Below are 276,624 nucleotides of genomic sequence, written 5' to 3' on the forward strand. Positions count from 1 at the left end.
TTATCATCGTTATTAGTTGACTTTTCCAAGTGTAAAAAATACCATAGACTTTTTTATAGATGTGTTAAAGTCTGTCATGATTAGAGCTCGCAGACACCTCGAGCATGTTCTCTGTTTTTATTTCTTTTTTCATTCTTTTTATACGAAAAAAAAATATCACATTTAATAATAAAAAGAAACAATTATACGCAGAACGGGGTTTTAATGTAATATTTTTATTTTCAAGTGTTACTTTTATTTATTATAATTATTTTAATGTGAGTGTTATTATTTCTCTTTTTATTTTATATATGTGTATATATATAAGAATTAAAAAGGGATATAAGTGGCGATGTCGTTGGAATGAGCGAGTTAAGATTGTGAATTCGGACATCCCATATACTATAATAATCATGATAATTATGATAATAATATATACATATATATATATATATATATATATATATATATATATATATATATATATATATATATATAGTATATCTCTGTTGTACTCTGGTTGCTCGCTCGCAATTGCTGCTCACTCGCGTAGTCCCCGAATCCGGTTCGACCGGTTAAACCGGCGGCGGGACGTTAGATTTTCGCGTGATCGCACTTTCGGTTTCTCAATATATTTGCCTGTAGTCAGTGAGGATTTAACCAACACCTGGCTTTTAAGAATCGCCCCAGAATCAGGCCCAATTGCATATTAAATATCACTATCAATAAATCTCGGGCATTTTTATTTTTTTTTCATTTTTTTTTCTTGTACAACAATTCTCATAAATTAACAAATTAATGTACGATATATATGTATATATATACATTAGTCAATAGTAGATTTGGTGAGTTATATAGTACTCCCGCGTGCGTGCCGGATACTCATTGAAATTATTTCTGTCGACAGTTTAAAACGGCATCCGTGAATAATTCTCGCGGTGCAAGCCAAGCAAATTTGGTGGTATGCTCACTCACTAAATTTATATATTTATATACATATGTGTGTGTGTATATGTATATATATATTTAGTGTTGCTATACTAAACTATATACGTACCGTAGGGGAACAGATTAAATACACTGAAAGAAAAGAGGGAAGAAGTTATTCACGTTCGAGCAGTGGCGCGGAATGCGGCTTACAAGCTGACATGCATTTGCAGCCAAACCGAATCCATTGACGTCGCCAAAAAAAAAATTACCAAAACCGAAAAATTGTGTCATGGTGAATAATTTTTCTGAATGTAGTCTTAATTAAATGAAAAAAGCGCAGCGCTTGAGCAAAGGTTTATTTTTTCCTTAGAATAGTCGGTAATTGAAATAAGAATAAGAAGAGATAAATAATTTGTGATATGAATAAGATGCACCGTCCGAGGCATTGACTCATGAAACGCAGAGGCGATTTCTCAGTCTCGCGATCCTACGGGCCAGCGATGGCGAACGAAGTATAGAAGAACGGGCCCACGTTTGAGGTGGGGGTATCGAGACGGGCCTTGCTAACTAGTGGGCTGGTAGGGAGGACGCCCTTGATTCAGACTCGCGGTCGGCGGGGGAGTGGGTCCGTCATGTGGCCTTGAGCCGGCATGTCTCGGTCCTCAACAGCGTTTCTCAATCTACATTTGCGATTTATTTATCAAACAATCACCGACAATAACTCTATTTAATTAATTGCTATTACGGACTCTGGTGGTCCTAAATCACTGGCTAATTAATTAAATAACCGCGTTATGATTTTTGAATTAATTTAAATGAAATAAAACTGGCTGTGAAATGACATTAGATGAATTATTTTAAAAAACTTAATAAAATGCATTTGAGAACCGAGAAAGTCGCGCCGGGCAGGAACGTCTACGGTTCAAAGGCGAGATCGAAAAAAAATATTTAACAAAAAGTATAAGACAAAAAGCAATAAAACGAGAAGAAAGAAATGAAAATAATATAAAAAAAGTACGAGACGGAGAAGACGTTGTGTGAGCAGTTTGAGTAGAGAGTGCGAGTCAGAACAGAACCCTTGGAGTCCGTGTTACACTGACTTTACAGCCGCAACAGATTCCCTTTTACATTTTATTTGACCCCGTAAAATGGCTCGTAAGTAAGAACGATAGAGAGAGAGGGAAAGTGAACAGACTGTCTGAGGAACGAGTAAGAGAGAAATAAAAATAAAAATATACAAGTAAAAAGACAGAGAGAGAGAGAGAGAAAAGAGACAAGTTGTGGAAAAGAAAGAGAGAGTTTGGTCGTCGCGGGCTCAAACGAAATAAAAGATTCCGCGGAAGTTCCTTCCACTTGGCCTACTACTCCAGTCCGGGTTCAAGGCGGGTGAGGGAGGGCTTTTCTTTTTAGGTACCCAGGTACTTCCTGCTTTAAACTTTGTTTTTCTTTCACTTGTCCAGTTATACACCAGGGCCTGTTGTCAGACTTGTCTCGCCCGGTTGATGATGATCGTCCCCGTCGTCCTAGTCCTCCTCAGTCCTCGGTGTTTGTTTCACTCTTTTATACCCTTTTGCTCTTAAAACTTAAACTTTTATTCTCCCAGACAACTCGAGGTACGTTTGACAATCGCCCTATTCTAAAATTCCGACACTCAATCTTCTATTCATACATTTGTCCATAAATCATTTATTGTCGCTCATTAAAATACTTTGGGTTTTATTTATCATTAATATTGTTTAGCCGTAAATTTAAATAAAAATGCAAATTAGTGTAATTTCAATGCCGGAAAAATATCTCACCATACGACTAAAATTTATTTAGGACTTAACATTCATTTCTTAGTCACAGTGCATCTCGAACAAAAGATATAAAAAAATCCAGCCCATGCCGCGGACTGTAGTCTCAGTTGGTGTTGAATCTACGCCAATGTTGCTACCCGATGACCTTCGAATCGGAGTCTGACCGTTTTTGCGTCCCATACTTTTGGTCCGTGCAGCAGCACAGGGAGGGATTATTCAGTCTCCTCATCTCCTCTCTTAGCTCGGTCTCTCCCTCTTCCTCTCTCTTTTTCTCTCTTGTATCGTTCTTGTGTACGGTATGGAATGGTATGGTCTCGCTTCGCGGTTCAGAATCGTTGGTAAAGTTAGCCAACCCACCAACCAGCAAACTAACTTAAGAACCTACGAGGAAGAAATAAAAATACATTACATTGAGATTCTGATAAATACACTCATATAATATATATACACATATTTAGCAACTCACAATAAATTTCATTGATTTACTTAATTTCCGTGATTTATTTTATCTTATAAAACTTTATTTCGTTCTTTCATTCATTCATTTGTAATTTCTCAATTTATTATCACAAAACAACTCATTTAATTTCATTACTTTATAATATAAAAAATCATCTTTTTAATATTTTTTTTAACTTAATAATTAATGTTTTATTGTTGAATTGACAATAAACTTTTATTTTTAAAATAAGTTTTATTAATTTTAGTATGACGTATAGGCAAGAATCACGTTTATGTAGAATATTTTAGTGGATGAATCATCGTCGTAATAATAATAATAATATTATTATTATTTGGGTTTAATTAAAGACACATTTGATCCTTATCGAGTGAAAATTAATTTATTGGTAATAATTGAGACTAAATTCTACAATATGTAATATAGTAAATTTTAAAAATTAATGTTAATTTTTTACACAATTAATATTTTACAGTTGCATCAGTAATTAGTTTTAATAAGATGACATTCTAAATATTCATACAATTTTTCATTTGAAAGAAAAAAATTTTTTTAAAATAAGAAAAAGGATTTTTTTCAAATTCAAATCTGAATACAATCTGGACAAAATGGAAAATTGTAAGTAGAATATTTATAATGGTACTTAATAAAACTAATTGCGTTAAAGCAATTGTTAAAAAATTAATTGTGTAAAAAATTGGCATTAATTTTTAAAAAAAGTCACTTTATATTAGAGTAGAGGTACCGTTTTTTATCACTTTAGGGCCAGTTTTCTAAAAAATTTAAATAAGACAATTTGTAGTGTACGCAATGACATAATTAATTTTTTTAATTCGTTCAAAGACACTTTAAATATTTTATTAGAATGAAATTTTTTTTATTAATTAAAATAAAATATTAGAACTCCAAAAATGGAGCCATGGCCACAAATGATACTTCTACCCTATGTATCAGGGTCAAAAAAATAATTTAATTTTGACTTAATTAACTTGATTTTGGCTACACTTACTTTCTTTAACTTCAATATGACTTTTTTAACTTAGAAATTTAAGTCAACTAAGTCAAACTTGACGGGAATTTGACTTTGCGTAAATCGGTACTAAGTAAGACAACTTACCCAAAGGCAAATCAAAACCAAATAAGTTTTCATATCTTTTTCATTTATTAAAAACAGGAACTTAAGCTTGACTTGCTTTTGTCATACTAGGCTTTATTTTCCATTTTTAATTGCTCCAAAATCAAGTTATTCAACCCCGGTATTGTAGATTATGGTTGCAGATGCTCGTACATCAAACCAAATATTGCCAATAAATTAATTATTACTTAATATCGATTGTGCCTTTAATTTAATTCAAATCACAAGTACCGATCATAAAAAATAATATTATTATTATTATTAATAATAATAGTAGTACTAATAATAATAATAACAATAATAATAATATTAGTAATAATAATAATAATGATAATAATGATAAAATTAGTAATAATGATAATAATCATGATCTGTAAGCGACCTTGATAACCAAATTCAATCCCATCCCGTCTAGACTTTCGTCTGGCGTCTACTCTTATACCTAGTAAAGGTAAACCTTTAAGATCGTGATACAAGAAAGACAAGACATTTAAATACATAAAATGCATTCGAGAAAGTTTTAAACCGTTAATAAATAAAAATAACAAAGAACAAAATAACATATATAATTATCATAATTGTAAAATTATTAATTACAATAATTGTCCACATGAAAAATTTCTTACTCCGTTAAATTTTTTTTTTTTATTTATTTAAATTCTAGTTAATTATACCCAATGTTAAATTGACAATTAACTGTTTAATTACAGATGAATAATTAACAAAAAGTTTTTTTTTCGGTATTCGTTACATTGTATAGAAATGAATTAAAAAGTATAATAATAAATAATAAAAGTAATGTGAAATTAAACACGATAATGATAATAATAATAATAGTAATGTTATTAAATAAAATGAAAATAAATAAAGTGATTTAAAGAATACCGTAATATCCATAGTTTACGCAAAACAGCGACAGTATATTAAATGAAGTCTGTAATTGAAATGTTTTATATTTTTACACCAAACAAACAGTATAATTAACGTACAATAAACAATAAACAATGTCCTTCCAAGTGCAACCTCAAATAATAGCAGATGTTATTTATTATTAACAAAAAAAAAATATTAATAATAATCATAACAATAACAGTAACAATAACAAATACAAAATAAAATAACAATTTATTATTTTTTAATAAAAAATAACAAAATAAACCACTTTCACTTCCGAAATATTAACTGGATTATACGGTATACTTATTAACAAAATTTAAATTTATGATGAACAAAAAAATATATTGAATAATTATCAAATAAAATAGATTTAAATAAAAATGATTCTCATAATAATTAACATTCAAAATTTCATTGGCGAAATTAAACTAAAAAATTATTATTTAAATACAGAACAAATTAAAAGATATCGCATATATAAAAAAAAATCTATATAAATATATATATAATATAAATACTTCAAAAAAAATAATAATAATAAATAATATATGTTTATAATTGGATAATGAATACGTAAATTTTTTATACCATTAATTTAAAAAATATCTTATCAATGTTTAAAAACATTATTATAATTAATTAATTAATGAATAATTAAATAATAACAGTAACTATTAACAGATAAAAAAATAAATACTTAGTAACGATTATTGTCGTTTATTTGTCCATTTAAAACTGTGGCAATATTAATAAGCGCAATAAACGTGTACGATTCATCGAATCTCCATTATACATAACATCATCATTCTCTAATCAATACTATTATTATAATTATTAATAATTAATAAATATTATTAAGTATCGAATCAAAAAAAATAAAAATGAAAAAATTTAATTTTAATTTCATTTATTAAAAATTAAAATTATATGTAGATATTTAAATATTACTGTAATTTAATTAGGATATAATATAATTACTAGTTTATTAAATAATAATAATAATAATAATAATAATAATAATAATTAATTGATAATTATTAATAATAATAATGTGTAGGCAAGTGATATTTGTACGTAATTGCCGGGGTAATTTTTTCGATATTTAAATTTAAATATTAACTATAATTAATTAATGATTATTATTATTATTATGTCATTATTACGTTTAAAAATGTAACTTTTATTCTGCCTGATGCTCTGATATGGTGATGATAATCGTAATTATTATGATTATTGATTTAATCAATAATGGGCAGTTTGTGAAAAACAATCGATGTCAAATATAATAACAATAATTAATAATTAATAATAATTCTTACTGATAATAATTAAAAAAAAAAATAACAATTGTCAAATACTTGAATATTTGTATAAAAAATAAATAATTATTATTTATAATTCGCGCAAATTGCTATTGTCAGCTTACTTTGACATCGATTGTTACCTATATGTATATGTACATATATGTAGATCAAAACGATATATATCGCTGTACATAAAAAAAAAGAATAAGAAAACAAAATAAGTAAAAAAAAGTTTTTATGCCGTAAATTATCAGTCCATAAAAAAACATTTTTTCTAAAATTTCCTCCTTTTTTTTATAAAAAAAAAAAAAGAAAAAAAAATTAAAAATTTCTTATTAAAAATTATTTTATACTTTTGTGAGTTTTTTTATGGTTTTATTGAATGGATTTATTTATTTCTTAATGATAAATGATTTTATATAAATATATATATGAATAACGATTGTATAGAGTGATTTAGATGACAGTGAGCTATCATTTGAAATTTTTTTATTTTTTATTATCTGTTAGCATTAATAATTGCGTGGTATTGATACTTGGAATTTTCGAGTGTTGTGAGTGAGATTAAAATTGACGTCGCGTCGATTTGTGGTCATCGCTTACACATTAAATATTTTTTTCTCTCATTTTTAGTTGGCCATTTTATCCTCCTCTTCCTTCCTCTTAAACTTCTTCTCCAGCTTCTTCACCTTTCTTTGTCTCCTTCACGTTCACAAATTCTCTCTTCATTTATTCTCTCCTTAACTTTTGTTTATCTCAAACTCGTAAAACTTTAAATATCTTAAAACTTAAAATTTTATTGACGATTAAATATTAAATATATATTTATATAGTCCGTAATTTAAGTATCGTGATTTAGTTTTACAATTACGCAATTAATTAATTAATTAAAATAATAATTATTATCAATATTTGTTTAACTAATGTTAGAAATACGTCTAAGATGTTTTTTATATTAAAAAAAAAAGTTTAAAAACTCAATATCATTTTTATTTTATTTATTTATTTATTTCAACATACATAAATATTATTAATTAACATATTTGTAAATAAATAACTATCACAAATTTAACCAAAAAATTTATAATAAATAAATAAAATTATCCAGGTAAGATATATAATTACAATTATTCATAAAAAAATAAAATTATTTATAAATAAAAATATACAGAAATATTAAACTTTTTTAAATATAAACAATTAATTAATTTGTTAAATATTCACGGAATAACAATAATAGTAAAGTAATTCCAACAGTCCGTTGTAAAAAAATTCGACATAAAATACACCCGTTGTTTCACATATATATTTACGTTCCCCTACAAATCATCATTGTGTAGTTTCTCGACCTGCGACATATTTATACACAAATAAAATATCAAATTTAATATAGTACTGTAACAATTCATATTTTTATTCATCGTGCACACAATTACTGAACATCTATTTCGTTATTTTAATTACCAAATTTTTTAACTGATAAATTATAGAACACAAAACAAATTTAATTGACGTGTAGAAAAAAACCAAACAAGTGAGAAGTGAAAATGCAATTAAACAGAGAATTTAAAAAAAATGTACATTCAAATTCACAGTGCAGCTATTATTGCTATCAGAAGTGTTAGACACAGGGACCACAAGGCAATAGAGTACGTCGAGAAGCAGTTAGTAGTAAAGCAAACATTAAATATCGGTTGCATAAGTGCTTGGGTCATAACGCCCGAATTTCCACTTTTCTCACCTTCGCTATGAGTTTTTTTAACATCTTCTTCAACGCCATGACAATCAGGAGCAGGATAACTAGGATTAGGATCAAGATCCGCTGATGAATTGACTATAGACTCAAATTCCTGATCTTTGTTATCATCACCAAGCTGTCCAGCTGCAGTCGCACTAGTTTTTTCACGGCTATAAAAATCAAAAATACTTTGAAAATCATTATCAAAATTATTATCATCATTGAGCTCGGTAGGATCACATGATAAATAAGGCACTTGTTTATCCAAATTAAATTCTTCGTTTAGTTGTTTATCATCGTGACAATCAACAGCATTATTACGGGCATGATAATCAACGGGAGTGTTATCATAATCATCAGGGTTTCTATTATCTTGAGCGTCGTTTGATGGCACTGAGTTAACAACGGACTCTTGTGACTCTTTGTTTGATTTATACAACTCACAAGAAGCTTCCGTATCGATCACTTCTGTCCTCGTTTCATCGTCAATGTTTAATTTTAACAGTTGATCGGGTTCTTTATACTCGGACTTTGTGTCATTTTCCTTTGCTATTTTTTCCACCTCCTCCACTACCTCATTTTTCTCCTTCACTTCTTTTCCTTTTCCTTCTTCACCTTCTACATCTTTTTCTTCTCCTTGTTGTTCATCTTTAGTCACCTTTTTGTTCATCTTTACTATTCTTTCATCTTCGCCCAAAAGCTCTTCCCACTCGATGAATTCAGAAAGAGAATTTCTGTTTGACCCCAACAACATCGCATTGCTCTTTGCTTCCTCCACACTTTTTTTGACCTTCTCCGATGTTTTTTTTATTAAACTCTCTAAATTACGACAAAGTTGTTTATACTCGGATAATTCTTGATCACTAAACGGTTCAATTACTTTTTCATTTGTATCAACATTTCCACCACCATCACCAGCTCCCCCATCAACAACATCAACATCAACATCAAAACTTTCACTGCCGTAATACGGGGATGAAAAACCCGATTTTTTATCATCAAACGTTTGATAATTTTCCATATCCATAAACTCTCTTTCACATGATTGTCTTCTTGAAAATTTTCCATCATCATCTTGCGGTACGCAGACTTGGATCTTGGCCTGACACAAACTCTTTGGACGATTTCCATTGATATCTAAATCAAAATTACGCTCATTATTATTACCAGCACTACTAGTACCTCCCCCACCTTTACAATCATTATCATTATTATCATAATTAATATTAATTAGTGATCCATTTGACTGCAGTAATCTCGGACGGTTTAATTTAGCAAATTCCCTGTACCAAGCATGATGATCATCATTGCTTTTATCAATAATTCCGTACAAGTCAGCAGAAAGTGACCGTACTGCCCGTTTCTTTTTGAATTCGCCGCTGCCAATAACAATATTTCTACTCAATGACTCTCTAGTCGGCACAAAATTAACGTTACTCATTGAATTAGCAAACTTATTTTTCCCACCAGTGTCTTTACGTAAATTACGAAACGCCAAATCATCAGTTACAATGTCCGGCTCAATTTTTGGTATATACAGCGACGAGCGCGTGTGTTTAATTTTTGGCTCGACATGCAAATAATCACTTTCAGCAGCTGCTGTTACTGGTCCAAGCGGTATCCCGAATGGTGGCTGTGGTTCGATAACTCTCAGCATGTTATTTGCATGTGTTATATTGCGATAGACAACGTCATCCCGAGTCAAATCCGGTGTACCGCGTCGTTGATTCTTTGGTTTATCGTTACTACAATTACTACTACTATTAACATAATCACCTAGCAAATAATTATTATCAAATTCCCTGTCTCTGTATGACAACAAACATGGCGATGCTGCTAAGTAACTGACTCTTGACAGTGAACTCTGACTCGGATCCACTGAAGACGATCGTTCTGGCTGATGCATTCGTCTGTATGCCATATCGTCTTTAAGTTTTGGTTCATCATCATCATCATTATTATTATTATTATTGTTATTATTATTATTAGTATTATGACTATGATTATTATTATGGCTGCTACCACAGTAGTTGTCGTGACGATCGAAATTCACATTACGCCATAAATTTAACTCGTAGGACGAGGCCGCGGACGGAGACGGGGACGGTGAAGACGACGAGGACGTGTCCAATGAACTTTTTATTGATCCGCCTATACCTGCTGCCTTTGCTGCTAAAGTAACAGCAACTTTATCCCTGTATTCTTCCATACTGCGCTGCTCGGCACGATCGAGCAGATCCTCGTCTTCATTTAAATGTAAACTATTGTAAATCGTCTCTAATTCAATTAACGCTTCCTCTAAATTTTTCGAGTGTCGCCGTTTCTCCAACGGCTGATCATAAATACTCTTAAAGCTTCCCTTCATTTTCGGTATCACCTTTTTCTTTATTTTAGGCACTATCGGATCCTCTGGCATTTTATCTTCACTGATTTCTTTATTCCTCTTACTGATAACAATATTATCATTTTTATACAACAAAAACGGTTCACTTATTGGGTGTCTTATAACTTTGCGATTACAACACCGGTGATTACGTCGCGGTGACGAGTAAATACGATCAAGTGAATTATAATTAACGTTATTATTATTTCCACAGTTCAACAATTGCTGATTGCCGCTGGTGCATGAGTTTGTTTCCGTAAAAATATCTAAATCCGAGTGCTGCGAGTGTCTGGTAGTTTGGTGCAACCGTGAAACAGGACGTGATGTCGATCGCGGTGGCGGTTGTGGTGCCAATGCAGATGCAGATGCAGGTGATACTGAGGACGATGCAGAAGCAGACGCTGGTACTGCTGCTGATACTGATACTGCCAGAGGACTTTTGTTGCCTACATGACAATTAATCCCACGTGATTTATTACAGTTACTCGTCACAGCAGTTAGTTTACTTTCGTGTGGCTGTGGCCGAGCGTACTTGTCGTTAAATACTTCATTGTCATTTAAGCCGTGTAAATTGTCACTCTGATACTTATTACTATTATAATTATAATCATTCGGATACACGTGCACGAGATTCTGCTCACTACAAAATGCTTGATAGTATGGCGGTTTTAACAATGAATTATTATTCGTTGTCCATAAATTATTTGTTGACGGTAGCGTATCAGCCTTATTTTTATTATTATTATTATTACTATTGTAATTATGATTATAATTATAATTATTACTATGACTTTTTAATACAGGTGATAAATTATGATAAATTGGATGAATTTTAACATCACAATCGGCATCATAATCATCAATGGTGTCGTCACGATAAAATCGTTTCATATATCTTACAGTACGAGCTCCACGTGTTTTTTTATTTGCCTCAATTAATCTACGATGATAATTATTATGATGATAAATACTATCTTCACTTTGGATTCTCATTAATGAATTATTAGCATTAACATTAACATTAGAATTTGCGTTTGAATTTGAATTTGAATTTGGATTTAAATTTGAATTCGTATAATTAATAAAACTATTACTGTTACTATTATTACTAGATTTATAATGGCTGTGTTCATCATCGGTACTGCTGTCACCGTAATAACGATCACGTTTGGCTTGTATGCGTGCCTTCAGACGATTTCTACGGTTGTATTTACTACCCGTATCTGAACTTTCACTGTTGCGTGACTGTATTGTTGCCGCTTGTGGTGATACTGCTACTGCTGATGCTGCTGCTGCTGATGGAGCGTTTGATAAAATCATTGAATCTGTTAATTCATGTTTCTTTGTAACATTACCGGGAACGCCACTAGTCTCTACGCAGTATTTATCACCATAAGATTTATTGTTTGTTTTAGATGATGGATTTGCCTTAACATTCTTCACTTGTTCTGTGTAATAAATACTTGGGTTCGGCGTCAAAGATAACAATGAGTTTGATTGCTCCGATGAAGTTGTTTGTTTTGATTTACGTTTGAGTAACCCAGCAAATGTCCACTTTTTTTCTTTCTTTTTTTCCGGTGGCGATTCGCTTGACGGCTTTTCCGTACTTCCATTTTCTTCCGTTACTTTTACTTTAGCTCCGGTACTTTTTCCTCTACATCGCCACTTTTCCATTTATAATTATTGTTATTTTATTCTGTAAAAAAACAATACATGTTTTTAAATATTTTATAAACAAGTCAATTCTAATAAACCCAATCAAAATTATTTTACTTCCTAAATATTTCTCATAACAGTCTCACTTTTTTTTTATCAGTTATTTTTACTTTTTAGATGATAAGCTAAATTTGTCATTTTTTCTTATCAATAGATTTACTTTTTTTTTTTCATAAGATTTATTATCAAAACAATGATGGTATCAATTTTCGACAATGTAATAAAATTTTATCATTACTACGGATCTTAAAATTATTATCTAATTTTTAAATTTTAAAAAAGTCATTCTCGTTAGCCGACGTCTATTAATTTTTGAATTTTTAAGAAATGATAAATAAAAAAAAATGCACTTGTAGCTTTTTAAATTTCCTACACATGCATATTTTTTTTTTCATTAATTTTAGAAAAAAAAAGGTGATACTGAAGTTAGCCGACCTCCAATAATTTTTGAGTTCTTTTTTAAACAATAAATTATGAAAAAAAAAATATTGGAAAAAATTGCACCTGTAGTTTTTTTAATTTTCTACATGTGCATTTTTTTTTTGTATTTTTTGAAATTGAATCGATAAAAAAAAATCAGAAAATTCCTAATTGTCTGTTAACTTCAGGATCATAAAAAAAAGCAGTTTGTTTATTTAATTTAAATATTATGGTGCTCATAATAATTCAATACCATAAGTATATAAATTTTAAAAATATATAAATATATTCCAGTAACATAAAATCTATAAATATATATGTACTCCAAAAAAAAAAAAGAGAAATCATGAATGACATTAATGCCTCGTTATGAATTTAAAAAGAAATAAAAGACAAAAATATCTAAAGAACTAAAAATAAAATAATAATTAACTATGTCAATAAATATGTAGTAATAAAGTGTCTATTTACAAAGAAATATAATATATAATAAGTGAGACATAAAAGTATATATATATAGATATGTATGTATAACTTACAATATGTAATAACAAATTTAAAAAACGAATGGCCTTGAGTTGTCATTCATGTGTTTGGTGTTGGTATGTTTGAAAGTGACCTCGAAAAAAAAAAATTTTCAACAATCCTCCGGGCTACAGATACTCTCATTTTAAATTTTATTTCCACACTTTATTTCAGAGAATTACTTGACATGATACAGGTAGTGGAGTACAAACTCATTAAAAACTCATCCAACATCCTCCTTCCTCGTCACATATGTATGTTATATATATCATCCACCCAGTATATAAAAATAATCACAACCTAAATACAAAAAAAGAAAAAACTTTAGTCAAGTAGAATAAAAGCTGAAAAAAATTTTTAAAAACCAGCAAGAACTCGGAGATTTGTAAATTAAATTATCATTCATATCGATTGTCATCACTAGAATACTCGGGTATACAAATACAAATATATATAAAATATATAGATTTGTATAAATAAATTCATTGATAAATCAACTACTCACTTATTGTTTTTCAGTGACGATTGTTGGTTTGTTTGATATATTGTTGCTCTAATGACGTATTGAACACAAAAATATATATACATATATATATATATTGTAATAATAATATAATCCAAGTATATCTATAGACATATGTGTATATAAATATACGTTGTTGGTAAAAATGTATAGAAACGTAACCTCTTTAGTTGGAGGACGGAAAGACACTGGACTGAAAACGCAACACTGAAGACTGAGAACTGAGAACTGAGGATAGAAAATCCAATGGAGTAAAGACTTAACTTACTGAACCCAGTGCTGGTGCTGGTGCTGGTGGAGAACTAACCAGAACTAACTACTGTACTGTCTGACATGCAGTCTTATGTCTTTACGTCATATTATCAACACAACTCAACACATTATTTTTTATTTATTTTACTTACATGCATGCATATGTAGAAACAACACCAAAGCACATTTTCTTAATATATAATAAGTTGTGGGTGTAGCGGGTAAATTTGTAACATGATCATCCGCTGATCAGTACTTTGATAAATCCTACGCGTACTTAGAAATATATAAAAAAAAAAGAAATATTTATTGTTCTGTAATTCTTATTACTTATACTGGTAATCTTATTATCTTATATATTTAATATTTGTCCTCAATCTTAATTTAAATAATTAGTAATTAATGTTTTATTAATTACATAATTTTTTATTAGTACGTCCTTAAAATTTTTAATACGTTTTGTTTTATAAATTTGTCCTCAATTATTGCTTGTACAATTAATTATTACTTATAAAATGTACAAATATAGTTAAAATAAATATCTATATATATTTTTTTATAGAGCGAATAATATATATTTTTTAAAGCATTCGTTTGAAATAAATTTGTTAATAAATTATTAGACTAGATGATTATATAATAAAATGATACAAAATACTTTTGTAAAAAATTAAAATTAAAAACAAAATTTATACTGAAGGTACTCTTAATACTGTTAACACTAAATGTGCGCTTATATATTAATTATATATAATATATACGCTGTAAAAAATCGGAGTGATCATGGATTTAATTCATGATACTGAAGTTAGTCGACGTCTTACAATTTTTTAATTTTTTCAAAACGAAAAATTACAAAAAAAATATTTTAAAAAATTGCACCTGTAGTTTTTTAAATTTTATACATGTGCATATTTTTAGTTTTCATTTTTTTGTAATTGATTTGTAGAAAAAAATCCGGAAATTGTTAATTATCTGTTAACTTCAGAATCATTTTTATTTAAATCCTTCGCTTTGTCACTCGGAGTTCCGGAGTTGGAAAAAAAATCACTCTTGGAGTGAACTGGATTTTATTTGAGTCCGCATTCACTCCGATTCAAAGTTTTCATAGGAAAATAACTTTTTAGAAGTGAATTTTACTCCAAGTTCTGCATTTACTCTGCATTCACTCCGTTAATTTTTTACAGTGTATATATATATGATAATAATAATAATGTGTGGAAAAAAACTTATGGATAAAAAAAAGCTAATGGCGGAGCTGCTTTACATAATTATAAATAAAAAATAATTATGTAATCTTTTCAGTTAATAAAGTATCAGTAAGATAAGTTATTTTAAGTGTTTTCGTATAATGAATTTTTTCGGATGGCAAATTAATAGGCCACGCTAGTACTCTTACTCCTCGGGTCTTCCATTCTTCAATTATGTGCCTGTAACATTGATTAATTGTTATTTAATCTCCAATTACTTGAACATTCATTCATCCGTTCATTCGTTCATTAAATTATTTAATTTAAAGTACTTGATTTATTATATCAATTTAATTAATAGTATTTAATTGTAAAGGATGTAATTATTTTTTTTTACGTACGGACTAATTATATCTTTGTGTAGAAGAACACATGAGATGCCGAGAACGAAATAAGTGAAACGCATTAATGCCCATTCGTGTAAAATGTCAAGTAAAAAAATAGATAAATTTTTAAGTGGATTTTTTGTGCGTATTAGACCATGTTCTTTTGAACTGTCATTGGCCATTTGTGAAAATACTTTTGGTTCAAATGCTAAACATGTTATTATTCGTGGATCACGTCTTCTTATCTAGAAAAAATAAAATGTTTATTTTAAATTTTAAATGATATTAAAATAAATATTAGGGATGTGCGAAAATTTTCAAATTGTTCGTCAGTTTTAAAATGATCTAAAAGTTTTCATTTTATCTATAAATTTTCAAATTACTCGATTCGAATCGAGAAAATTCTGATTAGCTTTCAAATATTCAATTTTTATTTAATGAGCTCAGTTTTTCAAGACCCAAAATAATTTTTTCCTATGGTATGTTCGGACCCCCCGTTCCGGTGCACTGGGGCGCCCCCATATACCCGGGAAAATTAAAATTCATAATTAAATTATTTGAAAAAAAGTTAATTACCAATAAAAAACAATATATGAATTATCAAATGTTTCGATTAAAGTGAAATTCAAGTAAGCGAATCTTAATGTATGATTATGAATAATCTTTATAACTAGTATTAATATGAATAAAGAAAAATGACAATTGTTAATTAATAAGAAATATTAATAAAAATCAATTTTATTATGCTACATGCACGCACGTTTACACACGCACATTTACTGCAGACAGATAGTATATTATACATTTATATATTTGTTAAGGATATTCTTAGACAGTGCTCCTAATTAGCACACTTGATAATTCATACATTTTTTTTTATTGGAATTAACTTTTTTTCTAATAATTTAATTATGAATTTCAATTTTCCCGGGTAAATGGCGGGCGGACCAGATCTATTTATTTCTGAGAAAAATTTGAATTATTGAAAAAAATATTACAATTTCAAGTCGTTCAAAAGAAAATTTAGAAATTATTCTTAAATTTTTTAATAGTTCGCGAATTTACGAATTACTCGAAAAGTTTCGAATTATTTGAAAACTTACGAATAATTCGCACACCCACAATAAATATAATTACCATATAAATAGTAACGGGAAAATAACTTGTTATGAAAGCTTTTTCATATAACTTTGGATATTTTTTATAGGCGTCAATTATTATTTGAACAAAGTCTAAATTTGAATCTTTTATATCGATTAATATATTGAGATCGTTGTTCAAACATTGTTCTATTGCTTCGTTGAATAATAATATTCTCTCAGTACCTTTGAAAGTTTCTCTGGAAATTAATAATACGCATTAATTTGTTTATTCATTTTAATCAAAAGCTTGTAATGTTAATGTGAGACCTCTTGCCCTTTAATGTTTACTCTCATTACGAATTAAAAATCACTATCACTAATAACAAAATAATAATTCATTGTGATACATCTATTTATAAAATATTATCTCGTAAAAATAAATAGATAAATTTTAATGTAAATAATGACATAATTGTAAATATATATCTTTTTAATTTGACTTTTGCATAATTAATTAAATTGATTATCGAAAAAGTTAAATGAATAAAATATTAGATAATTTATTACATTCAAAAAATTTAAGTTAAAATTTAATAAAAATATATATATTTTATATATGTTTAAATATATATTATATATATATTTAAATTCTACACTAAATATAATCCAATATGATGATAATACTCATATTTATTTGTATAGTCGATACTTTTATGGTAACATCTGTCAAATAAAATTCACAAAAATGGGAAATGGCTTAAAATTTGAATTGGAAAAATACTTTTATTAATATTAATTGAAAAAATAAATTACCTGAGTGGATGATTATAACTTATATCTAATTCTTTTAATTCATCCCAAGTCATATCTTTAATACTACCAATTTTACCGGTAAGTCTTTCAATGGTTTCATCATGAAATATAATAGGAATGTTATCTTTTGTCCGCATCAAGTCAATTTCCACAGCATTGCAACTTTTAGCTTTACACTAAAATTAAGAAAAATGAATAAATAAATAATTAAATCAATTACGTAATTAATGAATTAATAAATAAGTATTAATGTAACTGACAAGTAGTAATTTTTAAAATATTTGAATAAATAAGTAAATAAATAAATAAAATCTGAGTGGAATAAAAATTAAAAAGAGTTTTTAGATCAGTGAAAAATCCATACGCGCATTTATTTGAATTTCGTTATTTAAATTCATTTATTTACTTATTTAAAATTCATAAAATGTCTCATGTCTGCTACATTGACACTCATTAAATAAATAAACAAATAAATTGATATAATAATAAGCAAGTTAGTAATTAAGAATTAAAAATATATTACATTATTAAAAGCTGATAGACTGTTTTCTGGATAATCATATCCTCCACCTCGATGGCCAATTACTCTCATGCAAAATTCGTTATTTGTTATTTTATCATCATTATTTATTATATTATTATCATTATGATTATGATTGTTTGACAACAACGTAAATTTTTCGTCATTAATTTTAAAATTACTAGGATCCACACCCAATACTTTATAAACTATTTTTTTGTCAGGCGGTGGATTTTTTAATACCCACAGTAAAATAATAATAATTAATGTGCCCCAAACAATCCATGGAATTGTAAAATAATAAATTATACTGATTAAAATATACCAAGATGCCTGGAGATAAATCCATAAAGCTGCACTGTCAAATAATGTCTTCAAAAGACCAGACATTTTTACTTTTCACATCAATTATTATTGCTAATAATACTTAATACTTTAATATAAATAGACAATCTTCTTTAATTGTCTACATTAATTAACGAAATGTCATTTTTCGTTTACATTAATCATAATTTATATAAAATTTATATTTTATATTCATGTTAGGTTACGATTTTTTAAATTATTTTATTTATTATTTTTAATAAATTTAATTAGATTTATTTACTTGTTAAAATCAATACTTAAATAAATATAAGAAACTTAAAATTATTTTGAATCATAAATTGGAGTTATGATTAATTTTTTTATACATCACAAAGAGCACTGGGGTAATTTTTCTTTGTTTTGGTAAAGAGCGTTTGTTACTAGATTAAAATATCTAGGGAAATTCGGGGAAGTGTTTTTATTATTCAGAGAAAATTTATTATTATTTTTGTTTTTGAAATTAAAATAATCACGATATTAAAAGCAGAAGATGTTTGACAGTTTATATTTTCAAATACATAAAATCTAAATTGTTAGAATAGAATTTTTTAAGAAATTCATGCAAATAATTTTTAAAAATCCCCATACTTGCATATTCTCAGGGTGCATTCGAAAATGCTGTAGCTCTAGCTCTAGCTGAGTGTTGTCATATAGCGAGAGCTAGAGCTAGAACATTTCCGAATGCACCCTAATTAATATAATTAATGACACAAATAATTTTTAATAAAATTATTAAATTTCAATTATGAAATTTCGCGCCAAGTTGGCGCTACTGGGCGTCACTGTATTCGACGTTCAAATTTTTTGCAAGAGTGGGGGTGGTCGAATGAATCGCAAAATCGATTGCTTTCTATCAACTGACGGTTCGATAGCGACAGTCAGTATCATCGACAACTTCAGTATAGTCCAGATTCTTCTTTACGTTTGAATTGAAACAGTATTGCAGTGGCGTCGTGTAATTATTCATAACATTTGTTGCTCATAGTTATTGTTTAATTAAATTGTGCAGTGTTTGTAAAATTTAAAATGTGCAAAGTGTCTGTGGTGCAGTTAAGTGTTAAGTGTTCAGTGCTAGTGTAAAGTGTTGCTGATGGCTGATGCTGATACCTTCCAAGTTCCTGAGCAAAATCATCTGGCATCGTCTGGTGGGAAATAGCAGTTAAGTGACGTTTTTTTAGCTGCAATACACTTGGAGTAATTTAAATTAAATCTCCAAGTGCATTAGGACACCCTTCTGCATATTATTTCTCCGCCAAGGTTTGTTCAAACACTCAAGTGTTTTTTGTTTAATATTTTAAATATTTTTCTATCATATTTTGCCGCTATTTTATTTTGACGTACGATTTTTAATTTTTCTCCAGTTTCTAATAATTAATTCTTCAAATATTTAAATTTCCCGCGCAAGTAATGAGAATAATTAATAAAAATCAAAAATTTTGAGTAAATATTTTTTAGTCTGGGTGCATTCGAAAATGCTGTAGCTCTAGCTCTAGCCAATTTTTACCATATAGCGAGAGCTAGAGCATTTCCGAGTTTAATTTTTTTTTAAATCATAAGTAATTTGATAATAAAAACAAAAAATTATCAAATGTCTGTTATCTCCTAGATTTTTCTTTGAATTAAAACTTTTTAATTCCAATTTTATAAAAATAATTTTTAATTCATTTAAAATTTCTGGTAAGTATAATTTTTTTCAAATTTTGAATTTACATCTATAATTCAAAATCATAATAAATTTTTTTATTATTGAAGATCTTTATCACTTTTCATATCAAATTCAAAAATGAAAAGAGAAAAAAAGACAGAGTTCTTTTTATGCTGTCGTAACTTACCAAGATTTCTATATTTCCAGGAAATTCTACATTATCGACTGTTTCATAAATATAAAACATATATTTATGTATTTACTTTACAAAATAAATGACACTTAAAAATAGATGCAAGAATGTAAAAGTGTCAATTGTTATAATATTAAAAAAAAAAGAAACTTTTAATTTATCGAGTGCAATAACAATATTTGAAATAAACTAGCGGATGTTAATATTTTATAAAATTGTTTTTATTGTTATTATAAAATAAAAATGAGTGATTTTTTAGCGAATAATAATATTTGTGGTCAGAATTTATTGAGACTTGTTTCTCGAGGCAATGCTATAATTGCTGAATTAATGAGATTAAAAGATTATGTACCACCGGTTTTTAGGTTAGTAATTTTATTATTTATTCATTTACCAGGATACAAAAATATATACATATACGTATATGTACATAGGCCTGTACATAGGCCTGGGGAAAAAACTTGTTCAAAAAAAAGTAAAAACAATTTTATGTGTCTGGTCATCCAACAAAAATGACCATACTCATAGTAACATTCATACATGGACAGAAAAAAAAGATATTTTGAGTAAAGAAAATATTTTTTAAGACAAACGTCTTTGGGAACCAAGTCAAGATTTTCTTGAGCCAAGAGAATTTACGATACTGAAGTTAGCTGACGTCTAATAATTTTTGAATTCTTTTAAAAACGATAAATTATAAAAAAAAAAATATTTGAAAAAATTGCACTTATAGTCTTTTTAATTTTCTACATGTGCATATTTTTATTTTTAATTATTTTTTAAATTAAACTGTTGAAAAGAAAATTCGAAAATTGTCAATTGTCTGCTAACTTCAGGATCGTGAGAATTTGTCTTGGTCAGAGGAGTTCTACTCTATCTGAAAAAATTTAGGTTTCAAAAAAATTTTCTTGAATCAAAAATATTTACTTTCAGTCCAGAATTTTTTATTCTGTGTGCATACATTAAAAAATACGAAAAAAATACAAAACTTAAATTAAAGTGAAACTAAATTTTAAATATTTATAATCCAACTTGTTAATTTTTTCCTATATATCATAGATTAGAATCTAAACGTCATCTCCAAAAATATGGATCAATTATTATGGACTTTGCTTATTTCAAAGCTGCCAATATAAATGAACAGAAAATAGAAAATGATTCGGTAAGTGATCCTTCAGTCATTCAAAACAAAATAAGTCAATAGAAATTAATGAAAAAATTTTATTATTGCAACAGGTACTCCAGGAACTTGATGAAAATTTAAGAGAAAATTATGCTGATGTATTAACACGATTTTATTTAGCATTTGAAAGTATTCATAAGTATATCACTGATCTAAACGCTTATGTTGATGAGCTGGATGACGGACATTATATCCAACAGTCAGTTGAAACTGTCATGCTCAATGAAGAAGGGAAGCAATTGATGGTCTGTAATTATTTAGCTTTGAATTACTCAATGAAAGTATTCAGTCAATCAATTACTCATTTATTTTTTAGTGCGAGGCAGTATATTTATATGGAGTGATGTTGCTGTTAGTAGATCATCAATTCGAGGGTCACGTACGTGAAAGACTTTTAGTATCTTACTACAGATATAATGCCCAAAGATCATCATCAACGCGAGTTGATGATGTCTGTACACTGCTAAGATCAACTGGATTTTCAAAATCATCTGCCAAACGACCGGCAAATTATCCCGAAGATTATTTTGGGTGTTCTATCATTCATTTCTATCACTATTATATTTATTCACATGAAATTAAAACAGATGGTTTTTAATTTAATTTAATTTTAGGAGAGTACCAATTAAATCGACGTTTGTAGATTTGCTAATAGGCCGCTTGAGATCAGACGAAATTTATAATCAAACTCTAGCATTTCCGAATCCAGAGCACCGCAGTATTGCGTCAGCTAATCAGGCCGCAATGCTTGTTATTATTCTATCTTTTCAACCGTCAATAATTCATAATGGGTCTGCAGCAATGCGTGAAATTGTTGATCGTTTTTTTCCGGACAACTGGGTTATAAGTATTTATATGGGAATTGTTTTAAATTTATGTGACTGGTGGTTGCCTTACAAAGCAGCGCGTACGGCTCTTAATAATACTTTAGAAAATGTAAATATTAAAACAATATCTCAAAATTACGGCCTTAAAATAAAAGTAAGTCAACAATTAGTTTTTTTCTTGTATTGGTATAGAATTCACTAAAAAATTAGCGGAGTAAATCCGAAGTGAATGCGGAGTGGAGGTCTTTTTATTTATTTAATATCCTTGGAGTAAAATTCACTTCTAAAAGGAGTTTATTTTGATATTAAAACTCCAAATCGGAGTAAATTCGGATTTAAATAAAATTGAGATCACTCCAAAATCACTTCGTTGAAAAAACTCCTTATTTACTCCGTATACAGAGTAATTTTCTTTTTTTTTAAACTTCGGGACTCTGATTGATGGAGTGAATTCGGAATATACCTGAAGATCGTAACGTTTTTCGCCCGAAAAAAAAATTTGGAAACTAAAAAATCTACTGGATGACTAGATTTCTAAAATGTTTCGGACGTAGATGCTAATATGTCAGCCGAAAATCTTAGGCCAATCCTTAACTCCGAAACTACTCTTTGAGCAGTCAAATTTCATCAATTTTTTTCATTTTTGTTGTTCGAAAAACGTTCCGATCTTCAGGTACATAATTCGGATTGAAATAAATTCCGTAGTTACTCCGAATTCATTCCCAATTTTTTACAGTGTAATTAAAATTAAACAGTTTTTTGCATTTTCATCAACCAAAATTTTTAAAAAATTTTTGGTCAGATATTATTGCAAGATATCGTAAAATTATAACTGAATTATGATTAAAATTACAGAAATTAATAGTGGAAATAGAAAAATTACAACTTGCAGTAACATTAGATGAAAATGAAATAGAATCTGTTATAAAATTAATTCGTGAATGTAATGTATCACTTCACTGGATACTTTTGCATACAACAGTACCAACAGTATTGCGTGAAGAGTCAAAACGTTCTCGTGTATTACGACAGCAAGTAATTAATGAAAGTAAATATACACCAGAAGAATGCTTGCGTTTGTTACTGAGTACCGCGCAAATAGAACAAGACGTTAAACAGATATACAAGCAGCTGTTGCAAGACAAAGAGTCGAAATGGAGTGAAAATAAAAATACATGCGTCGAACGTATCAATGACTTGGCTCAAGTGTTGGATACTAATAAGCACGTGGATGGAGCAGAGACAAACGAGTGTTTGAAAATCTGGTTCAAAGAGATCAGTGCACACGTGAGTTCACTTCAGCAAGAGGACGGAAGGAAGATCGCGCAGTTGCTTCAAGCGCTCGAAGAAGTCCAAGAGTTCCATCAGCTGGAAAATAATCTACAGGTGTCTCAGTATTTGAATGACACGCGGGAAATTTTGCACAATATGCTGCGCACTGGGAGCATCACCGAAGACACTATGATTGCACTCAACATTTTGACTGACTGCTGCTACGCTTGGAATATAATGGAGACATTTATTGATATTATGCAAACTAATATTAAAAAAAATCCCCCGACTGTAATTAAATTGAAGTCCCTGTTTCTAAAAATGGCATCAGCACTAGAGATGCCGCTGCTTCGTGTTAATCAAGCACGCAGCGCAGATTTGTCATCCGTTTCCCAGTATTACAGTCGCGAATTAGAAAATTATGCGCGTCGCGTACTACAAATTATTCCAGAAACTGTCTTTGGATTATTAGCACAAATAGTTCATTTGGAGACAAATGTTTTTAAAGAGATACCAATGAAATTGTATAAAGATAAATTAAAAGATTATGCTCAGCTTGATGAGCGTCTGCAAATGGCCAAATTAACGTACGCGGTTTCGGTATTCACCAAAGGAGTTTTGTCACTAAGAAGTGTGTCTCTAGGTGTACTAAGAGTTGATTCCCACCGTTTATTAGAAGACGGAATCCGCCAGGAGTTGGCTAAAAAAGTAACACTGGCGCTGCACAATGGACTGACTTTTGACAATAAATCCAAAGCGAGTCTCGTTGATAAATTAAATGACTTGGCCAATGTGATGGACGGTTATCGCAAATCTTTTCAGTACATACAAGATTACATAAATATCAACAGCTTAAAAATATGGCACGAAGAGATAACGTACATCATTAACGCGGCGTTGGAAGATGAAAGCAAAAATTCAACGTGGATACCAAATAAATCATGGAAAATGTTGATCACTGATGATAAACAGGATTACTCGAGTTTCGTTGAAATCAACGGGAGTAGCACTTTTATGGGGAGGCTTGCAAAAGAGTTGATACGTGTGACTGATCCCAAGACTACTGTTTACATCGAGCATGCTCTGGCCTGGTATGACTTGAAAAGTCAAAACGAAATTCTTAATTACAAAGTTTTCTCTATGATACTAATGGCCATCGGCACTCCGGGGTTACATGGATTAGATAAACTGTTGTCGCATTTTATCAGCATGGAACTGAAAAATTTGTTCAAGTATGTCGACCATGGAGTGCATGACAAAAGCTGGGTCACGATGACGGAGGAATGTGGCGCCATTGTTCAAAATATTGAGTATTGCAAAAGTATGTTTATTTATTTTTATTAATTAATTTATGTAATTATTCATTATGTTTTTTTTTTAAATAGATAATCCAGGTAAACTTTATTCAACTGTAAGTAATCATTCGAATAAAATATGGCCTTATATGATTGAGTGTTTGTTAAAAATCGGGCACTATCAATTATTGAGAAATAAAATTAGTTATGAATTAAATACTGCTTGCAAATTTGAAGCAAAACATGTTGAGTCAGCACTAAGAACTCTTAATATGTAAGTATTCAAAGTAAAGGAATATCGATTTAAATCTATATAAGACTGGGCCAAAAAAATCGATTATTATTTTTTTTTTTTTTTAGTACATTGAAAATATTATTTGGGGCGACAAAAAAAAATTATTGTGAAAATTTGAGCCCTTAATATTAATATTAAGAAGTGTATCATCGCAATTTTTGATTTTTTTTTTATGAGCGGGTTTTTGTCTCATAACTCTCAAACCATTGAGATAAACGAAATTGACTAAGATAAATTTTTTGAAGGAAATTTGATGCTCTACAAAAAATGTTTGATTGAAATTTTTCGTCAGATGAACCGTTTCCTTATCATCATGCTTTGAACATTGGTGTGATTTTAAAATTTGATTGTTCAACTTTGGAGTTTTGTAATTCATATTAATATTAAAGGCTCAAATTTTCACAATTTTTTATTGTCACCCCAAATAATATTTTCGATGTACTAAAAAGAATGGTCGATTTTTTTGGCCCAGTCTAATATAGAAATTTATTATTTATATTTTAAATAGAGCGGTACTTGATGAGATGCGTAAAAAACCTGATGAGTGTCTCGAAAGACAAGAAGAACGTGATTTTATCCATGAATTGAGTGTAAGACTTGACTGGACTGGCATTAGTGATCCTCTTAATAAGACATATCTGAAGTTATCAAATTTAAATAATTTAGATCTCATATTATTTCTCTTTACTATTTCGTATCTTCATAAACTTCATTACTGCAAGAATACAGGTATTTTTTATTGGTGCTATTGTTATTATTATGTTATTTACTTTAATAACTTAATTAAGTAACTAGATACTGGTGTAATTAATTAAGTAAGTAGAGTAAATTTGTTAATTAAGATGAGTAGTGTTGTAAAGGTCAATTTAATCTAGACAGAATTTATTGAAAATAACCGTAGACAGACGTCAGTTTGGCGGATAATGTAAATAATCTTTTTGAAATCCATTTTGAAATAGATTTTATATCGATATATTCGTAAGTATACTATCGTTTCAATTCAATTTACTCAAAGTACTCAAGATACGAATAATGAATAAATCAACTGATCTAAATTCATTAGAATAAACTTACGTGCACTTTCTTCTTTTTATTATATATATACATTTTTTATTTATTTATTTCAGCCAGTCTTCTTAGTAAAAAAATTCAAGATCCCATTGATGCGGTTGTTTTTACGATCGGCGTACAAACATTTTTCCGACAATTTACTAATGATATTTTTAATAATTACATATCATATCTTTGCAAATATGTTTTGTCTTTTGTATCTGGTGATAGGTGAGCATTAATTACAATCCGATAACTTTTATTATATTATTAATTAATAATTTTTTAGTCTTTTTTAATAATTAAGTTGTCAATCCCGATCCATATTTTGTTGGAATATTTTTTATTTAGTAAATATCAAAGATGTTTTGTTTATGAACATCTGTAGCTTCAATCTGATCACATTACATGTAAATATACTGTCGATTTTACATATATATTTGGATTTATAAACTTAAAAAAAAATTTTAATCTGAATATTACAAATATTATTAGAAAATTTTGCCAGTACCTCAGAATTAAAAGTTTGGTAAAAATTTACTAGAATTTATATATATATACATTAGGGTGGTCGTTAAAAATTTAATTTTCTCAGGTGCCTCATAAAAAGCTTCTTTTTAGTGAAAAAATACGTGGGAAATTTAGTTTTTTCTTTTCAAGTAAAAAGAACACGTGCCGCAGGACGATCAAAGTTCATTTTTCAATACAATCGCGGTTTTTTTTTAAATATCTCATGAAATATGCAGATTAAAGAAAAAAATCATAGGAACAATTTTGCAGGAAATTAAATTTTTGACAAAAAAGGTCATTTTCATTTTTTTTATAAAATGTGTATTTATGAAGATATTTTAAAAAACTTTTTTTAGATCTCATCAATTGAGCATTTTAAGGATTACGAATTTTTAAAATAACGCCTTTTCTTAAATATAGAAACTACAACAAGCATTAATGGTTGATATGTTACGAGTTACGAAGTTGTCTATATTTAAGAAAAAACGTTATTTTAAAAATTCGTAATCCTTAAAATGCTCAATTGATGAGATCTAAAAAAGTTTTTTTAAAATATCTTCATAAATACACATTTTATAAAAAAAATGAATGTGACCTTTTTTGTCAAAAATTTAATTTCCTACAAAATTGTTCCTATGATTTTTTCTTTTAATCTGCATATTTCATGAGATATTAAAAAAAACCGCGATTGTATCGAAAAATGAACTTTGATCGTCCTGCGACACGTGTTCTTTTTACTTAAAAAGAAAAAACTAAATTCCCACGTATTTTTTCACTAAAAAGAAGCTTTTTATAGTGCGCCTGAGATAATTTAATTTTTAACGACCACCCTAATATACATATAGTTTGTAATATTTATATAAATATATAAAAAATTGTATCAAAAAAATTTGGAGCGAGATTTGACTTTTAAAAAAAATATTCTGCACCAATTATCAAATAATAAAAATAAATTATAATGATAATTTTTTTTAGTGGAAAAATGGGAAGCGAGTGGGAATCAGAAGGAACAACAATTTTGTGTTACTTACAATTAATATCAAAGTATTCAAATATACCAAAGTCAACAATATTTGAAACAATTCCGGTCATTGTTTTAGACCAATATAAACAAGTGATAAAATGATAGTGATTACATTAATTTAATATAATTAAAAAATATATATAGATATGAATATAGTTATGATTTATATTTTATTAGAGTCAAAATAATATAAAAGTATATTTAAAATAATTTTATAATTGTTTAATTAAAATAAAATGATGAGTACACGAATACGAGTATGAACATATTAATACGTCGAGTATCGTATGGGTACATATATGTATATATATATATTGTATATACATGGGTAAAATGGAGCTGTGTTGTGTAGGGGATGAAAATGGGTAATAAATGAAATAAAATGTAACGAAGATGTAGTAGGCGTGATATATACATACACATTGAGTACATCGGCGGCAAATGCAGCGGCGGCCGATTGCGGTAGGCGGCTGCACGCCGTTCATCGGCGGCAACTGCGGTAGCCGCTGTACAACAGTAGCTTGTTCGTCCTACAAAAAGGACTTGCGATCGAACCGGGTTCTCAGTTGCTAATAGAACTACTCCAATACCGATCATACTTTTAATTAACATTACCGTTGAGTACTTTATAGTTATGCTATACTTAGCTTCTCAATGAAGTCTCGCAAGAAGGTGGATATATTTAAATATTATTACACGGAAAAAAATAAACTAAAAATTAGTGTTGGAAATAATAACCCGGAACCTGGGTGCACGAAAAAAAACAAACTTTAAAAATTAGTGTTTGAAATTTTAACCCGGAACCCGGGTGTCAATATGGGGAATTTTAAATTTCCAAATAATAAATTTTATAATACGTGTCATAAATGTTTCAAATATCAGTTACGATTTTTAAAAATCAAATAGTAATTTTTCTTGCATAGACAATAAATTTTCATACTTATCCTGTAATTATTCACGTTTTAATCATAAACGAAAAAATTAATATTTAGAATGATAATTTTTACTGATCACTTTATCATTATATTACTGGTCGTTCTCAATTTCTAGTTCATTTTTTTCCGTGTGTCAATTTAGAATTTTAACAATAAATTTTATAATATGTGTCATAAATTTTTCAAGTATCAGTTACGATTTTTAAAATTCAAATATTTATTTTTCTTGCATAGACAATAAATTTAAATACTTACCCTGTAATTAACGGTTTAATTATAAATGAAAAAATTACTATTTAGAATGATAGTATTTGCTGATCACTTTATCATTATAATACTTGTCGTTTCTCAATTTATGTAGTTCACTTTTTTCTGTGTAATACTAGTATTTTATTCATTGTTTCTATGTTAAGTACATATACTTGTTGGATTATCTAAATTAACACGGAAAAATTAAGGTGTGACTGTGCGTGTTTTGCGTCATACTAATTTACCCGAAAAATAATTTTTTTTTAGTTTAGTAATTCAATTACTGACAATTAGACAAATAAATAATTTTATTATTCATTATTTTTTTATAACTCATAATTAAAAAGTAACACATGTTTTTTTATTACGTCAAATTAATGCATGAAATTAATTATGAGTAAATATTTAAAAAAAAAACTTGAAATTTTTGATTAGAGAAGATTGATCTTAAATAATTTTGACAGTTCATTATTAATTTGTTATCTAGAAAATAATGCGTTTAATGTTGGTAATTACGATTGCAATCTTCGGAGGATACTCAGTCGGAGGACAAGAAACAAGTTCACAACGTGATCCTTCATCTTATGTCGTGAGAGTACGACCTAAGACACGTATCGTTGGTGGATCACGGCCATTTGTTGAGTTTCCTCTATCGACGGCAATAGGTTTTGGTAAACGTAATTATAATTATTTTAATGAAAATTTCGAACAAAAAATGAAACGTACGCATCGTGCTGCTATTTACTCAACTAAAAATAATCCACGACAGTAAGTAATAATTAATAGTTAATTATTTTAATACTTACTTACATACATATATTAGACTGTGTCAAAAAAATCTACTACTTTTTTTAAAAAAATTATACGGATTCAAAGATGAGCCAAATCGATCGACTGTTTTAAAAGTTGTGGATGTGGGAAATTTACCTGCACGCAGATAAATTTTTAGGAAAAGTTACTCACAAAATATGATACTGTGAAGACGTGTGGTAAATATATAAATTTTGCATGCACATTGTAAAATATGTTACTCGATAGCATGTAAATGAAGTGCAATTTCTACTAATGACATAGTCAAAGTTTAGTTACTGGCTAGATGTCTTTACGGTACCAAACTTTATGGGTAATTTTTACTCAAAAATTATCTGCGTGTAATTTCATAAAAAATTGTCTTTATATTCGGGATCATCAATTTGTTAGAAGAAATTGTTATAAATCAAAAGTTGTATAGTGAAAATTAAAGCCAATTTCACGAACTTCAAAATGCATTCCACGAAATTAAGTTATCGCATTTGGTTCAAAAGTTATTTTTGAACATGATCAAGGTAATTTCTCGAAGAACAAGTGTACCAAGTTTCATTAAGATTCGATAAAAAATGTAGTCAGCATCCATCTGATATGGCGGGTTATATAACATATGTACATACGTACACACACGGAAAAAAAAATTAAGCATTGCAACAGGATTTTTCCTGTGGAATAGATAAAATAAGGAACAAATTTCACGTACCAATTTTTTTTTGTCAGTATAGTAAAATTTCAAAATTAAAAAAAAAATTCAGTTTAGAAAAAATTCAAATTATGAAAAAAATTTTAATTTTAAAAGTGGAATTTTTTCCCGAACTTTTTCAAATTTTGAAATTTTACTATCCTGACAAAAAAAAATTGATACATGGAACTTGTTCCTTATTTTATTGATTTCACGAAAAATTTTGTTGCTGCAACAAGATTTTGTCCTGTTGCTCCCACAAGAATGCGTCCTGTTGCAGCGCTTTTTTTTCGTGTACATTATTCATAAACTTTTGAGCTGACGACATTTTTCGGTAAAATAAAACGTATTGCAGTAACATTTTTTGAAAATTGCGACATGAGACCCTCTACAATAGCTATATTCTAAAAGAAATATACCTAAAAAAAAAATAGTTGATCTTTTTGACACAGTCTAATACAGATAGATATACAATTATTATCCATAACAAAAAAAATTATTATTCCAATAGAAATCCAATTTATTGGCTTATGAAGCTCGTGAGAAGATATCCGGGACTTGAATAAAACAGAATAAAATATCCAAGTATTCAGTTGTCATGACATTTAATCAGCTTTCAATAAATATTTAAATTAGTAAATAGATACTTTTATTTATCAAGTGTATTAATAATAATAATAACATAATATGTTATTTTTTATTAGTATTAAATTTTTTTTATTTTGTTATTTTAAAGTGAATGTATTTTAATAAAGGTTTACGGTTAATAAATAAACTGTTAAATTTTAATTTCATTTAATTTTCTTCATCATTAATGTATTTTTTAAAATCTCTTTAAAACTTCAAACAGTAGCTATTTTTTTTTTTTAACGCTAGTGATATTTTTCCTAACATACAATAATTATTTTAATAGATTTAATTTTTTTAATAATTAAACTACATTTTTGATAGATAATTTATGCTATTAATTAATAATTTATATATTAGTATTTAGTAGACTAGTGATATAAAGCAAGAAAAAACACTTGCAAATAATATAAAAATGCGCGAAGCATATATTATTGTTGTATAATATATATATATATATAATAATCAATAAAAAGATTAATAGTTAATATTTATTAATTGTTAAAATTTTAAATTTCATCAATTATATTTTAATAATCCGATGTAATTTTGTATCACAGAAATACTCATTTTCAATAGGTCTTTTTGTTTTAAAAGATTTTGTTATTTTTTATTTTATTTAATTCTTTTAAAATTTTTTTTCTTCCTAATATATGAATACAAGCATTACAGATACCTTGAGCTATATTTTGCTTGCATACGTAACATACAAGGCACATTCTTGGATGCAAATAAAAATGTGATAAAAAAATGAGTTATTAAGCAACATTGCAGAAAAACTTATATCATTTTTTCATTATTATTTACTCTATTGCTGTTTATATATTTTTTAAATTCAACAAATGTGCGTTGTCTCTATTGTATAACTCGATTACACGGAGAAAAATATATTTACAAAAAAAATTTTATAAATGTACTGTCAAAAAAAAAAAAAAAAATTATTCACAGTTTTTATTAATTCTACTCATTAAATAAATAAACGTAAAATATGTAAAAAAAATGATCTATATAATGTCGCGTCACTAATTCCAAAAAGACATACTTTTATTAGGGGTGTGCGAATTGTCGAACTTACGAACTATTCGATTTGAATTTCGAATCGAACAATTCAAATTTTTTAAATTATTCATAAGTTTTCGAATTATTCGTAACTGTTCGAGTAATTTGAAACTTTTCATACACGGAGAGAAATTTATGGTAACAATTACAATATATTATGGGAATGGTTCCCATAATGCATGGTAACCGGTTTTTTTGAAATGTCGATTATAGGAACGACACCCATATATATTATAGTAATCGTTACCATAATATTATAGTAACATTTACCATAACATTATAGTAACCATAAACATAATATTATGGTAATCATTACCATAATTTTTTCACATGCGATATTGGAAATGTTACCATAATGACGGGAATTGTTCCCATACTTAAGGGAACTTTTCCCAGAAATTATGGACCTGTATCTCATAATTCCAAGTAATCATTACCCTAACGGTATGGGATGATATTTCATAAACGTACTAGGAATCGTTACCATAAATTTCTCTCCGTGTATTATTCGTAATTTTTCGAATAATTCAGAAATTTTAATTATTTGATTCGAATCGCACACCCCTCATTTTTATACACCCATTCGATTTTTGTCACTAAGTTTAAAACCAAAAGAGTGTATAATTTTTTTTTTAATTGCTAATCATATTGTAGACTTATTCTAAGGTTAAAAATTGGAAAAAAAATTTTTGAAAGCCAAAAGGGCGTATAATATAAGCATATGCCCCTTGAACTTTCAAAATTTTTGTTTCAAATTTAAGCTATAAAATAAGTCTACAAAACGATTAGTAAAGAAACTAAAATTAGACAATTTCCTAAAGCCAAAAGGGCGTATAAAAATATGTCCTTTTGGAATTAGCGATGCGATATAATTTTAAATTAATCTATTATTTCATATTTAAAATATCTCAAGCTCATGAGTTTACATATGCATTAGACTTTTGAAATTTTTAAAATCTATACCAACTAATTATCAATTATCTTTGTACAATTTATACAGCGATAGTTAAAATAAAATTATATAGATGATAGTTAATTATTTTAAATTTTAAACTGCAAATTATTTTTCTCCGTATTATTTAAATTATTGTGCGAATGTTGACAATAAATAACAACTTATTAACAACAATAATAACAATAACAAAAAATAATTTATATATTTATATATTGTTATAATTTTCATAAACTATATCAAGGATTTAAAACAGTTTATTGCTAAGCTAAAACATCCAGCTACGATATATTTATCAGGGAAACTAGATTGATTGATTTGTTAATTAATTATTTGTTTAAATAATAATTAATTAATTAAAATATTAGATAAAATTTTATGAGAGACGTCGATGCGAATCGTGAGGAAGACGATGCGAGCTGCTGTCAGTTGAACTTTCACCAGCACTCGATGCTTTTTTCCTCTCATTAATGACATTACGTCTTGATTTTTTCGGAATTTTTATAGGACGTGTAATTTGTTGTTGTGGTTGTTGTTGTTGTTGTTGTTGTACTGATTGATTGTCATTAATTGTTTGTGTGGCGCGTGAATTTAAATCTTGATTATTCACATCGATTGTCGTCGTCTGCTCTTTACTTTTATTTCTATTGTTATCAATAGACATTATTGATTTTAATTGACTACGTTTTGTGGTACGTTCATCTGACGAAGGACTTAATAATTTAGCTGAATTTTTGTTGTTGTTGTTGTTGTTGTTGTTATTATTATTATTGTTATTTGTACGTAATAATGAACCCAGGACTTGGCTGGAAAAAAACGAAGGCGTCTGACGTATCCGAACTGTATTCATATTTGGACTCGCATTATCCATTATTAATTTTTCAGTATCACCGTCCAATTCGTTTCCGTTGTTGTAATATGCATTTCGTGTACTTTCGGATTTTTTAAGTATAGATTTGGCGCGATGATGCCGATTTGTTATATACGACATCATTGATTCACTGTCTATTGAATCGACTGATAGTGACAGTTTGTTTCCACCTGCTGTGCCTGAAATTTTTTTTAATTAAATGATAATAGAATATTTATATCTAATTTTTTTTTTCTAATTATTCATTTTCGACTCTTTAACAGAATTTTTATTTGAAAAATTTTTTCAATAATTTTTTTGCAGACTGTAATAGTTTTTTTTTCTCTGAGTGAATTCTATTTGAAAAAAAAAAAAAAAAAAATTTTCTTTTAATTAATATTAATTTTTAATTCAAAATTTTAAAATTTAAACAAATTATTAATTTGGAGAAATCACAGAAAAATTTTCAAAGGCCAAAAAAAAACTGAAGCATTAATTTTATAAAATTTTTTAAAAGCATGATCAATTTTTTTTTGATAAAACAAAAAAGCAATTACCAAAAATTAATTTTTTCTAAATCTAATTACCGTTAAAGAGTTTATGAAAAAATTAATTATAGAAAAGATAAAAATTTATGGTGCCGCGACTATTAAACCGCGGACACTTCAACCCTACGACAGTTCAACCTAGCGACATTTTAACCGACAAAACATCCATGATAAAAGGGCACTTAAATAAGGGCGTCCAGGGGCAAAGCAAAAAGCTCCAGTGGGGGTTGTGAGGCGAAGCCTCCCAGATGAAAAAAATAAATTCATGAAGTTCTAAAAACGAGTGAGTGTGAATGTAGCAGACATCAGACAAATTTAAAATTATTAATAAATGGAGTCAATAATTAAAAAATAAAATTTTTAAAAAATGCGCATTTAAAAAATTTTGAAATTAATAAGTGCATTTTTTAAAAATGTTATTTTATTAATTATTTACTCAATTCATTAATAATTTTAAATTTATCTGATATCTTCTACATTCACACTCATAAAAACGAATGTAAGTTAAAAAAAAAAATTTATTATTATTATTAATAAAAAATTAATTATTGTTATTGTTTTTATATTATAATATGATATTGTACATGTTGAAATTTATAAGTTTGTGTTCAAAGGTTGGAATATTGTTTGGTTTCATTGTTTTCAGTTGAAATGTCGCTAGGTTGAACTGTCGTTCGGTTGGAGTGTCGTCAATTGAATTTTCTTCGGTTTAATTATTGCAGAACCGAATTTATTTTGTATTTTTTGAAAAATAAATATAATTATTTATAGCTTTTCTATAAAAATAATTTTAAAAAAATAATAAATAAAGAGAATGGGATAATGAATGATTAAAGTGCAGCATATTCAGTATCATAACTTCCGAGTGAAAATAAAGCTTTCATTCGTTATTATTTTTTTTTATTTAAAATCTCTTTTTCACTTTATTGCGAATCTGATTGTAGCATGTGAGTAATCTACAATCAGAAGCATTGTAACAATAAAAAAAAATAAATAAATAATTTAAATATATAATTTATTTAAATAAATAAATAAATAATTAAAAATAAATAATTAAATTTATCATAATAAATCCAGTCGTAGACATTTTCTTTTATACTCTTATATAACAACAATAAAACTTACAACGCTAAATTAAATTCGTACTTATTTTATCTCATTATTGTTATTTTCGTTTTCTGTATTATTGTTTTTTTTTCTTCTTCATAAATATCGACTCAGCGATGATAAAAAAATAAATTTATTTACAAGAGCGTGACTTGTTGCGGAAATAATTCGGAACCAGCCAAATAACTTTATCTTTACAAAAAAAATTTATTATTAATTAATAAATTAATTAATAAATAATATCACTCTCTCCCTCTCTCACTTATTACTTATTTTTTCTCTCAATCTTTAACTCTCACACAACAAAAATCTCACAACTTTGTTATCACGAGTTTAAATTTTAAAATTATTTTAATAAATTTAAAAAAATGAGCAAAAATTTATCTTATTATTGAGCATTAAATGATCAATTAAAAAAATTAAAAACTAAATATACCGCAACAGACACCAGTAGATAAAAGTTCAAAGATTTTTTTCCATGTCAGTATTTTTTTTTGTCAATTATTAAATATTTAATTCATATATTTATATATATTTTTTCAATTCTAATCAATTCGCATACTCAATCTATATAAACTTTTCAATAATTTATCATTTAAGCTATGACTTGCGTGCACAGCTACTGACTATTCAACTACAGGACATTTAGACCTTTATTTATTTTTATTTATTCATTTTTTTGTTATTTTTTTTCTATCGCTTTTGCTTACTTTGTTTATGATACGCGGGCAATATAATAATATATAATAATAATAATTGTATATATAGTAACAAGTCAATAAAATTTACATATATACATATGAGTATTAGCATGTCGTGATATAAATCAAGTGTACATATTATTTCAGCTAGTGTGTGATAAAAACTAATAAAAAAGCACGGCCTATTAGCATACGTGCCATTCATTTGCAACAACTATTTTAAATATCAATTTGTGCCTAGAGCTTGCAATTAACGCAATGAATTTATGTATGTAATGTAATTTATCTATAGCTTTGTATATAAAAAAAAATTTTTCAACAATTGACCAATTAATTTATTAATGAATGAATAAATAAATAAATAAATTGAGTAATGCGTGAACAGTGCGTGCGTTAATTTAAAAATTTATTATTTATTAATAATAATAAATTTATTTATTAGACTATTTAATTTTCTAACGTGATAATTTGCATTTATAATTATTTTTTATCATTCAACAATCCTAGAGGAAGTAACAAAGGAGTATAAATGTAATAAATAAATAATAATTATAATAATAATAATAATAATGGTCTATAAACTATCGTTCTCCTACGACTCAAAGCAGGGAATGATATGTAATTTTAACTTGATATCTTACATTAATAATAATAATAAAATAATATCTATGTACAACAACTTTAAATAATGAGTAAAACCAGCCCTAATGAAAATTTATTAAATATTTAAAATTACTGAGCGTATTTTGATAAACTATGTGACTTTTTAACAAAGCGTGGGCTGATGGCATCCTCGAGCACGTGTTACTATTGGTTCATTTACCATATTGCTTAGTACTACCGGTTGTATTCCCGACTAGTTGTTGGCTTATCAGTCGTGATGCAGACGCGAGACTCGTCAGTGATGTGTTTGATGTATTGCCAGGCACAGTAGCGCGACCACCACGAAGTCCTACATAAGAATTATTGTTGTCTTCCAGGCCATCAGGTGATTTCGTTGTGTTACTTTTACTATCTTGATCAATTATTGTGGGTCTACGTCCTGATGCACTCTGTAATTTTATTTGATTGTTTAAAATGCACTCGTGCCAAAAATTAATCCCTATCCGAAAATTCCCGTAGAATCCACTCAAATGCAACAAAGACTGCATAGAAACGAATACACTCTATAGGATTCTATGCAGTTTTTGTAGCATTTGAGTGGATTCTTTGGGAATTTTTAAATAGGGATGGAACAGAACAAGTTTAGAAATTTTTTAGGGATTTTTGTAAAGCTGTAACTTTGTTAAATTTGTCGCGGTATTTCTCATGCATGCACGATAGTCGTAGCTTTGAAAAAATTTTGATCAAAATGCGCCGAAACTAGAGATTTCAAGCTATAAAATGGTTTTTTAAAAATCTTGATACGATTATTTTTCACAGAGTTACAGTCTTGCAAAAATCACAAAAATTTTTTAAATTTTTCTGTTCCTTTCATTTTTGGCATAAGTGTATTTAAATTTTTTTTTTTTTAAATTTAATTGTTGAGATTTATGGATTTTTTTGTCATGAAAAATATTACATTAGAATTTTCTTGAGTTATTTATTTTTTTTTCTTGTCTATTTATCTGTCGATATATGGAAAAAATTATTTGATTTTACTGAAATTTCATTTTTATCAGAAAGCCCCAGGCGAAATGAAGGAGCTTAAGATTTTTTTTCGAGCAAAATTGGATTTCGCATACAAAAAAAAAATTTTATATCTTTAAAAAAAAGTTTAAGTATAAGAAATATTCGTAATTGTGTATCCATGATTATTTATCAAAATTTTAATCCATTAAAACAAAAAGAACTTGGAAACCCCATTTTCCAGCTTTTTCTTAAATAATATAAAGATAATAATTTTGAATTTTTTTCAGACAAACTGATAATTTACTTATATTTTGTGGCAATAAAAATAAATTTCTAGAATTACATATTTTTTAAACTAAAAAAAAAATACTAAAGAATTTTTTGATGATTCAAAAGCTATTGAACTTCAAAACTACAAAGCCAAAATAATATTTGAAGTAAAAAATAATATTTTCCATGGCCAAGACTGAATGAAAACTCTCTAGAAAATAATATTTTTTTTTTTTAAGTGATAAAATATCAAGTAAATACCTTAGCGACACGAGTTTTTCGATGTTTTGGCAAAGTATCGGTGTTGACACTGGCCTTAATGGAGTCATGTTGAACTTGAACGCTCTTTGAAAATTCACTAGCATTCGTATTAGTAGATGTCGGCGAAAATAGTGTGGACTGGTGATCTACGATAGGTGATTTGTCGTTATTTATTTCGCGGCACTTGTTGTCAGCCGCGCCTTCCAGTGGATTTATGTATAGATTACTGTCAGCTTCGTTGGATCCATCACCATCACCAAGCAATTCTTGGGAGTTAAATGGATGAGTTTGACAAGTTGCGTAGGTCTCAGAACTATCAACGCTACCACGTTCATTATACGATGATTTTGACGGATAAGCCGTCGCCGGGGTGCTCACTGGCTCGGATACTGGTGCAGCAATAGCTGCTACTGGTGCTGATGACGCAGCAATTGCTGTTATTTGTCTCAGCGGTGATGAATATGAGTATGAGAATAAATCACCAAATGCACTCGTATCAACACTACTTTCTCTCAGCGAACGCATTTCTTGGCATACAGGATTACGAAAATCACTTGTCGCAAGGGGCATTATATCTTCAGCGTCTCTATAATCTTTGTATTCCTGTATAACATACAAAACAAACAAGACCCAAAGACAATCAAACATATCATGAAAATATTATTATTAATTTAAATGTCATCATTATTTTTATCCATAAATTTCTACTCTAAATTTACCTTATTCTGTTTTTCTGATAAATCTATAACAGGTTCCTTTATAATTTCAATTATTAAATTCAAAAATTATTTTTTTTTTCAAATTTAACTACACATGCAGTCATTCGATGAATTTTTATACCAATTTATTTAAATTAGTAACCGAGAAAAAAAAATTCAAGCGATGGAAATTTTTAAAAAATTTGTTTTCAAATTTCGAGCGGGAGTTGGAGTAAATTTAAAATTTTAAAATCATCGATTTGAAATTTAAATATTTTTTAACTATAAATATTGTTATTGATAGTAAATACCTTTGTAGTACAAAAGCAACATTCAAATTCACTAGGGAATTCATCAAATTTCTCGGATTTTCTGCTGTCTTTTTTATCTTCATCCTACATATCACACAATAACAATAACAAAAATTATACTCTCCTGTTTATTTATTTAATTGTTTTTTATTTTTTTTTCAAAGACCCCATCGTAAACTATTGAACCTTTCGATGACCTTTAATATTCATTATTATTTTCTATGTGTCATAAATCCATTTTAGTAAATTAAAAATATACACGTAAGTACAATTAGTGCAAGAAGGTGAAGAAGTTGATTTATTTTTATTAGAAATGGTTCAAATGTTTTCAATGAGATGAATCCATTCAAATAAAACGGACAAAAAAATATAAATATAAATATGATAAACAAATACAAATGAATAAAGACAGTAAGCGCTGGTATTAACGTTAACAATGTACGTGAATTATGATGACATTATTATTTTAATTATCTGCGGAGCCTGAGAGACATTTAAACTTAATTAAAAAAATAATTCTATTACATACTATACGTTATTACAGTAAATCATTTTTATAATTAACATCGTAACAGTAATTAATACTCGTTAAATTAAATGCATTTTAATAAAGAAATTTTTGAAATAAATAAAAAAAATGTGTGGGATGTTAAAATGAAAAAGAAAGTGCCACTTTGTAATGCGAAATTACTTACCCGTATTAAAATATAAAAATAAATTATTGATGCAGGATAAATATATATTTATGTATATGCGTAATATTACACTGTGAAAAATTTTCGGAGTAAATGCGGATTGGATGACTGTTTATTTATTTAATTCCCTCGGAGTGAAATTCACTACGTAGGGAAGTTTATTTTAATATAACTTCGAATCGGAGTGAATGCGGATTTAAATAAAATCTAGACTCCGAAATGACTCTGCTGAAAAGACAAACTCGCATACCTGAAGATCGCAACGTTTTTCGTGTAACGAAAATGGAAAAAATTTATTTAATTCGACTGCTTAAGGGGTAACTCCGGAGGTTGGAGGTGGCCTTAGATTTTCAGCTGACATACCAATATCTATATGCGAAACATTTCAGAAATTTAGTTATGCAACCAGCAGATTTTTTACTTTCCAATTTTTTTCCGTTGCGCGGGAAACGTTTCGATCTTCAGGAACATACAAACTCCCTATTTACTCCAATACGGATTTTTTTAAAGCTCCGTAACTCCGAGTGAATTTGGATTTACGGGGATACGCTACCAGACCTCTTTCTCACACTCAGAAAAATAAACTCGACTATTTTTGTTGCACTCGTAGAGTAAATGAGAATTTTAAAACAATTTTTTTTGGAGACAAATTAGAATTTTTGAAAATACGAAATTTCTAGCCTTCTATTTAAGTTTCAAAAAACTCTAAAGACTCTCTATTTTAGGTTTCCAGAGTTTGTCCGTGAATTAAATTTAACTGAAAATCTGTTACCGTTGCCCCTTAAATAAAATCCGTAATCACTCCGAATTCACTCCCGATTTTTTACAGTGCAACATACAATAAAAAATAAATAAACAATGTTATGAACAAAAAAAATTATTTATTGATGATAATGATTTTACAAATTTTTCCTCGCCCTCATATGTCTTTACTTATATTTTCTTAAACTCACTTTCGAGGTATTGATTTCTTGACTACCATAATTATATATATATGTACATATGTATATATATATATATATATATATATATTTTTATGAATGTCTGAGTACGAATGATTGTGTGATAATTAAAAATAAATGAAATAATTATAAAATAATCAGCTCCATATATCATCATCTGGAATGTCTTCAATCTCTCCATATCCATTTGCACATATGTATATATCAGGCGCCATTTTCTGAAAAATACCGACAAATACTATTGATATATTGAATCCTCAATCCGATAATTATCATATATATTTTCTTTTATATTTTAATAACAATTACTCAAGTTATTTTTCCTACTTCTTAATACCTATTCATCTAATTACTTAATCAAATAAACGTATCCTCTTACGTAATTGCAATCGCAATAAGTAATGAAAATGATAAAAAACAAATTTAAAAATCGATAGTTAATTTTAAAATTAAATTACAAAACTTTTACAAGTAATAGCGATAAATTATTATTGAGCCATACTTCGAACGCTTATACTACTTATTATATTGATTGTCTCTGCTCTATTATATTTTGCCAACGAAGCTAAATCGTTTGTTTTCATTGGCATTGTTTCAATATAATTTTCTTTTCTTTTCTTTAAAAGTATACATATATATATAAATATCTACATATACGTATTAACAAAACCATTCAGAAGGATACTTAATACATATTTATATATGTATGTAAAATAAATATTTATTACAAAATGTACATACGTATAAATAAAATTAATCAATTGATTAATTAATAATTAAGCAAAGCTTATAATAATTTATTCTATTATATTTAAATATATGATTTATTTAAATAAATAAAATTACAATAAAATAATAGTATATTGTGTATAGTTTTTGTTGAGATAAATATATTTCTGTCATTGGCTTACTCACGATGAAAGTCTGAGTGATTGTATAAAAATAACTATGGGCACGAAGCCACAATTTAAACATTTGTCTCTTATGACAATTGATATTATACAATTGACTGTAATAAATTTATAAAAAATATATATACATAAAGAAAAATAAAAAAAAGTAATCAATAAATTTCATTAAAGCTCAAGCTCGATAAAATATCCACACATATTAAATACATTAATAAAATAAGTAAATTAAATTAGAAAGAAAAACTATTTACATTTTTTTTTTAATATAAACATACGAGCTTTATAAATTGTACACACACTTGTTCACTTGTCAAGTGGACTCTTTATTTATTTAAAAATTTAAAATAAAAAACAACGATGACAAAGTGGCACATTCTTAAAATTATACGTAAAAAACAAAACTGCTAAGCGATACTTTGGCATTTTTACTTTTGTTTATTTTTTTTACTGAAGAAAATGAAAATTTAATTAATTAATTTTTTTATGGCTATTGCTTTGTAATTTAAAGTAATATTAGTTCTTGGTGTTAAGTAATGACTTTCAATACCATTAATCATATTAATAATTAAAGTTAAACGTCTCTACAGCTGGTTATTTTCTAAACTATACCATATTTTATGCCGAAGGTTGATTACTTAATAGTTATGTCTTTACGTCTTTACTAAAATGTCAAGACTTTATTTTAAATTAAAAAGAAAAAAAAGAAATAATAATAAAATATGATATATTTATCTAAAATAAAGTGGTTTATAAAGTTTTGATATAAAATTGTAATTGTGAGTAATTAACAAAAATATACTGGAGTATTTTAATAAACAAATATAATTATTGATTATTTAAATGAAATCTATAAATAAACTTTTATAATAGTTTATTAAAATTGACGTATTTGAATATTTGAGGAGTTAAAATTGAGATAAAGAGAGCATGAATACTAAGTATTGATTTTATATATATTTAGAATTTCTATAAATGAAGATATTAATTAATTCAAACAGATAATAATTACGTTCATTTCCCGTTTTATTTAAAATTTAAATTTTGAATACACTGTGAAAAATATGGAGTAAATTCGGAGTGATTACGGATTTTACTTAAATCCGAATTCACTCATTCTGGAGTTTTAGAAAATATCACTCCGGAGACGGAGTAAATTCGGAGTTTGCTTATTAGAGGAGTGATCTGGATTTTATTTAAATCCGCATTCACTCCAATTCAAACTTTTAACAACAAAATAAACTCTCCATCAGAGTGAATTTCACTCCGAGGAGATCAAATAAATATACAGTCATCTGCTCCGCATTTACTCCGGATTTAATCCCCAAATTTGTTACAGTGTATAGTTAGAAAAAAAAACAATTACTTAAATTAATTTATTAAATAAATAATCACCCGAGTCAAAATATTAGACGTAAATTGAACGTTTTGAACGTAAATTGAACGTTTTGGACATTAAAAACTCAATTTGACAGCTTTCAACTTATTCAAAACGTAGATTGGAGTATCATAAATCGAAAACGCAACTAAAACTTATTTAGACTTACAATAAGAAAACATGAGCATACCAAAAAATTTTTTTCATTAATTTTGTACTCCTGGATTATAATCACGTCAATTCCCTAAAATTTTGTCGTCCGCCTTTCTGGCTCTTAAATAAAAAATTCGTATTTTGAAAGAAAATTTTTTTCAGTTTCATACTTCTATCTTTAACACTATTATATCTTTTCACATATTAAGATATCAAGGTTATGAAAATTGTGATTACAAGTATTGAAATAAATTAATTAATGTTATCATTAAACTAAAATCATAACTCATGAAATTACCAATTTTTTACGAACCAAAATACAAAAAATCGTTCAATTGACTTTCAAAACGTTAAAAACATTCAATTCGCGTTTAAAACGTTAAGAATGTTCAATATACGTTTAAAACGTTTAACTTACGTCTAATATTTCGACTCGGGCACGTATTCTAATAAATGAAATAAATTAAGCGTTACATGAATTATAAATATTTATTGTATAAATAAAAAAATATAAATGCAATAGGCATATATTAGTCTCAGGCTCCTTATATTTAATAATATGTATATAGTAAAAATATTAATAATAATAATGATGATTTATGACAATGATTTAGTGATTTTTCACAATAAAAAAGCATTGTTGTTGTTATTAATAATATTTAATGCGGCAGTATTTTTTAATAGACTATAAATGACATGATAACGTTTGAATTATATGTTATTTCATAAAGCTATTAAATAAATAATATAAAAAAACTATTAAACTATTAGCACCTATAAATTTATTTTTAAATATTTAACATTTCAATATATATTTAATATAAATTTCAAACGTTACCGGGTGTGGCTCTGTTTTTATTTACTTGATACTTTTATTTTAAAACTCGATTAAATTCACCCAGGAACGTTCATTTAAATAGTTATTATTTAATTAGCAATTCAAATTATTTTTAAACGATAGCAGAAAATAAATTACCCTTTAAATGGATGAGAATATCACGAATTAAATTTGAAAAATTCATTAATTTTTTTTCTTCATTATCAATAGTAATAATAAACTTATTTTTTTTTTCTACTTTCCATAACAAGGAGCCGTAGCACTTAAATCACTGGTATATGTATCAGTAAGTCTTGATAAATAACTTTATTATTAAAGTAGTTTACTGCAAGTAACGTCTGGCAAATCTATAACCGTTTGTCTAGTAAATTATTAAAGATTAGAAAATAATATATGTATACGTGTATAATTTATACTTTCAATTCGTTTTAATACTTATTTATTTGGCGTCGTAAACATGGCGATTCGTTGTACGTTTTTGTTAATTATATTAAAATTTTTAATTCTGTGCAATTGGTAAAATTTTTTTTTTCTTTTCGTTTTTACAAACTGTCTTTAAGATGCGCGGTTAAAACTTGTGGTATGAATAATTTATAAAATTTAATTTAATTTAATATGGACGGTGATTGTGTCGTGTTATGTCATTGATAAATTTATTAATTAGTCCACTTAATAAAAACACTTAATAATATTCTTCAGTACACTATTTACACATACACTATCAGCAGCTAGAATTACACTTGAACCTGAAAAAAATGAAGATAAAACTAGCAGGGATGCTCAAAGTGTATATATCTATATATATTTATATTATCGGACATTTTAAAAAATAATAAACTTTATACTTTTTTTTTAAATTTTTCTAAAACTGCAGTTGGCAAAACCTAAAAAACTATTTACCTATTCTCATAATATCGATAGCTAATTATTTATTATTATAATTATGTAATGATTGCGAATGTAGCAGACATTTTGTCAATTTTTATAATTTTTAATTAAATTAAGGGGGATAGCAACTGTGAAATTTCGAAAAAAAAAATTTTTTTTTTTTTATTAAATCAAAGTTTATATATTCAAAAATATGTATCTAGAGTGTTATATGAAAATTCCGAATATTTTTCGAGTTATAGTCATTTTTGTGACAGCGCGTCAACTGACGGTTGCACTCACTAAAAACTTTAAACGCGTTTTTCTCGAAACTACTTTTTTTGAACTGGTCTCATGTGTAATTTGCATAAATATGAACCGATTCGCAACTTTTTTTTCCGTATTCGTCTATTCAGTAGCTGAAGTTGCACGTAGGGGATTTTTTAAATTTTGATTTTTCAGCTTTTTTAAGGCTGTTTGAATCCAAAAAAATGAGAAAAAAAAACGAAAAAATTTTTAATATGTCGCCATTTTTTTTCAAATCCAAATTTTCAAAATCCCCTACGTGGAACGATAACCACATGCATACAGATTACAACGCGGTTTGGTTTTTTCGTTTCAGAAAATCCGTTTTTGAGTTAGAGATGAGACTGTGGTGGGGGAAATTTTTTTGGTGCTCCACAAAAATGCTTATAACTTTATAACAGCATGATATTTTTTAATAAAAATTTAGGAGAATTATCTTTAATGTATACTTTATAAAACAAAAAAAACCCGATCCCCGAATTTCTTTATTGTGGCTATCTCCCTTAACAAAATGTAAATAAAATAAAAATAAATAAATGCACATTTATAGAATTTGATTATCGGTATGCGCATTTTTAAATTTTTACTCTAATTACATTCTATATATTTATTCAAAAATTTTTAAAATTGCTAATTGTCAGATGATACTGAAGTTAGCTGAGGTCTAATAATTTTTGGATTTTTTTCAAACCGATAAATCATAAAAAAAAATATTTCAAAAAATTGCACTTATAGTTTTTTAAATTTTCTACATGTGCATATTTTTATTTTATTTTTTTTTTTTGTAACTGATTTATTGAAAAAAAATCCGAAAATTATTACTTGTCTGTTAACTTCAGGATCATATTGTCCGGTACATTCACACTCGTTGCTACATTTACACTCATATTATATAATATATATATAATTATTTCAACAGAGCCACATTTATTGAACTATTAGATAACAAATAAAGTTAATAATATATATATAAATGGGTAACATCAAACATTATCATATCTTTAACACAAATATTATTAGATAAACATTTCCATTCTACCGATGTTACGTGAATAGACTTGTGTTAATGAAGCTGCGATTAAAAAAAAATTATTATAATAAAACATAAACAAAGTTGATTCAAATAAACACATAAATAAATAAATAAATAAATAAATAATAGTAATAAGGAGTAGCTTTATAGATTGAAATGAATAACTTACGCTAGGTGTAGTATTGCCTTGATTCGAGTGTTGAGCGAGCATTTCATCGTGGTAGTAATCGTCGTTCTGAGAGGCCGGTATATTTTGCGCAAAGTCAAGAAGTCGACGATTAGGACTGTCTGGAGTAGTAGGTATATCATTAGTAACTTGTGGGAATGATGAAGAGGCACTTCTGCGATGTCGTGGTATACTACTGGAGTGCTCGTAATTACGATAGCAACCGGCTCCTGTCTGTGCTGGTCCACGTTCGCACGTCGATTCCCCGTCTTCGCTGTTACCGTCTGCACCTGACATATTGTGGCCTAAAAGATTTTTATAAAAAAATAAAGAGAAAGATGATAAAGACATTGATTAAGACAAGAAAGAGCACAGGTTTTGTTTTTTGTTTTTTAGGATTTTTTCTAAGCTAATGTGAGATAGAGGAAATGAGCTGACGAGGAACTTACTCGTTAGACTTTAATTAAATTTATAAAATAAAATAATACAGTAATGAAATTTTGTAGTTGTCGGCTGTGCATAGTAAGTAGTTTTGTTGAATTGAGCAGAATAAGTTCCTCGCTTATATTATCTTACCAGTGTCGACGATGACGTCAATGAGATCCATACTCTTGGCGAACGCATCCCTCAAATTGATATGATGGAATGATACAATACTGCCTTCACGCTTAGCACGTTCCAATGCCTCACGACGTTTTAACGCTTTTTCACGTCTCATCTGATTTTTATAAAACTCAGCAAAATTATTGACAATAATGGGAATAGGCAACGCAATTACCAGGACACCACATATACAACATACACTGCCAATCACTTTGCCAAGAGGAGTCGTAGGATAAATGTCTCCGTAACCTACGGTCGTCATGGTGATTCCAGCCCACCAAAACGTCTCCGGAATGCTTATAAATTTGGTCCCGGGCTCTTCTTTCTCCGCGAAGTATGCAAGGCTCGAGAATATGAGTACACCCATTGCGAGAAAGAGCATAAGTAGCCCGAGTTCTTTGTACGAATTTCGCAAAGTAAAACCAAGACTTTGTAACCCCGTTGAATGACGTGCTAATTTTAATATTCTCAAAATACGCATTATACGAAATATCTGTACAACACGTCTGACATCTTGGAACTGATCATTTGCATTTTTATTTGTCTCAACGAGAAACAGCGACACAAAGTACGGTAATATTGCTAGTAAGTCTATTACATTCAAACCGCCTTTGAAGAATTTCCATTTGTCTGGCGATGCACTAAATCTAAGCACGTATTCTAGCGTAAACCACGTAATGCATACCGCTTCGACCATCGCTAGTTGTGGATTATCTTGAAAGTTACCCTTCTCATCGTTTACTTGCATACTAGGAATGGTGTTGAGTGTCAGTGCAATCGTCGATAGCACAATAAACAGAATTGATATCACAGCTATCACCTGAAAATTTTACCATTCACATTTTTCAATTTATGTTCATCCAATTTTCCCCATTTTTTTTTTATATTAATTTATCATCGTCATTATTATCATTATTTTTTTTTTATCTTTTTCTTCTCCGTCTCCTCCATTGTTAAAAATATTATTTATCTTCTCAAACTCTGTATCCACGAGCTGTAAACCCTGCTATTATGGCCTTGACATAACTTCGCGGAATGAATTCCATTTAAGTACACACTTATCCCAGGTACTAATTTATAAGTTTATCATAAAAATACATTTAGATTTTATTTATTTCCAGAACGTAGTATTTTTTCTACGACCACCTCCCACTTTCTTCACCGCTAATTAGTCCTAGCATTATTACTTAGCTTCGTGGAGAGTTTACGTTACTGCATATTACCTTAACGTGTCTTGGTCTATTTATTAATTTTTTTTTTTTATATTAATTACATTATATTACAAACAATTACTTATTATTTTTATTTTATCACGTTTTTTTATAGATATACAATCGTATATATGAACACAAGACGAAAAATGCCAAGCGTTAAAAGCAATACACAGCCGACCCAAAATTATTCATTCAATTTATTTACTTTTTTTTTTAAAATAGAAAAAAAATTTTGTTGTTATTTTCCAATTTTTGAGATAAGATTAAATAATACACAAGCGTACATAGCGCACATATGGGTATGAAATTATCAATTCGATATCCTATGAATAAATGATTTATTCATGAAATTACTTTTTTTTATTGTATCTATTTATAAACATCGACTTGGGTAAAAACTTTTTTATAAAATAATAATAAAAAAAAATATATAAAGCTACGAACTTGCGTCAATATTTAAGCTCAAGTTGCGCAATGTCAAATCAATTTAAATATAAAACAAAATAATATAAAATTTAAAGCGAGGCTCTATTATTTAATTTATTTATTTATTTTTATAATTATTATTTTTTAATTGACAGATGAATAATCTTGGAAGAAACAACGAAAACGACTCTCATCGAAGCTCCATTTAATTAATAAAACAAATAAAAAAAAATGTAAATAAATGTACAATACAATGAACCTTTCAACAGCCATACAAATCCAATCGCGCATTACCGTTTATTCACATTCAGCAGTTAATATTCTACAAGTTAAGCTGGACAATTAAACGATAAATTTGTCATCACACGTTTATTCTCTTACGATATTCGACGACTTTTCTGTTGAAACTGTCTAGTAGTCGATGAGAATAACGTGTGCAAATATATTTAATAAATATAAATATATAATCGTTTAATTGTACGACAGTATATTGTGTGACAAGGGATGAAACAAAATGATTTCAAAGCAGGGTAAAGTTGGGTGACATCACCTGCAATCGAAATCGTCTTTCATCCTGAGTTACACACTAGATTTTTCATGATTACCTGCATTGGAACTTAAAGTTTCAGTGCCAGCCGCCAGTCAGAAACAAGTTAATTTAACAGGGGTTCGTACTTCTCTCTCTATTACACTCAAGTCCACGAACGTTACTATCTTTGTTACACATGTGCAGTAAATGGAAACTTTAGCCGAGTTTTTCTCTTAAACAAACGAATACTGTCAAACAATTAAAGCGCACTTCGTTAAATTAGACAGTAGTGCATTAATGTGCGGTCTGTATTTTGTATTTAGAGATTTTGTTTCTGAAAAAAATTCAGCGGAAAATATCTGATAACCCCTGTTAAGATTAATAGTGTGATCGACTATTAAATTGTCATTTGCAATTTTTAATTAAGCAGAAACTATAAATACTATTTATTATTGACACTAATTTTTATAAAACTTAATTACAGTCAGAACTGTCATTTACGTAAGTAAAATTAATGGTTTGAAATTACTATTAAACAAATGCCAAGTATCAGAGTTTAAATTGCGAAAGCCTTCAGTCAGCGGGCAGAAAGATTATTTGTTTGTTCCCAAGGGTCGAAACAAGTTTGTTTCTGTCCGCTGACTGGGCATTCACAATTTACGCGTTTGCTGATGTTCATTCGCGACATTGGACTGAAATTGACTTCTTTCGACTGGCTGTAGAGATGCTGAAACTTCGAGTTTTGATGACGATCCTGAAGTTAGCAGACAGTTACAAATTTTCGGATTTTTCTTTTCAACAAATAAATTACAAAAAAAAAAAAAATACACACATGTAGAAAATTTAAAAAAATATAGATGCAATTTTTCAAAATATTTTTGTGTTATAGTTAATCGTATTTAAAAAAATTCAAAAACTGTCAGACGTCTGCTAACTTCAGTATCATGTTTCGATGTTGGTATCATAAAAAAAAAATTTGTAGAATATTTTCATTTATTTACAGCAGGCTCTTGCATTTTAGTTATAATTTTGAAAAGTGATTTATATTTTTTTTTTAACAATATATAAAATTTTTTCAAATTAAACTGATTTGCGGTTTGGATGCAAATCAATTTAAATTTAGTATTCATTTATCGTATTAAATATTTTTTTTTCTTATTTTTATTGCAGTTGGATTTAATAAATTGGTGAATTGAGGCCGGATTGACGAGCCAACAAACACATCGTTACTGTCCCTTCAAGATACCGTTCCTTGTATTTACAAATAATCATGCGTTTGTTTGTTTGTTTATTCATTTAATTATTATTATTTTTATTTGTATATTGAGATATTAAATGAAATATAATCGATAATTATATTTATGAGAACATTAGATTATTATTTAAGTAAATATATAAATAGAAGCGACCAGAGGAAATGAGATAATAAATAGATACGCGTGATCACTTTCCACAGGGAGCGGGAACGAGAAGGGACTCACGTGATACCTGGTAATCGCGTATAAACCCTCCCATTATTATCATCGCGACATTTATGTTGATTATATATTGTTGGCTTTTTATAACTTTTTGTTCGAATTTTTTTTAAACATTTGCTTGAAACAAGGTATGAAAAAAGCTGTTGGGTAAAACGATTAAACAATTATAATCAAGATGGTTATTATTGAACGGCACCTAGAAATTAAAGTACACATTACAGTAAACAACGAAAATATTTATATTTGCATTTATAAAAGCACGTTGCACATTACCTAAATTTATAGATATTTATTATTGAAGCACTTTTTTTTTAAACTGAATTAATGTATATATGAAATTAAATAGCGATAGATTTATGGCAATAATTTGAACTAGTGCACAGAAAAAAATGGTATGTATTATTTATGCTGAGTTAAAAAATTTTTTAAGAAATATTTTTACAAATATGGATAGGGAAGGGGACAAAATGGGGTACCCCAAAATTTTATAAAAGTTTGTTTTTTAAACATTCAAAAATAACTTTTGTAAATATAATTGTCAGTGAAAAATATTAATGACTTGTTTTATGATAAAAACTATTAAAAATTTTATTTTTGTCCATTGTATCTAATAAGTATGATGTGAAATGTAATTTTTCTTTACCCTGATTAAACAACTGAATTCGAACGAATTAAAAATTTTAATTCTGCTCAATTCTGTTAAATTCGGTAAGACAGAATTTAAAAGAATTCAAGGATTATTTTCGAATTCAACAGAACAGAACCGATTAAAAAATTTGGAATCTGTTTTTATTCAGTTTAATTCGGAGTCAGAACCAGAAATTTGAGAATTAAACCGAATAGAATTATTTGAATTCGTTTCAATTTAGATAAATTCGGGTTTTTCTGCCGAATTATACAATTATTTTTTAAGTTAGGTACCGAATTAACAGAATTTATCTGAATTATATAGAATTAAAAATTCAATTCTGTTTAATTCGATTGAATTCAGTTGTTTAATCAGAGTAGGTAAATTATTTATAAAAAAATTTAACGTAATCAAATTAATATAATTTCCAAAAATTTTCTTTTTTGCTTTTTTTAGGGGGTACTCCATTTTGTCTGCAAAAAATGAAAATTACTTCTACTCACTTTAAAAGTCACAAAAAAAAAAATATTCAACGTATTTAAGTCCTCGAAAACTTGCTATTTCCTCGAGTACCCCGTGTTGCTAAACCCTCCCCTGTATATATATATATTTTTTATAAATTTTTATTAAATAATTTATTGTCCGAAATATTGACAATTGTTTATTTTTTATAAAAAAAATCTTAATATAAATTAAAATATATGACGTTATCAGTTTAGAGATCATGAAAGTTATCATCAGTTTGATGACAAACATAAAATAAAAAAGATATAACAATAAACAGGTTTATTACCTCTCAATATATATAAAATCATTGATGTCAAAAATTAATGACCGATTTTAGTATGTAGTTATTGTTGTCACAAGCGAACTAATAAATTATAAACCAAAGTTATGGATAAAGTAACGACGTAGACTGTGTGGCGATACACGGATGGGAGACTACCTGAACTGCTTGAAGTATTCAAAAATTTATGACCCCATATACGACTTCGTGATTCGTTAGTGTAGTAGTCTCCGCCCTTAAATATTTACGTCGAAAGAAGAAAATTAAAATGAAATTACTCGAAATCAATAGTTCATTTCCAAGGGATTAAAGAAGAAAAAAAAATATAACGTTGAAGAAAAATACTAATTTGAATAAAAAATTAAAGCATGAGGCGGTTATAAACCTTTGGAAGTTTCAAAGTTTGTTTGAAAGTAACTAGCCTAGAAACGTCGTGTTAGACGTAAAGTTTTGTTAGTTTAATTATTCGAAAATTATGTTTATAAATAGCAGACTTGCTTATAAAAATTATATTACATTTCTTGTTAACTTTGGCTGTAAATATTTATGTTACTTTTTTATGTTATATTAGAAATATTGATCTTGTGAGTTAGATGGCCTAAACTGATAACTGATAACGTTTTCATTTTCATAAAATATAATTGTTTACTTATTGAATGTAATGATTGGAAAAACCGTTGATTGTAATCTTAACTACGATAACTTTGAATATTCATGAAAAAAAATATATATATATATACATAATTAAGAAGATAATTTATTATTTATATTAAGGGTCAGTTTTTCAAAGAGCCGAGTTTCCTTAAATTATTATTGCTGGTATATATTAATGTATAGATAGATTAGAAATAGTGATTTAAATCCGGCCCTTAATGATAAAAAAATTCGGTGATTAAAAGAAATTTTAATTTGAATAAAAAAAAAAAAAGTTTAAATGAAATAAATCGGACATTTTAAGCCGGAACATAATTATTATATACTACTGGTGCTAAAAAATTTAGTGCAGTGTGCAGCAATTATGGCGAGCGTACTTGAAATTATTGTCGCTTTAAAGTATGTACAAAAAAAAACGTACATTAGGAAGCAGTAGAAGAAACAAAAAGAATATTTTATACATCTGTCATAAAAGAGTGTGCAAGCATCACAATTTTTAAATAAAACGAAAAAGACCTTTTTGTTTTCATCTGGCTTTTCATCATCTGCATTACTTTATACAGTATATATATGTATGAGTGTAGCAAAGTCTTGTTGAATCGTATTGTAACCACCGGAGTATAATTATAGATTTTATTACAACCTTTGTGTAAATTTCTCTTTTATACATTCGCATTGGCCGTCTGGTTCTAACATTTAACGTGAACTTGCTGCTGGTGGGAATTTGTGAATCGCCAAATGGAATTTAATGTATGCGTGTTTAAATACTCATCATTAAAAAAGGTGTGTGTATTTACACTCGTAATTTGTGTCGGTGTTATATATATATATATTAATCTACATACTAAGAGATATCTACGTCTGCATGATGGAGAAGAAATTTAGCGGGTGGTACTGCAGAAGTAGTGAACAAGATCACTGGAGACGTCATTTGTCGTGTGAATACGTAGGAAAATGTTTTTTTTAGTTATGAAAACAGTGAGAAGATTAGCGTTTGTTATTGTTAGTGTGAATGATATAAATGATTGATGAGCATAATTGTGTAAATTAGGGATAAAAGAGCAACTCACCCTGGCAGCGATGGACGTGGTCGGTTTCTCGAGCAAGTCCCACAGCCACTTTTGGTATTGCGCACATTTGCCGTCCCCGAATTCCTCCTCCTCCCTTTGCCGCAACGACTCAGCCTCCTTCCTCATCTCCTCGTGTACATGTTCTTTTCTCTGATGGTATTTGTGCTGACAACAACTCTCTAAATATAATTCATCGACACCCCAATATTCAAGATCGTCGCTAAACGCCAATACACACATCTCGTCAACGAGATGGAGTTTACCCGTACGATAAAAATTTAATATTGAGCTGAATGATTTCGGATGACGATCAAAAAAATATTCATTATCAATAAGTGAGTAGTCGTCGCATAATTCAGTAATTGCCTCATGGGTATTACAGTCTCGAAGACGTCCAAGTCTTGTGTGCGGTAACCTCTCCAAAGTACGCCATAATACTTCGTGTTTAACGCCACCGACGTTTATCGAGACACGCCTGTTCAAAGCCTTTGATCTCATGATCATAAAAGGCTCTGGGGGCAGTGAGGTCATGGATCGGGAGTAAGTCCGTTGCTGCATCTGAAGAGGAAGAGGAAGTGGTGGTGGCGGCGGTGGCGGTGCCGGTGCCGGTGGTAATGCCGATGGTACAGCCGAGTTGACACTCGTGAATGGTGCATAACGTACTTCTTTGCTCCAACCGACACCTGTACCGATTCCAGTCCCTCCTGCGATCGTCCCTGTCCCTGGTCCCGTTCCCGTTCCTGTTCCCGTAGATCCTGCTCCAGAGGCTGCCATCGAAGAGGTAAGAGTTCTGTCACTGTCAAAGTTAAATCCCTCGATTCCCGACATGTGGTGGTATGGGAGATAGCCATTGCCATTTCGATCCGCATCCACTCCCGCGTCTTCTTCGTATCTCCGATCGTTCAGCATCAGATGAACGTTTTATTTTGTTTTTATTATTATTGCGGCTCAGGGTAACCACACGGATCGACTAGCGGTCAGCCTGATCAGCACCTGGCTCTCATCCGTCGGCGCAGCACCTCTCCGCCACCGTCAACAGTGTGGCTCTGAGCCACCTCATAATCTGCAATTAAACCAACACGTCTTAGCCCAAGTTTATTGTTACATATCAAACCTTACGCTACTCAATTACATTTTATTACCCTTTATATTACTAAAAGTTTATATCCACCAGAGCATACGTATTTATACATCTACATATAAGATTGTTATTTAATAGTGACGTTAGTCTATAGTTAAATTTAGTTGGTCAATGCAATAGCATTTAGAACGATCAATATCCTCTACAACTCTGTTTACAACCTTCAAATATCCCTCGTTATATTACTAGGAAATGTTACAAGTTTATACGCCACCACTCCCCGTTATCTGATTGCTCGTGAACACGCTTTTGCTCTACCTGCTGCTACCTCCTCTACTATTATAATAATTATAATTTTTATTTTATTTTTACTTTATGTGTTTTTTTTTTTTTTCTAACTCGGCAAACAGTTTCCTGGCCGGCCGCGTACTCTAGATCTAACAGATCGTACCCTTGAACTACTTGCTTCTAAATCACGTCATCAGATTTGGACTTGAGAAATTATTTTATAACAATCTTATAATCTTTTAGATCGATGTCTCAAATAAAATTAATATTTTCCGTTGTACAGGTATAATTTTAAAATCCCTTAATCTTAGATTAAGTCACGAATGACCTTGTGAAATTACACTAAACCCGGATGTTGTTTTTAATGTTTGCATCCATTAATCAGACCGAGTAATTTTTCAGTCCAACAAATTAAAAAGACATTAAAATAAATAAATAAAATTTATCTGCACGGTGATGCAACGTAAAAAAAACGCTCCAAATATTAATGTTTTTTTCCGGTTGACTCGCGATTTGTTCTGCTCTCATCGGCAATTTTTTTTATAGCGCATGGATTTTGGCGTCGCATCAAATGCCGGCTCGTAGGTTTTTGGGTCGTAAATTTCTTAGCTTGACATTACGCTACGTGGGTACGACTACTGCTGATGTTGATGCTGATTATAGTATTGCTCAAATGCAATCCATACATACATACATACATACATATATAGAAAAAAAGTTTTCTGTGTGACAGTTCATTGCCAGTTAATTTGGGGGACTAACTTGCATGCGGGATAAAATCGCGGTCCAATTGGCATTTGCAACAACGGAAATCAGTCCTCAAGAACTCGAGCGAGAGATAAAAAATATAAAGTTAAAACTATATTGACGAATAATTTGCATACAATGTTATTTGTACCCAAGGCTGTATGATATTCTGATGACTGCATGATAATTTTATCCCAAGCGTTTTATTTTTATATTTATAATATTAGGCGTGCTCTTGAATTTTCATTGATCAATAACAATAAATGAATAGTCGTTAAGTGACTTTATAACGTTACTAAACGTTTAACTTCTTACTCTTCTTCTTCTTCTACTTCTTATTCGTCTTCTCCCTCTACTCAGAGGGGATTAGCATAAATAAAACGATACACGTAACGCCTTCCATTCACCAACACATTACAGCACACAAACCAGCATGTCGTCGAGATATAAAAAAGAAAAAAATGAACAAGTGACAATAGGAGTTGATAGTAAAGTCATAACGACTGCTGTGATATTTCTGTAGAGCTTTTTGCCCCAACACTTAAGGAGGGAATCCCCTCTTATCTATTTACTCTCAGACGTACCATATATATATATATATATATGTATATATATTATATAGAGAGACACTGAGAAAGAAAAAATGTTATAGACAGCCGCATCACATCAGGGGTGGTGCTCCACTGCCCCAAATAGAACAGTGAGTTCAACGATTCGACCCCCACAAGGCCAGAGATACCTCGATTTATACTTCCGAGGACTTTCCTGCCCTACATGCTCACAAATCAGAATCTTTATCTCGAGGGTGAAATGCTGCTGCTTGACACAAAAGTTTGAATGATAAATCGTCAAAAGTTACCATTAGATCGCGAAAAAAAAATAACTTTTTAAATAAAATTTAAAAAACTCGTGCTGTTTCAAGTCAAAAACGTGTATGGGTGCATGGAGATTTTTTAGGGGAGTGTAGGCTGACCAGAACGGATGTGTACATACCTGAAAGTTCACGACGACGCGATTGGTTCTCATGGCACAATCGATTTTCACCCTTATTCGAACGTTTGCCCACGAGGGATGCGATCCACATGATTTTTATGTAGATTTAATAACCAGTACTTGTTGTTAATAATAAATAAACTCGGTGTCAATACATGCACGTAACTTTACATCGATCCTTTTCTTTTCTACATAAATATCTTTAATTTATGTTTTATCTATACTACACTATATAGTATATACTCTACGATAGTTCAGTAACAGAAAAAAACGTTTCTTTATGTGTTCATTTAGTACTGCGCGATCGCCGTGACTTTAAATCCACACAAACGTATAGACATGTATATATGTACATACAAAATTTTTTTTTTAATATTACAACTTTTTGTTCAAATCTACACGCAAGTAAACGAAATAAAAAAAAAACTTTCGAAATAGAACGATGGGTGGGTTTTAAATTTTTCCTATAGCCACATTAATATTGTCGTCTACAGAAAAATAAAAATAAAAATAAACATGAAGAAAATGAATAAATATAAATAGATATGAAAGTTATATTTTTACCACTAAAAAATTAATTTTTTATTTTATATACTTTATTTTTTTTTTTATTTTTGTTTTTATTTATATTTTTTATATTTATGTTTTTTTTGTATTAAAACCCCAGATTATCCAGAGTCTCTCACCTTTTTAAGAAATACTCGTTGGTTTCTTCTTTTGAATTATACTCAACAACACGTCACACACTCGTAAGCCCAACATTATTTCGTCACGAGTAAACTATCAACGCTCTAGTCGACGGAGCTTGCGAAACGTGCTTTACCACTTGTTTCATGGGCGCTGCGAGCAACGACGATTTGCTCCACTATCGATTGCCATGTGTGCCCCTTGAAACGGGTCGCGTCGCGCGCTTTCTTCTGCTCTCTCTCTCTCTCTTTTTCTCTATCTCTGTCTGTTTTTTTATTTCTTCTTTCCGTAGATAACTTTTATCTTAAATTTCTTTAAACTTGTTCTCTTACTTCTCTCCTTCCGACTCTCTATAATATGTTTTTTCCGTCTGTCAGTTAAAAACACACGACGTTTCCAATTTTACACAAAAAAAAACTCCGGGTGACAGATCTGGGAAACGACGAGAGTAAAATTTAAAAAAGTTTAAGAAAAAAAAAATAACTTGTATATCTGTTCATATATATGTATTTTTACAGATATATATTAGCAAAGCAAACACTTTTAATTTGGTCAAGGAAGCGGAGCTCGTAATCCCCGAGGACGGGACTACACGACTGAACCGCTCAGCTGCTTCTACTGCTGGCTTCATGTTTGTTCATGACGAGGCGCTTACTTGGACACGAGCCAGCAATGCGCTTGCCTGGCCAATATAGTTAACTTTCTACACCCTACTCTCTGCATCTTTAATCACATCAGACATTTTTCTGAATGACAGTTGATTACGATGTCAAACTTTCATATTTATCTTACGTCAAATTAATTCAAATGATGATCAATTCAATTCGGCTAGACCAACAAAACTAGAATAAAATAATTTAAATAAAAAAGAAAAAAAGACCTACGCCTTTTTTTTTTTTCTAAACATCATTTATTCACGCCAGGATACAAAAACATCATCAGTACGATATCTTTGGACGCAGGTGGTCTCGGTCCAGGGGGTCGGTTTCCCTGTTTTGTACTGCAGTAGCCCGGCGACGGCAATCATCACTCCGTTGTCAATACAAAATCGCTCGTCAGTTGCATATAATTTGGCATCACGCTCTTTACACATTATGTCCATCATCTCTTGGAGTCTTTCGTTGCAACCAACACCCCCTACTATTAATACTTCCGATGAACCGACGTGTGCCATTGCTCTCTCTAAGTAAATAAAATTATTTATAACTGATCATATCAATAATTTATAAATAAATAATTATAATTTTATTACCTGTTATTTCAATAAGCATCGCAAATGTTGTTTCTTGCAAAGAAAAACATAAATCTTCCTTAGTATACTTTCCCGTATTAAGCCAGTCATCTAAACGCTCCTCAATATGCGACAAAATTCCAGAGAATGAAACGTCCATGCCTTTGACAACGTAAGGCAATGGCGCCAATTTTTTACCACTAAAAAATAAAATTAAATAAAAATTCAATTTAATTTATTTGTAATTTTAATTTTAATTAATGAAGTAATTACTTCTTAGCCATCTGCTCGATATTATAACCGGGACTAGGATCATTGGAAAGCTTCAGCAGTCTGGCGAATCTATCAAGACAATTTCCAACGGCGATGTCAATCGTTTCGCCAAATATCCTGTACCTCTGACGCGAGTAAGCGATAATTTGTGTGTTACCTCCCGAGACATAGAGAATCGTTGGATCCTTGCTGCCAGTAATCAAACGACCCATTTCTATATGACCCACGCAATGATTTACAGCCACCATGGGTTTGTTGTACAGCTGAGCAACTGTGCGAGCGACCAGAGCCAAAACTGTCAGTGGTCCGCCCATTCCTGGACCTTTTGTGTAGCAAATTACATCGACATCTGTCATCGTCAGCTTAGCATCACTCAATGCTTTTTTTAAAACTTCCAATACATGCGCGCGGTGATGTGCTGCTGTTTCTTTTGGTAGAAATCCTTAAAAAATGAGTGTAAATGTAGCAGATATACATGATCCTGAAGATAGCAGACAATTAGTAATTTTCGGATTTTTTTTTCACCACATCAATTACAAAAAAACGAAAACTAAAAATATGCACATATAGAAAATTTAAAAAGCTACAAGTGCAATTTTTTCAAATATTTTTTTTTATGGTTTATCGTCTAAAAAAAATTCCAAAAATCATTAGACGTCTGCTAACTTCAGTATCATCAGACATACAACATTTTCTTAATTACATAAAAAAAAAAATTAAATAATTAAAATAATAAAATTAAAAAAAATTCATGTACTGAATTTTGAATTGTCTGAACATGCATTTTTTTTTTTTTTTTTTTTACAAACATTTGAATTTATTATTTCAAAGTTTTAAAAATTGACAGATGTCCGCTAACTTTACTATCATTAAAAAGAATTGATAAATAATAATAATTATTATTATTTTTGAATTTATTAATAATATTTATCAGTTGAGGTTAAATACCTTCACCCGGTGGTGTAATATAAGTTCGTCTGACATTTGAAAGTACTTCGTTATCACGAATTATTCCAATCGCTAATTTATTAGCGCTCCCTTCAAATCCAATTGCTACCACCATTTTTCCTCTATTATTTAAATTTCTATTGTTGTTTAATTATAACCTGTCAAAATAATTTAAAATCAACAATAACAATTCCACATGATTATAATAATAACAACAAACAATAATACAGCGAATAAGAATTGAACTTTGGCGCCACACTTAAAAGCGCGGCAATTTTTAAAAACTCGTAGTTAAATTTTATCAACAGAGCTGCTCTAGATTGTCGAGGTTTATTTTGAGAGGTTCAAATTTAAAGCTGATTGTCGTCTACAGTAACAATATTATCCTTGACGTTGGACGACGAGAGTTGACGTAAAAAAAATCTGGTGATCCTTGATTGTCATTTTTATAATTGATATCGCGATATACTGGTCAGTATAAATAATACGGGAAGTTGTTGTTTATAAACATAATTCAAAAATGCAATTTTGATTATTGCTGTTGCCGGAGTGAATAAAATATTTAAACGTGAGTGCAATAACCAAAAAAAAATATTAACACTTAGCCCCTTATGTGGCTCATCGCGAATGCTTATATATAAAACCTATATACGTATACATATATATTTATTTTTAAGAAATATATATCTATATAAGTATATATATATATGTAATTAATATATTTCGGGCGTAATTAATTTACGCGCATCGGGTCTTATTGTGTAAGATTTCAAAAATTATTTAAAAAAATTTTTTTTTTAAATTACAACTCCGGTGCTTTAAATGTATAGAGCACACACTACTCAGGACACTTTTTTTTTTAGTTGCATGCAAGTTTATTTGACATACAATAATACTGTTTAACAACAATATATATAAATAAATATATAAAACTGTTTTTGGTGACAATAATTAACGACACGAGCTTACGCGAACATTGTTGTGTTGTCCGGTTATTTTTAAAATTTACTTTTTATATAAGTTTTGTTTTTTTTGTTTATTTTTTTACTATTTTTTAAAATATATATAATATATATACATACTACAGTATATAAGTAAGTTTGCTTGGTATTCCTTTGTTGCTGATGTACAGGAGAGACACTGCCGTAATATTGATAAGGAAGTAAACAAATATATTTAAAAAATGGTATTATTGAACAACTTGTTAATTGTTTTTAAGAAAAATATTGTCTTTGACAAATTAATTGTTTTTAGTTATGCACATGTTGTTATTAATGTCATCGTTGTCGTGAATATGGTGAGATTGTGTCAATATTTCGGGACCGTGTTAACATACGGGACTTGATCGGGATAAAAAAAATATGAGCACGTCATTTTTTTTTGACCTGCTATGATGAAACAAAAATAAAATTTAAACTTGTGGTCTTTTTGTTTTTGTTATATTTTTTTTTTTTAAATTAATAAAGCTAAGTGCCAATGAGATATTTTTGTACGGTCGCGCTGCTATTTACGGATCTCGGGATGACGAGAGTACTTTTTTCGCGAAGGCATTGTCCGGATAATGTTTCAGTCGTATAATTAATTGTTATTATTAATTTATGATGATGGAGGTAGCGGATGATTCTCTCGTCTAAAGATCCGTCGTGTCCGCGGAATCGCGGGAAATTAATTTGTATTAGAAGCATGGAATTGTCAATATGGATCGCTGTCAAAGCGGCGAGAGGTTTTCCTCGTTACAGGAAAAAAAAAAATACAGTAAATAAATAAAATTATAATAATATTGCTTCAGTAAAAAAGAATACAGAATCTTCGTGTCGCGTTTGTCGCGGTTAAAAAACGAAAAAAAAATGTTTCGATGGAGGCGAAAAACCTCAGGAATGAATGATGATTCTGTTCTCTGAATTATAAAGCAACAATATTATCGTTTTGGATGGTCAATCGTGTAATGAGAACTAACGTCTACTTCACTACTCTCGCAGGCGTTTTGAAGAAGGCTGATTATTCAACGCGGCATCTTCTATAAATTAATTAACTTCATCAACGGTAATTTTTATTATTTTATTTGATAATAAATTTAAATTTAAGACAAATGATTTTTAAAATTAATTTTTAAATTAAAATAATTACAGAAGATGTCACGAGATTACGACAGTAGGAGACGGAGTAATGCCAGTGGATCCAGCAAATTGCGAATGGATACAAGTGTATCCCAGTCACGACCACATGTAGAACCATCGTCAAGCAAACGTAAGGAATTGGACAACGTGATGCGCAAAGCTCGCGAGTCACAGTCAAGTTATTGGAATAAAAAATTACTTGAAGTTGAAGAACGTGATCCTAATCGTTGGCGTCACAGCGGTTACAAAGAATTGTATGTTGGTGGGAGTGCTGTCAGCGGTGAGACAAGCGCTAGTCGTAGTCATCCGAGGAGTCCACGTAGTCCACGTCCACGAAGTCCACACAGTCCACGAGGCGGAGGAGGCGGAGGTGGAGCACGTAGTCCAAGATCACCGCGAGAAAGGACTCACAACAACAAGCAACGAGTGGCGCGTAGTCCGAGCACCGGTAGTACTTGCTCAGATCGCTCGTGTTCCGTGTGCTCACCGAGGGAACGTCGTCGCGTTGTGCCGCAGTCACGATCACGATCGAGGTCGATAACGCCGGTACGACAGCGAGCACACCCGAAGGAAATAGCCGCGTCGTCGAGTTCGCGGGCGGCTGTGCCGTCACGTACAGCAAGACCGACAACGAGGCCGCCGCCACCTATGCCGCGTCCGCGTACTCCACCACCTGAACCACAGCCACCTTCATCACGACACCACAAGGAGTATAAAGCTCTCAAGGAGAAGGAGGCTAAAGAAGCTAGGGCTCGTCGCAAAGAAAAACATCACAATAGTAGGGTGCCTGAAGATCCAAGGGTACCTGATCCTATTCCTTTGGTAATCATCACTTGGTTCCATGACCAAGGAGATGTTCAGACTATAAACTGAATTTTTTAAAAATTACAATAGTATCAGATAAGTTTCGTTGATCTTAAGAGTTAATTATTTATAGTAATAATTTTTTGTAGATGCGGAGACCAGTTAAAGTTGAAAAAACACACTCAGGGCATCAGCCGGTATCAGCAGTTCACGTCCACCCACCGCCAGCAGAATCATCTGGCAGTGAAGACAGCGATAGCTCATCAAATGCCTCACAAACTGGACCTCCACGAATGACTTTATCAGAACGGTAATTAATTATTATTCAAAAATTTTTGTACCTAAGATTTAAACTAAATTTCTTTTTGGAGTAGATTTGGTAAAATGGCGCAGTGGAGCGTTGACAGACGAGAAATGGAGAACATGCGTATCACGAAAGACGGTGAAAACTCAATGAAAGTTGTAATAGAAGGGGAAGAAAGAATCGCAAGATTAGGATACGATTCACCACCACCTGGACACTATCCGGAAACTTTACTCGCACAAGGACCACGTGGGCTTGACTGCTGGGACGACGTGCGTGTTAGGTACGATTACTACAAGGCACGTGGGTACTTGAGGGACTTGAGCCTCGACGACTACGTCAAGTGGGAAGAATGGTGGTACAAATACCAAGAGTGGCTGGAGGCTGAACGTTTTTACGAGCAATGGGCAACGAGCGGCGGTCGTTCTAACGACGGACCTAGTCGCGCTGGTCCCGGCCATCGTCACGGAAATCGTGGAGGTATCCGCAACCATATGGGTCGCGGTGGTCTTGCATCTGGTGGACCCTCTGGTCCTCCTGACGGTCACGGCATCCCGATCTCCGAACGTATCGGCAATACCGAACGCGGTGGTATCATTACAGGCGGCATAAGACTACAAAAACGTCGTGGAAGACGTCTCAACGTTGTCCACTAATTTTATTACTTTATTCTTATTATTATTATTTTTTTTTATTATTAATGAACTAATTAATAATTATTATAATTATAAATTTATACATAAATATTTAGCTCGCAACGTCGTGTCATTTGTTGACTGCAGCTCAAATATCATCATAAGACTTGTTCTTATAAAAATCATGCTTAAAAAGTTAAAGAAAAAATAAATAAGCAAATAAACTGAAATAAAGATGTAAACAGTATGTTATAAATATATGTAATAAATATAACATGTGCTATAATTATTATTGTCAATATTTTTTTTTAGCATGAGGGGTAATGGCAATCGATTTTGTAATTAATTTTTATCGTTTTCTAAAAGCAGAATAAGTAAAAAAAATGTTTCTTCGAGAAAAGTTTTTTCGGAATAGTCATTTATTGTACGAGTGCAATTTCTTTGAGAAGAAAAAAGGAGACCGGTGAAGTGACTTTTCACATCTAATGGAAACCAAATCAAGTTCACTTTAAAACCAGATCTAATTTAAAGCTCGGCGACAGGACGAAGAAAGACCTTACACTGTGTGAAAAATTCTTTCGGGTCCACTGGGATTCGTAGTATAAATAGACAAAATAACAAAACCTTAAATTCTATATATTATAGAGATTAACTGACTGTTGTTAGCTGTATTTTACATCTCCTCGAGGGTAGAGGTACCGTTTTTAGTCACTTTAGGGCCAGTTTTGGACACTTGAAAAATTAAAATAAAATAATTTGTAAAAGACCCAATAACATGATCAATTTCTGAAATATATTTAAAGATACTTCTATCCCACTACTAAAATGAAAATTTTATTTTACACTTTTTCATTAATTAAAATAAAGGATTAAATGTCCAAAAATGGAGCAGTGGCCACAAATAGTACCTCTACCCTATCTTTGTAAATTAAAATTACTATTATATTTTTGTTCTGAGTGATAGTAGTCTATTTAATTATTGTTACTGAGTAGTAAAAACTACTGTTTCAATCTGAATTTTGACATGATTTCCTTAAAACTAATTTTTCTTTTACAGGGTTTATACTCTGTTTCTGCTCTTGTTCTTTTCTTTTTCCTGGTTTCCAGTTCTGTCATGTGTGCTGCTGTATTGTCTAGCCACCAATATTTGGGATCTAGATCTAGATAATGGAACTGATGGAAGTCTCTTGGGATAGCCGTAGAATATTACAAGTTGTTATTGTTTATTTACAGGTCTATTGGAATGCTTTTGTTTGCTACAATGGTTCTGGGATTCGAACCCACGCCTGGGAACCCGTGGAAATTTTTCGGACTTTTCTCTGAAAAACTGAAAAAGTCTTTAGAACTTTAGAACTGAGTTTCCCAGAGGAAATTCCGAAAAAATTCCACCAGGGCAGTGATCAAATTCAGAGGCCTAAATATCTTACGCCGATCACTCGGCCATGATCACCAGTTTATTTGGATACTCTGCATCCTCTGCATTAAAGAACGACAGAGTCGCCATCAGACGACTAAAAACATCATCGCCATGAAAACCTGAGTGTAGATGCTTGATAAAATAGTGCGTTGAGTTTATATACTCATTCACACGTAGTTGGTGGTTGATTCTTGATTGCAAACTGCAAGAGAAGATAAACAGAGATGAGTATATAAAATAAGTGTTGAAGAGTGAAGTCGTTGGATGCTGGAGAAAGAGAGAAAAAAAAAACAGATTTACAGTTTAATGGCAAATGGTTGCGTCGTGTCCATTGTATGGATGCTGCATCACGACAAATCCCGGATCTCTGTTAAAATATTTTTATTAAGCGGTATTTTAAAAAAATGAAACAGTATTTGTAAATTAAATATTAAGTTTATTGATAACTTAAACTAATTATTAATTTTTTATGTAAAGTGATCAATGAAAATTGTTTATTATTAACACAGAATTGCATTATAAAGACAATGAAATAAGATTTATATTGTGTGTTGACGGGGATTTAAATTTAGTTTGTTATTTACTTGATTGTTTGTAGGAAGCGCGATAATTTAAATTTGATTTAAATTAAATTAAAGTTACTGACGTCGACTGAGGTTTTATTGATTAATTAATTAATTCGAGTTAATTGTAGTTTGTTTATTTTATAATTGAAAAAGTTTCAGTAACTTTAAAATGTCCGCTGCTGAGACATCGGTGATTTTTGCAAAACTTGAAGCTCTCAAGGATGTCAGGTAATTGTTTCTTTTTTTTTCTTTTAGTTTTAATAATCGAGTTAAAATTAAATCATATATTTTAGAGGAAGCCCCTCCCTCTGGTCATTAATTTAATGCCGAAAAGTCACCATCTGTTGAGAAAATCTGTAGGATTTAAAATCTATTTAAATTTGAATTATTTATTTTAAATTTTATATTTGGCACAGGAACGTTGGATGAACATGAAAAAAATTTGATGATTTAATTTTTTTTTTATGTTTGTAGTGAGTGAGAAATAATGATTTTGTACAAACACTGAAACAATTTATAAATTTATAATTATAGATCTAAAACACTACAGCTGGAGAAAATGAAACAAAGAATTATACAGGAGGTCGAGCAAACGGAACAAGAGGATAAATGTTTGATGGAGTATAAACAGGAAATGGATTTACTTATGCAAGAAAAAATGGCTCATGTTGAAGAGTTACGTCAAATACATGCTGACATTAATGCGGTAAATATTTATTGCCTGGCATAAAACTGTCAGTGGTAAATAAAAATATAAAAATATAAATTTTATTGCAGATGGAATCTGTTATAAAACAAGCCGAAGAAGCAAGAAACCGTGCACGTGAACACGCCAAGTTAATTCATAACAATGAATACCAGCCTCTTAAACATGACATTGATCGTATGCGTCGAGAGTACTTCAATTTAGACAGACTGCCAGAACTATATGAGACTGAAACAGATTTAATAGCTCCTGAGTAAGTACAATTACTGAGTAGTCATTTATTGTATGCAGTTAAGTATTTTCTCATTAATTTCCTTCTATTGTTCAGCTCCTGTTATTTTTGTATATTTATATTTTATTGATCAAATTTAAAATTGATTTACTGTCATTGCCCAAGTAGCATAGAGACAACTTTAAGATGTCATGAAGATGTCATTTAAAAGGATAAGAAACATTTTTTTTGTCCCAGTCACCTTTTTTGGTATAAATAAATGTTGGTTCCGAAGACAGAGAAAAGTTGTGTTTTTTTTTCCTGTCTTATTTCAATTAAAAAGTCATTTAGATGACTTATTTTACTACTATTTGTAATTTACTTTTTGTTACTTGTGTTAAGGGGATACGCTATCGAATCTCTTTCTCACACTCAGAAAAATAAACGGGACTATCTTTGTTGCCCTCGTATAGTAAATGAGAATTTTAAAACAATTTTTCTTGGAGACGAATTAGAATTTTTGAAAATACGAAATTTCTAGCCTTCTATTAAGGTTTCAAAAAACGCTAAAGACTCTCTATTTTAGGTTTCCAGTATTTGTCCGTGAATTAAATTTAATTGAATATCGGTTACCGTTACCCCTTAAGTCTTTTAAGTAGACATTTTTTCGGTGACATAAATTTCTGATCGTTTTGAAAAAACTGATATCTTATAGATGTCACAAAGGCAAGTGCGCTCCTTGGGTGTTCTCAGAATATTTAAATATTCAATAGTTTTGAAATTTATACATAAATATTATAAAGTAATCAATAATTAAATAAATTTAAATTTTTAAATTTAATCTAAAAACAATGACAGCTAAAATTGTTTATTTATTATTATTACAGTAGATCGATAATAATCATAAATAAAAATGGAGTAAAAAGTCTGAAATGTTTAAAAAAAATTTTAATCCATAATTAAAAATTAATTAAATTGAGAGATTTGATAAAATGTTTAATTAAAATTTGAATTGACAGTTACTTTGAAAGGCCGATGCAAAAAGCTGAATGGCGAGTCGAAGTTCGTGGTGAAGATTTGATGCAGCCACTAGGTTTACATGGTCATCCAGGTCATTCTGGTGGTTCGACGCCTTTCTTGGCGCCACAACCACTTCAGGGGCCAAGTAAACCTGAGCCAAGACCATTGCCACCAGCCACAGGTCCACCCGCTCCAACATTCAGGTACCACTGGTATAACTCAAATTTTTATATAATTTATCTTCCACATTAATATCCGCAAATTTAGGCATCATTATGCTACATATTTAAAGTTATTTATTATGTTTATTGTGTAAATAAATATAAATACAAATAATAATGCCTGACAGCGGATAATTACTCAGCAATTAATTATGTTTGTAATTAATTTATTTAAATCAGGCAACAACCGCCTCCAATGAAATCCTGCCTGTCTTGTCATCAGCAAATCCATCGGAACGCGCCAATCTGCCCATTATGCAAAGCTAAATCACGTTCGCGTAATCCCAAGAAACCAAAGAAGAAGGATTAATTATAATTCCATAATTGAATTTTTTTTTTAATTTTATTTAATTAAATTTTATCTCGAGTTTTATTCATTTTTAAATATTCTCCGAGATAATTACTTAATACATACACTAGTTATGAACAATTGTGCATTTTGATATAATTATCAAGTATTATTTTTTACTAACTTTCCGTACTATATCGCGTCACTAATTCCAAAAGGACATATATATTTATACTCCCTTTTGGCTTTAGTCATTAAGTTTAAAACCAAAAGGGCGTATAATTTTTTTTTTCGATTGCTAATCATATTGTAGACTTATATTCAAGCTGAAAATTGAACACAAACTAGTAATTCTCTGGAATCAGGGCTCATCCCATTTTTCAATGTTCCAAGCGCACAGACAAATATCCATAAATAAACTTTTTCCATGTGTTCAGTTACGTTAGGCTTTGCACCTCAAGTGTATAAAATTGATGAAAGTGACATGAGGTCTTGCAAATTTTCAAAAATAAATTTTAAAATATATACACGGAAAAAAAAATTGTGGTTCTTCTAACCACAATATTGTAGTAAAACATTTGCAGTAGCAAGTACTCCATATGTGGTAAAGGACACTAGATAAGTAGTACTGGTTTACTACAAGTGTGGTTGAGATTATTCCAATTTAGAGTTTGCATTCCTTTACTCCAACTTTTAGTAACCTCAACTACAGCTGCTATTGTAGCAATTAAAATTTTTTTTCCGTGTAATTAAAATTTTTATATAATACCGTAAGATGGACGGTGGAGTTTCAAGGGTTTATCTAAGAGCTACAATGATACTGGAGCTCTCATAATTTTTGAAAATTGGTATATTTCTGTTATTTTTTCACTTTACGGTGTCAACAGCTTGACTAACATTAATATGCACGTAGTTTGGACGGTCCGTCTTCCTTTAGTAGTATAGTTTTGAGCGAAGCCCGTGACACGATTTTAGCTCGTTGCTAAAATATTTCTGTTTTTTAAAAGACGTGTGAGCCCCACTTATGAACAATTGCCAAAAAAATTTTTGAAAACCCAAGGGGCATATAATTTAAGTTATATGCCCTTTTGGCTTTCAAAATTTTTTTTTTAAGCTGTAAAATAAGTCTACATAATTGAAAAATTTGTGTTAAATTTAACACAAATCACATGTCCCAAACGGTCCACTCAATTTTTTTTGTTAATTTAACACATTATACTTGTGTTCAACAATAATGCTTCGCATCATGAGTCGTGCAAAAAATTTGTTGAGATCAGATAACACATTCAGCTTTAGTTAAGTTTACACTTGATGGTGTCAAATAATTAACCCAAAATATTAAGCCATTGAATTTTTATACACGAAAACATAAAATTTTCAACTGTGTACAAAACGATTGGTTATGAAAAAAAATTATGCGCTCTTTTGGCTTTAGAGAGTTTCCTAAACCCAAAAGAGCGTAAATATGTCCTTTTGGAATTAGTAAAGATATATTTTATAATATAGATCTCACGATCGGTTGTGAGTGATAACCGATAAAATTTTTTTACTTTAAAAATAATAAATTAATTAATTATTTAATGAATTAAAAAAATTTTAATTAGACTTATTATGTCTTCTAGTTATTCGAAGACTGATATATTAATGTATGTACATATATCTGATTATATATAGATATACATTTATATACATAATTAAGGTGACCATGCCATAAAAAATCGCTAGTATCACATTAACACGTAGCTTTTTTATAATTTTTTCAAACACAACCATCTAGATAATAAAAGTAATTTTTTTTTATTATTATAATTAATAAAAGCAATTTAAATTAGTTGTTATTTATCCAGGTGGTAATTTATTTTAAATAAATTATCGAGTTTAATTGAATAATTTAATTAATCAGTTCCATACAGTTTTTTATTTTAAGTAAACAAAGTATAGATAAATATGAATGTAATGTAAAACCTAAATTTTTTTGTAATAAAATAATAAAAAAAAAAAAAAAAAAAAAACTGAAGTAAATTAAAACTTTAACAATCCAGACAATAAATCAATGAGTTATTTAATAGATTGTTAAATCGCGTTGATTAAACTCGAGCTTTAACTTAAGCATAAACGAAAGTAATATTATTTTATTTAAATGAATAAGTTTATAGTGCATAAATTTACTGTACAGTCTAGTAATTTAGGGATCTCACTTTCATGTCACGCGATGCACTTGCACGTAACCGACGCCGATAGGGTTGCACCCAATTTTTAAAGCTCGATATCGCATTATATTATATCCTATATCCTATGTATGGTACGTGTTAGAGTGAGTTGCTCAGACGGGTGTGGGATAATAATTAACGTTTTAACTGGTGTGTGGCGTCTGGCGAAGACGTTGAGGGTGAAAACGTGAGGGATAGAGTTTGAGTTAAATTTAAGTCTAAGTCTAGAGAGTGTAAGAGCTATCGAGAGAATAATAATGGAACAAATACCTGAGTATATTTTAGATGGGGTCACGGACGTTCCTTCTTACATTCAACACAATATGACTTCTATCCATTGTATCTCTACCACGCTCTATATATATACATATCAACGATGCACATATATGTTGTGGTTAATTTGTTAAACCTAGATAGGTATTCATGGGACAAAGATTGTCGTCTTACTGCAACTACTTTATAAATACAAACGTTCATGTTTACGGTTTAGTTCTTTTTGCGACAGTTTCTCGTGAGCATTCGTTCTGACTAGACTTGCATGTCGATATGTTTTATTTTACATAAATAAGTATATATGAAGGAGTAATTAACACGTACTTTAATTACGTGTAATTAAAAATTAATGTGTGATAACGTTGATATAAAATTTTTTTTTTTGTCTCTTTATCAACCGACAAATTGTTGCCGGTCTCTGAATAATTAAAAATTTTTTTACCTCTTTAATTCACTGGCAAATGTTTACTTGGCCTGGGTAATTAGCGACGAGAATAAAAGCGTAGAAATTAGCATTCAGATGAAAAAATATTCAAATGATTAAAAAAGTTTTATTTATTTGTTTATAAAATTATTTTTAAAAACCGCTTGCGGTATGAAATGATGTGTAAATAATAGAGCATATATGGAAAATTAAAAGTCTAGTGGTTAAATGACTCGTGAAGGAAGAAAATCGAGTTAAGGGAGTGTAATTAATATGGAAATAAAAAACTAATTCGATTGAAAAATAAAAAATGTGATATTGTCATGTGTGGCGAAGCGACTGGTAGTAAAAAAATATAAAAAAATTGACGTACTGATTTATTCGTTTATAAATGTGCTTGGCGTAGTGTGGATAACTCGGTGATGTGTGTAATATAAACAACACACTTGTCGTCATTCAGGCGATTAAATTCTTAGCAGAGAATCGACTCTTATATGGTAATTTAGTTGAGATTAAATAAAATCGTAAGTTGAGTTTATTTTATTTAATTAAATTAAATTAAATTGAATTGAATTTCGAAGGAAAAAAATTTATTTGTTTTTATATAAGACACTGAATAATGTAGTTTAAGAGATAAAAAGTTTTTTACTCGTGATAATTGAGTATCAATAAATTTATCGGATAAACGGTGAATTCATTCAAGTGAATAGAATTCTTACGAAAATACCAATTGAAATAATATAAAGGGATTCGAGGGAGAGATTTACGTTTACAAAAGGATCCATTGGGTTACGAAATTTCATTGAAATATTTGAGGTGCATTTAAAGCACTTGACTAATTGTTTGCATCCATATCTCTCGATGTTTTGTTTGAAAATTTATCTATTCGTTGTATCTCCCGGATATAGTTATAAACGCCTACATACATACATTTACATCTACATACGCCCGTACATATGAAGTTTATATCTTGTAAATGCACATAGCAACATAACGGTATTGATATGTTTTGGATTATACGTCTAAATGTTTTGTTAAAGCAATATATCGGATTAGATGTTGTCTTCCTCTTCCTCTTCCCGTCTCTCTCTGTCTGTCTCTGTCGCTCATTCTTTCTTATAACATGACGGCATGCTATGCTATGTATATATTGTTGATGATAGAACATAACATGACGGCGTTAAGGGTGTGCAGCTACGACGAGAGTACAGACTAGTGGGCAATGAGAGGTAGAAGTATATCTATTGATGATGAGGATGAGATGAGAAGTGCCATACGAGTTGAGTAAGTACATAAACTAGTTGTTTGTACTCGCTTAATTGACTTTACGTCCATTCACGTATATAACAGGCCCTATATATTCTCAATAATCGATTTTAATGCTTACTCATTCTTAACTTATATATGTTTAATATCAGAAATTGCTCTATTAATAAACTCAACAAATAAATACTTTTGGGGTAAAAATATACTTTATATGGATAAATATAATAAATGACAAAAATATATATATTAGGGTGCTTCGTTTCCGGCGAAAGTATTTTTTTCGTTGCTCATCAAGCAAAATGTTGTTTTTTATGCTGAAACAAAAATTCCTGCCAAGTTTGAGCTTTTCATTCCAATCCTTAGTACATTCTATTTGATTTCAAAGATTTTCCTTTTAAAATACACGTAAATTAAACTACTTTTTTTTGTAACTTTCTAATACTCAGCTGCGTTTTATGATATCGACGCGGTTTTGGTCGCCAATTGTAGGGTATTTGGTGTTCTTCAAAAGTGCCCATAGTTACTTAGCTGTGATTCCAGCTGTTTTACTTGTGTCCGTTGCGAAAGTTATTTTTCCTATGAAATTGACCTTTATTGGCTTGCAGAACGTAAACTAATGAAAGTACACTAACAATGTCAATAGAAATTTTATAGTAAATTTTATTCTCTTCAAAAAAAGTCCTATGAGTCAAGTCTTAAAGTCCATAATTTCCGAGTTAAAATCATTTTAATAATTTGAAAAATAAAATATCATTTATAATTTTTTTTTTATATTATATTTTTCAAATTATTAAAATTACTATAGCTCGGAAACTATGGACTTTAGCGACTTGACTCATAGGACTTTTTTTGAAGAAAATAAAATTTCCTATAAAATTTCTATTAGCATTTTTAGTGTACTTTCATTGGTTTACGTTCTGCAAGCCAATAAAGGTCCATTTCATAGGAAAAATAACTTCCGCAACGGACACAAGTAAAACAGCTGGAATCACAGCTAAGTAACTATGGGCACTTTTGAAGAACACCAAATGCCCTACAATTTGCGACCAAAACCGCGTCGATATCATAAAACGCGGCTGAGTATTAGAAAATTAAAAAAAAAGTAATTTAATTTACGTGTATTTTAAATGGGAAACCTTTGAAATCAAATGGAATGTACTTAGGATTGGAGTTAAGAGCTCAAACTTGCCAGGAATTTTTGTTTCACCATAAAAAACAATATTTTGCTTGATGAGCAACGAAAAAAATACTTTCGCCGGAAACGAAGCACCCTAATGTATGTACACTGTAAAAAATTGGGAGTGAATTCGGAGTGATTACGGATTTTATTTAAATCCGCCTTCACTCAGAATTTAATTCGGGTTCACCCCACAAATTTTTTACAGTGTAGATGTAAATATAGAGAATTAAATAAAATATAATATGAAAAATTTATTGTTCAAATCACTGGAATTTATTTCAATGAATAAAAAATTGTGGCTTTTCAACTATGTAAAAAATATATATATATTTAATAATACTAATGGTAATAAAAAAAAGAATAAAATAATAATAATAAATAAAAGCGAAATAAAAATTGTAGGAGTGTTATGAATAAATTCACAGCGATTCATCGACCCGTTATTTATTCAATCATGCGCGGCATCGATCGCCTATGTTGAATATTATTTAATAAAATAGAAATATATATATATTTGAAAAACAATAAAATTCCGTCGTTGTCAAAAGAGTCTGAAAATAAAATAAAATATTCCTGGAAAAAAAACAAGAAAAAAGTTAAGTTTTAGAAAGTACACCACAAAGAATATAACTATATATGTATATTCCTTTAAAATTACACGACAGACAATACTGCATCCAATTGAGAGATCAAAATAAGCGAGGCAGAAACTGAGATTACTTGTCTCTCTACTCAGCATCACATTGTTCTCATCAAAACAATAGTTTCTCTAGTCTCAAATATATATATATTGTATATAAGTATGTACACCTTTACAAGTAAATTTATATATATGTATATTTCTTTTGAATAAATATCCCCGTTTTTCTTGCAATATGACGCAATTCAACGAAATACAATCCATTTTAAATGACAGGATAAAGAAGATCTCGGTGCATTGGCCGAGCTACTTTTGTTCAGTATACTACCATAGCACGAGAGAGTTATATTATATTACTATATTACGAGGAAAATGGAAAAAAGAGCTTTTCCACCCACTATACTAGTACGCCAAAGCCACCAGATACAGGAGTAGTAGTAGTAGAAGTAGTAGTAGTAGTACTAGTCTAGTCTCATGTATTGTATGGATATACCATTATATACAGAGAGTACACTGCTGAGTGAGTTATATCACTATCGACGAGGATATGCCATCTACCGACCACTCGATTTTATATTTTATATATGTACCTTCCCTCCAGTATATATATAAAGAAAAAAAAAAAAAACTAAATCGTATTTTATTCTGTACCATACGATGTGTGCAGCGTATCTACCTCTGGCTGTACTTCAATATACCTCTGCCCTTTTGACCTCTGATCCTCTTTGTTTCAATCCCACAAAAATTACCTAATAATATAAATCTAATGCAATAATAAATTAAATCATCCAATAAAAAAAACTTTAAAGCTGACGTAGTGATAAAACGAACAATGTGAACTTTTACGTAAATACAAAATCTAATAACCAATTTGTAAGAGATTTTGAGAAAATATTATTTCAATATATTCAGGTAACTAACGATGGGATGTTCGAAAGACCAAACGTTCATACCAAAGTTTGTTTTATTTGAAATCGACGCCCACACAAAATCCCCAAGCGTTTTTATATTAAATTGACTTTTTCTTTACTCATCTCTTCTATTATTTTAAAACACTCATATATCACTAAATGTACGTTCATACTATTTTCTTTCGTTTTAGTAATCTGTATCAATCGCTCATTGCTACAACCCGATGACCTATGTGTTCTATATACAACAACAATAATAACAACAATAACACTCATGACCTTTTTCCTATCCAATAGCGCATTCTGTTTGCTGAGTTTTTTTTTTATTTTTTTTTTCTGTCTCTCGTTTATTCTTATTTTCCGTTTACTATACAGCAGTTTTTCCGACTTCAACAGGTGTCACCGTGTATACCGACGTATACAAATGAATAAAAACGAGAAAGGAATTAAGCACTGACACTACATTGTAAAAAAAAACCGCGGTGAATCCAGGCGGTGTAGGTTTCAAAATTTTCGGTGTTAAATTTCAATACTGAAAGCGGTGTTAAAATATTTTTCGGTGTTGAAAATATTTTACTTTGGGAATATTTTTACTTACTCGATCACTACAATTAAAGTGTTTTTATTAATTAATTCAATTATTGGTGAGTGAAATGACGGGTGTAAAATTGTGTAATTTTTAAATAATATAACATAAAAAATTATTTAAATAAGTGCATAGCAAAATTGAAATTTCCTCCAGATAACATTCATCAAATTTTTATATTTTTTTATATGTAATAGGGTGGGTTGAAAAAAAACCTTTTTTTTGTTTTTCTTAGCATGGGGGTAGAATTTGTACCTTATAAAAAAAAATTTTTTTTACTTAACATTTTGAGGTGGCCCACTCGTTTTTTAAATAAATAATTGAAAACATCTAATAATTGTCGAATGTGATTTTTTTTTACTTCACTTTCATTTTAATTCAAAAGAAAATGCTTTTCATTTTTGGATTTTTTACTTAAATTACAAAAATAATAGGAAAAAATTTTTTTCAACTTCTGACTTTCAATTAGCTTTCAAGGGGACACCCTACAGATTCTAGAACACCATGTAATTTTTTTCGTCGGGACTACCCCGTTTGATCAATTATTTATTTTAAAAACGAGTGGGCCACCTCAAAATGTTGAGTAAAAAAATTTTTTTTTTCTTGAAAAAATTTTTTTTTTTTATAAGGTACAAATTTTACCCCCATGCTAAGAAAAACAAAAAAAAAGTTTTTTTTCAACTCACCCTAATATGTAATACATTTTTTTTTCTAATATCTATACGTGATTTTTTTTTTTTTTCAGCGATTCAACACTGCCAAATTACACCGCCTACACCGGTGTTATTTCATTTGAACACCACGTGGTGTTAAATTGAGTCCATTTTGAACACCGGTCTTTTTACAGTGTATTGATTAAATGAAATTTATTTGACTAACGATTTTGTTTTAATAATACTAATGTCAATCTTCATCAGTTCCTCAGTATTGTTCCTTTGTCTAGTGGTTCTCTACTTGATCGTCGTTTGCGTCGACTGAATGAGCATCGCGAAAGGATGGAAGGTGATGATTATGCACCAATGACTACTATACGAAACATTGTGGATTTAATGCTCTCGTAGACGTGCTGTTATAGCACATGCACTATATAATAGTAATTGTATGGTGTTGGGTGGTACAGTGGGGAGAGACAGAAAAGGATTTATCGGTCAGAATAATTTCCGAGCGTATTGAAATGTATATAGTTAACTTACCTGAGAGAACTTAATTATATATAAATATATATATGAAGAGGAGAGAGTTAATGAGTATGAGAAGGTAGTAGAAGAAGAGCATAAGCAGCGGACTTGAATTAACTCGATTGAAATTCAAAAAGAGTACTCGACGTTCAACCTCACTCATCCTTTTCCCTTTGCTCTCATTTGCAACTTGTTTATTCTCTGCCGACAATCGTGATATTACTCTCTCTAACAATATTTATGGGTTTTAATTAATCGTCCAAGGGTCAGCCGACCTAATTGACATTATTAAATAAAATAATAAAGAGATTAAAAGATGGAGTTAACAAGGGTGGGTTTAAAAAAGAAATATTAATTTTTCATCGTTACTGTTTAACTGTATCGTTATGTCATGTAGTCAACATGCCGAGTTACTGGATGTGATGTATGTGTAGGTGTAGTACCTGATGATATTATTCATCGAGGCAAAAATATGACGGGAGTTTATCGCCAATGAATCTACAGGGACTACGTGACTCAACAAAGCACGGAATTTCAACTAAAGCTCAACAATAGACTCAGTTGCGATTCAATCGTTCTTTTTTTTTTATTCTTGCCTTCTTTTTTTTCTTTTTTACCTTTTCTTCTTTTTTTTACGTTCGATTCCGCGTGCATTGAAACACCGAGTTTACATCTATCGTCGTTCGTGTGTCCTATTCACACATAAACCTGTTGTGTGTGAGTTTTGTATTATGCGACTGTGCGACTGCAAATGGATTTGCGGCAGCGAGGTCGTTGCGATGACGATTCACCTGGATTAACAAACGGATTGTCAACGAGAAATTATTGAAAGTGAAGAAATAAAAAAAAAATAACAAAAAAAAATTCGATTCAAGAGTTTTTAAAATTATTACATTTCATTTAATTTTAGGCATTAGCGAGATCGCTGCCTTTTAAAATGATTAAAAAATCGACTTTTTTTTGTATTCATATAAAAAACTTTATTTCGAACGAAGCCGCGTATCATATTCGCGTAGCTGCCAGCGTATCATTAAGCAATTTCCTGAAAACTTTTATTTTTTCTATTTTTTAGTACATTTATTACGAAAACCAATAAATATAGTCACAGGCCTTTTTTATTAATGAAAGATAAAAATGTGAAAAATATTTTTTTTTCTATCGCTTATTAGATATTTCCTCTCAACACAAAACGGCGGGTAAAAATAACAGAATATTTAGATGTTGTTTTCGATAAGAATTTTCCGAAATTCATAAAAAGTATTTGAAATGAAAAGATGAAGGTTGCCGTCCCTCTTCAATATATATAAATACGTATATCCGTACATATATAAATAAAATAAATTGTATGTACATTTGAAATGTAAAATGATATTTATTTTTATTTAAATAAAAATATTGTGTACCGTGTCGTCGATAGATAAACTAAGAAAGTTAAGGAAACAAGTATACAGGGTATACTTTAAAAATAGTTATATATATCCATACATATATATCAGATTCAAACATACAAGTTTGTCGTTTGAATTTGCAACGTCATCAGGCTACCACCGTCACCGTCACCGTCACCGGCGTCGACCGCCGAGATACACGATTGGATGGAGTTCAGTAGTTGAGTTTGGTTGTTCTAAAATTGAGGGTGCTTAACACGCGAGTTCGTGTGGTGTGTTCTATTCGTGAGCAAAGAGCGAAAGATTGAAAGCTAAAGAGAGAGAGAGAGATAAAAAGAGAGAAAGAGAGTGGATTGTGTGCTACTGTAGCTCCTATACTATCCAAGACGTTAGGAGTAGTCGGAAGGCCATTTCATAAGCTATTAATTTTCTAGCTCGATGTTTTGTCAGACGACCTTGCACATTTACTACTTATACTACTAAACTAAACTCTTCATGTCTATTTTCTATTGACCCTTTTGCCAATTGGTTTTATGTAAATTGGCAATATTATTATACACCGTACACCGCAATACAAATAAAATCAATTGATTAAATTTAATGGTAATGATGTACTCTTATCCTTTTATATTTAGTAGTTTATAAAGAAAATTAAATAAATAACCTTAGTATATATTATATGATAAATATGTATTGAGGATTTATATAATGATACATATTTAAAATCTATGGATAAGAAAAATTTTATAAAGACATAAATCAGCTTGTCTTTTTATCGAGTAGTATATCTTTTATAAAAAGATGAAGATGAGGATGCGGATGAAGAAATGCAGGATAGGGCGCATGTCATTATCGATATATAGCAGATATAGCCGGTGGGAAAAACGCACGAATGACAGGGTCTTGTTTCCTTCTTTTTATTCTGGGTACAAATGTATATATATTCGTCTCTTTTTTTGTTCTCTGTGTACTCGCTCGTTGCCTCAAGCAACATCACCATTTACTTGTGAGTTATGTACTCGTAAGAGAGGTTTCTTCGTCGGATTTTTTATCCATCTCTTGCTTACTAAGTTTACACAGTTCGGGATGGCAGGTGTAACCCCACTTCCTGTCCGGTGATTATCTAAAAGATTGTCGCCGAATTTATTTATTCTCCAAACTAAAAATATTAATATAAGTCGAAGGCATTAAAATCATTTTGTGTGATGACTAAGACGTTTATAGACATAAAAAATTTTTTTTATGGGTCGGAGTCTCACTGGTCCATTTCACTTGATAGATAGTCCATGAAATAAATAAAGCTAAAAACATATAGTCAAGTTTAATACACGCAGAGAATTTTACGGTATTTTTTGCATCAAAAATTTATAGAAAAATTATTATAGTCATAGTAACATGAGGACAGTATGGAATTATTGTACAAATTACCGATTCTGTAGAAATTTTTAAAATACATCGAACAGAATTTACAAGTTGCATTGTAATTTTGACAACGCAACAGATAAAATTTATACCAACTGCATAGTAAAATTTATTAGGTTAAATCAGAATAGTTAGTATGCAATTGGTATAAATTTTATCTGTTGCTTTGTCAAAATTTCAATGCACCTTGTAAATTCTGTTCGATGTTTTAAAAATTTCTACAGTATCGGTAATTTGTATAATAATTTCATACTGTCCTCATGTTACTATGACTATAGTAATTTTTCTATAAATTTTTGATGCAAAAAATACCGTAAAATTCTCTGCGTGTATAAAAGATTTGAAATATATTTCTTACCAAGGGCAACACAAGCATCTGGGCGCTATCTAGTGGCGAGCACCGAACTACTCCCGTTGCTGCTGCCTAGCGCCGATATTTTTTGCTTATACTTCTACTCCTACTTATTCCTTACTTTTACTACTCGCATACTACTGTACTCTTCATCTAACGTTCGTACTACTTCAATTCCTCTCGTTTTCTTCTTACGTCTTTGCGTCACATCGTTTAGTTTTTTATATATTTTTTTTTTTTTTTTCAATCAACCAAGTGAATAAGATTCGCTTTGAAAGCTTTTTTATAAATTTATATATAGATGAATTTCTATAAAAAAAAGAAGAGGCAGTTTGAAGAAAAAAGTTAAAGAACAGAGAAAAAAAACTGCTGCATAATGTAAGACTGAAGTGAAGCGAACAAAATAGTACAGAAAGGTACATTATTTGTGGTTATTTGAATCAAATATTCAATAAGTTTTGCCAAACAACTTCTCTCGGCAGCTTTTGTCATTGATGAATGTCACTGATCAGCTAACAATACAACCAATTGAATTTGTATTTATATTTTTCCTTATTTATTATTTCTATACACAAATAAAAGTCACTGAAAGATACGTGAATCATGTACAAAAATACTGTGCTCGGGGACACCAGAAAATATTGATATTAAAGTTATACCCTGTTATATATATATGATACATCTGAGAAGTGCAACTGGATACACCGGACTGTTTTTTATTTTCAGTTCGCTTGGAAATCCGTCACGACAAACTGAAACTCAGCTGAGCTTCGAACGTGATCGGAATTGGTGTATTACCGTACGATGGACGGTGTGGCTCAATAAGTTATAGATCAAGTTGAACGGAATATACACGGAGAAAAAAATATAGCTCCTCGAACGATCTAAAGTATAGCAACTCGTAGATCGTTACCACAACAATATGTATACTTATGGTAACAATGCCGTATCGTTCCTGTAATTATCTATTAGATAGCTCTGAGCCCTATACGACTTTCCGTAGTCGCCACCTCACACGACACCACCTAACCTATTTAAGCATCCATTTTCGTGTCTATTTTGTGTGTCGGGTATAATTGTTGCTAGCAGACGCTTAATAAATAAATTATTTTATTCAATCAAAATTATTTATTAATCATTTATTTATTAATGATAAAGATTTTTAAACGTCTTATATGATTTGCAACGCACGTGACGTCAGATAGGGCTCAGAACGATACGGTTTAGCTGTCAGAACGATACAGTATAGGTCTCAGAGCTATCTACCGTATTGTTGTCAGAACGATATACAGTAGATCGTTGCAGTAACAATCTAGTAGATAAAATTTTCGTATTGTTACTGTAACTATACAGTATACTTCTCAGAACAATATTTTTTTCTCCGTGTAGTATAGTACCGGATAGCTTAACTGTAATAATATTTTTGGGATTGAATAATAAAATAAGTCCGGCGACGATTAACCCTTCGTTGGTCACTCTTCACTGCCGCCTTCGTTGGTCACGTGGTTAGGGAATCGCCGTAATGTTAATTTTCTTGCCGCGTTGCCAAATTTATAGACAATTTATGACAGCCATACTAGCTATCTATATTTCGGTTCCGTATATGTGGCCACGTTGAGAATAAAATTTTACTGTCTAGTTTGGTCGCGCTTACGGCGAATCGCCGTGATTCGACGTTTATTCGACATTTATTATTTAATATATAATTAATATAAATAATTATAACTTTAGAAACTCTTTTAATGTATGTTAAATAGATCAAAGAAGGAATAGCTGAATTGTTGAAAGCTAAAAAAAATTAATTTATTTTATATTACAAAATAAAGAAAAAAAGCGGGGAATCGCTCATAGCGCGACCAACGAAGGGTTAAGTTCATCACTGGACACGGAAGTGGGGTCCAACCTGGCATGCCAAACTGTTCATTCAGTGATATAGTTTAAAATTATATCAGAGCAAAGCGAAAATAAAAAAAATGATAACGATAATAACAAAAATGAAAATAAAATAATTAAAAAAATTAAAGACTTAATAAAGTCATAGTGTTAATGGTGTATATATATATAGTTTAAATTTAGAGCCAATTGCCCTCCTAGTACGGTCTACTTATAAATCTCGTCCAGATTGCCGACGAGAGGAAATTGAAGATCGTGATATCGAGCCATCCACTAGATTACTCTGCCAATCGAAGGATTCCTTGGATTTACTTCCAACATTTTTTTTTTTATATTTTCCTCCTACTCACAGGAATCCGTGCAATCCAGATTCACAACTACGTACATACCTATATACTTTCTTACTTATATATATATATATACGCGCCTACATACCAACAGAAAAATCACGATTGGTATAATACCATCCTTTTATTACCTCTGCCCTTTTTATCCTTTCTTATTCCAAGTATATATAGCATTTTCTGCATTAAGATTTATCTTAAAGCAGCATTTTATGTTGAACACGAGTCATGAAATTCTTTAAATTCTTTTATTATTACTATTATTATTATTTTTTTCTTCTTTCGATTGTTATGAATAATGTAACAAGTATTTTCCATCACATCGTTGTGTTATTTGTTAATGAGTCACGTAAATTTATTTGATTTACGTTTAATATAATTGTTTATCAATGAGGAACAATGAAAGGCTGGTTTTACTTCATTATTAAGCCACAAACTCGTCAATTTAGTCTCGTTATGAGCTGCCTTGGTAAATTATCTATTAAAAGGGGTTGATGATATACGCTATTACCATCCTCTTTATCGTCCTATATACATTCATTTATGTATATATATATATATATATATATATATATATATATATAAATATATATGTATATATATATAAACTATTATTTTGGTACCACCAAAATCCGATGACTAAGTCGAGCTAGGTTTCACATTAACTATTATAACAAACACCCGAGCTTTCCGTGTAATCGTTAACCGATGGATTGTATGTCATTATTAATCACATGTATGCCAGCATCAGTTGAAATATATATGTATATACTCTCTATATGTCTATGTAATGTAATGCGTTAATTCCTGAGGCTTGAGCCCGCACGCACCTTTTGTTCTATGGCTCCATTATCATGATACTGATTTTACGCAGCGTTTATAATCATCATCATTATCATCAGCATCAACATCAACATCATCTGCAGTAGCAGTAACTCTAGTAGCAGCAGAGTATCATCAGCTGAATAATTATAAAATATAGAGTATAAAATCTCTGACGGCAATCACGACATTTTAAGAAAAAAAAAAATAAAAAAGAAGTAAAATACAGTTTTGTTCTCGATGAACGAGCAAGAGAGCGAATTAAGCGAAAAAAAATAAAAGAAAAGAAAGAAATTGCTCTTTACTCAGTGCCTTTTATTTTATTTTTTGTCGTTCCTCTTATATATCTATAAATGTGTGTGAGTGTGAGTGTGAGTGTGTGTGGGATCAGACGGAGATAAAAGTGATCTTGTGTAACATCGGTGCACTATCTCTCCCCTCTAGCTCTCTTTCCATCACTTTATTCTCCTCAGGCACAATTTTATTTTTCTTTTCGACTTTTTATTTTTTTTTCCATTATTATTCAACTCAAAGCCGAAATTTTATTCCAGCGGCATTCAGTAGATCTCGAGGCAACGGGGTAGGGTTTACCTGTCATCGAGAGTGCACACCAGTGTGACATTTTAGTGCGAAAAGCAATTCGTCACGTCGCACGTCGAGCCGTTTTTTCACCAACTTCCTCTTTCGTTTCCTTTTCTTCATCCTTATCCTCGTTCCCATCGTCATCTTTTTCTTTCCTTTCTTATTCTTTAACTTCTGGTTCTCTTTATCCAACTTCTCCATGTTTCTTACGCTGCTTCCTTTTTCCTCACAGCCGCAAATTCTCAAGAGCTGCATATATACATCATTTCTGCGGAAATGGAAAAGATAAAAAAAAAAAAAACTGTGTGACTCGTACAAGTCAAATCGATAAAACTGCCATTCATAGATATAAATATACCAATATACTTGTATAATACATACGTATATTAACTTGTTTTAATATTTTTGAAGCCAGCAAATCATAATTATTAACAAACATCAATGACTCGAAAATCAGAGTAAAGTGCGAGCGTGACTATTGGTCTTGATCCAGGCTTTCTACCAGCAGATGCTGGTTGATCATACGCCGAGCTAAACTACTGAATGCCACAGAGCAGTCGGTTCTAATGGGGATTGAGTTGGTAGTATTCTGGTACCATCATGCATCACATCTATCTCACTGCACAGTAGGATAGTACATATCTAAATATAATCACTTCTCGCATTTCCTCTGTCATTACCAGTGCATATATACATCGATGCTTAATGCTTCTATTTCACTAATTAGTCATGTATAGTTGATGTTTCCCACATTGACGTAGACATTTTCACACGTTTAAGATCAATGATTGTACAATACGAGTAGACATGTCAGTTATTGAAAATGTCAGTAGTGATGATGTAGTATACATTGATATTTGAATAGACTCGTATCCGGCATAAACTAGAGACTAAATGGACACTCGAGAAAGGACAAATAATTTAGTACTTGGTTTACCTATATATATTTATATAGAGCAGTCAAGTGCTGCGGGTCAAGAAGTAATTGAGGAAAATTATATAGTTTTTTTTGTTGGTTGAGGCTGCAGAACTGACAAAGTAAAATGTATATGTACATAGACATATATATGGAAGAATAAGAGCAGTTATATAGAGGAAGAAGTGAATGAGTGTGTGAACCAAGTGCCACGAAAGGACTACTCGTCTAAACGATGGCAACTTTTATCCTGCTTCACCGCCCATCGCGTACTTTTGAGCATTTCAATTTTCTTTCCTCTCTATATTTATCTCCTTCCTCTTTATCTCCCTTTATATTTCTCTTTTTATTCTTCTTCAATGACAAAAGCCATTCTCTTAGTATATACCTCTTTCGTTTTCCCCTCTCTCTCTCTCCTAGCTTTTCAGTCACTCGACCTCATTTTCCCATCTCTTTTATCACAATTCTTTCAACCATCCTTTTTTACTCTACAATTCACCTCTCAATTATTGTATCATTTGTATATACATGTATATGTGTTTAGATATAATAGAGAAAAAAGGAAAATAATGATAGTATTGAAGAAGAAGTAAAGTAATAATGAAAAAAAAAAAAAAAAATGGTAATAAAAAGCTCTCATATCCATTTATTATTCAGACTATTGTTGTTTGTCTTTGAATTGATCGACTGATGGCACTAGGATAAATAAAACTTTTTGTTGTTATAAATATATGTATATAAATATATATTTATTTCCTTTGTGAGTCATGTGCAAAAATGAAATAAGATTTGTTTTTTTATTTCAAACTCACTGTTGCAGTAGCGTAAAATATACATTTTCCTGTTATAAGTATATATATATATGTGTGTGTACGTGTCTACAAATGATTATATGATATCAATTTTCTTTGCTATTTCTTTGACGACAAAGTGTGTCACTTTAAAAAAGTAAATAAGCTACTTACCCGTAGGTTGTCACAAGTCTGTATTAAAACTTCCGTTCGTTCGCTGGTTCATTTTTTCTTGTTCGAAAAATATAAAACATTCTGTCTTACCGTCTCAGTGATAACTTTATTTTTTAGCGTCAACTACGGCAATCGTTAGACAAACACTCTCATGGGATATGACTGTAATAAATTGACAACTGTAAATGTGACATGATAGAAAAAAAAAGTATAAAATAAATGAATAAAAAAAAATTGTGAAAAGTAAAAAAAAATACGAGCAATAAACACGCGTAACAGTTTGGACGTTGATGGTTGTTAGTTGCTAACTGACAAGTTGAATGCTCTCTGGGAATCCAACAAGTTAATTGATAGATCGATTTTTATTGAATAACACAAAAAGTGTTATTTAATTTTTTAAATGATGTGTGATGTTTATTTGCTTCTTTGACGCGCTGAATTAGGATTTGAAATGCCGACATACTGGAATGTTTTCACCTCATTATGTTGTGGTTTGTTTGAAAAACAAAAAAAAATTAGATAAATTGGGAAAGATAAAATAGAATAGTTATGCGGGATTAAACGGCCCTAGAAATTTTTTTTAAAAAACAAATTTTAATGTATCAATTAATTATTTATTTATAGAAAAATTTTGACAGATATCAGTGAATCAAATTAATTATAATGATAAAAATAAATTATTTGTAACAAGATGGGGGCTAAATGTTTTTTTTTTTTTTTCTTAACTAGACAATAAAGCAAAATGAAAATTACAAATAAATTATCAAAGTTAAGTAATTAAAATTTCAAAAATTCTAATTATTTTTATATCATTAAACAAAATGACGTATGTCTCAAAAACATCTAGTAGACGATAGAATTTATATGATCAAGGTGGAGTGATCATATTTGTGATTGGTTATGTTATACCATGTGATTGTATAATTAATTGTTTTGTTTATTTATATAATTTTTGTAAATCTTTTATAATGACTTGTTTTAGTTGCTGAAGAAGTCCCAATAAAGGGACGAAATGTCTAATGTATAGTCAAAATATGTAGCTGAAGATCGGAACGTTTTTCGTGAAACGAAAATAAAAAAAAACGAAATGAAAAGTAAAAGATTTACTAGATCGAGATTTCCGAAATGTTTCGCACGTCAGCCGAAATTTTCAGGCCACCCCCAACTACCCCTGAAGCAGTCAAATAACATAAATTTTTCAATTTTCGCTGCGCGAGAAACGTTGCGATCTTCAGGTACATGTCAAAATTAAATTCTAATTTTGTATTTTTGTCCACCTCCCTATGATTTTACCATTTTATTATAAATGAAATTTTTCCACTGAAAATTTTCAAATTGAAAATTAACTTTTAAAAATCATTTTTATGGAATTAAAAATAATTGTTAATTTTTAAAGCATTAATCAAAAACAATAGCAGTATTAATTAATAAAATGAATTTATAAACATGTAAATATAATTAACCCCATTGTAATAGTTAACAAAGACTAATTGAATTATCAGAGTAATTTAAATTGCGAACATTTGTTAATGACAATAAATTTTTAATGTTAAATTTCAATGCCGTATTGTCCCGTTGAATGAAATTCATAATAATTAAAAAGAGTAAACCTGTCATTAAACTTGTTTACCAAAGTAATAACGTAAATATACAGAGTTTAACTATTGAAACATTTAATCAATGACAACTACCACTATTGTTTTAAAGTTTTCGACAGATTTATACTGCGACACCGTTTACAAATGTCCAGAGATCACTATAACTGAGTGCATACCTGACACACGAGCCTGAGTATGTGATCCATAAATCAAGGAAAATAACTTTAATACCAAGTTAAGTTTTGTAAAAATTAATTATTTGAATAATAAATATTAAATAAAATAAATTTAAATGATAAAAGATTTTAATAATGATATAAATAAGGTTTCATATCCTAGACAGTTGAGTTCGCTTTTGATTAATTTATTTCTTATTCAAATTAGTATCGTTATATAAACCCAGACTTGATATAACAAGTCTATAAATATCTAAAATAAAAAGAAAAAAAATTGCGCTAGCAGGTATTAGTATAGAGAATAATTATTGAATGATAAATCAATTTGATCGTTATTAAAATCGTACATTAATATTTTTAAAATGTTAATTAAGGTGATAACTTTATTGCGTATTTTATTGGACTCACGGTATGATATTATATTTTATTATCATTATCATTGGCATTAAGAGATTATTTATATTCTGCTTGACTGGCATAAAATGGCCACCCTGCGGTGCAGATGACAATAAAAAAAAATTTATCTAACTCGGGTTACTCAACATCATACGAAATTTTTCTATTTTTTTTCTATAAATGGCTCTTGTTGATATCGAGAGGCTGATTCTTCGGGATTTTTTTCCCTTAACTTTGTAAACTGTAGTATTTGTATAGTCTCCAAATACCGACCCTCGCTATATATTATGTTTATATATATTGGTGTGTAGTATAATAAAGAAATAGCAGAAGCAGTAGATGAAAAAGAGTGAATGAGTAACGAAAAATGATACGACAAGAAAAAAGGTTGAATGAGGGTGCCGTCGGATGGTGAGGGTAAATCTATAAACGTTAGTGTATCGATTTACCGAGTAAGCGGTCACCGTTTCAGAAATATAAATAGCTATTGAGACTCAGGTTAGTAATAATGGTGACAACATCAAGTCAACCGGATCGTCGTATTTATTTATTTTTTTTCCTTTTCATTTTTCAGCATATATATAAAGAAAAAATAACGTAACAGTTCCAACAATTTATGAGAACCATTCCTATAATATATAGGTACCGTTCCCATGTGTGTAGGAAATTTTTTTTCAAAATTATGAGGAATGTTTCAATGAGTGAGGTGACCTTTTTCAAAATATATAGGGACCATTCCCATACCGATGTCTTCAGTAGAAAACCGGCCGACTCCATTTTTTAAATTTTGAGTGCATAATATACACACAGAAAAAAAGGATTTTTTGGCGCAAGAAAAATTTTGCATTTATGAAATAAAAACAAAAATTGTCCCCGCACGGCAAAAATATATATCCGTATGTATTCGGCCGCATATATGCGTCATATATTCAGATTTGCCCGTATATATACGGATATATACTTTTGCCGTGCGGGTCTTAGGACTAGAAAATTTTTGTTTTCTATTCGTAGTGCAAAAATTTCCTTGGGTTGAGTAAAAGTTTTGCGCCAAAAACTCCTTTTTTCTGTGTAGGTTTAAAATGAAATGTTTTTTCGTGTTCAAAAAAATTTTTCTTTATTTGTCAAGATATCGGTCTCCTCAAATTTTCGGTGTTGAAGAAAGAAAATTTTTATGCGAAAACTTTTATAACTTCAAAATTTTAAATGATAATGTACTAAGCTCTGAAAAAATTTATTACAGCAACTGTCAACTGAAAATTAAAAAATAATATTTCGTCAAAAATGCGGAGCTAGAAGATTTTCTGCCGAGGAAGTGATTATATTTGAAAAAGAACCGTTTCTACTTTAGTATGATATTAATTTTCGTAAGTGCATAGAAACTGTTCTTATAATTTTTCTCCGTACATAGATATAGATATAGTGTGATACCATTTGCGGCATAGAGCGAAAACGTTTCATGCACAATTTTTATTTATCGCGATCATATTTAAACTGGACAGACAAGCGTGAGAGTGACCTATGCACTTAGATTTGTGTCAGATAAATAAAACACGCTTGAAAAGACACTGATGATGATTATGATAATAATAATACTGCATAATATACGTATATTTATTATTTTAAAGCTGCAGTATGTGTCAGCTCACGCAATAAAATATCCAATTACACATAATTGTTAATGACAGAGCTGAGAAAAAGCCGATATTACATTAAATACTTTTTGAAACGTTAATTTTTTTGTTAGTGAGCTAAAGCTTTTAGCAAAAAATAATTACAGTCGAGATTGCAGACGTAAAAAAATTACTGTGATAAAAAATTTTAATTATACTTGACTGTCAGTGCTAAAAATATTTCTCTTACATAAAATGTAACGTACTTTTAAATATTAATAATGTTATTTAAATTATAAAATAATTAAATATGTTAATGATTTTCGGATAACAATTAAATGGAATTAATTACAATACATATAATGGCATAAATTTTGTATAAAATATAATTAATTTGACTATATTTGATTATTTGTAATTGAATAGTATCGTGAGTTAACAAACAGTGATTGAGCTTTATTAAATATTCATATTTATATGCTATATACATATACGTGGGCGTTGGTATGGAAAGGACTCACTTTGTGGGTACGAAGTTATGCATATAAACGTGTACCTCCGACTGAATTTCAAACGAACAAAATAATAGAATAAAAAACAAAATAATATTAAACTTTCCGGTTCAAAAAATCCTGAAGTTGCTGACTTTTAATATTTCAATTTAACATTTAACTCGTTCTATTATTAATTTTATTTCATTATACTAAAAATACATATTTATATATATGTATATTAAATACCTCTGAAAACGTTTTGTTTCTACACACCATTATTTAGTTAATAACAATTCTCTTTCATTATACGAACAACAGGAAGGTTGAACACGCTGTAACCACAAACGGCTTTTAATTGTATCGTAAATAAAGAGCAAAAAAATAATGACAATTACCAACAAGAGGGGCAACAAATACGGGTGTGTTTAATAATGCAACCCATTACATTTGCTTACATCTCAAAATCCTGTGTGATAAATTTTATATGAAGAGAATACTTAAAAAAATCTGGCGTACTGCAGTAGATGTAATAGCGTGGCGCTGATAAAATAAATGGAGTAAAAGAAAAAAGAAAATAAATAAAAGCAAGTAAAGGTGTGAAGTAAAAATATTAGTTTGCCTGGAAACTCGAAGCTAAAGCTCAGTAGACCGTTGGTAAGCATTTTCACACGCCATGGCATTAATTATACTAATGCACTGTCTTCCTTTCTCTACTCTATGTATCACATTCACCGAGTCCATCCAACCGCAAAAATACTTTTTTCATTTTAACTTTTTTTCTAGTTACTTTTACGTATTCCTTATGCTTTTTTTGGTTTCCTATTTTGTACAAATATATATACATATATATTTATTTTTTGTTTATTTATTATCCTTTTCAACCAACACCTCAGGATATTTTCATCTATTTTTATTAAAAGCATTCAAGTTTTATATTTATTAATAAAAAATTGTCACACTATTTATTTATACGTTGAAATTTTTGTGATTGGAAAGCTTTTTTTTTATTTATCATTTAGACTATTAGCTACATAAAAAAATAAACGTGTTTTTTAGTTTCAGATTCATGTGGGCGATGAGATTTTATGGCATTTATTTATTTATTTTTGAACGAAAACTTTTGATGAATGACTAAAATAATTTTTATTTTTAATGTCTGCTAAATAAATTTTTCTGTATTGCACAGTCACGCGTTTTTTGGCAAATAAAAATCACTAGTCGACATTTTTATTAAAACCTTTAACTGCTTAACGAAAAAAAGTCGTATTAGATTGGTAACTATATATATATTTACCGCAAGTTATATACTGAGGACTCGATACTGGGGACAATAATACAATATAGAGAAAATTGCGGATCTTTGCAAAAAGGACTGAGGAAATAGCATATACTGTCAAGTGGAAAATTGAACAATCCCGGGCAATTGATTAAGGCAACCTACCTTATACTTCTTACAACGATGAAATAGACTATATATGCAATAAAATATATATAAAAAATAAAAAGAGCAAGAGCTATTTCGATTTCCTCTTCAGTTGTTCAGCATGACTGATTATAAGAGGTGAACAAAGCAATTTTTCTAGAAATAAAAAAATCTACGTCTTAAAAAATAAAGCGACGTTAAAAAAAAGTTATAAAAAAATAAATGATAAGACTAAGGAATTGACGTACATGTTTATTGCTGTTTCTACTCTGCTGACGAGGGAATAACCCAGTGATATTAAACAAACAACAATACTTTTACAATTTCTCACGTTGACTTTAGTATAATATATATATGTAATCTGACGACGGCAAGTTAACGAAGTATAATTTGTCATTAAATAAAGACCTTGAGGTATACAAAGTCACATCAGACATCAAAGATACATAAGGACGATCTAGTACCAAATACTATTAATTTTACGATCTTAGCTCATTCACACAGTTCTCAACACTAAGTCCAAGTACACACGGTATACATATATAGATATATGTGTGTGTACGACATTAATGTAAGAGATAATAACGGGTGAGAGAAACAGAGAGCAGTGAAGCAAAACTACTCACTCTCGCACCATCCAATTACGAGAATTTCATTTCCGTACCAGTGGCCATTGCACAAGTCGTATTGTATATAGATCTTCTTCACTATCACCTATATGAACTTGATACAAATGTATAATATATATACCGGTGTATATGAAACAACAAAATGTTGAATAGAAAATTAAATGTGCAAAGCAGTCGGACATACGTGTTAGATTTTGTCCTCTTTTACACGCCTACACACGACATGCCATAAAAGCAACTGTGATAATCTGCTTGTTTTGAATCTCCTATTTCCACTCGACACTTGCTGTACATTATACATGTATATACATACGAACATCCGTAATATATGGATAAAATTTACCTCGACGTCCTTACTGCTCATCGTCCCACGGACAGAACATTCAGCGGCATCCAGCATCTAATTTAATACGTAAAAATCTCCGCTTAGGTATTCGTAGCCATGATAATAAACAACTTACACATTAGCATCTTCATATAAATAAATAAATAAATATGTGAATATACAATCGTTACGCCAGAAAAAATACTCGGGATTCAATAAATTTTTTATTAATCAAAACACCCCAAAAGAAACTATGGCATTTATAAATAATTCAAACTGCGGCCCTTATTTTTTATTTTTTTATTGGGTATAATCGATACTCTTAAATAACAGCGTAAGATCCGAGTATTTATTTTAAACCACTTCTGACCGTCTTATTCACGACTACTATTTAATATGTATTTTTAAAATATATATATGTATACATACATAGATCTACATGTATAAAGAGTAAGGAGTGTTAGCGTTCTTCCTTATTTAGTTCGGTCGGTCGGTCGGGTTTTACTACTACTGAGACTCACTCCCGTGTAATAATAAAATATATAACTCTACAAGTCCCTTTTACATTTAAACTGGCATGTCTAAGTTTGGTTGAGGTTTCTCGCACTTGAACTGTGCAATTAAATCTTATACACCTCAACTTTTGATCTATATATAAAACTATATCTACATCTCAATCTCAGCCTCTATCTCTCCCTACATCTCTGCCTCCATATTTGTATATCTATATCTATATTTTATATTTACACGATGTATAAAGAAGATATAAAGTAATTTGGCTTATGATATCGTATATAGTTTAATACCTGTTCGCCCGTAATATAACGTTCTTCCGCGCATCCGTGATCGTGTAGTTGAGTAGTAGTGCTCGGTGTTGGCTCGACTTTACTCTGCGCGCGTCACTCTCCTACATCTCCCTGTCCTTCTCTTTCCCTGGTCCTTCCTCCTCTTTTTCGTCCTTCCCGGGATTGTGTAGCTCGTGTCGGTAACTTACAACCCGGCGTGGCAGATGCCAGTTGATCAACCTATCAACGTACATGCATTACAACCTACAGCTTTAACTGACGCTTTCTTTTAAATTGTATTACAATATACTTTTTTTTTATTTATGTACTTAAACTCCAAAAACTACCCACTCGAAAATTGGCTAATTCAATTTTTTTCTAATTATCCTAGCAGCCTCCTTCACTTACTCTTAAAATCACTCGCCCCTTGTATTTTACTTTTTATTTTGCACGAGCTTTTATCTGTAGGAAACTATATTTAGCTGACTTCTATACAAGCGCGATTATCACATTGTAAAAATAATAATAAAAAGAAAAAAAAATACGGCCTAACCCACAATACCCGACCCTTTGCCTTCTGCTTCTACTAAATCCACCAGCTAACCAACAACTTGTTCTATATGTACGACACAACGCTCCACTTTTACCGCTACTCGATGAATGACTACCCCAACATCGTGCCTTTCTTCTATCCTCGGGGCTTTTCCCAAACTCTCTACTCTGAAAAACTTCTCTCTTTACATTATTTTTTTTACCATTTTATCTGAAGCATTTTTTTACGCTCTTTAGGGTTACATGTTAATTTTAAAGCATCCGCAATCTCCAAGGCCAGAAGCTAATCACAAAAATATTTATTACTCTTCTTTTTCATACTGTTCTCTTATTTTTATTTATTTTTAACTTCAGAAAAGTACTAGATTAAAAAATCCCAAGTATTGTGAGCAGGACAATAAACATGGATGTTAATTTGAGAGCAGGCTGATCAACTGATTAGCAATCGGGGCCTTTAATTGAAACGTCTTTGATTTTAACACATAATATATGCAGAAGAACCGAGTCGCCGGTATCAGTTGCATTGATAAGGAAACCAAGCGGAATGTGAAATAGATGAATCCCGGCGCTGGTCAATGAAACTGACGTGCACAGAGTAAGAGAAGATACGCGATACATATTATCTATCGCAGAAAAGCTAGGAGATATGGTATATAGAAAGCTGGTTATAGAAAGGGCGCGGGACAGGAAGTGAGAGCGAGGTGGAAAAGCGATGAGGAAGGTGGAAGTAGCGTTCTCTGATGATATTTGCGGCCAGGGAGACTAGATTCACCACCACCTCCCTCGCTCTCTTACTCTCCCCAATCCTCGTTCGCTCTTTCTCTCTGTACTCTCGGAGTAGAGAACGCGATAGGACTGCTTTTGCTAACAAACGCGCGAGTCAACGAGGACGTCTACTGATGCGCATGCGAATACACCGTTTACTAACCCACTCACTCACTCACTCTCATTCTCTATAACTGTCTTACTCCGTTCGGATATATATATGTAAGTATATATATATATATGTCTATATATATATATACATATATATATATATGTATATATATATATAGAGATATATATGTATATATATATATATATATACATATATATATAGATATATATTTTTTTTCTTTCTCTCTTTTTTCTGAACGCCCGGATCTTGTCAGTGCGCTCAGCATCGTTGCCGCGACGACACTTACGACAATCACCCAGGTCATTTAAATCTGATCAACGGTTCTTTCACCTGGGTATGATTAAAAGTGCCGACAAATTTTGTTTATTTATTTAAATGTTAATAAATTACAGTGAGTGCTTTTATTTATTTAATTTATTTATTATTTTTGTTATTTACTAAACAATTAAAATTTTTTGTGAAGAAATTAAAAATGTGCTTTAAAGTTGTGCTTCTATGGTAGGTGTAATGATTTATTTTCATTAAATTCAAATGAAACTTGTTGTTGGTTTTTTATTTATTTATTTATTTTTTAAACTTGACTGTGGAATTTAATTGATAAAATAAATATAAATTTAATTGAAAAAAATAACCTGGACTTAAATAAAATAAAAACACGGATTGAAATAAAATGAAATGAAATGAAAAAAAGCGATAAAGAGATAAAAATAAATGTTGGAACAGTAGTAATATCAGAAGCTTTGTAAGTCATTTAAAATTGACCCATTAAAGAGAGGAAATAAAAAATGAAAAAATAAATTTTATATAAATTCATGTTATCTCTGTAATAAGAAAAATGTATCTAAAAAAGTAGCAATAGATCGAGGGCAAGGGAGGCAGAGAACAGTATAAAGAATCTCATTCAATAAGTAAAGTTTTTTTGTATTCTATTGACTGGAGACTTTAACAAAAATAATAATAAAAAATAAAATAAAGTTGAAGAAGTGAAAGAAATAAATGAGAGTACAAAAAGTTTCGTTGCCCCAAGCGCTTTGGAGAAGGAAATTCAAGTTACCAAGTATTTCGCATGCCGATGCTTACCACCGAGCTTTACTCTTATTACTCTTTTCCTATTGTATTTTTATTCCTTTCCTACGCCCTTTTTACATTCTTCTCATTTTACTTCCTGTCTTAGCCTCGTGATTTTTTCATTCCTCGTACTTCACGCTCGACAAATTGACACAAAGTATTATTACAACTATTATAGAGACAGATAAGAAAAGGAAAGGATAAAAAAAAAACAATATCAAGAAAAACATTGTGTAGAATCATGATAGAAAATGCGCAGAATCATTTGACCTTTTGAAGGAACGTGGGCTCAAATTAATAAGTTACCATAGACATCCAACTCTGAAGCTCTTCTCAGTGGAGTAGCTGCTGCATAAGTATAAGTATACATAGTTAGTGTATGTACCAGAAGAGCAACATTAGATGAGAAGAGATTCAGACGGTTTCCGATAAGTGAATGAGGGAGTACGAAAGAGACTGTCGAAAGTTTGTACAGGAAGGAAATTTTATTACTGTCAACTAATTTACTCGAATACTCGCAAACTTTTGTCTTTATAGTATACATATATATATGTGCACTTGTTTCTCACTGAGTGTGACACACGAGTGATAATATTAATCGAAATAAATATATACTCTTAGTTGTTTTTTCCTCATTCAATTTTGTTATCAGCCTCGCGATTATTTGAAACAAGATCCACGTGGAAGCAAATAATAACCAACATGACAATTGGCTCGTTAGTTATTGAGACAAACTTCTCTCAGTCATCACAAACCCAACTCATCAACTCGTAGCTATACTACTTGCTATCAAGACACTGCGTTGAATGCGAAACCCAAGGAACTATATATTCACTTTGTGCTACCTTCTGAATAACACTCGCTCGTACAGTGGCTATATATTTGCTGGTTGCTAGTAGTTACTATTCATCTCTATAGATCTGTATATTTAAAATGATAAAGGGGATGGAAGTTTGTTCAAACTCAGATATTGCTGATCGAGATAACTTATTACCCGTCTATCAGCTCTCGCCTTATAAACCGTGAGAGGAATCTGGAGGTGATAAAGTGATAAGTTACAGTTCCAAGGTATATATGTATATATATAGAGAAAAAGAGAGAGAGAAAGAAAGAGGACTAAAAGGGATGACAGGATATAGAAAAAGAGAAATAGCGGACCAATACAGAAAATCTGTAGTGTTAAAAAGATTGGATTGAATTTGTCGTTTCTTGATGGGCATTACTAGGATAAACGGACTATAATCGACAACCTGTAGAATTTATATACGATCAATTGTCAATGAGCTGCGTATATCTATTTTAATGTGTACGTTAAGCTTTTTGATATCAGTTTCTTTTAAGTAATTGACAATTATATTAAGTAAATTATTTTATTGCCCATAAATTTTATTGATAAAAATTGTATTACTATTTTTTTTTTTTTTTTTTTTTTTAGGTAGTTATAAATACTTTTATGTGTAATATATATGTATGACGACGCTATTGAAGGTGTCGTACTCTTTTAAACTGACTTTCAGACTGTAATAGTATATTACACTACAAGGGAAGAAAGTTGAAATTCCTGCCCTGTGTGATAAGATGCCCGAGGCGAAGCCGAGGGCATCATGACACACAGGGCAGGGCTTTCAACTATCTTCCCGTGTGGTGTATACGATTTTTCTTTATACCTGGTCGAAAGTACGTTTATTAATTACATTTTTGAATACTATGAACAATACAACCACGTTCTGCCTTCAGCTGACAGGTCGGCCATGTTTTTTTTATTTGCTCCCTATTGACGCGCCTCTTTCGGACATACATAAAACTTTAATTTTTTTCCGTCTCTCTTTTTTTTTTTTGTTGCGTTTTTGCTGCCTGCCCCGCGACATTTGAAAGCACGAGCGAAGCGAGTGCGTCTGGTCGGCGGGGGCAGGCATCAAAAACAAAACAAAAAAAAAGACATAATTATACTTATAAAAAATAAAAAATAACTATTTTTTTTCGAAAGAAATAAATTTATGCCTATAAACAAGATTTTTTTCCTGCCAATAAATAATATATAAATAAATACATAAACTTTCAATAATTAACTTCGCCTCTGCATCAAAATCTTTTATCACCTCATCCTCGTCCATAGATTCATCCGATGAAACTTTTTCATTTATCTTATCATTGTAATTACACTGTTTAATTAAAATATTACGTACAACGAGACACAAAAATACTGACGCATATATAAAGCAACGATCTACGACGTTATCGTGAAAAATTTTATTTATAAAGTGGTAGACGATCACTAGATGGCAGCAACCGGCTGTTTCTGTAGGCCCGAAAAAATTTTTTGCTCCCGGCGACAAAAGTGACGCGCATGTAACTCCACCAGGAGAGGGAAATAAGACTTTAGGCCTTAAAATTAGGGAGGGAAGTGCGTACTTTCGACTAAGGGATAAAGAAAAAGAGTTTTTCAAAGAGGTCGGTTTAAAAAAAATCTTTCCAATGAAAATTCATACAAACTCTCTACACTAGGCATCAAATACCCTCGAGCTCATTTGGTAGCTCTCACTCTTTTTATTTTATATCCCGTCTGTCTTTCTTCATTGATTATTTTCGTTCTATTTTTTTCCACGCGAACATATCTTTGTTTTTTTATTTATTATTTTGTTTTTTATTTCTTTTGCGTTTTATCATCAACCTGATGAGTATACATTTTTTCATCAGATTAATTACTTATGAAATGTAATAATAATAATTGAATAGATATATGTAAAATACGAAATATTAAATATTATTATTATTTTCAGAAATTACAGAAAATGGAAAGCCATTGGAGCAACGACGATACACATGGGGCGTCAGTTATTAAATTATTATTTTAATATAAACGAAAAAGTGTAAGATGATATTTGCGTATTAGTGATAATATTGTTGTGATGATATTTATAAAACGATGTTGAATCACATGCACTTCCAAAGAGTATCTTAAATAAAAAATAAAGATTTCTTTTATTTTTTTTGTATTTAAATAAATAAGTAGTCACGGGATCAGCGTCAGCCAATTAAGCAATCTCATTCGTTGCAGAGAAAGTGCCAGAAAAAATAACAATAATAAAAATAATAAATAAAATTAGAGTATATAAAAACGTAAATAAAAATGCCGAGTATTTAAATCACCAAAAATAGCCAGGGAAAAATTTAAAACGTTTATATACCACACGTGAGTGACAATGTGTAATGGCAAGCGCGTTAAGAGAGTGAATAGGAGGCTTGGAATGCCGGTGAGACACCACCGACGATATCGAAAGTACCGGAAGATCCTCTGATTTATTTGTTCTCTTGCATATATATATATATATATAATAAATCCATCTTGAAGTTATAATTGTAATTATTATTATTATTACTACTGCTAACACATCAAAAGAAACGTGATTTTTAATAATTTACAAGTTAGATTACTTTGTGATATTTAAAAAGAAAAGTAAATAAGAAGAAAAAAATATAAATTAATAATTAACCTGACGCTCAAGCGAATAATTAAATAATAATTATAATTACCGTACCTACCAAAGGCTGATTAATCTACGTATATATTTACCTCGTTTTTACTCAAAAAATACTTATTTAATAATAATTATAATAAAAATATTAATAATAATGATAAAGAGATTAATAAACGTTAGAATCAAGAGATGATTTAGTGGTTATTAAGTCAGTCGACCGAATTAAAATAATAAATACTAAAAGTGCAGTGTGCAAGTGAAAAAAAACAGTACACAAATCTATGTACGTATGTATAGAAATGTGTAAATAAATGTGTAACAGAGCTTCAGATGTAAAATGAAAGGAAGATGGGAGAGAGGACACGGTCCAAGCCGTCGGTGTTCGTCGGTCGTCGGCGTGCGGGCAAACGGACACTGCGAGGTCCGACGATAAGCGTCGTCGTTAACGATGCGGGATCTAAACGCATACAACTGCAACAAATTGTACGAGGACGTCGAGTGGTCAGGACCGGGTATCGTTGGTACCCTCGTCGTCCTCGCATTTGTCGACATAATGGTAATTCTTGGCAATGTACTTGTCATACTCGCCGTTTACCACACTACTAAGCTCCGTAACGTCACCAACATGTTCATCGTTAGTCTCGCGGTTGCTGATCTCTTGGTCGGGGTTGCTGTGCTTCCCTTCAGTGCAACCTGGGAGGTCTTCAAGGTAATGTTGTCCACTGACTCAAAGGCGTAGTAATTTTAAATAAAACAACAAACAAATTTTATAAAATAAAAAGAGCTTTGTGTATTTAAGTATCTTACGTCTTGACGTCATTTCTTATCTCGAGTCTCCCCTTAACGCCCCTTGTATAATTAATTTACCGTTAATCGATGTCACAAGGTCTGGATATTTGGAGACTTGTGGTGCTCGGTGTGGCTGGCAGTGGATGTGTGGATGTGCACGGCGTCAATATTGAATCTATGTGCGATAAGTCTCGACAGGTACTTGGCTGTTACCAGGCCAGTTAGTTATCCCCAGGTAAAACAATACTTTTTTTTAATCTTATCGTTTATGTATCATACCTATATATTTAATTCATATTTATATGTATACATATGTATGCATATATATTTATAATTAATTGATGTATGTATATATAGACGTAAGTTTGTTATCCATTTGATGCTGTCTGTTGCTTGACTGGTTGAAGCTGATTGGTTGCAGATAATGTCACCAAAGAGAGCAAAGCTGCTGGTCGCAGCTGTGTGGGTGCTGAGTTTCGTCATCTGTTTTCCACCTCTTGTCGGATGGAAAGATCAAAGGGTACGGAGCTATTGTTCATAGAACATGTAATTCAATAATTGCATTTGTCATCGTCGCGATGTCTTTTTCATGCGGATTATCCTTGTATTTTTAAAAATAACGTAGCGTTATTTATAAAAAAAAACATTTACAGAAAATTTATTAATTAATTAAAACTATAGTAAAAAAAATTACTTTTAATAAATGAAAATTTAATTATCATAAAAACTTTTTAATTGTGATAGTCAGCAAACAATAGCGATTTGTATTAAAACTTTTGTTTGAACAAAATATTTATTAAATATCATAAAACTATTGATTACTTTTACAAATAAATATTTTAACCAAATATTTTCGGTGAACCTTTTAAATTGACGAATCGCGCAAATAAAAAAAATGTCTATGTGTACATATAGATTTTGTTTTTATCCAACAGTCAAACCCTCAACGAAATGACGTATCGACACTGGATGACAGTGGGCCGTACAATAAAACACGAATTATTTTACAACCAAAGCCGTGTCCGTGGATATGTGAGCTTACCAATGACGCGGGTTACGTTGTCTACAGTGCATTAGGTTCATTCTACATACCGACACTAGTCATGTTATTTTTCTATTGGAGAATATACAACGCGGCTGTATCAACGACTAAAGCCATCAACCAGGGATTCCGTACCACCAAAGGTTCAAAAATGCTAGGATCAAGGTATCTATACTTATACTTATATACACTTCAAAAAAAGTAACGGAGTAAACGCGGAGTAAATGCGAAATGGGTGACTGGTTATTTTTTTGAGCCGCTCGGAGTGAAATATACTCCGAAGAGAAATTTAATTTAATATTGTCCTGGGTCTAAAATAAAACTTGATTCAGGCTCGCTTCACCTTATTTTCTTTTGAAGTTATCGATTTGCCGACGATTTTTCGATAAAATCTCGACTTTTTCGACTTAAATTAAATTTTTTTCAACTTTATGAACTTTTTTGATCTTAGTTTCAACTTATTTAAACTTGTTTGTATTTTTTAATCTTAATTTGAACTTATTCGTCTTTACTTCGAGCACGATAGTCATTCATTTTACTTTTGACTTGCTGAATCAAGTCGAAATATAGTTTTTTATTCGCCTTACTTTCGCCTTAATACATAAAAATTATTTCACCTCAGTTTTGACTTTGTCGCCTTATAATTTAAGTTCAATTTCGACTTGATTTCAACTTTTTCGTCTTAAATCGTGACTGAGTAAGCCAGTTAAGTCTAAACCAAGGCGGAAGCTCTATGTATTTAATATCTCCGTAAAAAAAGTCGAGTTTGTCTTGTGAAAAACGGCTCCAACTTGCGACTTGGTAAACCAAGTCGAAATCAAGTTTTATTTTTGACCTGAGGAAACTCCGAATCGGAATGACTGCGGACTTAAATAAAATCCATTTCGTTCAAAAATCATTCCACTGAAAAAAAAAATCCCCATTTATTCCGTATGCGGAGTGATTTTTTTTCAACCTCCGGAACTCCGAGTGACGGAGTGAATTCAGATTTAAATAAAATCCGTGATCACTCCCGATTTTTTACAGCGTATATATCAACGTATCTAAAAATATAAAATAAGATTATTTTTAATTACTCTCAATTAAACGCTATTCAGGTTGCATGTACAAAGATAACCGGCAATTACATAGACATATATATACGCGTTTATTTATTTATTTGTCTTGCACGCGCTCTTGACAACGATAATTGCGCCTTGAATACGTGTAGGCAAACGAGCCTCGCAGATAAGGCATTTAAGTATTTAAAAAAATGTATTTGAGTTATATAATTAAAGAGAACGAGACAAATTAATGAGAGTAAAAAGACGGCAAACGTTGAAAAGCTCCAGCTACTTGATAAGCATATATGTTTAGTTACCTCTACGACGCCCACTAAAGAACAACAACAAGAACAACCAACAACCAACAACAACAACACAGCCTCGTTCATCCGGTTATATATTTCTCTTAGCGATACGGAAAATTTATAGCGCGAGCATTTGTCTCTACTACCGCGACTTTAAATGCCTCCGGTAATTGCTTTAAGTCCGTCGTAACTTGTCGTGCTACGCGTGTAGTCATATGCGGTTTTTAGTATTGTTATGATTTGTATATATGTAATTTTATAGTTTAATTTTCAACTCAAATTGCTGTTTTTATTATCGTTATAAATATAACGTTTAATGTTACATTTATATCTTGAGGGATGTGTTTGTAGAAATGATTAATTCCGGGGAACTTGGGGCAAATGGAGACTCCCCTTTGAAGAAAAAATGTTGTTTTTTTTTTTTTTTTTATTTAAAAATTGTTATTTACAGAAGCTACGTGAGGGTGGAGAAAGGCGGCTTCCCTAGGCAGTGCAGCTAAAATTTTTAGTGAAAAAATATTTTTTTTATAAAGTTTTTGTTACTTGAACTGTTTTTTTAAATCAGAGGATTCGAGCAAAACAAACTTCCGGGGTAAAATGATCCACTTAAAAAAAAACGATGAAACTTTTTTTTTGCTAAAAATATTTGGGTAGCCGTATTTCCCTGTTTGGTCAACTTATCTCACCCTTGTAAATAAAAAATGTTTGATAAAAAAAAGGAAAAATTATCTTTTCTCTAAAATGGTGTTTAATTTTGCCCTGGTGTCTCATTTTGCCTTGGGCTCCCCTATATTATATAATGCCACAATAATTTATTTTTATTATTTTATTCATCTTCGTCTGTTATAGATTTAATGAACAACGACTGACACTAAGGATACACCGCGGACGTGGTAGTGTTTATAACGGCGGTGCTAATAACAGTAACACGAGTCCTAAAAGTCCTGAATCAAATCGTAGTGCGTCAGTACGTAAAGACAAAATAAAAATATCTGTTTCTTATCCTAGTACTGAAACTCTTAATACAAAGTGTAATACTCTTGAACGTACGCCGTCAAAGTGTTCGCAAATTTCTGTTCACTATAACAGTAATGGACAGACGCAGAGTCATCTTTGTCCATCTGCGAGGAATACGCATCTGAAGGTAATTGTTTAATATTCAGTATCCATGTTGAGTTATTGTTTCATTCCATTTTAAAATGTCCATATAGATTTATATATACATATATATGTAGAAGAAACCACACGAATGTAGTCATAGGCTTTAGTTTTGAGAATGATAAGTGAACTGAATATAATAACATTCTGAATATTGGACATTCCAGCTGACGGGTAGTTCTGTAAATGACATTTATTTTGTCTATGGTATTGTTCTGTATGCCGGTTATGTATGTGAGTGTATAAATGTGTATGAGAGAGACAATCAAGTTGTGCGGTTGTTACTGTTGTTGTTGTTGGTACAGAGTGAGAGGAAAATAAAAAGAGACAGAAGGAGAGAGAGAGAGAGGAAATGCAGCGGTAGAGGATTCATTCGTGTGGCTTAATTACCAGTGTCCATATATGACTGAATAAACCGGTCAATTAATATATACTACACAGGAAGTATACTTGCGAGTGTTATAATTCTGTCAATAGCAATTATTTAACATTTATTTGCATCATTGATTTTTTGTTATTATTCTCATATGTGTAATAACATTATGTGGTTTCAATTCATTTTGAATAAAAATAAAGTAGTGCAGCAAGACATTAATTTTTCCTCATTGCCCAAGATAATAAAAAAATATAAATGAGAGTAGAGCAATCACGTATTGAACTTCGTTACCTATAAGCTCTCGACGTACTCCGTGTGAGAATAAAATAATTTTGAACTTTTATTACCCAATAAATTTTAAGAAACGCAAATTTAAAGATTTTTTTCAAAATTCTCTTATTTTTTTTAAAAATGGAGTCATACACAGTAAAAAATATTGTGTATCTGTGTTAAAAGCGGTCCGTGTTAAAATTTTTGTGTTGATTATTTTGTGTGTTAAATCAACACAATTCTTTGTGTTACTTTAAATTTTTTAATCGATTTACTCTTAAACACTTTAAAAGTGTTACTTAATATAAGAATCGATATTATCAACATTTATTAAGTGTTACTTTAAAATCAACACAAAAAAGTGCTAAAATTTTAACATAAATTTTGTGTTGAAACTCAACACAAATAATCTGTGTTGAAAAACAACACAAATATTGTGTGGACCGTTTCTACACTGTAAAAAATCACCGGAGTAAGTCCAAACGGTGTAGTTGTTAAAATTATCGGTGTTAAATTTACTCCCGAAAGCGGTGTGAAAATAACGCCGCCACCGGTGTAAATATTCTGTACCGTTGTTAAAATAACGCCGCCACCAGTGTAAATATTCTAGACCGGTGTTAAAATAAAGCCGCCACCGGTGTAGATATTCTTTACCGGTGTTAAAATATTTTGCTTTGTGAATATTTTTACTTACTCGATCATTATACTTGTTAATAAACGATATTTTTTATTAATTTTCCTAAAGAATTTACATTTTTTGTGTTTTATAATCTTTAAATTTAATACTTCAAGCGGACGCAGGTTACTTCGCTTTTACACCGATATTACTCCGCTTTTACACCGGTTACCCCGCTTTTACACTGGTTACCCTGCTCTAACACCGGTATCTTTAACACCGGCGAATTACTCCTCCTACACCGGTGTAATTTCATTTTTACACCGGGCGGAGTTGAAACGAGTCCATTTTTAACACCGCTCTTTTTACAGTGTAACACACAGATTGTGTTGATTTTAACACAATATTTTTTACTGTGTAGTTTGCGAAAAATTTTAGTAAGAAATGCAGATTATATTTTTTCGTAAAAAAATAAGTGAAATTTAATTAAAAAAATAATTTCATGTCGTTGCTTTCGTAAGATATCAGATTGAAATACCTAAAGAATGATAGCCCTTGAAATTTGAATGGCTATTATCCTTGAACGGTAATATGATAGAGATCTTCTGATAGCGCCACCCAATAAACGTAAAAAATTGATTCAAAGAGAGTCGAAAATTAGAGTTAAAAATTTTATAAATTCTGAATAGACTTGATTTTCCAATAAATCAATTTGTCTTAATTAAGTAATTTGTTTTAATTAGTGGTTACGTAGATTTTGAACTACTATAGATTCAATTTGATTGGGTCTTTTCGATTGATTTGTTTCAATACATCTTAATTATTCTCTTACTACTAAATTAGAGTACAAGTGTGTAAAACTTTTTGTATAGTACAGAAATCGAACGATTCGAAAATTGATTATAATTAAATTTGTTATAAAATGTAGTTAGTTTAGAAAAAAAGTATATGAAATTTCTATAGATAATGATTTGTAGAGAGCAACAAAAACGTTATCTTCGAGTTGTCCGGTCTAATTAAAAGTTTTAATTAATAATAATAATAATGATTATCTGTAATAATTATATATTGTTGATACAATTTGTCGAGAATAGGTTGGTGGTATAAATCGAGTAGGAAGCTCTAGAAGACCAAGTCGTAGAAGCAGTTGTGAGAGCCAAGTAACCGGAGACGAAGTTTCATTACGTGAATTAACTCCTGGCAGTGAAGAGAAGCCAAGGGTGATGAGGATGGGCAAGAGGAACATTAAAGCTCAGGTATATTACCAATCTTACACAATGGAGGTTTCCCAGATTATTTAACTCCTTTATTTTTTTTTTTCCTAACTTTTTTCACCACTTGGCTGAAACTTTTCCAACAATATTTCTATATGTATCGTCCATTAACAACACTCGGTTATTTTTATCGCAAAAGACATTACTGTCATGGAGATTATTACGAAAAAAAATAAAAAAAATCGAAATGGAGATAATAATAAAAAAAAATTAAGTACGACTGATAAATTTTTTAGGTAAAGAGATTTCGTATGGAGACTAAAGCCGCTAAAACATTGGGTATAATTGTTGGTGGTTTTATACTTTGCTGGCTGCCATTCTTCACGATGTACTTGGTACGTGCATTTTGCCCGAATTGTATTCATCCGACAGTATTCAGCGTTCTATTCTGGCTTGGATACTGCAATTCAGCGATAAATCCATGTATCTACGCTCTCTTCAGTAAAGACTTTAGATTCGCATTCAAGCGGATTATATGCAATTGCTTCTGCAAACGAAAGAAAAATTCATTGCGACGTGGGAGCGACGGCAGCCAATTGGCAACGAGGTTGTTTATCGATGATAAAAATAATAAAAAATATATAGTACTACCAAAAAAAAAATCCATTGATATTAAATGATTGACAACAACACACATTACATACTATTGTTGCTATTATTATTATTATTATTATTATTACTACTATTAAAAAAATATTTTTTTGCCGTACAAAACTGCACAATGACTGGCTTATTATTTTATAGTTTATACTACAACTTATTAAATATATATATTTTTTTTGTTTTTTTTTTTTTGTTTTTCTCAATTTTTATTCGTAGGAACGACAGAAGTCCAAACTATTCTATCAGAGTACCGCAGCATGGTGTGTCAATCGAAGATTCAGATCCCGAACACAACGTCCACTCGGGAAGTGACTCGAGATGACTTTAGCGCACACGCAGCACCCAGCGCGTCGTCTTCAATACTCGATAGATCCGCAAATCAATCAGCCACATGACGGTTTATTTCCACATATCATCAACAACGAATTATCCAAATGTCGATAATTGTTACGATTGTGATGATAGTACATATAAATATATATAATCTTCATATATTATTGTATCCCGAGAAAATTGTGCAACCAATCAAGTCATCAGCATCGCCGCCTACGTCACCAATCTAATCATAATCACCTCCTTCATATTAACTCGGCTGTTGTCTCTTCGTTCCGTATTCTCATGTTAAACTTTTGTGCGACGTTAATTTAATTAATTAATTAATTAAATAAATTAATTAATGGAGTCGATTATCGGCGCTGGCGAGTATCAAACAAATCAGAGACGAGTGCAACATCTCTAGTCACACAATTTCCACTCTCCCATGCTCACGATTATCGAATCGGTGCCGCGGTGTCGTACTGATGTGTCACAAAATGACTAATAACAATTAATAATAGTTAATTAATTAAATAAATAAGTTAAATATAATTATGATGAAGGGTGATATCAAAAAGTATTGATGTGTATTCAAACAATAATGTAATTACACGTGTATATAATAATAATATTGATATAAATATAAATAAAATTCAGTGTTTTAAAATATTATTAAAGACAACTGCGTGTATTTAAAAAAAAAAAAATAATAATAATAATTCATGTGAACGAACGAGGAAGCAAAACAAAATGTATAAAATAATAATATTTAAAATACGTGAATCTCATATATACTCAGCTCGTGTACAATAATTAAATGATAAATGATAATATTGGGTATAAGTATTTAAATCGAAGTGATGATTATGATATATTGTGTAAGTGAGAATAAAGTAATAACGATTCTGTTGAGACTAATTTGGCTCTTAATACCACCACCACTAAACTAACAACATATTATAAAATTCTAATTAGATTAAGCAACAGTAATTTGCATATCCCACTGAATTTCCCTCTCATAATTATCCATTTTGCATACAAGATAATAATATTATTAATAATGATAATAATAATTATAATTAAAGGTAAAAATTCGAGGATCGAAATATACATACACAGATATAATTGTGTCAAGTTTAATGATTTATTTAAATCGCATATAACGTATGTGTAATACAGAGATAGTAAATGTGAATGCCAGTCAAGTGTATATACGCTCAAACGGGAGATTATCTCTATTGAACCCACTCAAAAAGCATTCAATCTTGAAATCCCACTACCTGAAAAAACCTCCATGTAATATTATGATGATGATGATGATGATGATGATAATGATAATGGTGTAATCCGCAAAGGTTGTTGATGAGTTTAATTATAAAGTAAAAAAAGTTGACACCACATATGGATGTAATTTTATGTCGGATGATTTTAAAAATGAACTTAGCAATTAAATTAAATTTAAAGTTATAATCAGGCTTCGGGTAGATTAGTTGCCAGTACTCGGAACCCATTATGGTCAGCGATGTAGTGAACTTGTTGAAGTAGACCGTTTGCGTCGATGTAGCTGTAAGCTCCGCGAGTTGTTCCGTCTAATGATCTGGACTCAGTTTTAGCGCTGGTGTCACCCGTGTAGCTGTAGTCGTACTGGCCCAAGGAGTCTTGAGTATGTCGGAGTGATGAATGGAGCATTCTATAGGAAACTGGAATTACCAGTGAGTTTGATGGTACTGCTGACGACGCTCTTATTGCTTCTGGTGGTACGGGCACCGAGGATGCTGCTGATGGAGATGAAAACCCGTTGTAATGCGATAATAATGATTGAGATGGTCTTTTGATGATGTAGATTTGGTTTAGAGTTGGCTGGGGAATTTCAATCCTCGATGCTTCTTCATTGGACAGTATAAAGGGATTTTTCGGGGTTGATTGTTCGAATTGATCGATGGTATTAGAAGTTTGTGGAATTCCAAGTGAATTTGCAATTCTCGTATACTCGGCCAAGTGATTCCGACGTGCTTCTGCCACCTCAGGAGTCTCGTTTACTGGTAGTAAAGAGTTATCCGGCTGTTGTGGTAAATTACTCGCTCTAACTCGAAATCCATTCACCGGATCTGCAGTATAAGCTACGTTCTGAAGAATACCATTTGCGTCTATATAAGAGTATCCTAAAATCATTAATGGAATTATCCGATTTATTTAATTTAATATAATAGTCACGCAAACAAATCATTAGTTTTTTTTTTTCAGAGATATGTATTATCGTGACTCTATAGGGAGAGAAAATAAAATATGATGTATATATATTTTTAGGGAAGCTACCTCCTTGAGTAATGCCGTTCGATCTAGATTCCATTTTTGCATGATGAGGCCCTTGATAACCGTAACTATATGAACCAGAACCATCTTGATTGTGGAATTGTAAACCAGGCCAGAGTGGAGTGCAGGTGGTAAAGCTTACGAAGCTCACTAAAAAGCTCAACTGTTTCAACAAATAATTTCTGTCATTTTTTCATATTTAAATAAAATTCCGTGGATTTTTTTAAAATTAAAAACCGAATTTTTTTCGTTAAGTAAAGCAGGACAACTTAATTACTTAACTTTGAAAAAATAATGATTTAATATCATCAAGTATTTATAAAAAAAAATTTACTTTATACAGTTTTGTTAAAAGTTGAGAAAAAAATTGTGGTTTTTTTTTTTTCAAGTATCAGTTGATAATAGAGTATTTTAATGATTAAATAAGTATTTTTATAATGTTGATTTTACCTCGGTGTACTTTTACGTACAAAAGAAAAAAAAAGAAGAGAATAATATATAGTTTAAACTCAAGTTGGAAGGTAAATACGCAATAATAATGAGTTAAAGCACTCCATGACTTCTCAATCAACAAACTACGCTAAAGATCAGTGAGAGTATAAATTAAATCTTGTTTATAAAAGAGTGGGAATATTCATTATATTCCGTAGTAGACAGTTATACAAATTAATTAGTGAATAAAAGTAAATCAACAAACAGCAAATAATTATACTTATAATTGCTATTTGCAAATTTTACAAATTCACTAAAATTTCATCTCGGTCTACTCTACTCAAAGTTAAAGATCACTGAGAGAGAGTATGAATTAAAAGCCGTTAATTAAAGACGAAATATTAATTATATTTTGAAGCAGAGTAATACAAACTAATTAGTAAACTATCAAGCAGTAAATAATAATACTAACAATTAGTTATACATTTTCCAAATGGCTATTTTACCCAAATCTACTCCATTTTCCGCAAAAAAAAAATTATGAATATTTTATTTTTTAAATAAGATGAGTAAAAAAATATACCAATTAAATAAAATAAATAACAAACAATTTGAACAGAAAAAAAATATTTCTCGGTGCAAAAAATTTTCACTTGCCCTAAGAATTTTTTGACATCACAAATTGACAACCAAAATTTTCTTGGGGCGAGAAAAAATTCTTGCGCCAATAAATAATTTTTTTCTGTGTATGATTATTAAAAAATATTTAAATTGTTAACACAAATTACTCACACGAAACATGATAAATAATAAACAACACAAGTAAATAAGATGAATAATATAGATGTTTAAACAAACAATCACTTAGCAGGTATAAAGTTAACGTAGAGTATATGAGAGAGCGAAGAAGTTGCAACCGGCGCGTCACATCTTCTTATATAGGATTGCCCGGATGCGCGGGCTCGTGCGCGGGCCTCACATTACATACAATATATGTACATAGATGTATGCATACATAGACTTGGTACGAATGTAGATACAGAAAGTAAAGAGAGATGATAATACACGTTATTTTACTTTTTGCTTATTTTATTCGACTGTCCTCAGGGCAGCAGTTTAACCGATAGGATACCACCAGCGGGCCCTATGGAATCCTCCCTACTGCCAACTCCGTGACTACAAATCACCCGGGATTCGATTTTCACCTCGATAAATCATAGTTTATTGCTTTCAGCACGAGCTGCCGCGTCGTCATCATCCTTGTCGTTCTCTTCACCCTCATCCTCATCCTCAGCCTCGGCATCGTACTCGCAGTTGTAGCCGGTATTTTTATATTACCAATAATTTTTATTTTAACACACATATATTTCATATTTTAAATCCTCTTCTCTATCTATCTTTCTTCTTTTATTACATTTGTCAGCCTTTATACCATTAGTCCGGCTTCTCAACACTATTTTTATTTATACATCATTTATTCTCACAAAATAATCTTTGCATAAATTTATAACTAATTCATATATTTATTGCGAATTTGACGGCGTAAAAATTTAAATTTAATGCGTCAATAAATAAATAATCGTAATCAGTTATGTATCGTAAATGTAAACCCGATGCGCTTAACCCATCGGCATCCGTAGGCACGTAGAGTAGTAATTCCATTGACATTACTCACGTCAAGCAATCCATGATGGAACAATAGATCACGTAGGTGCCCTGCGTTGGATTTGACATTGGCACTAAAATGTACTCGAAACCTTCGGAGAGATATTATGCATGTCAAATACAGAAGATAGCCCACATATGATCCATTATTCTCCTCTCCATCTCGAAATATTACTATCTAAACTGCCTATACTGTTACGTCCTTATCTATCAACATTTACTAATTTATTAACACCGTATTCCTACGCACAATGCTTATCAATAAATTACTAAATATTCAAATCCGTTATCAATAATAACAACAAATAATTTAATTTTAATTAACAAAATTCATACCACATATTTTATTTAATCACTAATACTTGTTATACAATTTAAATATCCAGCAATTTATTTTTAATCATCCCATTCAAATTTCCGATCAGTTATGAATAAATATACGTGCGTGCGTAGATTGCTTCTATAATTTAATTGACTGATAAATTTTTCCGACGCAAATCAATGAAAAAAAAAATTTAATTTAATTTGATTTGATTAAAATACGATAAATTAAACGCAAAAGCTTTTGCTGTAAATAATAATTGATGAAAGCATTAATAAGCAAATGAATAAATAAATAATGATAATAGCTGGGGTACACATATTACGAGAGTATAGTGAGCAATAAATAGATAGACAGATAGTTACTGGAGAGCTTGTATAATTTTCCAAGTCGAACCGCAGTGTAGCCCTTTCGCCCGTCCTCTTCTACAAGGGGCATCTGTTCCGCCCACGCATTACTCGCGCAAAGCCACGTAACGTTCTATTCCTCAGGTTTAAATGTAAAAAATAATAAAAAGAGAATAAAAGGGAACGAGTTTTGCTGGAACAAGAGTGCACGCCAAGTCGTTTTATGCAAGGTATCCGCGTGGAGTATTTATATGGAGCTATGAAGATCGCGCGTGAGAGCGTGAACATTCCATAGGAAAATACTCAACGTTAACATATACATACCTTTTGGGATATAGTTCCCGACAACAAGCTACTATAAACCTAGTCGATCTAATCTTTACTCACCGCAACACCAGAGTTCATTGCCACCTCCGTGGAATTTGTATTTTTTTTAAATTATTTATTTTTATTGTATCATATATTTATTTTATTTATAATTATTTTAGTATTTTATTACCAATAGTATTGGGTTTCATGCCCGATAATTTTGTTTGCTCATCAAGTACTTGATTTCCGATGTAACAGAAATAATAAAATTATACAATGAAAATATTTACTTTAAACCCTAGTGTACTCGACCACCCTTGTTCCCAACGACGAAACACCGAAAAAACCAAACGGTCAACAGGAACAAGGATAACTTGGGTTTGTATATAAACCACATCAACTGACCACTAGTCAAAATAAGTCTACCGATTATTTATTTTTACTGCGAAATGATGATAACAAAATGAAATAATTTACCTCATCTATATATGTATGCATACATATATAGAGGGATCGTTTTCAAATGTATATACACGTATAGGAAATTTATTGACGTCCATTCATTTCACTACTTTTCATTCGTTTCGTTTGTTGCGTCATCTATTTGTTAGTACCCGATAAAGTTTAATGAATTGTTTGATGATACCGGTGTGTAGTAGTGGCTCTTCGAAAGTTGTTCAAGTGGATATAGCATCCGGAGATTTTCATTCACGTGGATATTAAATTCATGGTGGAATATAAAACATTTTAAATGTGTGGGTGGTACTCACCTATATTTTTTTCCAGAGTATAAAAAAAGAGAAAAAAATAATAATATTAAAAAGGAAATATGTTTAAATATGAGACAAAATGTGCGCATGAACGATTCAAATATTTTGTTTAAATAGTGTATTCCCACGTATGTAAATATTAACTACTAACGAAGGGTATGGCAAAGTTTGCTGGTGTGTGTCGTAAAACGGCGGATCGCCAACACAACAAATATACCAACGAAAAGAGTATGTGTGTAGTTAATATTGAGACCACACCCACTGTATTTTCTACCCTCAATCCACCAGTACATTTATCGTCTTTCCGGTTATATTTGCGAAAAAAAAGTTGTGTACGTAGGAAAACTCTATCTTTATCTTTATCTCCATCTCTATCTCTATGTCTATGTCTATAAATATAAGCATAGACGCATGTATGATTTTTATTTTTTATTGCAAACATTTTTAATGACTCTCTTCTTGACACAACGTGTTTGGATGAAATATAAAATACGCTGGGTAATAATTTTAAACATCTTCAGGTTCTACTCTTAACTTGAGTGTCTCGCCGTTTCTCAAAACGGTCATGATCAAAGAACCGGGTTTTTCAAGAGCTTTGTAGATATTGGCAACTTCGACCACTGGCTCGTCGTTTACGTGTGTCAGGATGTCTCCAGCTCGTAGACCTCCGCTGTAAATTTACCATACGTCAAAAGTTGTTTGTAAAAGAAAAAAAAAAGTTAATAAATAAAATCAACAGATCGATATTTTAAAAATGTTGACTATCGTTGTATTTAATGATTTTATGACCGGAAAATGGAAGCATGCATCCCGGTGATTAAATAAATATTCTCTTTACAGCAAACGTTTGTACTTTTACGTTATCAATCAAGTAGGGAAATTGAGAGCTAACAAATTATTACGAAATTCATGATATTACGATGAATAATATATTGATTCTCGTGTAATTTAAAGCTGTTCAATCTATTTCAAGTACTATCCACTAGAATATAATAATAATACAACAGCGTAATTTAAAAACTGAAAAAAATTACAAGCAATTTTTTTTTTAATTGAAGCTATAGAAGATATATTGATTTTTATTTCAATCCGTAGTAAACGAAGAAAAAAAAATATAATTTCTGGATTTAAATTCAGAACTTTTTTTTAAGTTGTATATAGAAGCTCAAATAAAACGACTATTTTAAAAATTAATAACAGTAATGGTAGTAAAAAATTGTGGAAAAAGTTATGCGCAGATAATTTTACTACGGTTCAAATTACACTCGTTGTATAATTATTATAAAAGCATGTATAATATATATATATATATTGTTGGTAGTTTTTATAATTACTTGTATGCAGGTGAACCCAGTATGACTTTCCACACAAGTACACCGTGTCTTACATTAATTGGTATATTATTATTGCGTTGTTGTAATTCAAACAGTATATCAGGCGTAAGAGTAAGCATAGTGATGCCCACATAACGCCGTTTACCTTGTTCGACATTATTTTTAGCTCCAACATTGTCTGTAAATGACATCAATAATAACTAATAGTTTTTCATTGTCACCCCACACTTATCGTCTATAATATAACATTACATAATATAGAATTAATATAGGGGAATGGAAAGGCAAAATAAACTCCCTTAATTTTCTGTCAGTAGAAATTTTTGAAAAAACTACATAAAGACACATGGACGTCATGGTATCCGCTCAAAATATCAAAAAAAAATTCCCATACAAAAATAACCATGCTAAAATATCCAATGACAAAAATAACCTGATACAAAAATTACTAAATACAAAAATAACCATAAAAATAAAAACTATATACTAAAATATCTAGTTAACAATATCTGCATACATTAATATCCAATCGATTTGACATAATTCTATGAATAAATGAATGAAAAAAATTGATATGAAATGGTAGCAATAAGTGTCTATTACCAGGTTATTATTGTATCTGGTTATTTTTGTACTTAGATATTAATTACAAGGATATTATTGTGTCTGGTTATTTTTGTATGGAGTTATTTTTGTATCAGGTTATTTTCGACGTTTTTATTGTGATGGTTATTAAAAACAGGGTATTGAGGACTGTAACCGGACGTCATGTGTCGATTTGGATCACCCGAAATTTGAAAAAATTTGCACCTGAAGATCAGAAGGTTTTCTGCGGAACGAAAATAAAAAAACAAACTGATAAATAAAAAATCTACTGGATCTAAATTTCTGAAATGCTTCGCATAGGTGCTCATATGTCAGCCGAAAATTTCAGCCACCCCCAAAGTCAACTTTAAGCAGTCAAATTATATGAAATTTTTTCATTTCCGTTGCGCGAAAAACGTTCTGATCTTTAGCTAAATAAAAAATTAATTTTTATTCAAATAAGGTAAAAGACCTAGTACCTGATCAGGGAACTAGTACTCGATCACTCCATGTATTTGTATATCTATATTTAGTAAAATTTAGTAAATACAAATACGTGCCTGATCGGGTACTGATTCTCTGGTCGGGTAATAGTTCCCTGATTGGGCAAGGATCCTCTTACCTTAATTGATTAAAAATTTAAACGATTCCAAAGGTGGCGCGATCGGAGATCCGAGGACACCAGATCCGCGACATTAGATCCGCAATTTGTCTGAGTTGGCGATACGGACGAATAGATGCGATTATGTTGGAATACGTGCACATAGATGGCGCTGCTAATTGATCAATTATCAATAGCTAAATTAAAATTAAAATACTTAATAATTAATTTTATTTATACCGTACGATGGACGGTGGCGTGTTAGGTCCAACCCATTTATAATTTTGTGGCTACTTCAGTGTTAGGTCTGAGGCAGGATGTGATGGAGGTGCCTCACTGACGATTCCACCATCACATCTGGGATGAAACCTAACATTGTTCGGTGTCTAACGAATTCATTCGTTAAAGATTGTTATTGGTGAATTAGTGGCATATTTAGTGTAAAATTTCGTGAATAATTTGTTAATTAATTAAACAATTAATTGATAGGTTGATGAATTTTGAACACGTGTTGTGTGTATCTGAGTTAAACATAAAAAATTTAGGCTTATTCGGCTCCGTCGCCAACAATTTCGCTCGGGTAACGTCTCTACACATAAAAATAAAGTTTGGGCTATACTTCCGAATACGGCATATCATCAATTGCTTCAAAAAATACGGCGTAATAACCCTAATACGATGGACGGATCTATTGTCTTCGGATCTTCGGTCGCGTAACCATTCCAAATAATAAATCTGGGATCGTAAAATATATTTTTTAAAACAACGTTATTCAGTACACAATTCTGTATCCGGATTATTTTCATCACGGAATAAGAAAAGTAAATTTAATCTTAAGAACAGATTTAAAAAGTTTGATATTTTCGATGGAGGCTCATTTCGCTTGGCAAACAAAATAAAGTAAAAACAATTAATTTAAAATTTTTTTTCAAGTTTAAAAAAAAAGACTATTGACGATTCTTTCTTAAATGGCCAATTTTGCCATCCGCTCCCTTTATATATTTATACAATATGTCGCTTAAATATCATTACCTCGGCTATGCCGTCGAGCTTGAGCTTTTTTTAAAAACTCTTTTGCATAATCGATTGGTATCGCAAATGAAATACCAGCAGTGACTTTCATTGCATTTATACCAATTGCCTCGCCATCCAAGTTTACTAGTGGACCACCAGAATTCCCAAACTATTTAAAGTATAAATATTTTTTTATTTTTTAGATTTTTTACCGTTACTCTATTTTTTTTTCTATTCCGTACAATTGTGCAGAATTGTTAACGTTTTTTTAACCGTGAATTTTCATCGCAATACTCACAGTAATTGCAGCGTCAGTTTGAATGTATCCCATGTGTTTATGATGCAAACCCAGTTCTTCACTCTGTCTATTTGCACTGCTAACAATCCCACTGGTAATGGTATTACTAAGTGCTAGTGGTGAACCTATTGCTACGACAAATTCACCAGGTCGTATATCTGATGAACTCCCGAGTTTCATCACTGGTAAATTTTTCTGAATTTAATTATTTTTATTTTTTTTTTTTAATTACTTGTTTCATTCGAGAGTTAACTTAACGCGTAATTTTAAGATCCTGACTTAAGCAGACAATCAACAATTTTCGAATTCTTTTTTCAACTCATTAAAGGCATTCTCCGACAATACCCCCTACTTTTTATAAATATTCAATGACCCTGAACTTCCATAACCGTAATAAATTTATCAATTAAACAAAAAAAATTAAAGCACTAATCGAAAATTAACGAGATATACTTACAGTTGTTATCAATTGGGAGTAAAACTAAATTTAGTAAATACACGGAGAGAATTTTTCGATAAAATTTACCCTGCAATTTAAAGTAAGCCTGGGTCGAAAACAAAATAAATCCGGAAAGAATAAAAACAGATTCGTTCTGTTTTATTTTTTGTTCTTTTTTATATAAAAATTATTCGAAATTGGGTTTTTTTACCCCATAATTGAATACTATCTAGAAAAGGACGAGTAATTATTCATGCAGGCCCAGTTTTACTCACAATTAACGAGTAAAATTTATTAGATACTTTTCCCCGTGTAGATTTCAGTAAAATCTTCATGTCAATTTTATAATTCGAAATTTCAAATTTTGTAGACTAAAATTTACTTATCGAATTTTGTTTAGCTTCCAATTGATAACAACTGTAAGTAATTTTTTTTTTTTTAATCTATATCTCGGCGAAATTGTGAGTAAGTTGTCGTGTTTTCAATTATTGCTTTAGTTTTGTTTTAATTAATTAATAAAATTTCAATACGGTTATCAGTGAGTCGAAGGTCATTGAATATTTTTAGAAAGTAGAGGGCACTGTCTGAGAATGTCCTTAATTACAAAAAAAAAATCTAAAAATATGCACATGTAGAAAATTAAAATAACTATAGGTGCAACTATTTAAAATATTTTTTGTTTATAATTTATCATTTTGAAAAAAATCCAAAAATCATTATACGTCAGCTACATTCAGTATCATGGAATTTTTATTGTTATCATCATACAAGTACCTTATTAATTCGAACTGTTGCTAAATCACTATGAAGATCAATATCTTCAACTTGTCCTGTATAAGTTGATCCATCTTGAAGTCTGACCTACAGTATAAAAAAAAGTTTCACAAACTTTTTCTTTTTTTTTTAATTTCATATTTTATAATTTAAAAAATAAAGAAGTTAAATGCCCTCACGAGAGAACCAGCTCTAGAGATTTAACCCCTTAACATTTTTAAAAACTCACAAATGGACAATTGACTAATTTAAAATTTTTAGCTTCTGAATAAATTAATCCGAGGTAATAATTAATTACTGTTGAATAAAGTACTTGACAGAGTATTTATACAAGTACTTTACAATGCACGATATAATTAAATAAATGTTATTGTGAATAATTAAAAAAAAAATCAATAAGAATTTTGAGTTACTAGCGAAAAACTTGTTTTGTTTATTTAAAAGCATAACAGACACGAATCATTGAAGATTAAAAAGATATTTTTAAAAAAGATCAATAATTAGAACAAGGTCAATTGAAAACAAGGACTAACTTCCAATCTATCTTTGATATTTTAATTACGGAAAATAAGCCAACGTCATATATTTAAATTCATTTTTAAAACTTTGTCATTTTTATATTATTTTGCCGAGATATTAATATTTAAGTTTTACTATTTATTTATTATTCCTTTTATGATATTTACCAATAACTTTAAATTATCATAAATATAAACTGATAAATTGGGTCACTGAAATATTTACTCAGTTCCTAATACTCTTAAATGAAACTTTAAACTTATTATAAGTTTGCTAATTAGTTTATAATTAGCAAAATTATGCATATCACCGATACTTAATTATTTTTAAAAAATTACATATTTATGTATATATATTTGTCGATAGTTACTTTAACCAGTGTACTTGGCTTATTGATAACAACATGAGCATTTGTAAGTATCAGACCATCGTCACTGACAATAAATCCCGATCCGTTGCTCGTTGTCGCTGGATGTCCTGTAAAAAAATCAAGTCTTTTTTTTCAATTAATTATTTTCTCTAATTACTATCCAATTCTTTTGATAGTACAAAAACTTTCAATACATTAATTAATAAATATACTGGTTTTTAATCAATTACTCTGTCATTTTATTCATGATTTTAAAGTTAGAAGACAATTAAAAATTTCCGGAATTTTATTTCACCAAATCAATTAGGAAAATTAAAAGTTAAAAATATGCACTTGTAGAAAATTAAAAAAACTACTGGTGCAATTTTTTGAAATATTTTTTTCTCACCTCCGGGCGGAAAGTGCAACTTTCGTCCCGCTGTGCAAAACGAAGTTGCCGCTTTCCGCCTCCGTCGGGGAGAAAAATAGTATACACTCCTCGGGAAGTAAATAAGAAAGCCTCAGATCACATGTTTGTTGACCTCGGCTTCGCCTCGGCCAACAATTACATGTGATCTGAGACATTTCTTACTTTACTTCCCTAGGTGTGTAAAATACTATTTTCTCACCTCCGGGCGGAAAGCGTCAACTTTCGTCCCGCTGTGCAAAACGAAGTTGCCGCTTCCCGCCTCCGTCGAGGAGAAAAATAGTATACACTCCTCGGGAAGTAAATATACTAGGTGTGTAATATACTATTTTTTTTATAATTTATCGTTTATTAAAAATCCAAAAATTATTAGACACCGGTTAACTTGAGTGTGAGTGTGAGTGTAACTATTAGGTGGGAAATTTTTAAATTTTTGAATAAATAAATGAAATGTAAGAAGAATAAAAATTCAAAAATGCGTCTTTAGATCAACGGAAAATCAATACGCGCATTTTTTTCAATTTCATTATTTTAATTTATTTATTTGAAATTTATAAATTGTCTCATGTCTGTTACATTCTCACTCATATTTTATTACGAGTGTGAATGTAGCAGACATCAGACAAATTTAAAATTATAAATAAATAGAGTAAATAATTTAAAAAACAATATTTATAAAAAATGCACTTATTAATTTTTAAATTTGTTAAATCCACATTTTTAAAAATTTTATTTCATCAATTATTTACTCTATTTATTAATAATTTAAAAATTGTCCGATGTCTGCTACATTCACACTCATATTTTATTCGTAATTTTTAAAACTCCACGGGGTTTTTATATTTGTATACTTGATTACTTACAAAATAAATAGTTTATCAATCAATGCAATAATTAATTCTAAATGTAGTTAGCAAATATTTAAACTTACCTCTTTTGATCTTTAATTTCTATATACACAACTGAGGGCGCTGATATTTGCACAACATCAGCAATGAAATTGTATTTATTTCTGTTATCATTGACGTCTGAAGTACCAGAAGTCTTGGCATGAATTTTAGGTATTAATATATTAGAAAAATAATTTAAATATTTTTTAAAATTACTGTCACTGTCACTCCACTTGTAAAAACCGTACGCGAAACCTAGTGCACCAATTGACATTGCATAGGTTAAATTGAAATCACGCGTCAACGTTGACGTTTTTTTGTAATTATTGTCATTATTGTGGTATTGTTTTTTTGTCCGCTGGGTCACTAAATAATTCTGGGAAGTGATTTGTTTAAAAAAATTTAAATAAGGCAGTTTACTTTTTTTAGTTGAGTTAAATAATAATTTATGTAAGGAGAGAGCCATACTTTTATTTACATATAACGCGCGCTACTGATTATTATTTTTTATCAACTAGTCTACTTTTTATCATGTGTGGTGTGTGCGTGCAATTATCAACAATTGAACTGTACTTACAAATGGCAACACAAATTTACATCGGATTCAGGTAAATAGACATTCCTTTTTAAATCGAACTTGTGTTTTGGCGCCATCTAAGTTATTTAGGCGGACTATTTCCGAATGCACCCAGACTAAAAAATATACTCGATATTTTTTATTTTTATTAATAATTTATTAATCTCATGATTTGAGCGGTAAATTTTAATTTTCGAAAAATAAATTCTTAGAAATTAGAGAAAAAATTAAGAATCGAAAGTCAAAATGAAATGGTGACAGAATGTGATAGAAATATTTAAAATATTTAAAAAAAAACACTTGAGTGTTTGAACAAACCTTGGTGGGGAAATAATATGCAGAAGGGTATCCTAATGCACTTGGAGATTTAATTTAAATTGCTCCAAGTGTATTGCAGCTAAAAAAAACGTCACTTAACTGCTATTTCCCACCAGACGATGCCAGTTGATTTTGCTCAGGAACTTGGAAGTTATCAGGATCAACCATCAGCAACACTTTACATTAACACTAAACACTCAACACTTTACACTAGCACTGAACACTCTACACTTTACACTAGCACTGAACACTCAACTAAACCACAAATACTTTGTACAATTTAAATTAATAAGAAATAAATTTTACAATCACTGCACAATTTTACACGACGCCACTGCAATACTGTGTTTTAATTCAAACGTAAAGAACAAAGACGGATCTGGACTACTACTGCCGTTGTCGATGATACTGACTGTCGCTATCGAACCGTCAGTTGATACAAAGCAATCGACTTTGCGATTCATTCGACCACCCCCACTCTAGCAAAAATTTTAACGTCGACTACAGTGACGCGCAGTAGCGCCAGCTTGGCGCGAAATTTCAAAATTGAAATTTAATAATTTTATTAAAAATTATTTGTGTCAATAATTATATTAATTAGGGTGCATTTGGAAATGCCTTAGCTCTAGGTCTCGCTATATGACAACACTTGGCTAGAGTTAGAGCTAGAGCATTGAATGCATTCTGAATTCGAAACTTTTAATGCGCGTGCGCGACAACTTCTTTTTTTTGGTGGGAAACAGAATAATTACAAGTACAAGTACTCCAAACAATTAATACCCATTTAGTATTTAAATAATTTAAAAAAATTATAATTATTGTTATTCCGTAGATTTTTTATTGTAATTCAAAAAATAAATGTGATACTTTATGATACTTGAGCCGATAAGACAATTGAATGTGCAGCTGGCTTCAAATTTCCGGTATTTATTTTACGGAAAAGATAGTAGATTGTTATTGGCTGACTGTATTGGTACGAACAGTAAAGTAAAGTGTGTATCCTATGCATTACCACTACCAGCCGCAACGATGGGCTGGTGGTAGCCGCCACTGCGGGCGGTTAGACCGAGCCGAGTCGCGACGCAGTAGGCTAGACAAGCCTTATTGCTAACAAAATGGCCACGTCCGACTCGAAAGCTCCGATAAGGACCGTTAAAAGAGTGCAATTTGGTATTCTTTCTCCAGATGAAATCGTAAGTTATTAACTGTCAACACTTTTTATTAATTTGTGATAATTATTTTTATGTATTTTTACTGTTTTCGGACACAAATCACTTACTCATTTGTTAACCTTCCCGCTTTCTCGCCATCGTCATACCTCCATATATATTTTACATGTTTTTACTACCTGCTGAAAAAAAAAAAAAAATTACCTAATAAAAATAAAAAACAAATTACTTATAATTTTATTCATAATAATATCAGTTTTTAAAAATAAATAAATCTGTAAAAGTGGAAATTAGTTTTTTTTTGTTGTAGTTATTTTAAATAATTTTTTTTTTTTTTTTAATAAAATTTTTATCGCTGCATTTTTAAAGTGCCAGTGAAATTGAAATTTTTCGCGGAAAAAATGTTGCGCGAGTAAGTTTAGCAATTGCGTCATTTTCAAAGAAAGTTCTCAGTAAATGATAATTTTTTTTGTAAAATATTATGAAAATTTTTTGAAAATAATTGTAATCAATTTATTTATTTATCGATTATTAATTTTAGCGCCGTATGTCTGTCACCGAGGGTGGCATCAAATTTCCTGAAACGATGGAAGGAGGCCGCCCAAAACTCGGTGGTCTTATGGACCCGCGGCAGGGTGTCATCGACAGGAATTCACGATGTCAAACTTGCGCTGGTAACATGACAGAGTGTGCTGGTCATTTTGGACACATTGATCTAGCTAAGCCGGTATTTCATGTTGGATTTATCACTAAAACAATTAAAATATTACGGTGTGTATGTTTCTACTGTTCAAAATTACTTGTAAATCCTCACAATCCCAAAATCAAGGAGATTGTCATGAAAAGTAAAGGCCAGCCTCGTAAGAGGCTTACGTTCGTCTACGATTTGTGTAAAAGTAAAAATATTTGTGAAGGAGGAGATGAAATGGATATCAACAAAGATGGTATCGAAGCACCACCACCTGGAAGCAAACAAGGGCACGGTGGATGTGGTAGATACCAACCAACGTTACGTAGAACTGGACTAGACATAAGTGCCGAGTGGAAGCACGTCAACGAAGATTCGCAGGAAAAAAAAATTGTTTTAACAGCCGAACGTGCTTGGGAAATTCTCAAGCACATCGTTGACGAGGAGTCATTTATACTTGGAATGGATCCAAAATTCGCAAGACCCGATTGGATGATAGTCACAGTCTTACCAGTTCCTCCACTGTCAGTAAGACCGGCTGTCATCATGTACGGGTCTGCTAAAAACCAAGACGATTTAACTCACAAGTTGGCTGACATCATCAAGGCCAATAACGAGTTGTTGCGTAATGAGCAAGCTGGTGCAGCTACACATGTAATCTCCGAGAATATTAAAATGCTGCAGTTTCACGTGGCGACTCTCGTTGACAATGACATGCCGGGGATGCCAAAAGCTATGCAGAAGTCTGGTAAACCCTTAAAAGCCATCAAAGCAAGACTGAAAGGTAAGGAAGGTCGTATACGTGGTAACCTTATGGGTAAACGTGTTGACTTCTCAGCCCGTACTGTTATCACGCCCGATCCAAATTTACGTATTGACCAGGTCGGTGTACCCCGTAGTATTGCTCAAAATTTAACATTCCCGGAAATAGTTACTCCATTTAATATTGACAAAATGCAGGAACTAGTACAGCGTGGAAATTCACAGTATCCTGGTGCCAAGTATATCGTACGAGACAATGGTGAGCGTATTGACTTGAGGTACCATCCAAAACCATCAGATTTACATTTACAGTGTGGGTACCGTGTTGAGAGGCACATTCGAGATGGTGATTTAGTTATTTTCAACCGACAACCCACTCTGCACAAAATGAGTATGATGGGCCATCGTGTCAAAGTCTTACCTTGGAGTACATTCCGTATGAATTTAAGTTGCACGTCACCTTACAACGCTGATTTTGATGGTGATGAAATGAATCTTCACGTTCCGCAGTCTATGGAGACACGAGCTGAAGTTGAGAATATTCACGTGACACCACGTCAAATTATTACTCCACAAGCAAACAAACCCGTCATGGGTATTGTACAGGACACGCTCACGGCCGTCAGAAAAATGACTAAACGTGATGTTTTTATTGAGAAAGAACAGATGATGAATATACTGATGTTTTTACCAAGCTGGGATGGTAAAATGCCACAGCCGTGTATTTTAAAACCTAAACCTCTCTGGACTGGTAAACAAATATTCTCCCTTATTATTCCTGGTAATGTCAATATGATCCGAACTCACAGTACCCATCCAGATGAAGAGGATGAAGGTCCGTACAAATGGATTTCTCCAGGAGACACCAAAGTAATGGTAGAACACGGAGAACTAGTTATGGGTATTTTGTGTAAGAAAACCCTGGGTACATCTGCCGGTTCATTGCTTCATATTTGTATGTTGGAGTTGGGTCACGAAGTGTGCGGTAGATTTTATGGTAACATCCAGACTGTAATCAACACTTGGTTATTACTTGAAGGTCACTCGATTGGTATTGGAGACACCATTGCCGATCCGATGACTTATTTGGAAATCCAGAAGGCTATTAAGAAAGCCAAAGAGGATGTAATAGAAGTAATTCAGAAAGCCCACAACATGGAACTGGAGCCGACACCTGGTAATACACTGCGACAGACTTTCGAGAATCAGGTAAACAGAATTTTGAACGACGCTCGTGACAAAACTGGAGGTTCTGCTAAGAAATCCTTGACTGAGTACAATAACTTGAAGGCTATGGTAGTATCGGGATCCAAGGGATCTAACATTAACATTTCTCAGGTTATTGCTTGTGTAGGTCAACAGAACGTCGAGGGTAAACGTATTCCATTTGGTTTCCGAAAACGTACTCTGCCGCATTTCATAAAAGACGATTACGGTCCCGAGTCTCGAGGCTTCGTTGAGAACTCATATCTTGCTGGTCTTACTCCTTCGGAATTTTATTTCCACGCTATGGGAGGTCGTGAAGGTCTTATCGATACTGCTGTAAAAACTGCTGAGACTGGATACATTCAACGTCGTTTGATAAAGGCTATGGAGTCTGTAATGGTACACTACGACGGCACAGTAAGAAATTCTGTCGGTCAATTGATCCAGTTGCGTTACGGAGAAGATGGTTTGTGTGGAGAGACAGTTGAGTTCCAGAATCTACCGACGATTAAATTGAGTAACAAAGCATTTGAGAAAAAGTTTAAATTTGATCCCAGCAATGAAAGATATCTCAGACGAATATTTTCTGAGGATATTGTAAGAGAAATGATGGGGTCTGGAGAAGTTATCTCTGAGCTTGAACGTGAATGGGATCAATTGTCCAGGGATCGTGCTAATCTACGTGAAATTTTCCCCAGCGGTGAGTCAAAAGTTGTATTACCTTGTAATCTACAGAGAATGATCTGGAACGTACAGAAAATTTTCCATATCAACAAACGAGCGCCCACTGATCTCAGTCCTATGAGAGTTATTCAAGGTGTCAAAGACTTACTGGAGAAGTGCATTATTGTAGCTGGTGAAGATCGTTTGAGCAAACAAGCCAACGAAAATGCTACGTTGCTTTTCCGTTGTCTTGTACGTTCAACTCTGTGCACAAAATGCGTGTCCGAAGAATTCCGATTGTCAAGTGAGGCCTTTGAATGGTTGATTGGAGAAATAGAAACACGGTTCCAACAAGCTCAAGTGTCACCCGGTGAAATGGTCGGTGCACTGGCTGCTCAATCACTTGGTGAACCTGCAACTCAGATGACACTGAATACTTTCCATTTTGCTGGTGTATCATCAAAGAACGTAACTCTTGGTGTCCCTCGATTGAAAGAAATTATTAACATCAGTAAACGGCCAAAAGCTCCCTCGCTAACTGTATTTTTAACTGGCGCAGCTGCTAGAGATGCTGAGAAAGCAAAAAATGTACTTTGTCGTCTTGAGCACACGACCTTGAGAAAGGTAACAGCCAACACAGCCATTTACTATGACCCAGATCCACAAAATACCGTGATCGCTGAAGATCAAGAGTTTGTAAATGTTTACTACGAAATGCCTGACTTTGATCCGACTAAAATATCACCGTGGCTACTTCGTATCGAGTTGGATCGCAAGAGAATGACTGATAAAAAATTAACTATGGAACAAATTGCTGAAAAAATAAACGTTGGTTTTGGTGATGATCTTAATTGTATATTTAATGATGACAATGCTGAGAAATTAGTTTTACGAATAAGAATAATGAACAGTGATGACAATAAATTCCAAGATGCTGACGAGGAGAGCGTTGATAAAATGGAGGATGATATGTTCTTACGTTGTATCGAAGCAAATATGCTTAGTGATATGACACTTCAAGGTATTGAAGCTATTGGCAAAGTATACATGCATTTACCCCAAACAGACGCCAAGAAACGTATTATTGTAACAGATACAGGGGAATTTAAAGCCATAGCTGAGTGGTTGCTGGAAACAGATGGTACGAGTTTGATGAAAGTACTGAGTGAGCGTGATGTCGATCCTGTTAGGACATTCTCGAACGATATTTGTGAAATATTCCAAGTGTTGGGTATTGAGGCTGTACGTAAATCTGTTGAAAAAGAAATGAACGCTGTGTTGCAATTCTACGGTCTGTATGTAAACTACCGTCACTTGGCGTTGCTTTGTGATGTAATGACTGCCAAAGGACACTTGATGGCTATTACACGTCACGGTATCAACAGACAGGACACTGGTGCGCTTATGAGATGTTCATTTGAGGAAACTGTTGATGTACTGCTCGATGCAGCTTCTCATGCTGAGGTCGACCCAATGAGAGGTGTGTCAGAGAACATTATTATGGGACAATTACCACGTATTGGTACAGGATGCTTTGATTTACTGCTCGACGCTGAAAAATGTAAGCAGGGTATTGAAATTCCGTCGGTTGTGGGTGCGAGTGTCATGGGTGGAGCTGGCATGTTCTTTGGAAGCGCTGCTACGCCGAGTATGAGTCCACAGATGACTCCTTGGAACCAAATGGGAGCCACTCCTGGCTACGGTGCATCTGCCATGTCTCCGGGTAAGAATCAATCATTTATTATAAATAATATATACTTACTTTCAAAAAAATTATTCAATATTTGACGACTAATTATTTTTTATTTGCAGCTTTAGGAAGTGGTATGACACCTGGAGGAGCTTGCTTCTCACCATCTGGTGCTTCGGACGCATCAGGTTTATCACCAGCGTACTCGGCGTACTCACCACAACCTGGCAGTCCTGGAAGTCCAGGTCCAAGTATGAGTCCTTACCCAATGTCACCAGCAGGCGGTGCATCGCCCAGTTACTCACCAACTTCACCGGCATATTTACCAACGTCTCCAAGTATGACTCCGTCGAGTCCTAACTACTCTCCAACTAGTCCGACGTACTCGCCGACTAGTCCAAATTATTCACCAACGTCTCCCAGCTATTCTCCAACAAGCCCAGGCTATTCTCCAGCAAGTCCAAGCTACTCACCAACCAGTCCCAGTTATTCACCCACATCTCCAAGCTATTCACCAACCAGTCCGAGTTATTCTCCGACAAGTCCCAGCTACTCTCCCACATCTCCCAGTTATTCTCCTACCTCACCAAGTTATTCACCTACAAGTCACAGCTATTCTCCAACAAGCCCCAGCTATTCTCCAACAAGTCCTGGGTATTCGCCAACGAGTCCCAGCTATTCTCCAACAAGTCCAGGCTATTCTCCAGCGGGACCAAGTTATTCACCAACCAGTCCATCATATTCACCAAGCTCGCCCAATTACACACCTCAATCACGTTCTTATTCACCAACAAGTCCCTCATATTCACCAAGCTCACCACAATATTCACCAGCCAGTCCGAGCTATTCACCCAGCAGTCCAAAATATTCCCCAACGAGTCCAAGTTACTCGCCAACATCACCATCATTTGCTGGCACCTCACCTCAATACACACCAACGAGTCCAACGTACTCACCCACCAGCCCAACTTACTCCCCGACGAGTCCCTCATACTCACCGAGCTCACCTCAACACACCGCTGGCGGGAGCACAAGATATTCGCCCAGTAGTCCGAACTATTCGCCCACCAGTCCCACTTATTCACCCTCAAGTCCACAATACTCTCCATCAAGTACAAAATATTCTCCCACAAGTCCAACCTACACACCGACATCTCCAAGCTACTCACCAACCAGCCCAACTTATTCTCCTCCAGTGCCTGGTTATTCACCGACAAGTCCAACATATTCACCAGCTTCGCCAGCCTACGAGACCGATGACTAAAGATAATACCATTGAAGTTAGATAATATATTTTGTTACACTGTTTCCTCATTTGATTTATTTCGAGCTCTCATTAATTTCAATTTTTAATGTAAGATACCTGTTTATTTAGTTTCCTTTACTATTAATTATTTTATTTACTCTACGATATAATTTTCTTATTTTATTATTAAATAAGTTCAAGTATTGTCTTATCATATTAAACATAAGTCAATAATATAAATTATTATTACTACTATTACTATTATAATTATTATTATTATAATAATATATTATAAATATAAGTAGTTGATCTTATATGACGATAAAAAAATATCAATTATCTTTACAATTTTGAATAATTGCTTAGATGTATTTCTATTGGCATATATTTTTTTGTAAATAAAGATAAATATAAAAATAAAAACTAAACAATTATATTCATTTTAAATAAATAGTTATCGTAGTTGTAAATTTAAAAAGTATCCAAAGAATATTCTTGTAGGTCTTCTCGAGCTCCCACTATGCCATGATATAACCAGAGGGTTATTCACTCTGCTCGTATTCAATCATATCAGATTTCACGATGAGCCGCAATGAGAGAACCGGTCGTTGGTAGTTATAAGTTTACAAGCGACAAGACATTTCACTTGTTAAGCTGTACCTGGGATAATATTTTTTAAAAATCATTATTATTTATCATGAATACTGAAAGAACTGCGCTGCTTAATAGTGAAGTCAATTCTGGTCTTAGTATTTTTTTTGCTACTCTTTGTATCATCGATATCTTTGGAGTATTTCCTATTATCGCTTTACCTCATGCTATTATACATTGCGGTAAGTCAACTAATTATTTATTTTCATTTTTATCAATAAATAATTACTGATCTTCGGAATTTGGACGGGGTTGAGTTAAAGAATTAAATCATTAATTATTTGGACGTTTTTTCAATTATGTTTGGACTTGATCAGCAAAACTTAAAACAAATTCTTTATATCAAAGTATCACATAAATTAAAATAACAAAAATTGATGATACTGAAGCTAGCCGACGTCTAATAATTTTTGGATTTTTTTTGGAACCATAAATTCAAAAAAAAAATATTTTAAAAAATTGCACCTATAGTTTTTTTAAATTTTTTACATGAGTATATTTTTATATTTTATATTTATGTCATTGATTTGGTGGAAAAAAAACTCGAAAAATTTTTAACTGTCTGTTAACTTGATGATCATCAAAAATTGATCAAGTTACAGCAATCTATTTATTTAATTTATTATCATGTAATTGTGTGAAAATTAAATCTTTATGAACAAGTTACGTTATGCCCGAGTTGCATTAATTAATTTTTATCATTTTTTTTTTAATTCACTGATGGAATCATTACAGGATTGCTGGGAATCCCTTTAGTAATAGTTGTTTTTTTTCTACAAATTTACACGGCATCGTTGCTTGGTAAATCATGGATCATTGCTACTGCGCTAGATCCACAAATCTTACGAAAAAACCGGTAATAATTTTTTTAAATTACAATCTATTTATTTATTAATATTAATTTTTATTACCAGACACCCGTTGGCTGCTGTTACGGAAATGACTTTAGGAAAAAAAATGCGAACATTTGTAACATTGCTTTTAGATCTTACAATATTCGGCTGTGGGATTCCTAATTTACTAGTTGGTTGGTTCAGATACTTGGAAATTATTAAATATTAATAAAATAATTTTAAAAAAATAATTGAATTTCAGCATCACAAAATTTACAATTGTTTGGATTGAAAGTATCAGATAATCAATTTAATTTATCATTTTGCTACTGGCTACTGGTTGTGGGAATCGTTCTCTGCCCACTGATGTGGCTCGGAAGCCCTCGGGACATGAAGTATTAATTTAAAAATACTTATTAATTTATAAATAAAGAATTAATTAATAAATTGAATTCTAGACCGTTGGCTATTTTTTCAACGATAGCTGTTACAATGACAACTGTATTGATATGGTGGTGCATACTTGCTGATGATAGGGCATTAGATCCAGCACCAATACCCACATCACCAACGTGGGATAAATTTATATCAGGATACAGCATGCTGGCATTTCAGTTCGATGTTCATCCGACCTTGATGACTATTCAAGTGGATATGCGACGTCCTCAGCATATAAATAAAGCCGTCGTCTCAGCGTTTCTCGGTTGATAAATTAAAAAATATATTTTTATTTAATCAAAGTTGAGGTAAAAGACCTAGTACTCAATCAGGGAACTAGTACTCGATCACTCCATCTACTTGTATATCTATATTTAGTCAAATTTACTAAAAATAGATATACAAATACATGGAATGATCGAGTACTAGTTCCCTGATCAGGTACTGGGTCTCTTTCCTTACTGGATAAATTGTTTAACTATAAATATTTTTTTTTTAGTTAGCGGTTTATTATTTGGAGTAACAGCTGGTTTGTCAGCATGGAAATATGCCGGTAGCACAACAGCAAATATTTTACAAATAGCACCAGCTGGGCATGTCAGTCGTGCGGCAATACTTCTATCAGCGTTGCAATTAATTTTTTCAAGTGTCATAGGACATGCGGCACTTTTTTTGCATCTTGAAGATGAACTTCACGTCCGACGAAGTCAGTAATAAATTTTATAAATTATTTATTACTTGTGATATTAATTATTGTTAAATTTTTTAGCATTTGGATGGAAACGATGCGCAATGAGATCAGCGGTGGTATTTCTAGGAGTTGCTGTTGGTGAATCAGTACCACGTTTCGATATCGTCATGTCTTTAATCGGAGGTACATTGACTGGACCTCTTGTATTTATTTTACCGCCGATAATGTACGCGCGTGCAAAGACTATGAAAAATTCTTTCAACAAATTTAGTACGACCCCAGACGTATTTTCCGCAGCCGAAAGACCCTCTGATGATGATGTGATGTCAGACGAAACACGTGCGCATTCAAAGTCAACTTACTTCGGTATCCCGGAAAATAAAAAAAATCGTCAGCGCTATACGTATGTTTACTACAGTGATAATGACGCAAACGGTAATGATAATGACGACGATGATTCGGAAGGATTACTTTCTGATGTAGACGATCGACGTGCGCTAAAAAAAGTTCAACCTCATATTTTGATGATCGAGCGCAATAAATCAACGGCGGCATTTATCAATGCGACAAAGCCGGAAAAAATTCGCGCGGCAACAAAGTATCAGTCGTTTATTAATAATAACAATAATGAGAATACAGATAGCAGATGTAAAATGATTTTTAAACAATTAAGTAGCATGTTCGGTTACTTTGTTGTTATAATGGGAGTTCTTATCACAATCTCAGCGACTTATATTAATATTAAAAATACGATTCGGTTTGTTAAGTTTACACCGCCTTGTATAATCAATGCTTCGGTTAAAGCATCATAATTATATAACATATAATAAAAGGATATAAATAAATTGTCGGCAATTGTTGACGATCTATGATATCGAAGTTACCCGACGTCTAATAATTAAAAACGATAAATTATTTTTAAAAATTCCACCTATAGCTTTTTTAATTTTGTACATGTGCATGTTTTTAGTTTTTTGTAATTAACTTAAAAAAAAAATCCGGAAATTCATAATTGTCTACTAACGAGGATCATTGACGAACTTTATTCTTAACTTAAATGAAATTTCTTTATTATTATTATATATATATATTTATATTTTATGATTATTGAGTTCTTTATAAATATTATAAAATATTTTATTCAACATAAATATCTATGATACTGAAAGTAGCAGTCATTGAAAAAATTTATTTATTTTCAATAAACAAAGAAATTACTGACAGGCAAAAATTTGAAAAAATTTATGAGCGTGAATGTAGCAGACACCAGACAAATTTAAAATTATTAATAAATAGAGTAAACAATTAATTTTTAAAATTAAAAAAAAAATGCGCATTTAAAAAATTTTAAAATTCATAAGTGCATTTTTTGTAAATATAATTTTTTTAATTATTTACTCTATTTATTTATAATTTTAAATTTGTCTGATGTCTGCTACATTCACACTCATAAAAATTAATGTACAGAATTTTCAAAAATTTTATTGTGTATATTTTTTAAACAATTTTCTGTTGACAATTAACTTGGTAATTAAAAACACCAAAGTTGTCAGATGTCGGCTGCTTTCAACATCTGGACATGATATTTTACTATATCTTTATAATTATCGCATTCTTTTATAATTAAGTACTAAAATAATATTCTGATTTGTTAATATTATTATATTTTATATTAAAATTTATGATACTGAAAATAAGGCATTAAAAATTTTTCTTTCATAAAATTACACACGAGTGTGAATGTAGCAGACATCAGACAAATTTAAAATTATGAATAAATAGAAAAAATAATTTAAAAAATAATATTTCGAAAAAATGCATTTATTAATTTGAAAATTTTTTGAATGCCCATTTTTTTTTAATTTTATTTTCTTAATTATTTACTCTATTTATTAATAATTTTAAAGTTCTCTGATGTCTGCTATATTCACACTCATGTCTTGTTAATTTAAAGAATTTGACAGTACGGACATCTAGTGATAATTATTGTAATTAAAAGTCATTACGATTGATCACGTGATTATCAGTAACATCTTTCCCGCGCAAAATTACCGCGAAGCCATCATTAGTAGCATTATAGCGTGTATTGAATTATAAAAGTCTTATTTATAAATAAATAAATAATTAAATGTCAATTTTATTATACGTAATATTTCAAAAATAAATATAAAAATTTCGGATTAATGTGTTTTTGATAAATCGTATAAATTTCCTCAGTAAAAGTGAATGCAAACTGAGGAACCTCAAGACAGCTACAAACGCTACTTAGTTAATTCATAAAAAATATATTATTACACTTTACTTAGTTTAATTTAAAAAAACAAACGCAAAAATGGATGTAGATCAAAGGGTAAAAGATATGGAACGAGAGTATCTCGATTTCTTGGATGACGCTGTGAGTTGTTTTTATATATATTTAAAATTAAGAGTCTGACAACAAAAATATAACCCCATTTTTTAATTTCATTATTTAGGAGGATCAAGGGATTTATTCAAATTTAGTGAAGAACATGATTGAGGAAAATAAATATCGGCTGTATGTCAATATAAATGATTTGAGACGGAAAAATCCTCAGCGAGCTCTCAAGTAATTATTCTGATGCAACAAGTGGCCTTGACCTTGAATTCTCATATTTTATATCAACGACCTCAGTAAAAAAAACCGATCCTGAAGTTAACGGACTATCAACAATTTTTGGATTTTTTTTTCAATAGATTAATAACAAAAAAAAAAAATTAAAAATTTGCTCATAAAAAAAATCTGATTCCAAGTTTCTGACGAAATTACTTTTTTAAATTTCTGTTGACGATATTCTGCATATTTATAATTTTGGGCATTAAAAAAAATCAAGTTTGGAGATTTTTTACTGAGAGCACTGATTTTAACATTTTATTTATTAAATATAAATTACAATTAAATTCTTTTGCTCCCAGTTTGCTGGAGAATTCATTTGAAGAACAAATGGCTTTCCAAAATGCATTAAAACAATTCGTTTCTACATTGGACACTGACTATGCTAAAGGAAATGTTGATTTTTTTATTGGATTTGAAGGAAGTTTTGGTAACCGTCATGTTACACCAAGAACTTTGATCTCTAGATTCTTATCCAATCTTGTGTGTGTTGAAGGCATTGTTACAAAATGTAATATATTTAATTATCATATAACATCAACTGAATAGTTAAATTCATATTCACGATATTAATTATTGATTTTTGTACCACAGGTTCATTGGTAAGACCTAAAATAGTCAGGAGTGTCCACTACTGTAGCACTACCAAGAGTGTAATGGAGCGAGCGTACACGGATTTGACATCATACGACGCCTTTCCTGGATCAGCTGTTTACCCTACTGCTGTATGTAATATTTATGCGAGTTGTTTCTAAAACAATAAATTGGTAGTTAATTTATGATATTTTATTTGTTAATACCGACAGGATGCTGATGGTAATCCATTGGAAACAGAATTTGGGCTGTCAACTTACAAAGACCATCAAACTATTTCAATTCAAGAGATGCCTGAGAAAGCACCTGCTGGACAATTGCCGCGAAGTGTTGACATTGTTTGTGATAATGATTTAGTTGATTTATGTAAGCCAGGAGACAGAGTCCAGGTTGTTGGTAACTATCGTTGTCTTCCAGGAAAACAAAATGGATATACCAATGGTACTTTTAGGTAAAATAAAAAATCTTTAAATTTAAAAAATTACAATTTATTAAACGAACAGTAAAATGTGGATTGTAAAATTTTAATTCCAGAACTATTTTGATTGCTAATAATATCACGCAATTGAGTAAAGAAGCTACTCTTTCAATATCACACGACGACGTGGCCATGTGTAAAAAATTAGCAAAGCATAATCCACGTAAAGATATATTCGAATTACTTAGTAGATCACTGGCTCCTTCAATCCACGGTCACGAGTACATAAAGAAAGCGATTCTCTGTTTACTTCTCGGTGGTGTAGAGAAGATTCTTCCAAATGGAACGAGACTTAGAGGAGACATAAATATTCTACTGATCGGTGATCCATCGGTAGCCAAATCTCAGCTACTGCGTTACGTTCTCTGTACAGCGCCACGAGCCATCCCAACAACAGGTCGAGGATCATCAGGTGTAGGTTTGACTGCAGCTGTCACATCTGACCAGGAAACCGGTGAAAGAAGACTCGAAGCCGGTGCTATGGTGCTCGCCGATCGAGGGGTGATTTGCATTGACGAGTTCGATAAGATGTCTGACATTGACAGGACAGCCATTCATGAAGTTATGGAACAAGGAAGAGTTACAATAGCCAAGGCTGGTATCCACGCGAGTTTGAATGCTCGCTGCTCCGTTTTAGCTGCTGCTAATCCAGTGTACGGTAGATACGATCAGTACAAAACGCCTATGGAGAATATAGGGCTTCAAGATTCACTGCTATCGCGTTTTGATTTGCTGTTTGTTATTTTGGATATCGTTGACTCGGAGCAGGATAACATTATCAGTGACCATGTCGTTAGAATGCACAGATACCGCAATCCGAATGAACAAGACGGCGAAGCTTTGCCTTTAAATAGCAACCTTGAGATACTGAGTACGAAAAATCCTGACGCTGTTGATGCTGAAGAGACTGAGAGTCCAGTCTACGAAAAGTATGATCCCCTATTACATGGGAAATCTCGTTCTAAAACTGATCAAATACTCAGTATTAAATTTATGCGTAAGTATATTCACATTGCCAAGTGTATGAAGCCCAAGTTGACTGAGGAAGCGAGCAAGACAATTGCCGACGAGTACTCACGTCTTCGATCAGAAGACATGGTCGAGTCAGATGTAGCGAGAACTCAACCGATAACAGCACGTACTCTAGAGACATTGATTCGTTTATCAACAGCTCATGCTAAGGCGCGCCTGTCTAAAAACGTCACTGTTGACGATGCGAACGCTGCTATCGAGCTAGTCCAGTTCGCTTACTTCAAACGAGTGCTAGAGAAAGAGAAAAAGAAACGCAGAAGACGTGAAAGTGAGATGAGTGCCGACGGTGACGCTGAAGACGAGCCCAGGCAGACGAAACGCAGCAGAAAAGAACGCGCTGCTCCCGGTGAACCTGGACACGATCCTTACGAATACGACAGCGACGACGATTCTCACGTTGACGAAGCAGTCAGAAAAGTAACGCGCTCCCAGACTGCCACCCAGGAAACTCCCATCCTAGAAGAAAATGAAACACCTGTCGCTGCTGAAGAAGACACAGAACCAGCAGTTATTACTGATGGTAGACTCCAATCATTCCAGAGCTTACTCCATAAATTATTCCAACAGCAACGCTCGCAAACTCTTGCTCTTGACAAAGTAAAAGAGTTTGTCAATAAAAATCACACTCCCGAGTTCACTGCCGGAGAAATAAAAGCTGCTTTACACAAAATGACTGAAAATAATCAAATAATGCTCGCAGATGACCAAGTTTTTCTTATTTAATTTAATTACTTTTTTTTAATGAACTTTTTACTTGTTCTCTCTCAATCAAATATTATTATAATTAATATGTATTGTAATTGTATTAAGAAACGCCTAGATTTTAAAGTTAATCCGACTTACCAATAAAAAATTTTTATAAAATTTTTAATAAATAATTTTACCAGTTTATTTTTCCATCCTCCTAAATTTATTTGATTTGTTCAATTTTCAAATTTACCGCCAAATTCTTTACTCTCGACGACAGCGAATTTTTTTTTGTACATCAATATGACAGCTACCAGGTATACTACGGAAGACAAATGAACGTTTCCCTGTACTCGAACTCACTTGCGCATTTTGTTTGCAGAAAAAAAGCATCTGCGTTTAGTTGTGATTGTAATCCAAGAAGGCCGAGCACCCAGAAGTAAACTAGCGTCATATCAGCGTTGCATCGAGTATCGAGTGAATGATTGGAGTTCAGCAGACACTGTAGTATATTACGATTTTTTTTTCATACATCGCCGGCTGTAATCTCGATGGTTATACCCAACAAGTTCTCGGTGTACCATCATTGATTTTTTTAATCTACATGCACTTGAATATTCAAATATTTGAAACATAATAATCATACAATTGTACATTGGCGAGTAAATTATTTAGGGTTATATATTTTAGAATTCGTCATAGTCTGTAGTTTATAATATTTTTCGTCGTGTATGTACATAAATTGAATCTATATACTAACCATCTAAATAGAGAATCATAATCTAGTGACGAGAGACGAGCTGTGTTTTAAAACTTGAATTTATTTATTTTGTTATTTTATTTTTGTTTTATAAACTGATAGATAGTTGATAAATAATTTCATCAAAATGGGTAAGATCTTTTTAAATAATTAATGTTACTCTTAAAGTACACTGTAATTTGAGTTTGTGAACATGTACTTTATTTGCTTATTCTAAAAAATATATATTTAATTTAATTTATGCAATTTTCTTATCATGCACTTTTGCTTATCATTATGGTATTCATTTAGTTTTATTATTTATCTAATTAATTTTTCATGAATATGCGATTAATTGCAACAATGAAATCAGCAGACAACTTAAAATTTTTTATTTTTAAATAAGAATTTTTTTTTAATGTAATTTGTTTATAAAATGAAAAATTTAAATGACAATAAAATTAGCAGACATTTAACAATATTTGAATTTTTTTTAACAAAAAAATAAATATTAAAAAAAAATATTTTGAAAAATTGCACGTATAGTTTATTAAATTTTCTATATGTGCATTTTTTTTTTTTTTATCTATCTGTAAAAAAAATAAATTTAAATTTCAAATGTCTGCTAACTTTACTGTCATAAAATTTTATGATACTGCATTTAAGCGACGTCTATTAATTTTTGATTTTTAAAAATGATAAATTGAAAAAAAAAAATATTTCAAAAAATTACACGTATAGTTTTTAAAATTTTCTACATGTTTATATTATTATTTTTTTTTTAATTCAAATGTTGAAAAAAATTCGAAAATTTTTAATTGTCTGCTGACTTCAGGATCATAAATTTTATGATGGCTGCCATTTTCAGGATCATGATTGTTTGCTTATTTAATTATTATTGTTAATTATTATAGAGGATGCAGATACGATAGTTATTGATGATACTAATATGAAAATATTAGATGATTGTGTGAGTGAAGAAGAAGAAGAAGAAGAAGTAATAGCATTGAATGATAATGATAATGATAATAATGGGGATGGAGGTGGAGATGGAGATAATGATAAAGAAGGTGATGATAAAAATGAGGATAAAGACAAAGATAATGAAAAGGAGCAAAACGATGACAAGGATGATGGAGAATCTAATAAAGAAGTTGAATTGATTGAGAAAAACGGGAAAACTGATGACAATGATAAGGAAAAAGACAAAGAAGAAGAAGACGATGATGCTCCGGTGATTGTTATGGACGTGCAGGAAAAAATTCAGTCCGACTGCGAAGACGATGATGACGAAATTGATTTTACTGCTGATATAAATCTTGATCAGCTGAGCGAGCTTGAGGGTATGCGTAATCCTACGCAGTTAGAAAATATTGATAAAGAAAATGACGGCTCAGATATTGTTATTCTTAAAGATTCACGTCCCAGTCCTAAGAAACCTGAAGAAAAGACCGGTCCTGAGTGGTATGAGACCAAGGTAATATTTAGTTACTGATCGATTAATTTCACATATCGAATTGATGATTTTATTTTTTCAGCTCAATGAGAAAATGTCAACAGCCAAAGAACGTCTGTCAAAACTGTCAAAAGTTTTAAAAAATTCTTATGACTGCTACAAAGATTATTTAGAAAGAATTGAAGTCGCTGCTGGATCACCAGTATGTCGATTAGTTGACCCCTGGCGTTGCCCTTTAGATCGTCCTCATATTAATCGATGGAAGTTTGCTTGTGAGTGATAAAAAACCAATGCTCCTATTATTTAATTACTTTTAGACTATTAGTTATAAATCATGAGACCTTTTGTTTGTAAATACGAAGTTAGTCTGATAGATTTTAAATATTTAATCGAACTACTCTTAGTTTTATTAAACTCGCGCCACTGGATTTAAAAGCTGGAGAGAAAACATTTCAAATGTTTCTCTAGTTTGCCATTTAATCTGAAAAGTCAAAGTAATTAAATTAATAACATTAATGTTAACATAATTATTACTTAGACTTTTAATTGAAACTATTGAGTCAACATACGTAAGTTTGTTGGTCTAATATTAGTATGTGGCAACACGTGATTATTTCACAATTTTAAATTGATACATATATACCAGATAAAAGTGTGTTTATTTATTTTTACACGCTGTATCTGATTAAGTATGTATGTGAGTAGTCCATTCAAACTCCCAAGTGATTATATATATGTGTACATATATATATATATATACACAAGTAGTCCATCAACATTAGCAACAGATGTTGTTTTCTGATACTAGGACAAATAAATATTGATAGTACTTTGATAAATTCTATGCAAGTAGAATTTTTTAGATCAAAATGCAATCAAGTTATTAATTTAAAAAATAATAATAATAATTGCGATAAGCGTTTAAAAAAGCGAGATGATAAACGTTCAACTGCTAGAGTATCGTGAAAAAAAATGAATAGGATTCGAAATCCTTTTGGAGTAATAGATTATTGATTAAATTATTATTTATTAAAGCATAATCATAATTAAGTCTGATAGTGGATGGATCTCAGCTCGAGAGATCAGTAACTTATGAGACAATTATGATATTGTTTTTACTTCCCGAGCCCTGTTTTCCCCGAGCGTCGATTCTTTTTTTTTTTTAAATGAGAAAAAAGACGAAAAAAATTATTATAAAATTACTGTCGCATGTTTAGGCACCAAAAAACCCGTAGAGGAGAATCTGTCTGCAGAATCAAATAAGGAGGATGACAAGATTGATCGTGATCGTCGTGATGATAAAATAGATGGTGATGATGACGGTGAAGGTGCCGATGATACTGTTGTCAAGAAAATAGAAACAGTTTGGCGGTTGGAGCCGTGCGACGGTGGATCTGCGAATGCAAATAATGCCTTCCAAGCGATCCCTGATTTTGTAATGCGTGCTGTCAAGGTATATTTATTCATTACCTAAGTCAATGAGATTCAGCACTGCGTTACACCTACATTCACTATATTGTACAGTATTGTGTCTAATGTGGACTGGATCTGATTTTAAATTGCTATCAATTTATTAGCAATGCGTATTATTGACAATTTAACTCTCTGAGAGTTTTAATTGTTTTAAAATATGCTTTCAATCTGTATGAAAACATCAACAACAACAACAGCAACCAATTACCAGCTACTGCTTGATGGATTTTAAATCCTCGAGTCAAGAAAACGGACATGGTTGTGTGATTTAATCACATGGTCTACACTTATGACTGTCATAGTATTTATATATATTTAATTTATTTAAAATATATATATATATACATAAATTTTTTTATTTTCATGACGTCATAAAGTTTTTTTTTCGATAAAAGTAAAAGTTTTTTGGAGAAAGACAAGAGATTATTATTCAAATTGAATAATTTATTGACAATTAGATTTTTGTCAATAAAAATCTCTACATACTTTACAGTGATGAATTATCAGTGTAAATTAATTTTTATGGTTTAAGTAACGAGCTTGATATGAAAAAAAAACATTTAAAACTCGTTACTTTATTAATAACCTTAGAAAAAAATTATGTATGCGTGTGCAAGTTACTTTAGTGCGAACGATATTCATTGAATTTTAAAAAATGGTTGAATAAATGAATGAATGAATATTAATGTTTTAGTAATTAACTAATGTCACTCTTGGATATTAATTACTCGGGATTATTTTTTAAAAACTCGTACGATTAGAGACGTAAATGATGTTATGGGTACAAGAGTTATATTAGTTTAAAATATGAACTATGAACGTAATTATTTATTATTATTTACGATTATGTAGGTATTTGAAGATTTTATAAATTCGACGAGTGAAGATCTGGAGGCGGATGATAAGATTGAAGAAGAGTCAGATGAAATTCAGGAGATACAAATCAGTGATAAGGATGAGGATAAAGAAAAGGAAAAAGTTGAAGATAATAAAAAGGATGACAAGGATAAAGAAGAAGAATCTGCAGAAAAAAATCAGCCGACAGAAGAGACCACTGACGAAAAAACTGATGAAGTTACTCAGGACACAGAGTCACCGGCAGAGAAGGTGGCCACTGAAAAACGAGACCAGTGGATGTGGTTACTGGTACGCAGTAACAGCAAAGACGAGCTTATGCTCTTCGCTGCTGGTAGAGCCATCGCCGGTGACACTATGGAGAAGTTAAAGAAACTGTTTGAGTCAGGAAAGGGCAATGAATGTAATATTAAATCACTCTACTGCAAGTCGTTGATGAAGTAAGTACAGTAATTATTTGTAGTACAAGAAGAGTTGAAATATTTAGAGAAATTGTTGACTAAAGAATTTGTTTTTGATTCAGGATTGACAATGTGCAAACGGCAAACACAACATTTTTAGTAGGGACCGAAGCGCTAGATGAGACAGTTGGTGATTTGAAAATTCAGTTGGCTCCAAAAACAAACTTCTGGTTAAATACTGATGGGGCTGAGCAACTTGCCAAGGCTGTTGAATTTTTACTCTTTCCTAATCCAACTATTACAGTACTTGATATTGGCTGCGGTCTTGGGTTAATTGGACTTATGATGGCACCCGTAAGTTAAAATTCTTTTTAATTACTAGAAAATTGCAGCTCCTGTCACTAAATTTTCCGTAGTATTTCAATAATAATAATAATAATATGATGATGATGATGATAAATATTTAACTTTTGTCTTGATAAAATAATTTTATTTTATAGAAATGTAAAAATGTAATTGGACTAGATGTATCATCAGAAGTTGAAGAAGCTGAAATGACTTGTGAATTAAATAAAGTGTGTAATGCTTCATATATTACCGGTAGTCCAAATGAAATGTTGACAAAATTATCGAAAAAATTAACTGGCTGTCGCGCATCAGCTGTTGTTAATGCCAGTACAAATATTGGTCGCAGTAAGTATTCAAAATAAAAAAAAAATTATATTTTTTATGCGGTTAAAATTAAAATTAACGATTGTGTTGATGCTTTATATTTAATTGCAGATATTGAGATCATGAGAGGACTCCGCAAGCTTCCTAATGTACGTCGTGTAGTTATCGTAACAACTCTGACAAAACAATCAGCGCGTTCAATATTGGAATTGATTCAACCAGCTAGTGATTCTCTGGGTGATCCATTTATACCAACACGTGCTGTTGTCGTTGATACTCTTGCCACTGGACCGCAGTTCGAAGTTGTAATTCGTATGGAACGTCGAACAATGCGCCGTGTTTTGAATTCCTTTTTACCTAAAAATGCATCTCAAGCAAATAGTAATAACAATACTAACAATAACAATAATCAGTCATCTAAAACCAATAATCAAAAAGTATCAACGCAAAAAGGAAGTTCACAAAAAGAGAGCGGGCAGAAAGGAGCATCAAAAGAAACACCACAAAAAGGAAGTCCACAGAAATCTAACAGTCAGTCACAAAAACCATCATCAAGAAGTTCTCGTAGGAGATATTTATCAAATAGACGCGCGCGTCTTGCTGAGCGAACGGCCGTGACAAAGGGATCACCTAAAAAGTTGGTGAAGAATCCATTCTTTGATAAACCTGCGAGAAAATCTTGGCACTCTGAGAAACCATCATCCCCGACAACACCACGTCCTCTGTTGGATGCCAAATTATCTAAACCTAAGGCTGCTTCAACACGTACTCGAAGACGCAATCGCAGATCGGAGGTGGCAATTGACCCTAAAAGTACACCGAGACGTAAACGTGGCTGGGAGAATGATGGTCCACGTGGTGGGCGTGCTGGTATACCTGAAAAAAGACCGCGTGAGCATGATGATGATTTACGTTTTAGACTGTCAGGTAATCGTTCTACTGAACCAGATCTGCTACAGAAGATGAGAGACCAGCAGCGTATGTTGGAAGCTGCTAGAATAAAACTTAACACGTCGACTAATGATGTACGGGGATCAACAGCACAACAGATACAGGACATACTTAATATGGCAATAGAACATACTAACCAGGTTCAAAGTCAATTGAGACGTTCTGTGTGGGAACGTATTGCACCCCCGGACAATTTACATCGAGATATACCTCAAAATGACGATATACTTTTCAGAGGGCGTCAGGTTAAAGAAATAGGGCAGCAAGATATTATAATAACAACACCGAATCGTGAGTTTGTATCACACGAGATGCCACGTTCAAATTATCCAGCATTACCCCCAGCGACACCCAATCAATTGATGCCAAATGATTATGTAGCAATACCAAACCCATCATCGTCACGTTTTGATACTGAGGTTATTACACTGCGTGATGATCATGATGATCGCGATGACCGTGACGATTCGTGGTCACGTGGTAATAATCGTAAAGACGGGACATTATTTTCTCGTCGATCAAATCAATCGCCACGTCGCGAAAATCGTCGCGACAGTCGTAGATCCCCACCAAGACGATCAATGCCGTCTCCACAAAGGAGACAATTATCACCGCTCAGAAGAGCAGTTTCTCCACCCAGGCGTCCGGTATCACCGCCTAGACGTCAAATGTCTCCGCCGAGACGTCAAATGTCACCACCAAGACGTCCATTGTCACCACCAAGAAGACCAGTGTCTCCACCAAGGCATCAGATGTCACCACCGAGAAGATACTTTGCTCAGTATGAAATGGAGCAACATCGTCAAATGTCACCACCCAGACATTTTTCACCCCCACGGCGTCCTGTCTCACCACCAAGACACCGTGCAATGTCGCCACCACGTCGTCAATCTCCACCGAGACGTCAGCCATCTCCGATGCGAATTCTCGGTGATGATTGGGATATTCCAAGCAGAGGTGCATCTCAACAGCATCCCCACTGGCAACAGTCACTAGACAACCGTCCAACTGGGGCTAGATTTGACCCTCCACCACCTTTGATGAGTAAAAATCCACAAATGGGTCTTGGAAATGGTAACAACAGAATGAGTGGTGGTGGCGATGCTTGGAATAGCAATCAAGGGAATAAAGTTCCTGAAAATCGATTTGGTGGCAACATTGGCGGACCATCAAATGACTGGAATCAGCGTGAAAAAGAAATGTTCAATAACCGCAGTGGTAATTGGATGGATGGTCAAAACAGACCTCCAATGTCTCAGATGAACAAAAATACGTGGAAGGCAAATGATAAAGACGACTGGAATGATTTGCCAGAAGATGCGAGAGACCCTTGGGGTGATGATGGTCCGAGTGGTCTAGACAGGGATGGTGGTGGGCCTGGCTTTGATCGAGGTCTTGGTGGTAACGATCGTGGCCCACTAGGTAAAGATTACGATAGAAATCTTATGGGTAATGATCGAGGTCTTTTAAATAACGACAGAGGTATCGGTGGTGACAGATGGAATTTTAATAATAATCCGCAAAACAATTGGCTTAACAAAGGTCCAATGATGAATACAAATCCTTCATGGCTACAGAACATGGGAAACAATCAAGGCGGTAACAATGCGCGCTGGAGTTTACCGAATTCAAATTTAAATTTGCCACAACCACCCGGCAATTTATCGGGAAATTGGTCAGCTGGTAGCACTTGGCGTCCAATGGGCGGCATGCCCACCGGATTCCCATCACGTCCCTTCAATAATTTTAAATAAATCACCCATTAGCTCATTAATTTTACCTGTCGTATTACTTTATCAATATTCTTTATTTTTTTATTTATAATTATACGTGCCAATTTTTATTTCATTATTTCTTGACTTACGTTAATTAAAATAGTTGTTCAGTTTTGCGGCATTATAATTACAAATTAATCATCATTTTAATTATTAAATCAGTTATAATTATTTAAATATCCTTATTAATTAAGTTTTACATAAAATTATAAATTTTTCTCTTTTATAAAATGCTATCACGTATTAAATAAAACCTGCAATTAAACTATAAACTGTGTTTTTAAATTTAATATTTTGTAAAAACCTAATCGTCAATAATAAAGTATTTAAATTCAAATTTTATAAATTACTTTTTAATTCAATTTATTCATAATTATTTTTAAAAATTAATACAGAGCACAAAATATATATAAAATATCAATAAAGAGCACGTACATTAATCTTAAATAAGATAATAACTTCAAATGTCAATTGTGAATAAATAAACTCGGTAATTAATAATCAAATATATGTATATTAATATATATATTTAATTTTATAAATATGAAAAGTTATTTATCCAAAAAATGCATTATTAAATATAATTACCATCGGAAGATATTAAATTTACAATAATTTAATTAATATACTCATAGATTTTATAAATATAATCTATGAACTGAACGTACAATTGCACACAGTGCAGAGCCATCATCTAGACCATGCCCAGTCTTGAGTAATTATAATTTTATGATTTATGAAGAAAATAAGGTGTAAGGAGACAATAAATCTCTACGATCTTGTGTATTTACCCCAGATGTGTAACATAAATACAGATGCGATGAACAAAAGAGACATTACGAGTACTGGTACTGGTCCACTGTAACAAAAATTTTTAAATAAATTGTCCTGTCTGGTTAATTAATAAATAATGATACTGAAGTTAGCAGACGTCTAATAATTTTTGAATTTTTTTTTCAGGCGATAGACCATAAAAAAAAAATGTTTTTAAAAATTGCTCCTGTAGTTTTCAAAATTTTCTACAGGTGCATAATTTCATTTTATTTTTTTGCAATTGATTTTTTGAAAAAGAAAAATTCAAAAATTTTCAAATGTCTGCTAACTTCAGGATCATAATAAATAAATAAATAAAATATTTACACTTTGATGCCAGGTGAGTCGTCGGTGTAAAATCTCCACATTCCACCGGAGCTGGTACCAGTGTTGCGATTTCTCGCTGACGTTGCTGGTGCGGTTTTACGTTGTCGTACTGTACCAGCACCACTTGTTCTTGGTGCGACAGCTCTGCTTGGAGATCGACCTCCTGCTCCAACATTTGTTGAACTTGGGGCAGCCGGCTAGTTTATTTATAAAATTTAATTGTTAATTCACTTGATAGCAAAATTTTTAAAACCTACATATGTTTCATTCAAAAGTTTAACCCTCACTGATTTATATAAATCAGCAATTAAATTTTTTCATTAAACAAAAAATAAATAATTTGAATTCTTACCATCTTTAATGTTTTTTGATATCGATTTCAATTGAAAAATAAAATTTTAATTTATTTTGTTAACTTGTTAATGTCAGTGAGTATTGAGTGTTCGGTTGCACGTAATCCGGTGACTGGCAAACTCCAAATGTCTACTCCTACTCTAACCCAGTGTCCAGTTGGAATATATTTAGTATGGAGTTTTGATATTTGTCAGTTACCGACGCGTTTAATGGATGTGTTGGATGTGTAACGAAATACAGTACTAATCTACCGATACGACGTGTCGACTGTCTACATCCACGTGTGTGCTCTACGGACACGTCATCACATCACCTCGAAAATACATCTGGTGCCACTGGTTAACAGAACTTTGCTTCGCTTCCAGCAGTTTCAGTACTTAGTATATTTATTTCTGCTAGATGGCATTTATCAGCTGATAAAAAACAAAAAAGTAAACATTACTTTGTAATGATACTAAAGTTAGCTGACGTTTAATAATTTTTTTAAAAATAATAAAATATTTTTTAAAATTGCACCTGTAATTTTTTCGATTTCCTACCTGTGTATATTTTTGTTTTTGTTTTTATTCAAATTGAATTGTTGAAAAAAGTCAGAAAATTTTTAATTGTCAGTTGACTTCAGATTATTATTTTGCATGAGTGTGAATGTAGCAGACATATGAGACAATTTATGAATTTTAAATAAATAAATAAAGTAATTAAAATAAAGAAATGTGAAAAAATGCGCGTACAGTTTTTTCATTGATCTAAATACGCATTTTTTTATTTTTACTCTACTTATGTTTTATTCATTTACTTAAAAATTTTTAATTCAATAATTTTTGGATTTTTTTTTAAACAAGAAATTATTTTTAAAAAAATATTTGAAAAAATTGCACCTATAGTTTATTAAATTTTCTACATCTGCATATTTTGATTTTTTTTTTTTAAATTAAATCGTTGAAACAAAAATTCGAAAATTTTTAATTGTCTGCTAACTTCAGGATCATTACTTTGTATGATACTGAAATTAGCCGCCTAATAATTTTTGGATTTCCTTAAAAACAATAAATTTGAAAGAATAAGAAATTTTATAAAAATTGCACTTATAGTTTTTAAAATTTTCTATATGTGCATATTTTTAGTTTTTTTTGTTTTTTAAATTTAATTGTTGAAAAAAAAATTTGAAAATTGTCGACTGTCTGCTAACTTCAGGATCATTACTTTGTTTACTAATATTTTTATTTGCGCATTAATGTATTTATATGAATTATAAATAAAATATAAGACCTAATTATTGATACTATGAAAAGTATAGATAAATATTTTTTTTATTTTCATAGATACAAAGTATAATAAATATGACACCATCAAGAGATTTAATAAAACAAATAATATTAGAAATTAATGAGCCGATTTTATTCAATGGAATTATTAATAATGATACTGATAATTGGAGTAAATTAGAATTAGATAATTTTAAAAAATTATTAGGCGATTACAAGTTACCATTTAGAGTTGGTAAAAATACACGGACTACTGTAAATTATTATATTTTTATGGTTTGCCGTCAACTGATCCCAACAATTTTATACCACGACAAGTGATCCCTACAAATTGATCCCACCGACAATTGATTTTTATCAACAACTAATTTACATAATTTAACTTTTTATATTTACAACAGTGAATTTTAATTACTCATGTCATAGTAATTAATTAATAATTAATTATTTTATGAATTTGTCAGTGGGATCCATTATCGTGTGATTACTTGTCGAGGATCAGTTGTCATGGAACCTATTTTTATTTGTTTATGAAAAATGGCTTAGTAATTTATTATGATTTTTTTTTGTTTATTAGGAGCCGCAATGGGACATAAATTGTCCGATAGAAACAATGACAATAAATGAATGTATCGAGAAAATTGATAATAATACAGAGGAATGGTATTATTTTGATTATAAATATATGCATGAATGGTTCGATGATAAGCCAGAAATATTGGAAGCTGTTGATTGGAAATTATTTGGCTTTGATAAATCTGGAAGAGACTCAACTTTGTGGATTGGTAGTAAAGGTGCTCATACTAATTGTCATCAAGATACTTACGGATGTAATTTAATTGCACAGTTACATGGCAGGTAATTTGTTATTGTTTTATTATTAATAATAATTTAGTGTTTATTTTTGTTGAACTGGTGTTTTAATTATTTATAGAAAGGAATGGTTGTTATTCCCACCGGATTCGGGTGCTGAATTGAAGCAAACAAGGATTCCATATGAAGAATCAACGATTTATAGTAAATTCAATTTTTTTTCTCCAACGAGAGATGATCAAGTGGCGATGGAGAGAATAAATAAAAATGCAAAGTCAATTGTCTTGGAGAAAGGACAAGTTTTGTTTGTACCAAGAGGGTGGTGGCATTATGTTGAGTCGTTGGATTTTTCAATTAGTGTCAATGTATGGCTACCATTGGAAAGCGACAATGAGGGAAGGTTGAAAGAAGCTATTGTTAAATTTTTAATGACTAAGTCTGAAGGTATTCCAGCTGCTGAAGAACTTAAATCTATTGACTTGAATAATTTGTCGCTATTGGTAAGTGTTTTTGTGAGCTAGTTAAATTATCTTGATTGCTGATTATTATTTACTGTTTTAGATGCAACATTGTATCGAAGAGTGTAAGAAATTGCGAGATGTCGATGAAGAAATAAAAATAAAAAGAGCTAAAACTGTCCCTTTGGTTTTATCAAATTTAGCTAAAGATTATCCAGAAGTAATCACAGAAATTCGTGATTTAAGTAGAGAAGAATTAAATAACATTTTGAGTTTCAAAAGTCATAGATTTAAAGATAAAGAAATACTTACTGTAGGAATAAACAAAAGTATTAAAGATGATAACGATGTACTGCAAACTGTTGTCGATAGACTTTGTTGTGCAGATATTATTGATGTTGTTGTTGATAGTTTATTGAATGCACAGCCGTAGAAAATATTTACGAAAAAAATTAAACAGATAATGTAAATATTTAATACGAATGTATATTTTAATGACTGAAGAATGGATGAATATTAAAATTTGTTGACTTGTTGGCTCATTAGAGCGAGTTCGAGAGAAATAAAATTTTTGAGGGTAAAACTTGTTAGAAATAATTGAACTTTAAAATAATTTATAATAAATTTTTTTTTTTCTTTATTCAATTATAAAATTTATCAATTTTTCACTGCTATTTTTTACATTCATTGAGTCTATAACATGATTCCAGTCAAGTTAAATAAAAATAAATAGCGTGAATTGAATAATTGTGATAAAATTCAGTATATTTACAGAATAACTAGAATATCTCTATGTGCACGAAAAAATTGAAGAATTTCGTTATCAACTCTATTTACACTGATATTCACATCAATTAATTTATCATTCACGGGAGTGTCGACAAAGGAATTTAAAAAATTTGTCAATTCTTCATTGTTCAAATACTTGACGATTTCCCATAGACAATCAAATGGGATATTTATTTTATTCCTTAATTCAAGAGACAGTGTACGGAATTCGTTCAAAAGTTCTCGACGTTCTCTAATGTCCAGAATCCGCTGTTGAACTATAAAATAAAAATGCTCGAGTCTCCAATCATAATTAAATGATTCGAAAGCATGAAAAAATATTTCATCGTTGATCAATATCTCAAGTTCTCGTCTGTTACTTCTAACAAGCTCATAAAGTGATATATTTTTATCGCCATAACTTATTATCGTATTCTCGAGCCATATTATTAATGCAGGTATTGATTGATCCACGTGTGTGACGTAAAATTTATGCCTGGCTGAGTTTTGAATTAAAGTTTCCAGTCTCTCCCACTCGTCTGCATGTATCGGATAACCGAATGCACGTCGGCAACGGAGATCATTCAAAATCATCGTAATACAAAGATAACTATATAATTTAAAATGTGTTTTGCAATTGATATGAGTGTCAGGAGGATAATCCAAGTGATGATGACGTGTACACTGAACGTTTGAATTGTTTTTATGCATCAGGTAATTAAGTATCTCATCTTTTAGATGGTCTGGTATCAATGCATAAGATAGGGATCGAGCTATTGTTGACAATGTTTGTCTTGGCTGCAAAATTCGTATTAGTGTCGGGAGAGCTCTGTAAGCTGCCATATTAATAAGAAGTGTATTTGGATCTCCTTTTATTGTTGCATTTATGTTAGCTCCCTGTTTGATGAGCAACTTTAAAATAGAACCTTTCGTTGAATCCAAACATGTCTGAATGTGGTTGTAGCGCCACTTTCCGAATTGTTCTTTCGTTATCAAAAAATGTATAGCACTCATACCTTCGTTGTCACGGTAATTTACTTCATGTCGAGTTAATTTTGGCACCATGTGTTTAATGATTTCCAAGCAATGTCCATTTACAGCACACATCAATAATGTTCGATTAGAACGGCTTCTAATTTTCAAATCAGCGCCGCGATTTATCAAAAGTTTTGCTAAACCAACGTTGTTACAAATGATCGCGTGCGTCAGTAATGTTATTTTATCACCAAAATCTTCAACCCATGGTAAATCGTCTTTGATTTTACGGTAAAGTGATAATTTGAATAGGGTATCTACATGAGCACCGAAATCCAGCAGTGTCTCTACTATTTTTAAATGGTCGTATAAAATAGCAAGATGAATTGGTTTAATACCCTTGTTATTTTCTACATTTGGATTAATACTTGATTTAGCAAGTAATTGTTTCACTTGTCTTCTGTTACCGTCTTTACAAGCGACATGGAGCTGCGTCGTTCTATTTGACGAAGCAACTTTGATGCGTAGATACAGATGAAGTGATCGCTGTATCTCTTTGTATGTTTTAACATCAGGGTCTCTATCAAAAGAGATGCCTAGATCGTTAGATCCCTTCCTGGGAGCTCGTGACACCCGGATAACGTCCATGGTTAAGTTGTTTCAGTATCACTTACAATTTTAAATATTTAAAACAAAATTACTGTCCCAATAATATAATTGTATTTTCAAAAATAAATTGTATTACTGGTGAGGGGTAATTTTGAACTGACACTGATTAACACGTGATGTTAGTAACTGCTGGAATATCCTGTTCAACTTTATGCCAGCAAAGTTAACTCAAGACTAATTTATATTTCATTAAAGAAGATGCGTTACCTGAGTTCCTTCTCTAATATTATATTCTATATATATCAATTTTATGTCTATTGTATTGCTATTGTGTTTCAAGTTTTAAGTAAGAGGGGTAGGGATTCTAGTGACTAAGATAACAAAAGCTCATCCTTAGCAAATAAGAGTAAACGATAAACTTATTTATTTTTCTATTTATAAGTTTAATATTCTTAGAATAATTAACTCCTACTACATCCGCAATTCCTTCAAAATATTTAAATGATGTTTAATTATAAAATAAATTTTTAGTTTTCGGATTTATTTACAATGAGTTAAATAAATTTTAATTTTAATAAAAATAGCAGACAGTCAAATTAATTATTTATGGGTGTGAGTGTAGTAGACATTAGATAAATTTGAAATTATGAATCAATAGAGTAAATAATTAAAAAAATAATGTTTATAAACAATGCACTTATGACTTTCAAAATTTTTTAAATGCGCATTTTTTAAAAATTTTATTTTATTAATTATTTACTCTATTAATAATTTGAAATTTGTTTGATGTCTGCTGCATTCACATTCATAATTATTTTTAAATAAAATATATGGATTTTCTTAGACGATGACAAGTCGTGGTTTTTTATAGATTTTCTATCGATTTCCCATGGATTTTCTTGGACGGTGACGAGTCCGGATTCAAAGAAAACGACTGGTTAAAATTTTTTTTTTTAATAAATAAAATTTTAACACGGTGATGACAGTAGAAAGTAATAGCATATTTTTAAAAAGTAGGGAGCGCTGTCTGAAAATTCTTTTGTTTGAGGAAGAATTTGAATTCTGAAAAAGGTATTGGTGCGCATGCGCGTTCATTAAAGCCAATCAGACGCGAGCATTTTTCCGGGCTTTAGACTGCGCATCGTCTTGCGTCGGAGTTGTCCGCCATCTTGGCATTGTGTCTCAACGGTCTATCACGTCTACATCGTAACTCGGTACTTAATCGTAATTATTAAAATTTAGACATTATTATTAACTAATTTTGGGCTAGTTAAGTTCAAAATAATTATATTTAATTATAGAAGTAATAATAAAACTAAATAATCGTGCTTAATTAAGTAAAATCGCGAATAAAATAATCGAGCATCAGTCGCGTTGTCCGAGCTCGGGAGTCGAGTAGTAAAAATATCAAAATTCACTGAATTAAAAGGCGTTTGCTTAATTCGCGTTCAAAATATTCGCGAAGCCGTAATTAAAATGAATTATATAAAATTAATACGTAAAAAGTAATATTTAGCCGATGGAGTCGGATTAGGTCGTTCCGTTGGCGCCAACAAATTTATGAATTTGAAATTATTAGACGTCTGACATTTTTTTTTTTTTTCATAAGCAAATTACCCATTATCAGAAAAAAAAGCTTACAAAATGTAAATCCTTTCGTACACTTTTTTTTCATGATACTGAAGTTAGCCGACGTCTAATAATTTTTGGACTTTTTTTTAAACAATAAATTATAAAAAAAAAATATTTGAAAAAATAGCACCTGTAGTTTTTTAAATTTTCTACATGTGCATATTTTTAGTTTTTGTTTTTTTGTAATTTATTTGTTGAAAAAAAAATTCGAAAATTACTTATTGTCTGCTAACTTCAGGATAATTTTTTTTCTATTCATTTTTAATTTGTTTATTAGAAAATTACAAAATGGTCAGTCGTTTGTTGATTTTCATTGTCATAAAATTAAAATAAAATTTTTTTACAAGTGAAATATTGAATTTAGCTCATTGTCGCGTTGCTAATTGTTAAAACATTGTGATATATTTTGTGATAGTAATAGTGAGAGTGACAGTGATGATGTTAGTGTTAGTGATAGTGATAGTGATGGAATTAGTGATAGTGTTGGTGATAGTGATGTAACGTGTTAGTGGTGTACTGGTAGTAATATCTAAAGTATAAGTGATGCCAAGGTAAATTAATATTGTAATATAATGAAAAAAGAAATTATTTAAATTGAAAAAATTATTAAACTATTCAAATTTTGTTTCAGAATATTCCTTCTACATGATGGAGTTTGCGAACGTTTACCAGCTTGGTGAGTGATAAAATATATTTTTATTTTTTAACTCGAATATGAGTGTGAATGTAGCAGACAATTGTAAATTTTTTAAATTTTTGAATAAATGAACGAAATAAAAGTAGAGTAAAAATTAAAAAATGCATATTCGTTTAAAATTTATAAATTGTTTATGTCTGCTGCATTCACACTCAAACTCGTACATATAAAATGAGTTGACAAAAAATTTCGCGCCGATGGCAGCTATTCAAAAAATTGAATTCGAGCTATCGAAAGTACTTGTCGCGCTATCGATATGCAATCGATTGTCGGTAACACGTATCCCTGTTCAGCAATTAGGTTATTTTTTGACAGCCTCAGTCAAATCACCTTTCGAACCTCGTATATTTGTTATTATTAAGCACTGACAGTTTTCGTAATAACACAATCACTAAATCGACAACACATTAATAATATATAGAGACAAAAATCAATGGGTTTATTAACAGTATTAAAAAAATTGAAACAAAAAGAAAGAGAAATGCGGATCCTCATGCTGTAAGTTATTTTTTATCAATTAAAATTTAATATTTACTCACTTTAAGGTTAAAATTTTATTGTTTTTAAGTTCGCTATCAAGTAATTTAATTTAATATTATTATAGTTCCTAAATAATTGATAAAAAATAATTTACAGTGGTCTAGATAATGCCGGAAAAACAACTATTTTGAAGAGATATATCGGTGAGCCCATAGATACAATATCACCAACACTAGGATTCAATATAAAGACAATAGAGCATCGGGATTATAAACTAAACATTTGGGACGTAGGTGGTCAGAAATCTTTGAGGTCGTACTGGAGGAATTATTTCGAGGCAACGGATGGTATAATTTGGGTTGTCGATAGCGCTGACAAATTACGGCTCGAGGATTGTAAAGCAGAATTGCATAAATTACTCCAAGAAGAACGTCTTTTAGGAGCTAGTTTGCTAGTTTTAGCCAATAAACAGGATCTCCCAGGTGCGCTATCACTCGACGAGATCGCCGAGATACTCGAGCTAAAGAATGTCAAAAGTCATCATTGGAAAATATTTAATACCTCGGCTATTACTGCTGAAAATCTACTCACTGCGGTGAATTGGATTGTTGATGACATTAGTGCGCGAGTTTATTACTGTTAAAATCAAGATTTATAATTTTACTCATATGCCAATACATCAATCATTAATTTTTTAGTTATTTTATTATTATCTTTTTTACAAAACACATAATTAAATTTTATTAATTTAATTACGTCTTCAATATTTATTCAGTGTCCAATATTTTGCTTCTTTCCTGGCGTTTTCTTTTCCTTCTTTTTATTTTTCGTTACTGGGAGTGGTGGCAGCTGACTAGTTTCTGGATATTCTGCTAAATAAAAATTTTTTAGCGCACTTTGGTCTATTGCATCCTCTCCAATTTCAAATGAATTCATTATTTCTGTGATTAAAGACTCGGATAATTTTACTTTAGCATTTTTTATAGAACTTTTGAAGACATCTATAAATATTTTCGTTAAAAAAAATTTATTTTCATTAATGTAAAAATTGTTATGATGATCCTGAAGTTGACAGACGATTACCAATTTTTGAATTTTTTTTTTTTTTTTTCAAAAAATCAATGACAAAACAATAGAAATATGCACATGTAGAAAATAAAAAAAAACTATAAGTGCAATTTTTAACTTCCTGCTATGAAAATTGAAAATCTTCGAAAAAAAGGAAGTTATTGGTTTCGGTCCGATTTTCAAAAATCGAGTTTTCTTCAGATGTCGACTTCTTGAGGTCCTAGGAATCTGTACTGACTATTTCCGAGTGGATGTTGACGCGCGCGCGCGTGTGTGTGTGTAAACTTTTTTTGTCCGCCGACATCTTTGGAACAAATCAACCGATTTGAACGTTCTTGGTGGCAATCTAAAGGGCTCACCAAGACTCAAAACCGATTAGATTTTGGAGTCAATAAGATATGTAGTTTACAAGTTTTACGAAAAATAAAAATTAAAAAATTTTTAATTGTTGACAGCATAACTTCACGAAAATTCGTTGATTTCCGAGTTTAGGCGAGCTTGGAGCAAATTGAGGGGTTTCGTCACGTTATATTATGCATCCACGCAATAGTACGCACCCTAAAACATATTAGAAACTAAAAAACTGCTTACAATGCCACCTCAAACGTCAAAATTGGTTTATTAGTTCAAAAGATATCGGCGATGAAATATTAAAACGTTAACAATTGTCCTCATTTTCTCAGGATAATTTATTATATGAATTATTAAATGTACCTCAAATTGAACCGATCTACCATTTGTTCTTTAGTGAATTGTATATACCGTCGGTCCAGCCGTTTTTTGAGCTCAAAGAGCTTAAAAATTTACCAATAATAATAATTTCGAGCTCTCTGAGCTCGAAAACAGCGGGAAGTTTTTGGGCGGGCCCACAGATTCAACCGATGTCCAGATTTTCTTTTTTATTATTCATTGTCTTCAAAAAATTCAAAAACTATTAGACGGTTAACTTCAGTATCATAAATTATTTTCAATAAAATACCTCGTGTCACAATAATATCCTGCAGTGACACCACAAACTGACCAAAATTTCTTTTTAATTTTTTTTTCTTCGGCTTCATCGCCTCAAAATTAGCTCTCTTTAAAAATATTTTACGTGGATCCGGTCCAATTATTTTATAATTACTCAATATTCCTCCTAAAGTTATATCTACGCTCGTTAATTTTTTTTTTATTTCATCTATCAGTCCTAGTACTTCTTTATTTGCCCAAATATTTTCTAGATCTATTAACCGAAGTTGTGACGTCGGTGTTATATTTTTCAACACCTCAAAAAAAGCCAAAACTTCATTCGCTCGAGTAGGATTATTGCCCAGTTCAATTATTTCTAACTTTGTATTTTTTATCAATGCCTCTGCTATTTTTTCCACTGATTTAAAACTGTTATCTTAAATAGTTAATTAATTTTATATAATAATAAATTTATGACAAACATCAATAATAAAATTACCTCGAAGATTTAATTTAAAAAGACTTGGGTCAGATGATAAATATTCAGTTAAAAATGGCAGACATTCTTCATCTAATCCATTCCAACTGAGATTTAAATTTTTTAAAGTCACATTTTGTAACAACCCAACGACAAATATCTTCCAAAAGCCTTCGCTACTTAAAAAATTCCATGATAAATTAAGTTCGCTCAAGGTATCAGTTTGAATGATCATTTTTTGAAGAGCGTTAGCGCAATCCTCGCTTAGATTATTATTAGAAAAGTTGACTATTTTTATACTAGGACTGCAATAGACACCTAAAAAAAATTTCAGATCGGAGATTACATAAATGTGACTTAAGTTTATTTATAAATTAATTAATAATAAATAATTAGCACCTATGCTGATGTATCGTAAGCCGTCGTCACCTAAATCACACCGACTAACATCTAAATATTCAAGTGATTCAGCTGAACTGATACCTGTTTCCAACTCTTTAGCTCCTTGTACTCCAATACGACACCCGGACAAATTAATCCAAGTTATAACATTGTTATTTATAAGAAGATCGTTCAAGTGATAACACGCCTCTGTAGTCAGCCAATTATCCTAAAAAAATTATTATAAAACTACTTTATTTTTATTCAATTATTTTTATATTTATCAAGTGATTTAAAATTATCTATCCACGTGATCAGTTGACACAGGCTGTTTATTTATCACATTTATTTGGAAACTATGATCCTGAAGTTAGGAGATAATTAAAAATTTTTGGATTTCTTTCTCAACAAATCAATCAGAAAAAAAAAACAAAAATAAAAATATGCACTTGTAGAGAATTTAAAAAACTACAGGTGCAATTTAAAAAAATTTTCATTTTTTGTAATTTACTGTCTAAAATAAAATCCAAAAATTATTAGACGTCTGCTAACTTCAGTATCATTTGGAAACAAACTTGTAAATTAAGAATTTTAACAGTCGTATTACAGTTGAGTGCTTCGGAAATTATTTTTACGGTCCGTGGATCTAAGCAGTAGAACTTCAAATTTATTTCATTAGTTTTTAACATCTGAGGGACTTGTCCGATTGGCGGGAGTTTTAATTCTTCAGTCAGATTAATAAATTTTTCAACATCGTCGCTTCTGTCTTCGGGTAATTTAGGAAACAGGATCCAAGATCCAGGTCTCAGTCCTCCGTCTTCAGGTATCTCTTCCTCAGGAATATCTATTTGCGAATCACTAATTTCAATTTGTTCCGAACATTTACTCATACCAGTGTCACTGGATTCGATTGTCGATGTAGAATCTTGTGAACTGATTATCGTTTTTGATGATCCATTAGATTCAGATTTAATTTCATCAGTCTGTTGTTTAATTATAAAATTTATTTGTTGTTTTTTAAAAACTATTATTTAAAAAAAAATTACCGTATTTTTTTCGACATCAGTCAATAAAATATTTTCAAATAAATTTTCCTCCAATAAATCATTGATAAAATAATTTAGTCTTGAATAAGACGAATTTGAAATTTCTGCTTCGTCATCTTCGTATTCGTCTTGATCATCTTCGTCATCGTGATCGTCATCTTCGTGCTCGTGATAAAAAAATTGAAATTCATTATCAAGTATCTGAGACTCCTAGAAATAATTTCGCTAGTTAAATTAAAGCCGTTTAACTGAGTTAATTACTCCGGTCAAGCGACTCGTGCTCTTTAATATAAAACATCTATCTCTCTTTAATTTTTTTTCTCCCTTTCTATTTATCTATCTATCTTTTTCTTCACATCTATATACATCTAGATGAGGGAGTAGAGTACTTAGGATCCGAGACATTACTAACTTGAGTGAACATTAATGCCGAGCGGGAGACAGAAACGGAAGGCAATTCTTTTTAACTTTATTACAAACGGTGCTCTCTTACTCCGCGTGAATCATAGGACTTATATTACTACTTATATTAACGTCGCTGTCATTAACAAGCTCCGGACGTTTGTCAAATGCGGAAGAGCTTCAGTTCAACATTTAATCTCATATACTTACACGTTTATCCACATCCATGTCTTTATGACTTTTTATTATTCATCAACTTGCTCACTAATTAATTTTAATTCTTCAGTGAAATTTAAATCTTTTGCAATAAAAAAATTTAATTACTTAATTATTGGTCGTTATAAATAATAAAGGTTATAAAATTGACGTTAAAAATTTTTATCAAAATTTATATAATAATTATTAAGGCCATTTTCACACTATGCGCCCCCCCCCTCCATATATTAATTGAAAAAAATTTGATACATTAATTGAAAAAAGGGCAACGCAGTTACGATTTCGCCGAGACATAGATTTTTAAAAAAATTATTTCCAGTTTATATTAATTAGGAGTTAAACGAAATTTGGAAAATAAATTTCAGTAAAATCTTCGTGGCAACATTTAATAATAATTTGGAGTGTCAAATTTTTTAAGCTAAAATTTATTTAAAAAATTTCGTTTGACTTCTAATTGATAACAACTGTCAGTAATTTTTTCAAAATCTATACTTAGGCGATAATTGTAACTGCGTTGTCCTTTTTTCAATTAATGCGACAATTTTTTTTAAATTAATTAATAAAATTTGAATACTGTTATGACAGTTCAAGGTCGTTGAATATTTTAAAAAAATGGGGGGGGGGCACTGTCTAAGAATGCTCTTAATAATCATTAAAAAAAAAAAAATTAATTTTTTTGTCCGATTTATAATTTTTAGTTTCAAATAAAAAATAATTAAAATTTTTATAAAAAAATTCACATTTACACGTTCAAATATTTTTTTAATATAAATTTCATTAAATAAAAATATTCATGACATTAAAATTCATTACGGAAGACAACTTATAATTATAACATTAGATTCTAAAAATAGTTTAATTATCTCAGATTTAAAGTAATAATTAACGTTAATTATTCAGTATATAAAATACAAAAAAAAAAAAAACTAGCAAGTCCTGACTTAAAGATCCTTTATGTCTAAATTAGTTACAGAGTCTCTTGTATTATATGCCTCTGCCAGATGACGGTTGATTTAAATCTTGCGGTGTAGTGAGATTTACTATGAACGTCTCTCACAGATATCAACATCAGTGATCCCGTTAGCAAGTGAATATAAGAAACGTGGTCATTATGAGACAACCGTGATGTGTCTAATCGGCTGTCCTTACAGCACACTGAGAGACAGATAGTGAATAAATAATAAAATTTATAAGATAAATTTTTATCCACCACCATCATCATTATCGTAATCAACATTACTTCACACATTTTGACTAACTAAACGCATCTCTTCGCTTTACTTCTCCATACTATACGTGTAGATATAATATATAATAAAATAAAATAAACTATTCGAATCACGCTACATTTGAAAGTCGTTGCGTGACCATCGACCACAAAAGCCATCTTTTAATAATAATTCACGTATTAATCATTAAGAAGACATCAACGACGTTTAATGTAGCAACTGATGGCTTTTTATACGTTTATATATTTGAATTTAAAGAATTTCTTTGGACATTGCCCGTGGACAATGAAACTCTTAACCTGTTCACACGAACTGATGACTCATCTCTTGGATATGATCAACCGAGTCAAGTGAAAAGATTACTACTCTATTGTATTTTAATTTTAAAACTCTTCAATTAACAATTATCGTCTGCTCAATGCCCTTTTTACCGTCTAGTGGCTTGTCCCTTTTTTTTTTCATTTCAATTTTTATTTTCTTCTTTGAATTGCCGGAGACTCATCTGTCCGATCTTGTCTATCTCATATATATGTATAAATGTATGTTTATGTGAGTGTGTGTGAATCATGTTGTCGTCTCACGGGATAGAAGTTGATGAACGCGACCCGAGTGATGGCATTGCCGACCGCGAATTCGTCTCTTTCAACCTGTACTGGCGTTTGTGTCCCTTGTCTTTCTGTTAAAGGGAAAAAAGACTCGTTCACGTAGGTAGAGAAGAAGAACCGCGACTACGTGCCCGGTTGACTGTTGTTAGAGTTTTGTTATTATCATTATTATTATTATTGTTGTTGTTGTTTTCCTTTATATGCTGCTGTTTTATAACGTCATACAGCTGCATTCGCCTTCTTTTTTCTCTTATTCACTCCCGGAAATCACGTTTTACGAGAGATTCCGCGATCTCTGTGATTTGAATGCAACAGCAGTTTGACTTTTTCCCCCTTATAATAGACCGACAGATATTTAAAGAGAAAATGTGATACAGAGTTAGGGTGAGCCCTTTTGTTAAATCATAATAAATGTTCTTATTTTTAAAATGAAATAATTTGGGAAAGGTTTTTTTTGGAGTCGGTAAAAAAAATTAAAAATTCAATAAAATAATTTTTTTTATTTTTTTATTTTTATAATTGTACTTTTTATTGAAACCTTTTGTTCATCATCGCTTTTATATTTAAACGCACGGGATTGTGGCGGGATCATGTGGGGGACGACGATGGGAATTTATTTACACGCACTCTCTCTCGTTAAAATAATTCAAGACAGACACAAGTTAATTTTCAGACACCTACATGATGATGTCGTTTCATACTCTATCTACTATCGTCATCATAATCATAATCATCATAATTATCCTCATCGACCAGAGACAATGATTCAACAATTATTTATTTACTAATTTATTTTTGCTTGCAGTTAAATTAACGTGAGAATAAATTTTCATTGCATACTTAATGACGAATTATAAATTATAAATTTTTTTTTTCACACTGTCATTGATGAATCATTGTCTTCGACAAACGAAAATAATTATCGGAGGCAGTAAAAATTATATAATAATACAATCTATCATTTTTTCTTTCACTTTATCTAATATAAATCAAGTATCTATTAATGTTATCTGATTTTTTTATTGAGTTTTAAGTTTTTAAAACTTGCAACCCAATAATCTATGGACATATATCTAATATAAAATAAAAACGCGTTAATTAAAAAACAAAATTTTTTTTCTCTAGACCAAATAAAATATTAAATGAACGTTTACAATTGCACATACATTATCAATTATTATTCTTTTATTATAATTTTATAATTATAAATGATATATAAAAAGTCATACTTAATTATAATTAATTTTTTCATTATATACAATTAACTCGACACATAATTTATTATTAAAAATTTATTAAAGTATTTTTAATTAACTGTATTTTTAATAATTTCTTTTAATTGAGACAACTTAGAGTTATTTTAACATCACAATAATTGTGAATATTTATATAAAGATTAACTATTGTACAGTACATAAAAATCTTTTTCGCTCGTTTAATTTATATTCATTTATTTATTTATTATTTTATCAAACACGAGCCATTACAATAAATCATACACTCATTACTTCAATTAATTAATTTAATTTAATTTAATTTAATTAATATATAAAATAATAAAACAGTAAAAACAAAGTACAGAGTATAAACGTACAGTAATAATAGTAATGTTTAAAACACATACGATTACAGTAATAAAATAATAAAAATAATATTAATATTTATAATTATAATTAAAAATATAAATGAATAATAAACTATCGTACGTGTGATTTGACGGTAAAATGTCATCGTACATGATTATCACAATGTTGTCTGGAGGAATGTACCGAACTGCTGCTAAACGTTACATTATCAGACGTATAGTATGTCATTAATTTATATTAATATATATATATGTTTATATACATATATATTTATATAAAGGTGAATGCTTGAGCGTATCACAACCCTAGAGCCTATAGTTACGGTACATCGATCTTAAAATTCTACAAAGTACCCTTAAGATTTTTGAAATTTTAATTAAAACTTAATTACATTTTTTAAAATTTAAAAATAAAATAAAATATTAAAGTAAAAAAAAGAAATTCTAGCTATGAAGTCTAGCATTAATAGGAATGGAAAATAGTATATAGAGGTTGGGGCCATCTTCCGGGAAGACAATCCACGCTTAATAAAATTAATAAGTACAGAATATGTACATATGTACAACGATAACAATTGTGCATTATCATTATCATTAATTATAATTGTGTGAGAGTTGAGTGATTTATTGTCACGTCTTAGCGTTTTATCGGCGAGTATTATTACACCCTACGGCACACAGCGTGCTATGCGGTACATTATACCTTTTTGTCCACTATTTTATTTTACTGGTACTGGATATACTTTATGATTATCATTATTATTATTATCATTATCATTATCATTATTATTATTATTATATTTGAAGTACTTTCTTGGATATGCTGGTACTGGTGTTAGTGGTACTTGGATTGTATTGGGCGTATCATTCATTCTCTGATCCTGTAGAATTTAAAAACAAGTGTCGGAGACTTATTCACTTGATCTCGGTGTGCGCTATGGACTATTACATAGAGGAAGGTAGTACTCTCGGCCATAAATGAACAACAAAGTCCGACATCGCAGGCACGCGGCAACGGGAATATTGTCTGATGATGTGTCTTGTAGTTAGACCCCCGTGACACAGGCCAACGAGGCTGTCCTTTTAAGATTAATTTTAAATCTGCGTACTTTCCTTTGTTGTGTTCCTCTTGATGTTTTTTTTTATTATCTCATAATCTCTCTGCTATAATATATATCTCTTATATCTTATATTATATGTATATATTTATATATATATTTATTTATTTATATATTTATATATATTTCTATGTATAAATTTCTCTGTATCGTTTTTTTTTTCTTTTTTTTTTTATATTATTAATACTACAATCTATATATTGATGGCCGTGGACAGTCGTACCTTTTTCTTTATTATCAAGGTTTTAAAGATTAAAATGAGGACCAAGCAAGTCTTTGTGTTGACGCGGCTTGACTGTGGATCCGGCCACTCGACTAAATGTCATTTAAATTCAATCACTCGGTATTATAAACACCACGGCACGATGCAATAAGTTAAAATATATTACAATCGTGCGGAAATTATTCATCATAATATATAAAATCACGATACTCTTGACTAAATCATGAAATAAATGTCTGATTAAACGTGTACAGTTAGCACCTGACGTGGAACTATTTGAGCGCTCGTTCCGGGTTGTTGCTGCTGAGGCGGTGGTTGATGCGAGTAAGCGGGCTCTTGGAGACGTGGTTTTGTATAGGGTTTATGAAGGCTTTCTTCATAAGAAAAACTCGCGGTGTTATTTCTCGCCTCGGCGCTTGTTGGTTTGTAGAGAGGCGGCAAACGATGCCGTCCTTCCTCAGCAACCATTTCGAGGCTTTCTTCAGCGGGTCCTAGAGCACCCAAAGACATACCTGAGAGTGGTCTTACGATGGAGACTCTCGGCTCACCGGTATCCGAGTCTTTAAGTGGGTTCGCGTATCTCCTGAGATTTTCTTCATTCTGTAGATTATTAGACTTCTCGTCGAGATCACTGCGGTGCCGATGCAATGAAGTTTCGCTGCTCGTTGTTGCAGTTAGTCCGGATCTCTGTCTTGATCTTAAGTACCAGAGACCGCCCAAGAGCGCCAGAATAAGAACAGTAGCAAGCGCACCGCCAAGTACGGCAACGTATCCGCTGCTACTGGAGCTATTTGAGGCGTTTATTGGATCGGTGAGCAGAGCCGTCTCGACTTTGACTTCTAATACTGAGGCCAGAGTCGGAGGCCTGCTTATGGGTCTACTCAGAGCCTCGCCTAGATCACGTGCTGCGTCTGCAGCCGCTTCTGAGAATATTGTCACCTCAATAGTGTCATTATCGCCTGGTTTTAAGTCGCACAGCAGTACGACAGATTGGGGTCTTCGTGGATCTGCCAGCAGTCTTCTTAATTGTCTACATAAGAGCTCTACAGAGGTACCGGGTGCTAAAGTGTCTCTTCTCAATAAAATTGTAAGTCTTGAACAAGTTGGACCAGGAATAGCCTGACCTGGCCAACAGGAAGGTGGAGCTGGAAGCGCTGGAGGTCCAACTCTTCTGCCAGTCTCAACAGGTCGACATTCGCCCCACGGAGAACATGATGGTGCTAAGCAACTTTCTCCGGGTGACGGTACACAAACTTCGTGTGCTAGACAAGATGTTCCATTGAGACAATTTCCCTGGCCACACCACACATTGCTGCATTGATTTTTACCATTGCGACATTCGCAAACATTACAGTCATTATCCCACGTAGTTGCACTACAACCGGCTCCACTTGGTGTCCTTATTTCACAGTGAATACCTGTTCTACTGGGTGGACATATACACGAGTAACTGGCGATACCATCGATACACGTAGCTCCACCCATACATGGATCACTTGCACACTCGTTGACATTAATCCGGCAATCTGGTCCGGTAAATCCTGGAGCACACTCACATCTAAACCAATTAACACCGTCTACGCATCGACCGCCATTCAAACATGGCAATGGCTGACAGTCATCCACGTCTTTACGACAGTTTGGACCTTCAAAACCTTCACGGCAGATACAACGATATCCGCCGTCCGCAGTATTGACGCAGGTCGCGCCATTCTCGCATGGAGTACTTGCACACGCTGGTGAAGCGATGTGACACGCAGCGCCTTCCCATCCTGGGGTACAGTGACATGTGAACCCATCACCGTGATCTTGACATGTACCACCGTGTCTACATGTTACTGGCTCACAATGACCGCCTCTGAGTGTACAGGTTTTACCTTTCCAGCCGCCACGACACTCGCATGTAAAGTCTGCCACTCCGTCTATGCATGTTCCATTGTTGCGACAGGGCGAGTTTGTACACTCGTCAACATCTGGAATTACAGAATTAAGAATCATGGAAAATGTGTCAGTGCTAATTGATCATATATTTTTTTTTACGAGCAATAGATTTTTTTAACAGAGGTATAATAAAAAGTGAATGGTGAAGCAACGGTTAAGGGTCAACTATTTATTGTAGAGTGTGGAAAAATTTATATAATTTTAGATTCGAGTTAGCAATTAGCATCTCTGTAATATCATTGTATTTAAGTGTTAATTTATTGCGAAAGATAATGATCGTAGAGATAAAATAAATATGAAGAGAAGCAGAAAAGAGCTTTAGTAAAAGATGTAAAAAGATAATTACCTTCATCACAAAGGTCACCAGTCCAACCTTCTTGGCAAATGCACTGGAACGAATTAATGAGATCCACGCAGGTACCACCATTGAGACAAGGATTCCCACGGCAGTCGTTAATATTCTCATGGCAGCGTTGACCGGTGTAACCAGGATCACAAATGCAAATTCCATTGCTGCATCTACCACGTCCACTGCAGGGCGTTCCTTCACTCCCACATCCTGGACTGCCGTCGTCCAGCCGGATCTGGGGATCGTGTGCTGCCAGTTCAGAGCAGTTTTTACCCTGCCATTGTGCGGGACAGTGACAGTAATAGTCAGTCTGAGTGTTGAAACACGGGGACGAATTTCTGCAAGGATTAGGATTGCAGTGGTCCTTGACAATTTCACACTGATGCCCAGTGTAACCCACAGGACAAACACACTCGTATGCGTTCACTAAATCTCGGCATTCTCCGCCATTCTGACAGGGTTTAAATGCACACTCGTCGATATCCACGTCGCAGTCTTTGCCCGAATAACCAGGATTACATGAACAGTGATAGTCGTTAACTAAATCAATACAGAGAGCTCCGTGTTGACATTGACCCACGCAGTCGTCTATATTTTTAGTGCAATTTTTTCCCGTGAACCCGCTTCGACATCGGCATCTATTAACAGATAAATTTTTTAAATTAATTATTTATTTGTAAATAATTTTCTCACGAGTATCAAGTCAAAAACAAATAATTACAAATAATTAAATGATCAATTAATTATAGTTTATACTCAATAGTTAATTGCAGAGATAAAATCATACAAGGACAAAAAATAATAGATAATGATTCAGCCGTTATTAATTACCTGTAATCTCCAGCAAGGTTGACGCAGGTTATTGAGTTTTTGCACGGTGACTCTTTGAGATTACACTCATCAACGTCAAATTGACAGAGTGTGCCTTGCCATGCAGCCGGACAATGACATATGAATTCATTTTTTCCATCAACACAAGTACCGCCGTTCTGACAAGGCTGGGACGCACACTCATCGACATCTGTTGCACAATAAGGACCCGAAAATCCTGGCGCACATTGACACTCCGCCGTTTCACCCAGTTCAACACACGTAGCACCATTTAAACAGGGGTTTGATGCACACGGATTGTCAACTTTTTCACATGACGATCCGGAAAAACCGTCCGGACACGTACACCGATACTGATCTGGAGCAGTATTCTCGCACGTTCCGCCATTCTGACATGGCTCATGTGTGCCACAATAATTTAGATCTTGATCACAGAGGATTCCTCCCCAATTTGTGTCACATATGCACTGCCAGCTTGACCCATTGCAGTACCCGTGTTTACATCCTGGATACGGCGTACACTGGTCGCAAAGTTCTCCTCGCCACCCATGACGACATTTGCATTCGCCGCTTGTGTTACAGTGACCGTGAATTGGATGACAACCTTCTTTACAAACCGCTAAAAAAATAAAACGAGCATAAATTATTATTTAACAATCGAGAGTTTTTTAATTTCAAATATTTAATTAACGCATAATTTTTTCTTTTCTTTTAAATACACAAATAAAATGGATGTTTATAATTATGTCATGGAAAAAAAAATTCGTGGGAATATTTAAGCGGCTGTTTCTGATGATGTGGATTGGCTCAAATTAATTCATGACTCAAGGGTTTAATATATTAATGAATACAACGGTAGTTTTATCTTTTTTTATTTTATTTATATGAATATAAAAATGAGATCGTCGTGGCGGTCCTAGACAGCCATAAATTTTGGTTTAAATTTATGAGTTTTTTTTTTTTACCGTGTCTATAATGATTCATAAAAAAAAAAGTATCCTAAGGACAGAATTTATCCGTACTCTTAATAAGAGAAATTAAATTGATAATAATAATTATCGTATATTTAATAATAATTAATAAAAAAAACAGAAAACTTTTAATTTCATACACACATTAAATTTAATGTTTATTGATATGGTTGTCCGTGACATGAAACTAAATTATCATGATTATCAGTATTAGCACACGAGCAAGTATATAAGTGATGATTTGTACGTAGTACATATTCTTGGAAAGAACATAAACATAAACTATTATTTTAATGAGGTTACTTTAACGAAATAAAAATAAAATAAGTACAAATAAAAATACAAAATGAAAAAAAAATTAAATAAATGATAATAATAATAAATTAAAAAAAAAACCCGTACAGTTAATTTCACAAGACTTGAAGGTTGAAGGTTCGAGTCATGAAACCGAGATTAGAGTCATCGTCAAGATGAACGAGAAACATTGACGTCAGGTAATAAACAATAATGCTTGACGTCCTCCGTGAGATGGAATTAAAAATTATCATCGGCAACTTTACTTTTCATAATTCAGCAAAGTGAATAAAAAAAGTCAAATGAAAACCAGCAAACTATAAATAAATATATATATTTATATTTATTTATTTAATTGCAGATAAGACATGGTATATACATGTGCTCTTTTTACCGTTACATCACATGCGCCAGCAGCGCGTCTTTTGATTAATAGTACAGCTTCTAAGTCTTTTTTATCTGGACAACAGACATTTACGTATATTTATACGACTGCATAGTGAATACTCAAGTCAAGGTAAACTAAATGACGATGCATAGTAATGTAATCAGTAGACATTATAAATAAAAAATTCCACACGTCTTTGGTCTGTGGCTTTCTATGCCCTGTCCGAGTATCAATCCCGTCAACTTTAACCCCATCTCTCTGTATGGTATTTGAAAAGAAAAGAAGAGAAAAGAATAATAATCCATCAAATACTTTTGATGCTCCACATTTTCTCTGGATAGGAGTAATTTGGTCCTTTCGATCAAGCATTTATAAATGCCGAGACATATAACAAGTGAACGTTGACTAAGACCGACATCAAGATGACAGAGAGTGATAAAAAAAAAAAGAAGAAATAATAAAAGAAATAAAACAAGCAAAGAGATGGGAATAATCCTTCGTCATGGTATCTATATGTATTATTATTCTCATACGATCTTTATCCCCACGACTATTAAAACCGATCCAACGTTAAGCGACGACGAACGGCAAGTGTTCGGTCTTTGATTCTCATAGAAGTGAAACTGCAAGGCATACATATATATAGCATACATACATAGATATCAGCATATATTAGTTGATAGTTTGCTAAAGTCTTAGCTAAAGTCATAGCTAAAACCGTGCGAAGAAGATGGTTGCTGTGGTGTGTTGAGAAGTCGTGGAGTGAAATTTACCAGCGACCTTTCAATGACAAAAATGCTGAAGCCAGTTTTCTCGCTACGTACATTATATATTTATATACCGAGGTTTATAAACATTGCTCTCTAGCTTCTAGCGAGAGGTATAAGTCTCATATAGATATATATATATAAATAAATATGTATAGAAGCATTTAAGATTTTCCCTTCCCTTCCATTCCATTCTCTCGAGCTGTATTATATATTATATCTATATACCAAGTAGTAGGTTGAAAGGACGATGGGAATCTTATCCATGAACCCCTGGAGCTATGAAGAAGGTCTGCTAGCCTACTTAAAAATGTTTTTTAATGTTAAAACGTTTAAGAGTTTTAAGTATCCAAGTATAAAAGATTTTTCATCATCGTCTTTAGTTTGATGATGGTTATGACGGTTATGATGGTATTTGCTCGGGTAAGAGAGCAAAAAAGTAACATAACGACGAAAGGGAATGAGAAACGGCAATAGCAGTGGCAGCTGGTGAGTGATGCATTTACGAGGAGGCGGAAGTAACGATTAGCCAGCGAAGAAAGAGCTTTTATATTAAATCATCGCGAGATGGCCTATTGTAACTTAGGCGCTGGGTATGTCTGTTTAGTCGGTGTCGTCGTAGAAAGACCTCTCGCGTGATACTCATGACGGTCAGCTGACCTATACCTTTATGTCAAGAATCGTACGACATATCGTCGTTATGACGTCTGTCCTGTTCGTTTCTATGACGCTCATCTTTATGGATGATATATATATTTGAAGCATTAAGACATACAGCAGCAGCAGCACACTCATCCGTATCTCTGAGATAATTCATGTGTTTTACGAGCGACCTCCGCTCGGGCGTTCATCTTGCATTACTCATCAACGCGGTAATCAATTTGGTTGTTATTTGTTTGTTTATTTAAAAATATTAATTGTTGTTATTGTTGTGGTAGTTGACGATGTATGAAAAAACAAGTCATATAAGAGACGCGTTTTCTATTTAAAGTGAAAGGTCAACTGGGGATTTAGTATTTTTTCTCACGCCGACGGCTACCGTTAAGCAATTTCTTGTGAGAGACGCTTGATTGCGCTATCTGACACTTTAAACTCACGTCTATGCAAAATATAATAATATCAACGCTCTCGCGAGCTAGTAATGAAGGCCAAGCGAGCATTCTCTGGTTGAATTACTCGTGTTTTAGACGACATTTAGGAATCTCGTATTTTTTTTCTTATCTTAATTATTTTATTCTTCTCGTGACAAAAGTAATTATTATTAATTTTTACTTTACTCATCAAGGACACTTTTATACCTTTTTTTTAATTATTATAAATTACCGGTATTTCAAAGAAGTTTTAAAAAAAAAAAATTCTGTTTTTTCGGGACGTGTATAAAATGATAATGAATTATGTAACTTTTGTCTAAAAATAAGTAAATATATATTTACATTTAATATGAAAACAAACTCACCTGTCTCACAGTCGGCGCCTTTCCATCCATGTATGCAGACTTTATCACCGTTTTCGTCGCAGGTGTAGTGCCCGAATATGTCGTCTCGTGGTCGACAAAATTTCGTGCACGTTGCGTTGTAATAATGATCGGCACACTGGACCCGTAAACGATACGTAAGATGTGCGTTTCGTCCTTGATGATTTAAGGTGTGCCACGTAGTACCCGGAAGGACGATGCCACTGTAACTCGCCTCTTCGATTGTTCCACCATTGGGCTCGTCTCGTGCCTGCAGAATCAGCGTGAATTGACGCTAAAAAAGGAAAACATCAATTAGACATAATCGATCATACCCGCTTGGGAATTGTCGTACAAATATCGACATTTATTTGTGCTCGTACATCCATATAATCCATTTAATACACATATATATGTGTGTATCTGTCATTTAATTTATTTCAAAAGTCCTAACATAGTGCGTGTCCACGCATGGAAGATACAGGCTTCCAAAAATGGCAAACACAGCAAGAAAGTGATACATATGTTATTTTTTTATCTGTCTTCAAGTTACAGTTTAATTATCACAAATCAACTAACTTTTATAATGTCACTGGTACTATTACAACTATCTACTCATGTGCTGATAATAAAGTGGCTTTTGACCACTGCAACTCAGCGTAAATAATAATTACAATAATTATTATTATTATTGTTTTTATATTTTTTATATTTGCCTTATAATGTCATCAGTCCCACGGTTGAGAGTATGTTCAATGCCGTTATGAGACAATACATTTGTTTGCAGGTTGCATTCCATACTTGATGAAATACCTATCTGATGATACGTTGAAGAACGCATTGAATTATTTAGTAAGGAGTTCCGGATATCTTTTTATTTTATTTTATTTAAATTTATATTTTTAACATCTACTTTTCTTAGAGGTCAATGTGTGAATATACACGGAGTTAGGTTTAATAGTATGTACATTGAGTGAAAAGCAAAGACTGGATGAAGAGTGTGGAGTATAAAGAGTGAGTGAAGAGAAAATAAAATAAAAATAAAATAAGAATGAGCGACTTGGCAGACGTTGAGACTTTAACGACCAGGTTAGATTGCCGCGCCTGATCGAACGAGCCATGAGTGACGGTCGGTTGATGCAATAAATAAATACCAATTGTATGTGTGTGTACGTGTACATGGGATGTCTTTTGTGTTTTCGTATCAGCGAGCGGGATGATAGGATGCGTCGATGCGTTTGTTGTTTTTTCGTGTACTCCGTTTGTATTAAATGTTATGCGAATTCATCCATCCGTCTGTTGTTGTTTATTTGTGTGTATTGGCCTCCATACATTGATAAATACTCTTCTTTACTAAGTACTGAGAAGATAGTTATTTTGAGATTGCTGCAGACAGAGTCCAGAGTAGAGTAGAGACTGAAAGTCTGAAGCAATCGCGAGTGGGAGATCTCATGTGTACTCCATAACGAGTCGAGAGGAAGTAAACGGCGGATTCGGTACTCTGTGGATAACAATCGAGAAAGTAACGTCGGAAATTTAAGACTGATGTACGATATTTTGTGCGTGGGTGTATACTTATATACTGTACTTACTGTCTACATTACACACAAAGACTTTGTTCAATGCTGGATGTCGGCTATAGCGGCCGCAATGCCAGCAGTTAGTAGTAGTGGTAATGCATGTCCAGACAGACGAATCACTATAAAGTCTGTACATATATATATGTATATGTATATAATAATGTAGTCGATGAGCACCTAGAAGTAGTAGATGAGAACTAATTGGTGTTAATTGGTGGCTCGCTCGAAGCTCGGCTTTCCCACGCCCGCGACTTTTACGCTCGCATTTATTTTGCTTTTTTTTTCCTGCTTCGTCATACTCGTTTAGTCCTGCTAATGCCGCAGCTACTGTTTGAGCTTCATTTTATTTATTTTTCTTCGCACCTCGTATGTGCACATGTGAAGATTATTCTAATTTATATTACTTATTTAGTTGCGATGCTTTAGAACTTGACTTGACGGAGAGAAAGAAGAGAAAGAAGAATAATAACATTTAAAAAACAAATGAGAAGGGGAAGGATAAGAAGAAGAGCAAATGTAATACGTTATGTAGTGAGTAGTGTTTTGAAGAATGGCTTTGAAGCGCGCCCGGTTTCGCTAATGCAATATCTCTAGCCCTTTTCTCTCTTGTCTCTTATTCGATGTTAGTTTTATTTTAAGCTATACATTGTAGCTGTACTTTTCAGCGTATATCCTTATATTAGACTTTCAACTCTGTTGCGAGAGGAAGAGCTCAGTGGGCGGTCGCGATCGGTGTACGACACGCTCGTGAGGCATAATCGAGACTTCATTTTTTATCGTCTAGAAAAATTTTTACTAAACACATTCTTATTAATAAAATATACATTTTTTTTTCTTTACTGCATATTTTTAATTAATAGACTAGGAAGATCTGTATTATTTATTTTGACGATCCGGGAGGTCGCGGAAGAAATTCCGCTTCCGTTAGTAGAACATCTACTAAGAATACTAATGATTTGGGTTTGTTGGATCGCCCGAGGCTCATCCGGTTGTATTGCGTAGGTACAATACAGGAACCGTAATAATCAGGCGTTTAGATCGATTTTACGCGCAAGTTCCGGCGAAAGCCTTTATATATAATATATATATGTATATTTTTCTATTTGCTGCTTGTGTTTTTTGTGTTTTGCACAGAGTTCTATTATGGATAGAGTAGATGTGTGTATATATTAATGTAATCTAAGAGGAATAGAATAGAACAACGAAAAAGAGACTGGACTCTCGACTAAGAACAATAAACTTCCTGTACCCGGTGTATTTTTTTTTAATTGTTCCAAATAATCAACAATTCTTATTACTTCAATAGCTAGAAGATTCTAGTCTTCTTACTAGTTTACTGTTTATTTATTTAATGAAATAAATAATTTATTTTTTGCTTGGTATGTGTGATCTAATTAAGGTGAATAATATTTTAGAGTGACGGTAAAAATATATAGTGATAAAAAAATAAGTGTTTAGGTCATTGTATTTAGTTTAAATGAATTGCTGAAGAGTTTATTAAATGAAGGAGTGCTACTTTTGTCAGGTGGTTCTAACGAGATTGTCGACGTCGCCGGAGGGAGTAGTAAAAAATTGTCGCGTCGTCGAGTCAGGCGTCAAGGCACGTAGCTAATACCTCATCGACGACGTTATATCCACATAGTCTACGGTCTACCTGTAATCCGGAGAGACCAAGATGACATGTGTGCGTGAGAAGCTTGAATTATACTTTTATTTATTTATATGTACATATATAAATATATATATACTTGCACGCGGATGACTAGAACACCGTAGTTGTTGTCTCTGTTCTCTATGTCAGTCACCGAGCCTCGCGTTTCGCGGAAAAGATCGAACAAGTTGTACGTGAGGACGCGTACAAAGTCCTCTACTCGATGAATGTATATATATTGTATTTATATTTTTGTATGTGTGTGTAGATGCCAATAGGTATAGAAAGACGTGAAGGCACGATGACTCCCTCGAGCTCTCTTTTTTTTCTTGATGGCGTCCTAAATCGTAGCCGCGGCATCATCGGAGATTCAAACGACTTCAATGAACATAGAATAGAGTAGAATAGCTAATTTAAATTTAAGGAAGCTCTTGAAATTTCTCACGCCGTTTGTATGTGTGTTAGAATTATGGTTTTTTCTTCTTTTTTTTGTTTTAGGTGTTTTTTTATGATATCTATGATATATTATTTCTAAAAATATATAGCCCATTTTATAGCACATAGGGGAATCTGATCCCCAATGAATAATGATAATAATAATAATAATAATGATAATAATAAGAATCATGATAATAATAATAAAAGGCAGAAGGTCGATGCTTTGGCTGCAAAGGGTCCAAGGACGAGCATATCTCCTCTACTCGGAGGTCTCTCGAGAATTCTTCGATCGCGATGATGCACACGGGGGATTCAGAGTGGAAGAGAAGAAATGAAGAATATAATTGAGAAGTTGGATGAGCTAAAATTAAAAAACTTTTTTTTACCGTTTTTTTAAATATTAAATTTTAATTAACTTAATTTTTTGTCAAACATTTTCGAAATATTGAATTAATATTTTTCATCAGGATATTTATCAAGCTTCTCATTGATTTAATAATCAGTTCATTATTTTTTTTTTCTTCATCATGTTGCAAAAAAAGTTTTACGTGATTGCGTGTGTTTAATAATTAAACCGAATGTTTAAGACAAGTAATATAAAATTAACGAATATATAATATACAATCGTGAGTCTTGAAAAATTAACCTGAGAGTTTAAAAAACATCATGTGTAGCCCTCAGGGCATGGCAGAAAATTCACTTCTACTTCCGTGACATCGGAATTTATTTATCTTTCAACACACCCGAATCCGTGAAAATAAATGTATAAAAATTTTGTTTCTCAACAATTTTGACCCATGTAAAGATTTAGATACTTCCCATAGATAAATAGCTCTGATAATTTATTTTAGGGAATGTTAGACAAATATCAAATCTGACATGACGAGCATGTGAGAGACGCGGCAGTAGTGACATCTACCCCTAATTAGCCTTTAGAAATTTTTAATTATTTCAATAATTGAATTGGTAAATTTTTTTACTCGTAAAAATAAAAATTTTCAATTTACATAGATTATAAAATTTGATAAAAACAATAAAATATAAATTTGAAAGCAAATTAGTCCGGTTCTCAAGTATAAGTTAAAGTTATAAAGAACGGAGAGCCACTGCGATTCTCCGTTGGTTGGTCTTGGACGTATATACTGACGAGGGGTAAGGCGAAAAGCCGAAAAGAGGTTTGGTATGCGGCTCGCGGAGCAAGTTCACACACGTTTAAACCTGAGTGAGGTAGAATGAGACTGCGGAGGAAGCAACGGAGAAAGAGAGTTTCTCTGTTAAAAAGATGTAAAAGAGTAAAAAGGGATAAAATGAAAGAGGATAGAGATTAATGTATAGAGTATATGGTTGTACATACATCCATACATTCATACAACCATACATACAAACAAGAGAAAGGAAGATAAGACGAGAAGAGATGAGAGAAAAAACAGAGAAGCCGTTGCCTAAACCGTGGCGACATATCTCCTCATTTACATACGCCATTATACACCTGTGATGCACATCTCGTCTTATATATATATATATATATATATATATATATATATATATATATATATATATATATATATATATATATATATATGTATACATAAATACATACAAATCCATGCACACTCACCCACACAATATTTAAGCGTATGCATACGTCAAGTGGACGAAAGAATACACAACTCGTAGTCTTTACATATAATGTCTATACAATCTCGTCACGTGTATACTAATACTCATACGTGTGTTTGTAGGCGGTTTTTTTTTTTTTTCATTATTCTTATTGCACTGGTTCAGGTACTTTTTTTTTTTTTATAAACGTTATTTTTTTCGTCTTCACTTCTTACTCTTGCAATCTTATATTTTTATTTAAAAATTTTTCATTTTGTTTTTTATTTTAATGTATGTTTTAAATCAGTATATCGTGAGTATATATTTTAAAAAAATGTATGTATAAGTTTGTCTTGCTTTTATAACTTTTTTCTCACTTGGTACACACAAATCTCTTGTGGCACGATTTTAAGCAGAGATGCAGGTATATACACCTGTTGGAGCCTGAGTCACTTGCTCCCCTGCGGGTTCTCAAGAGCTCGTATGGTTAAAAAATAAAATTAACAAATGTAAAAAAGAATAAAAAATTGCAGAGATAAAAAAAAGTGAAATCCGGTTTTTTGATACTTAAAATTCTTTCTTTATTTAATTCGTTCTTTTTCTCCGTTTGGGGCTTAGCTCTGTTTTATAACGCTGGAGACTTTGGTTTTAAAACTACCGTATTGATGAGTAGATTTTGTTTATTGCGGTTTAATGAAGAGACTCGATATACACAAGTGGGACTGATATGTCCGGAGGGTGCCGGTGTTTTGAGTACTTTGTGTATGTTTATAGATGTATGTATTATATAGACGGTTTATTTGTATCTGGCAGTGCGCCACACATGTGCCACGGCCACGTGGGTCCTCGACTGTGACGTCATATCATTGATAGAGGCGCCCACATGCACGCATGCAACCCGCACACCACAGACTCAACTTTTACTACATATCTTACTGTTTTAGATTTATCTAGTCAATGTACTTTGTGCTATTTTTACTTATTCACTTGATACATTTACTGCAATAATTGTGTAACCTTTTTAATTATTTATTAATTTCATTCTCAATATTTTAAATTCTTAATTGATTTCAAATAATTATTTTTAACTTGTCATAATTAGCAGTCTTATATTCAAACTAAACAAGTGTACAAACATTCAAACATAAATATAAATATATATATTTTTTTATTGATATAAAATTGTAAAAATTTCAATTAACGTCGTTACGGCTTCACGTAACTTGTTTTATTAGCATTATCTATACGCGTATCTTAGTAAGCCATCTAATTACCGATGATTCAAACAACTATTTTCCCTTCACCTCAATACTCATAGAAAATTTTTCCATCAACATCCACATCATCGGTATACCAACAGCACCCCATTGCCGCGTTAAATCCATCAATTTCAAACATTCTACATCATTTATACATGACGCAATTGAAATAATAAACTCAATGTAATCAGTGCGATTCACTTAAATCTAATATCACACACTACACATATTATTATATCTTTCTTCATATTTATTTGTACAGTACAGCAGTACAAACTATAAATACATGCATGTGCACCGCGGAAGAGTGATGTGCATATGAAAGTGATGAAAGATTAATAAAGGAATGTTTAGTCTGAAAATAATTTACGGTATGCAGACATTTGGGCGTCATCACTTAGGTGAAACTATCTATTATACACTAGTTGCACACGTAATAAAAAGATCGATAATAGATTGATAGATCATAATATAAATAAAATAGTATAGGGAAAATAAAAATTAACAGGGCATTTATATATTAAAGAACAATGGATTTTAGCTCGGATGAAATAAAACATTTGATAATGTTAGTGTAGGCGTATATTGTACATAAAGAATAAATATACATGCACATATATATTTATGAGAGACTGTAATGTAAGGATATGGATTGTGCAAAGTCTCGTATCCTCTCACCTATCGTGCATTCTATTCCCTCACGGCGTTTAGTTCACCCAATGTACCGAGCAACAAGTATAAGTAAAGACGAATGAAAGAGTTTCATCGGTTCTCGGGTCTCGGGTCTCGACTAACTTAACTTCTCTTCTTCACTCGGGAGATACAATATTGCATTGGGTTATTTTATAAGCATAGAAGCATCGCACGACTCTCTTTACTTGTACACTATTAGACATCCACTTTTCTATTACATTTGTATATGTTTTCCTATACCATCATATCATGTAATGGTGAAATGTAACTCTAACTCTCAGTACTACGACTGAGGTTTTAAACTCAGTTAAGTATATACATATATATATATAAATGTATATGCACAGAGATAATATTCACGATGTAATGGAGAACGGCACCTTTTATACAACCGCCGTGTTCCCCATGTGATTCGGCACGCTTTTTCGCTGATGATGTTTAAGTTGCTATTTCTCTATATTATATTCACTTTTATTCTCTTATTCTCATTTTATCTGTGGTGTTACATGCTCTTAGCTACTCTCTGACTGCTAGCATCTGGCTGGCGTTTAACGCGCGATCTTTCTCGTGGGAGCCGAACACCGTTTATGAAAGACATCAGTGAGATGGTTTAATGAGTTGCCGAAGGCGCGGGACCAGGTTTAAACCTTTGGGCTAATTTTTTTTTATTTTTAACGTTCTACTGACCTTACTCAATAAAGAATTCAAATTATTTACCCATTCTTTTAAAATACAGTGATCTGAATTTTTTCGCGGATATGCGTCAAGACTTTTACCCGCGGATTGTTTATTTTTCTTTTTGAATTTGAATTAAAGTCATCAGAGAAATAAATTGAATATTATAGTGTGTATGGTACAGGAAATATAGTGAGAGAAAGAGAGAAATGACGGATGATTATACGTTGATTATATCCGGGAAAGCCGGCGTGTGGCGAAAGGAAATTCAGTATATATATGATGATGATGATAGAAATATACCGTGTGTGAATTTAGTATATTAATGTGTGAATAAGGTACATTTGTATATATATCTCTCGTGTGTTATGACCAGATAGCTAAACTTCCGGATGCTTATTATCAAACTAGAGACAACAAGCTGTGGAGAGCGCGACCAGCGGAGGTTAAGAAGGGATAGGAATGGTATATAAAATTATGATGAAAAAGAATTTCAGATGAGTGTGTAAAGAAAAAAATCTAAATGAGGAATAAGAGCCGGAACATACAAGTAACATCGAGTGTGTTTACTTTTCATACTCGAATTTAGTGATGTTTAACAACTATGAACAGCTCGAGACATTCATAATTGAATTAGCCTCGAGGAACGCTAAACGGAGGCGAGGCCATCAAGGCGGTCTTTTTAACTTCAAAAAGCCTCGTGAGAGTTTTGACTCCTATCTTACTTAACTGGTAAGTGAAGAAACGATTTAAGGGCTTGCGTTAATGTTTATGGCTCGTGGGTTTTTATTTGGGGATCAAGAGACTAGAAATTCTGTTTCTGTTGTATTAGTTCTGTAACCGTGATAGTAACTTAACGGAAACGGGGATTTAGTAGGGAATTAAAATAAAGTTTTGGTTGAAGAGTTTAATTGCTGGAAAATAGCTGGGATATTTTGTTTATTTCGAGAGGAAGAATTAAATTATATTTAGAGACAGGACAGTGGATGAGAGAGTGATGGAAAAAAATTTGACGGAGTAAAAAAAATATAATTTTATGCTTGCTGCCACTTGATGTTAATGAAGATGATTGAGGCAGGATGGAACCTCTTGTATGTCCACGAACGAGTTTAAAAGTTATGAAATATGTTTATGTATGTACATATATATGTGTGTATATATATAAACATTTGAAAGGAGGAGTAGGAGAAGCCACTAGAGAACATCTTCAATAAGTACTTGAACGTTTTAATGTACTCGTTTATCTTACGGTACACATCAGGTACTGGGAGAGAGTTAAGAGTTTAACATCGCACAATTAACTTGCGTCTTTGTTCGAGCAACAGCCATGGGTTTATATAGACCCTTGGGGTATGTATTTATGCTAGGGCTTATGTATTTATGTAGCTTAAGATATAATAATATTCTATATATAAAAGAGTAAATTCAAAGTAAAATGAGATCCCTTGAACAGACGATTGCACAACATGGCACATAACACGGGTGACAGGATGTGTTGTCGGATATGCGTGCTTAGGACATGTGTCTTGTGAAGAAGAAGAAGGCAATGGAAGAGGAGGAGGCGGCGGAGGAGGAACAGCAATCTTGACCGAGGTATTTTGGAATGAATGATGTTCAGTCTTTGGAACGAGACTGAATTGCTGAAGAGCAAGAATACGTAACCCGACTAACGAGCGTGCGATCGCCGAAGCGGAAATTATGAGTCCTATTTTCTCTGCTTCAAAAGCTTCTGGCTACTGATGCTATTGCCGATGCACAGACGCGCCGGGCATTTTCACGTCCAACTACCCTGGAATATTCTAGCCATTTGAATCATCAGCTATTTCAGTATACCATTTCAATACGAATAAAACCGCCTTTTTTTATTTATTTTAAATTTTACACTTGGGGTTTTTTTATTTCCATAGACTTTCAGTATACTCGGGTATTTTTAAAAATAGTTAGAGGTTTGGATACTCATTTTTTTTCTACTTTAGTCAGTTACATTTTTTTTTAGTCAAGATTTATGAGAATATTTTTAGCATTCACAGAAATGGAAAAAATTTTCTGTTTTGAAAATTTAAATTTAACATCTTGTACATCCAATTTGAATAGTTTTAGTTATTTTTGAAATTACACTAGAAAATAATAATAATAATAAACTTACCGTCCATCTGAATGTGAAATGTAGTTGAAGTGTGACAGGTTCAATAAGAGTAAATGTATTTTGTCCAAGCACCTGACTAGATACGTTGCCAAAGCTACATGAGCCAATGGCTGTTACATTTGACTGATACTCTTTGAGACACAGCCAAAATGCTGTTGTACAAGTTTGTGAACAGGGTGGAAAGCCACCCCGTCCGCCGGAGTCACGTCCCCCGCCGCAGCAACGACCGTCAACCAGCGTGCCCCTGTTGTTTGTTAACGACAGTATCTGCACCTCGAAATATCCGCTACCGGTTGTCGCCTGTCAAACATAAACACAATAATTATAGCTTTTATGTCTACATCCATCATAAACATACAATTACTAAATATATGTTTATGTATGATTATATAAAAAAACTTGATAATAATTAGAAAAAAAAGAAAAAAAAAAAACCAATGACTTGTAGAGCTTTCGAATTATCATTAAATCCGGCACGTGATGATATTCTTATTTTTTTGCTATTTAATATTTTTTATCCTTCCATACATTAATTTAAAACTCACAAGAACGATCCCACGTTTTCTAATTGCCAGGCAAAACGACGTTTGACCGGTTAAGCAATTATGGAATAGAAAAAAAGGCACTTGATTAGCGAGTCTTATAATGGCCTGTGGTTTATACACGTCTAATGACGATGACAAAGAGTCACGTGACGATATATTAAAAGAGAGATCAAATTAAATTAAATAAATAATCCTCAAAAAATCTTTAGTAGGTCATAAATTTTTTATCGGCTTTTTTTTAATTATTTTCAGAGCTTGACCACCAAGTCGAGTTATTTTTTACTCAAACAAAGCGCACATTGCTGAAAAAAATTAACTCTGTTATTTAAAACATTTATTAACAATTACTTTTTAATTAAAAATATCTTATCGTAATTTTGATGATAGAAATTTCTAAATCAATTTGTAATTAACCAATTAAGATTTATTAGTATTTTAATTTACAAAAAATTTCTTTTCTGCAAGTGATTAGTTTCAGATAGGTAAAAAATGTCGGCTGCATTTATTAACATTTAATTAAATAAAAAATAAATTAACTCTGAAATACGAACTCGAGCACACAACAGGATTTCGAAATAGCTTAATGTAAACTCCATTATTCGGTTTTATTTTAGTGGTGAATTCTCTAGTCGTCCCGATTAGGACTAAACGTGTATGCGTTTCCCGTTATTCGGTTTACGCGAGTTCATGTGGGTTATACGTATACACATACACACAGATACATATAAATAAACATATATTTAAAGTGTATTCATTGAACAGAGTAAAAGACCAGAGACTAGAGGTTTAGTGTAGATAGAGAGAGGTATCCCCGCATCAACTGAGTTTTAAAACGATAAAACTCTTTCGGAATACCTACCAGCGTATGTATATTGAGTCGCGGTTTTCTATATAAACCTCCAGCAGTACTTAAAACTCTTATAGAGTACTGAGCATTACCGAGTACATAATATAATATGCACGAGCAACTCACATAGCCTACATAATTGCCGTAGGAGAGTGTAAGATCGAAGGTAGAAAGCGCAGCTAGAGGATCGTCTGCTGGCCTTTGCTTTTCACCACGATATGCCGATATATATATATATATATATATATATAGATATATATATAAAGAGGGATAGTACACATGGATATAAATTTACTTCCTCTACTTATTCTTGTCTCACTTTATATTATTCTTATTCTCTTTTATTCTTTATATACTTATACATGTATATAAATATAGTGAGTGAGTTTACTATATAAGTTATATAAGGTGATGGGTGATATACCCTCATTTAACGAACCAGTGACATTTCCCCGAGGCCGAGAGTTGAGCTTATACTCAAGTAATTGAAGCGACCGTGGGTATATCGACAGGATCGATCATGTACTGGATAGTTTCCACGCTTATTATCATCACTATATATATATGTATATGTATATATATTAAAACACTTATATAAAAAATATAAATAAATAAAATTACACGGTGTTTTTCATGTAATCTTTATATTTATTCAATTATCAAATCAATTATAATATTTATATTTATATTTTTTTTTAAATACCAAAGGTGAATAAATAAATAATAAAAGTAATTTTTTTTCTAATGAATGAATGAATAAATAATTTCGATTAGCAACGATGATTAAATTATTGTAGTGATATAATAAGCTGAAATGTTTATTTTTATGTAAGATTTCTTTTAGATAAAAATGAATTCCATGAATTATTTATTACATGAAAATAAAATGTTTAAATAATTATGAAATTATGTATTTTTTAAAGCAAACAAATGAGTAAATAATTACTTTTTTTTTTAATAATCGTAGAAATTTTTTTTTTGTGTTCGATCATTAAAAATTAAATTAGCTGCAGGGGTAAGATGGAAAGGTTAGTTAAACTAACAACTGTTTATTCAAATAATAGTTATTGTTAACAATTTTATGCCTCGAGTCAGTTGACATTTTAATAATAAATTTTTTTTCAGTTGAGTAAAATGTAAATGCGTTACAAAAAATGATACTGTTAGCCGACGTCTAAAAATTTTTGATTTTTTTAAAAACGATAAATTACAAAATAAAAAATATTTTTAAAGATTACACTAACAGTTTATTAAATTTTCTACATGTGCATATTTTTAGTTTTTTTTTTTTTTTTTTGAATGGTTGAAAAAAAATTCACAAATTGTCAATTGTCTGCTAACTTCAGGATCATTTACAAAAAAACATCAAAGAGATAGATCTAAATTTTAATTACTCTGTGCATTGAAGTATTTACATCACTGGGTTCATTAAAATAAACAATTAAAATTATAGAGATACAGATTAATTAATATAAATTAATATCATTTAATTTTTAATAGCCGACTTTGTTATCTCATTAAAAGAAAATGATGACTATTCGATTGTAGTTTATTCAAAGAAAAAAAAAATATAAATATAAATATCTCGAGTCGTAATTATCCCGCTTAAAAGTCTTATCTATAAGAAGTCGTATAATTAGAAAATGTACGCGCTAATGTAGATAAGAGAAAAGCTTCTAATTGAATTTAACGGATCTTCCTGGCAGGTTCCATGTCCGATATAAATTTCTTGTCGGTTTATTTATGAAACAAGCTACAAATTCTCATACAACGGTGAGGCAATAGTGAGATTTTATACCGATACAGCATAACACCAACAAAGTATTTGTTGTTAATTTAAGAATTTTTTCTCCTTTTATTACTTTATTGTCAGTAATTAAATAATATACACCTACGGTGGAAATAATTGTTTATTATGACGGCACGTGTGATGTTGCTTTTAAAAGATAGATCTCCATTAACTCTTATTTTGGAAAGTAATGAGTTGAGTTAAGTTGTGTACCATACTCAGTTTAACAGCTTTATGTTTATATATATTTATACGTATGTCCACATATAGATCTGAGATCTCTCAGTAAATAGAAAGACTGAAATGTCCATCGCTGAGTAATGGAACGTGCGCGTTGTCAAAGATGACCAACAGTATTTATTGTCAAAGTTCTCAGCTTTGTACAAGCAAGTGAAGAAAAAATTAATCAAACAAAAAAAAAAACGGATAATGAAATGAAAAAAAAGCGAATAAAAGAAAGGAAGAAATAACAAAACATTAAAAAGAAAACATAATGGGAGATTTGGTTTGTCTTAGTAAAATTTTCAGTCTCCTCACGTGCCAACGTCGAATTACGGAAGAGAATTATTCTCAGTCGTTGTTGGGTATGATGTTTTCTGTGTACTGCGAAAGACGAAGGACACGGAGAGGTAAAGAATAACGAGTCATGAATTGTTTTGTACCGTAAAAATTCTATTCTATTCCAAATTCATGAATGTGTAAAGCTCAAATCGCTGACAACACGCGATGAATTTTTTACGACAACCAAATTTCAAATTTTAACGCAACATCAGGCAATACAATCGTTAAATTTATATTACTGAGGTGATTTTTTTTACATGATTCAGGAAAATAGGCTATTGAATTTTTATTACGCCGGCAAATAAAAATAAAATGTCTAGTTTATTTTTAAATTCAAAATAACAAAAGTGAAATCGACTATAAATTAATAAAAAAAAATTTAATTAATTAGTAGCAACATTTTTTTTTATAGATAATTACTTTTTACAATAATGAAGATTCATTATTTATTTTTAATTACCCTATTAAAAATATTTGCAACAAAAAAGATATAAAAATATCTCTAGTATCATTATAATTATTTATAGTTATTTACATGTCATGCAACAGTAGCATAAAAAAAACGAAACAAGTTGTCGAAAAAAAAAAATAATGACAAATTTATTAGCCTCGTTAAATGTATGATAAATATTATATCTATATATAAAAATATAAATCCATAAACTACTGTCATGGAATATAAATCATGATGAAGAGAGTTTCTCACGCGATGAGGATGCATAAGCAATTCGTTCCGGGCAGTTCGTCAATTGATTTCCGGAGTCACCAACGACGTTTATGTGCGCGATTTATCCATGGGTCGCATATAAACATCCTTAACATTATTTCTTACAATCATAATGTACTCTAGGGCGCTGTTGTTTTTGCCGTGTGATATGCCGAGTTCTACTACTATACCCTCAGAACATGACTTTAGAAAGACTCATGCATATACACACCAATAACAACAAGTTGAGTACAAATACACGTGTATTTATATATATCTATATTATTTATATATCTTGTATTTGTGGATGTGCACTGCTGTTAAGTAAAAGAAGAAGACGCGAATAAGTAAGGGAGTTTTGTTGTAGGAGAGTCGCGAGCGTAGAGTTGTAGGCTTTCCTTTCCGCATAGTCAAGGTGCAGCGAGCCATACCTACTCGCTAGTTTCATTCGCTTATATATGTGGAAGTTACCGTGGAGTTAATATGAATAATTTGTTGGAACAAAAAAGACCCGTCCAGCATAATCTTGAACGAGTCTACCGTGTCCTCCTCCTCCTCCACCTCCTCCTCCTCACCTGGTTCTCTTTTTTTTATTTTAGCTACTTCTATTCCTACTCCTACTTGTACTCCTGCCTACTCGTCTCATCTCCATCATATGTATAAATTTTTTTTTTCTTTTCTACTAAAACTTTTTGCTCTCTCCACCGCACACAATTCCCTTTTATTCCACCAACAAGGCATTTTAAAACGCGTGAAAGTTTAATTCGCGGAATTTAAAAGCTAATAAAAGAAATGAATGTACGTGTGTCTATGATGATGTATGTATGAAAAGATATACATCACATATGATGTGATTGTCTTGTATGCTTTCACACTAGTGAGTTGCGGGATGAAAATATTCTCGGTCTAAGAACGGATTAGAAATATATGGATTGGGATGGGAGTAGGATGAACATATATAGAGTTATTGGCGTCGAAATTAAAATATTAAAAATTATTGTGATGTAAGGTAATTCATGCAGTAAGTTATTTTATATTTTTTAACAATGTACAAACTACACGCGATTCACACGAAACCCACGCGAAATTCGCGTGAGCAATGAGGCAGCTGCAAGAGTAGAGCTTCAATCAAATTATTATAATCGTTATAGACGACTGGACAGAGCGAAAGGAAGAGAACGAAATATAATAAAGATAAAATAAAAAAATAAAGAATGAAAATAATAATGATAATAATAAATATAAGAACGAGACTTGGGAGAGCGAGGCGGGTTGTGGAGGTCGAAAGAGATCGGAACGTCGTTCCAATTCTCTTGGCTCTTATTATCTTAATCTGACGAGAGCTGACCACTGTCATGTATGTAATATATGTATATATATGTGTATATATGGATATCGAGTGTGTCTTATTGCTGAACGAGTCCCGTGTTGTAAGCTTATTAATCGAATTTTTTTGTATACGTCCAATGGTAAAATGTTTAATTTAATTAAATTGACACATACATACACCGACACAAGTAGCCACGTCCGTGTATTTTTGAATATTAAATTATGCGTGATTTTTTTTTTCTTTTAAATTCTATGTACAAAAAATGATTTTTAATTCTTTTTATATTAATTAGAATTTTATTCAAATTTCTTCCGGGTGAAATTAATAAAATAAAAAAATAATATATATATATATATATACATATTTATATTTAGTCGTGTTACAAAAATAATGTTTTAATAACGGTACAACAAAATGAAATAATTATTATATTTTTAATTAGTTTTTTCGTTTATTGCCGATTGTCTCATAAATTTTTAAGACGTCAGTGAGTTGAAATCGAAAATAGCCCGGCAAAATAGTCTGCGTTGTTTAAAAAAAAAATAAATAAATATAAATAAAACAAAGTATAAAAACTAAATAATAAAAAAGGGATGAACGGCTGGGAGAAAAAAATAAACGACGCTCGTAAGTTTTATCTTCTCTGCTCCAAAGTCGTCGCAGGTAGTAATTACCGGTGGCCGCTACCTGCCGGAGTGAAATAGACCTGCCGAACGCCATTTAATTTTATACCATGTGGCACATATATGTCCATATATATATATATATATATATATATTCTTTGTCTAAATTGTGTGAGTGTAACCACTAATATATAATCTAATCCTAGGCTTGTGCTAGTCGCACGTGTAGACGAGACTGCTATACTCAATAACCTCCTAAACGGGTTAGTCCAATCTCATATATGTCTACACACACGTATATATCTGTATATATATTTTTCTCAGTCTTTCATCTCGTCGATTCCATATATACACTGGCTTCTTTACTATATATACTCTGTCTTGACTGTTGGCAAAACCTATACTTAATATTTACTATATGGGCATCGATTGGATGTGAACTCACCGCCTTCGAGCGATTGCTAAATTACTTAAGGGGTTAGGGGTACTCAGGGGTATGAAAAAATGATGATTTTCAATAATTTTTTTTTTGTAGTTAATTACTTTATTTGACAAAAATAAAAACATAGCTTTATTAGAACACGTTTCGATTTGACTTCACGAAAATTTCAAAAAAAAAAATTAATAATTCAAAAAGTTATCGCTGTTTTTGTAGAGCCCGTTCCTCCCGAAGTCCTTTGCGGTGATCATCATAAGTCCTTGGAGATTCATCTAAAATCAATCGGACAAGAAAAATTAGTTTTATTAATAGATAATCTTGTGCCTGATCGAAGCTTTTTTTTTTTTTTCGAAATTAACAAAATGGCGGCCTCAGGAAATTTTTTTCAAATTTTCGAGAAAAAAACCGACAGTTTATTGTTAAAAAAAAATCGAAATTTTGAAAAAAAAAAAAAATCCTTCGATCAGGCACGAGTTTTTAATGTATTTCAAAAGTACAATAAATTTTATTGAAATCTACCGAGCAGTTTTTAAGTTACAGTGATCACCAGTTCAGAAAACATAGTTTTGAGAAAAACGCATTTAAAGTTTTGCTATGGATTTATGTCGAATTATAAGAATTATTTAATAACTTACACTGAGTCATCTATTCCTGGACCATATAATAGCTCTTCAGCCGACATAGCAGCTTCCAAAATATCGATTTGCTGGTGCCTACGTTGCAATCGACCTTCTCGGGTGTTATCATTAGCGCGCTTATCTGCTACTTTGATACGTGCAGCATCCATTCTTTCTGCATACCGATGAGAATTAGGCCCACAATTAAGTCCTAGTGTATTCATCAAGACTAATAATGAATTTATACCCTCATTAAATATACACATAGCAACGTATGCAGCTATTTGTACGATGGTAAAACTAGTATTTACCGTTTTTGGGCATATTTTCCATACTAGTTGGTTAAAGCTTTCATTATTATTCTGATTGAATCCACCTACACATCTTGAAAGTAAATTTTCATTACTAAGATCTTCGTATATAGGCTTGATAGCTTTTAAAACATCAGAAGGTAAAGGAGAATAATCGTGAGAAAAGGTATCAAGCTCTCCTCTTGCTTCAGCGCGCTGGTAAGAGCACCAAGATTCTTCGCCTTTTGGACACATATCATGATTCGGTTTTTCATCACTCGAGCCGTAGTGATAAAAGGTTGCCATTATAGCAGATTTCATATTTTCAATAGAATCACAATGCCGGCGTATTGCTAAACCATAGTACACAGTTAGTTTGTCTATTAATTTTCCTGTGAGCTTACCTCGACCACCAAGACCTTTTTGTTTACTCTTCAGCGTACGTAATCGACTCCCCATCCGCTTTTGGACATGCCCTATACATTCCTTTTTATTTACAGTTGTATTTTCGTAAGGATCTGATTTTATAATTCCTGAATAGGTCTTGGAGTCACCATCACCAATATAGTTGGCATACTTAACTCCATATTTAGTTTCAGAATACGAAAACATTTCGACCATCGCATCCACCTCCATTTTCCCAGAAGACCCTTGATGATTAGCAGAACACACATCTTCATGCGATTGATACCATTCCTCGAACTCAACAGTATTTGTTTTTTTTTTCCAATACTCACATAGCTTACAATATGCACTTTTAATGTTTATGTCAAGAATCTTTCCAGTAAAATAGCCAATTATAGAAGAAACTCCAAATGACGATGTATATCCCCGTTTTTGCCAGGTTCCATCTCCCGATACAGTTAGATGATTTATATCTTCATTTTCAGTTGTTGGCATTGCTTGCTTTTCTTCATTCACAGCTTTCGTCATGAAGGTTTCTGCGACGGCTTTACTACAATTCAAAATCTGTTTCAGTAAAATTGTATGCGTAGATTTATCTAAAAAAGACGGCATGTCCATCAGGCCGCAAAACTTGCACAATCCTTCGTATCCTATTCCTAGTATTCTCATTACAAAAATGAAACGTCTGTTTATTTCATAAGAATGCCCAACGAAAGAACAGGAAGGAATATATTCATTTCCACAGTTATTACATGCAACTACAATTTTGAATCCCAGCCCACGTGTACTTGCTGTTTGAAACACTACATTTCCATCACATTTTTTACATTTTATAAGAGCAGAAATTGCAGTGAATACCTGAATAAAATTTATTATTCGAAATTCAGTACTGCTGTCTTCAGGTACATCATCTTCAGTGTTTTGTTTTAATTTTTTAGAAGATGTACTCTGAATACTTTCATCACGTTCGGCTGTTTTCGGATTAAAAACATTCTTTCTTTTGACTGAACGCGACTTATTAATTTTTTCAGAACTCCGAAGTTCTCTTGAAACCTTTCTAGAATCACGTCCCATGGTTAATAATTTAATTCACTTGAGAAATAATTTATCACAAAACTATCGACTGATCAGTGCAACGACTACAGGTATACTGGCAACCAAAAATTATTTTTCAGTTCTTGTACTACCTACAAATTGTGAATATATGTAGAAGGATATATATATATATATATATATATATATATATATATATATATATATATATATATATATATATATATATAATTATAAATACATTAAAATGGGGAGATATTCATGACAATGAAACCCGAAAGGTCGGTTGCTTGCAGCTGTTTCTAGCTACCTGCTCTCGAATGCCACGTAGCACCCGAGCGTCCTTTGGTCATTGTTAAATAACTCGAAAAGAATTTGTCGGATTCACTTCAAATTTTCACACAATATTTTTAAAATATTATACTTTAAGAAAATGCAAAAAAAAAAAAATCGATTTTTTGAAAATTCTGACTACCCCTAACCCCTTAAATAATTAAAAATTCCGGCTTAACGAGAATGCGTGGGAAGTAATAATCAAGATAAGGATTTACTTCTGTGATTTGTTACGTGATGGTAATAATGATGGACGTGTCACAGCCATTCATTTTTGCATACATGAATGACAGCTTCGGTTTTTTTTATCTCAACATTTTTTTGTTCCTCTAAAGATAAAAAAGAGGCTGAAAAATTGTTGCCTAATGAAATAGTTATATGAAGGTGATTCTCGGGTACGCCCCCTTGTTTCAGAAGGGTGTGATTGTGGTTTTTATAAAAAAAACTCTGTCTTTTACGGTACTCGACAAATGACAGTTCTGTGGTCGATTTTTTCTGGTTCATCAATCTCGTCATAAACTTTTGGTTGACAGTAAAAAAAATTCGATTATTTATTTTAAAAAAATCCAAAATTATACAGTACGTAAATTAAACATAATAATTATAAATAAAATATCGCGTTTTAATGTGAAATTAAAAAATTTCTCATGGTATTAAAAACAAAAATTATACATTTTATTATAAAAATGTCTTAATATAAAATTAACTTGTTAATTTAAATATGCAGATAAGCAAAAAATTCATTATTAAAATTATCACGTATTCACTAAAAGTTAACACCTAATTTATATTAAAATAAAAAAAAGTTAAATTTAAATTATACCGTAACGCGGTAAAAAAAATAATAATATTAATAATGATAAATAAAAATAATCAAAGAGGATTCTTGTCTCATGTCTCGTGGCAAAAAAGAAAGGTATATAATTTTTCAATATAATATACATACTTGCAAGGGAAATTGAGTTTGCTGGGTAATGAGCCTGCCCCTTTTTCACCCGGTTTAATGAACTTATCCTGGCGCCGTTATCAGGGCCATTACGAACGAGTTACGCTATAGCTTTATATTCGCGTATAATAATAATCAGAGTATATGTTCAATAATAATAATAATAATAATAATAATAATAATGATAATAATGTAGGCATATGATTATATTGAAGATCGCACGTCAGGTTATTGCGTAAATGGTGCACATGCAGACGGTTGGATGACGATGACGGTGATGTTGATGGTGATGACGATACTCTTCCATTCTTTTGCTTATGCCCATGGGCAGTACACTATATTACGGTAATAAATATATATGTATATATATAACAAGGCGCAAAGTGTCGTATAAATAAATTAAAAGGCGGGTAACGAGGTAGAGTAGTAGGGACGATCTTATAAACCGAGTGGATCCCAGCACAGAACACAGCACACGGCACGCGGATAATGAGACGCTTGTTTGATCGCGATTGTGTAGTTAAGTGTGTATGTATACATTACGCCCCTATATATCTTATGATCATCACCCGAGGGTGATGTTGATGTGAGTCAGGCAACTACTGGTACTCTGTTGGGTATGGGGAAATATTAAGATCAATCTCAGTAGCGATGACAAGCTTTTTTTACTCTCATCATCCTTTTATTCATAACTAACTTATGTGTATTCATATAATAATTTTGTTACCGCAATCAACTTTCTGTGTATCATCAAAATATTTTAAACCAAAAAATTAATTAACCAGTCTTGCATTTTTTTTTTTTATTTCAATTGAGACTTTATGATTACAAACATGATATGAGATGATGTTTATTTATTTATTTTTTTTTATTATGGCTACGGTACTTTTATGACTGCAAACGTTTAACCCTTTATTTTTAATATGCAAAATTTTTAGTTGTTGAACATAAAACGTTAATTATTTAACTTAAATTTTATTTTATATTTCTGGTTTTTAATTACTATTTTATACGCAAATAATTTATTTTAATAAAAATAAATTTATGCTAATATTGTAGTAAAAAATTAAATAGAATTTTTTTAGTGTTAAATATTTGTAAAGAAAAAATTTTAATTAAAAGTATTGTTCATGTTCAGTATAATTGGTTAAATTAATTTTAAAAAAGGTGTTAATGAGTAAATTTATTCAAATATTTCGACAGAATTTCGTCTCGGGTCTAAAAAATAGTCGTAGAAAAATTTTAATTAGCTTCCGCTCTTGTATTTCTTAAATAATAAATTAAACGTCTAAGATATCATTGGAAAGGATTTGACGTAAATTCCTCGGATTGTCAAAGTAAATTGAACATGACAAGTAATAAATAACCCTTACATACGTAAGTAGATCGAGGTTTAAAAAAAAAATTAGAGAGCTACATTATGACTAATGTCCTCGATCAAATAATGTTTTGTTTCGGCGGAAGGTTAAAAGTTACCTGGCAAAACTCAGTGACATACTTTTTTTTAATCTTTATTTACAACAATGCAATACCAAGCAAATCAGCCACGACCGCGTTTCGCAGCACCTGCTTCAAATGCGGTTACCACAATAAAATCATTGTCATATTTTTGTATCGTGAAAGTTTTATTAAAATTGCTACTCGTAACCACTAATATCTATCATACTAATATATTAATTCCATACTATAAACTCTTAAGTACTTGTACATAATAATTTTCCATTTAAAATGATAAATTATCTGGAGGAAAATAGTCCCATTGAGATAATAAAAGACGAGTTTAGTAACGAAATTAAATTACTTAGGCTACAGATTGTACTTTAAGTATTTTTTATTAACGAAAGAATGTCTCCGGATGTTTTTTCTCCTCAAATTGCTCTGAAGTCGTTAAAAATATTTAAGTTTGGACGGCGCAGACTGTGCAAAAAAATAATTTACAGCCACTTTCTCAACTTTTTCCCTCACCTCCATTGATACTTACTGTGAAAAATTATTTATCACTCACAAAAAAAGGATTTTGATTTACGGTGATAATATGAGTTTACAAGGGTACATAATTTTGAACCTTGGACTTTTAATTAAAATATGAAATTACCAGTTAGTAAATAAATTTAAAAAAATTTTTATTAACTTAAAATCTATTCTGGGAACTTTTAAAATATATGAAAGAAGATGAGAGTAAAGAATGAGAAGAAGGAGTCTATTGTATTGTGTTACGTTAAGTCTGGTGTTAAAAAAATTCAGTCTCACTTTTAGGTCGCACCTGTTTATTTTCTCAGATAAATATTATATAAATATATGACAAGTATCTATTTATCTGTTGACCATTCTCAGAGAAGATAGAAAAAAGTGAACCCGACACTAAATAATTAGCCATATAAGAACATATATTAAGAACAAAAAAGGAATTAAAAGTTAAAAGATTAAAGATTGAAGTATAGTGAAGCTAAACAACGAAACTAAAGTCAAGTCGTGAGCAGCAAAAAGGGCCCAGTAATTTTTACAGTGAGTTCGCGTGACTGGTGTCTAAACGTTATACGTTCCCGCCCATGAGACTGCGCTGCTGCTGATGATGCTGATGGTGCTTCTGCTGCTGCTGTTGCTGTTCCTTCCACAGCATTATATCTCGTCTTCCGTATTTCTGAGGATTCTTGTCCGTCTAATTCCCCGCACGCTAGACCCACCAACGGGACCACAACCTTTGCGAAAACAACTTTTAACTTTTTAAACTTTATTTCTTTTAATTTTCTTGTTCTTTACGCCGAAACAACTTTTAAAAACTCCATCTGATCCTCTGGGCGTTACGAGGTTTAGAAGGAGTTGAAAAATTAAGGAATTTGCCAGCTTTTAAGGTGCATTTATTTATAAGTTAACCGTTTAATGATCCTAAAAGTCGCTCCTTTCACCAAAAAAAAACTGATTCTTCTAAAGTTCGCTGGAAAAAATTTTTTATCCTCATCTTGAAATGAAATAAAAATTTTTTTTTTTAATTAAAAACTCCCGAAATACGTTAAAGTCTTAATCATCAGCATTATAATGTAAATCACTTACAAGTGATGAAAGGAAATGAAAGAATAAAAAAAGCCCCAATGCGCGTTGTCAAGAAGAACTCAAGTGTCTAATATACAATTTGTAATTTTATTATTTTTTATATTCACTGAAGCACACGAGGCGCGACACATAACATAGCATAACGTAGCATAATATGCATGTATGTTCGTTAGAGAGTGAAAGAGAATTAAATATAAGTGTGTACGGTGGGAAATATCGTCTTTATTATTATGAACATGTGTGACGTGTCCGACAGAGTTGTTGTCGTCGTCGCGTGGATTATTATATTGCCTGAGTAGAGTATTACATAGAGAGTGTGTCTGTACCATATACACCATACAGACTTAAACTGTAGTGTGTGTGGTATTGAATCAGAGAGCGTGCTCGTACCGAAGGTGTGACTCACAAGGGCTGAAGTAATTCTCGTGGGAGAAGGCGCTCATTGACAGATATTGCTCTTGTGTTCACAAGCCTCTACTACCACCGTCACATATATAACCTCTATAGGCTCAATTATAAAAAATATAAAATAATAAAAGGATATATGAAAAAATAAAATACAGCCATTATGAGAGAATGAAAATCTGATTGATTCCAAGAAGTTTGCAACACATTTGCTAAGGCGTGTATGGCTTTATTTCGCGTTGATAGTTTTTTGCAACACGTCTAAAGTATTTCGTACATCTCTAACCCTGTCAGCGGGAATCCAACTTTATGGTTCCTTTTCCCGTGACTTAACTCCTCTCTTACTTTAATACTTAAACTCTCTTTCATATATTTACTACTCACTCACTCACTCTTTCTCTGTTAAAAAAAAAGCCCCCGTCTCTCGTGACCAATCACCGAATTAAAGAGCTCAGCATCACAGTCAAAAGCGAATAAAATGAACAGCCAAAGAGGGAGGGGGAGGGAGAGAGAAAGAGAGAATGCGGTGCGATTCATCGCGAGGGCACGTCCGCCTCGGGTAATTAAGCCGCCACGGTAAAGGATGAATTATTACTCGCCTGCCGATAAAATTGCTAAAAAGAAAAGAAATAACGTATAGAGATAAAGATTGAAAGCTTTAAGAAGCTACGGGGGTATTATATATAGGTATGGATGTACGTTAATACAAGCCGGGATGCTGATGAGAAGAGAGACGGTGAGACGATGAGAAGAGCAATACAAAGTGTAGAGGCCGCGATCAGAATGAGAGGTGGAAGATGCAAAAAAGATGAGAAGCGCAAGGGCATTTGAATAAGGAGTTTAAAACCTTAACCGATACGAGCAACACAAGAGAAACAAGGAGATCGATCTGAATTGCTTGAGCACGTCGTAACGGATTCACGATAATTATTGTCCGGCATCCTGCAATTTAAACTTGAATACTTAAAGCTCTCGTTCATCGTCATCCGTCGTTCCTCGTCGTTTAAAACGTGATGGCTCCCTGTGCTGAGACTGCTCTGTCGCTCTTCAAGTAGACGACAACTGGAGGACAACGATCTACCGCCACCGCGGAAGTTCCATATATATATATATATACATATATATTTATATACTACCATGAGCCATGACTTTTCTTTCTTACGTCTTTCAGTTAACTTTACTAGTGATTCTAGTCCATGTATCCTTATAATTCTCTGCTCCGTACCCAACAACTGTATGTATGTACTACTAAAACAACTTGAGAAATTCCGTTTATGTATACATATCTTTTGAGAGCAACGACTAATAGCGACTGCTGCTTTGGCTAGAAGAAGAACAAGGAGAAGAAGAAGAAGAAGAAGAAGATGAGTGCACGGAAAATCGCGATGCCCACGCTACTACTTCTATTCAATTACCGACCACCGGGCTCTTCGATCCACCGTTAAATCCCTCTTAATTAAAGTCCAGTGAGACCGGTACATAAATGTACTATGTGCTAGATGCTAACATCATCAGACTTTACTCGTAGAATTACTTTGTAGTTGTTGGTTGGTTGTTGCTTGCATGTGTAGGCGGTTCAATGAAAATTACTCAAGCTGTATTTTACATTATTGTGAATTCCCAATAAATATACCCACTTTTTTTCCATCGATTCTTATGTACAGTTCGAAGATTAATGTCTTTTATTGTTTTATACAATCAAAAATATCTTAACAACACTTTGTCACTTTCGATACTCTCGTCCATTGTTCTCAGCCAATGTGACTCTGTAACCGTGGGTTCAGTATCTAGCTGACGCTGTTTTGTCGGATAAAATATTGAAATTATCGTCTGATTGTTATGTACAATTCTTCTTAACATTTTATTTCACTTAATTTAAATTCAATTGATTAATTGATTGGCTTTTTTCATCGGGTTATGTTGTGTAATAGGTGTTTAAAAAAAAGCCAAGTAAAATTCATTTGATTTCTTTGTTACCGGGTGAAGAGTCGCAACAGTGGATGCTTCCCTTATATTTTACCCACTGTTCTTGAAGCATCAAACCGTTTAGCTGAAGAGTAATTCAGCGAATGGTTTAATAACATGCCAGTAAAAATGTTTGCGAGTGCAACAGTGGCAAACGTTTTGTAGGATATACATATATATGTAAATGAAGATGATGTAGATGAGAGTGGTAGTTATTTTAAAATCTTAAGTCGTTTGAACGTCGATCATAACTCGCTCGAAACTATTTTATTATTTCTGCATGAGCAGATATGAGCCTACGTTTATATAGCTATAAAAATTGCAAGCCAGAAAATATATATATAAATATATATGTATATGAGTGTAGAGAAAAATGAGTAATTTTTATTCATCACTTAAAATTTAAATAATTTTGTTGAATAGTGTGTGCTACTTTATTATTATAATTATAATAATATATATATGTATATATATTTAAAGGCCTAGTCTGATTGTGGTGTGAAAATATATTGTATGTTAGTTATTTATTGCAGAGTATTAAATATATTTAATATGTTAATAATAAAAAAACAGAAATGATGGTGGGTTATTTTCACCATGACACAGAGAGTATGGAGGAGTCTGATGTTGCTCGACAGCTCGTTAATTTTATGGGTTTTAACCGATGTATTCCGCGTGGCTGTCCGTCACGTGAGAGAAAGTTTCCACCGGAATATAATAATGAGGAAGAAGAACCGTCTATAGCTTTTTGCTTTTACAGGCTTTATGCCCGTAGAAAAAGATTCGATCCGAGTTATAGTTGTGTAGTAGCCGTGGTTGTTTTATCTGTATTTGTAGTAGTACTTAACCGTGAAGAGAGGGATTTCGTTACTGATCTTGCATGAAGATAATATTCGCTCAATCGAATTGCCGATAGCTTGTCTTAGAAAGTTATACTCATCTCTTTAAAAATTGCTTTTACACTCAATGCCTATTTACAGAATATTTCATTTAATTCACCGGGATTTCGTCGATAAAAATTTTAACTCTCATTATTTATAAACAGTTCCCATTCTCATCCCAGATCAGGAAGAAATAACGAATAAATTATTGCATAAAATATTGAATTGTATTCAATACAATAAATCCGTTAAAAAAATATAAAATGAATGCTCTGAAAAATGTCATAGAAAACTATATACACATATACATACATAAAACTTATTATTACAATCCATATAATCCTAGTACAATTGGTTGTATGTGAGCGAGCCAACGGGTTATGAAATTGAATAGACTAGAGTCCCCCACAATGAAAAATAATGACAATAAAAAATGTTTTATAAAAGCAGCTAAAATACAATAAGGAGTAAAAAAAAATATATGATAAAGTATACCTGTATGAGGTGGGCAAAAAACAGGACGTAAGCAGCGGCAGCCCTCATGGCTTCCCTCGTGAATCTCGCGACTACCGCATCACCACACTTGCCTCACCTCTGTATTATCACAGGCCCTTTTATTCAGCCACTTTGTCACACACAACGTGCAACAGCGATTCGTACAATAGCCACTCCAATATATTTATTCCTTGTTTTAGAATCCACGTTTTTTTTTAATAAATATATAGAGATGTATCCTCGTCATACACAATTCTTTATCCACATCCGCTTAGATCCTCACTATATAGATCCTGAATAAACACACACTTTATTCACAATAATAACAAATATTATTATTATTATTATTATTTTTTTTATTACTAAATAATCATCTCAATACACTCGGCTTCATTTATTAAAAACCACTAGTTCTCACACTATTTATAAAACAACACAAATAAATAAATATAAAAGGAACACAGTACTTGGTCTTTATCGTGACTTTCGTACAATTAATAATTATTTAAGATTAAAAAAACAAAACGGTGTCAAGTTGTCTCGGACAGGTGAATTACCACACAAGCACAGACTTTGTTATAATATATATATGTGTGTTCCGTTATGTATACAATATGTACTCCAAAATACAAAACTTTATCCACAGTAATTGCTTAACAATTTATACACAAAGAGAATAAACACACACAAGAAAATGACAAATACTTGAACCTTTAATCGTAATTGCGATGCAGTTTCTTATTTTCGCACGTCAGCCAGCCAGACTTTGTATCTTTCGCCGACAATTTTGCGTCTCTACTTCTTGAGATGGAACGCGTTTAATTATCTCCCGAGTATAGCGAGTCCAAGTGTTACTTTACTTTTCTCAACTTTTTGTTGCTTACTCTTGTAATTTACAACCAACTGTTGGCTGGCGCTCTTACACACAGGACACTTTTGCGGGTAAAAAAAAGCTCAAGTGAACCGCGTAATTGATGGACATTTAAGGATCATGCTCTTTTATGCACGTTAGTTTTTTAAAACTCCGAAATTACACGTGCGTGCACCACGTGCTTTTATTTATCTATTTATTCAGTTGATAAATAAATAAAATATTTATTTAAATTTAAATAGTTTATTATTCCCAGAACTGACTGATGTAATCACGAGGTGCGGCCAAGTTGCCGGTTGTAAGACGATGCATCCGACGCGACGTGAGCATGTGCATGGAAAATCTCGTCGCCAATTCTCTCCCACGACCTGCTGGCTTTATTACTGCCTCGCTTACACTTTTTCTCTCGTGTCGTCGCGCATTGCCGGTTAAACAGCGGCACCAGCCTCCAGGCTCCACTCGAGAGAGAGTGATTCGGATTAACCTACAAATAGTCCTTTCCGCAATTTAAGTCTGATAAAATAAATATTTATGTTAAGCCATAAAAAATAATAAATTGACACTTTAGATTTTTATTATAAAAGAGTTTAATTTTTTAAAAAATTATAAGACAAGACGACGCATGAATGCACTAAACTGATAGACATAAAGGTTGTCGACCGTTTATTGAAGATCTCTTGCGTAGCACACACCTGGATCTTCTTCTTGTTCCTCTTCTTCTTATTCCTCGTACTCTTTCCACCCATCCACGGCGTCCTTGCCGCGGGGACTGTGGCAAAGAATCGACTTATGATTTCCAATTATTTTTTCACACATAAATAAATTTATTACTCCAAATTCATTTCATTCATCATCAGCACACTTTTTTAAATTATTTTTACCAACAATAAAATCACTGGTCAAATTTTTCACCATAAACAAAACAAAACAACACACAGTTCATAAATTAAAAAAAAAAAGTTTTATTTATAAAATATATCTAAGACACAATAAATTATTTACACGGTGGTAAGTAAAGTATTGATGAAGGTATTCCATTTGAAAATATATACGCGCGCGAATAGAGTTTTTGGAGTTTACAAAAGCTCAGGCACTTGCGCAGAGTACACGTGAGTCGGTTGCTTCGGGGATACTGAGCCAGAGCCGCGGGCCGGCCTCCAGGCCTCCCCCCTTATTCTCGTGCCCCCTACTCTCGTGCCCTCGTCCTCTTCACGTTATGTGGATACGAGAGAAAGAGAAAGAGAGACAGACAGGTAGGGAGAGAAAGAGTGAGAGAAAGAGAAGACCGCGACTATTTATTGTGGATAATGTTGCCGAAGAGAGGGAGCAACAGAGACAGGGACAAGTGGAAGGTATGGAGCTGAAAGAGAGGAAGGAAGAGAGAAAGAGAGTTGAGAGTAGACCCCGTGGCCCTCGGGGCTGCCCTCGCGATCCCCTTCGCTCCTCCTTGCCTACCTCTACCTCCAGGGGATCAAGTGATGCCCTATCCTTTTGCTTATGTTACTTATACACATAGGTAGCAACCACCATCAGCCTCATCGTCCTACACCCGTGCCGGTTCTACGTGTATTAATACCCATATAGTTGTGTGAATAGATTGTCTATATATATATATATATATTATATATGTAGTTTGAATGTGATGTGAGTGAGTGAGGAGGCTTTGAGTCTTGAGACTTTACTCAACTTTGCGATCTCCGGATCCAAAGGCCCCTCTCGTTACACCTATGGGGACTATCCTACGCCTTTCTATATACTTGAACACGATGTATGTACACTTGCACCAACCTGGATGCTGGTATCTCACAAAAGATTTAACGCGCTGAATTTTATTTTATATTGACCATGTAAATATTCCGCATTGCTGTTTAAATATCATTTTTTAAATTTATTCAATTTTTAGTGGATATTATAATTCAAATAGCTATGAGTAAAGGGAAAATTTTCTTTGTCTACCACACATTACGTTATTAGATTTAACCACGAAACTACGTAATGTAAGAAGTTAATTTAAATTTATATTTAAAGGGAAAATTGTTGAACGTAATTTAGGGATGTAAAAGTTAATTTAAATAATTTCTTTTAAAAATAATCTCGGGTAAAAACTTTGAAGTTTATTTAACAAGTTGATGAAGATTAATATTTTTATTATTTTTAATTGGTCATTAATTATAATGACATAATGATGATGACCGTTGATAATTTATAAATGTATTTTATATCGCGTATAAATTGACATAATTGAAGTAATCGGAAATTTAATTGTATCGCTGGGGACTCATTCACAACAAACGACTGATGATCATCAGAGAGATCTACCCCGTGACAAACGTATATATATATATATATTTATACACACACAATGTCTGTCTTTTGCTCGTCATGGATGTCAACGTCATGTGTCTAACGTAATGGTTATTGAATCGCTGGTTGATAACCCCGTTCCCATTCGTCGGATAAAAGATCTTGATGAAGAAAAATGTGTCTTCAACTACACTCTTTCTGCTACACTCTTACCGATAAAATTCATCAATATGTCTTGCTGCGTACACTCCTTCCTATCTTCCTCCACTGACTTAATTTTTTTTTATATTTATTATTATTGTGTATTTTTGTTCATTCTTTTTATCCTCATTCTTATTTTATTATACTTCTTTCGAAGCTCTTCCGCTCTGGTCTCTGCTCTGTTCGCCGCTTGGAATAAATATGTGAATTCAAAGGCGAGGAACAATTTGGTAGGACGTGAATATAAAAGCCTGAGAGAAATAAGATGAGGGAGTTTGTCTCTCGGGCTATGAATAATGGATGCTGGTCCTGTCGCGTGTCTTTCGCAATTATCAAAACCCATTGCTAAAATCTTTCATCGACAAAATCATTCAATCTTATTATACTTTATTTAAATTTACCATAAGAAAAAAAAATAAATTTTATTCCCATTTGTTTTATAACACAATTTATATAACTAAATTTATTTTTATTTGGGTACAACTCAATAATTCTTAAGGTAAATTTTATTTTATTGCATCTCATGTTGAAGGACAAATAAAATTATATCATTGACAATGGGGATGCAGTAATAAATAAAATGAAGTTAAAATAATAGCTGGTATTGAAAGTAAAATAAAAAAAATTAAATAATTATGAAACAAAGCAAAACCAATCACAATGACCTGAATTAACGTATTAATAAAGAATTGAATAGAACAAAGCAATTGCCGGACGGGTCTGCTCTGACGCGCAAATTGCGCAGCGCAATCTACTCCATTTCACGAGCAATAAGTATAAGAGGCCGAGCATACCCTCTCGCTATCTATTGCTACGGTGGTGGCTGTTATACACTCAACTTATACAAGAATACGTACTCTCTGACGGACAGCCCCAGCCACAGTAGTGGGATGCTGGGGGCCTCTTTTTATTCTCCTCACAAACTAAATTTCATCTCTCTCAATCAGACTCTCTTGAGCGTGCAAAGTCACTCCTACTCTCGCTCTTGCACACTGGTGTCCACATGTACGACTACACCGATAAGCACATTGGCAACACCAGTGTAGTTGAGTCTGTCTTCGTCTGGAGCCTCAGGGTCCGGCTACTCAGGGCCCGGCGGGCATCATGGTGGCTACTCGACTCGACTCTCGGTCCCAGCAGCAGTCCAGCACCACCAGCAGCACCAAGAGAATCAGAGAGAGGCCTCGAGGGTCAAGGAACTCCCTCGGGAACAGGTTCACCGTCTTCTCTTCTCCCTCTTATATATATATACATATATTTCTTTAGCTGCCGCCCTACGGCTGCTCCCCTTGGGCCCCTTAGACCCCTAAGGCTCCCCTCCAGTCATCTCTACTGTACTTGTGTACTATCCATAGTATGTATGTATATATTTATATATATTTATACATATATACCTTGGGGCTTAACTTATTTTCTCTTATTACTCGCGGGCATGCACTACACCGCGGTACCAATAACACACGCGGTCGGCCCGCAAGTCCAAGAGTTGGCAACACCGGACAAAGGATCACACCAAGCGTTTGTTGGTTGGCCCGTCGTGCTGTGAGTGCGTACCGATCTCTTATATTTAGCTCTGTTATTCCTTTATTATTATTCTTTACCTCTTTGCTTTTAACTCTTAACTCTTTACACTCTTTACTTTGGTTCTTCTTATGATTTAGACTCCGGTCTTATTGCTGGTCTCGTTGGTCACACTCTCAACTCTCTGTAGTCTTCTGAAGACTATCCACTAAAGGTTTTTTTCATAATTTTTATGATGGTACCAACGAGTCTTCACCTTGATCAACTAAAGTTGGGTTCACAGATGGGCAAATCCATGATACGCCAATACATTATTTCGGTATATGTTACGGAGATGGAGAGTGAGAGCGTGCATTGGAATGACGGAAAGATTAATGTAAGACTACTTGGATATCGGACATGTAATAGAAAATAGGTAGTATTTTATAAAGGTGTGTCCGGGAATTTTCTTTGTAAAGTCATGAGAATTTCTTCGGATTGTTCATCTGGATAAATAAAAAGTTATTTTTGTGTTTAATTTTCGTCAATGTTTCTTCAATGGTTTTTTTTTATTTTCTTTTACGCGGGTTTCGGGGTCGTCAAGTTGCTGAAAGAGGTCACAGTCGAGCTTGAAGACGGGGTTATATGTGCACTCGGCGTAAATATGTATACAATACACAGCGTGGCGGTCGAACAAAGATTACGCGGTTTCGACAGCAGATTCTTTCTCTAACTCTCGCTCACAAGATTAACGTCGGGATAAAGAGCAGAAACAAATTTGCTTTGTATGGGTTGTAAAATATATTTTTGAATTGCAATTAAAATTCTAAAACATTAAATTAACACTATAATTCTATCAGCAATTTATTATTTAATAACCAATAGTTATTAATGAGCATAAAAAGTAATAATTAACTTTGAAATAAATTAAAAATTTACAGTTATCTCTCAACATGACACATTAAAAAAAGTATTTTTTAATTCGTTAAAAACTCTTAAATAAAATAAATAAATAAAAATTTCATAGCACGAGGTTAATTAGTGTCAGAGAAAAAAGCGAAAGCTGCGATAAGCCGTCACGAGTGCGCGTGTGCGTGGATATAGGAGCTGCCGGCCGGCTCGGAAAGCATCGCACGCAGATCGCCGTCGTATACAGTACAGAGAAATACACACCAACCAAAGAACCAACAACACAAACTAAAACAACATACCGCAGACGATATATGTTATATACAGACAGAGAGTCAAAGAGCTCTGCAATTACACTGAATAATCCTCGCGCCGATCGGATATGAGAGAGTAAGAATTCGAGTCAGCTCTCCATCTGTTATCTAATCGAGTGGGTATTGGTCCCTTACACTAACAAATATCACACCTCACTCTTTATTTTTTACACTCTCCCTCACTTCAGTCTGCCATTAAACTTGATCCTCGATCTCAAGAAAATAAAAATTTAAAACTCGTCTACAAAATTTAACGATGTTTAACAATGCCTTCATTAGAACGATTGAAATATAAGCATTTCGTTAATTTATTTGCTTATTAACTTCCCGCTAAGAAAATCGACGATTTTCGAAAAATTGGGAAGTTATTGTTTTCACCCCAATTTTCGAAAGTCGAGTTTTCATCAGATGTCAACGTTTTGAGGTCCTGGGAAGCTATTCTGACTATTTTCAGAATGATGTCCGAGTTTGTGTGTGTGTGTGTGTGTGTGTGTAAACTTTTTGTAACTTTTTAACTAATGAACCGATTTGGATAATTGAGGTGGCAATCGAAAGAGCTTGTTGGCCCTCAACTTTCCTGGAAATTTCAGATCATGTAATCAAGTAGACTCGAAAATATTGGCGAATTACGAAAAAAAAAAAATTTTTTTTTTTAGTTTTTTTAGTGATTTCTCAGAAACGACGAACGATCGACTTCAAAATCTAATCAGCTCTAGAACTTTATAAGCCGCGTCGAATGCCACTTCAAACATCTCAATCGGTTAATTTGTTCGAGAGATATCGTTGGCGAAAGAAATGATAAAAAACGGTTTTTTCGATTATCTTTGAAGTGACTCATCCGATCAATTTCAAAATTTAATCAGCTCTAGAATTCAAGAAAACGCGCCGATTGCCACCTCAAACGTCAAAATCGGTTGATTAGTTCAAAAGATATCGGCGCTGAAAAGTTAAAAAAATAACATTTTATGTTATTTTTCCGGATAAATCAAAATATAATGTGCTAAAATGTGTCTGAAATCATACCAACTCTTTCTCTTCATAGTCTCTTTCGATCATCAGATAATGTCATATAACTTGTTCCTTAGTTTTAAACATATTATCAGCAAAAAATTGAAAAAACCCAGTCGTTAATGTTTTTCTCGGATATTCTATATATTATTGCTCTGACCTAAGTCAAAACTCATTCAAATCTTGATTTTGATCACTGACATTGATTTCTGCCTCAAAACATTTATTTCAGAGAACATTATCGATAATAAAAATTTAAAAGCCGCTTCTTCATTAATGATTTTCAATTCTTAACTTTTCAAACTCTAGCATAGAACGTAACTTGTTAGAGCTTGAAAAGCTCATAAAAAAACGATTCCATGTAATAGCATTTTCGAGCTCGAAAATATATTCATAGTGATGTTGTCAAGCTCCTTGAGCTCGAAAACAGCGGGAAGTTGTGGGGCTGGCCCGCAGGGCCAACCAACGCCCAGATTTTTTTTTTACAACACCGAGTGCCGGGTCTAAATTTTCTATGGGATTTCTATGGGATTTCTCTGGGATTTCCAGATAATTCAACTGGCGATAATTCTATTTTTTTTTTTACAACACTGAGTGCTGGGTCTGTATTTTCTATGGGATTTCTATGGGATTTCTCTGGGATTTCCAGAGAATTCAACAGGCGATAATTCTATTTCTTTCTCACAACACCGAGACCTGGGTCTGAATTTTCTATGGGATTTCTATGGGATTCCTCTGGGATTTCCAGAGAATTTAACTGGCGATAATTCTATTTTTTTCTCACAACACCGAGTGCTGGGTCTATATTTTCTATAGGATTTCTCTGGGATTTCCAGAGAATTCAACTGCCCGGGAAAAAATGTTTTTATAAAATTTTGTAAAATTTTATAAAATTTTACAAAATTTTAGTACTAACATTTTATAAAATTTTATAAAATTTTATACTGAAAATGGCCTGGTAAAATTTTATCAAATTTTATAAAGTTTTATCAAATTTTATGAAGTTTTATAAAAATTTATAAAATTTTATAAAACTTTGTAAAATTTCATAAAATTTTACCAGGCCATTTCCAGTATAAAGTTTTATAAAATTTTGTAAAATTTTATAAAATTTTATAAAGTTTTATAAAATGATTTTTTTTTCCGGGACGGGTCACCCATCCAATTAATGGCCAACCTCGATGCTGCTTAACTTTTGTTATTGAAGAATCGTAGTCTGCTCCGCTCGTCTATTGGTCACTTGTAGCTAAGAAATATTCATGGCTGTATTTATGATTACTCATGAATACTTATCAGCCATATTTCATAGTTTAATTTATAATTATATATAAAAAAAAGATTTGAATAATTCAACTATCGACTGTTTAATGGACATAAAATTTTAAAATTAATTAAATTTATTGATTTTTCATGATTTTTATTTGTGAATTAATGACGAAACCTTTGAACTTTTTCTTGAGTAACGACGATTTAATTTGAATTGCTAGTTGACAAAATAAAAGTTTAAAAACATTAAATTCAAAATTATCACATTATGTAATATATATATAAATATGTAAGAGAAAGGGGTGGCGGGGGTAGGCGAAACGAGGTACTCCTAAAATTTTATAAAAAAAAATTTTTTTTTTTTAAATCTATTATAACCATCCCAAAATTACTTTTGTAAATATAATTGAGCATTATTTCGAATTTTTTTCGTTAAACTTTTTCAAGAATCTAGTGCCGGTCGAAAAATGTTAAAGACTTTTGTATTATGATAAAAACTATTAAAAACTTTTTTATCTTCCTTTGCATCCAATAATTGTGTAAAATATAATTTTTCTTAATGTAAATAACTTACAAAAAATTTTAATAAAATCAAACTTATTCAATATTCAGAATTTTTTTTTTTTTTACATTTTTCTAGGGGTACCCTGCATATATTTAGGTAATCAATTATATTTTTTATAATATAATTTTCATATTTGTTTATCACCATATTTTGCCCGCAAAAATGGAATTTTTTTTTTTTTATGGCCATTGAAAATTTTATTTATTTACTTTGAATTTCTAACAATTTTTATAATAATTTGTAATAAACGTTATAAAATTGTGTGACATTTTATCAAATTATACAAAATGCTACCCTACACTAGATGCGATAGTGGCATCAAGTTCTCTAAAGTTTTATGAAATATTATATAATTTTATAAAATTTCATACAATTATATAAAATTTTATCTAATTATTACTCCCCTTTTGAGATCTTACTTTATAAAATTGTATAAATTTGTATAAGATTTTATAAGATCGCATATAATTTTATGAAATCGTATACAACTTTATAAAATTTTATAAAATTTCATCTAAATATTACTTCTCTTCTAAGGACTTACTTCATAAAATTATATAAAATTGGATAAGATTGTATAAAATTTTATATAATTTTATGAAATCGTATACAACTTTATCATATTTTATAAAATTTCATCTAAATATTACTTCTCTTCTAAGGACTTACTTTATAAAACTATATAAAATTGTATAAGATTGTATAAAATTTTATATAATTTTATGAAATCGTATAAAACTTTATAAAATTTCATACAATTATATCAAATTCCATTTAATTATTATTTCCCTCACTAAGATCTTACTTTATAAAATTTTATAAGATTGTATAAAAATTTATATAATTTTATGAAATCGTATAAAAGTTTATACAATTTCATAAAATCTTATAAAATTTCGTACAATTATATAAAATTTTATCTAATTATGACTTCCCTTTTAAGATCTTACCATATAAAATTTTATAAAATTTTATAAAATTCTATGAAATTTGATAAAATTATATAAAATTATATGAAATTGTATAAAATTTCGCTGTACAGTCTTATAAAATTATATAAAATTTTATATAATTTTATACAATTGTGTAAAACTTTATAAAATTTTGTTATATTTTATACAATTTTATAAAATGTCATACAATTTTATAAAATTACATTTATTTATTACGTTCCTTACTCAGATCTTACTTTATAAAATTTTAGAAGATTTTATAAAATTTTTGAAGATTTTATAAAATTGTATAAAATATTATAAAATTTTATAAAATTGTATGAATTTTTATAAAATTTTGCTGTAAAATCTTATAAAATCTTACAAAATTTTATAAAATTGTATAAAATTTTATATTATTTTATAAAATTTTATAAAAACATTTTTTCCCGGGTGGTGATAATTCTATTTTTTTTTTTACAAGACTGAGTGCTGGGTCTAAATTTTCTATGGGATTTCTATGGGATTTCTCTGGGATTTCCAGAGAATTCAACTGGCGATAATTCTATTTCTTTCTCACAACACCGAGACCTGGGTCTGAATTTTCTATGGGATTTCTATGGGATTCCTCTGGGATTTCCAGAGAATTCAACTGGTGATAATTTTATTTTTTTTTTTACAAGACTGAGTGCTGGGTCTAAATTTTCTATGGGATTTCTATGGGATTTCTCTGGGATTTCCAGATAATTCAACTGGCGATAATTCTATTTTTTTTTTTACAACACTGAGTGCTGGGTCTGTATTTTCTATGGGATTTCTATGGGATTTCTCTGGGATTTCCAGAGAATTCAACTGGCGATAATTCTATTTCTTTCTCACAACACCGAGACCTGGCCCCTGAATTTTTTATGGGATTTCTATGGGATTCCTCTGGGATTTCCAGAGAATTTAACTGGCGATAATTCTATTTTTTTCTCACAACACCGAGACCTGGGTCTGAATTTTCTATGGGATTTCTATGGGATTTCCAGAGAATTCAACTGGCGATAATTCTATTTCTTTCTCACAACACCGAGACCTGGGTCTAAATTTTCTATGGGATTTCTATGGGATTTCTCTGGGATTTCCAGATAATTCAACTGGCGATAATTCTATTTTTTTTTTTACAACACTGAGTGCTGGGTCTGTATTTTCTATGGGATTTCTATGGGATTTCTCTGGGATTTCCAGAGAATTCAACTGGCGATAATTCTATTTCTTTCTCACAACACCGAGACCTGGGTCTGAATTTTCTATGGGATTTCTATGGGATTCCTCTGGGATTTCCAGAGAATTTAACTGGCGATAATTCTATTTTTTTCTCACAACACCGAGACCTGGGTCTGAATTTTCTATGGGATTTCTATGGGATTTCCAGAGAATTCAACTGGCGATAATTCTATTTTTTTTTTTACAAGACTGAGTGCTGGGTCTAAATTTTCTATGGGATTTCTATGGGATTTCTCTGGGATTTCCAGAGAATTCAACTGGCGATAATTCTATTTCTTTCTCACAACACCGAGACCTGGGTCTGAATTTTCTATGGGATTTCTATGGGATTCCTCTGGGATTTCCAGAGAATTCAACTGGTGATAATTTTATTTTTTTTTTTACAAGACTGAGTGCTGGGTCTAAATTTTCTATGGGATTTCTATGGGATTTCTCTGGGATTTCCAGATAATTCAACTGGCGATAATTCTATTTTTTTTTTTACAACACTGAGTGCTGGGTCTGTATTTTCTATGGGATTTCTATGGGATTTCTCTGGGATTTCCAGAGAATTCAACTGGCGATAATTCTATTTCTTTCTCACAACACCGAGACCTGGGTCTGAATTTTCTATGGGATTTCTATGGGATTCCTCTGGGATTTCCAGAGAATTTAACTGGCGATAATTCTATTTTTTTCTCACAACACCGAGACCTGGGTCTGAATTTTCTATGGGATTTCTATGGGATTCCTCTGGGATTTCCAGAGAATTCAACTGGTGATAATTCTATTTTTTTTTTTACAAGACTGAGTGCTGGGTCTAAATTTTCTATGGGATTTCTATGGGATTTCTCTGGGATTTCCAGAGAATTCAACTGGCGATAATTCTATTTCTTTCTCACAACACCGAGACCTGGGTCTGAATTTTCTATGGGATTTCTATGGGATTCCTCTGGGATTTCCAGAGAATTTAACTGGCGATAATTCTATTTTTTTCTCACAACACCGAGTGCTGGGTCTATATTTTCTATGGGATTTCTATGGGATTTCTCTGGGATTTCCAGAGAATTCAACTGGTGATAATTCTATTTTTTTCTCACAACACCGAGTGCTGGGTCTATATTTTCTATGGGATTTCTATGGGATTTCTCTGGGATTTCCAGAGAATTCAACTGGTGATAATTCTATTTTTTTTTTTACAACACTGAGTGCTGGGTCTGTATTTTTTATGGGATTTCTATGGGATTTTTCTGGGATTTCTAGAGAATTCAACTGGAGATAATTCTATTTTTTTTTTTACAACACTGAGTGCTGGGTCTGTATTTTCTATGGGATTTCTATGGGATTTCTCTGGGATTTCCAGAGAATTCAACTGGCGATAATTCTATTTTTTTCTCACAACACCGAGTGCTGGGTCTAGATTTTCTATGGGATTTCTATGGGATGTCTCTGGGATTTCCAGAGAATTTAACTGGCGATAATTCTATTTTTTGAAGAGCTCGAAAATGTATTCACGACTAAGTTTCCGAGCTCAAGGAGCTCGAAACCCGCGGGAAGTTTTAGGGCTGGCCCGCAGGGTCAACCGATAGACAGATTTTTCTTTAGTGTTTTCATTTTTATTACTCGGAGAAAAAAAAATAGGAATTTTTTCAATGTTCGCACAATTATTTTTCTAATGTCGGCATACACGGAGAGAATTTTTTGATTAAATTTACTCTACAATTTGGAGCAAACCTGGGCCTAAAACCAAATAAATACGGAAAGAATACGAACTGGTTGCTTTGGTTTTATTTTTTACTCTTTTTTATTTAAAAATTACTCGAAATTGGGGTTTTCTATCCCATAATTGAACACTATCTAGAAACGGAAGAGTAACTATTCATCTAGGCTCAGTTTTACTCACAATTCAAATTTATTAGATGACTCTTTCCATACAGAAATTATCCTACTCTCTAAAAACGAATTAGTGAAAATCTCGTGACAATCACTATTCGACGATTTAATTTGAATTGCTAGTTGACAAAATAAAAGTTTAAAAACATTAAATTCAAAATTATCACATTATGTAATATATATATAAATATGTAAGAGAAAGGGGTGGCGGGGGTAGGCGAAACGAGGTACTCCTAAAATTTTATAAAAAAAAATTTTTTTTTTTTAAATCTATTATAACCATCCCAAAATTACTTTTGTAAATATAATTGAGCATTATTTCGAATTTTTTTCGTTAAACTTTTTCAAGAATCTAGTGCCGGTCGAAAAATGTTAAAGACTTTTGTATTATGATAAAAACTATTAAAAACTTTTTTATCTTCCTTTGCATCCAATAATTGTGTAAAATATAATTTTTCTTAATGTAAATAACTTACAAAAAATTTTAATAAAATCAAACTTATTCAATATTCAGAATTTTTTTTTTTTTTACATTTTTCTAGGGGTACCCTGCATATATTTAGGTAATCAATTATATTTTTTATAATATAATTTTCATATTTGTTTATCACCATATTTTGCCCGCAAAAATGGAATTTTTTTTTTTTTATGGCCATTGAAAATTTTATTTATTTACTTTGAATTTCTAACAATTTTTATAATAATTTGTAATAAACGTTATAAAATTGTGTGACATTTTATCAAATTATACAAAATGCTACCCTACACTAGATGCGATAGTGGCATCAAGTTCTCTAAAGTTTTATGAAATATTATATAATTTTATAAAATTTCATACAATTATATAAAATTTTATCTAATTATTACTCCCCTTTTGAGATCTTACTTTATAAAATTGTATAAATTTGTATAAGATTTTATAAGATCGCATATAATTTTATGAAATCGTATACAACTTTATAAAATTTTATAAAATTTCATCTAAATATTACTTCTCTTCTAAGGACTTACTTCATAAAATTATATAAAATTGGATAAGATTGTATAAAATTTTATATAATTTTATGAAATCGTATACAACTTTATCATATTTTATAAAATTTCATCTAAATATTACTTCTCTTCTAAGGACTTACTTTATAAAACTATATAAAATTGTATAAGATTGTATAAAATTTTATATAATTTTATGAAATCGTATAAAACTTTATAAAATTTCATACAATTATATCAAATTCCATTTAATTATTATTTCCCTCACTAAGATCTTACTTTATAAAATTTTATAAGATTGTATAAAAATTTATATAATTTTATGAAATCGTATAAAAGTTTATACAATTTCATAAAATCTTATAAAATTTCGTACAATTATATAAAATTTTATCTAATTATGACTTCCCTTTTAAGATCTTACCATATAAAATTTTATAAAATTTTATAAAATTCTATGAAATTTGATAAAATTATATAAAATTATATGAAATTGTATAAAATTTCGCTGTACAGTCTTATAAAATTATATAAAATTTTATATAATTTTATACAATTGTGTAAAACTTTATAAAATTTTGTTATATTTTATACAATTTTATAAAATGTCATACAATTTTATAAAATTACATTTATTTATTACGTTCCTTACTCAGATCTTACTTTATAAAATTTTAGAAGATTTTATAAAATTTTTGAAGATTTTATAAAATTGTATAAAATATTATAAAATTTTATAAAATTGTATGAATTTTTATAAAATTTTGCTGTAAAATCTTATAAAATCTTACAAAATTTTATAAAATTGTATAAAATTTTATATTATTTTATAAAATTTTATAAAAACATTTTTTCCCGGGTGGTGATAATTCTATTTTTTTTTTTACAAGACTGAGTGCTGGGTCTAAATTTTCTATGGGATTTCTATGGGATTTCTCTGGGATTTCCAGAGAATTCAACTGGCGATAATTCTATTTCTTTCTCACAACACCGAGACCTGGGTCTGAATTTTCTATGGGATTTCTATGGGATTCCTCTGGGATTTCCAGAGAATTCAACTGGTGATAATTTTATTTTTTTTTTTACAAGACTGAGTGCTGGGTCTAAATTTTCTATGGGATTTCTATGGGATTTCTCTGGGATTTCCAGATAATTCAACTGGCGATAATTCTATTTTTTTTTTTACAACACTGAGTGCTGGGTCTGTATTTTCTATGGGATTTCTATGGGATTTCTCTGGGATTTCCAGAGAATTCAACTGGCGATAATTCTATTTCTTTCTCACAACACCGAGACCTGGCCCCTGAATTTTTTATGGGATTTCTATGGGATTCCTCTGGGATTTCCAGAGAATTTAACTGGCGATAATTCTATTTTTTTCTCACAACACCGAGACCTGGGTCTGAATTTTCTATGGGATTTCTATGGGATTTCCAGAGAATTCAACTGGCGATAATTCTATTTCTTTCTCACAACACCGAGACCTGGGTCTAAATTTTCTATGGGATTTCTATGGGATTTCTCTGGGATTTCCAGATAATTCAACTGGCGATAATTCTATTTTTTTTTTTACAACACTGAGTGCTGGGTCTGTATTTTCTATGGGATTTCTATGGGATTTCTCTGGGATTTCCAGAGAATTCAACTGGCGATAATTCTATTTCTTTCTCACAACACCGAGACCTGGGTCTGAATTTTCTATGGGATTTCTATGGGATTCCTCTGGGATTTCCAGAGAATTTAACTGGCGATAATTCTATTTTTTTCTCACAACACCGAGACCTGGGTCTGAATTTTCTATGGGATTTCTATGGGATTTCCAGAGAATTCAACTGGCGATAATTCTATTTTTTTTTTTACAAGACTGAGTGCTGGGTCTAAATTTTCTATGGGATTTCTATGGGATTTCTCTGGGATTTCCAGAGAATTCAACTGGCGATAATTCTATTTCTTTCTCACAACACCGAGACCTGGGTCTGAATTTTCTATGGGATTTCTATGGGATTCCTCTGGGATTTCCAGAGAATTCAACTGGTGATAATTTTATTTTTTTTTTTACAAGACTGAGTGCTGGGTCTAAATTTTCTATGGGATTTCTATGGGATTTCTCTGGGATTTCCAGATAATTCAACTGGCGATAATTCTATTTTTTTTTTTACAACACTGAGTGCTGGGTCTGTATTTTCTATGGGATTTCTATGGGATTTCTCTGGGATTTCCAGAGAATTCAACTGGCGATAATTCTATTTCTTTCTCACAACACCGAGACCTGGGTCTGAATTTTCTATGGGATTTCTATGGGATTCCTCTGGGATTTCCAGAGAATTTAACTGGCGATAATTCTATTTTTTTCTCACAACACCGAGACCTGGGTCTGAATTTTCTATGGGATTTCTATGGGATTCCTCTGGGATTTCCAGAGAATTCAACTGGTGATAATTCTATTTTTTTTTTTACAAGACTGAGTGCTGGGTCTAAATTTTCTATGGGATTTCTATGGGATTTCTCTGGGATTTCCAGAGAATTCAACTGGCGATAATTCTATTTCTTTCTCACAACACCGAGACCTGGGTCTGAATTTTCTATGGGATTTCTATGGGATTCCTCTGGGATTTCCAGAGAATTTAACTGGCGATAATTCTATTTTTTTCTCACAACACCGAGTGCTGGGTCTATATTTTCTATGGGATTTCTATGGGATTTCTCTGGGATTTCCAGAGAATTCAACTGGTGATAATTCTATTTTTTTCTCACAACACCGAGTGCTGGGTCTATATTTTCTATGGGATTTCTATGGGATTTCTCTGGGATTTCCAGAGAATTCAACTGGTGATAATTCTATTTTTTTTTTTACAACACTGAGTGCTGGGTCTGTATTTTTTATGGGATTTCTATGGGATTTTTCTGGGATTTCTAGAGAATTCAACTGGAGATAATTCTATTTTTTTTTTTACAACACTGAGTGCTGGGTCTGTATTTTCTATGGGATTTCTATGGGATTTCTCTGGGATTTCCAGAGAATTCAACTGGCGATAATTCTATTTTTTTCTCACAACACCGAGTGCTGGGTCTAGATTTTCTATGGGATTTCTATGGGATGTCTCTGGGATTTCCAGAGAATTTAACTGGCGATAATTCTATTTTTTGAAGAGCTCGAAAATGTATTCACGACTAAGTTTCCGAGCTCAAGGAGCTCGAAACCCGCGGGAAGTTTTAGGGCTGGCCCGCAGGGTCAACCGATAGACAGATTTTTCTTTAGTGTTTTCATTTTTATTACTCGGAGAAAAAAAAATAGGAATTTTTTCAATGTTCGCACAATTATTTTTCTAATGTCGGCATACACGGAGAGAATTTTTTGATTAAATTTACTCTACAATTTGGAGCAAACCTGGGCCTAAAACCAAATAAATACGGAAAGAATACGAACTGGTTGCTTTGGTTTTATTTTTTACTCTTTTTTATTTAAAAATTACTCGAAATTGGGGTTTTCTATCCCATAATTGAACACTATCTAGAAACGGAAGAGTAACTATTCATCTAGGCTCAGTTTTACTCACAATTCAAATTTATTAGATGACTCTTTCCATACAGAAATTATCCTACTCTCTAAAAACGAATTAGTGAAAATCTCGTGACAATCACTATTCGGCAGTGAATAGTTCCTTATTGCTAGTTAAAAGTATATCACTGTTTGAATTAGTGACATACTTTTCACGAGTAAACAGTGAATAGTCACTATTTTCACTGTTTAAAATTTAAGAAAGTAAGTTACATATTCAGAAAAAAAAGTTATCTTGAGTCAAGAAAATCTTTTTGAAAACAAACGTTTTCGGGAACCAAGTCAAGATTTTCTTGAGCCAAGAGAATTTGTCTTGGTTAAAAAAAAATCGTCTCGGTCGGAGAAGATTTCTACTTTATCTGAGAAAATTTAAGTCTCCAAAAAAATTTTCTTGAATCAAGAATATTTACCTTCAGTCGAGAATTTTTTTTTTCTGTTTACTATAGTAAAAATTCCTTTCGTTCACAAAGGAATTATTCCAATGTTGTCATTGTGATTATTCCTAATGCTGACATAGTAAAAATAGCCATGTATGTAACATAGAAAAAATCTCTATAAAATATAGGTGAAACTCCTATAAAATATCGGTATTTTTTACAAAAGGTTTATTCCTCTTAAACAAAGAGATTTTTTACTATGGCAACATAGGAATTCCCTCTATGTGAATATAGGAAAAATACAAATTTTTTTTTCTCCCTGTACAAATGTCTTATGGAAAAGAACCTGTTGTACAAGTTTAAATTTAAAATCGTTAGTTAAAATCCCATTAGTAAAAATCCTTGCTGACGTGTAGGACCATCAAGATGTCACCAAAAATGTCATCATGATATATTGAGAGTGAGAGTAGGACCCACGATCTTTTCTACATATATGTATGTATATATACATACATGCATGGAGGCGGTGAATGTAAGAGCGAGTAGGTTTATATATTTAAACGACAAGAGGCCAGTAGAATAAAATAGGCAGTGAAAAAGAAAAAAAAATAAGTTGTATTGGATGGACAGATTAAGATTAAAATAAGTGGAAGTAAGATGGGAGATGTATCATCAGCATCTGAGTGAAGACACTAAACCATTTTGGGTTTTGGGTCTGAATTAGTGTTGGTCTTTCAATGCACGTATAAGTCAACAGGTGTGTGTTGTGCACAGTGGACAAACGACAAGACAACGGCGCCTTACACTAGATTTATCAAAATCCGTTTAGCAGGGTGACAGAACACTGGGTTGTCTTTTAACCAAAGTAAAGACCCGTCAGCAGACTCTTGTATCGCGATACTGTCAATTAATGCGCTGAATAAGTCGGAATTAAATTCGATAAGTGAATACCCCAAAATACGTTTTATCGTTACTTTCTCTTTTAATAAAATTATTAATTTATTCTACTCTTGCTTTACTTTATTCATTGCGCTTACGTTTTTTGTCGGTGACGTTTTTAATTTAATTCCGGTGAGGGTGAATTTAATAAGCGGTAATTGTGTATGTGCGCTTTTAAGTATTAGTGGGTACAGATATATCGAGACTTCTGTTAATATATCCGAGAAAACAGAATTCTTGATTCTTATAAATACCTCGAGTGGTACGTACGTGAGGAGAATATCGAAGGCGTCTCAACGACCACTGTCATCAGGCACCAATCAAAGAATTCCATTAAATTGCAGGAATTTCTTGCAAACCTCAACCGGATTTTTTATCCCACTCTTTTTCACTCATTTTCTCTCTTTCTCTCTCTCTCCCTTTTTCTCTCTTTTAATATTTATCTCGATTACTCGTATATAATGTATAAATATATATCTATATCTATATATTTATGTATGTTCTATGGTTTATTTTAACTATCTGTAAATAAAACATATATACATACTTGTATTGTGGTCATTTTCATTTTAATGTTTTTTGATAAGATGACATTTTATTTTTAATGTCAGGGAAAAAGGTTTGAGTAAGACAAACTTAATTATGAATAGTTTTTTTTTTTATTTATTAGTTATGTATATTTAATACAAATGTTTGATTAAATATTGCATTTAAATTGAATACTGATTCGCTGAAAAATTTTAATTGGATAAAATTAAAATTCAATTAATCTTTACTAATATACAGAATTTTTTTAATGATATTTTATGTACAACTTTTTTAAAAATAAAACTTGAAGTTTGAATAAAAAATTATTATTATGATTTAAAAAATTTCTTATCTGAAAGATAATTTAATCTGACAAAAAGTTAAGAAATAATTTTTTATTTTCACATATTTCACTTTTAAATTTTCATAAAAAGTCTATAAAAATCAACTGAGAAAATAATATACTTACTGCAAACTATAATTTAATCCAAGTAAAAAAAATGAATTCCATGAATATTTTAAAAAATAATAAAAACTCAAACATCTTTCTCAGGCATAAAAAGTGTCGCCTTAATCTGAAAATAATATGAAAATAATTAAATAAATCCATAATAATATTAAAGATACATTATATGTATACTCCCGGTGGAAGTTGGTTTGAAAAATGTACCGTTGAGTGACCGCAGAGTAAGATGAATAAAAAGGAAACATCCAGACAAAAGAATACAAAAGAAATCGCGGGGCATTGATGTGACAATGTTACAGACACACGACTCGTTCCGTGGATTTTACGACGTACCAACGTCGTCTTCGTCGTCGTCTCTTGACCGTGATACGTCGTGGTCATCCATTGAAGGATTCAAAGCCCCCATACATACAACAGTAAGCGAGAAAGAATAAAGTCAAGTCTCAAGTAGAGGAAGATCGTGGTACCGGATTTTAAATAAGAATAACAAAGAAATGAATAAAGGCGAACTGAGTAGAGTATTTGAACGGGTTGTGACGACGACGACGACAAGGAGCATCATGATCATCTCATGCTCATGCACGCAAAACGTTGCCGCGTGACGTGCATTTGGAACAAGAGTATGAGATTCTTAATCGTTCCCCCGTCCAATCTCATCGACAGGAATTCATTGCGCGGTTATAATTGCTCCGTTCGGTATTTAATTTCGTATACATCAAACATACGCGGTGGTCCTTTATATACTCTTGTACATTTAATGTACACACTTTATTTCGTAACGTGACTCGATTGACCAGCAATCATTGACAATCGGCAATCGGCAATCGACACACTCATAACTCAGTGTATGATTTTAAATTCCGGTAGTTGTCTGACATTTAATTTTCACCACTACCGTATCAAAATAAGTATATACAAACATAAATATATAATTTATTGTACCGGCAAAAACTTTGGTTCTACCCGTCTGACTTAAAGCTTACGCTTCCTCCGTGTGCCCTCTTTCTCTGCGGCTCACCTGTGAACGAAATTCAAGACAAGCTCATTGTCCTGGCTATCATCGTACGTGATCTCTTTAGATATTTATCAAACATACAAAACACTGTAAAAAACAAAATAACAAAAAAAGTATCCATCGATCAATAATTACATAACGACGGTTATAAGAGATAATTGCCTCCTTTTGTTTGTATCGCACGGATCTTCCCAGAGCTCGAGGCGGGTCTTTACTGCACGCTGGTCACGTCAGTTGTTTCATTCCTCCCTTACTCTCTCTCTCTCTCTCACTCTCCTCAAAACGTTCCGTAAAATTTTGCGTGCACTTCATATCAAAACGAGATTATGTCATGAGAAATGTTGAGAAAAAAATATCATTAGTCAAAAAAATATAAAAACTTTATCGTCATATCGTTCAGAATCTACAGATCTTACTGAGATTGTGAATATGATTATTATTGCGTTGAATAAGTTCATTTTTAATTTGCGAGATTTTTTTTAATCGTCAGAAGGATGAGTGGAAAGGAAATGAATCATTTTTTTCATTAAATTTTTTTACAAATTATAATTACTCTATTTTTTTTTTTTTTTTTGAATCGCTACACGCAGAAAAATTACTATAGTGATAGTAACATGAGGACAGTATGGAATTATTGTACAAATTACCGATTCTGTAGAAATTTTGAAAATACATCGAACAGAATTTACAAGGTGCATTGTAATTTTGACAAAGCAACAGATTAAATTAATACCAACTGCATAGTAAAATTTATTAGGTTAAATCAGAATATTTAGTATGCAGTTGGTATAAATTTAATCTGTTGCTTTGTAAAAATTACAATGCACCTTGTAAATTCTGTTCGATGTATTTTAAAAATTTCTACAGAATCGGTAATTTGTACAATAATTCCATACTGTCCTCATGTTACTATGACTATAGTAATATTTCTATAAATTTTTGATGCAAAAAATACCGCAAAATTCCCTGCGTGTAATTTATTATTTTTATACTTTAAATTAACAAGGCATTGCTCAAAAAGTATAATTTTTTAAATAATTTACTTGATAAACGTTATGATTATCCTTTATTTTAATAAACGGTTACTCGTAATACTTAATAATTATCCTCTGAATACTATATTTAGTATCAAAAAAACTAATCTCTATAATTAATTATCTATTAATTAATGAACTTTTATCCAATGGCAGTCATGCGTAAAATTATCACTTGTCGTTACGATTTTTCTCACAACAACTTATTATTTATATTTACAAAGCCGCTCTGCACAGTAAATATACATAAAACTATTCTACACACATCTATATATAACATATTTAATACAAAACATGTACGGGATGCATTGCAGCGGAAGTAATTGAGTGTTTTTCATCGGTATTCAACATCGTAATCCGTTCACATATTGCCAGTACTACCAAGAAAAGAACTACCACCGGTCAAGTGACTCTCCATTCACATCACTTGCCTTTACTTTACACTCAAATAAAACAACATTATCAAACAACACCACACAAACTACTCTCATCAACAGGATTAACACACATTTTTATATTTATGATTCCTAAAATAACTTTAGACCAAGACTATCCACAGCAAAATGGGTGGCATTCACTATCTGTATTAACAGCTTTTAAAATGTGCTAATTGTTCGTTATCCGCTGGCATTAATGGAGCAATAAATAACGTAATACTCCACACATGTACACACACACACACATCGTCATATGTACATGCACATATATTTATAGTTAATATATATAAGCGTACTTATAATATATTAAATTCACGGCCAATCATCTTACATCAAGCGTCGCCATTAATAAGCTCGGAAATGAAGTGATTATCGATCTATAAACCAACAAACCAGCATGAGCAACATCAACAAACTGCCAACAACCATACGTGCCAACAAATGTCGTCATATTGATGTAATCAACTATCTGTGGTTATTTATTTAATATTGTAGTTATGCATAAGCAGACAGAGGCGCGGTTTCAATGCCTATATATTTTATATTTATACATATTTATATTTGCCGGTAATAAGAGACCAGAACCAGAGACTCCATCAAGATGCTGGACTTGGACTCACTCACTCGGATCGTTTCACACAGCCCAGTAGTATTGAATAAGTGGGCAACACTACTAGCTCCAGAGCAGTTAATAGTTAAGACGACCACTTTTTGTCTCAATTAATATTTCGTCACGGTGACTAGACCTAGAAAACAAACCCATCAACCAATTTACAAATCCTTAAATATTGTTATTAAATTATTAAACTAATAAATAACGGTTATTAGTCGCTAAGTAGTTTTATAGCAGTCCAAGTAGCGCTCAAAGTAGTAGTAGTTGGGTCTAGTTGTGTTATGAAAAATAATAATTATAATTATCTAGTGACAATTTATCAATTTATGTATCTTCATAATATATCTGTATCTCAATAATTATATACTAACAATCTCATCCATAAATTCAAACTCATAAGCCGATGACAAAGTGCCGCTGATATCAAAGCGATTTTTAACAAGCTCGTTTTTATATTTTTTTAATTCGTTTATAAGCAGCAATTTACTAGGTATCTGAGATACCTATGTCTATACGTAGCCAGTATGTTTTTAAGAATAATAATAGTAATAATATATATATAATAAGACGTTAACAAATTCAAGTATATCTGGTCCTGTGTGTGTGTGAGCGGAATGAGTGCAAGATTGGATTATAAATGTGTATCATGTAGGAAAACTAGTTAATCAATGATTAAAGTCGCATCTACTCGTACAAATAGATTCATTAGAAACTTAATCACTCTAGATTGTACGAATTCTTTTATAAACATTAATAAAAATATTTCTCCCGGTTTTAAAATATATCCCGTGTATATTTTCCCGCGTAGGTATTAACTGTGTCTTTTATATATATTTAATAAATTACGCACGTGTGTTATATTTTTATTTCTCGTAGGCGTTTTCATGAGAGCTATTACCGAAGGCCTAGATGAGAGAACTTTTGCCGGCGTTCAATCCTCTTTTATTTCTTCAGGTTCTTTTATTCATCTATTTTTTTTTCATTAAAAATATAATGATAATAATAATAAAGAAACGTAACAAAGTCGTTCTTGGTCTTGTGAGTGTACTCCGGAAGTCGTGGAGGAGAACAACCTGTCGCCTTGGGCACTTGTCCACCCGCGTCTCTCGCAATAGAAGTAAAGAAGACTGATCTGCAGAAGAACGCCTGGTTGCCTGGTTCTATGCCCGGTTACCTGTGTCTGTGTACATGTCAGCAGGACTTGTTCATTGTAGTTGTAGATACACAACACACTCTACACCAGTACAATCGCGGACTAGTGAGTGAAGCTCTGAACTGATGACTACCAGACCAGAGCTCGGTCTTGGCCCGATAGAACAAAAAATTTATATGACTACCATACGAGAGTAAGAGAGTATAAAAGATGAAATCGCACATAACTACCCACAGGAGCTACTGTGTGTACTTGTATAGCAGTACAGCGGAGGAGTTTGAGGTAGACATCAAGTTAAGTGAAGAAGAGATGCGAGAGTAAAGTCAAGGAGTTTTTTTTAGCATGTGTGTAAGCGTAGTAGCTGCTCGAAGGAGAAATAAAGGAGAGGAGAGGAGAGTTAAGACTTGATCTGAGTGGAGAATTGTGAGTGAGGGCCTCAACTACAGCAGGCCCTCGGGGCCTTACTCGCACGTTTCTCAACGAGGTCGCCAACTCTTGGCGTTTTAGTTGTTGCACTACTACTCTGTAGTATCGTATGTAATGTTTTATATGTATATGTATATATATATATCTATATATGTTTGCTTGGAGATTTGTATTGAATATATAGGATGTAAGATATTCAATAGAGAAAATCTAGTACTCTAGTTATACCTCTGATAGCTCCTTGTATTTGTAGACGAGTGTCTGTGCGCATGTGGATGTGATGTCGGCTTATAAATGCAGTCCTCGATGTATTTATGTTACTCGCTCGAGGCGCTCGCAAATAAAGAGACTGCATTTGAATAACGAGTCATTGCGCGAGTTTTTTTGTTTTTATAAAGAATTTATAATTCATTAATTTATGTAATGGATTTTTTCGTAATTAATACGATCGGCGATCGGATTTTACTTTTTTATTTTATTTTATTCCCGTTTATTTTTTGTTTGTTTGTTATATTATTATTAATACGTGGGATTTGTATAGGATAATTTTATTGCGTGTGAACAGGTATTTTTTTCGGATTTATTTATTATTATCTTTTGTCCGGCTGTTTGTCACAGGTGACCTGCGGACTCGTTTCATTATTGCGCCAACGGTGTAGTGTCATTTGCAATATGTTGCTCGCGAATCTGATTAACATCCAAACCGTTTTATCCTACTATTTTGCATGTACATATATCTCTATCTATGTATACATTTATATAAGATGTATATATATTTATATATAAAAGTAGTCCTTTCTCTATTTAACAGGAGGATCTTTAACGCTGCTGTAATCTCCCACGCTCAGAGCTCGTCTCTTATTTTATTTAATATATCTATATATATACAGGCATATTGACCGAGTTTTTATTCACATGTTTTTTATCGCATCATCGGTTTTTTACGCGTCGCGATTTTAAAAAGCACCCGGGATGAGATGAAACTAAACTCGACATTGAAGTTAATCCGTTTTCTTCGAAATCTCTATCTGTGCAAAAAAAAAATCTATATTGTTATTATGATTGCTGTTTTTAAAATGAAAAAATGTTTTTTTTTTCATTCTTAAGTGAAGCAAAAAGGGGTTGAATGAGGTAATTAAGTAGACTCTTGGGTTGTTTTTTAGTTTAAAGATAAAAGAGAGGAATAGAGTAGAGGAGAGACGAGTAGATCAGTCGGTGATGACTATGTGCTATGGTTTTTATGGCAAACGAATTGAGCACGGAGGTGGTGCCCATTTGAATTTGCGTGAAACTCATTGGGAGATCCGCAAAGAAGCTTCACAGGACACTTCCAAGGTGGTAGCGTATATTATAGCTCTGCAGCGAACCGAGGGATTGGATAAGATGAAGATGAATAATAAGAATAAGAATGAGAATGAGAACGAGAAGTTAAAGAAGCTGGGGAAGAGTTAGTGGTGATGGTAACCGTGTAGATGAGAAGGATGAAGAGGATCGGGTAAAGAAGCAGGTACTCTCATGGAACTACAGCAGAACTCTGAGAGCTCGGCAGCCTTGAGCCAGTGAGACTGGTTTCTGTTTTTGCTTCCATATAGTTTCATCCTTCGAGACGCTTCGGTAGTCCATCCTTCTTTGATTCTTTCTCACTTTTTCGCTGATGCTGTCTTCTCCCCTCGCCCCTTTGCCTTTTCAACCTGCCTCTTCTTTCTAAATTTTTTTTTACTTTCTTTCTTTCCTTCTTTTCATTTCTCGTACAATCTTCTGTTTCTTGTCGCACTACTATTCTCTTAACGATTGAAATAACAAAAAAAAGTTAAATAAATAATAACAATAATACCGATACAAATAATAAAAATAAAGTATAATGAAACAAGTGGAGGTAAATAAAAAAATTAACCACTTTTCTCAAAATAAAATGTCTTTGGGTTTTAAATTAAATCCAATAGATTTTCTTTCAAGATAATTCTTAATTAGATAGCTGAGAATTTTTTGCGAACGTTTTTGATCTTTAAAAAAAATTTAATGTATGTGGATATTTAAATATAATGAAATGAAACATCTTGAAAATAAAATATATACCGAAATGAAAATAAAAAAAATGGTTAATAAAATAAAAAATTATACGATACAAAATTCACAGATTGTAGATAAGACAAATCTAGCAACGGAAATACCTAGACGATCTGTCGTCTGAGATTTTTAATTGCGGACCACGCAAAAGGTCCTCAGGGTTGACGACGCACTAAAAATTCCTCAGAGTCCACCGCGCCGCGGTTCGTTGTTGTTATATACCTATATACACTATTATATTTAATTCTATATAGTAGTATACCAGTATATAATACATTAGATGATGGTAAAGTGAAGGTGATGATGAAAAAGGATAAATGTATGTATATATATATATATAGCCGAGTATATGAGTAAACGGTGACGACGATGGAGTGCCATAAAAATTTCTTCCGGCGTTGAATTACCTTTAGCTTTACATTAGTTCCATTTAAGAATTCTCTGTCAGTCACACACTCGCTATACGTGTTTCGAGCAATACGTATATATATATGTATATATATTCTTTCGTTTTTATGGTGTAACTATTATATTATATTGCTTTTTATTAATAACCACGGAGTAGAGCTGTTGCTGGTATTGTTGTTGGATGTTGGTGTACCTCCAGCGGCGTTAACTCTTCGGCTACTAACACTCATAAACACCCTGGACATAAGATACGGGAGTATGGAGCAAGTGTATAGCCAAAGACTTGTAGAGTCTATATTCTTAGAGACTAATAATCGGTTTTATTTATATTTTTTATTAATTTAAAACTTGAGAGGATGTAAAAAAGCCAAGCCTAAATTTTGACTCACCAGCCTTTGCGGCGTGTTATAATGCCAATAAAACCTATCATTATGCCCATTTCGTTACAATAAATGACAATAATAATCCGTCCCTAATGAATCATTAAAATGTCACCTGAATTCAATAAAAAAATAGTTAATTTTAATTTAAGAAATTTTTTTTCTTTTGTTGGTTTTTTTTAATAAAGAGCTTGAGAGGGAAGAATTTAATTGAAATATTTCGAGTACAAACTCTGGTATTTCCAACTAGAGGTTTAATTCGGAAATATTTCAATGGTTAAATTTTATTTATTCAAATTCAAGTTTGGAGAAAATAATTAGAACTCAATATTTTTATCAAAATTAGAGATTTGCTTAAAATCAAATTAATTATTAATTGCTATTGTGCATTATTACAATTGAGTAAAATTGACTTTTGATGCCATGTATACACGGAAAAAAAATATTAGTAAATAATACTCAAATTCTCATCAACAGCGCGCCTATACCGAATTTCATTAAATATTATGTCGTACAACGTAAGAAATTAATAACAGATGTATTTTTTTGACAAGTGTCTTGTAGTTTTTTAAGGTTTAAGTGGTAAATTTAAATAGTCAAGCAGTATATTTCAACGATTAACTGTTAATTATCCTCTCTAAACATGAATAAGTGAAATGAGTGAATGTTCACTAATTTAGAGTGCCAATCGTACCACTTTTTGGAATTAGTGGTTCGATTTGCACTTGGAACTAGTGAATATTCACTTATTTTCACTAATTCATGTTTAGAGAGTAACAGTTTAAACATTCAAATCATAATTTTACTGATTGAAACGACATTAGTTATTGAACAGAACATAAATAATTAGAACTTGAACTACAATTATTGTCAATCATTTTTTTCCGTGATAAGACAAAATACATTTTTTAAAAAATTTTCAGCTATTATATAAAAATTATCGTAACAGTTGAGTTTAGTAAAAAAAAAGTATTTTTGTCTTTTTGCCCGGATTGTAATGTTGTGTGATTTCTCTTGATCCTTACAAAGGTGCAACGTCCGAAATGAAATTTATCAAAGGAATTTCATCGGTTTTTTTTCCGATTTTTACGAATTTTATCGACTAGGAAGTCGCACAAAATTGTAAATAGAGAAAATCTAAAAAAGTAGTCCCGCAAATACAGGAGGAGTGAGATTGTATAGAGGTCGTAGCCCCGGGTAACATTATACCTTGACCTCTGTAGGTACGAATGAACGATTTCCCTCTCCTCATCCTTGGTCTTTTCTTCGAGCATCGTTGTCTCGCTTTCTTCCTTTTTTCACTTGGCTGTGCTTCGTCCTCGTCTTTTTTCACTCATCCATTCGTTTCTTCCATCCTCGGTCTCTCTTGCACTCTTCCAACTCGCGGATTCGTTCATTCTATCGTCCGTCCGTCCATCGTTCCCTCGTATTCGGTTCGGTGGTATCTGCACACGCCGGACAGGTTGGCGCTCGTATCGGGCTTTTTCTCTTTCTCCTACCGACAACTAAGCTACTCACATTCATATATACATACATATATATGTATCTTATACGGATCCACGCATTCCAGGTTCTTCCCTTTGCTTCTTCACTCGAATATATATTGGGACATGATCGTTCATACTCCGTCTTTTTAACTCGCAACGTGTGCGATCTGACAATAGAAACGAATTACAACCGTAACAAAATTTCACAGCCCCACATACTGTATGAACCCAATATATATATAATTCATGCATCTATGATATATACATATATAAATTTTTTAAATATATATATTTTGGAAGAATTATTGGTGCTTATCCATGGATAAATTTATAATGAATTAGCGTGAGCTAATTGGAATAATAATTTTACGGTGAATGCGACCGGTTTAAAAATAACGGGGAAATAATCAATACACCAATTACTCATATACATTCCCATCTACACATTTTAAAATATTAATAATATAAAAGTATTATAAAAGTAGGTATTCCATGAGAAAGTCTAGTGAATGAGGATTATTAAAGGATGACGGTATAGCTCGCGGTTCAGTTAAACGGAGCCATGCAAAACACTAAAAAATATCCATACATCTAAAACAAAAACAAGTATTTAAACTGTTTGGTTGCGTATCAGTGGCACGCGGTAGCAATTGCTCCGTGGTCTGCAAACCATTTTGGCGTAATATATCCTTACTCATATTATATTGTATATTCAAGTATGAACAGAGACCCCAAAGAGAAATTCTCATATAGAAATTTGCATCTGTACGATAATCGAACGTAAGGTGAATTATAAATACATGTATGTGTACAGGCTTTAAGACTTAACTTGATACTTGGGACCAAGAGCGAGTAGCCGAGAGTAATAATAGTCGGGTAATAAGCATAAATGCGTACGTTATTTTGCAATGCCTTTTTTCCTACTACACGTGTATATATTTATATTTATATTTATATATATACACCACTAGTACTTCTATATTGTATATGAGCATGAATGCTTGTAATTTAAGTAGCAAAAGAGATCTCTAAATGAACGTATTTTGCTTATATTGACTTCTTGTAATGTGCAATGATCCTCCGGAGTACGTGCTGTGTGTATATATTTATATATATGTATATACATACAAATGAATGTATATGCAGAGGCAGAGAAATGTAGTTAGTTTAGAGTTTTATTCACTTATGAACTACCTTTAGCTGTTTAACTTCATCTACTTCCTCTTGTCGACACGTTTGAACATACATTTTCGCGATTGGTTTCGTGTGATATTAAATATTGTAACGGTTATATACTCGTTACATGTTAACTATTAAAATTAAATAAAGTATTTATTTAATTGTCAATTATAAAAATAACTTTACCAGACGATTTATTTATAAAGAGTCGGTGATAAAAAAAAATTGTTGAGTAATTAAAAAAAATCGGTGGGTTGGAAAAAAAAATGTAAGAAATAATTTCCCAGTTAATAAAGCTGATACTTTATTGAGATTTCTTAGTAGGGGTTTGTAAGAACGAGGTGAGGCGGCCCGACGAGTTGTGTTCTGGTGGCGTGCAAAATATCTTCCGTTATTCGCGTTGGTACAATATCGAGACTTGAAACGCGAGCCCGATATGACGCAACATGAGAAACCAAAGGAGTAAGCACTACTCTGTGCTCTCCCGGTACCAACCAATCTGTGGCAATCGATGATTTCAGTGCTTGGGCTTCCACGGGTTTTTAAAACTCTTTATTTTATTCCGTGAGTATAGAGAGCACTGAGTATTTCGACACAACACGATAATCGATATAGAGTTCGAGACTGAAGTCTCTAAATGTAAATAAATTAAATTTTTTTCCTTTCTACTGGTGATGATTTTTTATTTTCATCAAATAAAGGAGTATTAAAATTTGAAATTTATTTTGTGTAATTTTTTTTTTACAAATTTATCGTGCATATACTTATCGTTAAAATTTGATACTTTTTTTTACGACTGATATTCAATAACTTGAGGTGTTGAGGATTACAAATGAATATATTTTTTTGACATTTCTCATTTACTTTTAAATTTAACTGTAGTGTCATAGAAATAAATTTTTTCGTAAATCGCCGATTTCAATTTTTTTTTCTAAATTATTTAAAAAAATTTTTTCACTAAATTGAATTTAATTATAAATTTACGTATCACTGAATGAGTAAGCGAACATTCAAATTGAAAAAAAAATCTGTGATCATACGATAAGCGTCTAAAAATATTGACTACAATAAGGCATAATTTCGTATTATTTTTTAAATTTATAAAAGAGCTGGGTCAGATCAGGTTCGCAAAATTTTTTTTTTTCATAATAATTTTGCATCATAATTTATAACTTTCACAATTTTTTCAAGCAATTTAAAATTCTCTATAATTATTTTTGCAAATAAATTTTTTTCTACATCTTACTCTCGAATTGTCATGCAAATCACATTTCTTAATTAAATTAACTCATCAATCATTAAGCATATAAAGTTTCATTAACATCATCAATAAAAAAAATTCATTTCTATAAATTTAATTATTTCCAAGTTCTGATGCATAGAAGACCGAAAAATTCCAAAAAATAAAAAAAAATTTCCTCTTGATAAAAAATTTTTTTCTATGTCACATAGACATTAGTCAAGATTTTTATTTTTTAATTACTGAAATAAATTAAAAACCCTATCGTTCTCTTAATGTCAAACTAAATCTAATTAGATAAAATATTTTAAAACTACCGTTCATTGGGTTGGAATGCTAAGAAATATAATTCTTAAAATTTTTAAAACATATATTTTTCCCACCAAATTAAAATAACGATACTTTACATTCTACAAAAAAAAAAAAAAAAAAAAAAAAAAAAAAAGAAAAAAAACAGTAAATAGATAAAAATAATGACTACTTACACGGTATCTAATGTGTCTTAATGAGTCTCGAATTAATCACAGACGTACTCGTATGTCCAACTTGCGGGCCCACCCAATTATCTCTCTCATTTCCCCTCCCCCTACTCCTCTTTTCCATCACATCTCCTAGTGCATTAATTAAGTTATTCTGATTAACGATCCAATGCTCAATACTACTATTGCCATTACAACCGGAAGCTCAGCAGCATACACGAGATATGTTCTCTGCGTACAGACATCATCTTGCCTCCGTTCTTGATTTGATACCAATTTATATTCTTTACTCTACATACATCTATCTCGCGCGCGCAATTAACCATCTACGTGGGAACCAAACGTATTAACGTCTTCAATTACCATCAACAATAATTTATTTTTAATTTCATTCCGTTAATCCATCAAATAGGTTAATTCAATTTGAGGTAATACTCCAAATAAACATTTTCACTTACTTCAGTTTAAAAAAAATATATAATGACCAAAAAAAAATCTCTTAAACGAGTATTAAAATATAAAGGAAGTATTAAAAGAACCCAGACAAAGCACCGTAATATATAGTTTTATGTATGTATTTAAACACTCAATATACTTTTTTATTTATATATACATATATACATATGTAACACTCTCCTTGCATGTAGTTATCGAGACGCGTAATTTATATTCGCCAGCGATCGGAAACAATTAACACGTGAGAGTGCGACTCTATCTGGGTTTTTATTAAGTAAACCAGCCAGCGAATCTGAGAAAAATAAAAAATAAAATATAAGAATAAGAATAATGACCGACAGAAACGTTTGTATGTATACAGTAGTATATATATGCACCGGTATATAAAAAATACCAATAAGAGGTTCAGTTAAAAAATATTCGAAGCTTAAATCCTGCCATATATATAAACGTAGGTACGTATATATATGTTGTGCAAAAAATAAGAGAGTATCTTGTACAAAAAAAGTTAAAACAAAAAGATATTGGAGTAATAATAAAAAAAAAAAAGTTAAAGAGATCAAAAAAAGGGGTACGATAATTAACGCCCCGACTTTGCACGTTCGTTCGAAGAATTATAACGGTAACTGCGAGTGGATAAGGATAAGGAGGTGCCAGGGTATATTCTCGTTAGCCTGCGGGTTCTTTTGTCTTTTTCTCACTTATCGAATCTCGGAGAATTTATATTCTCCTCCTTATATTCATTACACGTTCAATGGTGATCACTTAATTCTTATCTTGACATAATTATTCATTTGGGTTGTTATTATTTTTATTCCTCGTATACTATGGTATATATATTGTATATTAAATTTTACGGAAACGTTTATTTTGTTCATTAATAAAGATTGACCTTTTTAATCGGATTACCGATAATAAAGTGCCCGGGTGATGTTAATAAAAGGGTAGAAAAAATTAAGTCGAGTAATTATTTATCGGGCAGATGGTTACTTGATGTTGTAAGAATTTATTATTTATTTAATTGGTAGTACTCTGAGTAGTGGAAGGGAGGTGTCCAAATCCAAGGTGTGGTTATAGTGCTGGTGGGTTATATTGGATAATATGGATTGTAAAAATTCAAGGTATGTTGGAATTTGTATGAGTATTATATTAATTCGAATAGAATGGAACTGAAACTGGTCATTCCCTAATTACTGATGAGTGTATCTTTTAAATTTATAATTTTAGTGGTTAGACAACAGGCCAATATCTTTTAACGATCATTCAACACGTCACTGATGTTTCTAGAAATATTTTCGATGAGTCCGATTATTAGATTTATATGAAGATACGTGTGAGTGTGTCCCTGAGAGACATTCTTTTTTACTCGAGAGTATAGACTAAAAATCTCTTAGTCATGCTTTGCAATGAGCCCACAATTCTGAATCTCCGGTGGGTGTTCTTAATATACATTTATATTAATCTTTAATCTTATTAACAAATATAATGTCTGTATGAATCTTTCAGTGTGAATCAAATAATCGATAGTTTTACGCATGTTTTTATTGATAATAAATAAATAAAATTTATCATCGGGAAATGAGTGTTGAGTTAATGTTTTGACCGTAAAAAATAATTAACATAATTTCTATTGAATATTCTTATAAAAAAAAAAAAAAAAAAAAAAAATTCCCAAGACCGAAAAACAAAATTTTTCATGTGAATTAATGGATGAATTAATTTTCAAAATTGTTTACATAGAATTTAATGTTATGATAAAATTTTTTTTTTATATTATTTTTTTAAAGGACAAAAAATCTTATAAATCACTAGCGAAAATACATTAATCCATTAATCAATACTTGAAAGCAGCTGAATTATTATTATAATCCTAAAGAATAATAAATAAATCCAGTAGTTGAGTAAATTTATTCCATATGCGTCCCATATGTATTTTAAAAAATCCTCTTGAGTTGAATGAAAAAAAAAAAAAAAAAAAAATACTTAACAAAAAGAAAAAAGAGCCGTGAAGGCTAAGGGCTACGATAAGCTTTAGTGTTTGCACTTTTATGTCAGCAACGGCGTTTTGAATGAGATGATAGAGAGTAGATGCGTGGGTTTTAGAATTTGTGAATGAACATAAGTGCTGATGAGGGGCTGCACGCACGCAAGAGCCATACTACTAGTACAGCTACACTACACCATACATTTGTATTATACATATACATAAATATGAGCATGTATATTCTGCACCGGTACATTCTCTGCATACACTTTACATTTAAAGAGGGTGCAAAGTGCTTTTAAAAGAACGCCACAGTTCGCATCTGTCGCAATCGTGGCCATTGTCATCAGAGCTCGAGACAATTATATTGAGATCCGAACTCTGTTCAGGGCTTTACGCTCTTGTCAACTGCTTTATATTCTGGTGCTGATTGTAGTAGTGGGTTTAGTGATTTTAGTAGCAGTGGATCCATAGAAAATTTTTAATAGCACGTGCTAGAGACTCTCATACATCCTGAGCATGAAAATGTAACATGAGATCACCTTAGCACCCTATGATATACTAGTGCACTTTTTTACCTCATCCTCTGAAGTGTCGTCGTTTTAGTTTCTGGTGCTAGTGCTAGTGCTGGTACTGCTGCTGGTGCTGATGCTTTTACCAGCTTAAACTTTTGTCTTTTTATTTTTTACTGTATTATATTCCGCACTACTCGTCATCGTATTTCATTTCAACGTTTCAACGTCGTGACGGTAACGATGAGCAACAGCATGAGCATGAAATGTCATTAGAGGCCTACTCGGTATGACGGAACAAAAACTTGCGTGGATAAGTGTCGTGACATGAGAGTCTTTTATCTTGAGACTATTTTTTTTTTAATTTTGAAGTAATGATAATAATGATGATGAGAATAAAAAATTTGTTTTATGAAGCTGAAGATGTAGTAAAAAAAAATGAGTTAATTAATTAAAAATGAGAATGAGATGGGACTGGGTGTAAAGCGTAACGAGTTTTATTATATGAATTTTAATTCGAGGCATAAGTAATTAGAGTCAATGAGCTGTGACGATTTTATCGGCAGCTGGATAATCGTGATTATAATGCCTTGTAATTGATAGTTTAAGATATATATACTTGTTGAATATTCAAAGTGATTAATAACAAATAAAAGGATTATTAAGTAGGAAGTGATAGTGGTAGTAGATGTCGTGGTGTTACTTCGTGCTTGGATGAGCATACTCTTGATATAATATTTATGCGTATGAGAAAATAAATTTTTTGTAACTTCGAATTTTTTTCCTCCAGTAAATAAATTTATCTAAATACTTAAATTTGATTTATCATTTAAAAAATATTGAAACTTGTATAAAAATAAAATGAATTAATAAACACAAAGAAAAACAATTTACTGAACGCTAAAGAAATAATACGAAAATATATTTACAGCAAATAAATATGAACATAAATAGATATTCCCATAGTTGTATTATATTGTATGACTTAAGCTGACCATAGCACAAGACCTCCCGCCAGAGTGTGAGATAGAGGAGCCGTGAAAAAAAAAGTATATATATTTTCGCTTCCGCAATGCAGCTCGGCAGCGACCGTGACATCGGAATAGCACACCACACACTACACTACTACTCCATAGGGAGCAAAGCGCCAAGACGAAAGAGATAGTGCCCATCAATTCGACCTGCCGAAGTAACGACGCGTGAACCCGGAAAAGTATTCGTACCTACTACTATCGTAACGGAACACGATCTCAGATGATTTGTTTTCTCGCTCTTCGTTTATATTCCCCACTACATATACATATAAAACTCGTACGTATTAGAGAATAAGAACAAGAACAAGAATGAGAGATGAAGACTAAAAGGAAGAAATTAAACAAGTTAAAAATTATAAATCAAGCATACAGATGTTTATAGATATATATAGATAAAGCCTCCGGATTATCACGCGGTATACATTCACTAACCTTGACGTACTCTATTACTCTATACTCTCAATACATCTTCTGATCATTAATTTCCTGTGATTTCCTCAGCGGCAATACGAAATCCATCATAATCCATACGCCAGATCCTGACATTACCGTCCGACAATTTCGCTCCCCTATAGCTTTGCTTGTTGATCTCTAACATGTATACTACATACTTCCTATACGATCCTAGAACATCAGCTAAAACGTATCTCTCACGGGGCCTTATATATATACAGTCAAAAGCCGAGCCATCATCGATTATCTAACATAAGCGGGATCCGGTAATTCTATAATAGAAGTCAATAATCATTGGCCCATACGATAATACAAGACTCTATGTATCTATGTATGTATGAATTGTAGATACTAATGTTCAGTACTACTACTAATACTACTGGTTATATCACAGAAAACGGTGGATTATTGAAGGAGAGAGAGAGAGAGAGAGAGAGAGATGGACTTTGAAGAAGCCTTGGAGCTTTCGATAACTATACTAAAGCCGGTATTATTAATTATCGTTATCTCGTGGTGGCTAGCGCGGCTTGCTTTGTTCCGACTGTTCGGTACTGACGATAAGTAGCTTGTATGTGTATGTAAGCTGATGGATATTATATCCTACCCACGGGTTTATATATCTATGTATGTATGTAGAAGGATATGGCTGATGATGCTTGCTGGGGAGTTTCAGGTTCGAGTAGTTCTTGTAGAAACAAATGTTGAGAGTACAACAACGGGAATAGAGAGGTTTCTATACTCATAGATTGATGATGAGACTACTCGGACAGACTTTACATGAATTATACACGTCACTGCTATCGGGTTTAATCATCGATCCATCTTGATTTAATGCCGGTATATTTGTACTGACATGTAACAAGCGAATTTTAGATTTATCGCGGCTAGATAATATTTGAATAATTGAATATTATTGCTTGTGGAATAAGAGTTGTTACTTGACAATAGTACGGGCTTTACTGTGACCTTCAGCCAATATTTGGTTGCCGAAATATTTTTATTGACTTTTACCTTAAACAAAATTGTCGACCAAAGTACGACTAAGAAGACTTCTGTGTCTTCATATATTTAAGGGATGCGAATAATTACGTCACACAAATTCATTGTCTGTCAACCCTCTTTTCGGAGTAACTCATCACTGCTTTTCTTGCAGAAGAATAATTTCGTTTCGTGTAGTCGCAGCATAAAAATTACTGAAGTACAGAATGCAGCGTTAAGAAATGTATCAATTTAAATTTTATTGAAAGATCTTATCACGATTGAAACAGAATGAATAATGTTCAATGAACGTCAGCTTTGGATTATTTAAATTAATGATCAAAATAATTATAAAGTAATCTCTATATTGATTACAAACTGAAGAGGAAAAAATCCTAATAAATCTTCATTGAACGGATCCACAGAGGGTTTTATTATAATACATCATCATATCCCCGGTGATTCACGTCCTTGGGGACTTGCACGTCCACAGTAGGGTTTTGCTGGGGGCGCGTACTGCTCTCTGTGGTTCACCGCATGTCCAACATGCTCAGTACGCGCCGCATCCCGTCGGGCAGAACCGTCATTATGCTAGTATATACAAGCTGATCTTACATCTTGAGTCGGTTAACTTGGTATAAAACCCAACTACCATTTTACCAACACAGCTCGAACCCTATACTTACATACATTTACACATATATATTATATATATATATAGATGGATACATACATTTTATGTACATAATACACCATAACCTTATGTATGGTGAACCGTGACCACCGACGAGAAATTTCCGGCCATGTTTCCGGCTGTTTCCAAGACAACCACTCGATTCCATGCTTAAGGATGCGGTTCATCATCGATAGCAATCTTATACACAACAATTTTGTGTCGAATATAACTATATACACCGGAATACGTGAATGGATCACATCATGTTAAACGATCGCCCAAAATGATTAGAAAGATATTTGGGCTTCGATACCCTCCAGAGATCATCAGTGTTTAGGTAAATTTTATCCAGAAAACATAAATCGGAGATTATTGAGATAGTGGCAGCATTTAAAATCTTAAATACACTTCAAAACGTTAATTAATATTTATAAAATTGAAATTTATTTTTTACCCATTAAATGGCGCCCATCACATCCAGGGATCATGATCGGAATTAGCGGCAAATTTACGCCCGTTAAATTGGATATTAACGCATACTACGGGGTTTTTATCTTAAATTGTTGAGTCTTTTGATGACGAGTCATCGGTTTTGTTCTCATGTCTTGAGGCCTCATCGACTCGTGTTCAATAGAGTACGCGGTGCCTTGAGGATACACGAGACATTAATCAATAAGCTTTGATGCCCAAAAAAACTTGCTCGGCCTTTTTATTTTCACTTCGCTTTATTATTTTTTAATAAGACCAAGTGTGAAAAAGAATTAACCAAGTTGGCGTATGCGAAAATTGGCAGAAGTTTTGCCGAAGAAAAAAAACGAATCGAGGAATTGGTTATTGACGTGGTGAAAATATAATAAAAGCAATGAGTTTTTTTTATATTTATTATTATGGTATTATTTTTTTGTGCTGACGAATAACAGCAAGAAAGAACCCGTCAATTATAGAGTGAACTTCTTAGTTCCGAAAATTAGTCACGGCGGGACCTTAACCGTTGGCTGTTAGATACCCACCATGAGCGTGTCATTTGTTCGATTAACAGCAACTTTTTTATGCTAAAATGTTTTTTATATATATTTAGCAGAGGTTGCTGGATACAAGTAGATCGAGCTGAGTTTATTAATAATAAAAAATTAAACAAAAATATCAGACAAGTGTAAAAAAGAAGGGAAGAGATCAGTGTCTATCTTTAAGAAGTGTTTCGAGTCTCTTATTCATTGAGAGTTAGGCACGGGTGATGTAGAACAATAAGCCCGCCCACCACGAAAACACGTGAGATAAAACAACTGAGAGAGATAAAGACGAATAAAATGTAAAATAAAAGACCCAGAGTCGCGAAAAATAAAAAGGTCACATACCTACCTCCAGACGCGTACAACAGATTTAATTGGACTCCCGGACCTTGCTATTGTCGTCACGAATTTATCTCTACCCCTCTCTCTCTCTCTTTCTATCTTTCATTGTCGACAGAGTTTGTCTATTTGTATTTTTCGTTCAATTAAAAGTCCTCGTCTTTACAGATTTCAAAAAAAAAAAAAAAAAAAAAAAAGTAATCGACCCTCCAATAAACAAATGATCAAAAAAATTAATTTATTAAACGCAACCGTTTTATATAATTTAGCGTTTATCTTATCTACTCAGTTTTGCATTAAGGATAATAAAAAAAAATTATCACCTTCTCAGTGATGTGTAAAAAATAAATTTCCATAAATAATCTGAGAATAATGACGTTTTTATATACAAAATTCTCGTGGCATATTTATTGGAATAAATTTAGCATTGTCAACATGATTTATTGATAATTAGATGCAAAGGATTAATTAAGGCTTCTGAGTGTGTATACAAAAACCGCGTGCACAAGCGAGAGTTTTGCCATAGAGAAAATCTTGCCAAGGGAATTGTAAAAGATTCAAATGTTTCGCGATGTTGATAAAGCAATATCGTTATGACGCGGCATAATGTGCACATATAACCACACAAGAGAGCCTTTGATTTATTGTCCTGGATATTTTTTCTTACTGCAATACAGTATAATCGGGCGCATACATATAAATATATATATACACACATGAGTGTATTTGAAAGCGGATATAACTAATGCTCGGCATCTCTCCTGCGGTTGGGAATTTTTTTCCACTTCATATATAACCCAATGAAGAATATATAATAATGTAACCAAAGAGACAAACTCTCGAGGACTTTAGCTTGTGTTAGAGAATGATATAAACCAACGAACGAAAGAATATCTTGAGGACGATGAGACTGAGGATGAGGATGAGGACAAAGTGGTAGGGAAGGAGGTCATTCGTCGTCTGTTACTTATGTCCAGTATAAATTGCGGAAGATGAAAAGCCACTGGATAATTCAACTTTTTCTTGTCCCTTTACTTCTTATATACTTTTTCTTATGGCTCTCATTGGAGTTCATCTTCTTGGAGAGTCGACTCCTTCGGAGCCTTAAGATTACTCAAGTCGTCTTTAGTAAACTCTCAAGAGAGTCGAGAGTCCAATAATAAAAGAGTAAGAGGTGCGGTGAGTGGAGACAAAATAAAATATATATAGGCGCTGATTGGAAATAAAACAAGTTGGCTTTGACGCGGGTAGAAAGATTAATCCTTGACGTCTTTGTCAGTCTATCTCTCAGTTTGGAAATATAATTCGTTAATAATGTCTGGTTGTATGGTCTGTGCATGAGATTAATAAAAAAAATTTTTATCAAAGAAAAATTGACACAGAAAAAATATAATAGGATAATTAATAATAAATGACTGATGGGAGTTAACGGAAAGGCAGATGAATTCAATGTATGTGTGAATGAAATTTAAAAAATTTTTTTTTATAATAGTGAAAGAACTAGCTAGATAATGATAACTCTAATTGGTGTCCTCATTGATAACAGAACTATCTACCGACTAAACCGAGCCAAACTCATCCTTCCTGTCGGGCGAATGATGATATCTGAAAAATAGTTATAAAAATGATATAAATTATAAAAATAATAAAAGATATAAATAAAAGAACCGTTGAAGCGATTCATTAAATGACAGACCGAAAATACCTGTTCACGCGACACTTTCTTCCTTCGTTTATAAATGACCCAATCGACATAAGACATTTATATACAGATGTAAATCCTACGCTTTCGGCGTTTGTTTATCATTGAGGATAAAAACCTGGCGGCCGTACAAGTCACGCCGCAGGTAATCGGATAGATTACGATGTCTCTTTTATGATTATTATTTTTTTTTTAATATATATATTTTTATTTTTACCCATCACTGAATTTACTTCTCATTAAATAGTTACAAATTATACTTAACGAATATTGCGGCGTCAATCTTTTATCATTTATATCCATATATACATATACTTATATGTTTAAATAAATAAATATATATTTATATCTATATAATAATCTGCGTATCGCGACTTAATAGTCTAGACGTTAAAGTCTTTAATCCATAATTATCGAAAAAATATTCACCAAATTCACATCGACAACTTCATTTAAGGATAAACGCCGGGTAAAAAAATATTTATGCCTCTTTGTAATAATTAAGATCTACTCAAATAACAAAATTAATAATAATAATATCTATCAAAATATTGTAGTTGGGAAATAAAAATAATAATATAGTGAAAATTTATTTTATAATAGTAGATTTTAAATTAATGATCGCACATTGTCGACAAGCGCGTGGGACCTGGTTATAAAAATCCGATAGATAAAAAACTCAGCTCATAAATTAAATATTTAATTATGTATATATAATAATATATATTATTATTATAAAACTGACAGTACTTCCGGATACAGAAATCGCCCACAGTGATCACCCGAGTTGATATACAGCAATCAAATCACGACTGTCACTGTCACTGCCGATTGACATGTATATACATATATGAAATATAAAAATTACTAAAAATTTTAGTGTATATGCTTTTGATATGTTGTATACACGAAAGATCAAACGAGGCGTTTATAACCCCGGGGTATTTTTGTCCCGTTTAAGGTTACAATCTAGATAATTTGTGTATATGATTAATTAAAGAACACGATGATGAAATTGCTCGAGAAGATTCAAGTAAATTATTATATATTATGTAGGTATATTTAAATTTATATTTATATACAAATAAAATAATTTGAGTTTAAATAACGGGCGAGTGTAAGTTAAATAAAAGGAGTTTGATAGCTGGTGTGGAGGATTCACAAGAGGACCGAAGAGATCGAGAGTGAGAGACGTACGGACGGACGCAGGAACGAGCGTTACCAAGATCTGATCAAGGGACGGTAGGTGGTCCGTCGGACTCTTATGCTGCCAGTCGCACTCTCTGATATCAAGAGTGAGAGAGAAATAAAAGTTGAGCATCTTTACTCTTTACCGGTTATCTCCTTTACCATGAAGTCAGAGGCTTTGGTCGTCGTCGTTGTCCTATTCTTGTTGCTCGGGTACGGGTACACGTTACCTCTTTTCATTCTTATTCTCTACACTCTAACCTATGCATCCTGACAGTTCCGTGTGTTGCCGATGAGTTTGATTCTGCTACAGCAGCAGCAGAAGCAACAACAGCAACAACAACAGCAGCAACACTCCATGCACCAACAACAGCATTCGATCCAATCTCAAAAGCATCTTAGTGAGAATAAACCACCAAGTATCTTTTGTTTAGTTTGTTTTATTGTTTAAGATTGTGTGAATCATTTGCAACTTAAATAAAATAAACTTTTATTTTGTTACAGAACAAAGATTTCATTTTTATTTCATAATACTCTTAATTTCAATGAGACTTTTTTCAATTCATTATTTTTTTGATTTATATTAATTTCATACGGTTGTCTTTTGCTTTTGTTTGACTCAATATATTTATTTATTAACACCAATTTTTAAATATAGTGAAACCTAAATTTACAATTAACCTTCTCAATAAGATAATTTATAGATAAATTGAGAAAAATATATTATAGATAAGCCCGAACTGGGAATCGAACCCAGACCATGTCGGCATCGCGCCGAGTGCTCTATTTTTTTTTATTTGAAATAAGTTTGTTTGTATCAAAATTATATTTCATGGGTACATAGCCGCAAATTAACTTAAAAAATAGCTACATCAGTCTTAAGTATTTTTGGTTGTTGGTCCCTTCAGTTGGGCTGCTCACAATAATTTTATATCATTAAATTATAGTATATTTTTAGTTTAAATCTCAGTAATATGTAAGAATAAATGTATTTTTTATATATTGAATATAAGATGTAAAATTTTGCAAAACATCATCTTATTTTAAGTCTTAATGGCGCCGAGTGCTCTACCAGTTGAGCTAAATGGCAGTTACATTTTTCTACAAAATTCCTTTTATTTCATTTTTCCAGGCTTGAGTTTACTGATGGTGTCCGAGTGGCGCAATCACGATGCAGCCTGAGAACACAAAGAGGGTCTGGAAGATCAAAATTTATCATCAAAGAAAGCTTGATCTGAAGAAGCGGACTAAAAGGTCAGTGGGACGTCAATGTAAGTCATCATTTTTTTTTTTTTTTACTTGTTTATTGATTGCACCACCGTCATAATATTCTCGTTACCGGTACTCATTTAAAAAATGAATAATTGACAATCGGTTAATTCAAAATGTCCGTTACCAAATGTCTTATTCATAATACAGACCCAAAATTGATGAATAGTTAAACTTTAATTTATAAAACGACTTATAATAATAATAGTAAAAAAAAAAAAAAGAAAAAATTAATGACTGTGAAAAATGTTTGCACACTTGATGGGTTAATGTGAAGGACATGGTCCTCTACTCGGAGGTAGACAAAGTTCGAAGGGATAAATTGATCAAACGAGCTCGCAAGACAGAGAAAAAATAGAGTTTAAAAATAAGACGATAAATAAAATAAAGAGTTGACGATGATTAATGATAGACTAGTATTATATTTACTTGATTACGTAGATAGACAGCCGGCTTCTATCAAGATTTTCCCGCGTGGTCATGACTCTCGTCATCATCATCATCATATTCCAGGTCTTTAACCAGCCTACACTTTTATACTCCTTAAGCTAAGCGAGAAATCGACTGACAATTGTCCCGCAGCGTTATCCTCGACCGACTTTGTACTATCATATACATTACACTTTACATTTACATTCGCTTCACATACTTACTCACCGGGCAATAATTCAATCGAGCTATAAACTTCTAAATCATCGTGCACAATCTCGCATACGTACATTAAAAATATATATGAAAAAAAAACATATATACATATATATATAGCCCCGTTATTAGCCGACTGTTTAAATGAAGATACACGTCTAATCCGAGATAAAGACGTGAAATAAAAAAATTTATCGCAAAATTTAAATATAATAATATAATCACGCCTTTTTATATATTTATATATAAATATTCAGAATGATTAGTTTCGACCCACCGAATCAGCTATGAATCCGTTCTATCAGATCGCCGGCTACCAGAAAGCGTCGAACCGATTGAGGTTTTTGTTGAAAGGTTTAAAAAAAAATAAAAATAAATCCAACTGTATCTCCAGCATACACATTTTATATTTTTATTTTCATTTCAAGTTCTCATACCAAACGAATGGAACTGAACCTACAGTTAAAAGTGTGGATAGAAATACCATGTGGATAAATATTCTCGCATGAATCATCCTAGAATGCCTTATGCGTATTTACACTCTCATTTCTCTTTCTTACAGCTTATATACTAACCAACTCTTTCTTATTCATCCGTTTCTGATGTGGGATGGGGGGTGTGGGGTGTGGGGTATGGCCAACAAGCCAAGTTGATGCCGACTGGTAGTGTAGGGTTAAATCTAACCGGGTCCACGAGCGGCAGTTTGCTATCGGTCTTTCTATACATACTAGTTTTATACAACAGCATATCTACTATTATATTATATACAACTACTATACTGCTATACACCTCGTGCCGACGACTGAGAATGAGACACGTTGAAGGACGAGTAGCATAGCTCAGGCGGCCCTGGATTTTAAAACATATGAAAGTCTTCTCTTTTATATTTTTGAGATCTCCCAGAGAATCGTCATCCCGAGAATGTATCACGAAGTCTACCTCATACCTACACCTATATCTATAAAATTAATCAACTGCCACCGTGTCTGTGTCTTGGTTCGTTAGTAAATCTTTAGCGTGTATGTACATCTATATGTGAAGGCTTTTTTTTATAACCCTTATATTTTAGTCTTTAGATGTTAAAGCGTCAACAAATGGGTATATATTTGAGAAAACAAAGAGTTCAAGCTGTGATGATTCACCAAGACCGTATATCCCACAATCGTAAAATAATTCTAAATTAATAGTGGGAAGAAAAGGAAAGAAGAAAAAAAATGAGAAACTGTGATGACAAAAAATAGTTACGGATGGCACGAGCGGTTGTGGCGAGTTTCACGCAGTATCTAGCAATTAGTTTCAATCGATTTGGTATTAACCACGTACAAAAGAGAATAATGAACTCTCATCAGTAGTATCTCGCGCCAGCACACGGTTGTTGTTATTATATAGCCTACCGATCGATTGCCAGTTGAGTTTTTTTTTATTTTCTTGAGCATTATTTCTTGTAGGCGATCGGGTTCCCACCCTTGCTGGCGCCCTCTACGTGACCGTATGTTTGAGTTTCTTACATTAACCAACTCTTTCGCGGTAGTTATAGGTATGGTAGTAGGTAGATAGATAGTTATAGGTTCTAAGCAATTGAAAAGATGCTACTTGGTTTTACGTTTGTTTGTGGTCATTATACGGGTACATTGAACCCTGGTGATTCTTGACGACCAAGACGACTCTTACTAAGACGACAAAGAACCAAATGGAAGGACCTAAAGAGTTTATAAGCTCTCAGCTCAAGAATGACAAAGATGATAAACGAATAAGACTGAAAACAGTTATGTGTATTCACCTGTTGTGGCTAAAACTCTTTCGTGAGACGCTTCCTTATTAATTTTTATTCAAACAAACTTTTACAAAATCAATTTTTATGGCTGTTTTGCTATCTTTTAGGCTTGATATTTTTTTTTAACGAACGTTAAAAATAAATAACAATATTTTGATGTGTTGCAATGCAACTAATGATAAAAAACTCAACAGCACACAAAATGTTTATCTGGGTTATCGATAAAACCGTACGATCGATGCTGCAACTCTGGAGAATTCGCGTGACACGGAAGAAGCCAACAGAGATACCAAACAAAGTCACGTATACTTTAAAAAAATCACGTGGCTATTCTCTATGTGTATTTTCTTCTGTTACTTTATGCATATATATGTATATGTACGTGTATATATTGTGGATGGAAAAAAAATAGCTCGACGATTGACAGAATTACCGACTACGAAAGAAGAAGAATAATGGAACCGCAAATGGGGTTATCGATAAACTTATTCTAGAATTGATTGATTGTCAGCGTATAGGAATTTTGCAGACGACTATATATCCTTACGTATATTTATATGTATAGATAAAGTTTTTTTGGTTATAATGTATTCCAAGTGACTGGTTATAGAGACAAACTACGAAGTTTTTAGACAAGGGTGATCTCTCTTGACCAAGACGTAGACGTTTTTAAGGGGTGAGAAGTGAGGCACCGGCTTGGCACCATGCAGCGATCGTTAAACGGAGATCAGATTAGAACAAAACGATCGGAATTCTTGGGGTCTCCGGATCATCGTAACAGAGGACTTGTCGTTCAACTGAGTTTCGTTGCTCTAAACCTGTTTTTTATCCTGCCTTCTTTATTGTCTATTATACGGATTATTAATAAATGATGTATCATCAAAAAAAAAAAAAGAAATGTATCAAAAGACAAAAATAATCATTGCATATTTCATGGATCTATAATTTATTTGAGTTCTAATTGTTACATGATCGAATAATAATGTACACACATGAACGGAAGTCATGATTATTAATAAATTCATTTCGTATGAGACAGATCATTAATTCTCATGGGGATTATTAGTCGCAGCGCTTATTCGCGAGGATGAAAGGCGTTCCGAGTGGCTTGTGTGTCTGTAGTTAGAGTGCTGGCAGTGTGTGGTGTATATTATTCTAGAATATATAGCATACGCGCGAATGAGCTAAAGAGAACGATTAAATAAAGAGTCTGATGTATAAGAATTAGTATATAGTCGTCGGAGAGTTGTTCTTGATCGTTGTACAATGATCATCCATATCTACACACAATAGCTCAATATCAAGTCGTTTCACTTGTCAGGTTAATTCATAATTACTCGATTAATCATCAGGTCATGGATTACGATTATGATGATAATAACAATATAGTTACTTATATCTGTGTATTTACACAGCCTCAGATTTAATGAAAAATTTAATACCATTGATAAATGTCTGTTCAATTGATGTTCGGTTATTAATTTAATGTTACCTGCAAATATATCAACTTGATCATCACATCTATATTATTATTGTTAAAAGTATAATAATCATCAGCGCATCAGCGTCTTTATATAAATAGATTTGGATTCGGAAAGCAAATGGAATTTGTTAGTCGAATGGAATTCAAAGGATCCCAAGACATGATCCTCTAAATTTCTCTTTCTTAGTCGTTCTTTTCTCAGTGTTTAAGCATCGTCTATGTGGTGGTAATACGAGCATGATGACAACGACTAAGAAAACGAGCACGAAGCCGATCGTTAAACAAAGATCAGATTGGAACCGAAGGATCCGTGGAATTCGCAAACGAGTGAGTTTTCGTTTGGGTCTTTTGGGTCTCTGTGGTCTTTCTACTTGTGAGATGGGTCTTTTCGAGAATGAAGCTAAGTGAGATGGAGATTGTAGGTTTTGTGAGTCTGTGTATAAATATATGGAGTGTGTGAATGAGACGGTGATGGTGTTTTGGTGACTGCGGCAGGCACATTGGGCTCAACGGAAACCGAGACAGCCGATAAATCCATTTTAAACGAGACAAGGAAGCCGAATGAGTGGTTGGGATTTAACAGGGGGTTAGGGGTTGGTAGTTAAGGAGAACGAGGATCAGTTTTGTGAAATGGTAGTAAAAGGGGCTTTATAATTAATTGCATTTATCAGAGTCGGTAGTCAAGGCGTGGCTCTTTCCTGCTAAGAAACGTCTTTTAGTTTGCGAATTTCTAACAGTAGGTCTCACTAAGAAGATATATATAAAGAACAAACTTTCAGGGATCACATTTAGTCTTCGCTAAACGACTAATACTTATATACATATATACACTTGTATATTACTACGACCAATACTTGGATACTTACTCACTCGCACGCTTTGGATTCAACGAAAAACTTTTACGAGTCCAATCGTGCTTAATTATTGGGGCCTCTGCTATGCCCAGTGTTGCACAAAAATACCGGTTTTCTCAACTCGAATCAACGCACCAGATATATAAAGGTTTATATAAATTTATATATATATATATATATCCATATGTATGTGTGTGTGTCCTTCTATCTCGTTTTATTAATCTTTCTCACTTTTTCTTTCTAACTACATGGACGAAGAGAACCCTCTGATTGTGAATGCGCGGTATACTTTGTGAACATTACACATCCTGTGTGTAATACTTCAATGTCTTGTATAATTGCTTACGAAAAATCCAACTACCAAAGTGAATTAAAAGTAATATGGAAAAGTATTTATAGAAGTGGTATTTGAGCATTGATGCTGATAATGATAATGATAATGACGATGATGAAAGAAAATAAATAAATAAATGCAGCTCGTAACATGTACTGAGATCTGGGAATAAATAAAAAATGTGTTATGGGAAAAATTATTTAACTGGTGCGGATATACTTGGATGTATAAATATATATATATATATATGTAGTTTGATGGATTCTGAAAGAGCCGAATCGAGAGAAATTGCTATGGGCAACTTGACTTGCTGGTTGATAGGTTGGTTAGCTGTTTGGTTGGCTGGTTGGTGTAGATTGCAGGAGAGTAGGGTTATGACCCGCGATCTCGATATTTCGAAACGATCACAACGATCGGGCAACACGAGAGCAAGACTACTCTTGAATCCGGCGCGCCTCTCTTTCGAAATTGCCAACCAGTGAATTTTGCACCACGGGATACCAATAATACATTTCTTTTGTATGTAAGATATTATTGGTTATTAATTACTCAAAATAAATCAGAGTTGACGTGAAATTAAATTACATTAAATTCACATAAAATATTAATCATAATAGTATTTATTATAGGTGTATATTCACCCGATATTATTAATAATAATTACTATTAAATCTGGCTAATCATTTTTTTATCGCACTGACTTCGATTCAGTGAGATAAATTTATTTATTATTCCACTGGAAATTAGTCAGAATCAATTAAAAATTTTTTTTCATTTAAAAATCAATTCAAGTTCTTAAATAATTATTTAGATAACGGCTTCAATAAATTATAATGACATAAATGTCTTTTCGATTTGTTTCAATTTCCAATGATATCCATGATGCTGATGTTAAATTGGAAAATTGCTACTGCATATAACGGAATTGCGTTTTAAAGTGAGAGATAAAATAAAGTTAAATAAAAGTCGGGGACGAAGAAGAATAAGAAGAAGAAAGAAGAAGAAGAAGTAGAAGAGCAGGAGCAGAAGTAGAAGACGAAAGAGTAAAGGAGGGAAAAAAAGAGATGAAAGAGTTGAATAAATTGATACAGCAAAGTCTCGGTGGCCTCAAGGTCCAATATATACCCTGGCTGCTCGTAAGTACAGCAGCTCACGGATAATTGGTATCGTAAAACTTAAAAGAGTCTGCAAAGCACCTTGTGAAACGGGACAACACACTGACGTTGAATAAACTTTCTCAGCAATGAATTTATTATTTCAATAATATGCCTCTACTTTTATCTATAATATTTTTCTTCAGTGTAATGATAAAACTAATCCGTATCGCTGATGATAAAGGATAAAAAAATAAATGCGGGATAGTGTGAGAAGAAATAATTACGAGTCTAATTAACGCGGAATATTTGCTGTTGGGTGAATTTTAGTGGCGTCCTGCAGAGTTATCATAACGAGAAGGCAACTCGGAAATGAGAATAAACTTATGTTAGTAGTCAGAATGAAAAGAGCCTTGGCCTCTTCGGGTTATGCAGCAGCTTCTTCTTGGTCTTGGACTCATCTTGTTCTTTCCTCTTTCGCCCGTTCTTCAGCCACGATTTATCTCTCTGGCTCTCTTATACCCGTTTTGCTGGCAATCTCGCGTGCATTATTTCTCTCTACTCCCTTTATATTATTTCTTCCTCTTATTTCTTCTTTCCTCTTATTTTCTTCATATAACATATATTTTTATCTGGGTCTCTGTCTTGTTCTCGTGATGGTGCCAGTCGCAAAAGGCGCGGTGAGTGTACCTGCTGTCTACTTAAACCAGCCCTGCTAGCTGTACAATATTATACCTACTGCATATTCTAACTCTGTAAGAGTCGTGTTGTGTGTATCTACACTAAAATCATAAAACCAACTTTTACGAGCCGTCTCTGAAATTAATACACGTGTCTCAGGCCGCTTGAGAATTCGGTAACGATGTTTATCGTCGTTATACGATCGATCTTCGTTTCTGCTTTCTTTTTAATATTACTTATTTTTTTCCCTCTCATGTCATTTTTATCTTTTATACTTTGTCGTTTATATTTTTAGATTCTCTACCAAACTTCATACTTTGAATTCTTTACAACTAAAATTATTTAAATTTTTTAATTAAAAGTATACTTTACATAATAAATAATTCAGTGTTCATAACCATTCAAATAATTACTTAAAATAAATAAAAAAGACCACCAGAGTACCGTTAATTGATGACGAGAAAAGTAATAACGCCTTGATTGGATAATTATCAAAAAATTCAAAAACTTTTGCGCTTACACTCCCGAAGAAGAATATACACACGTACATATATTTGGATATGAATATACGCCTGTATAATAATAACGTGGAGCCTCGTTTGGCTGGCGTGCGTCTCATCCAAGGATATATAACCGATATGAGAGGTTATACCTCTCAAGAGCGAGAGCATATAGTAGATTGTATCGGTGGTAAGGACCCCTGCTGTGCACCCATGATGTATCGATCCCATACGCTCCTGAGAGCAAGACCGTTTCTTCCTGAGGTCCTCTCAACCCTCTACTCTCGAAACTCTACTTCTATATACTCCTTGACGACCATCATCATCATCATCATCATCATCATCATCATTATCATCATCCGACCCCGCCGACTGCTCAATTAATTCTCCGGTTAAGTCTCTCGGGTACTTTTTAAAAACACGAATCTCAACACCCGGTCAAAATCGGTCGGACTTCTTGATCTCTAAACGATTTATTATTTACTCTCAATATCATCCTCCGTTAAAAAATTATCCGGCAAAAATAAAAGTACAGATTTAACCCTCGTTAACAAAACTGATGTTTATTAAAAATTAATAACAATAATTAATCTTTATGTAATATAACATAAAATTAAATTGGAAATTTTATCGATACTCAGATGCAGAAAAAATAGACGTCAATTATAATTATGTAAATAAAACTGTGTTCCCACCGTAAAATCGCAATAACAATTATCATAGTAACAACAACAGCAACAACCGAATATTTAAAGAAAACTTTTTATTTATAACTTCTTTGAGATTTAACTAGTGTGTACTTAAAAGCGAAGCAAAGAGCAAAAAAAAATTAATAACAGCGTTCTGAAAAAAATTTTAAATTCCACTTCGCAATTGGCAACTCCTGGGTGCTAATTATAACGAATTATCCAGCCTCCTAGTGAGAGTAACAAGAGTCCTCGTTCTAAGAGCCGTCAAGTCCAGAGTAGAGTTGCAGCCACACAAAACACCACCAGGATCTCTACTCTATTGGTCTTAGTCTCGGTCTCAGCAAGTAAACACTTTGACTCTGTGGCATGGGAGAGAAGTGTATGGAACACCTATACATATACATGTAGAATACACCATCAGACGATCTTACATCTGAGAGCACAAGGAATATATATATAACACCTGAGAAAAGAGTGTAAAGTTGTGGAGCCCCCTTCCAATTTCCCCCTTGGCCGTTTACGCAGCATTTTGAAACGCGATGCCCACGGTAGTCACGCATGGTCGGGCCTGCTAATGGCACGCTAATAGGGCCCCGTTTCTCCTAGCTTTAATTTATTGCCAAGTTGGCAATGGCCATGATGACTGCGTCGCGTTACATCGTCGTCGCAGTTCCCCAAGTCTACGTAACCATATACTCACACCTATATATGGCACAACCATAATATATATTTATATTTCTATATATGTGGATATACATATGTATATATAAAAAGCAATACGATGACGCCAGCACAAACAACCCAAGGAAACGCTTGAGCACGTGAGTCGGCGTGACTTGATGAATTTGTCACGGGGCTGCGGCTGCCGCGACCATACTCCAGGACCCCCCGTTCGTTTTGCGGCTACTCACTTATTTTACTCGCGATATTGTTATTGCATATTTCGTTGGTCAGTTCATACATGAGGACAATAAATCGCATTGTGATTTTAAATCTAACTACACAAAATAATGTGTGTGATTTAATTGTTCAACTTTTGGGACCTGGATCCTTCCTTATAGTTTGTTAACATTATTATTGTTGTTAATTTTGGTAGTACTTGATGATTGATGAGGAGAATGAAGAATTGATGATTGAAGTCTCGAGCACATAATGACTTGAGCCACGAAGAAGACGGTAAGACAATGACCATACCAGTAGACTTCAGACAGCCTCAAATCACCAAGTGTTAAAGCAATAAAAAAAACTAATAAAAAATAAATAAAAGGAAATAAAAATAAATAAAGAAAGGTGGCGCGATTTTTCAGAAGCAAGGGCATGCGCGAGAAGCCGCACTTAATCGTCGGTTTTACGCTTTTTATACAGCCTAGCCTTCTTTTGCCCTGAGATCATTTTCCCACAGCCGCGGGTCTCATCGTCGATTGGCTTCGTTCAAGTATCTCTCCCAAGGCGTCTCTCAGCTGCTCACTCTTAAGCTCCGTCTTGCTCTTGCATTCTGATCTCAACAGCACGTCCTCCATCACCGCCACTACCACCACCAGCAGCATCACCTCCTCAGCTGTATGCCTTGCAGTACCTCCTGCTTCTTCTCCCATCGCTTCGGGCATCGCCTGCCGGGATCTCGTTCCGCTTTTCGCGATTGCGCACGAAACCACGCCAGGGGCCCGTCACTGTTGCTCCTGCTCCTGCTCCTGCGGCTGCTGCTGCCGATGGCCTCTTCCTCCCCATTCTGTATCACCACACAACCAAACTCTCTGCTGTATCGGGCGCCTGTGTACTCCGTGATAATTACCAATTACCTATCCCTCGATAATAATGACGAGGTATATACAGTACACTCCGGACTACATAGCAGTGGTTAGTTGCAGTAGTAGTCGATTGTTAACAATAAACTCTGATACTTTTGTACATCTGAATAAAACTGAAAACTTGTTTCCGTTTGCTTGCAAACATTTTCAGCTGAAAGGAAAATAAGTCTTACAAATAAATAACAACGTTTAACTCGGGTATTTATATTTATACCAGAGTATTTCTAATACAAGGATATAAGGGATATAACATACTGTGGGGTATGAAGAAACGTGCGAAGCTCTGTCCCGATAAGAACGCTTAGCTCTCAACCAGAAGATGCTTCTCATGTGTATTTTCTTAACATCTATACATATCCGCATATCAGGATATGATAATACAGACACACACACACATGTACCATCTAATGTGTATAACGTAGTAGTAGAGGGTGGTACTGTGTAACACACGTAAAACGGTGATATAAACGCGATGCTATCGTTATTGGAGGAGGTTCCGCGTAATCTATCCAATTATCGTATGATCAGACCCGTAGTAGAGACCCAAAGCCCCCTGTACCAAGAGGTGCTTCGAGTCTACGGAAGTAGATGTGATAGTGAGTACTGAGGCCCTCGGAGTGCTCTTCTACGGACCCAGAACTCGAGGCGTACGCGGAAGAAGGGATTCACGATGGTTCTGTATATACGCGTAGAGGGGTTAGTGGTAAGAGGGCGGCTCCAGGCAGACCAGCAACCAGACAACGTTTAAGCACTCTTCAAGAATTACTACTACATACTACACTATGTACTAGTACTAGTACTAGCACTAATCCACCACTTGGATACTGTTGTACACAACCTCTATAAAGAGTATTTAAACACTTAGTTACTTTGTTTTATGATTTCAGGTTACCACGATCTTTAACATTCTTAAAAATACCAGTTTCGCGATTATTGCGTTGAATTAAACTGTTACTGAGCACGATGAATTTTATTTGTTATGTAGCTCGTCTAGTATTTTTGAATTGAACAAATCGACCGATTGAGAAGCCATAATATTGGCCAGGATCGCCGTCTAAAAAATTCTATAGAAAATAGAAACTTACGGGTGTATGCCCTGGAAAAAAAAAAATTTTTCTACAACTCCACGTGCCAACGTTCGTCTAAAAGACTCGTCTGATCTAGAAAACGGTTGACCCTGCGGGTCAGCCCTAAAACTTCCCACTGATTTCGAGTTTCTCGAGCTCGAAAACATTGTAAATACATTTTCGATTTTCATAGCGGGAAGTTAAAAGAGTGCGGGTGCGCCTGATGGCTATGTATTGGTTATAGTGGCTGGTGGTTGGTTAGCTCGCGAGGAAGGTACATAAGGCCCATCACGAGCAGAATAGCCGCTGGGCCTTTCACCGGGCGCTGGGCCTTCGGGCTACGGGTCGTGACCTCACTGTGGTCCACTCCCTCGCTCGACTTTTTCCTTTTTTACATCTCACTCCTTTTTTCTTCCTCTTCGCTCTCACTTTGTGCTTGCAGATCATCTTACTTACTCATACTACCTGGTGTACCTTCAGCTCGTCTTCTCGCTTTCTCTCTAGAGTATTTTTATCGCGTCTATGTTCTCCACAGTCTTTCTTTCTTTCTTACTTACTTGGTTACTTGCTTACTCGCTCACTTGGGTATTGCGCTGGCCAGTGAGAAGTACGCTCTATCTCCGACGGATAGCAGATAGACGGATGATCACGATCCTTGTTACACTCTATACATTCTGGTGCATAACTGGCCCCTTGCGATCGACTTCTTGTATATAGCCCCGGATTCTCTTTTATTCTATCTATATTTATACACAACTCTCTTGTGATTTATATCTTCGATTTACTTTTATTAGATTCGCCGTCACGACAATATTGAGATCTTATTTTTATTTATTATCAGTAAATTATTATTTTTTATAAAAATCTAACTAATTTATTACATTTTTTACTGCCCGGTATTTCATCAATTCATTAAAAAATAATTTCCATTAATTAATAAATATGCAATTTATTTTTTATACCGTTAAGAAAAATTCAACATGTTAATTATTAATTGGTATCAGTAAATTAATTTAAATAGGAGACTCTCATATTTTTTTATTTATGATCCGGTCATAGTGCTATTAATGAAATCTAAATATTTGTAAACACGAGTATATGAGTCAGGATATCCTATTCCACAGAGTATTGAAAATGAAACAATGCCTACAATTTCATCATTGTGGATCAAAGGACTACCGCTGTCACCCTGAAAAGCAAATATTTAGTTTTAATTAATCGATATCCAATTAGAGACGGTAATAAGTTGTGTAAAAATAAATAAAAATCAACTTCACAAAATCCAGTTCCGCGGCCATCGAATCCACACAAATTTGTGTCTAAAATATCAGCATCTTTTTTATTGCACTCGTCATTGGGCAATATACGAACGATTCTTTGTTTAAGTCGATCTGATTCTTCACCTCTTAGAGTAGTTTGTCCCCACCCACTTAATACAGCTGTTACATTGCCTGGTGTGTCTGTTTTCGGCAAAGCTATTGGTTTTTGATAACGGTTTTCAGTAATGTCGTTTTTTAACTAAAAATAGAAAATAATTAAAACAGACGAAACACGCAGAGAAATTTTTAGTAAAAATTACCCAGAAAGTTTGATATTGTGAGGACATGTGGTATATATCTAAATTTTTCCCATATACATTGTAAAATATAGTATTCGATAGCGTGTAAATGAAGTGCAGTTTCTACTAACAACACAGTAAAAATTTATGGCACTGAAGTTAGCAGACGTCTGACAGTTTTTGAATTTTTTTAAAAACGATTAACTATAAAATAAAAATATTTTGAAAAATTGCACCTATAGTTTATTAAATTTTCTACGTGTGTATATTTTTAGTTTTTTTTTTTTGCAATTTATTTGTTGAAAAAAAAATCCGAAAATTTGTAACTGTCTGCTAACTTCACGATCGTAAATATTTAGTTACTGGCTTGATGTCCTTACAGTACCAAACTTTATGGGTAATTTTTACTCAAAAATTCTCTTTATGTACGTAAAAAATACAATAAATTGAAAAAATATCAAATTAGAGCAGATTGGGCACCGCCTTATTCATGTCTTGATTTTATTTCTGTTACTAAAGTTTACCGTAAAAAAATAATTTCATTAAAAATGATCCTCAATACTTTTATAAAAATATGAAGTATTTATAAAAAAATGCTCCATTCTGCTCGAGTTTCTCCTTTAAAAATAAATTTACCTCGACCACAGCAATATCATTACGCCATCGGTTCTCAGTACCCTTTCTATAATCACTGTGAGGGGTTACTTTCTTAACCTGATGAATCTCACCATTATACCGATTTACCGCAGCACCACTAACGATTACCAGCCCTTCGGTATACGGAGGATCAGCCCGCCCGATAAAACAATGGGCCGCTGTAAGAATATGTCGTGGACTAATAATAGCACCACCGCAAACGTGATTATTCCATCTTCTCAACGAAACCATGTACGGAAACTTTTCCGGCTCTGCATCCGTTCCCTCCAATATCCTGGCCAGTGATCTTGCATCTAACATTACCCATCACAGTCATTCCTAATTACTTTCTCACATATAAATCCAATCCATTAAATCAATGACTTACCTCCATCACTGATTGCAATGAGAGCAAAAATCACGAAATTAGTAGCGATCGAAATTAGTGATACCATTTTGAATTTCCAATCTCGTAAATATATCTGTATAAATTATAAATTAACAGGTTTTTATACACATGGGTCTCATGTGAATACATACATACATCTATATATATAAATGTAAATAATGTATTCAGTGAAACATATCACCTAATTACAAATGTATAATATACGCAGCTGATAATATGTTTACTCAGCAAATTAAATTAAAATTTTTATTTTCATTCCTCCTCATATACCTGTCATCGCGATTCTTATCTATTAAATTACTTTTTAATGAAGTATTATATTTAAATATTATTACAATCATAAATAACATATATCGTTTGACTATTTTACTTAATCAAAAGCTTTGCGGCTTAATAATTTACTGCGCTATAAAAATATTTTTAAATCAGTTTATTTATTAATTTTATTTAAAATTAAAAGCAAATACGATAAATAATAATAATAATTAAACTACAACTATTATAGTACTTGTTTACAACAGCGTTCACATTGATTTATATTAATATAACCCCGTACAATAGATGACACATCGATTTCTGATACGTCAAGTGCATGAATTGACACGAGTTTATTATATACCTACTCGATAACCACCTATTGCAATTGAAATGGTTTAATCTTATTGGCGAGCGCACACTTGTACCCCGCACCCATTACTACATTACTCATATATTTATTCGCACGCACATGTAATACTCATGCACGCACCCATAATATCAATAGCTGGAAGCCAGCGGTTAACCCGTGAGCCAGCATGCCAGTACCCACCGTGCAACCGGAGTATGATGGAAAGTTCGATGCAAAAAAATATGGAGAAATTGAGAGACTTGGGATAAATAAAAGTAATAAATAAAAATGTAAAGAAAAAAAAAAAATTGCAACTAAACAAGCGTGAGTAAGTACAAACGGTAGGAAGAATTATAACCAGGACCAATTGAACAGCATTCACCGTTTACCTACTTCGGGGATCCTAGTTTCGTACAGCAGCAATAGCAACAGCAGGAGTAATAGCAGCAACACTAGAGATTGGAGTTTTTCTCTCACACAAGACGGTCTATACTCGTTTACACGATAATAACAAGCCACGATGGCTAGATCTATCTCTTTGGCGTCGTGTGCCTTGCGGCTTACCCCACATTCCCTTCGCGTAGTATATTTACGCTCTCGATTTAATATCGTGACTTAGCTTCATTAACTTACGTCTCGCGTCTTGTTCTACTATTCTGTCTTTGTTGGCCCTCTATAAAAAGAATCTATATCTATATATTTGTAGCCAAGTATAAGACGAGTTTTAAATTTTTATATCATAGTTTTCAACTCCAATTTAGTCACGACAATTCTCGTATCCTCATCGAGTGCAAATTTTAATGGCATAAAATTAAGCTGGTGAATATGCTCGTTGTGTCGAGTACAACATCAGTTACGTGTATATGTTGCAGATTTATGTTTTATATAAATATATCTGCCTGTATACAATATATGTATACATAAAAGTATGATGTGCTCGGTCATAAGAAACATTGAAGCCGATCGTGCGACCGGACATACCGGTCTCAGAAAATTGAAAAATAATTCGAGCGAAGACACGAGAAGGAGCCATATTTTTCGTTACTCCCGGCTCTGCTGATGCTCAACTGGACTGTTCGCCGGTGTGCTGGCTTCTACTTCTTCGTCTTCTTCTTCTACTTCTTATTCTTACTCTTACCCAGCTCGGATAATTCACGTTTCTTGCGAGTGTCTTGTCAATCTGCGGTTACCTGTAGCAACAGAGTAAGCTGCAGTGTATATACCTACACATTATATAGATTATTAAAGAATGAAAGAGAAAGAAGTATGTAAAAAGTACTCTGCAGAGTGTAGACTACATCCAGTAGAGGATATGTTGTATGTTGTACAAAACTTTAGCACGCATCCAAACCCATATCTCGGCTATCTCATTAATAAGTACACAGAGTCTCGATGAATCGCGCGCTCAAACTACACATGCTCATTTTTAACACACATGTGTATATGTATATATCGCATCATCATCCTCTCGCTTACACTTATTGCCTTCTTAGGAATCCTGCGTGGGTATGGATACTATACTGTACACATAATAGTTTGTATATGCCTTGAAATTGGATGAGAAAAAATCACATTACGCTTGCGGATCCGTCTCAAAGAAACATGCTGATGATACACCTCGGGTTTTTTATTTATATTTTTTAGGTTGTACCTGTTGATGCTGCTGGTACTGCTGCTGCTGATGATGATGATGTTGATGTTTAGATGAGTTTCGCAGAACAGAATTAACTTAAATTATTTTTCGCTCGGTGTTTTTTGTTTAATATTGGCGGATTATTGAAGAATGTCTGTCGTTATATTGAATAGTGTGTATATGGAAGAATAAGGAATTATTTTTCGTGTTTAATGCCAGGATTCAATGGAACTTTTGTGTACCACTGAGTTGAGAAAAGGTAAAAGCTGCATCAGGTATGTAGAAGACGTGGATAAGAGTGTCTTCTTCTTATTTTTATTCTCATTCTTATTCTTTATCGTTTCCTTCTTCGTTCGTTCTTCTTAGTCGGTCTCTCTACTCGAAGAGCCAGCATGCCAGTACCGCTATCGCCCTCTGACCTCACTTGAGAAGAGCAAGCCAACCAGAGCCTTATAGAAGACTACTCTCTTTCTCTCTCTCTCTCTTTTCATCCTGGTATTGAAGATACGGTAATTTTTATTTACAGCTTCCTGGTTTTGTCTCCAAATGTAGATCAATAAAAATTATTGTAGATTTTTTTAATGATTAAAGTTAATTGTTATTTGGCCGACAAATTGTTGGATTTATTTTTATAAATTTAAAGAGGAATTTTATGTAAATTATTTAAAAGTTGTAATGGGTGTATTGTGTTAGTGGCAAATTTAACTTCGATTACCGGTAGGAGAAAATTATTCAAATGGAGTGTGTTCGAATCGCGTTTACGGTTTGTTACGTGTGTGTTGTACTGTTCTCGTACATATATTTATATGTGTTTTCAGTACATATATATGTACATTTATATGTATATGTAGGTAGTAAACATCGAGCAACACGATATCTACGAGAGTGTATATATGTATTTATAAGAGTGTTTCGTGCGACGACGACACGGTGATGTAGAGGAAGAAATAATGTCGTGGGATATAGCTCGGTGCACGATGAAGGTTTCACCGCGGCGTAGAGCTCTTCTCTGTTGTATTTACTGCACACTACTAGTATACTAGCGTATAGTAATAGTGTACTGTGTAGGATGTAATGCTATTATATAGGTTTTTAGCGTCGATGTGTTTAAGTTGTCGTATCGTCCCGTTGACGACAGGAGAAAATCGTTTCGTGCGAGACGAATTTGGGTTAGGATGCAAAGTACTGCTGAGTTATAAATGCCGAGCTATTTAATTACCACTTAAAAAAAAAAAGTGAAAAAAAACTTTTACAAAATGAAACATATTAATTAAGTAAATTAAATCATCGGTACAAATTAGATGAAGCAGATTTCAAGGAAATTATTATTCTGTCTCCATAAATGTTTATCTCCTCGAATCTCGTTTTGCTGATTAATTAATATTTCATATAACATAAAATGAATCATCAATGTATAAAATTAATACTTTTTCCACTTGGATGAAGACGATTGTCAGCAGATATATATTAAAGGTGGCATACAAGTTGGACTGCCAGTCTTTGGAGGCTTTGTCTCTCTACTGTTGGACCGCGGCCTCTCCTCAAGTCCACAACAACTTGAGAAGCTAAGGGATCGATTCGTTTTAATCGCTAATCACCAATTAACCGAGCGTCCGGCGTCCGAAACCCCCAGAAGCATTTTAACGAGCCGCCGTGTCGCCGTACCTCGGAATTTAACTTCGGCTCTGGCTTGTCCTCACCAACTCCAGATGAGTCTCCCAGGTACCTCTATACATACTTACACCCAACACATATATCTATATACCTAATATATCTATACATATACAGTGTCCTTTATATCATCAGTTTCCTAGCTCAAACTCTCGCCGCTTAATATCCCTATCCACCATTTGTCTATATATCTATAGATGTTCCCGAGTTATATTGTTGTTGTATGTTTCACCAATAAGCCGCGTATTCGCGCGTGTTTAAATGTGTGTTTGTTGGCATGGGTTTCGAGGCCTTACCTCGGCTGTCTGTGTCCGAGTGACCGCACCAATTAGTGCATACTTCAGCACGTTGTCGAGACGACTGTATACATGTATACATATACCTTTTTATACATGTGTGTGTATATCTATATGAACATATATTTATACATCTATAAATGTATTTAAACATTCACACACGTGTAAATAAAATAAAGAGAGAAAGAAAATACCCAAGTAATGGCGGCAGGTTTTAGGTCCCGCGCTAAATCCCACTCGATAACTTTCAAGGTGACCCTTTTTAATATATAAACTCTCGAAAGATTATTATAATTCGAAAATTAATGCATGGATATCGCTCCAGTGACAGTTTCATATATAAATACACAATAATAACTAGGACTCGTCTTATATTCTCGGAGAGAAAGGAATCTCTTGGCCTGACTTAGACTACTCTTTGGATCATTGTTGTTATTAAATTTATAACGGAGCACAGTGTTGTGTTCGCTAGACTTGCTGATGTGTCTACTATACGGATCGCGGTTGTACGCGGGCAGGGGATATATATATATGTATATAAATATGCGAGGAGAGAAGTACTCTGTGGCTACAGGTTAGATCGCGGGGAATATGGGGAATAGAATGTGTACAGATCGCATAGCTGTTACGGTGAGAGTTCGAGTCGAGTCGTCTCCTCGTAACCTGTCGGTCGTGTGAGAAAGAATAAGAAAACCTTCATCCTCGTATTTTTCTCATTCTCCTTCTCTTTCTTCTTCCTCAAACTATTATTATTATAATCATTATTCTTATTCTTATACTTCATCTTTAGCTTCAGTTAAACGTTTAAACTGCTGTATGTATGTCGGATCGATAGGATCTACGTGCCCGGGTTTTTCGTGAGACATCCATCGCGCTACAACGCTTAGCTGCTGTTACTGTTGATCCTGATGCCGCCGAGATGTTAAAAACCACCTCTATAAGACATCCATTATAAGGATTTACAAAAAGAGAAAGGGATATACGTTTATTGATAATAAATATTAAAGATGGATCATCACCGTGTGATCGATATTTCTGACGGGAAAATACTTTAATGTTAAACTCATCAATTTATTATGCTGCAATCTTACTTCATCACTATTATTATATTTATATAATAAATTACAATATCATATTCTTATTTCTTAAATGTCTTAGAACTCTTATGCAGTCGATAGTCGTTTATTTAAATGTCAAAATTTTTGGTTAGTAATTTACATCTATAAAAAATAATAATTTAAAATGAAAAATATTGAAGAAGAAATATTGTATTTGGTTGAGCTCAATGTATATGATTTAGAATTAACTGGAGACAAAATTCACGAGGCGACAAACAAAGATTTTTTGGTAAAAATAAGATTTCTGTCATTGCCGGTATTTGTGGTGTCACAGAATGACTTTGAGTCTATTTTAAATCCAAATGAACCGAGTGGTAGTAAAGAACGAGAGCAAGAAGAAAAAAAAATACGTGGTACTGAAGATGGGAATACGGTATTTATATATGAATCCGGTAAATCATGTGTCTTTGGTAAACGTCCGCGTGATCTTTTACATGAAATGCAAACGACACCGCTGAGAATCGGTATATTCTGTAATTGTGACACGTATCCGATTGCCGAGACGACTATACAATTTACCGGTTGTATATGCGATCAAGTCGCAATGGCTATGAATGATAGTAACCATATGCCTAAACCTTATGTGCTGTCAAGTACTTGGGATCTTTTAGATCCAGGTGGTAATCCAGCTGGTAAAATAAAACTTGATTTTAAAATTACTTGTAAAGGTAAATTTATAGTTACAAATTATCAGTTAAAAGAAAAGTCTTATGATCCACCGGCGGCTGTGTCTCAACCGGATGGAGAGGAAGGTCAGACAGTTGATCCTGAAAGTCCGGAAAATCAACAAGTCGAAGCTAAAGCCTCTCGCAAAAGTAAAAAAGGAAAAAAAAAGAAGAAGAAGAAGAAGAAGAAATAAGGATTTTTAAATTAACAAGGTTTAGTTTATTTTAAAGACAACTCGCGCCTCGTTGAGACAACTAGAGGAACCACTGGTTTTTTATCACGCGCGCAGTCGATGCTGCAGAAATCTTGGCGTTGAATAACGCGGTTGCTATAACAACTGGATTTAAAAATTAAAAAAAATGTCACATACATTTTAACCTTTTTTGTAAACATTTAATCATGATAAATTTTCATGTACTAAAAATTATTGTGTAGATAAAATTTTCAAAAAATAAAAAAAAATAAAAAATGAACAATGAATCTAATTTATCAATCGACTCAGTTGAATTTAAATTATTAAAGTCAGTACTCAAAATACCAGAAGCTCCTAAAGTCAGTATAAATGATCCGGAATTTGAAAACCTAACGGAAGCTGAAAAACTTAATGACAGTCAGTATCGGTGTCTGATTTATCAGTTATATCCAAACGAACCGACATGTGGGTGCCCCTCGCTGGCTACGAATGCGGAACGATCTGCTGGTTACTGTAATAGCAACAGTAAAACTGTGAATATCGATAACTATAATCGCAAATCCACTGTACTCCAAGCGGACTTCCCTGTTTGTCGTGGTGGTTGCACAAGTTCATGCTGTTCAAGTGCGTGGATGACTAGGTGGCGACAACGACAACAACAAGAGCAACAGGGACAGCAGAATACGCGATTTGAAACCCCAAGTACTGTTGAAGAAAAAGAAAAAAATTTAAACAATGGTAACGATGACAAGGTACCACACTTTATGTCGAGCTATTGTGTTGAAAATCAACGAAGCAATGAACTTTACAATAGTACCTACTGTTCAGACGAGAGAATTAGAGGCGGCGGTGGCAGTGCCAGAGAAGAAGAACCTGGTCAAGGAGACAAAGGCAGAGCTAGAGGTGTCGAGGAAGTGAAAACTTGTCAGTGCCCAGGTCTTGCACGAAATGAATTCCCAAAGAATTCCAGATATCCCATGAGGTATGACGATATTAAAAAAACTAATGAAATTAAAACTTATTATTTATCATCGCAGTTTAAAAATAAGTACCCAGAATCCCGTAACAATCGAGTTAATAAATTTAATTTGCCAGATGATTGTTACTATCCGGAAAAAGATATTTTAAATTCACGTAAGAATCATTCGGAGATGTGTACGAGAAAAATGTGTCCACACATTGACTGTCTCACACGGGCACTCGAAGAAGCTAAGGAATTTGTTGATTCACTTGGTAAGGTACCGGGTTTGCCGGGTTTGGGCTTAATGGATCCTTCAGCGAGTCCTTATTATCGTGCTCCGCGAGAGTATGAAAAAATTAAAGATGAATTGCAACAAGAAGACTCACAAGACTTGGGAGCTGTAAATCCTCGATGCGGTGGACCTTGCAATCCAGGTATCAAATCAACGTCAACGTCGCCGTGGACTAAGGCTACGCCTTTTACTATCGCTGTGCCAGGTAGAGGTGGAATTGTTCGCGAAGCAATTGTACCTGATTCTAATCATATTAACAAAGATAAAGATAATGATGAATTAAATGTGGCTGATGTGATTGGTCCTTGTGGTGAACGCCAGTGTAAAGCGAAACGTAAAAAAATTCATCGTGAGAGCGCTGTTGTTGAAAGTGTTAATATGCCTGTAGAATATGTTGATGAACGTAAGAAGAAAAGTTATTTGATGAGAGATAGCAATAGGAGGAAGTATAAATTTAATAGACAGAAAATTTATCATGCGGGTCCGAGAGGCGATGGGTTTAAGAAGGAGAAGAAGAGGAAGATTAAGAAAAAAGTAAGAGTTTATTTGGCAAGTCGTTCGTACTCGGGTTTCGTTTACGGACACAAAAATTGTAATGATCGGTTGGGAAGAGTTCCAGCTCACATGGGATGGTTTTGGACACAGTATCAACCTACTGGTAGATTGAAACCACGAAATGGTTGGAGACCCGGTGCTATTTCACGGCGAATTCGTGAAATGATCCAGCAGGCCAAAGTTGGATTGATGGAGAAACGGAACCGGCCTGCATCGGTACCGTCTAGTGTCCGAAGTGTAAAGAAGCTGAAGACCAAGAGCTCGACTTCGTTGAGAAAAAAACCCTCCAAGAAATTTAATTTCAAGGAGGACGATTTCAAAACACCTCCGACGCTTTATATACAAAGAAGAGACGGCATTTATTATTTTACAATGTATCCAGTAAAACAGGAAAGTGAAAATACGCCTGTTCTAGAAGAACCTATGAAACCTCTGCAGTTTAAGATTGCTCCGAATAAAGACGACGCTTCAGGTGCCACGAGCTCGGTGGCTTCGGATATGGATATTGAATTTTCACCTCCTGCGGCTCTTAATCGGTCTAGAAAAAAACCAGACGTTGTTCATGTTGATACTCAAGTTAGACAGCAAGAAATTTTAGATGCCTTCAAGCCGTTAGTTCCGGAGGTTAAGAAAGTTAAGCCGCGTAAAAGTGTAAAGAAAAAAAAAAGTAAATAATTAATAAATCATTTGTATAAAAACCGAAAAATAATAATAATTTTTCTATGAAAAATCAAAATAAAATTTTCATAAAACTAAAAAATCATTTTTCATTAAAAGACCGCCAATTTTTTTAAGCAGTCATACAATTCCCGCTAAATAAATTTAGTAGCCCATAAAAAAAATCTTATCTATAGAGGCGCTGCAATAGATCCGCTAGAGTGCGTCATCATCTAGTGACACTAATGTTTAAAAAATCTGACAGTGTGAGTACAAAAAGACAATCAACAACATTGTCAGAGCTACATAATCGTCGAGTAAAAAATAAATTATTGAATTAAAAAAAAAAAAAGAAAAGTTTGAAAAATGGCAGACGATAAATCGCAAGAGGAACGGAATTCCGTGATACGTAAAAAAATGTTGGACATGCAGAATATAAAAGTAGAACCAATGCCCGCGGATTCTCCGTGGTTGAGACCAGCGCGAATGACTTTCTATCAGAATGGATCAAAAAAAGCCTGGGACTTATCACGGGTTCATGACAGCGTGGCGATAATAGTATTCAACATTACACGTAAAAAATTAGTATTCGTACGTCAATTCCGTCCTGCAGCTTATTTTGCAACACTGCCCGAAAAATTTCAAGACATCGACACCAGCAAGTATCCATTAGAACAAGGTCTGACCTTGGAACTGTGTGCTGGTATAGTTGATAAAGATTTGCCGCTTATCGAGATTGCTAGTATTGAATTACGTGAAGAATGCGGATATGAAGCACCACCATCAGCTTTTACTCACATCATTACTTACCGGTATATAGTTGATTGCTGCTATCATACAATTTAATAACCAATAAACAACTTTTATCTTTATAATAAAATTTTTGTTAATTAAATATAATAATTTGCTATTTATTTTTTATTTTCAGTGATATTGCCAGTACGACTGCTAAGCGAGCTGTATTTTACGTTGAAGTAACCGACGAAATGCATAAACATCCTGGTAAGTTATTTTAATTTATTATTTTTGAATTATTTATCTAACAAGTCATGACTTTTTATTTACATTTTAATGATACTGAAGTTAGCCAACGTCGTGTAATTTTTGGATTTTTTTTTAAATGATAAATTATGAGAAAAAAAAAATTTGAAAAAATTGCACCTGTAGTTTTTTTAATTTCCTACATGTGCATATTTTTAATTTTTTTTAGTCGATTTGTTGACAAAAAATATGAAAATTTTTACTAGTCTACTAACTTCAGGATCATTACATTTCAATGATATCTGACTTTTTTTTGCAACGATACTGAGACGATAAATTATAAAAAAATAATATTTGAAAAAATTGCACCTGTAGTTTTTTGAATTTCCTACATGTACATATTTTTAATTTTTTGTAATTGATTTGTTGAAAAAAAATACGAAAATTTTTAGTTGTCTACTAACTTCAGAATCATTACATTTCAATGATATCTGACTCTTTTTTTTTAACAATGACCCGGGTCACAATATCTAGCCTCAATCCAGCCTCACTGGGTAAAAAAAGCATCAATGAGCCTCAAATAATACTACTCGAATTTAAATTACATAGTCGAGTAGTAGATTCATTTGAGGCTCATCTGAGGCTTTTTGAGGATCTTTGAGAATCATTTGAGGCTCATTGAGGCTTTTTGAACATCATTTGAGGCTCAAAATGCTTTCTTTACTCAGTGAGGCTGGATTGAGGCTTACTTGGGTTCGATGAGACTAGATTGAGGCTAGATATTGTGATCCGGGGATACTGAGACGATAAATTATAAAAAAAATAATATTTAGAAAAATTGCACTTGTAGTTTTTAAAATTTTCTATATGTGCATATTTTTAGATTTTTTAAAAAATCATTTGTTTTATATTAATTTTATTGCAAAGTAATTTTTTATTTTTTTTCATTAAAAAAATTTTATCAGTAAAGAAAATTTAAGTAGAAAATAAATGTGTTATTTTCTACTCTATTTAATTTTATTAGCATTGTAATAATTTATTAATTAATAATTATTATCACTAAAATACACACGACATGACAAGTGTGATGAGTTATCAGTCTGAGTGATAATTAAATATTTTTCTTTTCAATGAATTCGAGTTGTTAGTGTGGATGTTACTCACATATATCTTTTATGAATAATAATTTAAATAAATTATCAGCAAAAGGTTAATGTCATTTGTTTTGTTTGTTAAATAAAAGGCGGAGGAGCTGAATCGGAAGGGGAATTAATAGAAGTCGTAGAAATGAGTCCACAGGAAGTTAACGATTACATTTCGTCAGGTGAAGTACAGAGTCCATCAGCTTTTCTTTATGGTGTTTTATGGTTTCTATCAAATAAGAAAGACCGCTATAGTTAGGCAATTCATTGAGGCAAAGGCACATATATTTTTAAATTAAAGTTTAAAATTAATTTTGTCTCAATTTAAATAATAAAATTAATTTGTATAAATTATTGAGTTTTAGAGATAATTTATTTACAAAAAGGTTTATTTATTTACAGAGGTCGATGTAAAAATTAAAGTTTTAAGTTAGATTGAGTTTAAATTACGTTGTATTCATAATAATAATAATTATTATTAATTGGTATTTAATGTTCAGTTTCGTCTTTAGAAAATTGCGAGCTGACCCAAGCTAGGCCCCATTTTAAATTCGTTAATAAAAATTTTAGTGCCTTGGTCCACTGTTCTTCGGAATTGAACTGAATTCTGAAACAACAAAAGTATTTTATAAATAAAAATAATAATAATAGGATATAATTTTAAGTTTTATGAATAAATTTATCTCTTAAATAAATAATTACTTGACAGAGTATGAATTTCCAGTAGCTGAGTCTTCTATTTTCCCTCGATCCATCTTGTAGGGTAAACAAAATCCACTATCGCCTTTCTCCACTTGCTCCTTAAACTGCTGCAGGCAATCCAGGAACGCAACCATAGCAGCATCGAATTTGGTATCCCACAGAAATTTGAATCCCCCGCTCCCATAAAGTGGGAGCTCTTTTTGCTGGTCAAGGACTTCGATGTAACTGTGGTTACCGAAAGGTACGAGACGAAAACGTTGGAATGTCAAGTTCATTTTTCTCGCAAGTGCTGATAGGAGAAGTGTAGTTTGACCCCAAGCTGCGTTTATTTCGCTCCAATCTACGGGTGCATTTGGCAGACGACCCAGTCTGAATGAATTAATAGTACCAAAGTGACCTGAATGCCAAATGTGAAATGTGGCATTGAATACATTTGTTTTTTTCAGTCTTTCTAGCTGTGATGATGCGTAAGCTAATTGACATTCCAAACTGAAAATTTTTTAAAGTTCTAAATTAATAATTTTTCCATTGAATTTTTATTTTTAAAAGCCCGGGAAAAACATAATTTAAATCTACGAAGATCTTAATCTTACATTTATTCAGATTTCTTTAGATTAAAATTTTTTTTCTCAAGTATCATTGATTTTATTTGTCTTTTTTTAACAATTCCTGATTATCTTTTAATTTTCTAATTAATAAATTAAAGCAAATTGATTTATTTTATTTTTCAATTTAAAATTCTATGAGTTTTATTATCACTGACATTATTAGAGTAATTTATCAAAACTAAAGACTTTAAATTTGCTACAAATGATTAAATTATCAGTAAAGTAAAAAAAAATCCCAATTCAGAAACTGGGTCATTTATTTAAATAAAAGGTATGAATAAAAAATACCTTCGGCATTCTTCTTCAGCTAGAATTAAATCTCTCCTGTGTCTCGAGTACTCTTTCCAGTATCTCTCCTCCTCTGTCTCCAATCTCTCACGTTCAGATTCCTGCTCAGCAATAGCATTTATCGTGGCAGCTTCTTCCTTCCTTAGGGCTTCCAACTCCTGGATCATTCTTTCCTCCTCAGCCTTCACATCTGCCAGCTCTTTGGCCAGCATCTCCATCTCCCCGTTATCATTGTTCAGCTGCTGCTGTTCAGCCTCTAGTTTTTTTAGATACTCATTGTAGTCAGACCACTCACCCTCAGTCATTCGTAGCTGCTGATCTATCAGCATCAACAGACTGTCTGTGCACTCATCGCACAGTGGATTATCAGCAGCGCTGCTGCTGCTTAAAATGTCAAATAATGTCGCTCGTACCTAAATCAAATTATTTTATCAATCAATTGATTAAATAAATTCAATACTCCCATGAACTACAGAACTAAATAGTAGACGAACGTTTGGAAGAAATTAATTAATTATATTTACCCTTAAATGATGACTGAGACTTTCAGTTTCTCCAGAATCACCAACTAGCATAAAACCATTGGTACCATTAGCAGACTCAGTAAGTCTAAATGGTGGTACTAAATGTTCTAGGCTACCACTTTGTGGTTCTATTTCACCTACAACTTGCTGTTGAATTGGAACTAAAAAAAAAATAAAACAATTTTATTTATTAATTTAAAATACTGAAATTAGCCATGAGTATGAATGTAGCAGACATCAGACAAATTTAAAATTATAAATAAATAGAGTAAATAATTTAAAAAATAATAATTCGAAAAAATGCACTTATTAATTTTTTAATTTTTTAAATGCGCATTTTTTTTAAATATTATTTTTTTGATTATTTACTCTATTTATTTATAATTTTAAATTTGTCTGATATCTGCTACTCACTTTCATAATTAACTGACGTCTAATAATTTGATGATTTTTTTTAAAAACGATAAATTAAAAAAAAAAAATATTTCAGAAAATTGCACCTGTAGTTTTTTAAATTCTCTGCTTGTGCATATTTTTAGTTTATTTTTTTTTTAATTCGAATTGTAAAAAAAATCAGAAAATTGATTATTTTTTCTTGGCAAAAATCTGGACTAAAAAAAAATTGGAGTGAAATATGTAAAAATTAAGCAGAAGTGTTTCTAGATGTATATATTGTATATATTTTCAAGTTTACTGTTGAAAATAGAAATTACCTACGTGATAATTCAGCTAGTGTGTGTTCGCCAAGGTGATCGAAACTTGGATCAAGTCTTAGTGGTTGTAAACATCGCTGACACGCGAAACTAATATTTGTCTTGATATCAACCATTTTAATCCGGGTGGTCAGCTGAATGTTGAGGTACCTAATTTTTCTCGAACGCTGTCACGTACAAACCTTTTGTACTCAGCTCTCCACTTGATAGCTATCAAATGTTTTTTATTATTATTATACCTTTTTTTTTTCTTTGTTTTTTTTTTTATTTGCGTAGTGCAGAAGGTGGCGTTGGTTACAATAGATGGGCAGTCAGGCTGTCGTTGAGCTTCATTTGCGTGTTAAGATTGAGAATTGACAGGTAGAGTTATCTGGTATGATTATATAAAACTTGTAACAGAAATATCGAGTTCTTGTGCTCTGTAAATAATCAACAGTTTCAGCGCAAAAGTATTTTTAACTTGAGATAAAATTGCACTGAAACTGAGGCCGTTATTTAACGTCAAGTGAAATATAAATTTTTTTACTTGAGTAAGGTTTCAACTTGACATCATTTTTTCAGCCTTTCTTACGGTCACGTAAAAAGACGAATGTGAATGTAGCAGACATCAGACAAATTTAAAATTACTAATAAATGGAGTAAAAAATTAATAAAATAAATTTTTAAAAATGCGCATTTAGAAAATTTTGAAATTAATAAGTGCATTTTTTTATAAACATTGTTTTTATAATTACTTGTAATTTTAAAGTTTTCTGATGTTTGCTACATTCACATGATCCTGAAGTTAACAGACAGTCAACAATTTTTGGATTTTTTTTCAATAACTCAATTACACAAAAAAAAAAATAAAAATATGCACATGTAGAAAATTAAAAAAACTATAAGGGCCAGTTTTTCAAACCAGGTTTATTTTTAATCTGGGTTTAATTATCATTGCTGGTATATCTATGTTATTAATATATAGATATACTAGTAATATTAATTAAAACCCGGATAAAAATAAATTCGGTTTGAAAAACTGGCCCTAAGTGTAATATTTTTAAATATTTTTTTTTTATAATTTATTGTTTTTAAAAAAAATCCAAAAATTGTTAAACGTTGGCTAACTTCAGTATCATTAGATAATTTTTCACATATGACGGTAAAGAAGTCTGAAAAAGTTTAGTGTGGGCAGTTGCAATTTAGTTGATGTAAAGTGCTGAGGTCGCTAGAAGTCAGTTTTAAATTTTGAATTACAACGCATGCGCGCAAGATGGCCGCTCAGTTCAGCCGAGCGAATCGTTTAGTTATGTCGCGTCTAAAATTCTACTGCGTCTTTAAAAGAATTAATTACTAATTACTGAGTTTATTGATAAAATTTATGGCTATAGTTATTTATAAATATTTATTCGTGATAAATAAACAATCTGATATATTAAATTCAAATATGTAACAAGTGGTAGATATAAATAATTGTCGTTGTAGAACTGAGTGAAAATCGTGGAGCTTCGGTGCCGTTGGTGTTGATATAATTGTGTGAAAATAAATGAGTGTGAATGTAGCTGGCAATTGGCAATTTCAAAAATTTTTGAATAAATAAATAAAATGGAAGTACAATCGTCATTATTAATGCCTAGCACACAGAGTCGTTAGAACTTTTAAATTCCATTACCAGGCATTAATGGTAGCGAGTGTAGAGTAAAAATTAACAAATGCGTCTTTAAATAATTGAAAAATCAGTACGCGCATTTTTTTCAATTTTAGTAATTTAATTAATTAATTAATTTATTTGAATTTTATGAATTAGTTCATATCTGCTACATTCATGCTCATTATAATAAATGTAATGATAGTGATTTAGTAAATGTTGTATTTGGAAGTGACTATCAGAACTTTATGATTGTAAGTAATTTTTTATCAACTTTACACATTAATTAACTGGGTCATAGTTTTATCAATAATGTGTTACACTTTATGTTTCGCAGATGTCTTTTGGAGATGGTGTTCAATATTTAGCCTGATCCTGAAGTCGCCAACTCTGGGTTTCATCATCAGTCATCACCAGTAAAGGTAAGTCCGATTTTATTTTGCGTGTCCTGTTATATTTTTCTATATATTTATCTTCGACATAAATTTTTACAAACATACAAAAGAACTTATCACCAAGTATTAACAGTACACTAAATAATTTTGATATCCCAAAAATGTTTATGATACTGAAGTTAGTCGACGTCTAATAATTTTCGGATTTTTTTTAAAACGATAAATTATAAAAAAAAAAATATTTAAAAAAATTACACTCATAGTTTTTCTAATTTTCTACATGTGCATATTTTTAGTTTTTGTTTTTTTCTAATTGATTTGTTGTAAAAAAAATCCGAAAATTGTTAATCGTCTGTTAATTTCACGATCATAAATATTTACGGAATGAGTGTGAATTTAGCAGATATAAGACAAATTTTAAATTACAAATAAACGAACTACACAATCAAAAATTTTAAAATAAAAAAATGCACACCGTTTTTCAAATTCTATAAATGCGCATTTTTTAAATTGTATTCGATTTAAATTTAATTCACTTATTTCAAATTTTTTAAAATTGATGACTTTCAGCTATAGTCACACTCATATTTACGGAATATGAATAATTTCATAACTCAAAATCTTACATTTTTCCACTAGTAAAATTCTAAAATCACATTCATTTTAAATCAATGTACAGTCTCGTAAATATTTTGGAACAGTTTGTCGGTATCACCGCTATTGATCAATCGCTATAGTAGTTTCCTACCGACCTAACAGCGCTTGAAAATATTTTACCATGAAAGAATATTCCCTTCACGACCCATAAAACAGTAGGATTACTCGCTTAGTTCGCCTCTCAACATATAGATGTAGTTGCAAAATTTTCTATAATTTTCAATTCAAATTAAAACCAACATATTCATAAAATTTAAGTATAAAAAACCTCTTTGATTATTCAAACATCGACGATCAGTTTTTGTTTACTCATAAATGAATATTCCTCTTCTTTATGTTAATATCTAATGATTTATTCATTCGATAAATATTTCTTATGAATACTCATTGATATTTTCATCAAAACTCACTAGAAAAATTTCCATTAGCTAGACTTTTATTATTATAGATAATAGATAATAATTTTTCCCATGATATTGTTGATGTTGATTGAATAGTAAATGTGTTCTGTATCAAGTGTTTGAATGAAGGATTTGTTGGATATTTTTAGTTTCGAAGACTTGTCGTAGGAACACATTGAGTTGCGTTAACATATGTTTAGTTAATATTTTTTGTGAAGCAAAAAAATGAAATATCAGTATGTCAACTTAAAGCATTAAGAAATAAGCGTGAAGGAATGAAGGAAGAGGAAACTAGAGAACGTTTTGGTGTATATAAGTGGCAGCAACGTGTTGGCAATATGCGGTCCAAACGGAACCCACATCCGTATCGCATTATTCAAACACTCGGAACTGTGAATTAGTTCAAGATCATCATCACCATCGCCGTAACCACCAGCAGCATCCATAGCGTAGCTGAAAAAAAAAAATTCCATGCATACATAATACATGTACTGCATACAAGGGACAATTTATAAATTTTACCATTTGAAAAGACAGCTGACGTGTCTGTCGTGTCCAAAATGATTGATCAACTCAGAAATGTGCCGACATTATATATAATATCCCCATGACAGTTAACACCCCCGTGTGTACAACTTGGTATTACATTCGTCTTAAGTCCGATAACTGTCACACAAAGGTATCATCATCATCATCATTATGATCATCAAAATCACCCCGAGGAAAATAAAACCGAAGACGAAGACGAAGACGACGACGAATAAAAATGGCATTTTAACACTATCCCATGAGAGTAGACAATCGAAGAGATCTCTCGGACGAGTTTAATGTCTCGTCTCAACCTGACACTATATAACTGACTCTCGAATATTTAAAATGACTGTAAATCCTATATCTACATATACTATCTCATCAGAAGGATCTTTTAACCACATTGGTTCGGGATACCTGCGGATACATCTCCCGCAGTGCTCTGGCGTGTCCACCCTCGATGGCAACCCTCGCCGATACGATTCTTATTCTCGAGTAGTCGAGAGAAGACTCTTGAGCCTCGGAGCCTGATCACCAGAAGCGATCGGTTCCAAAGTAGACCAAAAGATCGTTTTTATCTCACTGAAAGATCAACTCCTCGGCATTGGACGACGCGAGAATGGAGACAGAGAGATGGACGAGACAAGTTTAAGCTTGAGGGGACTGTGATTCTCTCTGGTGTATCATACATACATATAAACTGGCTTACTGTCTGTGGGATTTTTTCATTTTTTGTTTTTAAATATTCACCCGAGGTTTATGCTAATGTTATTTAATGTTTTAAGATATCTTTCTGAAGTTACGGGCAATAATTGTGATGTACGTTTTATTTTAGATGACTCAACAGGTGGCGCTTAGACGTCTTGGCTATTCTTATCATCTTCTTGTATTATTTATACGTTATTATGTTTATATATTTACAATACAACAACCACAACCAGTAGCATTAACATGACACGTATGAATATTCCCGCGTACAAGTTTCTTCTACACAATAATATTCATAGCTTTTGATTGACAGCATGCAAATTGAATATTAACACCCGTTACGTTTATCACACAAAGACAATCGTTTTATGCAGTGCATGCGATCTTTACTCTAGCCTCACATAAACATCATACAGCAGAATCTCTAGGGTATACAGCGTATATAGCCTACATAATTTTGCATCAGAGTACTCTTAACTGCACTTGTGCAGATACACTACCCTCTACCCACGTACACGCGGTATATTTCTCATGTCGGTTCGTTCGAAAGACGTGGAGTATTAGTGTGATATGCACGACGAATTGAATGCGTTATGCAGCCGAGCTGTCATATTCCTACGGACGTTTTGCACCCGCACCCGCGCCCTTGCTACACTAGTGTATCAGTATGCGTGTAAGGATGCGTGGGTTTGCTGATGCAAGAATAATCCTTCAAATGCTTCGTCAACAGATCTACAACTCTAGCTCCAGCTGATGTGGTTGGTTATGGTTACTCTCATCATTTGACATTAATCCCGCAGTGGGTAAAACCAGTTCGATTAGCATCTTCACAAGAAAATACATACTTATGCTCAGGATTATTGTCACACAAAAAATTATTAGATGGTTTCATCGCAGCATTTCAAATTTGAAAGTCTGCTCTGGTAAAAATAATTTTTTGATTAACGGTTTCAAAGCTGGACAATCTTGACGGGCGATGATTCTCATTCTCATGGCAATGGCGATAATGACATAGCTGCTCCTTGTTTTGACTCGAGGTGTGCATATCGTATCATTTTCTTGGTGATATGTGCATCGCTAGGTATGCGTGTGTTGTATCATATATTAGTATGTATGTATGTATAGTAGGTATATCGGTGTACATACGCAAGTGAGACGTTGGAAAGGTGAGAGCGAGGGTGGGCGGCAACCGAGTCAGGATCGGGAGGAGTTGCCGTGGGCAATAAGTGAAGTGAGTTGAGTTTGAACTGTGGCTGAGTGAAGCGCGGGCGTCACGGCGACGTCGGCGTCGCGATTTGCCTCCGCCAATCCGTCCCTCAGCGGCCATGTTGCTCGTGTTCCTGGGGCGGAGCACACCAGCAACACTCTTCTTCTTCTTCGTATCCTTAGTCTTATTCTTATATTCTTCTGATGTGTTGTTGTACCTTGTATGTTAGCTGAAGCTAAAACTATACTCTTACAGGTTATACCTTTACCCTGATCTACCTTTTGTTTGTAGACTTTTCTAGAGTATGCAGAATCGTTAATAATAATACTTGCTCTAGTTTATTCTTTTAATTCCTCTACTTAAATACATACTATGCAATAATTGCTGACACTTCAGTGTGATAGGTTGCAAACTTTACACCTGCGTTTGCTTGCATAACCCTTTCATTGTATTTAATATTTCAATCATAGATATTAATAAATATTGATTACATATAGTACACTTGTATATCTACATATGTTTTATGATTATAAAATATCATACTGAACAAATAGAACAATACTGAACAAGAAAATCGAAAAAACGAATTTATATGCGACCATTACAAAAATCACCACTAGGGGGCTAGTTTTGAAAAACTTTTTAAAAGCAGAACTATGTTAGTTCTTACTTATAAAAAGCTGAATTGTAATAGGATTTCTGATGTCTTCTAACATTTCTAATGACTACACGCTGAGAAGTTTTGAGTAAAAATTACCCATAAAGTTTGGTACCGTAAGGACATCTAGCCAGTAACTAAATTTTGACTGTTGTTAGTAGAAATTGCACTTCATTTATGTGCTATCGAGTAGTATATTTTACAATGTACATAAGAAAAATTTATATATTTTCCACATGTCCTCACAGTATCGAATTTTTTCGGTAATTTTTACTAAAAATTTCTCTGCGCCCGAGTCAAAAAACAAATTCTAGTTTGATCCTCAAAAGCTTCAATTCTTTTGATGCTTTCTTTGCCGCCCAGAAAGTAACTCTATTTAAGTACTCAAAATCCTCAATGAGAACCATGAGATCTAAATGAGAATAATTTATCGATTTTAAATTATAACTGAGATCTCAAAATCCTCAACGAATCCCACACGGAAAAAGATATATCCGGAAAAATATGCCGGCAAAATAGCATACATACGACAATACTACAGATATAAGCCACATATACTACACAGAAAAAAAGTATTTCTTGGCGCAAGAAATATTTTGCATTATGAATTGAAGACAAAAATTTTTCTAGGACTAGAAAAAATTTCTTGGCTCAAGAATTTTTTTCTCGCCTCAAAAAATTTTTTATCGCTCCAAGAAAATTTTTGTTTTCAATTTATAACGCAAAAAATTTCTTAGGTCAAGTAAAAATTTTCTTGGGGCGACTTAAAATTTTTTGCGTCAAGAAATCCTTTTTTTTTTGTGTATTGTGCTGGGATATATATTTTTTTCGTGCGGGATGAAAAGTTATATTTCGGACTTTGAAAAATTTTAGATAGAAAAGGAAGGGGAGAGAATATGTCAAAAGAGAATTTTTAGGTTCAAATGCACGGAAAAAAATGATTGTCAATAATTGTAGTTCAACTTCTAATTATTTATGTCATGTTCAATAAATAATGTCGTTTCAATCAGTAAAATTATGATTTTAATGTTTAAACTGCTATAATTAACAGTTAACCGTTGAAATATACTGCTTGACTATTTAAAATTACTACTTAAACCTTAAAAAACTACAAGACACTTGTCAAAAAAATGCATCTGTTATTAATTTCTCACGTTCTTCTGTAAAATTTACTGAGATTCGGTCTAGGCGCGCTGTTGACGAGAATCTCAGTAATATTTACTAATTTTTTTTCCGTGTGTGGATAAAATTGTTCCTGTATGTTTTGAGTATTTTGAGACTCTAATTCATATTATGTTGTTCCAGTTTAGTCCTCAAAGTGTTAAAATTGGTCGTAACTACTATTTTGAGGACTAAACTAGGATAACTTTCAATACTGTTGTCAATCTTAAAATTAATAATTGATCTCAAAAACCTCATTGAGAACTTTAAGACAAATCCGAATTTGTTTTTTGACTCGGGCGTGTATTCTAAAACTTTTCAGTGTTTACTTGATATTTTACCATTTTGACACACTGTTGAAATCGAATCATTACTTCAATTACTACACATCAAGTAAAAAAAGGCGGGTAAATTTTTGTTGATTATACACATAAAAAAAAATTTTTCATACACACTTGTGTCATGCGTGAATTACATTATTTGTAGAGCTGATATGTTTTACATTTTTTGAATTTAAAATTTTCCACCAGTCTCCCACAAAATAGTTGCCAATAATTTACCCATGCAATAAATTTATTGCAAAATATATTATTAAAAAATTTCAATGATTGACACAATAACGTATTTTAAATATAAATTATTTTTTATGTGTATACATAGGTTTTTTTGTTGGCTGTAGGCGACGGCT

The 276,624-nt window shown here is 32.0% G+C and overlaps 25 protein-coding genes and 2 long non-coding RNA genes across 46 annotated transcripts; 13 read left to right on the plus strand and 14 right to left on the minus strand.

The window, feature by feature from the left end:
- Positions 1–7,487: 7,487 nt before the first annotated feature.
- LOC130675369 (putative uncharacterized protein DDB_G0277255) lies at positions 7,488–14,391 on the minus strand. Of its 2 annotated transcripts, XM_057480997.1 has the most exons (4): positions 13,792–14,383; positions 13,301–13,586; positions 8,246–12,321; positions 7,488–7,853 (listed from the first exon to the last, which is right to left on the minus strand). In XM_057480997.1, the coding sequence occupies exons 3-4, from the start codon at positions 12,297–12,299 to the stop codon at positions 7,834–7,836; spliced, it is 4,074 nt and encodes a 1,357-aa protein (XP_057336980.1). In that variant the 5' UTR covers positions 12,300–12,321; positions 13,301–13,586; positions 13,792–14,383; the 3' UTR covers positions 7,488–7,833. The 2 variants fall into 2 exon arrangements, with proteins under 2 accessions (XP_057336980.1, XP_057336978.1); XM_057480995.1 differs by having other exon boundaries at positions 7,488–12,321; positions 13,792–14,391.
- Positions 14,392–15,349: 958 nt separating this feature from the next.
- LOC130675772 (glycerophosphodiester phosphodiesterase 1) lies at positions 15,350–19,385 on the minus strand. Its single transcript, XM_057481613.1, has 5 exons — positions 19,281–19,385; positions 17,533–17,708; positions 16,775–16,976; positions 15,653–15,882; positions 15,350–15,491 (listed from the first exon to the last, which is right to left on the minus strand). The coding sequence occupies exons 1-5, from the start codon at positions 19,383–19,385 to the stop codon at positions 15,350–15,352; spliced, it is 855 nt and encodes a 284-aa protein (XP_057337596.1).
- Positions 19,386–20,345: 960 nt separating this feature from the next.
- Positions 20,346–31,149, plus strand: LOC130675371 (WASH complex subunit 5). The gene is made up of 12 exons (XM_057481002.1): positions 20,346–20,621; positions 21,316–21,418; positions 21,493–21,684; positions 21,756–21,970; positions 22,054–22,420; positions 23,122–24,859; positions 24,924–25,107; positions 25,637–25,857; positions 26,256–26,409; positions 27,664–28,384; positions 29,384–29,664; positions 30,897–31,149. The coding sequence occupies exons 1-10, from the start codon at positions 20,500–20,502 to the stop codon at positions 27,812–27,814; spliced, it is 3,447 nt and encodes a 1,148-aa protein (XP_057336985.1). The 5' UTR covers positions 20,346–20,499; the 3' UTR covers positions 27,815–28,384; positions 29,384–29,664; positions 30,897–31,149.
- Positions 31,150–31,821: 672 nt separating this feature from the next.
- On the minus strand, positions 31,822–58,714 carry LOC130675370 (potassium voltage-gated channel protein Shab). Of its 4 annotated transcripts, none has more exons than XM_057481000.1 (8): positions 57,871–58,714; positions 54,076–55,138; positions 47,263–48,109; positions 46,690–46,991; positions 39,381–39,464; positions 38,372–38,974; positions 37,071–37,281; positions 31,822–34,073 (listed from the first exon to the last, which is right to left on the minus strand). In XM_057481000.1, the coding sequence occupies exons 2-8, from the start codon at positions 54,982–54,984 to the stop codon at positions 33,400–33,402; spliced, it is 3,630 nt and encodes a 1,209-aa protein (XP_057336983.1). In that variant the 5' UTR covers positions 54,985–55,138; positions 57,871–58,714; the 3' UTR covers positions 31,822–33,399. The 4 variants fall into 4 exon arrangements, with proteins under 4 accessions (XP_057336983.1, XP_057336981.1, XP_057336982.1 ...); XM_057480998.1 differs by having other exon boundaries at positions 37,053–37,281; positions 57,871–58,712; XM_057480999.1 differs by lacking the exon at positions 57,871–58,714 and adding an exon at positions 57,185–57,565 and having other exon boundaries at positions 37,053–37,281.
- Positions 58,715–58,781: 67 nt separating this feature from the next.
- On the minus strand, positions 58,782–60,438 carry LOC130675773 (probable tRNA N6-adenosine threonylcarbamoyltransferase). Its single transcript, XM_057481614.1, has 4 exons — positions 60,324–60,438; positions 59,376–59,817; positions 59,124–59,302; positions 58,782–59,053 (listed from the first exon to the last, which is right to left on the minus strand). The coding sequence occupies exons 1-4, from the start codon at positions 60,436–60,438 to the stop codon at positions 58,782–58,784; spliced, it is 1,008 nt and encodes a 335-aa protein (XP_057337597.1).
- Positions 60,439–60,696: 258 nt separating this feature from the next.
- LOC130675372 (serine/arginine repetitive matrix protein 1-like) lies at positions 60,697–64,469 on the plus strand. Of its 4 annotated transcripts, none has more exons than XM_057481003.1 (5): positions 60,697–60,891; positions 62,303–62,366; positions 62,453–63,262; positions 63,394–63,554; positions 63,619–64,469. In XM_057481003.1, the coding sequence occupies exons 3-5, from the start codon at positions 62,456–62,458 to the stop codon at positions 64,202–64,204; spliced, it is 1,554 nt and encodes a 517-aa protein (XP_057336986.1). In that variant the 5' UTR covers positions 60,697–60,891; positions 62,303–62,366; positions 62,453–62,455; the 3' UTR covers positions 64,205–64,469. The 4 variants fall into 4 exon arrangements, with proteins under 4 accessions (XP_057336986.1, XP_057336989.1, XP_057336988.1 ...); XM_057481006.1 differs by having other exon boundaries at positions 62,453–63,241; XM_057481005.1 differs by having other exon boundaries at positions 60,707–60,794.
- Positions 64,470–65,803: 1,334 nt separating this feature from the next.
- On the plus strand, positions 65,804–70,587 carry LOC130675374 (zinc finger C4H2 domain-containing protein). Of its 2 annotated transcripts, none has more exons than XM_057481008.1 (5): positions 65,804–66,394; positions 66,701–66,872; positions 66,944–67,125; positions 68,103–68,306; positions 68,505–70,587. In XM_057481008.1, exons 1-5 carry the CDS (start codon positions 66,336–66,338, stop codon positions 68,632–68,634), a joined length of 747 nt encoding a protein of 248 aa, XP_057336991.1. In that variant the 5' UTR covers positions 65,804–66,335; the 3' UTR covers positions 68,635–70,587. The 2 variants fall into 2 exon arrangements, with proteins under 2 accessions (XP_057336991.1, XP_057336990.1); XM_057481007.1 differs by having other exon boundaries at positions 65,815–66,394; positions 68,103–68,315; positions 68,505–70,585.
- A 12,731-nt stretch (positions 70,588–83,318) lies between these two features.
- Positions 83,319–86,433, minus strand: LOC130675375 (uncharacterized). The gene is made up of 3 exons (XR_008991280.1): positions 86,223–86,433; positions 85,966–86,127; positions 83,319–83,641 (listed from the first exon to the last, which is right to left on the minus strand). It is a non-coding gene; the product is annotated as an uncharacterized LOC130675375 (long non-coding RNA).
- An 8,671-nt stretch (positions 86,434–95,104) lies between these two features.
- On the plus strand, positions 95,105–108,461 carry LOC130675315 (octopamine receptor Oamb-like). 5 transcript variants are annotated; one of them, XM_057480892.1, is made up of 9 exons: positions 95,105–95,349; positions 98,700–100,107; positions 100,285–100,422; positions 100,609–100,707; positions 101,123–101,394; positions 103,427–103,721; positions 106,092–106,253; positions 106,508–106,818; positions 107,091–108,461. In XM_057480892.1, exons 2-9 carry the CDS (start codon positions 99,847–99,849, stop codon positions 107,194–107,196), a joined length of 1,644 nt encoding a protein of 547 aa, XP_057336875.1. In that variant the 5' UTR covers positions 95,105–95,349; positions 98,700–99,846; the 3' UTR covers positions 107,197–108,461. The 5 variants fall into 5 exon arrangements, with proteins under 5 accessions (XP_057336875.1, XP_057336879.1, XP_057336878.1 ...); XM_057480895.1 differs by having other exon boundaries at positions 95,126–95,242; XM_057480894.1 differs by lacking the exon at positions 95,105–95,349 and adding an exon at positions 95,440–96,987.
- LOC130675319 (uncharacterized) lies at positions 108,312–110,875 on the minus strand. Its single transcript, XM_057480898.1, has 3 exons — positions 110,727–110,875; positions 109,506–109,665; positions 108,312–109,351 (listed from the first exon to the last, which is right to left on the minus strand). Exons 1-3 carry the CDS (start codon positions 110,733–110,735, stop codon positions 108,660–108,662), a joined length of 861 nt encoding a protein of 286 aa, XP_057336881.1. The 5' UTR covers positions 110,736–110,875; the 3' UTR covers positions 108,312–108,659.
- Positions 110,876–111,025: 150 nt separating this feature from the next.
- Positions 111,026–121,119, minus strand: LOC130675318 (serine protease HTRA2, mitochondrial). Its single transcript, XM_057480897.1, has 7 exons — positions 120,619–121,119; positions 119,282–119,405; positions 118,393–118,479; positions 117,180–117,374; positions 116,900–117,050; positions 114,682–114,859; positions 111,026–114,017 (listed from the first exon to the last, which is right to left on the minus strand). Exons 1-7 carry the CDS (start codon positions 121,041–121,043, stop codon positions 113,855–113,857), a joined length of 1,323 nt encoding a protein of 440 aa, XP_057336880.1. The 5' UTR covers positions 121,044–121,119; the 3' UTR covers positions 111,026–113,854.
- A 1,366-nt stretch (positions 121,120–122,485) lies between these two features.
- LOC130676704 (DNA-directed RNA polymerase II subunit RPB1) lies at positions 122,486–129,224 on the plus strand. The gene is made up of 3 exons (XM_057483145.1): positions 122,486–122,665; positions 123,183–127,683; positions 127,773–129,224. Exons 1-3 carry the CDS (start codon positions 122,588–122,590, stop codon positions 128,912–128,914), a joined length of 5,721 nt encoding a protein of 1,906 aa, XP_057339128.1. The 5' UTR covers positions 122,486–122,587; the 3' UTR covers positions 128,915–129,224.
- A 204-nt stretch (positions 129,225–129,428) lies between these two features.
- On the plus strand, positions 129,429–133,261 carry LOC130676705 (uncharacterized). Its single transcript, XM_057483146.1, has 7 exons — positions 129,429–129,729; positions 130,283–130,403; positions 130,462–130,574; positions 130,643–130,775; positions 130,839–131,083; positions 131,318–131,524; positions 131,588–133,261. The coding sequence occupies exons 1-7, from the start codon at positions 129,594–129,596 to the stop codon at positions 132,319–132,321; spliced, it is 1,689 nt and encodes a 562-aa protein (XP_057339129.1). The 5' UTR covers positions 129,429–129,593; the 3' UTR covers positions 132,322–133,261.
- Positions 133,262–133,550: 289 nt separating this feature from the next.
- LOC130676499 (DNA replication licensing factor Mcm3) lies at positions 133,551–137,123 on the plus strand. The gene is made up of 6 exons (XM_057482774.1): positions 133,551–133,904; positions 133,984–134,096; positions 134,444–134,652; positions 134,736–134,866; positions 134,948–135,186; positions 135,270–137,123. The coding sequence occupies exons 1-6, from the start codon at positions 133,842–133,844 to the stop codon at positions 136,966–136,968; spliced, it is 2,454 nt and encodes an 817-aa protein (XP_057338757.1). The 5' UTR covers positions 133,551–133,841; the 3' UTR covers positions 136,969–137,123.
- LOC130676502 (uncharacterized) lies at positions 136,800–137,833 on the minus strand. The gene is made up of 2 exons (XR_008991415.1): positions 137,693–137,833; positions 136,800–137,541 (listed from the first exon to the last, which is right to left on the minus strand). It is a non-coding gene; the product is annotated as an uncharacterized LOC130676502 (long non-coding RNA).
- On the plus strand, positions 137,682–145,539 carry LOC130676498 (uncharacterized). Its single transcript, XM_057482773.1, has 8 exons — positions 137,682–137,823; positions 138,586–139,148; positions 139,210–139,399; positions 140,345–140,580; positions 141,453–141,895; positions 141,979–142,210; positions 142,357–142,549; positions 142,640–145,539. Exons 1-8 carry the CDS (start codon positions 137,820–137,822, stop codon positions 145,231–145,233), a joined length of 4,455 nt encoding a protein of 1,484 aa, XP_057338756.1. The 5' UTR covers positions 137,682–137,819; the 3' UTR covers positions 145,234–145,539.
- Positions 145,540–145,795: 256 nt separating this feature from the next.
- Positions 145,796–146,888, minus strand: LOC130676501 (protein transport protein Sec61 subunit beta). The gene is made up of 3 exons (XM_057482780.1): positions 146,747–146,888; positions 146,395–146,591; positions 145,796–146,113 (listed from the first exon to the last, which is right to left on the minus strand). The coding sequence occupies exons 1-3, from the start codon at positions 146,747–146,749 to the stop codon at positions 146,026–146,028; spliced, it is 288 nt and encodes a 95-aa protein (XP_057338763.1). The 5' UTR covers positions 146,750–146,888; the 3' UTR covers positions 145,796–146,025.
- A 108-nt stretch (positions 146,889–146,996) lies between these two features.
- LOC130676500 (HSPB1-associated protein 1) lies at positions 146,997–149,919 on the plus strand. 5 transcript variants are annotated; one of them, XM_057482776.1, is made up of 5 exons: positions 146,997–147,121; positions 148,071–148,268; positions 148,591–148,871; positions 148,948–149,326; positions 149,388–149,912. In XM_057482776.1, exons 2-5 carry the CDS (start codon positions 148,089–148,091, stop codon positions 149,715–149,717), a joined length of 1,170 nt encoding a protein of 389 aa, XP_057338759.1. In that variant the 5' UTR covers positions 146,997–147,121; positions 148,071–148,088; the 3' UTR covers positions 149,718–149,912. The 5 variants fall into 5 exon arrangements, with proteins under 5 accessions (XP_057338759.1, XP_057338760.1, XP_057338758.1 ...); XM_057482777.1 differs by having other exon boundaries at positions 147,048–147,179; positions 148,071–148,244; positions 149,388–149,919; XM_057482775.1 differs by having other exon boundaries at positions 147,048–147,179; positions 149,388–149,884.
- Positions 149,920–154,283: 4,364 nt separating this feature from the next.
- LOC130676164 (ADP-ribosylation factor-like protein 2) lies at positions 154,284–155,202 on the plus strand. The gene is made up of 2 exons (XM_057482193.1): positions 154,284–154,463; positions 154,602–155,202. Exons 1-2 carry the CDS (start codon positions 154,399–154,401, stop codon positions 155,086–155,088), a joined length of 552 nt encoding a protein of 183 aa, XP_057338176.1. The 5' UTR covers positions 154,284–154,398; the 3' UTR covers positions 155,089–155,202.
- A 3-nt stretch (positions 155,203–155,205) lies between these two features.
- Positions 155,206–159,437, minus strand: LOC130676162 (leucine-rich repeat-containing protein 74B-like). Of its 2 annotated transcripts, none has more exons than XM_057482192.1 (7): positions 158,979–159,437; positions 158,367–158,531; positions 157,896–158,303; positions 157,339–157,549; positions 156,961–157,257; positions 156,493–156,897; positions 155,206–155,446 (listed from the first exon to the last, which is right to left on the minus strand). In XM_057482192.1, exons 1-7 carry the CDS (start codon positions 158,994–158,996, stop codon positions 155,217–155,219), a joined length of 1,734 nt encoding a protein of 577 aa, XP_057338175.1. In that variant the 5' UTR covers positions 158,997–159,437; the 3' UTR covers positions 155,206–155,216. The 2 variants fall into 2 exon arrangements, with proteins under 2 accessions (XP_057338175.1, XP_057338174.1); XM_057482191.1 differs by having other exon boundaries at positions 158,367–158,576.
- Positions 159,438–161,309: 1,872 nt separating this feature from the next.
- On the minus strand, positions 161,310–200,047 carry LOC130675554 (protein jagged-1b-like). The gene is made up of 6 exons (XM_057481311.1): positions 198,061–200,047; positions 180,780–181,079; positions 170,742–171,033; positions 166,866–167,484; positions 166,032–166,672; positions 161,310–165,717 (listed from the first exon to the last, which is right to left on the minus strand). Exons 1-6 carry the CDS (start codon positions 198,106–198,108, stop codon positions 163,985–163,987), a joined length of 3,633 nt encoding a protein of 1,210 aa, XP_057337294.1. The 5' UTR covers positions 198,109–200,047; the 3' UTR covers positions 161,310–163,984.
- LOC130675555 (uncharacterized) lies at positions 187,714–190,138 on the minus strand. Of its 2 annotated transcripts, none has more exons than XM_057481312.1 (3): positions 188,548–190,138; positions 188,255–188,447; positions 187,714–187,891 (listed from the first exon to the last, which is right to left on the minus strand). In XM_057481312.1, the coding sequence occupies exons 1-2, from the start codon at positions 190,003–190,005 to the stop codon at positions 188,382–188,384; spliced, it is 1,524 nt and encodes a 507-aa protein (XP_057337295.1). In that variant the 5' UTR covers positions 190,006–190,138; the 3' UTR covers positions 187,714–187,891; positions 188,255–188,381. The 2 variants fall into 2 exon arrangements, with proteins under 2 accessions (XP_057337295.1, XP_057337296.1); XM_057481313.1 differs by having other exon boundaries at positions 188,255–188,465.
- Positions 200,048–253,304: 53,257 nt separating the features above from the next.
- LOC130675522 (chymotrypsin-2-like) lies at positions 253,305–264,617 on the minus strand. Its single transcript, XM_057481263.1, has 5 exons — positions 264,444–264,617; positions 254,964–255,057; positions 254,576–254,889; positions 253,654–253,899; positions 253,305–253,570 (listed from the first exon to the last, which is right to left on the minus strand). Exons 1-5 carry the CDS (start codon positions 264,468–264,470, stop codon positions 253,424–253,426), a joined length of 828 nt encoding a protein of 275 aa, XP_057337246.1. The 5' UTR covers positions 264,471–264,617; the 3' UTR covers positions 253,305–253,423.
- Positions 260,325–261,168, plus strand: LOC130675523 (uncharacterized). Its single transcript, XM_057481264.1, has one exon. It carries the CDS (start codon positions 260,434–260,436, stop codon positions 261,166–261,168), a length of 735 nt encoding a protein of 244 aa, XP_057337247.1. The 5' UTR covers positions 260,325–260,433.
- LOC130675520 (uncharacterized) lies at positions 261,437–263,753 on the plus strand. The gene has a single exon (XM_057481259.1). It carries the CDS (start codon positions 261,444–261,446, stop codon positions 263,649–263,651), a length of 2,208 nt encoding a protein of 735 aa, XP_057337242.1. The 5' UTR covers positions 261,437–261,443; the 3' UTR covers positions 263,652–263,753.
- LOC130675524 (uridine diphosphate glucose pyrophosphatase NUDT14-like) lies at positions 263,979–266,108 on the plus strand. The gene is made up of 3 exons (XM_057481265.1): positions 263,979–264,445; positions 264,562–264,635; positions 265,858–266,108. Exons 1-3 carry the CDS (start codon positions 264,000–264,002, stop codon positions 266,013–266,015), a joined length of 678 nt encoding a protein of 225 aa, XP_057337248.1. The 5' UTR covers positions 263,979–263,999; the 3' UTR covers positions 266,016–266,108.
- Positions 266,109–266,110: 2 nt separating this feature from the next.
- Positions 266,111–268,879, minus strand: LOC130675521 (beclin-1-like protein). Of its 2 annotated transcripts, none has more exons than XM_057481260.1 (5): positions 268,596–268,879; positions 267,879–268,039; positions 267,355–267,767; positions 266,459–266,947; positions 266,111–266,363 (listed from the first exon to the last, which is right to left on the minus strand). In XM_057481260.1, the coding sequence occupies exons 1-5, from the start codon at positions 268,705–268,707 to the stop codon at positions 266,246–266,248; spliced, it is 1,293 nt and encodes a 430-aa protein (XP_057337243.1). In that variant the 5' UTR covers positions 268,708–268,879; the 3' UTR covers positions 266,111–266,245. The 2 variants fall into 2 exon arrangements, with proteins under 2 accessions (XP_057337243.1, XP_057337244.1); XM_057481261.1 differs by having other exon boundaries at positions 268,592–268,878.
- Between the last annotated feature and the right edge of the window lie 7,745 nt (positions 268,880–276,624).

The sequence above is a fragment of the Microplitis mediator genome, chromosome 10 (genome assembly GCF_029852145.1).
Source record: "Microplitis mediator isolate UGA2020A chromosome 10, iyMicMedi2.1, whole genome shotgun sequence".
Taxonomy (NCBI): Eukaryota; Metazoa; Arthropoda; class Insecta; order Hymenoptera; family Braconidae; genus Microplitis; species Microplitis mediator.

What these genes read in the sequence shown, in the direction of transcription:
- LOC130675369 (XM_057480995.1), bottom strand. Translation starts at nt 12,299, where the DNA reads ATGGAAAAGTGGCGATGTAGAGGAAAAAGTACCGGAGCTAAAGTAAAA.
- LOC130675772 (XM_057481613.1), bottom strand. Translation starts at nt 19,385, where the DNA reads ATGAATAATTACACGACGCCACTGCAATACTGTTTCAATTCAAACGTA. An exon ending in AGTTATAATCATCCACTCAG is followed by an intron (nt 16,977 to 17,532) that starts GTAATTTATTTT and finishes ATTAATTTCCAG; the next exon opens with AGAAACTTTCAAAGGTACTG. An exon ending in CACAAAGATATAATTAGTCC is followed by an intron (nt 15,492 to 15,652) that starts GTACGTAAAAAA and finishes TCAATGTTACAG; the next exon opens with GCACATAATTGAAGAATGGA.
- LOC130675371 (XM_057481002.1), top strand. Translation starts at nt 20,500, where the DNA reads ATGAGTGATTTTTTAGCGAATAATAATATTTGTGGTCAGAATTTATTG. An exon ending in ATTACGGCCTTAAAATAAAA is followed by an intron (nt 22,421 to 23,121) that starts GTAAGTCAACAA and finishes TTAAAATTACAG; the next exon opens with AAATTAATAGTGGAAATAGA. An exon ending in AAATATTGAGTATTGCAAAA is followed by an intron (nt 24,860 to 24,923) that starts GTATGTTTATTT and finishes TTTTTTAAATAG; the next exon opens with ATAATCCAGGTAAACTTTAT.
- LOC130675370 (XM_057480998.1), bottom strand. Translation starts at nt 54,984, where the DNA reads ATGCTGAACGATCGGAGATACGAAGAAGACGCGGGAGTGGATGCGGAT. An exon ending in GTTGCTTTTGTACTACAAAG is followed by an intron (nt 38,975 to 39,380) that starts GTATTTACTATC and finishes TATGTTATACAG; the next exon opens with GAATACAAAGATTATAGAGA. An exon ending in CGGTAGTACTAAGCAATATG is followed by an intron (nt 34,074 to 37,052) that starts GTAAATGAACCA and finishes AAAAAATTTCAG; the next exon opens with GCACAGCAGGTGGAAACAAA.
- LOC130675773 (XM_057481614.1), bottom strand. Translation starts at nt 60,438, where the DNA reads ATGGTGGTAGCAATTGGATTTGAAGGGAGCGCTAATAAATTAGCGATT. An exon ending in ATCGAGCAGATGGCTAAGAA is followed by an intron (nt 59,303 to 59,375) that starts GTAATTACTTCA and finishes TTTATTTTTTAG; the next exon opens with TGGTAAAAAATTGGCGCCAT. An exon ending in GATGCTTATTGAAATAACAG is followed by an intron (nt 59,054 to 59,123) that starts GTAATAAAATTA and finishes TTATTTACTTAG; the next exon opens with AGAGAGCAATGGCACACGTC.
- LOC130675372 (XM_057481003.1), top strand. Translation starts at nt 62,456, where the DNA reads ATGTCACGAGATTACGACAGTAGGAGACGGAGTAATGCCAGTGGATCC. An exon ending in TACCTGATCCTATTCCTTTG is followed by an intron (nt 63,263 to 63,393) that starts GTAATCATCACT and finishes AATTTTTTGTAG; the next exon opens with ATGCGGAGACCAGTTAAAGT. An exon ending in CGAATGACTTTATCAGAACG is followed by an intron (nt 63,555 to 63,618) that starts GTAATTAATTAT and finishes TTTTTGGAGTAG; the next exon opens with ATTTGGTAAAATGGCGCAGT.
- LOC130675374 (XM_057481007.1), top strand. Translation starts at nt 66,336, where the DNA reads ATGTCCGCTGCTGAGACATCGGTGATTTTTGCAAAACTTGAAGCTCTC. An exon ending in GAAGCTCTCAAGGATGTCAG is followed by an intron (nt 66,395 to 66,700) that starts GTAATTGTTTCT and finishes TTATAATTATAG; the next exon opens with ATCTAAAACACTACAGCTGG. An exon ending in ACAGATTTAATAGCTCCTGA is followed by an intron (nt 67,126 to 68,102) that starts GTAAGTACAATT and finishes TTGAATTGACAG; the next exon opens with TTACTTTGAAAGGCCGATGC.
- LOC130675315 (XM_057480892.1), top strand. Translation starts at nt 99,847, where the DNA reads ATGCGGGATCTAAACGCATACAACTGCAACAAATTGTACGAGGACGTC. An exon ending in GGCCAGTTAGTTATCCCCAG is followed by an intron (nt 100,423 to 100,608) that starts GTAAAACAATAC and finishes GATTGGTTGCAG; the next exon opens with ATAATGTCACCAAAGAGAGC. An exon ending in AGAGGAACATTAAAGCTCAG is followed by an intron (nt 106,254 to 106,507) that starts GTATATTACCAA and finishes TAAATTTTTTAG; the next exon opens with GTAAAGAGATTTCGTATGGA.
- LOC130675319 (XM_057480898.1), bottom strand. An exon ending in GAACGGCATTACTCAAGGAG is followed by an intron (nt 109,352 to 109,505) that starts GTAGCTTCCCTA and finishes TAATGATTTTAG; the next exon opens with GATACTCTTATATAGACGCA.
- LOC130675318 (XM_057480897.1), bottom strand. Translation starts at nt 121,043, where the DNA reads ATGGCTCTCTCCTTACATAAATTATTATTTAACTCAACTAAAAAAAGT. An exon ending in AGCTCGACGGCATAGCCGAG is followed by an intron (nt 114,860 to 116,899) that starts GTAATGATATTT and finishes TGTCATTTACAG; the next exon opens with ACAATGTTGGAGCTAAAAAT. An exon ending in CTGGGTTCACCTGCATACAA is followed by an intron (nt 114,018 to 114,681) that starts GTAATTATAAAA and finishes GTAAATTTACAG; the next exon opens with CGGAGGTCTACGAGCTGGAG.
- LOC130676704 (XM_057483145.1), top strand. Translation starts at nt 122,588, where the DNA reads ATGGCCACGTCCGACTCGAAAGCTCCGATAAGGACCGTTAAAAGAGTG. An exon ending in TTCTTTCTCCAGATGAAATC is followed by an intron (nt 122,666 to 123,182) that starts GTAAGTTATTAA and finishes TATTAATTTTAG; the next exon opens with CGCCGTATGTCTGTCACCGA. An exon ending in TGCATCTGCCATGTCTCCGG is followed by an intron (nt 127,684 to 127,772) that starts GTAAGAATCAAT and finishes TTTTATTTGCAG; the next exon opens with CTTTAGGAAGTGGTATGACA.
- LOC130676705 (XM_057483146.1), top strand. Translation starts at nt 129,594, where the DNA reads ATGAATACTGAAAGAACTGCGCTGCTTAATAGTGAAGTCAATTCTGGT. An exon ending in TCATGCTATTATACATTGCG is followed by an intron (nt 129,730 to 130,282) that starts GTAAGTCAACTA and finishes GAATCATTACAG; the next exon opens with GATTGCTGGGAATCCCTTTA. An exon ending in CAAATCTTACGAAAAAACCG is followed by an intron (nt 130,404 to 130,461) that starts GTAATAATTTTT and finishes TTTTATTACCAG; the next exon opens with ACACCCGTTGGCTGCTGTTA.
- LOC130676499 (XM_057482774.1), top strand. Translation starts at nt 133,842, where the DNA reads ATGGATGTAGATCAAAGGGTAAAAGATATGGAACGAGAGTATCTCGAT. An exon ending in TCGATTTCTTGGATGACGCT is followed by an intron (nt 133,905 to 133,983) that starts GTGAGTTGTTTT and finishes TTCATTATTTAG; the next exon opens with GAGGATCAAGGGATTTATTC. An exon ending in CAGCTGTTTACCCTACTGCT is followed by an intron (nt 134,867 to 134,947) that starts GTATGTAATATT and finishes TAATACCGACAG; the next exon opens with GATGCTGATGGTAATCCATT.
- LOC130676498 (XM_057482773.1), top strand. An exon ending in TAATCGATGGAAGTTTGCTT is followed by an intron (nt 139,400 to 140,344) that starts GTGAGTGATAAA and finishes TCGCATGTTTAG; the next exon opens with GCACCAAAAAACCCGTAGAG. An exon ending in TTGTAATGCGTGCTGTCAAG is followed by an intron (nt 140,581 to 141,452) that starts GTATATTTATTC and finishes ACGATTATGTAG; the next exon opens with GTATTTGAAGATTTTATAAA.
- LOC130676501 (XM_057482780.1), bottom strand. An exon ending in GACTCACCTGGCATCAAAGT is followed by an intron (nt 146,114 to 146,394) that starts GTAAATATTTTA and finishes TTTTTGTTACAG; the next exon opens with TGGACCAGTACCAGTACTCG.
- LOC130676500 (XM_057482776.1), top strand. Translation starts at nt 148,089, where the DNA reads ATGACACCATCAAGAGATTTAATAAAACAAATAATATTAGAAATTAAT. An exon ending in GTAAAAATACACGGACTACT is followed by an intron (nt 148,269 to 148,590) that starts GTAAATTATTAT and finishes TTTGTTTATTAG; the next exon opens with GAGCCGCAATGGGACATAAA. An exon ending in ATTGCACAGTTACATGGCAG is followed by an intron (nt 148,872 to 148,947) that starts GTAATTTGTTAT and finishes AATTATTTATAG; the next exon opens with AAAGGAATGGTTGTTATTCC.
- LOC130676164 (XM_057482193.1), top strand. Translation starts at nt 154,399, where the DNA reads ATGGGTTTATTAACAGTATTAAAAAAATTGAAACAAAAAGAAAGAGAA. An exon ending in GAAATGCGGATCCTCATGCT is followed by an intron (nt 154,464 to 154,601) that starts GTAAGTTATTTT and finishes AATAATTTACAG; the next exon opens with TGGTCTAGATAATGCCGGAA.
- LOC130676162 (XM_057482191.1), bottom strand. An exon ending in TTAAAATTCTTAATTTACAA is followed by an intron (nt 157,550 to 157,895) that starts GTTTGTTTCCAA and finishes TAATTTTTTTAG; the next exon opens with GATAATTGGCTGACTACAGA. An exon ending in GGATATTATTGTGACACGAG is followed by an intron (nt 155,447 to 156,492) that starts GTATTTTATTGA and finishes AAATATTTATAG; the next exon opens with ATGTCTTCAAAAGTTCTATA.
- LOC130675555 (XM_057481312.1), bottom strand. Translation starts at nt 190,005, where the DNA reads ATGGGACGTGATTCTAGAAAGGTTTCAAGAGAACTTCGGAGTTCTGAA. An exon ending in GGAAAATATGCCCAAAAACG is followed by an intron (nt 188,448 to 188,547) that starts GTAAATACTAGT and finishes TGAATACACTAG; the next exon opens with GACTTAATTGTGGGCCTAAT.
- LOC130675554 (XM_057481311.1), bottom strand. Translation starts at nt 198,108, where the DNA reads ATGAGGGCTGCCGCTGCTTACGTCCTGTTTTTTGCCCACCTCATACAG. An exon ending in TTTTTGCCCACCTCATACAG is followed by an intron (nt 181,080 to 198,060) that starts GTATACTTTATC and finishes TATGTTTGACAG; the next exon opens with GCGACAACCGGTAGCGGATA. An exon ending in ATTTCACATTCAGATGGACG is followed by an intron (nt 171,034 to 180,779) that starts GTAAGTTTATTA and finishes TTCCTTTTTTAG; the next exon opens with CGTCAATTCACGCTGATTCT.
- LOC130675523 (XM_057481264.1), top strand. Translation starts at nt 260,434, where the DNA reads ATGAAAAATATTGAAGAAGAAATATTGTATTTGGTTGAGCTCAATGTA.
- LOC130675520 (XM_057481259.1), top strand. Translation starts at nt 261,444, where the DNA reads ATGAACAATGAATCTAATTTATCAATCGACTCAGTTGAATTTAAATTA.
- LOC130675524 (XM_057481265.1), top strand. Translation starts at nt 264,000, where the DNA reads ATGGCAGACGATAAATCGCAAGAGGAACGGAATTCCGTGATACGTAAA. An exon ending in ACTCACATCATTACTTACCG is followed by an intron (nt 264,446 to 264,561) that starts GTATATAGTTGA and finishes TTTTATTTTCAG; the next exon opens with TGATATTGCCAGTACGACTG. An exon ending in CGAAATGCATAAACATCCTG is followed by an intron (nt 264,636 to 265,857) that starts GTAAGTTATTTT and finishes GTTAAATAAAAG; the next exon opens with GCGGAGGAGCTGAATCGGAA.
- LOC130675522 (XM_057481263.1), bottom strand. Translation starts at nt 264,470, where the DNA reads ATGATAGCAGCAATCAACTATATACCG. An exon ending in ATGATATTGCTGTGGTCGAG is followed by an intron (nt 253,900 to 254,575) that starts GTAAATTTATTT and finishes TTCTATTTTTAG; the next exon opens with TTAAAAAACGACATTACTGA. An exon ending in GCGGAACTGGATTTTGTGAA is followed by an intron (nt 253,571 to 253,653) that starts GTTGATTTTTAT and finishes TTTGCTTTTCAG; the next exon opens with GGTGACAGCGGTAGTCCTTT.
- LOC130675521 (XM_057481260.1), bottom strand. Translation starts at nt 268,707, where the DNA reads ATGGTTGATATCAAGACAAATATTAGTTTCGCGTGTCAGCGATGTTTA. An exon ending in CACACTAGCTGAATTATCAC is followed by an intron (nt 268,040 to 268,595) that starts GTAGGTAATTTC and finishes TTTTTTTTTTAG; the next exon opens with TTCCAATTCAACAGCAAGTT. An exon ending in GCTGAAGAAGAATGCCGAAG is followed by an intron (nt 266,948 to 267,354) that starts GTATTTTTTATT and finishes AAAAATTTTCAG; the next exon opens with TTTGGAATGTCAATTAGCTT.